Source organism: Phyllostomus discolor, chromosome 8 (genome assembly GCF_004126475.2).
Source record: "Phyllostomus discolor isolate MPI-MPIP mPhyDis1 chromosome 8, mPhyDis1.pri.v3, whole genome shotgun sequence".
Lineage (NCBI taxonomy): Eukaryota > Metazoa > Chordata > Mammalia > Chiroptera > Phyllostomidae > Phyllostomus > Phyllostomus discolor.
Genome location: NC_040910.2, coordinates 103,923,403 through 104,155,603, shown reverse-complemented (window position 1 = coordinate 104,155,603; position 232,201 = coordinate 103,923,403). Strand labels below are relative to the sequence as shown.

The following is a 232,201-nucleotide window of genomic DNA, read 5'->3' as shown; positions in this document are numbered from 1 at the left end:
AAGGCGACCAGGACCAGGACCGCCGGAGAAAGTGCACAGCTAGGCAGGGAGTTGGAGGCAGGATCCTTAGCCCCAGCTGTGTCCCTGAGGTGCTGTGTGGTGTCAGCCAAGTCACCCAACATCTCTGGGCCTCTGTGAAAAAGGGGTGAGAGAACACATTGATCTCAGGTGGGAATGTACTCCTCTCCTTAGCAAATAGCCTCGCCCATTTGTTTTGTTTTGTTTTGGGTTCACACAGCAGCTCAGACCAAAGCAAAGCATCCCTTTCTCTGCCACCATTCTCGTGGGGTGACCAACTTGTTCGAGTTTGCCCAGGACTTCCCTAGTTCTCGCACTGAAGCCCTCGGTCGTGGGACACCGGGACAGTTAGTCCTCGCAGTTTACCGTGACCCCATTGGCTGAAGAGATAATGTTGATAATTCCCGGCACGTTAGTCTTGGACCTACCTCTTCAAAGTGTGGTCCATCTAGCCATCCCCGTGGGTTAGTTGGAAACCCAGAACTCGGGCCCACCCACTCCAGGCCTCTGGCGTTAGACTGTGCATTTGAGCAGCTCCCCGGGGTGACTCCTGGGAAATAAAAGCAAGTTCGGGAAGCTCTTCCAGGAAACAAGCTTATCCACATGATCACAGCCTGTTGGGGAAATATGCCCCCACTTCCCCCAGGTGAGGAAACTGAGGCTCAGACCGGCGGTTGGTTTGCTTGTGCATTTATCCATTTGGTCCATACTCATTCAGCACCTATTGTGTGCCAGGCGGCACTAAGTAAATGAACCAGTTTCACACACAGGGAAGCACCGTGGTCCGGACACCCGGCAAACCCAGGCCTTTGAATTCCCACCTGCTGTTACTCCCTGTGTACCATGGGGGGGCGCCAGAGCCGCGTGGCCCGGGTTGAAGAAGGACACAGACTGTGTATGAAACAGAGGCGTCTCAGGCCTGAGAGCCTCAAAAATATTCGCAGCGATGATTTCAGATACACACGCTTGGCTCTTGAAACTGGGAGCTTATCTTCTATTTATTTACACACCCCAGGCGCTTGGAAACGCCCTCATTGTTGCTGTCTCCTTCACATCCCCTCTCCCCCCTCCAGGGATGGTCTGGGAGCCCTCTCCATAAAGCTCGACAGAACTCCCGGGCCAGGCCGCTGTACTCTTTGTCTTCTCGAATGGAGGACAATTGATTACTTCATTGGCCACAAGGAGGCTGGAGAGAAGGGAGGCGGGAAGGAAAGAGAATTCTTACATGAATTGCAAAAACCAAAGAGAAATTCTTTGGGGGGGATGATTTTTCTGATGTTCACAGAACATTTTTACATTTGGCCTCTGGAGAGAGCTAACGCATGCCCGCAGTGCCCCACAAAGCTAAAAGCACTGAAAAAGGGACAATGATACAGGCCAATGACGTTTCATCGTACAGCACCGGTCTTGCTTGGGTTAGAACTTTCCCTCCCAGCTTCAGTCTCTCCTCTTCAAAGTTTGTTTGGTTTGATTCCCCCCCCCCCCCGGAAATGGACTGTCACCACTATGAGATCAGATGGAATGTCTAATATGTGTAATATGAGACTCACCATGTCACCGTGTCCAGCTGAGAAAAGTCTGGAAATCTTCGAAAAAGAACAGATACAGTTTCTCCTCCGTCGATACACCTACCATCCTCAGTTTAGGCCCCATTCTGAATTCACAAATAGGCTGCTCTCAGTAAACTCAGGTGCTCTCTGCCCTGACTGCCCTCCCTCAAAGACCAGTAATTCCAAGGGCCCCCCCCTCAAAGCCAAAATGCAACCTGCTCCAGGGCCCACCCTCTTCTTCCTCCAGAGCTGCCTGTTCCCCAGCCCTCCACAGACTGAGCAGAACCTTCCCACCTGCCTTTGCTCTTCCCTCTGCCTCCAGAGACGAGCACTCAGGCCTCTTCACCGGTAGGCAGGAAGCAAAACCAACCAGACTGGGCCTGAGCAAAGCTTCCTGACGAAGGCCTTGCTCTGTTTACCTGTGCTCTCTGACGTGAGGGGACAGGGGATGGGGGGGCAGGGGGGAGCTCACCCTTACTGAGTTCTAAGTCGTTCGGGCCACACATCCTGGAGGCTGTTACCTGCCACTTTCCTGTCTGTTGATCGCAGGCTACAAGAATGGCTCTCTCATCCAATCCCACAGCCCCTTAACTTTACAAAGAAAAAAACGGGCCCTGGCTGGCATAGCTCAGTGGATTGAGCGCGGACTGCGAACCAAAGCATTGCAGGTTCGATTCCCAGTCAGGACACATTCCTGGGTTGCAGGCCAGGTCCCCAGTGGGGGCCATGTGAGAGGCAACCACACATTGATTCTCTCTCTCTCTCCCTCTCTTCCCCTCTCTAAAAGTAAATAAGTAAAATCTTTTTAAAAAATAAAGCTCTTAAAACAAGGGAGCTACTTGGAGCTGGACTGATATGTCACTTTAAAAAAAAAATAAAAAGAAAAAACCAAGGCCCGTGAAAGCTAAGATTGACCTGCCCACAACCTCACAGGAAGCGGGAGAGCCCCAGCTGTTGGTTCTCGGAGCCAGCAGGTGTGGGTGGCAGGGAGTCACTGGGCTCTGATGCCACCAGGCCTGAGTGGAATGCTGCGGTTGCCACCCACCACCTCTGGGCCCTTCCACGACTGACTCAGTGTCCCTGCTCCCCTTCAGCCCTGGTTGCATGGAAGTGATGAAAATAATACCACTTGCCCCACCAGTCTTCGGGAAGACTAGACATTCCAGTGTCTGGAGCCAAGCGATACACTCAGCGAGTGCCCCAGGAGTCTTGGCTTCTTTCTTGTGTGTCAACTACTGCATGCGGCCCGACCTATTACTGTTCAGGACACTGACTGCATTTTCTGGCGCTTTCTGCTGCCTTTCTGTGTAGACATTGTTTCCACCAGAAGTCACTCTGCTCAGCAGGCAGTTAGCAACTGCTCTGGGAAAGCCTCCCACTCGAATAAAGTTAATTAATTAATTTTTTAAAAAATGTTTAAAAAGCAAGCCCCCCACTCACCCCGGAATGGGGACCGTCACCAACCGGCATGCCAGGGGGGTGGGGGTGGAAGACTCTCAGTGCCCTGAGGGAAACAGGCGCCACCATGCCTCCTCACTCTTCATTCTCCGCTTTCCTCATTGACCTGCAAAGCACGAGCTCATTTTCATGTTCTTCGAGGGTAAAAAAAAGGAACATGAGGAAAAGATATTGCAGAAATCAAACCCGGAACTTCCCTCAGTGATTAATTTTGAAGGGCGGGGTAGGTTTCAGTACCCAAGAGTGGCTGTTTTGTATGTACATCAGATGAGGCATTGGCTTTACTCTTCTACTTCCTTTGAAGCCTAAATTAGATTAACTGGTGCAATGCCTTTTTTTAAAAAATTTTATTGATTATGCTATTACAGTTGTCCCATTTTCCCCCCTTCATTCCCCTCCACCCTGCACACCCCCTCCCACCCGCATTCCCCCCTTTAGTTCATGTCCATGAGTCATACTTATGAGTTCTTTAGTTTCTACATTTCCCGTACTATTCTTGCCCTCCTCCTGTCTGTTTTCTACCTACCTTCTATGCTACTTATTCTCTGTACCTTTTCCCCCCTCTCTCCTCCTCCCACCCCCCTGTTGCTAACCCTCCATGTGATCTCCATTTCTGTGGTTCTGTTCCTGTTCTAGTTGTTTGCTTAGTTTTTGTTTTTGTTTTAGGTGTGGTTGCTAATAATTGTGAATTTGCTGTCATTTTACTATACGTGTTTTTTATCTTCTTTTTCTTAGATAAGGTCAAGGTATAGGAGTTCATCATCACCAAGCCCTTATTTTATGAAATGTTAAAGGGACTTACCTGGTGCAATGCCTTTAAAAAAACAGATTAAACTAATAAAGCACCTACAATGCAATCTGGTACATAACAGGTACTTGGCACATTTGCAGAAAGCGTGAATTTAGAACAGGACCTGTTCTAAACTGAGAAATCCCTCTCATGGATATATACTTTTTAAAAATTTTTATTTATTAATTTGTGTGTGAGAGAGAGAAACATTGATTTGTCATTTCACTTATATATGCATTCATTTGGTTGATTCTTGTATGTGCCCTGACCAGGAATTGAACCCGAAATCTTGGTGTATCAGGACGATGCTCTAACCAACTGAGCTACCTGGTAGGGGCCTTTCAAGGATATTTCTATGGAAATTAAAAAGTGAGTGTGGCTCTCCTGTATTCAGACGGGCTCTGAGCTCATGGGCCCCTGAGGAGAGCAGGATGAGCTCCCATGCCTTAGGCCCACCGAGCAACCAGAAAACCCAAACTCTGGCTCCTCGTTTCTGCCTTCGCCTGTGTCCTCTCCTTCCAAGTCCCTCCAGCCCTCGGATGTGGGACAACGAACCATAGCCCATTGAAGCATTTCCCACTCCCCCACCCCCGGCCCCAGGGCTGCGTCTGCCAGTTTCCGGTTATCAGGCAAAAATGCACAAATGAACTCTCAGTCCTCGACGCCCAAATCTGTGACTCATAGGCAGCCCTTGGCACAAAGGACACAACATGAAGAAATACAGAGCAAAGTGCCAGAGGCACTGGGAACATTTCCGGAGCGAAGTCCTTCCTGCTCCAGTCTTCAGGATCTAGATTCTCCGTTTCTGGAGGAAAATCACCTTCTGCAATACAAACAGGGGAGGAGAGCAGGAGGCTTGGGACTCGTGGCCCGAGGTGATTAGAAACGAGCACCCGAAGGCTACAAAGGAGCACCTCCCCCTCAGTGATGAAGATTTACAGGAAGGTTTCGGGTTTGAGAAGCAGAAGAGCTCTCGCAGGACCTTGTCCAAGGTTTCTCCCGGTTCTTCTGCTGGAATCAGACGGTGAAAGAAACACCCATCACGGTGGTTCTGTTACTTCTGTCTGAGTTCCTTCTTTCCAGGCAATTGTGCAGATTCGACAAGCAGCAATCGCAGGAACCTACGTGAGTGCAGGTCTGCCGAACCACTTGTATGTCCTGCACCCGAGCAAAACAAAGCTCCCCATCAGTTTGCCAAATACGGGGCTGCCTCTGCCGCCTGCACTCTCACTTATAACAAAAAGATCCTTACATGGGGCTTTGAAGCTTTCAAAATGTTAGATCTGGGCAGGCCTAGGAGGAATGAAAACCACCAGGTGAGAAAATGGCACCGTGGGAAGCTGCCTGCAGACCCTGCCCAGGAAGATTGGGGTCTGGGCTCAGCCTATTCAGCATAACAGGATGCAGCTTTCACCCAGCCACCAGCTCTAGCCAATCAGACTCTAATACCCCAGCCGAAGGTTTCTGTGTTTAAAAACCCTGATCTAAGAACAACGGACTGAATCCCAGCCTCCCTTGGTCGGCCCCACTTTCCTCTTAATCTCCTTCAGCTGGCTCCACTTTCCCTCTTATTCCCCGCTAACAAACCCTGCTCTCCTTAGCTTGCTGCATCCGTCTGGTTTCTTGAGCGACTCCAACCTAGCACAAAACACTTTCGTAAGTTCAAGTCTCAAAGGCAGGGCAAGCCAAGTTCAAGCTATGGGAACACCCTGCTGCCAGCCCTCCCCAAGTCCAGCCCAAGCATGCCCCTCAGTTCAGTACCAGTACAACCATATTGATATTGATGTGAACCTTAGTTTTCAAAACCCTGTCTATCTAACGCCTCACCTGAGCACTGTAGTTCTCCTTTGAGGTTGGCAGGGTGGAAACTAGCATCCTATTTTAAGAATAAAGGAAGGTGAGGCTCAGAGCACTGAGTGGTTTTCCCAGGCCCCCCTGCCCTGTCTCTGGCCAGGAGATGGCATCAGACCCTCAATGCCTCCCACCACAATAACGTAACAAAGACAGCTAATCTTTACAGTCCATGCGGTGCAAAGCATCACTTCAGCCAGAAGGTAGAAGGAAAGTGGATGACCTTCGTTCACTGTTGGATTCCCAGGGATGTCAATCAAAATGCACTTCTTGGGCACTTACCCTGGGCCCAGCAAAGCGGTGAGACAAGATGAAACCGCGCGGAACTGAGAACATCACGTGTGGCCTAAACTGGTAAACAGATGGGACTCTCAGGGCTGGGGCAGCTCAGAGAAGAACCAAGGCGGAAGATTTAGAGATGCACTGTGCAGTGTGGTAGCCACTCGCTGTGTGTGACTATGGAGCACTTACAATGTGGCTGGCCCGAGCTGAGATGTGCTGTAAGTGTAACGTACAGCCCAGGCTTTGAAACCTTATTACAAAAGTAAGATCACCAATGTATCTTATTAATAATTGTTATATGGCTTACATGTTGAAGTTGTAATGTTTTGGATAGGTTGGGTTACATAAGTCATTCAAATTAATTCCACTTGTTTATGGTTACTTTTTAAATGTAACTACTAGAGAATTTAAAATTACGTAAGTGACTCACTCTGGACAGTGTTGGTTTGGAAGAATGATCAGCCATCAACTCGTTTTAGATGCCTAATGAAATGCTAAGCACTTTATGTGCATTTTCTTATTTAATCTTTGCATCAGCTTCATGATTTCACTATTATTCCATCCAACAGATGAAGGAGACATGGTTTAACAGACTTGAGTCTGTAGCTTTTAACAAGGATAAGTTAAAACTGTACGTAATGTGATTGAAAGTGTCCACAATAAATTTTTTAATGGTGATCATCGATTATCAGGAAAATAAAATGTTTATATAATTTATTTTAAATAAAGACATTAAGTAACTTGCCTGTGGTCATCCAACTAAATGTGGAACCAGGACTGAAACCCTGGACCGATGACAACTCCAAGTTCATGTTCTTATCCTCACAAGAACCCACAGGAGCAAAAAGGCTTTGGAGGGCATAGGCACTAACTCCCACCATGTTAACTCTGTAACATCTGTGGAACTAGCCATCTAGCAACTGCTTGAATACCTTTAGTCATGAGAAGCTCATTACCTTACTAGGCAGCAAGTTCCATTTTTGACCATCTGGTTATTAGGAGTTTCCTCCATTAAATAAGGAGAAATCTGCCCATCCTAAGTTTGTCCTTGAGTTCTGGATCTTCCTAGAGGAGGTGAGTGGAACGGCTGGGCTGGCTTGCATCAGGTGTGGGGCCAGCAAGTTCCTCACTGCTTCATCGGGTAGGGAGCCCCATCTTCTGACACCCCACTCCTTCCACCTCGACTGCCCAGCACTTCCTGCGGACTGAGCCAGCTAAATCTTGCTTGCTTGGCACGCACTGCCTCCAGATGTGGCCATGAGGCCACAGCTGCAGCAAACGCCCGAATTTCCATTCAGGGTAAGGCCTCCCACTGCTGAAAGGGTAATTATCTGCCTGCTGCACCGACAGGTTCCCATCTGGTGAGGGCTGAACACCGTCTCTGTAGAAAAAGCAAGCTTCTGGCCTGGCTCTGGCAGACTCCCTCAGTTACTCTAAGGAGGAAAAATGAAGTTGCTGGGGTAGGAGTTGGGGGTAGGGAGGAGAGGCACAGAGGGGAGAAGAGGAAGAATCTTGGGTGCTACTGAATTCCTTGTAATCTCACTCTCCTTTTTCTAGCACGTGCTCCTCTGCAAAAATTCACAGGGCTGCCCTGCCAGCCACAGCCTGCAAATACGCCCAGGTAGACAGAACCCCAAGGACAGCTGGGAAATGCCAGCTGTCTGCTAGTGAAGGAAAACCCAAGATAGAACAACACAGGAGGGATCTGCAAATGGGACACCTCTTGATATTGTACTTTGGGGCTCTGCCGTCCTGGTCTAGCCTCCCCCCAACCCACTGACACCTTCAGCCCCTCACCGTGACAACAGAGCTATGAACCCGGGAGCATTAACAGCCAAGAGAGGTGGCATCTCTGACCTCATTGCCTCCAGTTTCACCATCAAAAAAAATGATACAAGAAATGCCTTTTGGGAGTTTTAGTAAAGGATCTGAGCCCATCATTTGATCCCCAGGTCTGTTTCCTTTCCTGAAGCTGTGGCAGGCCCCGTGAGGTCAAGGCTGCCGGCCAGCCATCTGCTGGCAACCTTGATTGCAGGTTGTTCTGAAGAGTTAGCACAGCTAGCGTGGTTAAGCTCAAGGAAACCCGTAGAAGCAGTATTGATTGCCAGCCGTGTCCCAGCTTTGTCCCCGTCGTGTGTCACAAATTTGTGAGCACTTTAGAAATGTGGAAATGAGGCTTAGAAAAATGCAATGACAAGATGATGCAAAAAAAAAACAACAACCCCGTAGAGAAGTTATCTGAACCCAGGTCTGTCCTGTTCTAAAATCTGTCCTTAAAAAAACCAAAAATGTTCATACAGAACACTTCTAACACACACAAAGCACCATGAACTAGTACTATGAGCCGCAACATACCAGCAAGTTATAACAACATCAACACAGCTGTTCTTGCTAGAGCTCTAAGCCCACCCCTCTCCTCTATCAGATTATATGGAAGCAAACATTAGACATCATGTCATTCCATCTGTAAACAGTTCAGCATGTATCCCTAAAAAATAAGGGTGCTCAGCCCTGGCTGGCATAGCTCAGTGGATTGAGCGCGGGCTGCGAACCAAAGCACCGCAGGTTCGATTCCCAGTCAGGGCACATGCCTGGGTTGCAGGCCACAGCCCCCAGCAACCGCACATTGATGTTTCTCTCTCTCTCTCTTTCTCCCTCCCTTCCCTCTCTAAAAATAAATAAATAAATAAATAAATAAAATCCTTTAAAAAATAAGGATGCTCAAAATCTGTGCTCGTACATCCTTCAAAATAATGACCCTCGGTGAGAGATTACCAAGAAAATGTCCAGAAAAATTGCAAAATTTCCATCACCCCCAAAGGAGAAGGAAGCATTCCCTGACTGCCTGTGGCATTTCATCATGAAGTGGGGACGGTGTGGTCATTACCTGCTCAGTCCAGGAGTGTTCATCCGGGGACCTCATGGGGACCTGCCCACCTGGCTGCACAGACACCCCTTTCTTGCCTGTTCCCTCTGAGTACCGTCTACCTAAAGAAAACATGACCTAACCAGTTCTTTCCCACCGTGCTGTCTTAGCGCTTGTTTCCTGAGTGGCTGTTGTGTGTTCATGGAATAACGTTAACATTCACTCAACATGCCTACTATGTGTCAGACACTGAGCTAGGGGTTTCTTTATGTACAAGGACACTAACGCTTGATTAAAAAAAATTTCTTGCGCCTTGGCCAGGTGACTCAGTTCATTGGAGCATTGTCCCATACAGCAAAAGGTTCAAGTCCCATTCAAGGCACACACCTAGGCTGTAGGGTCAATCCCTGGAAGGCAACTGACAAACTGACCTCTCTCTCTCTGTCTCTCTCTCTCTCCTCCTTCCTTTCTCTCTAAAATCAATAAACATATCCTTGGGTGAGGATTTTTTAAAAGTTTTAAAATCTTATTGATTTTCATGGTTTGAATTTCCATCTGGTTTGGAATTCGATCCCAAACCGGAATACTATGGAACGGACTCTACCGATTCCCTGCAGGGCCTGAATCCATCAATCAGCTGCATTCCTTGAGAATGTGTGTGTGTGTGTGTGTGTGTGTGTGTGTTTGTATGTACATGCGCACGTGCGTGAGCATGTGCGTCTAAGCCACCCTGCAAGTCACCCGGGAAGGTACCAAGAATAGAATAGAATTCCTGCCTCATACACCAGAGGAAGACATTCCTCTGTAGTCAAGTCTGCAAAGAGTAATCTCCTCCTGCCATGCCGCAGGGCTTGCGATTCTGTCCTCAGCAGCCTGGACTTCTGGTTGGGTGGACAAGACAAAGCTCACAAATAAGTAGACTTACAAGGTGTAAAGATCAACTGCTACAGCACCTGTAAGAATACCACGTGACGGAAGTTGCGAGCAACAACAGTAATGCGTGAAGAGGGGAACCAGACCTGTGCAGTGGGGGAGGTAGCATGGGGGGGTGTGGCCTGTTTCCCAGGAGTCTGTGCAGTTCGCTCTGCACGTCTAGTGCCACAGGCGGTGGAGGCCACACGCTGGGCTCTGCTGTCTCGTTCCTTCTCACCGTGACACTGGTGATGCTGGCCCTTACCGAGGGTAGCTGGCTTTGGTCCCGTCTACATTCTTCTTTCATCAGGCCAAGGTGTCCCCTAAGTGCCCTATGTTCTCTGTCCCTTACTGTGGACCCTTCTTGCTGGTGGTGATGGCTCTCAGGGCCGGCTCGCTAACCCCAGCAGCTGGGTGGCGCTGCAGCTCTCCGCGTCTCCGGCAGAAGGGTTTGCTCGTCCAGTCATCAGTTATCCGCGCTGTGAAGACCCCCTGTGAGGCAGGGTTTGTGAAGCACTGTTGAGGAGAAGAGTTACACCTCCTGGGGTCAGGGCTGCGAATAGACTTGCAGTTAGGATGCTTACAGGCAGAGGTGATGGGGGAGGGAACTATGAGAAAAAAGGAGAGGTAGGAACAGCACATTCAGAGAACTCCAGCTGGAGGCTGGGTGGTGGTGGAGGGCAAGGGGGAGCGGAGAATCGAGGAGGTGTCTGGAGAAGCAGGCTGAGGCATTTTGCGAGAACCTATAAAAACATGCTGAGGACCAACACGGGCGATGGGGAGCTAATGAAAGATCCGGCAGAACAGTCACCATACTTTAGTAATGTGTTAACCTGGCACAGCAAGGAGCACGGAGTGGAATGGAGGGGGGGAAGTGGGGGCGGGGAGACCGCTAGAGGGCCCAGGGTGTCCACACTTAATAACTGTCTGCTTACGCCTCCATCATCCCCCCTGGAATGTGGGTTTCTTGAAACAAGCTTTCTACTGGCTCTCGACATCTTGAGGAATGGGCCTGCCCTGCATTAATTTTTTGTTTTCCTAGTGCCTGGCATATAGTAGGTGCTCCATAAATATTTGCTGAAAAAAAAGAAAAAGAGAGGTAAGGATGAAGGGAGGGAAGGAGGGCAGAATAAAAACCAAATAGAATAGGCTGTGGAGGTGGTCTGGGGGGGAAGGAATGGAGGCCCTTCTGCAGTGGTGGAGGTGGCAGCAACGGCAAGGTGGGGAGCCACAGCTGTGCCCGTTAGGGACTTGGCGAGTGACTGGCCATGGGAGGAAAGCAAGAACAGACTTGCTTTCCTGGTCTGCCCTAGACTAGCATCTAGGATGGCTGGGAGAATGATGGCGCCATTCATAGAAATAAAATAGGAAATCGGAAGAGAAGCAGGTCAGTGGGAAGTGGATGATTTTCATTTTGGACATTTTGAAGTTCAGGTCCCGGCAGGTCCACCAAAAGCTGCTGTCCGGCCAGAAGCAGGACATGGGGGAGCTCAGGAAGCTCAGGGGGCCACTTGCGCTGAAAGTACCTTCAGAAGAAGGCATGTGTCTTCAGAGAGGTCCTAGTGGCAAGTGTAGGAATCTGTGAGATCAGCCAGCAGAGAAGAGGGAAAACAAGAAGCTGGAGGGCAGAGCCTTGAGGAGCGCCAACACTTATGGGAATGGAACAAGGGAAAAGGAAAATTGAGAAAGTGCAGGATCGGGAAAGCGAGGGCGAGGTTTCAAGCTGGGGGAGGTGAGCAGCAGCGGGGCCAGATGCTTCGAGGCCGGCGGGAAGAGGTCTGAAAAACAGCCCGCTGGATCCAGCGGCAGGCGGTCACAGACACCCTCAGAGGGCACAGCGGCTGTGATGCACGGCTGTGATGCACGGAGGGCCGGGTCCAGATTGTGCTGGGTAAGAAAGGAGTGGGTGATGAGAGGCAGCAGGCGGCCCGCTGAAACATGCTTTGAAGGGTTTTGCAACCACGGAAAGAAGAAAGGAAGGACCACGGCTTGAGGGGGAGGGAGGGTTGGAGGGAGATGGGAGGATTTCAGAATGAGTGAGATGAGGACAGATCTGTAGGCAGAAGAGAAGGAAACAGTGAGGTGGGAAAGGAAGGAGACGGCGGACACTGGGAGAACAGAGCAATGTCCAGAGAAGGAGGGGAAAGCCAAGAGAGTACATTTTTTGAAAGTCTTCAGATCAAAGCTGTAGTAAGTGGGAGTCCTTCCAGCTGAAAAGCAGTGAAGTGTAATCCACAAAGTATTTTTATATGCTTTACCTCATTTAATCTCTGTGATGGGCATATGTTATTATTTCTACGAAAACACAGGCGGTTAAATGACTCACTCAAGATCACATATCTGATAAACAGAACTAGGGGTCAAGAAGTCAGTCAACAAACACCCATCGATTAAATGCCTTCTATGCCTACATGGTGTTAGGTGCCAAGATCCAAAAAAATGAGAAATGGCTCCTGCCCTCAAGAAGCTTACAGCCCAGTGGACTGAGCTCCGCGTTCCTGGCAGATATGCTCCAGGACAGAAGTATGCTCAGCAGACACCACTAATCCAGACCGAGGAAGCAAGATGAGTTGGATCCAAGGAAGGCTTTCAGGAGAAGGTGATGTGGGGTTGAGTCTGGAAGGATAAACAGGAAAGAGCTAGATGAGAAGTGGGCAGCAAGAGGAAAGGCCTCCCCAGCAAAGGAGATGGGCGAGCAAGAGCCCGGGGCCTCTGGGAGCTGGGAGCGACTCACTCTGTTGGAGTGCATGGTTGGTGTGGCAAGGTACATGAGAGGCCTGCGCCAGGATGGGGGTGGGGGAGTTGTACACGCTGCTCTGAGCACTCCTAATTGTGTCCTTAAGTGAAAGCACCTGTGAAGGGGTTTAAGCAAGGGAAAGAGAAAGATAGCACCAGATTTGCATTCTAGAACAATTGCTCTGGAGGACCCCTGGAGGCAGTGTGAGGATGGGTTAGAAGAGGATGTTACAGCGAAGCAGGGAGACCAGTTGAGATGCAAATGTGGTGGTTTAGACAAGAAAAGATGAGGGCCAACCTGGACCGGCAGTAGCATTTATAACAGAACAGACACTGATCGTGTAATATAATATAACAATGTAATATTACATTTATATTACACTGTATGTATATGTCAATACGTATATCTATGTGTGTTTATGTTTGTATGTATGAACAAAAACTGGACAGCCTCAGAGGAAGAAGATAAGGAAATAAGGAAACAGAAGGGTTAGGATGAGTCCCAGGTTCTGGATTGGATGGAGGCAGGAAGAGAAGTAAATGCTGGTGGAAGGGAGAAGTTGAGTAGACAAAAAGACGTTCAGGACATATTGGGCTGAGAAGCCCCTGGGACACCCAGATATGGGACCAGGAGCTGACCTGGGGATGCATCGCTGTGATCTGTGTAAGGTAGTGGTCGGAGCCAGGGGTGGAGGTGAGTGTTTGGAGAGAAAATGAGCTCTCACACAGACTTAAGAGCATTGGCGTTTGAGAACTAGGTAAAGAGAGTACGAAGCTGGAAAAGTCGGTGTGTGTGCTGCCTGTTCCTACCAGAACCAGTGGGAAGAGCAAAAGATTGAATCTTTTTTTCTTTTTAAAGATTTTATTTATTTATTTTTAGAGAGGGAAGGGAGGGAGAAAGAGAGAGAGAGAAACATCAATGTGCAGTTGCTGGGGGTCATGGCCTGCAACCCAGGCATGTGCCCTGACTGGGAATCGAACCTGAAATACTTTGGTTCACAGCCCGCGCTCAATCCACTGAGCTACTCCAGCCAGGGCTCAAGGATTGAGTCTTTATGGGTGCTCTATTCTGGTAGCTGGCGATCTGAGAAGATGTCAGGGTAGGTACCCTAAAAAACCATCCTGACATCTCATCTCAAGCCAACCTTTTTTATGAGGAGGAGGAAAGGGTAGGTGAGGGGTTTGGGATTCAGGGGAAAAGGTTGATCAGATGAAAGCTGCAGTCTGGAAATTCTCCTAGCATCCCAGGGATTCTTTGTCTGCATCCGGACGTCCTCTCCCTGGAGCACAGTGGCTCAGACACCCTCTTGACCGCTTGCAGTCCTCCTGGGGCACTAAGGTTGAATTGCTGGTAGCCCTCCTGGAGACAGGGTGGGTCCCGTCATACACTCCAGTTCCTGGAACCAGAGCTTTCTCCATGCATCAATCACTAAGCCTATTAACTATAACTTAAAGCTAATAAAACGTCCTAACTCTTGAGTTCCCTTCATCAAATAGACCTGAGAAGGAGGCGAGGAGAGGCCAGAGAGCGAGGAAAAAAATGAGAAAACGATGCCTCAGAAAACCGAGATGAAGCGAGTCCGCTGGGAGGATGCTGGAGAGGGTAAGGAAAGTACTATTCTCATTTGCTTTTGGGAGGAGGACAGATGGTTTTCTCCAGGCCGGTCTTTAGGAAAAAGAAGGAAAGGAAGAAAAAGAAAGGACCTTTCAAGATGAGAAATGGAGAGAGTTGAGTCCATCTCCTCTTTGCTGTGTTTCCTGGACCCTCGCTGCAATAATCAGTGCATTCATAGAAAATAAAGTATGTCATTGGACGAAACGTGGAGAATCAGATGTTCAAAATGTGTCTATTATGTGCTTCAGAACCAGACGCACTGGCAATGGAGACCGTCCAATGTGATCGTGCTGTCCTTAAAAATGTCCCTTTGATAAACACTAAACTGTTCTGTTTACCAGAAATGTTGATGAGGAAAATAAACAATAGGGTTATTTAGGAGTGTTTCAGAACTGAAGTGGAAACCATAAGAGAAAACAAGAAACAAAAATAATCCCAAACTGCATGAACACTGCAGACCTCAGCTGGCCTTTAAAATCTTTTTCTCTAACATGACACAGCTCTTCACCAGCCAAAGATGTCAATTTTACGTGCTAACAGGGAGCGAGTGTTTGTCGTACTTAAAGGGTAGGGTATTGGGAGGAGAGAGTAACATAAAGAGAAGCAATGCACGTGAGTTGTGAAGCAATGCACATAAAGGCCTGAGTATTGGTGAGAGAAACTTTAAGACTATTATTGAAAAAGAAGTGATACAGACTTGCATTTTAGATGATATAATGAACCCAGGCAACCCGACTGACTCTGCTGCTGCTGCTGAAAACAAATAAAAATTCTGGATAAAATATTACAAGTATGTTCTTCTAAGTATGTGAATAAAAGTAACAAATATTCCACCAAAACCAAATGACAGTAGGAACCCAGAGAGGTAAACAGAGCAATTTCCAAACCAGTTAGCACTCAGTTTTCAAGACCAGTGTGGCTCAGTTGGTTGGGCATCGTCCTGCATATAGCTCCTGGTCAGGACACAGGCCTGGGTTTCAGGTCCCCTGCTGGGGCATGTGAGAGGGGCAACAGATTGATGTTTCTCCCCCTCCCTTCCCCTCTCTCTAAAAATAAATAAATAAAATCTTTTTTTAAAAAAGCCCTGACCAGTGTGGCTCACTTGCTGTGAGTGTCATCCCACAAAGAGAAAGGCTGCCGGTTTGATTCCGGGTCAGGGCACACACCTGGGTTGTGCGCCTGGTCCTCAGTTGGGTCACGGTGTGAAAAGCAACCGATCAATGTTTCTCTCCACACCAATACTTCTCTTCCTCTCTTTCTCCCTCTCTTCCCCTATCTTTAAAAATAAATACATTTTTAAAAAAAATTTAAAGAGTTCCAAGGACAGGAGACACAGCTGTAGTTTCTAATTGGATACCCTCCCAGACAGGTGGGACCCAAAGGGCTATATCTCTACTGTTAGGCTACCCAGAAATAATTTAACCCCTCTACCTGGAGGGTCTGTGATGCAAATAGGCTTTCTTGATTCTTAGTACCACGTGACAGTAAAACTCCTGAAAACGTGTTACCAAAAAGTAGCCCTAACACAAGTTTGCAGCCCAGATGCATATTAGTTGCACCATCTGAAAAGCCTCCAGCACAGAATTTATTTTTTATTTTATTTACTTTTAGAGAGAGGGGAAGGGAAGGAGAAAGAGAAGGAGAGAAACATTGATGAGTTGCTTTTTGTACTCATCCCAACTGAGACCAAACCGCCAACCCATGCATGTGCCCTGACCGGGAATCGAACCAGCAACCTTTCACTTTGTGGGATGACACCCAACCAGCCAAGCCACACCAGTTAGGGCATGCAGAGAATTTAATTTAAAATGGTCCTAAATGCCTAAAGTGCTGGAAGAAACAAATACAATTTTCTCTAGATGAAGCCACTTTTATCTCAGGGCTCCCCAAATTCCTACAGATAAAGTTTTAAGAAAATAGGTTTGCAGTCCAAAAAATCATAAAACCTAATAAAATGAGACACCACGAACAAGAGAAGCAGAAACACAGACAGCAAAATCAGATTTACAAAGACTTTAAATATAGAAATTAGCAGAAGCATGATATAAAATAACTATTTTAGGGCTTTTAAAAATAAATAAAAGGGGATAAGTAATATGAGTAAATAATAAGAGACCACAAAAACGATCAAGCAGTTTTTTAAAAAGATATACCATCTGAAAGTGAAAACATAGTTAAAATTAAAAACTCAGTGGTCTGACTTAAGAGCAGATTAGAAATACTGAAGAAGAATTAGTGAACGAGAAGACATCTGATGACATGATTCAGTTTACAGCACAAGGAGACAAAAATATGGAAAATGAAAGGATATTCAAGGATCCCAATGAATTCTTTAAAAATTTTTTAAAAATATATTTACTGGTTTTAGAAAGAGAGGAAAGGAGGGAGAGAGAGAGAAAGAGAGACATTGATGTGAGAGAGAAACATCAGTTGGTTGACTCTCATATGCACCCGGACTGTGGATAGAACCTACAACCCAGATGTGTGTCCTGACCAGGAATCGAACCTCTGACCTTTTGGTGTGTGGGACTATGTTCCAAGCAACTGAGCCACACGGGCAAGGGTTCAATGAATTCTTAATAGAAAATCACATTCCAACACATCATAATAAAACTGCATAACACCAAAGACAGGGACCAGATTATAAAAGCAAAGAGAAAAGTCAGCTAACTTCAAGGCTGCAGCAGTTAGACTGATAGCTGATCTCTTAAGAGCAGCAGTAGAAGTAGGAAGATAATGGGATAATACCTTCAATGTGCTAAGAGGAAAATTACTGTCAATTTAGAATTTTATATCCCCTAAAAGTATCTGTAAAGAACAAAGGTAAAAAAGAAGGACCTCAAGTAAATAAAAACTAAAAGCATTGGCTACCAAAGACCCTCTGCAAATGAGACTGCAAAGTGTGTGCCGTAGGCAGCAGGGAAGTAATCCCAGAAAGAAGGAATGAAACAAGGGAAGGAGCGAAGAGTGACAAAAATGGTAAACTAATTAATTCAATATGGACTATTTCAGCTACCTACTATTGACGCCCTTAAGCTATAATAACACTCTATGGCACTAAAATTAACAAGAGGGCGTCAGCTGCCCTCTGGCCCCCGGCTCTGCGGTGCAGGTCCAGCCATGGCTCTGTGCTGTCCCGTGCTCACGGACCCCAACAAGGGCCACATGTTGACCAAAACGATGAGAAAGCCGAGGCAAGGGGCAGCCTCAGAAGCCTGCTGAAGCACTCCAGGTTCCTGCAGGACATGGTCTGAGAGGTGTGCAGCTCTGTCCGAAATGAGCAGCGTGCCATGGAGCTGCTCCAGGTCTCCAAGGACAGCGGGCCCTCAAGTTCCAGAAGATGGTGAGGATGCTAATCTGTGCCAAGAGGAAGCAAGAGAACTGAGCGACCCAGGAACATATAACTCAGAAGGTGGCTGTTGGGAATGAAAGTGTTCTAAGGTCCTTACAGTGTCTGGGGGGGGAGGCGAAAGGGTAATGACTTACTTGTGACTTTGATGAGTTAAGTGTGCACAGTAAATTTTTAGATGGGACACTGAAAACCTAGGAATAGAATATTTAGCTTCCAAACTAATAGAGGGGAAACAGTGAAGTGATAAAAGTAATCAATCTGAAAGAAGCTAAGAGGGCCCTGGCTGGCTGGTGTGGCTCAGTGGGGTTGAGTGTGGGCTGTGAACCAAAGGGTCGCCAGTTCAATTCCCAGTCAGGGCACATGCCTGGGTTGTGGGCCAGGGGCCATGTAAGAGGTAACCACACATTAATATTTCTCTCCCTCTCTTTCTCCCTCCATTCCCTTCTAAAAATAAATATTAAAAAAAGAGGGAAGAACAAAAAAGCATAAAAAGGGGAAACCAAATAGACAACGAAAAATTCTGTAACTGCATTAACACGCACTTGAAAGCAAATATATATTATTAAATATGCAGATATCACTGTATAATAAAAATGCAAAAACAGATGGACCTAAAGGGAAACTTAAAATTCAGTTATATAATGGTAAATAGCAGTACCCTCAAGTGATCAATAAACCAGTCAGGCAAAAAAATCAGGAAGGATTTATGAAATTTGAATAGCACAATTACCAAGCTTAATTTAATGGACACGTATAGAACAATGCCAAAGCAACATTCCAAAAGCCTACAAGGATAGCATGAAAAAGGAGAATCATATACCAAGTTCGCTCATGCACATCAATGCAAATATTATAAGGCAGCTATTAGCAAACTGAATTCATCAATGTTTAAAAGGATAATACATTATTACCAAGTTAAAGTTACCCCAGGAATGCCTTGTAGATTTAATACTAAGAAATCAATTAATTGTTCATTTTCTTAGCCATGGTAACAGGTGTTTTGGTAGGAAAATGTCTTTATATTTAGGAACAGCATGCTGAAGTACTTTATGAATTGTGCATCATACCTGTAAATGATTAAGAAAAAATACATATGTATAACATATATATGATACATAGTAAAGCAAAAATAGTAAAATGCCAATAATTGTTGTCATACCTAAGTCATAGGTGTATATGGTTTACTATTATTTTACTATTTAATATTACTAATTTAAAATAGTAAAATAGTAAAATGTTACTTTTCCCTCTCTTAAACTAAATAAATAAAATTTTTTTAAAAATATTTAAAATGGGGGGGGTGGGCTGGGATGGGAGTAAAAGGCAGAAAACTGTACTTGAACAATTAAAATTAAAAAAATATTTAAAATGGTGTTTCATGTGCAGTTGGCAACTACAAAAAAATGGTGAATACAACATTCCAGATAACACTCATCTCCGGGCTGAGGAAAGGAGGAGCAATTGGAAAGGAGCTCAGGTGGGTCTCTACATAATGCTCTTCCTCGGCCTGGTGGCAGCTTTGTGAGTGTTCGTCTCACTGTTATTTTTAAAACTAAACATACGTATGAGTTATTTTCATGGATAATGCTGTATGCATGCTATATTTCTCTTAACATTTGAAGCACATGTAAACATACATGGATTTAGGATTATAAACATACATGGTAAAACTATAATGAAAAACAAGGGAACTTCTGAACACAAATTCAGAATAATCATTCCTCTCTGAAGGAAGAGGGAAGGAAGAGGGAAGGAAGAGGGTCTGGGAGAGGGCCCCAGGAGACTTCAGAGGTCGTGATGATGGGTTTTTTTCCTTCTAAACCTGAGTGCTGCGTAGACATGGGAGTCCATTACAACGTGGTCCTTTATTTCTAGTGTGTATTTTGCAAACATTGTTTTTATTTTTTCCATATTTAATAAATGTAAGTTAAAAGAAAACTCTAACAACACACTTTTTGAAAGTGCTGGCTATATGTGTAAATCTGGCACAGTGTCAAACACCGAGGACGGCTGCTTAATTAGACTCATCTAGGATACGTCTTTCCTAATACCTCTTGGCCATGGTGGTCTGAAAAGGTACTTGTGACGTGATGAACAGACAACTTTAGCGCATAATAAACCATAGCTCTCTTTCATGCCAGTGAGTAAAAGGAGAAGGTGCCCTCCTTTGGGGTGTGTTAAAGTTTTGCTGCAGTTCCTCCCGTTCCTTACAGGGTAGAAACTGGGCCATTATGTCCTCTGGCTGCACTTAGCCCATTAGCTTCCTTTGCCTTTTCCCAACACCGATTCGGAAGTAATACATAAAATACAACCGAATAAATGATCCTGTCATACCTGACAAAGGAAACATTTTTCTAGGATAAAGTTCTAAGTATCTCCCGTTAGAACAGAAAGTGAATAGAGCTTATCACGGAGGATCAGAGGGCCGTTTCACAGAGCCCTCAGGATCAAAGGACCTCAAATTTAGATCCTTGGCCTCATCTCCAAACGAAAAGCACTAGCAAAGACAAGTGAACAAAAGTCAATGAAGCCCTGGCTGGCGTAGCTCAGTGGATTGAGCGCGGGCTGTGAACCAAAATGTCGCAGGTTCGATTCCCAGTCAGACTACATGCCTGGGTTACAGGCCATGACCCCCAGTAACTGCACATTGATGTTTCTCTCTCCCTCTCTATCTCCCTCCCTTCCCTCTCTAAAAATAAGTAAATAAAATCTTAAAAACAAAAAACCCTCAATGAAGACATCTGCTCTGCGGCTTTAAGCATATGTCCCAATACCAGACCACGCTTTCTATATTGCCCTGCAAGTTAATGTTTGTTATCAGTCCTATCATTATTTGTAACCAGTGGTTATATTGCAGTGCATTCCTTAGTTTGGCATTCTAATGTTTTCAGTATAAATATTTAAAATTTTATCACTAATTTTATAACACCACTTTGATATTTCCTCATTCTGTAACAAACCAAGAACTTTTAAAAACTTAGGTTGCCAGATTTAGCAAAGAAAAATGGAGGACACCTATTTCAATTTTCATTTCAAACAAACAAGTGATATTTTAGTGTATGTCCCTGCAAAATTTTGGACATACTTGCACTAAAAAAAAAAAAAAGGTGGGTTGTTTCCATCAAATGAAAATTTAAATGGGTGTCCTGTATTTTATTTGGTAGCTCTGCTAATGGAAACAGCCAGCTTGCCCGTCCCTGTGTTCCCCCAGAGTGGGTGCGAAAAGGAAATAGTGCCCATTGAGTGTCTGCTGTGTATGAGACAAGCGCGTGACAAGTGCGGTATTGTTTACGCCTCGCAGCAAACCTCACATATATTATCACTGCGCTTGACAGCGAACACAAAGCTTGAGTAATATATCAAGGTGTGACAGTAGAGACGAAATGAAGAACCGAATTCAGGCTTGCTTCCCCGAACTTGTACTTTTTTCTCCCAGCAGCGCACATGCCCATCAGACAGCTTTCAGATGGCCTCTTTAAAATAAAAGTTTTAATAAAAATAGGGGAAGAGTTCTGTAAATAGTTCAAAAGCTATTCTATCATAATTTAATATTTCATATGAAATATTGCATATGAAATATTACATTTTCATATCTAATTAAATTCGTTTGCCTCCAGTGTAATGGGATTGTAAGTGAAATATATGCATAACCAGGCACGTTTCAAAGAATTTATTTCAGTGAAGAGTTTTGCCTTAGGAAGTTTGCGTAATCTCTTTGGATTAACTGTTTCTTCATCTGTAAACCAAAGGTGTTCTGTGACAGCTAAAGTGCTTTTCAGTTCTCTCTATGGTTAAGGGTTTCCACACAGCAAGAGGGAAAACATATTTAACGTTATACAGCTCTCTGCTGCCACCTGCTGGAAGAATTACAGCACCTATTTCTGCTTGACAAGCGTTCTTTCGGTAACCCCAGTCAATCCCCTTGATCCTTAGGTTTGCTTGCTTAGCAATTCCAGCCAATTAATAAAAATTATAGTTTTCGGAGTTTTCCCAGTTTCAGTGTTTTCAATTTGTAAAGAATTCCAAGTGAGTCAAGCCTCAACTTTGACTCTCTGGAAATTCATTTCTTCACAGTTTACCCCACAGGGGAGTATTAGTCATACTTGTCCCGTGGTTTGTGATGACTGCCCTGCCAACTCTTCTCATACAGAATTTGCTCTCATTGCTGTTAGGGCCGAGTTCACGAGGTCTGATAACAAGTACTTAACAGAATAGAAGAATTTTTTTTTCTTAAAGTATCTTTTGAAGATTTCTGAAACATTTCATTTTTGTGTTTTGAGAAGACAAGGATATAATGCCGCCTACTTTCACACAGACACACACAACCTGGTATGCGTGCACATATTTTTTAAAAAATCGGACTGCTTTATGTCTAGAAAGTCTAGATTTTTTTGAAGGTTTTATTTACTTTTATTTTTAGAGAGGAAGGGAAGGAGAAAGAGAGGAAGAGATAAATCAATGCGTGGTTGCCTCTCATGCACTCCCAGCTCAGGACCTGGCCAGCAACCCAGGCATGTGCCCTGACTGGGAATCGAACCAGCAACCCTTTGGTTTGCAGGCCAGCACTCAATCCACTGAGCCAGGGCAGAAAGTCTAGATTTTTAATTAGAAAAAAATTTTCCTAAATTAAAGGCCAAGTGCTGGCCTTAATTTTTTCTTTTACATATCAACTTTATTTTTTAAAGTAGTTTTAGGTTCACAGCAAAACTGAGTGGACAGTACTGAAATTTTTTGTCCCTGCCCCTTCGCCACGCATAACCTCCCCCTGTGCCAAAATACCCCACAGAGTGGTACATTTGTTAAAATTAATGTGCATAAATACATCATTGGCTTCCAAAGTCTGTAGTTTACATTAGGGTTCACTTTTGGTATTGTACATTCTATGGGCTTTCACAAATGTATAATGAGATATAGCTAGCATTATAGTATCATACAGAATTGTTTCACTGCCCTAAAAGTCCTCTGTGTTCTGCCTATTCATTCCCCCTTCCTCCGAAGCCCCTGGCAACCACTGATTTTTTACTGTCTCCACAGTTTTGCCTCTTTCACGTGTCATGTAGTTGGAATCATAACCGTATGTAGCCTTTTCAGATTGGCTTCTTTCACTTAGTAATATGCATTTAAAATTCCTCCAGGTCTTTTCATGGCTTAATAGTTCATTTCTTGTTAGCACTGAATAATATTCATCTGGATGTACCACAGTTTATTAATCTAATCACTTACTGGCAGACATCTTGGTTGCTTCCAAGTTTTGGCAATCGTGAATAAAGCTGCTATAAACATCCATGTGCCGGTAATTGTGTGGATGTTAGTTTCCAACTCCCTTGGGTAAATGTTTTGTAAGAAATTTCCAAACTGTCTTCCAAAGTGCCTGTACTATTTTGCAATGAATGACAGTTCCTATGGTTCCACATCCTCACCAGCATTTGGTATTATCAGTGTTTTGGATTTTGGCCCTTTAATAGGTGCATAATGAGATCTCATTGTTGTTTACATGTGCAGTTCCCTGATGACATATTATGTGGAGCATCTTTTCATATGCTTATTTGCCATCTGTATATCTCCTTTGGTGAGGTATCTGTTCAGGTCTTTTGCTCGTTGTTTGTTCATTTTCTTAGAGTTGAGTTTTAACAGTTCTTTGTATATTTTAAATTACAGCTCTTTATCAGATGTTTCCGGCTAGTATTTGCTCTGTCTGTAGCTCATTGGCTTTAATTTTAAAAAATAATTAAAACCATTTTCCAGAGCTCCCATCATAATGCTGACTAAAAGTGGAGCCCAAACAATTCAATCATAAAACATAAAATATGGGATTAAATTTATTGCTAGTTGGGTGTTGAACTGGCTTTAGAGGGTGGAGGCCAAAGGCCATTTCCTTCATATCTGAATCCATATTATCTCAAGGTTTTCTCATAGAGCTGCCTAGAGCTTGATGCCATCTAAGGGTTCATAAAATCAGAATCCCAAACTATTCTGAGCACTTATCATGGGGGAAGGCTTCTTTTGAAAAAAGATTGTGAAAGGAGATAATACCCACTCACAGCTGTGCTATTTGCTCCTTCTGACTCATCATATCCCAACAGAGCTATGAACAGGCTTAAACATTGAGTAAATTTATTTATTACCATCTTTCAGTTTATGATGACACTCATTTAAAAATATCCAGTCCTGGCTGATGTGTCCCAGGGGTTGAGTGCTGGCCTGTGAACCAAAGGGTCGCTGGTTCGATTCCCAGTCAGGGCACATGCCTGGGTTGTGGGCCAGGTCCCCAGCTGGGGGAGTATGAGAGCAACCACACATTGGTTTTTCTCTCCCTCTTTCTCCTTCCCTTCTCCTCTATCTAAAAAAGAAATAAATAAAATCTAAATGCAACCTCCTCAGAGGGACCTTCCAGACCTGTCTATTTAAAGTAGGTACAGGTGCCCACCCTTACCTTCTTATTTTGTTACCTTATTCCCTCCATAGCATTGCTCTCTATCTGTAGTTTATTTTGTCTGTTTATTCTGCTATCTTGCCTATTAAAATAACAAACTCCATTAAGGCAGGAAACTTCGTGTGTCCTGTTCTCTGTTGTATCCTTAGGACCTACCCCAGTGACTGGTGCAGAGCAGGCTTCGGTAAATAGCTACTGAATGAGTGAGCTAATTAATGATAACTTAATGTTCAAGGGAGGACGGCCAACCTAGACAGATGCGTCTTGGACTCCATCTTGCGAGGCTGGAGGCCCTCAACTTTCTTTGATTCCAGGCATCCAGATGGGTTTCAAAGGGAATCTTTGGAGGTTGTTTTCCAACAGAAGTTTTGATGAAAGCCCTTGTAACTTATCCTATTGGGGGTGGAGGAAATAAATAATAGACTCAAAACTAGGTTCAAAAGAACAGGAAGTGGTTGAGAGCAGATGTGTGGCTCGCTCGATTGGGGTTCTTCCTTTGTACCCTCCCCTCCCCCTCCCAGTCTCATGGCTCCACCCCTTCCTGTCCTCGGCTTGGAGCGAAGGGTGGCTTTTGGCCTGGGGGTCCGAGGATCTCGTGGCTGTTAATTATTCATGAGGGAGGAGGGCACTATGGGAGTCGGTGTTTATTATTATTCATGAGGGGGCGGGGCCTCCCTCCCGCTGGGGCTCCTGGGAGGATTCGAAAGGCTTCTCGAGGCCTCTGGGGCTCCTGGGAGGCTGGAGCGCCGCTCCGGAGCGGAGCAGAGCCGGACCTTGTCTCTCCTCGGAGGGGAAACCTTGAGGAGACTTTTTTGTTTTGTAAACATTAAGAAACTTGAGGATGGTGGGGCAAAACGACTAGATCCCATCTTCCTGTGATCCTTTAGCCGGAAAACTGTCAAAATCTGTGGTAAAAAGAGATTTGTTTCCCCAATATTCTCTCGAGATCGTTTCCGCTTCTGATGGAGTGAAGGGGGGAAAAAATGCATCCCAGGGTGGTGTGAGTCTCCCGTCGGCCCGTCTCTGGCCCGCCCTCCCTAGGTTGCCTCTTCGGAGACGTTTTGGGCTAACACCCGAGCAGATGGGGCGGGTCTCTTCAAAAAGGGGTTTTCTGAAAAGTCCAAACAAACTCGAAACCCCGGTGAGTTGCTGGCGGACGGTTTTTTTCCGGAAAGGCGGGGTACAAGCTCACCCAAGAGGGCGCTCGAAGTCTTTCCCAGACAGTCCCAAGTGCGTGGGAGGCCCCGGGGCTCGGAACCCCTGTAATTCTGAGGTTTGGGTCGGTGATGATCGTCCTCCGGAGCCGTGAGAGGGAACCAGTAATTTGGTTTACACCTTGACATTTCTCAAAAAAAAAAAAGGTCTGCTAGCTCCCCCCCCAAAACCTTCAGGTCTGAAAGGAAAATGTAAACTCGTTAAAAAAAAGAGGCTTTCGTGTAGAAGGACCTGGGCTTTGCGTCTTCACTCTCGGGGTTTGAAGTCTGTGTTCCCCCCCGCCCCCGCCCCCCCCCACCCCGGTCGCCACGCCGGAGGCCCCCCAGGCAGCAGGGGCCCCGGGCCCCCAGGAGCCTCGCAGAGGAGCGAGTCCTGGGCCGGACTGGTGTTTGATCACGATGGTAGTGCTTTAAAATGCCTACTAGGAGAGGGCAACCCCCCCCCCCCCGACCTTATGGATTAAACAAATTAAGGTTCTCCCACTTGTTGGAGTCCTATGCAGCCCTGAAAATGCATGACTTGTAGAAGCATGTCTGCTAGCGGTGGAAGGGATTGCAGTTGCGACTGTAATTGAAAAAGGTTACAAAATACTATGGACAGGGATCCCTCCCCCCTTTAAAAAAAAAGAAATATAAACATGAAATCCTGGCATGCTATAAACCAAAGTGTTTACAAGCAAATGTGATCGTTGCTTTGTTTTTGTTGTATTTTGTAAACATTTTGGCAAGGCACAGGTTACATATATAAATTCAACGATTATTTGTAAAATATCTGCTCATTTAAACAGCCGTTGGAGCTGAAGCAAAGCATAAGTAAGGTCTTGGAGGAGGAGGTCTTCCACTGTGTGTTTCACTAAGCACCACATTTCTGGGCTGTGTGTGTAAGTGCGTAGCTGATTTTCAGCTGGTATGAGTTGATATGTAACCTTTTAGGATAAATACGTAACAATGTGATTTTAGCAATTTCCTGACGGAAGGAGACCGTGCATTTTGGTCAAATACACTTGTAACTCGGAGACGAAACATCTCAGTTGTTACTTCGTAGAGGAGGAGCTTCCGCCGGGGGTTGTGGTTGCCCACTCGCGCTCGTGCTTTACGTGTACATCGCATGTGCGTGTACTTTGCACGTGCGTGTACATTGCATGTGCATGTATATATACAAGGTCAGGCGGTGTTTTCTGGGTCGGGGCCGTAGTGACAATGTCACTGCGTGTGACACTTTTTTTTTTAAGTTACTCTTTAGTATAAGTAAATTATCAGTGACTTTAGTAAGTTTTCTCTAGGAAATGTTCATTTTGAAATCAAGTTATGGAACCCCTTCCTGAGACTTATCAGTGACTATTATCCAAAGGTGAAATTGAGGAACATTTATTGTTTATTTATTTACTCGAGTCTTATTGATTTGATAAGTCTTTCATTTCACTGCTTGAAGTCTCTAAAATGAAAGTCTTTATTTTTTATCCTTTTGTTTTTATTGTTTCTGAATAACGATGTCAGTGTTTAGTTTTAGGGAAATAGAAAAACATTACTACAAAATTTTAAAGCTACGTTGAATGTGTTGAATTTGTTATATTGGTTTCTTTTGTAAAAGTTTTTCTATATGTAAACTTTTTTGCATATTTCTTTTCTTAGAATGTATTTTACCCAAATACATCCTCATTTTCTACTAAAACTCTTAATCTATCTAGAATATTTGGCTAACAAGGAAACTATTTTTAAATATTTCACATCATACTGAGATGAATAATGGATTCTACCGGTGGGAACTCCATACATTGGACACCATATTAAAAGTTTTATAAATATACAGCGACAACTATTTCCCATGAAAATATCAACCTCTTCATTAAAAACAAACAACAACAAAAAAAACCCATCTCTTCATCACTATAATGTCCTTTTTTTCCTTTTTTTGTCTCTTGTACTTTTGTTTGTCTAACCAGGATAAGTTCACACGATAAGAAAAAGGATGGCATCTAGAGTGAATACCAGCTTCACTTTGATTCCCAACCAGAAATATAGACGTAGTAATCGTCGGTCCAGCTGTGTTTCCAGCACCCTTTACTCCGATTCTCAGCCCTTATCAACGCTTGGAAATTTTAAAGCCTTGCCATTGGAAATATTCCAAATAATCTTAAGATATTTGTCAGGTGAGGTTTGGGGACTATGAGCAGGGTACGTAGACACTCAAATATTCTTATTTTCCCCAAAAACTAGTTTGTTATCTTTGGCCCTGCTAGAATTAGTAGTGTTCATGTTAAGTTTATTTTATAAAGCTTTATTTTTGTTAGGTAAGGGATACAGTGAGAAAGAATACTCAAACTCTTTAAGCATGCTTCTCATTATAATGACATGGTAGTATGACTGTTACATCCCAAAATATTTCTAATTTATTGAGCACTGGATTTAAAGCAATTTTAGATTTCCCTCTTTAGTTTTACTATTATTTAATGTTACTAATGGGCTAACATAAGTTTTCACATTGTGCTAACAGTGACATTTTTGTATCTAAGCCATTCACACACATGTATGTATTTTTCCTTTGGTAGTGAAGGACATCAGCATACTAAGCATGGTGTCCAAAACTTTCAGCCAGCACATTGTTAATTATATCTCGACCGCATCAGGAAGCAAAAGGCTTTTACTACAGGACTTTCACAACCCTGAGCTGCCTGGCGAGAGGCAAGACTCTGCTATACTGGAACACTACAGATCTCTAGGTAATTTACGTAGTAGGAATTGTAACAAGTAAAGAACCATACTTAACTAAGGGGATTTTATCATACAATTCTGTAAGACTCATGGGAAATAGAATATTTTCTAATATATGCCTATTTCTATGATGCTTTTACTCTTCAGTGTGAGGACTTTCCCTTAACAACGTTTCCTTACACTTAAGTTTAAAGATGAGAGAGTGTAATTTAACGTAAAAAGTGTGAGTCCTTGTGATGTCATGTGGATACAATGTCACCTATGTGTATTTTCTAGGTGACTTACCAGTTTAGGAAATTGATGTATTTCTATGGATCTGATGAGTTTTACCTTGATACCTTTTTTCCCTTTCAACCATAACCTGGGCCTTAACATAGAAATTTAAACACATTATTGTGGAAGATCATTTCTTCTTTTATCAGAAACAGTGTTTTTTAAAGCACTGTATACATTTACTAATAAATCATTATGTTGTGATTAAATTAACCTTATCAAAGGAAATTTCTGTGATCTTTTGCCCTTGATTTGTATTCATCTTTCACCCCTTTTATTGATTTTTATTCTCCCTAAGAGTGCAGAAATAAAATTCTAATTTTGACTTGACTAATGACACCAATTAAATTAGAAATCACCTTCTAATTAAACAAAGCATGGCAATAAAACCAAACATCAAAGTGATGTTGATATTTAAATAAAAGCATACAAAGTTAACTAACTTTTATCTTTTAGTAGCCAAAGAATGCCTAGCTTTAAGATAATAAAATAAGAATATATCGATGTATAAATATATAAAGCTGTATTGACAAGTATATTTTATAAGACTAAATTAAAGGTATATAATTTGACTATAATGTTACTGGCTTCGATATTGAATTAGGCTTAGTAAAGTCTGTAACAGAATATGCAATTACTTTTTGTTACTTGTTATTGTAAATATTTTTTGCAGATATCATTCGGTGCAGAGGAAATGGTAGTTGATTGGGTAAAAGTGCTTATTCTTTGGTTTTGATCTGAAAGAATTTTTTCTCCCTGACCAAGTCTCAATTGCTTAAACAAACAAAAAAGCCTTAAGACAATTATATGTATAAGTCAGTTAAAAATACAAATGTACATTGATCTTAATAGGTAGCCTTTTAAAACAGATTTATTCATGCAATGATTTCAACCTTACATTTAGTTTTGATGCAGACACCTGGCTTATGACTGATTCTTTTGGTAAATGTTTGATGTACTTACCATTTTCTCCTGTTACTATTCCTGTCTGATCTGTTCTTATTTTCAGACATTAAAATAACATTTTCAGAATCCTGCTCTTTGAGTATTATAAATTTTAATTTGCTTCTTCACGCAAAAACAGAGCAGATGGCTAGTGTGGAAAGAACATTACGTCTGACTCTATTTTAGTAAAAAGAAATTAAAGAAGTTGGTCTCTAAAGGGTATCGCAGAGCACCTGTGTTAAAAAAAGTCAGCTGGTATTGGTTTTTATGTTAAATTGCAACCCTTAAAAATAGGAGTTTTACATTAGAAAAGGCAACCAACATACAATTATAGCTTACAATTCCCCAGCTATGACACGCCATGGGACTGGATGCCAAAGCACAAAAGGAAAAAACTCAGTCTAAAAGCCAAACACTGAAAATGTCTTTTTATGTACAAAAATAGGGAGGGTTTATGTTTAAGACTTAATTCCGGTCATGTGTTACCCAAACATAACAACTTCTAAAAATAAATTAGATTCCCATATGTTCTATGAAGTATATACAGTAATATTTATATTATGTTAAAAAGTAAATGCAGAGAAGCTGAAAACTGAAGAAAATGATATGCAGGTATATATATTTCTGCCATATATCTTACTTTTAATTTGAGGACATTTGCCCTCATAGGAATGTTAACAAAATATTGCCATTTTAGGAAAACAGACCATTTAAAGTTAGAGGAAACAGATCATTCACTTCCTGTCACTGTAGTTGAAATTACATATCTCACTGGGAAATGGAAGGGATTTTGTTTCTTTTTTAAATATCTGGACACAAAATTCTATACATTCTTATCATGCAAGCTCCATAAAAGGATATATTTGTAGAGAGAAATAGATAATTAACCCAAACTGAACATTTTCTGTGAGCAAAAATGACTTAAAGTCTCTGGAATTTTAAAGACTTATGACTTAATTTTTTTTTTATTTTCTGAAAAGAATACAAAATCTCTTTTCCCATTTCTATGTTTTGCATTAACAATTCAAAATATTTTTCTTTGTGGACATGAGATTAATTTCAAGAGATACTGAAATATGTTTTCTATGGAATAAAGACAATATAAAGTTTCCCTAGTCTATTTAATGTCTTGTTATTGTATCTTTTTAAATCTAAATAATTTAAAACTTTTCCATATCTGTCCTATAGTATCAATTTCACAATATTTTATAAAATTTTATGCCAGTGCCTCTTAGGTAAAGATCAAAGCCACTTGGTCATCAACATATAAATGTTTTACACCCTTCCTCCCAAACTTTCTCTTATAAACCACATCAGCTCACAGTCCACCACAGCATACCACACTTGACTTTCAGGAACCATTATGCTGTGCTTTATAGATATTTTTTAATTGATTGCATTGTCACCTTTTTTCATGTTGTTTTTGTTTTTGTTTTTTTACTTTCTCAGGTTTACTATTTAAAAGATGTACACTGTTGCTACCCACAAAGGAAAGACTAAAGTACATTCACAAGATACTCGCTGAAGTAAGATCATACTTCCTTTTTTTTAATTTATTGATTTTTTTGAGAGAGAGGGTAGGGAAGAGAGACAGACAGACAGAAACATTGATTTGATGTTTCACTTATTTATGCATTCATTGGTTGATTCTTGTGTGTGCCCTGACTGAGCATTGAACCTGCAACCTTGACATACTTTTGAATTAGTTCACAATCTTGATTTCTAGTGAAGATATTTTATCATTGTTTTATACTCATTTAAAATCTATCCTTAATTAGTAGAACTTCATGAATTAGTACTAAACTGATCAATGATAATTTAATATTTTACCAAGTACTCGAAGAGTATAAAACACCAAAATGTAGTATAGTAGTCCTTTACTTATTATAAAATAATTTTATATATAACTAAGTATGGTACATCATTTAAGTTTATTAGGTTTATTCAAGTGTAAAAGTATTTTTACCTCACATGGGAATCATGAGGATGTTTTGAAGTAGTGATTTAGATGCTTTATTAAAATGAAATAATTTCTAAAAAAATGAAATAATTTCTGAATGTTAAAATCTTACTAAATATACAAAAACATCAGAAAGTATTTTAATATATAAAATGACAACCCTTTTGTGACAATTTATGACTTGGATATGTATATCAGTGTGTTGGGCATAATGTCTATGAAAAAAATGAGCTTTACTGCACCAACCCAAATGCCATGCTGATGGCTCAGTTCTACAACCAGTAGTATGCAAAGTATTTCTGAAGCACTGGCTTTTTCCATCTCGATATTTGCATTGAATTCAGGTCTATATTATTGCAGCAGCTTCCCAGATGATCTTTCTGCCATCCAAAGATCATTTGTCCCCAACACATTCTGCACACTGAATCAAGGTTATTCTTCCTAAAGCATCACTTTCATCAAGCTGATTTTCTTGCTTAAAAATCTTTCAGTGGCTACTCAGTTCAGCAAGACAAATTCCAAAGTCCATAGGTGGTATTTAAGGTTCTCCCTAACAATGCAACTGTACTTCCTATTACTTTGAACCTAGTTAAGTTGGTTATATCTTTCTTCCCAAATAAACTGTTTTATTCCTACCCCTGTACAATTTTGCCCTTATTGTTTCCCTCACCAACTCTTTCCATTTGTTATATATTTGAATCCTACTTTAAGACATTGCTTGTTTCACATCCTTCATAAGCTTTAAAAATCATTCCCAAATGAATCATTTCCCTGCTTTTATAGTGTGTGGTATCCTATTTTTCAGTCATTTTATCATTTTTATATATTCTAACCTGAATTATCAAAATAACTTCACATGTGTGTATCTTATTCTGCTAACTAAGTTGTGAGCTCCTTGCCCTGGCTGGTGTGGCTCAGTGGATTGAGCATCATCCTGTGAACCAAAGGGTCACCAGTTTGATTCCCAGTCAGGGCGCATGCCTAGGTTGTGGATCTCATCCCTGGTGGTGGGTATGCAAGAGGAAACCACACATTGATGTTTCTCTCTCTCTCTTTATCCCCCACTTCCCCTCTGTCTAAAAATAAATAAATAAAATCTTAAAAATAAAATAAATTGTGAGCTCCTTGAAGGCAGTCTTTGTTTTTTATGTCTTTTTTTAAAATACAGATTTTATGTTATCGCTTCTCAGCCTTTTGGCTAAGGTCAAGTGTAGAGATTTTATTTATTCTCAGAGAGGGGGTAAGGGAGGGAGAAAGAGAAGGAGAGAAAGATCCATGAGTGAGAAAAACGATGACTGGGTGCCTTTCGCACGCCCCTAACTGGGGACTGGTCCTGCAGCCAGGGCACGTGCTCTGGTTGGGAACCCAACAGGAGGACCCTTCACTTCGCAGGCCGGCACTCAGTCCACTCAGTGGCACCAGACACCAGGCAGGGCCTGCTTTTTATCTTTTGTAATGCCTACCTATATGACAATGCTAATCAATTATTTAACATGTTAGTTACTTTCAGTTAAGACTGAAAAAATGCTTACATAGTTCCATTAAATTTGAATGTCAAGTTGTTTTACAGTTCCACCGAAAAGGATGAATTAATAGTTGTTCTCTTTACAGGTTTCCTGTTTTAAATTCAATGGTTGTGCAGCTCCTATGCAATGTTTAGGATTATCGTGTTACGGCATGTTTTTACAGGTACATTTTGTTATTAAAGATTTTATTTATTTATTTTTAGACAGAGGGGGAGGGAGGGAAAAAGAGAGGGAGAAACATCAATGTGGGGTTGCCTCTCATGTGGCCCCTACTGGAGACCTGGCCTGTGACCCAGGCATGTGCCCTGTCTGGGAATCAAACTGGCAATCCTTTGGTACACACCCACACTCAGTCCACTGAACTATACAGCCAGGGCTAAAATATCAATGTGTGGTTGCTTCTTGCATACCCTACTCTGGGGACCTGGCCTGCAACCCAGGCATCTACCCTGACTGGGAATCAAACTGGTGACTCTTTGGTTCATAAGCTGGCACTCAGTCCACTGAGCCATACCAGCCAGGGCATGTACATTTTTTTTAATGAAAGAAGAAAAGAAATATTTTTGAACTGTTGACAAGTAGAACATGTAATGTGTTGTTCCATAGGTTAAAAAAAAGTAATAATAATAAAAAAACAACAAAATAAGATTGTAAAGATTTGAGAATGTGTTAATCTAATAATGTTTGCTACCTCAGATTTTCTTCTTGGATTTCTCACTGGTAAGAAATGTCACATAGTTCTTTACCAAAGTCCTCAAAGTTTCTGTCCACTATTATAAAGAGTAGAAGTAGTGTGAGGTGAGGAGTGTGTGTGTGTGTGTGTGTGTGTGTGTGTATAATGAATTTTAAGTCTTGGGCTATTTATTTAAGATGTGACTTTAGAAAAATTGTAACTATGGGAGGTGATAGATGTAACTAACCTTATTGTGATAATTAATTTGCGATATGTATGATATAAAACTACTACATTGTAAACCTTTAATTTATACAATGTTATACATCAGTGATAATCGAACTAGAAAAAATCAGCTATATAATTTTAAGAACACTTTTGACTAGTCTTTTATTGTAAATGAAGAAGATAATATCATTATAGTTTAATGTTATTCAATATTAATAATGTATTACTAATATACTATTCTAAGCAATGTACTAGCTTATTTAAAACTTACAACAACCTTATCAGGTCTACAATAGTCTTACAATAATCTTGCTTATATCCCAGCCTACCAGCCTGTCCCAAAGAAATGAAAAAATCTGTCTTGGACAGGTAATATGAACACATGTATTTATGTAAATTTCAAAAGGTACAAAATGATATAAAGTGAAAAGTAAGTCTCCCTCCAAAGCCTTGTCCACTGAGTATCCTTCAACAGAATTAACTAATGTTCGAGGTTTCTTGTGTCCTTACAGAGATAATAAGCTTAATTTTTATACTACTGAAATCTAGGTCAACTATTTTAAGAAAAATTTATGTGATTGATCAACTTTTTCAAAATACAATTACAGTTGACCCTTGAAAACACAGGGGTTAGAGGTGCCAACCTACGTACAGTCAAAAATCTATGTATAGCTTTTGACTCCCTCCCAATTTAAGTTGTTTCTTGGTATTCAAGGGGAATTGGCTCCAGGACCCCACACAGGTACCAAAATCCATGGATGCTCAAGTCCCCTATATAAAATGGCTTAGATCAATGCATACAGCATTGTATGCTCTCAGTCAGCTCTCCACATCTGTGTCCTCCCAACTTTGCACTGAAAAGAGTACACAAGGTGTGGCTCAGTGAATTGAGTGCCGGCCTATGAACGGAAAAGTTGCTGGTTTGATTTCCAGTCAGGGCATGTGCCTGGGTTGTGAGCCAGGTCCCCAGTTGGGGGCCTGCTAGAGGCAACCTATTGATATATCTCTCACATATCTATGTTTCTCTTTCTCTCTTCCTCTCTCTAAAAATAGATAAGTAAAATCTTAAAAAAAAAAGAAAAAAATCTTTTCACTTTTCAAGTACACATATTTGTTGGAAAAAAAATCTGCATAAAGGTGGACCTGTGCAGTTCAAACCTGTGTTGTTCAAGGGTCAATTGCATAATAATACACCACTGGAATTTCTCTTTCATATATGTTTAACTGTACATTTGGGTTTACTAAAAAATAATTATTAAAATAATTATTATTAAATTTTGTCCTAATGACATTTTTCTGTTCACATCCAAATGTCATAAATGCTTATGAATTGTCATATTAAGTGAAATCCTTATCATTTGTAAGCAATATCATAACTGATAGCTAGAGGGGGTCAGAAGGGTTCGATTTTCATCTAAAAGTAAGCCACAGCTGGCTTCTGGGTCAGATGTCTAGAGCTGTGTTCTAAGATCCGTTATTTTCTTCATACGTCAGAGTTAGGGATTTAGTAGCATTGGAAGTTCTCTGAAAACATACTCCTTAAAAAAAAAAGAAATTGAATTTGAAGCATTTCTATATTTTGTTTATGTAAAATTTCTTACTAGTTTCAACAGTTCCATAGTGGATAAGATCATACACCACCTGGAGCATGTGCTATAACAGTCACGTGTTCACAAGGCAGTGGTGACTTATGTTTTGATTTGATGGTCTGAACATCTGCATTGTTTCCTTCATTTTATTATCCTCAGATCTTAACAGCAGGTTGGGATGAACTGGAGTGCCATCGTGTTTTTAACTTCTTGTGCGAGCTGACCAGCCTCTCCCGCAAGGTGCAGACCACTGTCTTCAGCAAACCAGGTAAAGAACTACAGTTCAGAAATAACATTACACAGAAAATTAAAATAGAAAAAAAACCCACAGTTCAAAAGTATATTTAAAAACAAATGGTGGCATTCATTTATAGTTAAAGAACCAAGAAATGTAAGGGAATGGTAACCACTGAATTGGATAAGGAGGCCCAAGTCGCATGTAATTAGAGAAAGAGAAGTACTCAGAGGCCTTCAACTGTAGTAATAATATTTTGTTCCTTAAGGTGGTGGAAGATACAAAGTTGTTCATGATAGTATTCTTTAAACCTTCATATGTACCTGAAATACTTCATATTTCAAAAATTATGGGATCCTACAACCCAGCAGTTTCACTCTGAAACACTCCACAGTTTGCACAAGGAGACGTGTATAAGAACGAGGAGTGCAGGATATAACCGTGGAGAGCGAAACAACCTAAGTGCCCACTGTCAGAAGGATGGATAAATGAACTGTGGCACATTCATGTAATTAAAACCCTCAGCAGTTAAAACAGATGAACTAAGAACCAAGTGTGTTAATATAGCTAAATCTCAAAATGTAATTTGAGAGAAAAGGTTATCAAATTATACTTTTAATATGAAACCATTTATAAACATATTAATAACATGAGCCCTGGCTGGTGTGGCTCAATGGATTGAGCATCAGCCTGTGAACCAAGGGGTCACTAGTTCGATTCCCAGTCAGGGCACATGCCTAGGTTGTGGGCCAGGTTCCTGGTAGAGGGCTCACCAGCAGCAACCACACATTGACATCTCTCTCCTTCTCTTTCTCCCTCTCTTCTTGTCTCTAAAAAATAATAATAAATAAATAAAATATTTTAAAAATTCAAAAATAGTAATATAATAAAAACTATTGAATGATATGCTTTAAGTGAATAAAATTCTATCATATGTAAATTATACATATTTCAATAATGCTGTTAAAAAACCCCACAAAATACCACTTGATACCCACTAGGATGACTGGAATCAAAAAGTCAGAAAGCAGGCCCTAGCTGGTGTAGCTCAGTGGATTGAGTGCCAGCCTGAGAATCAAAGGGTCACTGGTTCCATTCCCAGTCAGGGAACATGCCTGGGTTGCAGGCAGGGTCCCCAGTAGGGGGCGTACAAGATGCAACCACACATTGATGTTTCTCTCCCTCTCTTTCTCTCTTCCTTTCCCTCTCTCTAAATCAATAAAATCTTTTAAAATAAAAATAAATAAATAAATAAATTTTAAAAACAGTCTGGCAAGTTCTTCAAATGATTAAATATAGAGTTGCCATATGACCCAGCAGTTTCATCCCTATGTATATCCACAAGAGAAATGAAAACACATGTCCACCCAGAAACTTGTACATGAATGTTAATAGTAGCATTATTTAGAATAGCCAAAAGGTAGAACCAACCCACCTGTCCATCAATGAATGGGTGAATGGATAAGGAAAATGTGTTATATTTACAGTGGAGTATTATTTAACCCTAAAAATGAATGAAGTACTGATACCTGCCAGTATATGGATGAATCTTGAAAACATCATGCTAAGGGAAAGGAGCCAGTCACAAAATGCCACATACTCTATGATTCATTCATATAAAACTCCAGAGCAGGGAAATCTATAGAGACAGAAAGTAGATTATTGGCTGCTTAGGGCTGGGGATGATAGAGTACGGAGGGAGAGGGGAGTGGTAGCTAAAAGAGCAGGATTTCTTTCTGAGGTGATCAGATGTTCTAAACTTACTTGGTGATGGCTGCATATATCTGTGAATATACTAAAAACCTTTGAATTATACACTTTAAATGGGCAAATTGAATGATATGTAAATTATATCTCAATAAAGCTGTTTAAAAATAATTCCTTGATAATCTAAAACTTTTACAGAGGAAAATGAAGTAATGCTTTCAATACAAAGCATATATTAATGAAGTATGTCTTCGACCTGTCCACTATGCACATCACCCTTACCAGGAAGAATGGTTTACAAGTTCTTGTCCTCATAGGAAATGCCCGAAAACTGGAGCTGAGGATCAGACTGTTCTGTAGGAATGTTCTGCTTGATCATTGGACACAAAGAAGTGATTCTGCTTTTTGGCTGACGTGTATATTAAAGCCATGGCCAATGGTGAATCAGGCAAGATTGCTGTACATCATTTTTGGACCAATATCTCCTCAGGATGGTGAGCATCTATTTTTTTAGCAACATATGTTACAAAGCTGGTTAATTACTTTTACTTTAGGAAGCCTATCTTTTTGTGCCTGCTAAGTTTCATCATTCCTGATGACTGAACTATTTCCCAGTTTCACAGATTTGTACTACATTAATTTGTGCATAACTTAAGCTTCAAGACAGAAATTGTTCCCTGAAGGCCGTTACCAAGTATATTCCTATCATGTCTGGTTTACCTAAAATAGCTACTTTTCACTTTTAAACATTATATTAATTAAAGATTATACTTGCTGGAGGGGACCAGTAGTGCCAGTAAATCAAAGTTGTAATTGGAATTGATGTTTTACTTAATTTTGGGTGTATAATATGATTTTTTGTGCATTTTTTTGCATTTCTAATGAATTGTAGATTAATGTTAAAATTAGCATGCAGTTCTTTAGTTCACATTGCCTCACATCAGCAGGTAACCAGTTTAAAGTATGTTGAATAGCAGCAAGAAGCCAATCTGTGATTAAATTTTGTTGTGTAATTCACAAAGAGAATTGGTTGTAGGTAAATAATCAAAAATTGACTGGATTACTCTGTTTTGATTAAATGTTTGGAAGATCCTCAAATACAGCATGTTCTCTTTTTCAGGTTTTATTTTATTTCAGTAAGATTACATTAACTGTCTATTCCAATTTCTGTTTTAGGGATAGCATTATCTTTGAACTAGAAGCTACGCTTGGTGACACTACCTTTTCCTCATTCAGCTGTTGTTGCTGTGCTTCATCGTATCAGTCAGAGACATTCAAATTTATATTGTTACTAAAATTGAAAGTAGCATATATAAGTAATGAATTCCATTATGCAATCCAATTTCCTTTTTAAACAATCCATGAAGTCTTTATCACAAACCCAACTATTCTGTCATAACCTAATTTTTGTTTCAATTATTCAGGACAAGTGGTTTGGCAGAAAATGATAGAAGAACCTACAGATGAATCCAGTCTGAAAGGTTTGGCTGATGCCATTAACTTACTATATGACACAGGCATCAAAGAGTGGACAGCAGATGATGTTATCAGTCTTATAGATGAACTATCAGGTAAAATAATATATTTATCTCACAGAGTAACAGAAATTTATTATTAGAATACAGTTATAAAATAAGGATAGTTGTACAGGTAACAAATGACTTGCGTATTTGAAATTGTTAAGTGCTCTAACATTTAAAGAATTGGCATGTTTGAAGAGAATGCATATAATTAACTTACTTTCCTTTAATTATGAATGTTATAAATATATATTACTATTATTATTTGAAAGCTTCATAATTAGTCTCATCTTGTAAGTTCTCAGAAACACTCTCCTAGGTTGTGTAAGAAGAAACCCTTTCCTAATGGTATGGCAGAGGTGAAATGATTTTTCCCATTTATGCATAATCCTTGAGATTCTGAAGTTTTCAAGATTTCTTTCCTTTCATGGGATTAGGACACCTTGCCTGTTGATCTCTGTGTAGGAAAAATGCTTTGACTATATTACTAGTACATCTGTGAGACCCTCCATGACATGGCAGTAATCTCTGTCTCCAGTTCAATGCTGTAACTGTAAAACTAAAGCATTTTTTTCTGAGCTTTTCCCTTGATGCTAACTGTATTTCCAGTTAAATGATGTAACAGTGCTTGTAATTAATGATGTTTACTCAAGCTATCGTGCAATTTCTCATTAAATAACTGTTCTTCCTCTAATAAAAGTGGTTCCTCGGGAGTGGCTTCTGGAAAATAACGCGCGTCTCCTAATCCTGTGCGGGAACGACATCTGTTTCACGTTCATGGCTAGTAAAGCTGTGAACGGACGGGCCACTGAACTCGCAAGACTGATAGTCTTTCTGGCTTTGGTAAGTGAAAAATGAGTTTTTCTCTGACAAGTTGTTTAACATTATAGTTGACCTGCCAGGGAGCTGCCCTGAAGGAACTAAAACATGTACAAAACACTTTGAAAGAATAAGTACATAAATATATTTTTTATACATACTTGTAAAATTTTGCAGTGTATGTAACAATAAACTATCAGATTTGGAATTATTCCCTGTATTACCCTCTCCCCACTTCATGTCTAGATTGTCATTTTACAGCTCTGCCAAGTTTTATTATTTTTTATTTTTATTTAATCTTTAAAATTAATTTGAGAGAGAGAGAGAGAGAGAGAGACATCGATCTGTTGTTCCCCTTACTTATGCATTCATCAGTTGATTCTTGTATGTGCCCTGATAGGGGACTGAACCCACAACCTTGGTGTATCAGGATGATGCTCCAAACAACCGAGCTACCCAGCCGGGGCCCAAGCTATATTCTTTAAAAAAAAATTCTGTTAGAAAATAAAGTGCTCCATTTGATTTGCTTCAGAATAACCAATGAGCAGCAGGGAGAGGATGTGGCAGTGAATGGAGATGAAGGTGAATCAAGATGGATAGGCCAGAAAGTGGGTACAGGGGGCCCATCATACTGTTCTCTCCACTTTTACAGTTAAAATGTTTTTCAAAACAAAACACTTCAAAATATTTTTAATATTTATTCATTTTACACAAATTGAGTGTTTACTATGGGCCATACATTGTGTGAGATTCTAGAACTATGGAAATTAACAGGACAATTCTCTGACCAAAAGCAGAGAATTACAGTCTTTTAAGAGACACCAAGGTATATGTAAATAAACTCAGTGAGATAAGAGTAAAAATATATGTACAAAAAGATACAAGCAGAGGTAGCGAAAAGGAACCAATGCTGGTAAATGTTGAGCACAAAGAGGGTTTTCCCAATCCCAATTTGTTTTAAAAAATGAGTAGAAGTTCCCCAGGCAGATAGACGAGACAGATAATTTATTGTGGTACCATCGCGGATGCCTGCCCAACCCGTGCTTCAAAAGCAGCGAAGTACTCTTCCCGGTGGCTGTTGTGAGGAGTACTTGGATGTAGTCCACTTCCTATGAAATGGAGGCGGGATCATTACCAACTCAGCTGCTGAAAACATGAATGAAACTTCTGTGGCTCTTTCTGAAATGTGAATAAAGCTACTAAATTAACTGTATTTTCAATATAAATGTTTATTTTCTTTTTTAATATTTTATTTATTTATTTCTAGAGAGAGGGGAAAGGAGGGAGAAAGAGGGGGAGAGAAACATCAATGTGCAGTTGCCTCTTGCGCACCCCCAGCTGGGGACCTGGCCCGCAACCCAGGCATGTGCCCTGCCTGGGAATCAAACCTGTAACCTTGCAGTTTGCAGGCTGGTGCTCAATCCACTGAGCTACACCAGCAGGGGCAAATATTTATTTTAATAATTAAGCAGATTTCCTCCAAAAGAGAAAGCAATGGGATTTCATCGCTATATATAAGCAGCCCAGTATTGTTTCTGAAGGGTAAAATGTGCAGAAGAGGAAAAGAAGGTGAGGTTAGACAGAAAGGGAGAGGCCAGGCAGTGAAGGGTCTTCCGTAGACTCTCTGCGGAGCTCGGACACATCCCCTAGTAGGGAGCTGCTGGAGAGTTCCAGGAGGGGGAGGGACACCACCAGTTTCAGGTTTGGGAAAGGTCACTTGGGCAGCACCACAGCAAACAGAATGAGAGGAAGTTGCTGGGGGTGAAGAAGCCTTCTCCCAAAATCCTTTCCTGATAATCATCTCAACTCTGATCATTAATTTTCCCTAAATTGCCTCAGATTCGTCTTCTCTTTATCTTCATTTGCTAATAGTGTTTTTAAGCCATTTTATGTGTGGAGTAAGTCACCTCCCAAAACAGACTGTAAGTTCTTTGAAATCCAGGACTGTGTCACTTGCTTCTTTCATAGTGCTTTGTGCCCTGCTTGACACATAAGTAGTCAATACTCCTTCCTGTCAGATAACATTATTTAGTTACACTACTGTAAAGTTTATTTTCATGCTGTATATTATTCAGTTATATAAGCTAAATTGGCCATTTAAAATGTTAGCAAACAAACCTTCTCAGATTTAGCTATTAACATGTAGTCTTTTCTTTAAATATTTCTCTTTTTTAAGTAAGATAAATATTTTCTATAACTCTCAAGAGGGAAAGTTGGTAATACTATAAAATTCTCTTGCCTATTGAAATTTCTTGTATTTCTGTTACCCTGATTGGACTTCCTGAAAATAGAAGCACCATCTTTATGGCTTACCATTGTACTTCCATTGTCTTTATGGCTCACCATTGTACTTCCATTGTCTTTATGGCTTACCATTGTACTTACATGTGCTCAGTAAATATTTATTGAATGAGCGAATGAGCAGAAGTCTTATTTTTCATATGCTTAGTAATTGTTTTCAATATTAGTTCTTACACTACTAATATTCTATGATAAGAGGACAGGCAGACAATTGTCAGAGGGGAGAGGGATTAGGGGTCTGGGTGAAAAAGGGGCAGGGATTAACAAGTACAGTGGATAGTCACAGAACAGTCACAGAACAGTCACAGAGATGCAGATCACAGCACAGGGAACGTAGTCGATGATGTCACGGTAACTGTGTGTGGGCCAGGTGACTGCCTGAAACATCAGCGGGACCACTCCAAAGGACATGATTTTCTAGCCACTATGATGTACATCTGAAATTAATACAGAATAATATTGAATGTGAGCTATAATTGAAAAATAAATTTTAAAAATAATATTGTATGATAATCATGAACCAGACTTTTATTTCTTATACACTTTCCACTAAAATTGTACCATTTGAAAGCAAAGGAGTGTTAGATATAAAAATATTTTCCACTTATAGATGCAATGTATTATCATATGTAATAAATTATGTAAAATCATAAACTGTCATAGTTAATACAATTTTCAAATTTTATAGCTTCACATGGAGGTTTACCATAATGCTTTGTATGTCTAAATCAGGTGTGCGAGAAAGAACTATACTGCATGGACTGGACAGTAAAAATAATGCAAAGACTCTGTAAAGTCTTCAATACTTCAGTGGATAAACACAACTTCCTACAGAATGTGGCAAATGCATTTGCATGTATTATCATGGAAATGCTGCAGTCAGTCATGTCTGGTGAGTATGCGTGTAGATGGTGCACGGGTGTGAACGAGGTGCATCTAGTCTCCACTTAAGACAGGGATAATTCTGTGTAGACTTTTATTTCTAAACTAAGAATAGTAGTACTAGACTTTTTTGTTTGTTTTCCATGAGATATATTTAGTTCTGGTTTTGTCACTTCTTAAATCAGGTATTTATTTTAGCGGAAAACAAAATTGAGGAGTCTGTCCTCAAAGGAACCAATTTCAGTTTTGCAGAGCAAAACATTTTAACTTGCTCACTCAACTATCATAATCATCATAATAATATACTATATTTATGTAGTTTTAATATATATATTTTACAGTTTTATTAGGTAGCCAACATGACAATTAGTCCTGTTTTACAGATGAGAAAACTAAAGCTTAGAGAAATTATCTGACTTGCCCTAGGTCATGAAGTTAGAAACAATGAAACATGGACCAGCATCCTTTTCTTCTGACTTCTAATTCAGTGCTCTTATAAAATTCCATGATTTCAGTGCCTAACATCTGACTTAGCAAAGATCACTAACTAGTTTTCTGTTACATATTATTAGGGAAAATTGGAACATCTTATGTTTTAAATAGATCATATATTTTAAAACTTAACTGTCGTTTTCCCCCCTACTGTTCATTCCTGTGTACTGGCATATAGGAGACCATGATGAAGAGGACAGAAACTTTTTGAATTTGTTCCATCTTGTGCACGCTCAGGCTAACTTCCATAAGGAGGTCCTGTATTTGACCGTGGATTCTGCCTCTACCTAAATACTCAGACAGCCTTGCATTTAGAGACTACCTCACTGAACTAACAATTAGAAGAATGCTACTTCTCCACAAAGAATAGTACCCAAGGGACTTTTTATCACCTAAGTAATTCTAAAGTTGCATAGAATTTTAGGTGGCAACTGCTTAGACCACTAATAATATAAAAATTACAGGCAAACTCAAGAATATATTGAGATTTCTCTGAAAAACAAGTTGTGCCTCTTCAGATTTTGGTAAACCTAACAACAAAATAAGTGGAACATTAGTGTCTCAGAATCTGGGGCCAGTCAACCTGCATGTGTGGATCGTTGAAACCAGAAAATTTTGCTTTATAATTGAGCAGACCCAAGTTCATTAAACAGTATGTGTCTCTCCACTTTGCTTAGGTTGTGTAGACATAGCCTAGAATGTTTTGTAAAGGTTTGCAAAATGATATTTTGAAATGTGCAGATATAAATCACATTTTTTACCACCTTCTTGGCATGTGGTTCATACTCATTTTGTATGAACTAAGATAAAAAACCAAAGGAAGTACACGTGTACGTGTATATCCATATTCATGTGTATGTATGTATGTACTTACACATATACAAATATATCTTTCTTTCTTTAAGACAGATCATACAAAAACCTATGAATAGGGTATATATTGTTTTAATACAAATCATCTTTTATTTCCTGGGGATTAAAGTGTTGCAAATAAGGGAAAATATAAGATGAAAGAAAAATACCTATTCTGCGGCCAGAACAATATGCATAAATAATTTGCACTTCTTTCGAAAGCCTTTCTCCCTATCTTAAAGAATAGAACTTGAAGGAAACTGCAAGCATGGATATTAGAGCAGCCCGTGAATGGGGTTTTTCTTCACTCAAGTGAATGAATTCCAAGAAGCTCCAGGACTATTTCAGCCTGAGTAGGACCTGCCACCACCAGTTTACTATGAAAGCAGGAAATGATCTGCCTAACTGGAGCTGAAATGCTGCTGGAGCCCTCCTGGGTCTCTCATTCTCTCCTCCTGGGTTTGACCATTTTACTCCTGCTGAAGACGCACCCCTTCCCACTCAGCTTGTTGGCGGCTGGCTTTCTTTTCCTAAGCTCTTGATTTAACTCACCTCATGAGCTCATAAAGGGAAGAAACATTAGAAGGTATAGAAATTACCTGCAGAAGTAGGGTATAAATTGTGGGAAATTCTCAAATATTTGGCAAGAGGGGCCCAGTAACAGATTTAATAGGATTGAGGAAGAGTGAAAATTGTGGAGAAAATATAAAATGTGTGATAAGATTTTGCTGTATTTCAGTAGCATAAGCACTTAACTTTCTTTCATGGAGGGTCAGAAATTAACTGCCTTTCTTTGACGGATTGTTCAGCTGTAACTCCATCCGTGGCAGGAATTGTTTCTCCAGAGTTTATAGCATTTGCATATTTATGCAAAACACAGTTTTTGCTTTTATCCTGTTTCATTTTCTTCCTCTCATTTTCATTTTCTTCCTTCCAATTCACAACTAAATGATGAAGATTAAAAGTTGGCAGATACCGGAGAACAAAACAACACCTTAATTAGCTTTTTCTTTTCTCTCTCACCCTTTTTCTCACACATTCTTTCAAAAACCTCATCTATTTAGAAAACACTGGTGATTCCAAGTTGAGGATGTATTCCATTAGATTATTTGTGGGGGGAAAGAAAAATGAAGAAAAAATTAAAATTTTAATATAAATAATGAATATTTTGAACATTTTACTAGATAGATATTGTTTCATTCTCTTAGAGAAGCAACTTCGCTTTGTGAGGTTTCCTTGCATGCCTTGAATTGCCCAAATCTTGACAGCAGTTGTTTTTAGAAACTTTACAAAGGAAAAATGGTTTAATTTAAAAGATTTTTGACCTGGATTTTGAATCTCATCACACACTTGAACTGACATGACTGTGCTGTGTATTTTTAGAGACACATTATTGCGTTATTCTCGATCACTGTGAGATTGTTATCTCACCCCCTAGAAATTTGGAACATAAACATCTGATTCATTCTTTGGGTGGAATAGATGAATGGTATCATCTTGCTACCCATAAAAAGTAAATGAAAATTTTTTCATTCAATTATTAATAGATAAAATAACATTTGAGACTAAATTTGCAGTTTCCTCAATTCAGCAGTCCAGTTTTTTTTTTTTTTTTGCTGAATACTTTTGTCATTAGGAATAAAATGTGATACCAAATTTTAAAGTGGCAGATTAGTTTGCAAAAAGCATGTGTTATTAACATGGATGTTTAAGTGCTGACTTATGCAATCAGAGTGCCACAAAAAAGGGACGTCTGCGAAATGAATAGCCTCACATTAAGGGACTGCCCATTTCTAACTAGCTCCAGGACAGTTATAACAACAATGACGTAAATTACTAGCAGGGCAGATCATTTATCCTGTACCTTCTTCTGACTCAGAAGATTAACCTGGGCTCCTAGCTCTCTCATTCCTTTTGATAGTGATTTCCTCAGTCTCCTCTGACTTCAATTTGTAGGGTGATTTTTACTTCTACCAGAAAGCAAGCCCCAAGAACTCAATGACACATCATTAATTTATCTTTACTATTGTTTCTAAACACACACACACGACACCATAATAATACTAATGACCAAAAATGATGCTACTTTTCTTAGAAACTAATTTAAAGTTTATATCTTGTGATAAATACTCTGTACCTTTTGAAACCATAAAACTTTGTTCTTTCTTGAGTGCTTCCTTCTCCTGCCCTTCTGACTCCTCAGCTTTATCCTTTTCACAATGCAGGCAGTAAATTATTTGGGAAACCTTTCAGGCATTTAAGAGTTCAAGGCTGCTCTCCATAGCATGAACAATGGGCCCCTTTTCAATCCTCAGATGACTTAGTTTGTGCTTCCGGTTGTTCTGTTGATAACAAAGATTTTTCACCTTTGGAGATTAGAGCAAGTGTGAGGTGCTCAGCACACGGTGCAATGGAGGAACCACCTCACGTCAATAAAAAACAAACATTAACCTCTTTGTGGGGTTATGACCTGAGTTTATCTCTTTAAGTGAATAGCACTGAATTACATGACTACAGATTTTTATGTCAATAAATATTGTGAAGGGTAAAAACACAAAGCCACTACAAAGGCCTCTTGTTATTGGATACCTTACTAGCAGTTGTAACCTCTTTACCAAGTGTCGTAGGAGGTAGCTGTGAAACCTGTAAGAATCAGGCTATGGATCTAGGCTCCTTGGTTTATTGAGACATTACTAAAGTAAGAGAGATGACCTCAAAGATGGTTGTATTGGAAAGTCTTCTCTAGGTTGAGAAAAAGTGCCAAAGAACTAAGATTTTTTTTTCATCAAGAAAGCAAATATAACTGCAGAAAATTCCTCAAGTAACTATACTTTTAGAAAGCTTAGTGTAAACCTTGAAAGCCTTTTAAATGAAGAAAAACTACTTGGAGGCATTTCTAAGATCACTGCTTTCTTCAAGGTGCACAAAATTGAGAAACATATATTGTTATTTTTTAAAGTATTGTGTTTATGGTAAAATATCTTTGATACTTAAATATTTAATATTTTCTAACTTTATTTAAGTTGTTATTTATTTATATTAATAAAATAAAATTAAAATTAGAAACATGTCTAACTTGTCCAGAGTTTGTCATTATGCAAGTCACTGAATGTGTAATTCCTTTAAATTATTTCTTGCAGAGGAACTTATTTTTATTTAAGCTGTTAATTATAGCTTTAACAATGATCAACATATAAAATGTATTAATATAAAATAATGTTGCAATTAGCTATATACTTATATATGCATATTTATGATTAACAATATAGTATATGGATTAATCAAATAATTTCATTTACTTGCAATGACTCACAAATTGTGTAATCATCTGTAAGTAGAACAGTATTTCATACTATTCTACCAAATTCAAAGACCAAATTCCTAACTGATTAATATTTCAATTGCTGCTAAAATAGATATGCTACAATTATAGTTTCACACCAGTGTCAAAAAACAAATACATAATTAGGTATTGTATATTACCTGCTATTTCCCATGACTACAAGATCTTACAGTATTTTTCTAAGAACAAAGAAGTTGTTAACTATTTCTAAATGTATCTTCCTTAGTATATATTTGAGTTTACAATGAAAGTTGTGTCGGTGACTTTTTGTTTGATTTTGTTTATAATAGATGGGAGTAAAACTAACTTAGAACAGGCCATGCTAGGCTTAGCAAACATTTGGAGGTGGATAAAGGCAAAGTATGTAATTTAGTTTTCCACTTCAACTGTACTTTTGTAGTTTGTTAAGAGAAATTCCCATTATTTTTGAGTAATTTAAAATGATATTCTTTTCCAAGAGTATCATTTTAAGGGATCTAAAGTATCAATCTAAGGGATTCGGAAGTTTGAATAATGCTCATTTTAAGCTTTTTAACAGCAGACAAATTTTCTGGAACTTAATAAATTATGTCATGCCAGGATTCAGACTCAGAAGTTTGGATCTGATTCCATGCACCTGGAGCAATGAATCTTAGGTGATTCTAATTAGTGACATTTATCTTTCCAATATTTAACTGTTTCCCAAAATATATCCCCTTTCTCCTGAAATAAAATACGTCACTTTTCCATACAAGTCCCTTGTTTTTAATCAGGAAAGCACGTATTAGTGAAGTGATTCATAGTATTATGCCACATTATCTTTTTGTAAGTAATCTACAACTATTTAGAGATGTTTTTACTACATCGATGTAGGCCAAGTACAATCCCCATTTCACAGGACACCATTGCCCTATAACACAGACTTGAAAACTGTATACAAAACCTCATATTAGAGAAGTAACTTTTCCCAGTGTTTTACTATGTTTTAAGATGCCACTAGGGCATGTGGCCCAGTGGATTGAATGTCGGCCTGTGAACCAAAGGGTCACTGGTTCGATTCCCAGTCAGGGCACATGCCAGGGTTGAGGGCCAGGTCCCCAGTGTGGGGCACGCAAGAGGCAACCACACACTGATGTTTCTCTCCCTCTCTTTCTCCCTTCCTTCCCTTCTTTCTAAAGATAAATGAATAAAATCTTTAAAAAAAACAATAGTTTAAACGTGAGATTTTAAAAACTATTACCAAAATGATGAACACTGTAAAACAGTTACAAAGTGGCATATCATAGCATGGACATAGGCACAAAGTCATAAAATTTCTTCCAAAATATAATTATTTCACAAGTAACTAAAAATATAGGTAACCTTTCTGTTCTTATATTGTGCCCAGTGCCAGTGGGACATATCACCGGTGTATAACTGAAATCGGCTGAATTGATTAGCTGTTTCAACTTTGTGTGGATACAGACCGAAGAGCTTTGACCTCATAACAGACTTCAGAGCAAGCTTAGTTAGAAACTATACCATGAAGACCTAAACCACAATAATTTACTCTGTTGCTTGGACCCGTTCAAAGTACTGCCACTTGCCCTAATTACCTAGGTAAGGACCTAGAGCCGCTGTCTTGACTCGAAGAAGGAAATTTTAGTTTGAAACACAAAGCTATGCCAAAGAGTCAGAGGAACGTTTTACTGGGAAATGTCCTGTCAAGGCCTCACAGATAACTGAAGATACCCCCGACTGTATTGATGCTTACAGCCATGCTTTTTGAATTAGTGTATCTGTCAGATTACCTCTTTTTATTGCATACCACCATGTAGCACTGTACTTATTCACATTCCCTTAACAGCTTAGACAAAGTATCACTGATACATGTTTGGGGTAAACAGTCGTTTTCTCCTCACAATGTGCCAAAAAAAAGAATTGTGCAGTTGAGTTTTCATCATAAAATATCATTTGGGGAGAGCAGAAAAGTGGACTACAGGTAACTCTTAAGAGTTGCTTCTCCATGGGATTTCTCTTCTCAAAGATGTTGTTTCCAAAGATAACACATCTTAGAATTGTAGAATTTTAAAATGGAAAAAGATATTAACAATTTTCTAGTCCGTCCCTCTCATTTGTCAGAATAAAATGAAACCCCGAAAGGGTCAATGACTTATTGAAGGTCATGCAATTTGTTGCCAAGACAAAGCTTCTAGAACAGTGTCTTTCATTGGCCAGAATTCTAAAATGCAGGGTTTTCATTTTGTGACATTATATTACACTGTCTTAATTTTATTTCTTTTTTAAACATGGGAATTGAACACCATGTTATGAATAAAAACTATTAAGTTCATCTTTCTTGTTTATTTTTAAGCTAGAAAATCAAATGTACAACAATTATGATGGATTTTTCAAAGGGAGAGATACCACAGGTTTGGGGCCCAAGTCTCCTCTGGACTCCCAAATATATGTTTCTTCAACCTTAGTATATAAGGTTTCTTCAACCTTTATTGGACAGAAAATATGTTGAAATTATTATTTTTTTCCATAAAAGGAACATTCAACAATTTGAAAAGCATTTATTTTTTGGGTAACAGATTTTTTCCCCAAATAACAAGATAGGTATAGCCATCTTGTTTCAATAATTTATAACTCAGCAGGCACAGAGAATGAGGACTATATAACTGTTTCTCTCTTTAAATGGGAAGCCGGAGCACAAGTGGCAGGGAGAAGGAAAAATAAATCTTAAAAATTCAGATGACAAGTTGCTTTGGGCTAGAGACAAAGACAAGGAAAACACATAACCCCGTAGTACGCGTGCAGGCCATAAAGACAGAGCGATAAAGTGGCCACCGCGAGAGAGGCAATGTGCTCTTGGACTTAAAAAAAAAAAAACGCCTCCGAGGGAAAGGAACGACTTAAGGAAAGGCTATCAAAATGAATTTTGAGAAGTTCTTCATGATAATTGTAACGAGTCTACATTTCAGTTCTCTGTGTTCTTTCTCCGCACCCTCCACTTACAGCTCGAACGGACGCAGCACCTGCCAGCCGTGCCCATGAGTTCCTGAGGTCCCAGCCTCGTGCCTCAGCCTCTGAGCCGGAATAGCCCCTTGCTTGACAGGGGCTAACCGTATCCGGGAGGCTCTGGAGGAGGTCTGCTGGGCGGCGGGTCTGCTGCTGTTCATACAGGCATCCTGTCGGCCGGGCGAGCGGGAGCTGTGGGAGACCCAGAAACGACAAGGCTCAGATGGGAATGGCAGCAAAGGGCTCCGTTCCGACCACTGGTCTCAGGCTCTGGGGACCAAGAAAAGAACTGGGGGTTCCTCTCTCCTTTCGGTCAAAGCCCACGGTTGGGAAAGAACGGAAATCTCCCCCCAGAACCCGGTCCCAAGTAAATTTCATTTCCTATCTCATCCTCAAGTGAGAATGAGTCACTAATTAATGCAATTCGGTAAGCGTAATTGCAAACCACTCGGGTGGGCATGTAAGAGGTCTTTCTCTTTACTTATGGGCAGAGAACGGACTACTTCGGAGTTAGAGCAACTTGAAGGAAAAAAGCTACGAAATTATAGCCCCTCCCATCATGCACACCACTCCCTGCCCATCCTATTTAAGAAGGCTTCGCAGTATGGGTTTCATTTTTTCACTTAAAAAATCATTTTAAATTATGGTCGCAAGGAAAACGTTGGCAGTTCTTATTCTTTTCTGAGTGGTCTGAGAAATGTTACATCAGCGCATCTGAGAAAAAAATAGAGAAAACAAGATCTCTTTTCATTTTGTTTTTGAATCAATACCCGAAATAATGACCAGAAGCAAAAATCCACCGGTGAGTCAGCAAGCAGGAGGCTCGGCCGACTAGTCAGCTTCATCCTTCGCCGCTGAGCTGTGCTGCGGGCTCCGCCGCAGCTGCAGGCCACTACAGCAGATAGATAATGTAGGAGAGGATGACCAGGCCGATGATGGCAAAGAACATCAGGATGAAGATATCCAGCATGATGGAGTCCTTTGGCCGGGAGGCCTCTGGATTCCAGGGAAATGCGAGCTGTGAGCACGGAGGTTGCAGCCAGCGGAGAGAAATGGCTCCCTCCCTCCTCTCTCCGCTGCTCAGCCCTCGTTTTCCCCCTCCCCCTTCCAAGGGGGAGAGTAAGGGATGCTGCAGCTCCATCAACAGCTTACTTCTCTCCTCCCCCCTCGTCCCCCAACATCCCACAGCCAACCAATCATAGAGCCTGGCAGCGGGTAACCGAGAAACTGCTCATTGAGACCAGGCAGAACTGAAGAGGCTCAATTTCTCCCCAGGAACCCAATGCCACCCCTTTGTATCTAAGTGGAGTCTGCATGACGTGGACTCAGGAGGAGACCTGATCTCTATCCAGATCCCTTAGGAATGAAGCTTCCTGACTGCCTGTCTTCCTTTTCTTCTCACGCATCACAGCAAACGATCTCAGAAGAACAATGGTTGGGAGTTGGGCGAGCTGTTGGCAAGTCGTAAGGGTCCCCGCAAGTCTCCGCCGGCATCCCTGGGATGGAGCTCACACTTAGGGGTTCCTAGACTGTAGCGGATACTGCACGTGGTGTAACTTCAACCTCCCTACCCATCTTCTATAGATGAGGCTCAGAGATGGTCGGGAGCTGGCCTGATGTTTCGCTGGGAATGGCAGAGACCAAGAATCAAAACTCGGCTCGCACACTCCAGAGTCCATATTGTTCCCTCTTGCCCAGAGGGCCGCCCCACCTTCTCCAGTCGGAAATGCCCCCCAGCCCTGCTCGGGTTGGGAGGCATTTGGGCGCAGGTCTCTCCCTTTACAGTGTGAGCCCCAGAGGTCTCTCCTCCGCCACTATTCCTCGCCTCTTTCAGTCATTACCCACTTTCTCGTCCCCTTTTGTATCCCCTCCACAGAGCCCCCCGTGGTGTCCCGTCTAGAGAGGGCACCAAAGGGTTCGCAGGCCCATCCCTGTGCAGTGCCAGAGTCTAGAAAGGCAAATTTAAGTGGCTTCTTCTGAGGGGAAAGGAAAAAAAAATGTGACATTTTATTTTTTTACACTGGGTGGTGGGTATTCAGTTATGTATTGTGTTGCTTTATGCCTTATTATGCTTTAATTATTTCCCACTAAATTAAAACATTTCCTGTGACATCTCTGAGGCCTAGTGTCCATGGCTGTGTCCCCAAATTACTCTTTTGAAGGGGTGAAGAATTAGTTATCTCCCCTCCTCTTGCTGGTAGAAGAGGGCCTAGCAGCTCCTCCCACTGGCCCATCCCCGGGAGGCAGAGTGTTTACCCACCCCCCAACCCCCCACCCCAGGCAGGCTGTGCCCTCCAACTGCTCAGGTGAATGGAGCCTCCTGGGGAGAAGGGGCTGCAGCTCCCAGACAAAAGGGGGGCAGGCCTACCAGAGGCAAGATTTGCCAACTCATTCCCTCCTGGTGGGAAAATATTAGGCAGCCGGCGCGTTCAGAGGAGAAGCAGGTGTCGGTATTGTCTTTAATTATCCCACCCAGTGCTGCCTGACACTGCCCACGCTGCTCAGCCCTGCTGACACACAGGCCTGCCCGTCATTCTCCTGATTGTTATCACTCTCTTGATTAGGAAAGCTCGATTCCAGCTCAGTTCGGGGAAGCCCTTTTCTTCTCCACCCTGCTGTTGTCCTGAAGCTAGAGAATGCCTTCATTTCTGAGCACCAAGCAGGAAATGTGTCTCGGCACAAACAGTCGGACATTGGACGGACTGGTCGCCCTGAGCCAGGGCGGAAGGGTCTGGATTCCTTCTCTCCCACCGCCCCCTTCCCAGCCCGACAGAAGGGAGAAGGCCGCCTGGCCTTCCAGTCCGAGGTTAGACCCAGCGCCCTGGAGTGAAGGACAGAGCACAGGAGATAACACAATGAAAGGCGAAGCAGCCACAGGCCCACAGCCCACCCCAGCAAGGTGGCAGGAGGCTGCGAGCATCACACCGGGGTTCCTAAGGCCTCCAGCTCTGGACCTCCAGTCCAGCTGTGTGACTCCCACCAACGTTCTGGGTTTCAGTGAACCCTGTCTGTACGATGGACATCACGGTAGTTACTGCTCTCGTAGAGCTAATAAGATCAAATAAAAAAACGTGTGTTCAAGCCCTGGCTGGTGTAGCTCAGTGGATTGAGCACGGGCTGCAAACCAAAGCATTGCAGGTTCAATTCCCAGTCAGGGCACATGCCTGGGTTGCAGGCCACGGCCCCCAGCAACCGCACATTGATGTTCCTCTCTCTCTCTTTCTCCCTCCCTTCCCTCAAATAAATAAGTTAAATTAAAAACACCTGTGTTCAAAATCACATCCATAAGGTATCACGCTAATGAGATCAAATAAAAAAACCTGTGTTCAAGGTCACATTCATAAGGTATCACGAGTACTGCTTTGGTTCGTCAGCCCACCCAGCAGACGGCTTCCTCCGTCTTATCCCACTGCAGACTGTCCCGGTCTCTCCATCATTTTCTTCCTCGAGGATGTGCCGAGTCCCTCCCATGGGCAGGCAGAGAGCTGACACCGCCTGCCTGACTGCTGAGCTCATTCGTTAATTCAACAAATATTGGCTGAGCAGCTGTGCCTGGCCCTGTGCGAGCTCTGGGGGGAGTTAAAATGAATCAGACCGGTTACCTGCCCCGGGAGTGCCCTGGCTGGTGGGGGAGACAGTCCGGGAGTACAGGAACTCTGGGAGGCTTCTGGGTGTGTCTGCAAGTTGGGCAGATGTATCCAGAGCAGACCAGTGGGGAGTCCTCCACGAATAAGCAGGGAGCGTGTGCCAAGGCAAATTGCCACTCTAGGCTGACAGCTTCCAAACCGGTCTCTCCCTGAAGGATGGCGGGGCTCCCGGGAGAGTGACGGGCCAACGCCCCCAAACAGATGGCACACACACCAGCTGCACGTCTGAGCCAGAGCGAAAACGAAGTCCACAGGTAAAAATTATACTTTTATTTGAGTCACCAGATTCACTTGTGGTCCAAGTCAAATGTTCAGAATCATAACAGGCCAGAAGGGTTTGATCCCAAGCACAAGCCCACGAGGGAGGGGACCAAACAGACCGGGAAGAGACAACCACCCCATATAAAAGGATGAGTGACAGCTCACACACACGGATGAAATGTTTGGACAGAGGCAAGTTTCACGTGGTCATTTGTTTCTTTTTAAATACAGGTCTGTGGGTGGTATTTTCCAGCTATTAAAAAAAAAGGGGGGGAGGCCCAAAAGTGCTTATGTGAAGAGGAAAAAAAGGCAGAAATTAAGCAATAGTTTTCCCTGGAGGGACATGAGGAAGAAAACAGGAAGCAGTGTTGAGAAAATTCACTTTCTCACCATTGGGCTTCTTGCATTTTATTATTGGTCCACTAACGTTATGTTCACATTCTAGTTTTGATGTATCTCCTTTCCTGGGACACGGGCTGAAAGACCTCTGTGAACTATGAGAAGATCCGGGCCTCCGCCCAGCCCCCGCTTCTGTGCTCCTTTAGGGATGGATGGTTCTGGAAAGGAACAGGACTCCCAGCAGCCCCTGGGTCCCTCAGCACCAGTGTGACAATCCCTCCTCTCTCTGGGGTGTATAAGGCCCCCTATTTTTAGGATGGGAGGAGCAGAGGGCCAGCAGAAAGATTCCAGTGGCCGGCCTGCCTTGCTTTTTTGGAAGGGAAATGAAGCTGAGTTAAAAGGCTGCTCCTTGCCCCTCCTCCCCCCTCCAGACCACAGGTCCTCTGCAGGGCGCATCTTTGACCTTTGGTCCCACAATCCATGTTGTGCTTTGAGATCAAGAGGAAATGGGATGACCCAGCGCCTCTCCCAAGGCTCCCAATATTGCTCCCTCATCCCCCAAACCACCCTGTACGAGACCCTCCCTCTGCCCTCACCTGGCTGAGGCCAAGCAGGAAAAGGGGTGCTTGGTCAGGCAGGGGCTCCCCCCCCCCACAGTCATTTCCTAAGCTCTCTGGTTTGGGGTAAGTATTCCCAACTTGACTCACAAGCAGCGAGGACTTGCTGATTGTGCCTGCAGCCCACGGCCGCAGGGTGAGAGGATGCAAAGTTGTCCCTAAGGGGCCCGAGTGGCTCAGAGTGGAGATGGGAGGGGGTGGCCCAGAGGGTAACGAGAAAGCCGGGAGATGAATAAAGCCAGGACAGGGTTGTCACAGCCTCCAGCGAGGGACAGAAGGGACTTGGAGATAGCACCACTCTCCCTTCCTCATCCCAGGGTCTGTGCGTCCAGTTTTGTAGCCCTGGGACCCTCTCCCAACACCTCAAGGGGGCTTTAGTTAGGTAAGGGAGAGGACTGGGGCGAGAGCACCCAGAGTAAGGCACCCACAGCGTGGGTAACGCAGGGTCCTCTGGCGCCTGTTCTGCAGCGCGGGACACGGAGACAGCAGATGAGAGAGAGCGTGCCCGGAGCTACGATGCCTGCCCCCACCCATCTCCCATCATCCTCTCACTTCTGCCCAGCACACTGCAAGAAGGGTAGGTGGGCTGCCTCCGTTCCTGGACAGAAGGAGGAATTTTCATTCCGAAGGAAATGAAGGGACGTCTCTCCCCTAGGGCCTCCCCTCCCCCGCCTCTGTGGGTTTCGAGGAAAGTATCCGGGGAGAACCGTTCTGTGTACCCCCACGTAAGCCCACAGACTCCTGCAGCCCGCACCCTGCCCCTTCGCTCACACTCACGCTGGCTCACACTCACACTGGCTCACACACCTACAGACACACACACTCCTCCCCCCACACGCCCAGTCCTGGTCCACTGGGGAACGGGTGGGGGAGGGGAGGCCACGGGGAGGACATCCTCCCAGGAGGAGGAGTCGGGAGGAGCGGCACACCTGGCCCAGATGGGGGCCGGGGGCTGAGCCTCAAAGGCCGAAGGCCCAAGGCTTCCTTGCCTCACCTGTGAGGACCACAGCCTCCAGTCAAGGAGGCAAGCCGGGGCCCCTGGGGGTTGGGAGAGTGAGGGGGGAAAAAAGGGCTCCGGGAGAGAACACCCTGTTCCCTCCCTTCCTGCAGCTGTCCCTACACGTGAGAAGGGCCAGGACTTGACCCAAGCCGTGCTTCCTGGGGAGCTCCGAGCCCACACCCATCTGCGGGCGCAGGAGAGCGAAATCACAGTGTGCGGAGGAACCGTGCGAGGAGACATGGGCCCCAGAGTGGGAACTGTACCCTCCTCTGCTGTCTCTGAGAAGGGGAGAGGGTGGCAGGCACCCCTCAGAGGGCCAGCAGCCCCATCTTTCAGGGAAAGCCCTCTCACTGGTGCCTACACAGTGGCAGCCCCCCACCCGTCCCACCCCAGGGGCAAGGGCGGGGGGACCCCACTCCGGGGAATGCATGAAGTTCCTGCCCTGGGGGGCCGGGGGTCTGGGGCTCACCCCAGCCTGGAATGTTCAGGTGTGTGAGGTGGTGGGCGGGAGGGTCCGAGCGGCCAGAACAGAGAGAAGGTAGAGGCCTGGGAGCCAAGGGGACCCCCATTCTGGGGTGGCCCTACGGGCCTCGGCCTCCCCCAGGGGAAGGCCCACACCCGTTCGGTCTAGAGAGAAAACCAAGACATCGGTCGTGGGGAAAACCTGCCAGAGGGAGGAGCCCGCGAAAGTGGCAGAACAAGGCTTCAGTTGGCAAAAGCAGCTGGAGGAGGGTGGGAGGAGAAAGCTGTGGCAGATCTGAAAACACAAGAGACACTGAGGGGCGGGCGGGCCGCGCCCGGGACGATGCGATGCCGTGGAATGCACTGGAGGAGGGTGGGCGAGGCGGCGCCCGTGGGCTCAGATGGCCTCCACGTAGTTGGCCGGCAGCATCCCCGTGTCGCCGGTGCGCTCCACGGTCCCGTACATCCAGCCGTCATCGATCTGCTGCACGTTGACGATGGTGTCCCCGTCCTGGAAGGAGACCTCGTCCTCGTCGGCGGCGCTGTAGTCGTAGACCGCGCGGTACCGCTTCTGCGGGGGGCGGGGACGGGGGCGGCGTCAGCCCAGGGCCCAGCGAGCACCCCCATCCCCCGGGAGACCCCCCTGGCCTGCCTTCCTGACTGTCCGGGGCCCTGAGCAGAACGGGGGTGAGCACTGGGCCAGCGCTGGGGGAGAGGGAAGGGCTGGGCTCCGCCCGCAAGTTTCTCGCCTCTTGGGCTCCCTTTCTGCGCGCGCCCGACTACTCCGCCTCTACTGAGCGGCAGGCGTGAGCCAGGGAGCGAGGTCGCAAGAGCCCGGCTCCAGCCCTTGAAAGCAGAACGCGGCAAGGTCCCACGGACACACGGCCGGTGAGTTTCAAAATATGATACGCCTTGTACACGGTTATCTGTATTATTGTAAACGCCAGTCTTTCTTCTTCTTCTTTTTTTTTTCAAGCTGTGATAAGCCTGGCTTCATTCCCAAGTTCAGGACAAAAGCCTATTCTTGGGAGAAAAGGCTCCAGGTGTCATGAGAGATTTCTACCTTGGCACCTCAGCCAGTCCTACGCTTAAAGCTCTAGGAAAACCCAGTGGAAGCACGTGAACTCCAGCTGTGGTCTTGGAAGCGGGCATGACTCTAACATACTCCAATCTCACTCCCCTTGACATTAAATGATCTCTGGGGGAGTCAGCTCAGCCTTGTGGTCCCGGGGCCAGGCCCTGGGACCTGTGTGGAGGCTGGCAATGGGCCCGGTACCAGTGGGTCCAGGGCTAGGTGAGCCCCTTGACTGCCTCCCGTGTCCCCTACTCCGTCCTGCTGCTGGGACCCCTGCCTAGACCAGTCTCTGGTTTGCCCCTCCCAGGGCTCACCCACTGTGATTTCAGGGGGACTTCCCAAAATGCAAACCAGATCGTGTTACTCCCTGGCTTCAAATCCTCCACAGGTCCCCCATCCTCGTTAGCACTCCATTTCAAACTTTCCCCCCAAGCAACAAAACCCTACTCCCTTAGCTCCCAAGTCTACGGGATAAGAGTTCCCTTATCACCAACTCCGGCTCTACCTTTTGGGCTGAGTGGCCACCATCTATGCCTGTATCCGGCAACAGCCTCCTAACTCATGTCTCTGCTTCCGCCCTCGCCTCTTCTCAAAATAGCGGCTGGAGCCATCTTTTAGAAACACAGGTCAAACCCCTCGTTCTGCACCGCTCATCAGTCACAAAGGCCTTCCTGTGCCTACAAGTGGCTGCATGATCTGACATCATCTCCTACCCTCACTCCCTCTCCAGTCCTCTGAGCCTTCCTGCCGGTCGTCCTCGAACTCCCCTAGCCTCCTCCTGCCTCGGGGCCTTTGCACTCGCTGGTCGCCTTGCACTGCTCACTCCCTCACTGTCCTGAGGACTTCGCTGCTCTCTCTCCCCTTACCCTACTACTACGGTTTTTGTCTTCACGGCACGTGCCACCACCTGACCTTTCGTTGTACACCTCCTTACTGCTTTCCTGTTTGTCTCACACCAGAACATGAGCTCCAAGAAGACTGGCTAGTTTATTCCTCTAAGTATTGTCCCTCCTGGTCCTACATGAGCTGCTCTGAATTCCCAGGCACGCAGCCCAGAGGAGCTGAGCCCTGCCAGGAGCTCCACAAGGGCGGCTCAGCCGCACCTGTGAGTGGCTGGAACCTCAACTCTAAGGACTGATAAGAACGCCTCACTTCCTCCTCTGCTCGTTCACTCCTTCAGCAGAGCTGCCGAGGGCCCGCTCTGTGCCTGGCCGACAGTAAGCAAACCAGAGCAACGCCCTGCGCACTCAGAGCCTCCGGTCCAGCGGGGGACACAGAAGTGAATAAATAGAACTGTTCTCAGTTGCAAAGCGTGCTCTAAAGGACACCACTGGGGTGGCGTGACAGCAATGTCAGGGGAGACCCACTTGATGTGAGATGGTTTGGGGGGCCCTCCAGAGGCAGGGGCAAGCTGAGATCTGAAGCACATGGGGGTGGTCATGAAGAGTGGGGGGCAGCGCCCAGGTGAGGGAAGCCCTGAGCAGAAAAGCGCTTGGTCTGCTCTCCCAGGTAGCTGGACTAAGAAAACCTGGGTGTGTGTGTGGGGGGAGGAAGTAGGGGGCGGAGCTGAAACACAGGGCCCCAGGGCCCACCCAGGGCCCTGCCCAGGAGGCTGAGATCCGTATCAGCTGCAGATGACAAAGGAACTGGGGTCAAAACGCAGGGCAAGCCTGGCCTCCTGGGTGGGGTTTCTAAGAAAAATCTCTGCCTCGGGTCCTTCCTTGGGCCTACTGATCTGCCTCAGGCCTCACTGCTCTGTTCTTCACCCTCTCACCGCCACCCTCTAGCCAGGGCTACTCACCCCGCCCCCGCCTGGGGCGCTGCGCTGTATGGAGACTGGGGCCGCAGGCTCCTTGTAGCCGCCACCGTAGGACGGGGCCGCCTGCTGCTGCGGGGGCTGCTGGAAAACTGGAAGACAGGAGGAGGCAGGGCTCAGAAACTATCTTGCCGAAACAGCCCCTCCCAGAGCCCTCTCCCATCCCCCCCCAAGCCCGTATCATGTATTTGCACCCCCACTTCTCAGAGGTGACTGTGTGTGCACACTTCCAGGTGCTGTGTACGCTGCCGTGGGGGCTGCGTGTCTCACCGCCCCCATCACACTGGGAGCCCCCCATCACACTGGGAGGGCCCGGGCACAGGCCCGTGCCCGGGTTCATGCCCTCGGTTGGGGGTGGGGATGGGACCTGACCAGGGTGTGCGTGAACCAGGCTTCTCCCCATCCTGCAGGCAGTCTGGCCCCAAGCCCTCTACCCTCACCGGCCTCCTGCCCACCTGGGGCGCTGCTCGGGATGTGGTGAGGCTGCTGCTGCTCCTGGTGTCTCCGGTAGCTGCTGCTGTCCTGGGAATCTCGCCGCTCGGGCTCCATGCCCTCTCCCCCACCGGGGCCCATGCGGCTCTTCTCAAACTCCTCGTGGTATTTTATCTGAAGGGGCCGAAAGCACTGGGTAAAGGACCCACAGAAAACCAACCTAGTCTCCCTCCCGTTGCCACTCAAGATCCCGGGATGGGAAAGACTCCCCGAGGGCTCTGGACAGAGAAAGCCGGGTCCTTGCGGGAGTGCACCAGCTGTGTGCCCTGGGACAGGCCATGTGACCCTGCCGGGCCTCAGCTTCTGCCTCCATAAAATGGGACCTGGGTGGCTACCCCCGGGGTAGCAGGAGGAGGCAATGAGATGACCAGTGGAAAATGGCCATGTACGCTAAAGCACCAGACAAATGCGAGTGGTCGCTGTCACGTGCTGGTGGCAGGGACATGGCAGGGATGGGACGGGGCGTGGGGGGGGGCGGGGGGGGGGGGCTGCCCTGCTTCCACTCTGGCCAAGAGCAGCCCCAGCAGCGACTGTTTACTGAGCACCTACTAGGTGCCAGGCACTGTGCTTGGTGTTCCACGTCATGGCCCATGTGACCCTATGATGGGGTGACTACAACCACACAAGAAGGAAGCTCAGGCGCTGAAAGGCAAAGGGAGTTGCCCAAGAACATGCAAATTCCAGAGCCCGTGCCCTTCATCAGCACCAGGTGGTTCTGCCTCTCGTGGGCATGCGCGGCGGAGGCCAGCGCCCAAGCGTGCTCTCCCGAGGACGCCAGCCTTTGGAGACAAGAAACGTCAGGCTGGACGTTCTCTTGGAGATGGAGTCCCCCTCTGATCAGATCCCCAAAATGGGCAAGAAGAGGCCAGGAGAAGTCACACGCCCCAGCCCTCGGCAAGAACTGGCTGAACTGGGCAGGCCGAGGCCCTGGGGACCTCCTAGGTTTGCGTTTTCACAAACCTGCCCTTCCGGCGCTCTGCTTCCGACCCACCTGGGCTGCTTGTGAGAAGGCGGGTCCCGGGGCCTTCTGTGGCACAGACAGAATCGGGGCCCGGGTTCCGGGCGATGCATTTTTTTAAAAGCTCCCCAGGTGAGTCAGAAGCAGGCTTACGTTTGGGAACCAGGGATCTAGGGCAGAGGTCGGCGAACTGGCCCGAGGGCCCACGGCCCATTTGCTTGGGGTCCGTGAGTAAGAATCATGACTTCGTTTTTTCAATGACGGGGGTGGGGGGCCCAAAAGGAATATTTTGTGACACGAGCACTTTCTCTGACATTCGCATGTTGGTGTCTAGAGGTCAAGTTTTTGTTTTTGGGTTTTTTTTTTAAGAATTTATTTTTTTAGAGACGGAAGGGAGAGAGAAAGAGAGAGAGAGAGAAACATCAATGTGCGGTTGCTGGGGGTCATGGCCTGCAACCCAGGCATGTGCCCTGACTGGGAATCGAACCTGCGACACTTTGGTTTGCAGCCCGAGCTTAATCCACTGAGCTATGCCAGCCAGGGCTAGAGGTCAAGTTTTATTGGGACGCAGCCACACCCACTCGTGTCCCCGTCACCTGTGGCCGCTTTCATGCTGTTATCACTGCAGAGCTGAGCTGCTGCCACGGAAGCCAACTGGCCCTCTGAGCCTAAAATACGTGCTCTCTGGCCCTTCACAGGAGAAGTGTGCTGACCGCTGCCTGTCCAAACACTTGGGCGGCAACATGTGAAATGTGTCAGCACAGCCCCCCCAAATCACGTCTATTTTATAAATCACATAACAAGTCGCGCATCACAGATGTGGAAAGCACATTGTAAAACGTACACAAAAGATATGGAGGAGAGCGGAAGATGAGAAAGAACCAGGGCAAAAAGTCTAAGGCATTCTCCCCACCATCTCAGGGGCCGGTCGCCCATGGCCCACCTCACAGACCCGGGTCTGCTGGCTCTGCGGAGAGGAACTGGTGGGAGGAGAGCAACCAGGGGGAGGCGCACGGTTTCAGGGGCCCATGAGGGCCGGGCCAGGCCGGGTGTGGGGGAGGAAGTGAGACAGAGAGTGACAGAATAGGGGGGGCTATTCTGGTCCCCACCCCCAGAGGAAACTCGGAAGGCAGGACACGGAGGGAAATTGGTCCTGACCCGGGCAGGCCCAGGCCTTAAGCCTCTCTAGGCCTCGGACCACTTGAGTGGAAGCTGGTCTCACTTCCTCTTCACCAGCTTCCTGCCCTGGGATTCTCCCAGTGGCAAACGGGGGTGTGGGGGGAGCCCTCTGTCCTGCAGCAGAGGGGACTAGTGACCCTGTGCCCTGGAACCCTGGCCAATGCCTGAGGAGCTGCCCAGCCCAGGGCGGGCCTCTCTGGCCACCCATTCCCACCTTCTCTGTTGCCTTCTCTCCCCGCCCTTGGCATCAGCTTTGCAGGGAGGACAAGAGTTAACCCTGGGCCAGGCAGGGCTGACACACTGGTAACTGATCTAAAGGTCTGTGGGCGTGGGCCGCTGGGCACACCTGCACCCTTCTGCCGGCTCAGGTGATGGTTCCTCGCTGCGGCCCGGGCTAGGAGGGCAGGCTGGCAGCAGCAACGCCCGGGATGGGTCCAGGCTGGAGGCCGAGAGCGCCTCACCTTTAGGTGTTTGGGTCAGGACTAGCCTTCTCCTCCTCCTGCCCTTTCCCCTTCTGCCCAAGCAGGGCCCCACACCCAAAAGGAGAAATCACAAGCTGAGCCTATTCCTCAGGGGGCAGAGCCAGCCCTGGCCAGGCTGAACACTCATCAGATCTCCGAACTCCCTCTCGGAAGAGCACCCAAGGGTGAGTCTCCCCTAGCTCCACTCCCTCAGTGAGCCCTGTCCAGAGATCGGTCGATCAGTTGATCGGTTGGGGGAACAAGCAGAGGGTTCACCCCTCCCGAGGCCTCTAGGCTCACAAGGCAACTGCCCTTCTGACTTTTGTCCTGCGAGTGGGGAAGGTCAGCTTCCTGTGTTTACTTTCTGTTAATGAAAAGAGGCCGGACCGGAGCCGATGACGGGGGAGGGCAAGGGCATATGTGGAGGCGGACAGAGGCCTGCATGGGTCCCGAGGGTGCTGGGAGGGGGGCTGGAGGACAGGTATCCCTGATGCTGGGGGCCCAGAGACCCTGGGCAATAGGCCCCTCCTCCAAGCATGACTACCTGCAGTAGTGGGGGGGGAGGGCAACAGAGAGCCTCGGGGAAAAGGGCGCGTCTCCCTGTAGGAGCCAAGGCCGGTGCCATCCCCTGTCTGTCCCGCAGACTCGGTCCCCGTCACAGGCCGCAGCATCCCTCTCCTGTCTCAGCCCCAAGAGCTCACGAGCCCTTCACTTACTCGTGTGACCTTGGGAGAGCCCCTCCCCCCTGGGCCTCAGTTTCCTCATCTGTACATGGCACCATGGTACCGTCTGCTCCCAGGTCAGCCCTAGGAACCTAACGAAACCCGAGAGCGGAAAGCAAGTGCTGGCTGGTGGGCTTGATCTTGCTCCCTAAAAAGACACAATACGTGGGCAAATATTTATAAAATTAGAGCCAGCCGACCCAGGTGGGTGACGTGCTGGCAGCCTGACCATGAAAGATCCCTCTCCCTACGGATGCAGGAACCGCCTGCTACTGTTACTAGTAATGACCTTCACATCTGCTCACAAGTTTTTCAAGGCTCTTTGCACATCACCTCCCTTGGCCTGAGTGTCAGTCACCCTAAGGAGTAAGTCGGACAGGTCCACCTTAACTCCCACTTTACAGAGAAGGACAACGGAACGCGGAAGTTAAATGACTTCCTGCGGCTGGGCACAGGGGGACAGAGTCACAGCCAGACAGGCCCTTCCTGAGCACAAGTGCGGGGCCAGGCGGCCGCATGCCCGCATCTGCCCCTAGTCCTGGTTCACGTCTCCCGTTCTGGAATAAACACGAACGGCACCCTCTCAGTCTCAGAGGAGATGACAATCGAAAGGTCACGCTAACTCTGGGAGAAGAGGACACCAGGCACGGAAACTCAGGACAGGCGCACAGAGGCAGCAGGGGAGGGAGAGGGGTGAGGCTGCAGCTCGCTCCTGCCTGGGCACCTGGGCACCTGGGTAAAGCGTCAGTGCGGTGTGGTCCCCTCCCCTCCCCCCAGCCCCCACCTCCCCTCCCCCCCAGCCAGGGAGGGAACTGTGTCACTGCTTTGCCCACGGACCTAATGGCTTGAGAAGCAAACGGGCACATTAAAGGCTGTTAGCACATCCGAAAGGGAAAGAAACATTTTCTAGATTCCAAGGGCCTGGCTCATGCCTGCTCCAAGCTCTTCAAAGTTCTGATCTTCTAAGAGCCCCCGTGGAGGTCACCCGAAGTCCAGCACCGGCAGCAGAGCCCCGGCTGAAGGAGCGTCCCGGGCCACCGTGGGAGGATACCGCGCTCTGACGGTGCCCTGACACCCACATGAACAGGGTCCGAACCTAGGGGCCCTGCCCACCCACCCGGGCCACTGCTGGCCAGGACTGCAGGGTCCACCCCAAAACTCACACTTTCTCTGCAACCCGACGTCCTCTTTTTCCTGAGCCCCCTGCTCCCCCGATGGCGGCGAAGACGAAGGCCGGACGCCACGCGCCGCCCCCACATGACTCTGCGTCACGGCTGACGAGGGGGCACCACTGGGCTTCGGACGGAACAACCAGCTCACCAGCCAGGGTCTATTTTTACAACAGCTTCCATGTGTTGGGGGCCTAGTTGGTGCCGGTGTGTGCTTGATTCATCTCCTTTTCTCAGTCAGCCCGAGAAAAACGTCTATTCTCACCCCCAAGGCGCGAGAGGCGGTTCCAAGGTGGGTAAAGCCAGAGCCCAGCTCTCTCATCAGATCCCGGGTTCTCCGTCACCACCAACACAGCTCCCTGTCGGAAACTGACCGTACTCTGTCCTTAAAAGCAAATGTGCTCAGGCTCACTAGTGGTCAGAGACAGGGGAGTTAAAACCACAAGGAGACACCACCACACACAGTGAAAATAGCTAAGACGGACAAGCCCAAGAGCACAGATCAGTGGGAACCCTCAGCGATGCGGGGAGGAGGTCAGTGCAGCTGCTTGGAAGATGGTCCGGCATCATCCGTAAGGCTGAAGGAAGACCCAGCAGTCCCACTCCACACACACACTAGGAAATATGAATGAGGGCGGCTCTCTCTTTCCTTCCTTCTTTTTTTCCCTCCCTCCCTTTGTTTATTTCATTTTATTTCGGGAGAGAGCTGGGGAGCGTGCTGGGAGAGGGCAGGAGGGCATGCTGGGAGACAGCCAGGGAGCACCTTGTGTGAGGATGTACATAGTACACAGAGATGTTCCAAACACCCACCAGAATCAATAAAATGCAGTATAAGCCTGGAATGGAATACTATACAGTGAAGAAAAAGGAGGCCCCATAACTCCACGCGAATGTGGAGATGAATCTCTAAGCCCAGTTTGCCCAAAAGAAGTGAGATACAGAAGAATACCTGCTACAGGTACAGTATCAGTTCAAACAAAACCACAGCGTTTAGAAATGCAGAGTTACCCATTAAAACTCTGCAGACCAGCACACACTTTGAAACATTATACCACAGGACTGTACAGCAAGCCCGCCTTCAGGCCACTCGACTCTGGGGCTGGGATTTTGTTCGACGTCACTGTTTTCTACCACTTAGGCCCCGGCTGTCAAGGCTGATGCTAACCTATGGAATATAAGCTGCTAGTTATCTTAGTCTAATGGAAATGCAAAGGATTTCTGCCCGTCACAAGGACATCTCTGAAGTTCATGGGTTTACGGTCCTGCAGGACACGAACCGGTTCTGTACTGAACTGTATCCAGCGCTTTCTTTCCTGACTAGGCAGCACCTCTGCCTGTCACATCCCCCAGCTGGTTCCTCATAAATAAGTTAAATACACGTTAGATGCTCACCACGCAAGAGATGGTTTGTTTGTTTGTTTTTAACACTGCGACAACTCTGACGGGAGTGCCACGGCGCTCAGTTTCTTGACTTGCACGGTGAGTACACGCACAGGGTTTACTGTATGCTCACTGGGTGTTATATTTTGAAAAATGAAAAGACGTAAAGTTGTATACAGAAAATCAATACGCAAATAAATGTGTAAATAAATAAAAGCACAGCTTCTCTATTTGAAGGCAGTGGCTCCCACGAAGGGGCCTCAGCAATTCAAGTGTCCCATCCACACAGACACTAGGGCTCAGGGCCGAAAGCCAGGGTTCTGGAAGGACACGTTTCACCCCGCAGCACACGGCTCTGGCCTCTCAGGCCTCCCGATGCCTTTCCTAAAAACACGACCACTCACCGGACGTGTGACTTACTAGTATCTTGCCTCTTAATTTTTCCACACATTCTCCACATTAGACAATGGCCCAACTTTGCAGCCAAACTTTACCCCCTGTCTCTTAGCCACAACGCAGAAAGCAAACAGGGCCTCCTCTAAAGTGATAACAACGGACAGTATTTACCAAATGCCAACCCTTGATGTTTTCCTGGCAACCACTTCTAGGGCCCCCATTTTTACAGCGGAGCAAACCGAGGCTCCGCGGGGCCTGGTCGGCCCTGGAATGCCAGAAGCCGGGGTTCCACTCTCACCGGCTCTTCCCACGTCCCCCTCTTGCTTCCCGGCAGGAAGGGCAACAGACCACACGCCTCCAACGCGTTTAAACACCGCCCGGGCAGGCCAGACGCCTGTTTTTTAAAGGGCGCTCACTGGTCAGCCCTCTCGCCTGCAGCGCCTTCCTCCAGGGAGGCCGATCACGTCTTCAAAAAGTGGCCTGACCTCTGGAAACAGCCAGGAGCCACTGAGGGAATATATATAAACACCACCCACCCACACACACTATTTTGGATAACACCATCCTTCCCCAAACCCTCTGGAGGTGGGACAAGTGACTGATGGCCCTAAGCCGGGTTTGAGGTCCCTGGGAGTCGTGGGTTGCAGCCAGGCTGGGCACGCTCTGACTCAGGATTCACCCAAGATTCTTTAGACTCTTCAGAGATGGTCCTCAGACACCAGTGAGCACCAAAGTAACCCAAGGAATGTGTTCAAATGCTGGTCCCTGGGCCCCACTCCTAGAGATGCTGATTCGGGCAGCCTAGGGAAGGGGCCTGGGAGCCTGCATTTTCAATGAGCCTTCTCCAGTGATTCTAGGACAGCTGGCGGGAGACCCACACCTGCCAGACTCGGGCTGCATTCGCTACAACCAACAGTCTTTTAGGCTTGCGGTCACACCTCGCAGGCCCCAGCTAAAGCTGCAAAAGCAGAACCAGGTCAGGTTCAATTCATCTCCCCCGCCTCGAAGCAGAGGACAATCAGTTAATTGCAGCCCTGCGGTTAATGAAAAGATGGTTATCTCCTTAGGTGTGAATGTCTTGGCCACAGTGAGTTCGGTTACCATGTCTCTTCAGACACTAACACCTCAATAACTGGGGGGTAGGGGGAGGGAAGAAGAACAGGTGTGGAGTTTGGGTGTGGAATATTCTGGAAGCCTTCCAGAAAGGGAGGCAGGCACGATTGGGCTTGCCTGTCATCGCCTACCCCCGCTGACACCGCCCCCCCCCAGGGGCTCAGACCCACAGGCTGGAAACAATGAGTAAGGGATCCGCGGGGATCAGGGTCATTGCTAGGGAGCAAGGTCAGTGATAAGAGACAAGAGTCTTCATGGTGAAAAGCCAGAGAAGCCCAAGAGGCAAGATTGCAGCTTCGTGAACCCTTCTGGCTCTTCCCCATCACCGAAGGCTTCCCCCTGCCTCCGGTTTTCCCCTGGTGAGCTGTAAGATACAGACCCCCCTTCCCCTTTCTCTCTGGCCAGGCCCTGATTTGTAAAAGAGGGGGTGGGGGAGGGGTGCGATTATAGCCCCGGAGGCACGCCCTCCTCCCAGCCGAGGGAAGCCCTCCCTCTGTTTCCTCAAGCCTTGAGTTTCAGGCTGCCGGTCAACCCGTAATTGTGAAAGCCTTTCAGGGAAGTCTGCCACCAGCCTCTTCATAAAGTGAAATAGAAAGTATGTGAATACCCTCCAGGAGTAAGGACTCTTTTATGAAAGTTATGAGTCTGTTCTCTCTCTAAATAAATAAGCGGGCCTGTCTGGCGGGGTGGGGCGGGGCAGGACGGGGAGGGGGGTGGGGGAGGGGGGCCACGATGTGAAATGTATTTCCTGTTGTAGGTTGCAGTCAAAGTTTGAAAGCCAAGGTCTTGGGCATGGCCGGTCCTCTGGGCTGGGGCCCTGGCTTCTGAAACCACCCGGGGCCATCGCTGGAGCTCACTCTGAGCACAGCCCAGCCAACCTCTGACAGTGTCCTGGCAAGGGGGCCAGTGGGATGGGAAGCACAGGGGAGGACGCCAGTTGGGCCACTCTGAACCCCACACCCTCCAAGGCCTCAGCCCAGCGACACCTGGGCAGCACACCGACCCTTTCCCATTCCAGGCGTGAAGACAGCTGCTTGCTCAGTCCTTCACTTGCAGGGTCTCCTGGTCCAGCGGGCTGGGCACTGCCTGCAGCCCTGTGCCCCAACACGCTGTGCGCCCGTCTGCAGCCCGTCTTCACATTCTGTGCTCTGGCTCCCAGCGCTGCCCCGCCCCCACGGGCCCAGAGCCCCAGAGGCAGCCTCCCCGCAAGCCCAGAGCCACACAGGCTGCAGGTCTATGGCTCAGCTAGACCGGAAACTGAGGCCTGTTCCCTGGCCACAGGTCCCAGGGGGCCTGGCGACCCACCACCCACTCGCTACACCCAGCCTCGCCACAGTTAGACACTGCTGACCGTCCCGGGCCCAGGATGGCCCCGGCCAGGGGCTGCAGGGCCGGCGGGCAGAGCTGGCTGGGGTTTTTACACAGGAAGGAAGAACAAGCCAAGGTGGGGGAGGAAGCCGAGGGAGGGCGGAAATGACTGCAGTGTCAGCACCCAAAGGCACAGACGAGGAGGAGGGCGGCCCCTCCCCATCCCTGCCACCCAGTTTTGAAGTTCTGACCTTTGCGCTTGGACAAAACAGCTAGTCTGGACCCTAACACCCACCATAGCCAGGGGAAAAAAAACACACAATTTCAAAGAAAGTGGTGGTGGTAGGGGGTCGTCACTGAGCACACAGGCCCTCCCTGAGCCCCTCCTCGGATACAGACCTTTGAAGGCGGAAATGCTATGTGGGCAGAGGGGGGCAAAGGGAGAGTCTGGGGCACACGGGAAACAATACCTGGGAAGCCCACACTCCTCCCTTCCCTCTCTGCTCGAGCAGCGGTAGGCCAGGACAGCCCAGGGCCCCCCCAGTCGTATCGGCCAGGCTGGCAGGGAGGGCACAGGGAAGGGCAGCGGGTCAGTGTGGTGCCTCCGGGGCAGGGGAGCTTACGTTACTGATCTGGTCCTGGGTCTTCTTGATTCTCTGGAGTTCGGGCGTGTCTGCCACCACGCTGAAGCCTTTGCCCTTGTTCTTCTCAAACTCCTCCTTGTAGCGCACCTGGAGGGACCCGGACGGGAGAGGGGCAGGCATCAAGCCGGGGGAGCAGACAGGACCCTGGCCTGGGGCCTCCTCTGGGGCAGCAACCAGCCAGGAGAGAGATCCTGGCCAGAACTCCCCCTGCAGCGCCATCCACCCGCCCCCCGCAGCTCAAAACAGAAGCCTTGACCAAAAAGTACTAAAGCAACAACGAGGACCCATGAATCCAGTGCATTCTGAGTGCCCAGCGCTTCCCACGAACTATCTCATTTAAATCTTACCATATATTAGCATTAGCTCCATTTTAGATAAGGAAATTGAGCCACACAGATTGTAATCCCATGGCCAAGGCCACACAGCTGAGCAGCAAACGTCCAGAGCCACCAAGACACAAAGCTCATGTGCCTGACTCCCAACCCCTCACCGCCAGCCCGCCCTGCCAGAACGCTGCAGGGAGAAGGCTCTTTCCCGAGCTCCAAAGTCTGCCCCAGCCCTCAGCCCTTGCCAGGATGCGGCCCTACCCGCCAAGGGCCTGGGGCCATTTTTAAGTGACCGGCTAAGTGAGGGCTGTGCCAAGGGACAAAGCTGGTGCCCACAAAGGAGGACGGGGAGATGACCACTAGGAAGACGCAGTCAGTGAGCCTGTGACGGGCCGGCTGCTGAGGTCAGCGCCACAGCAGGGGACGGCACAGGTTCCGGATGATGGAGAGTCCTCCAGAACAGGGTTCCAGGCTCAGGGAGAACCCACCCCCCCCCCGGCCACCGCCCCCCTCTTCTGAGAATTCCTTGGGTCTGCGAATTGAGGGGCGTAAGTCAGACAGTGGAAGGGACTTTGCACACACTCAAGGGACTAACACAGGAGGTTCAGCTCACCCACCCCTGGGGGACCTGAAGAACAGAGTGGACGCAGTAAACGCCCCTGGGACAGAGAACTGCACCCTGGCTTCCAGGGACGTCACTGTCCACCTCGGCAGCCAGCTGTCCCCAACTCCGCCAGCTGCCTGGATCTCCTCCAAGGGGGCTGCGCGAGCCTGGACGCGGTCAGCCCAGGACACGAGGCCCAGGACCTCGGGAGTTTCCAGGATGACGAGCCCGGGCACGGAACATCTGGTCACAGGGCCGAGCTGCACTGTGACCCAACGGACGACACGTGTGTGCAGCTGGGGCCACACCTGCCGTTCCTCTGCACACCCCCCAGGGGCGGGAGTCTTTGTTTGTCCCCTGGAGCCCCCAGCCCACCCACCCTCGGGCTGCATCCTAAAAGGTTCCAGAAACTCCTTTGTTCTGATCCGGAATGAAGACAAGGGCCTGCACGTGCTGGCTCCCATCAGGCAGGAAGTCAGCACAACGGGTGAAGGTGCCCACTCCCCCCCCCGACTCGAGGGCCCGGAACTGCCCAGCACCAGCCCACCTAGGAGGGCCTAAGCCTGCACGCTGACTCTCAGGGCTGGGCTGGGGAGGGGAAGCCCTCTGAGAAGAGGGCATCAGGGCAGGCAAGGCACTCAGAGTCAGAAAAATGCAGCTCCAGACACAGAAGCCCCAAATCCAAGGCACCTGGCCTCAGTCTCCTCGCCTGTAAAAGGGCTGTCACGGGCATCACGGGAAGGGGTCTTTCTACCCCCAAGTGTGGGCCACATGCCAGAGAGAGCTGGTGCTAACACAGGCTCAGTGTCCCGCTTGCTAAGTGATGCCGGGCACACGACGTAACTTCCTGGGCCTTAGTTTACAAATCTGTAGAAAGGGGACAGTGATCCCACCCGTTCGGGTCAATGGTGCAGATGACAGACGGCCTACAGCAGCCGAGTCATCGTGGAGCGGACGGCAGGCCTCACCACATCCTGATAAGGGTAGTTGCAAAAGTACTTTGTTACAGTCCTGAACAGATGCCAGTCCGCACCAGCAACCCCCCGCACCCCGCCTTCCTCTACTTCCTGGCCTGGCAAGGGTCAGCACCCTAATCCAGGGGAAATCGCCGTGACAACCCTGTGATGACATCAGTGGGTTCCCAGGCTCGGGAACTGCCTCTCTCTCCTTGCTGGGGAAGGATAATTCATTTACCCCCGGCGCAGGGGGTCCACAGAGGGCGGGGCCAGGGAGGTGTCTGGGCTGAGAAAAGACAGGGGGGCCTGGCCTCAGCACCCCGTTGCTGTGTGCCCCTAGGCAAGCCAGTCCCTCTCGCTGGGCCCCCCTCCGAGAGGAGCTAACCAGCTGATCTCTAAAAGCCCTCCCAGCTCTGGAGTTTGGGACCGTTTTTTTTAAGCACCTACAGCCCTAACTAAGGAGGATCGAGGTGGGGGAGGTTCTCCAAGACGCCGTCTGGTGCTGGAGTGGGTGACAGGTAAAAAGCGGGCAGCCAGGAGTGTGGGGAGGGCCCTGCTCTCGGAGTCCCTCCGCGAGGGCTCCTTATCACCCAAGCGGGGGCGTTCACCCTCATCTGGGACGGCTCCCCAGGACGTGACGAGGGGCTCTGAGGAGGGAAAGGACCCGTCCAAGGTCACTCGGCCCAGGTGTTGGTAGGGTCAGGATGCTCCTCAGTGCTGGGGCTGGACGACTCTGCGCCTGGGAGGCGCCCGGGCAGCCCACCCTGGAAACCCCCCACGCGGGACCAGGACGGAGGCTCGAGTCTCCTCCAGCCTGAGCCGCCACCACCACCTATGACGCTCCGCTCCCTACACGCCGACTTACTAACTGTTCTCCCACCGTCCATCTTGTTCCGCACTCACCCCAGCACACAGTGGGTACAAATAAATACCTGTTGAGTAAATGACGAATGAACTGAATGTAGACCCCAGATTTCCAAACAAACAGGCAGCACATTTTGGAAACGAACGGCCTTACTGACCCAACGTAAGGGGAAAGATCCTGACTTTAATTAAAAAAAAATTCTTGAAAAACAAAACAAACAACACCAACAGTTTCCACTTATCTTGTGCCTCCCGCCTCCCGTGTGCGGGGCCCACGCACTCCGCAACCCACTCCCTTCTGACAAAGAAGAACCCAGGTTTGAACTGCGATGCGCACTCGGGGTGCAGCCCGGAGGGAAGAGGCTGGTGCTGGAGGCCCCGGCTTCCAGGCCCTGCTCTTTGCAGCAGGGCAGCGACAGCAGATGTTGGCTGGCTGCCGGCCCGACCCCAGGGACTGCCTGTTTGGAAGGCCTGATGCAGACTAATAAACAGCCCCCCAGCAAGCCCTGGAGAGGGGCAACCGCCACTTCGCAGGGGAAGGCACTCTGGCTGGGAGACTTGGAGTAACTCGCCGGAAGTCACGCAGCGAGCACTGGCAGACCCAGGATCTAACCTCTGACCCGCCGGCTCCAGCAAGAGCGGCACAGGTGTGTCATGTGAGGTCGCAGGATCTGAGATGCGAGAGCAGGGACCCTGACTGCCCCAGGACTCTCCAGTTTCCTGTGGCGAGTCCCAGGCTGTGCTACACCCTGGAGGTGCGGCAGTGCAGGGGCCTGAGTGAAAGAGACATTCTCTCTGCACTTCTGCCTGGGCCCAGGGGGCCGCACGGCCGCCCCTAGCTCGGCCCCACCCGAAGACACTGCCTCCATTCAGCCTGGGTGGGGGCTGGGAGGGCTGCAGGGGGCGGGTGTGGGGCCCAGCTGCCATTTGCCTGCCCTGGCCAAGCCTGGCCGGGACCACCCAGGGGGTCATTTCTGGTCAGCTCTGCGGTTCCTTCCCCCGCTGGGGAGGCTCCAGGTGTCCCAGACACCCAAAGTACCACTTGGGGAACCAATCAGGAGCGGGGAAAACAGAGCTGAAATAGCACAGGCAGCCTCCCAGAGACAGAGAAGGGCCGAGGCTCGCGGGTGCGGATGCGAGCCCAGGAAGGGGCCCTGGAAAGAGACCAGCTGACACCCCGTGGGTGGGGCAGGGCAGGCAGAGGAGGCTCCCACTTCCCTTCCTGCCAGCCAAAGGCGGCTGAGAGCCGGCCCTGCCCCCATGGCGGCCACAGGAACCAGAACCTGTCACCGCCCCTAGCCAGGCCAGCTCAGCCCTTCCAAGCCTCGGAGCAGCAGGCCCAGCCCCCGACCTCTAGGCAGCTGGGGTTTGCTGTCCCCGTTTTACCGTGGAGCAGAAAAAGCCACGAAGCCACAAGGGGCACACGGCCAGGCCCAGACCACACAGCCGGGGCGGGGGGGGGGGGGGGGGGCTGGGGAGGGGAGGGAAACAGAACCAGGCCTGCAAAGAGGGCAGGTCCTGCCCCCACCTTCCAGCCCCAACTGCAGCAGATCAGAGCCAGGTTCTCAAAGCAAAGCCCCACCCCCCGGGGCCCAGACCAGCGCAGCAGAAAGAGGGTGAGCTCAGGTCCCTTGGCTCCATGTGACCACCAGCCCAGCCCTAAGCCTCTCAACTTATGTCTGCAAAACCAAAAGCTTTCAGCAGAATCACTGGGGCAGTCAAAATAGATTCCTGGGCCCCACCCAGAAGCCCCTTGGGTGCGTTCTCACGAGCCCCTGTCCCTTCTGGAGACTGGCGCGTCCTGTGGTCTTGGGTTGTGAGCACGGGGCTGGGGAGCTGCTGAGAGCCAAGGCCTCTCCAGACCTCAGTGTCCCCTTCTGTACGGCGGGGACAGCAGGAGTCCCTTCTCCATCAGCCAGCCGCGTGTGGGGACTGAAGGAGGCCCAGGCCTGGCTCTTGGCGCGGGCCTCATGGAGAGTGACCGCCCTTCTCGTGGCTCCGCAGCCTGCCCGAGAGGCAGGAGCCCAGGAGATGGCCCAGCAGGGCCCTGGGGAGCAGGGGTGGGTATCCCTCAGGGATCAGGTTCCAGGGACAAAAAAAAAGACCTACAGCCAAGCTTTTGTGAGACCAACAAAGGCTGAGGGAATTAGCTCGGCTGGAATGTCTCCTCCTGAGAGAGTGGACGTGCGTGTGTCTCCCTTGCCTCTGCGTGAGTGTGTGCACACCCCCTTCCACGCCTCTTCCCCCAGGTCCCTCGGGGTTCTGAATGACCCTCTCAAGCTGTGGGTTAAGTACAGGTCGCCCCATGATGCTCTGGCCTGTCTGCCCCATGACACCTCCCTTCACCTCCGGCCCCGGTGGACTCTCTGCAGGACGGGGAGTCTGGAGCGGTGGCCAGGGCTTGGCCAGGGTCTGGCCAGCATCTTCCCTGTGCGGACCAGCCCCCGGCCTCGGGGCTGTCTCAACCCTTCTCCCTGCCAGCGGGGCCGCCCGGGCCTCCTCAGCTGGCAGAGGTCTGGTATCCTCGCCGGCTCCGCCAGTGACCACGTCTCTCTCCATGACAGGGGTGGGGGCCGGGCTGGCAGCTGAGCTGCTGCCAAGGAACGAACCAGCTTCCCCACTTGCTCCCCATCACTGTGGGCCCCACCTGGGCTGCACATGGTCAAGGTCACTGGACTCTGCAGTGAAAACACCAGAGCCCAGATACTGAAACCTAACTCAGCTCGTGTGTCCACGGCCAAAGGCCAGTGCCTCTCTCAGCCTTGGTTCCCTCCTCTGACCTGCCCGAGCAGGGGGGTCAAGGACAAATAAGGCCACATATCTCCAAGCCCTTGCTCGGCTACAAAAGCATGTTTCAAGGTAGCGATAGTGCTCTTCAGGGAGTGGGGCGGAGAACTGGAAAGAACACAAGTTTCAAAGGTTAGACAAAAACAGCATTCAGCGTCATCAGCACCTACTTCCTCCTCCACAAAGCGGGAGTGACCCTGCGGACCGCGCGGGGCTGCGGGGCTGCCGTGAGCACGGAACGTGCGACGGTGCCCGGAGCGTGAGGCTGTTAGTACTGTCGCCATCTCCGCTACTTCCTGTACGACCCTGGCAAGGCCCTCCAAGGCTCGGTTTCCTCACCTGTACCCTGGGGAACAGCCCGGGGCTGGTCCTCCCCTCAAGGGACCCAGTAGGAGGCAGAGGCCCAGAGAAGCCGTGTCCAGACCACGCGGCAGGAGCCCCGGCCCGAAGGGAGCCGGAGCGGTCCCCACTGCAGCCCGGGCAGGCTCTCTGCAGCATTTTGCTGGCCCCGGGCACCCTGCCCATTTGGTTAGGTTACCCAAGGGGTCTTTGCTGAACCACCCGCCCCCTCCCCGTAGTCCAGGCCAGGTTTGTCCCGGAAGCCCCTCTCAGACCCCCAGGCAGGGTCAGCTGTTCGGGTACCAGGGCTCTTATTCCTCGGTGACCCCTAAATACTGGGTTCTTCCGGGGACAGGAACGCCACCACCTCCCCTGCTAAATGTAACACGTGACTCTCCCCCTACCCCTCCCAGCAGGCTCTCAGGAATTATCAGGACCAAGGACACACAGGCGATAAGCCACCCGGGCCAAGGCCACCTTCGCAGCCTGCCCCCTTGGAGGAGCGTGGGAGGTTTGGGGACATGGTTACAGAGGGTAGGCTGTGCAACCTCAGGCTGGCAGGAGCCTGGAGAGGCGAGTGCCCTCCTTGAAGGGTGGGAGCGAGTGGAGAGGAGGGAGAGGGGGCCCGCTGCCTGGAGGCGGTGGGCTTTAGGGGCCCCACGTGAAGTTTCCAGGAGCAGAAAGAGTCAGACACACACCGCTCTCTGGCCCACTTTAGGTGAGAAGTGGGGGCCTGCTCTCCTCCACTCCTTTGATAAAGTCCGGAAATGTGAAGTAATGGGGTTCGTAACTGAGGGCAGGGGACAGGCAAGGGCTAGGATTTCAGCACCTTGGCCTTGCTGAGTAACCCCCGGGGGGGAGAAGTCCTTGCCAAACGCTGGAGTTACAACAGCTTTCCCTGCCCGCCGGGCCCCGGCAGCGCCCCGCCCCCTCACCTGACTCTGGAGCTCGCTCTGTTGCTTGAGGCGGAGGTTTTCCGGGGTGTCGGCCACCATGGTGAAGGACTGCTTGGGGTAGTGTCTGCAGGACAGAAAAAAAAGTTGGGGTCACTCTGGGGAACGGGCAGGAATCTCTAAGCTTCTGACAGACCTCTGACTCTCTCCTGGCAACTTCCTCTTGCCCCTGGGAAGTCCCTGCCCCGGCTCCAGGAGCAGGACTGTGGTGTTGTCCACTGCCCGTGCGGAAGGAGGCAGGGGCCCCTTGGACTCGCCCTGGGCTGATCTGGGAGACACGGCAGGCTTGGGTGGCTGGTGGGCCGTGGAGAGCTGTCCCGAGCCAAAGGGAGGCCACGGGACACCCTCAGGGTTTCAGATCACCACTGAGTGGGGACAGTCCATCCCTTCGAATCCACCAACTAGGAGAGTCAAGAGGGCTAGGCCAGAGAGGGGAGAAGGTGAGGACAGGGCCAGGACAACACTTTTGGCTAAGACCAGACATGGAGTCCAACCAAGGAGAGGAAGGGCAGGAGAGATACAGAGAGAGGAAAAAAGGGGAAAGGGACGCGCATATCCAGGGGGTCTTCTTGGAGGAGGTGGTGAGAGAGAAAAAATGCACACATCCGGAGTGGTGTTTCCAAGGGCTAACAAGGTCCAACTTTAACTGGAGTACAGGCGAGAGATCAGCTTGCCACCAGAAAAGAGGCCACCCTTGGGTGACAATACCGTAGCAGCAGCTGACGTGTGACCTGGGCAAAGGGCACACAGGCCTCGGTTTATCCCACTCTCACAAGCACCCTGCGGCCTGCCCTTCGGTGACAGACGGCAGAACTGAGGCCCACGGGGGCTACACACCACTGCCAAGGCAAGAGGCCAGCAAGTGTCAGCATCTGGACTGGCGGCACCCAGACGGTCTCCCCAGGACCCGGCACCCTGAAACCGAACCCTTTGATCTCCAGACACCAGACAGACCAGAGTCCTGTGCCCCGGAAAGCGGGTGGCTTGGAGGTGGCAGGAGCCAGGGAAGCCCTCAGAGCCCAGTCTGCAGGGGCCTCCCCACCCACCCGGCCAACCCTCCCTTCCCAGAGGGGGAAAAGGCACACTGGCACCAGGACGCTGTTAGCGGTTAGGGGACCCCCTAATTCACGTCCGCACCTCACCAGTGCAGTCTCTCCTCGCTCCACCGCTTCTCTACGAGGTAGGGAGGTTTTCTGTTCACTGGTGTATCCCAAGCTCCTAGAATAGAGCCTGGTACCCAATCGATACTTGGTGAATGAATGAATGAATGAATGAACGCCACACCAGGCACCAAGGCAGGGTCCGGACTAGAACTCGGGTCTCCTGTGTCCCGCTGGGCCATCACAAAGTCCCCAGTGAGTCCACGGCCACACCACCTTGTACACACTTGACCCTGTCTGATCTCGGAAGCTGAGTGGGGTCAGGCCTGGTCAGTGCTTGGATGGCAGACAGAGTCCCCAGCAAACCAGCTGAAGGACAGGCGGTCCCAAGTCGCTGCGGTCTGCGTGCACATGCCGGTCTGTGAGGGGCGGCAGTCCGCAGGGGACCCGACCGTTGCAGGCACTGGTGGGTGGCTTCTCTAACCAGGAGCCGAGATCCGGCCATTTGTAGCCCTGGGTGACCACACCCCACCACAGCTGCGACTACCCGCAGGTCCCTGATCACATGCTGTCCCCAGGTAAGAGGAGGCCTGGCCCCTCCCTGGCACGTTCCACTCCAGTCAGCTGACGTGCCCTGGAGCTGGACACGAACAGCCTCCTGGTCTCCGTGTCGTCACCAAACCTGGCACGTCCTCCGGCCGCCCGCACCGCCTGGCGTCAGAGCTACTACTGGCGAACCTGTGACTTCTGCCGGGGGGAGAGCAGGACTCGGGCTTCAGAGAACTCCCCCCGGGGGTGGGGGCACCGTGCTGGACTCTGGGCCTGCCATGGACTCACTGGGTGATGGACAAGTCCTTTTTCCCTCTGGGCTGGTCTCACTGTCTTGGACCGAAGTGATTCTAGCTGTGTCCCAACCCTCGCTTCCACCGCCCCGCCTGGCTCCTGCCTCTGGGTCAGCCCGGGCTCCCAGCTGCCCCAGCAGAGGGAGGAAAGAGAGGAGACCGAAACGTAAACACAGGTGCCAGCAGCTGGCACGGCCTACGGACGGACGTGAGGCTAAGGCTGTGGGTCCGGTCCCCAGGCTTGGCCCAGTTCCACAACACCGGGGCCACCCACAGCTGACAAGTGCCATTCAAAATTCCTGAGCAGTTCCAGGGAGAGAGAGGATCCACTGGGAGCCTGTTCCCAGAGGCTAGAAAGAGAACAGCAGGAGGGAACGAAGTAAGATCTGTAGCAGAACTGGCTGGCCCTGAAGTTGTAAAATGATACGTTGCAGAGGTGACCCTGCCACTAAGTAAGAGCCACTCTGAAGGCGTCACGGAGTGAGGTGGGGTCTGCGGCTAGATGAGCATCCGTAAGCACCGTGAGCACCGACTCCTGCGGCAGAGGAAGGAGTTAGGTCCGAAGCAGGGCGACCAGAGAGACCGGCGGGGCGGCTCTGGCTCAGAACGTGACGGGTCAGTTCCGAGAAGATGGCACCGGTTAGCACCTGGTGGGGGAGCGAAGCTGGCGAACCCACGTGCACAGCAGCCGGTCTGCACGCCCGGGTTTCCCACATGCCTGAGTGTGCACGGTTCCAACGGAGTGCCAGCCCGGGGACAGCTTGGCATGTGGCCCTGACACGCACCGCCACCCAGTTCCGGGGCCCCTCCACACGCCGCGTTGTTCCTCACACACGGCACGTGTGCAGAGGGGCCTTCTGCAGGGATGCCGGTCTCCCGGGCACGGGGGCCGCAGGCCCACACGCGACAGCGTGCGTTACGGGCCAGGTTCCCGCACCTCCTGCACCTCTGACGTCCACCAGAAGGGTCTCAAGAGCCCCCCCACCCCACCACATACAGCAAGTACTTCTGGGTGGGGTTGGCGGGGCCACGGGACCCCCAGACCTCAGTGCCCGCTCGGCCAGAGCACTAACCCCATCAGACGGGAAGGAGGGCCCACCTAGATGTGGTCTTGGGCTCCTGTGGCAGGGGAAAGAAAAGGATTCTAATCCTGCATCAGATGAGCTCGATTTCAGAGGAACTCCAGAACCCCCAGTCTCTCACCCCTGCTTCCTCAACCCCAACCCCAGGCCAGAGGAAGACAGGGGGACAGGCAGCTCGGGCGGTGTTCCTCCTGCCGGGTCAGCCCCGTCCCCTCCCCACAGCCCCCAGCCCTGGCTCGACAACCCTGCGTTTCCCTCTTTCCCTTCCCCTGCTCACTGCGCTTCAGGTTCCCATGGCAACCTCATCCTCGGCTCCAGGCAGGAGAGCAGAGAAGAGAGAGGGAGAGGGAGAGAGGGTCTGTGGGGGTGGGGAGGAGACAAGCCAGCAAGGGTGTCCTCCACTGCCACCGCGAAGGACCCGTGAGAGCGAGACCAGGAGCCTGCGTCTGCAGGATCCCTGCAGCCAATGTGGTGAGGACAGGAGCCACGGTCTGTGTTTAGAGGGGTGGGCACAGCAATGTCCACGCCGTGCCCCCCTGGCCAGCATGACTGCCCTGGAAAGGGCTGCAACTGATTTGACCTCCTTCCAGAAACAATGGCTGGGAATTTTACCTTTTCCCTCCCTCTCTGTCCTCGGGTTGAAGCTCTGCCCGCCCACTGCCCTCACATGCCCGTCGAGATGAATGGGTACGTGTGTGTGCCACAGCGGGCATGAAGACGGGAGAGGGGCCACCACCCCCAGCCAGTGACCCCACTGGAACCCCGGCCCTCCCAACAGACTGGGCCATGGCGAGGGAACAAGGGGCCGGGATGGGGAGAACCGGGCGTCCTGACCCTGGCCTGGGGCTGGGTCCAGACCACAGCTGCTCTTTGTCCCTCCCGGGGCCAGCCTCCCCGAGAAGCATTCCAGGCGGTGGGCCCTCTGCGACGCCCCTCCCCACCCTCTGCAGGCAGCGGTACAGGCTGCTCTGCGGAAGAGAGGCCTGGAGGGGGCACAGAGCAGGGCGGGAAGTCTGGAGGGCAGGGGAAAGGACCCAGCGCCCACGAGGGCAAGAAGAACAGGGACAGGCAGGAAATCAGGCAGCTCTTGAGTAGTAGCCTAGGCCTCCAAGACCACGCTCAGGCACACAAAGTGATTTCTTGGTAGATCGAGCCCCGTACACGGTCCCTCTCGAAATCCGCCACAAGGCCATGGACTAGGAGAGGCAGGTATTGTCAGTGGGCCCATTTGACAGATAGACAAACTGAGCCCCAGTGTAGAGGAAAGAGACTTCACCCAGTGCCACCCTCTCGTCCACCACAGCCACCCAGCCAGCTAAGGACGAGCTGGCATCTCCCTTGCAGGTGGACCCCGGTTCACTCACAGTTCTCAGGCCTCTGTGGAAAGCTGTGCTCGGCGGGGTGGGCGGAGAATGAGGTAATTCATCTTTCAAACCCAACCTGTTTCCGAGCTCAGCCACGATGAGAGACCTCGTGGGACCCCTCAGCCACCCCCAGACAGAAGTCACCTTCTCCTGATAACCTTTCCAAAGTAGGGGTCTCGAGAGTCCAAGCAATGACCTTCGGGGATGCAGGAGAAGGGGGCTCTGCCCCACGGGAGGGGTTGTCCCTGACAACTCTGAGCGCCCTTGTGAGGACAGGGAGGAGGCTGAGAAGCGCCTGGGCTCCCACTGATGGGCGTCCCACAGACGGGGACAGCTGGCAGGGCACGGCCCCACCCCCGGTCCTGCCACTAGCCGTGTTCCAGAGGCAGAGCGGAAAGACCCGAGAGCCCAACAGCCCAGCGCTCCCTTCTGCACGCAACCTCGCCTCTTCCAGCCTCGGACTCATTCAAAAACCACAGCTTTGTGTTCGAGGAAGAACAAAAATACTCCAACAAAAGCAACAAGGAGCCTTCGGTTTCACCAAGGGGGGGAGAAACAGTCCTGACATCCTGCCTGTGCAAGGAGCTTCTGATCCCCTGCTGGGAACACTGCCCATGGCCGGGCGGCCGGGAGAGGGAGAGGGCTGCTCCTAACCCAGTTCCTCACCCGTCCCCCAGGCCTGAGGGCTGACGGGGTGGGGCCAGGACGCAACAAGGAGGCATTGTTTGACCAGAGAACAATTGGGAGCAGCCGAAAAGATCAAGGCTAGACGTGGAGAAGAACTTCCCAGCCCTCAGGGATTGGAGACAAACTGTAAAATCAAAGCCAGCTACTGCCCCTGATAGCAATACATACAAAGAAATGATTCTGCCAAGTTGGGCCAGGCAGAGGAACACGGGGCCTCGGTTTTCTCCTCTCTGAAGTGGGGGCATTAGGAGCCCCGAGGTTCTTTGAGGCCCTGATGTCTCTGAGTGCGGGTATTTGGGGGCAAGGGTCAGGTATGGGGGCTGCCTAGGGGCCGCATCTGGCCACTGTGGATAATGCACCTTTGAGCATGCCTCCGCTGGCCGGGACACACACCCCTCCCCCTAAGACATCCAATCCCATTTGCCCATTCAGAGGCAGAAAATTCTGGGTGGTAGGAAAGCCCCAGGCCTCAGACCTGGCGCACCGGTGCCCCATCTGCTGAAAGCAGCTGGGATTTGAGACAGTTCGCTAGAGCCCAGACGCGCTGCGAGCACCTGGCTCCACCAGCACAGGCCCAGCCCACTCGCTGAGGCCTGGCGGGAGCAGCGGGAGCGGCGGGAGCAGCGGGAGCGGCGGGAGCGGCGGGACCACGGTCCCTCATTCCCCGGAAGCAGGCACATCTCCATCCTTCTCAGCCCCTCACCCCACAGCTCACAGACGCTGAAGGACCCCGAAATCTGCAGTCAGCGAAGATGGGAAGGATACAATGGAGCACCCCCCTTCCTTTCCTGGCCTGTGTCCACCCCCCACCACCACTGGACACCCCGAAAGCTGGCCCCCGTCTTGGCCTGCAACTCCACCCCGGCTCTGCAGCCTCTGTTGAGTCACAGCCCCCGAGGAGGGGAGAACAGCGCATGCCTCCCCACCCCCTCCCTGCCCCTGACCTCCAGACTGCTAAACGATTTTCATGAAAACAAAGGAGCAGGTTTGTAGTGTGGACACATCCGTCCTGCTTGCAGAAAATGCAGTTTACAAAACAAATAATCAAGGGTTATAAATATCCCTCCAACCAAAATGGAGCAGACTCACCCACCCACCTAGAAGCTTCAAGAAAGAATTCAATTCACTGGCCCTTCCACCGACTATGGTGCAAAAACGGGCCCACGTGCCTCTACCTAGCCATCGCAGTGTCCGGTGGCTGTGGCCTGGGAGGTGTGGACACCATCATGCCCCACTCAGGGGACCTCCCTGGCGTCTCTCCCCAGCCCCAGGGACTGGCAGAGCGTGTGTCTGGACACGCACCAGGCGCACATGTAAGTGCACGTCCCGGGGGGATCTGCCACCACCCCGCAGGGCGGCTGTGCGCTCCGGCCTGCGCTCTCCCTGCCGCCTCACCCTAAAGCCAGTCTGGTGCACCGAGAGAAACAGAACAGGCATTTTTATTGCTTACAGTCACTTTCCAGAACTTGAATTGGTCTTGAGATGCAATCGGAAAAAGAGAGACAGGTTTCTTCTCTCTTGATCAACTCCCCCTCGCCCCCCTCACCCCACCCCCCGTAAGATCCTGGCTCAGGGACGAGCCAGAGACAGGCAGAACCTGGAGGCCTCCCTGCACCCCAAACTCACACTCTCTCACTGGGTGGGCCCCACTCCCTGGCCCAGTGCCAGGAGAGGCCACCTGCCTCTCTGGGTTCCAAGCAGGAGCGGCTGCTGAGAAGGAAGCCAGCTCTGGTCCCCAAAGCAAGGCCAAGGTGGGAATCAGGACAAAGCTACACCCTGGACAAACGGCAGGATCCGGAGCCTGAACATCACCGGAGGACAGGGCCAGAGGCAGGAGGGGAACAGGAGGGAAGGACAGCGAACACTCGGCACAGTCCCTGGCACACAGTAGGCACTCAGTATTCTTTGGTCTCTGGTCCAGCATCCCAGGGTAGGAACCGTGGGGAAACCAAGGCTCAGACAGGTGATAAAGTGCTCTTTGCAGGCTGAGCCTGCTTCTGGTTTGTCCCGGAATTTCCATGTCTGAGTAGCTGGCACGGACCGACTGCTCAGCAGAAGCTGGCTGAGGGAGTGCGAATGCCTTGGGCAAGGTACTACTACAGCTGGAGCGAACCCCAGCTGGACCACAAAGCCCCCACGTCTCCTCCCACCCAGGAAACATCCCAGCTGGGCCCATGGTCAGCTGCGCATGGCACATGCCAAGGCTGTACAGGCTGGGGGCATGGAGAAGGATCAACCAGCTTCCCTGGCTGGGGATCAGAATACAGACAGGGAACCTCTGCCAGGGTGGGTTGGAAGCAGCCTCCGAGGAGGGGTGCTTTATCTTCTGCCTGCCCGGAAGCCCCCCGATCAATGCAAGGAGCTCCTCACCCCACTCACGGCAGCCTCCCCAGAAAAGGGTGAGAAAAGTAAGCTGAGATGTTGGCACTAGGCTGAGAAAATACAGAGAAAACAAGGACACGCCTCTGATTTCTTTCTCCAACTCCCAGTGCTCACTGAATTCTAGGCTACTGCAGTCTTTCGGAAGAGCTGTGCAGAGGCGTCGGTCCCTGCCACCCACTAGGCTCGGGGCTCAGCCAGACTCCCACCTGGAGGGGTGGAGGGTCAGAAGCTGCCCCTGAAGGAGCCTCAGTGCCCAGAATCCAGCCTGAAGTGGTCCAGCAGTCACGGGGTTAAAACTGCCCCAGCCTCTGGCTTTGCTGAACCCCACCCCACTCCCCAACAGAGAGAGGAAGTGGCAGAGAATCAGGGCTTGTGTGAGCCCTTAAGAATTCAAGGAATGTCCCATTTCCCTTGGGGGCTGGGGGAGAGGACCACTGTAAGCTAATAGAAGAGAGGGAGCAGCTGAAGGGAAAATGGGGACCCTCCTTCTACCCCTGGCAACCTTCCCCGTGCCCCCAGCCCTCCCAGAAGCGACAATATACATGTTACTTCTTGAGTGTAAGGTTTTATCAGAAATCAGTTTCCCCAGCACCTGGCACAGGTTGGCATGCAGTGACCCGGCAGGCGATACACACCTAATGAATGGGGAAAAAAAAAACAAGGAGATGAGGCTGTGGTATTAGCAGAGGACTGGGGGGTGCAAAAAGGGGGAGGCAGCCTTCCAAAGGGGTTTAAGACCCCCCAACCCCTCTCAGGCAAGTCCCAAAGCTCCCCTCCTGGGTAATCTGCTGCAAAGAGCCTCCTGACGGACTATAAAGAAATAAAATACAACTGGACTCAAGTCAGATGCTGAACTGTTTTGAATACTGATCTTGCCACCTACTTGAAGTGATTGGACCTTCTGCAGCTCCTGCCTAGCAGGGTGGCTGTGAGGTCCCGCACAGGCTGTGGGCCCAGCCTGAGTCCACACCGAGTTTGCGCATGCTAGGCACACGAGGTCACCCTGGAGAGGGAAGGCGTCTTACCCTGGAATGGCACGGAATGGGGGGCCCCCGCTTACCTACTTCGCTGCAGCGAGCCGAGCTGCAGGCCCCAGGGCAGAAGGAACAGAGCGTTAAGCCAACTCCGGTGGCAAAGACTGGAGGTCCCCGCTGCCTCCCCCACCAGACAGGGATGAGCTCCGTCTGGTCCCAGGGCCGGGCCACCCCTTCCTGCCGCCTCGCTGCTCAAGAAATGAACACCAGGAAGGGCTGCAGCCAGAAGCCCCCCCGAGTCTCACGCCCAGGCTCCCTGGCAGGAGCCAGGTGAGAGATGGGAGACAGCCAACTGTTCCGATGGGGAGAAAAAAGAGGGAAGGAGAAGCAGAGAACACAGCTGGGCAGAAACAGGGCAGGTCACTTTTTCGTGAAAGACCGCACCGGGTCCCCCGCCTCCCCCCCCGCAGCAGGGCACCGTGGGAACCACATGCTTGTTTCACTGGGTTTGAACTGGCCTCTCACTAGACATGTCATCTTGAGAAAATCCCTTCCTTTCCTCAAGCCTCAGTTTCCTTCTCTGTGAAATGAGAAGGAGAATAAGAGCGCTTGCTTCATCCAGCTGCGGTGAGAACCGACTGTGACCCACCGGGAGGGAGAATGAGGAAGGGGCCCGGCCCCGCCCCCGCCCCGCCCCCCGCGGCACTCACGCGTTGCAGTAGGGCTTCTTCTCGTAGCCCTTGTAGTTCTTCATATTGAGTGTCATCTTGCAGGTCTCGCAATGGAAGCATGCTTTATGCCAGAACTGGGGACAGAGGCAGAGGGAGGACACCCGTCACACACTAGGACCTCAGGAAGTGGGCTCAGGACCCCGGAAGGAGCACTCTGGCTCTAGCCCCGGGAATGGAACACAGAATCACCCCGAGGGGGCGGGTGAGCGGGGGACATCTCAGGTCACAGACTCTGGCAGCAGATGACACTCCTCCCACCCCTTTCCCACGCCGCACCAATCGGCCATTTGAGCTGTAAGGAGGGGAGAAGGGCAGACGTATAGGGCAAGTGGAGAAGAGGCCAGTAATAGCAGTGGTGAGCTGTCCCCCCAGGCCAGCTCCACCTCCCCAGACCACTCCTGCTGCCCCCAAGCTGGAGAAGCCTCATTGCTCATGCAAAGCTGCACCAGGGTTGCTAAGACGCCGCTGCTGAGCATGAGGAGCAGCTCTTAGGGAAGGCCTAGAGAAGGAGAGGAGGAGCGCCCAGCGCCTGGGCACCCAGGCCCAGAACCCAGGCACTCCTAGCTCCCACCTCCATCAGGGGCTCCAGCTCTGACGCCTCCCCCTGCCTGTGGGACCCCGACCGGAGGATGGGTGGGTGCTCCAGCTCCAGCCACCGCTCTCACACCCCTCACTCCATAGGAGGGCACCCAGCAGGTGGCCTCCCTGAGGCACTGAAGAACTCTGCTTAAAAGCGTTGGAAGGGGAACCCCATAGTGGGCATCAAAGCTCCACCCTAACTAGCTCCATGACCTCGGTCAGGGCCCACACCTCTGAGCCATTTCCAGGTCTGCAGAAGGGAAATGATACCTGTCCCTCCTGGGACCGTGGAGGATTAAATGAGAAATCACCTGCAAAGCCCTCAGCCCAGCACCTGGCACCTCTCAGTACCTGCGTGCATGGTAGATGCTGTGGACAGCAGACACGACCCTCAGCCCGGAGGGCTCAGAGCCTCGCACTGGAGGTCTGTGCGTGGTGGGGCTCCCCTGTGTCCAGCCAAAGTTACAAGGCGGGTGGGGATAAGTAACAGGTAAGACTCCAGGAGAGCCAAGGACAGAGAAGCCAGGACCAATCCAGCACGGCCAACGAAGGGGAGCAGAAGGGAAGGGGAAAGGAGGCAGCAGAAGCAACCCCATCCTAAGAAGTGTTGATACTGAGGCAAACGCCTGCAAATGAGGTCTGAAGCTGCCCCATGGCAGCCCAGGATAAGGCCTTGGCATCTGCGTTGACTCTGAGCGGACACCCAGCTCTCAGGGCTCCCGGGCCCAGGCGGCCTGGGCGACCGAATGACCTGTTTCTGCCCCACTTCCCAGCAGTCAAGGGAGACACACCCGACCCTCAGGAAGGAGGCCGGAAGGCTGGGAAGGGCCAGGGAGGCGTCTGAAGGTGACCAGCACAGGGCTGGTTCTTGGCCATGTGACGAGGAATCCCCTCAAGGCAGGGCTTTTCAAAGTGTCTTTCCCTGCCAAGGGTGCTTCCGGGACACTTTGGAGGAGGGGACAGAAGGAAGGAAGCTGGGAGACTAGGATACCACCTTCCTTCCTGTGGCTGGCTTCAACCATGGGGTGATTTGGGGGGCAATTGCCATCTAACAGGACCCTTCCCTTGTCGAGGAGACCCAGAGGAATCTCCAATGGTGGAGCAGTAAATGAAATGGTAGGAGACCCAGTGTTTTGGGAAGAAGGCCAGCTGGAAGCCTGGAAGCACAGGGATGGCTGGTCTAAGTTTGGCCCCCTCCCCAGCCGGGGCCTATCCCAGAGCCCAGCCTAGATTCACGGTGCCAAACCCCAACACATGTAACCCACCAGAAAAACGAGAACAGGGTAGCCCCTGCCCCCGTCAGCCCACAGAGTGGCAGCCCCTCTCCCACCCCCACTGCCTGGGAGGCACTGGCAGAGAGCCCCAGCTCTGTCACCAGCCGGTCTGCTGGCCTCTGCCTGCTCAGTGGCACATGCCCCTGCCTGGGCCCCCACCTCCCCCAGCCCCCGCCGGGGCCTGCCAGGAAAAACATTCTCTGGAATCCAGACCGTGACCCACTTTCTCACACACACATCTGCAGGAATACGCTGTCCTAGGACTGGGGACCTCCAAAGCTGCCTCCGGATTGATTGGGGGGGAGACAAAGGGAGGAAGACAGGTACCCCTACCCTAATAGATGAACAGGATCCCACCCCGGAGCCAAGGCCAAGCCCCTCTGGACGAGGGGCAGGGTACACTGACCAGGGTCGGGGTGTAGGGCCAACACCCAATCCAGGAGCTCCACAAGCCCCCTGCAGGCTGCCATTGGAAGGGGAACCCCCATACGAGCAGACGGTGCCCATTTCCATCTGTAGCTATTCCCCCCACAACCCCAGAGACCCCTTGCTTTCAGCCAGATACACCCGAGTCTGGGAGGGGGGGGGTCATCTGTCCCCATACAGGGGCTCAGTAGCAGAACAATAAGAGCACAGGTGACCTGAGTGCCTTCAGGGTAACCACTACACTTGGTCTCCGCAGCTAGAAAGCGGAACTAAAACCAGGGTCCCACGCAGGCAGGCGCTGGGCGGAGTAATGAGATGACTCGGGCTCCGAGGTGGCTGCTTTAGGTCACTTCCCTCACTCCCTGGGGGAGGGCTCCAAGGTTCAGGACAATCCAGCCGCTCCTGCCACCGTGTGTGTCCTCTTTACAGGAGGAAAGTGGAGGGCAGAATAGGGCAGGCAACTCAACAGCCCCCGTGGGCCAAGCCTGGACTGGGCACCCCAAGGAAACCCCACCCCTGTCTCAATCAGGTCTGCCTCTTCTCCCTGCCCCATAAGCCCTGTCCCTCTTTTCTGAAAGGCCCCGGTAAGAAGATTTCGGAGAAGCACTCCTGAGACTCGGGACTCGGGACTGGGAGCAAAGTGCACCTCTGGGCAGGCACCTCATTCCCACTGTCCTGGAAGTCCATGGTCTCCCTTTCACAAAAATCCAGACCTCTGGTGCCTGTTAGCAGCCTCTCCGGCTCCGGCCTCACCCTTAGGTCTCCCTTGCCTGCAGCTCCCAAGCTGAAGCCCAGTCCACAGAAAGGCAGACAGAGGCTGATGGGGCAGAAGCAAGATCCCCTGCACGCACTTACTTGGGCGAGGCCGAGACCAGCTCCTACCTCTCTGTAATCACTGTGGAGGTGGGGGAGGGGCTGCTCTTAGCCCTGGGTGAGGGAGATGCAGCCAATTCCAGGTCGCTGTGCCTGCAGCCTGGCACCTTGCCCTCTGCACCCAGGCTGCCTGGGTGGCCATGACTCAGGGTTGGAGTATGAGACCTTCCTCTCCCTTCCTGTTGCCAGGGTTACAATTCCTCCCTTCTTCGGGGGCAATGCCAGCCCCACCCTGCTTGGGTCACCAACGGGAGTTCAGTTAGCCACCTGGGCCGCTGGCTTAAAGTGACAGACCTTGGCCTCACCTCCACACATTCCCGGGGGGGGTGGGGGGGGGGCGAGGGGGAGATGATTACTTCCTACCACCCCAGCTCCTGGAAGGAGCGTGCCTCAGGCCCAGGGTCAGGAAGGGGCGGCGCCACTGTGGACACTAAAATAAGATAGTGTAAATACAGGTACTGTTTTGCAAACATAACAGGCAGAAGAGCTGAGCACAAAGAACCTCAGGCTTGAATTCCAGCTCTGCCTGAGAAGGGAATGAGCCACCTGAACTGTCTTAGCCTCCGTTTATGGGGCTCATCACCTACAGGGGCAGCCATGTCTGCGGCGGGAGGCTGCTGCGGAGACCCAGCCTGGCCCTTCGCAATCAGCAGCAGCTATGAAGGGATGGCCGCAGGTGATCGTGGGGTACGTCAGCTAACCAAAAGGGGACACCACAAGTGCAAGGACTTGTCTCTTTTTTGTGTCCAGCCAGCCTCCTTCTTATCTTGCTGCCCCCTATAGGAGTGAGAGGGCAGGAGAGGGGGCAGTTCAAACAACCAGAGGCGGGGAGCCCTCCTAATGGGGGACTCCAGGGAAACTGGCACCCACCAGTCCCCTATCCAGGGAGAGGGGCAGGGCAAGGTTCTTAACAACACAGGTTCCTATACACCAATGCTTCCTAACGGGGTCTGGGGTAAAAATCCACCTCTCTCAAAATGCAGGGGACCTTTTGAGACACAGCCCCTCTCCCTCCTCAAAGGCCTGTGGCAACCCTTCAGAGCACCGGGCACAAAGTAGGTACTCAATAAGTATCTGTCCAGTGAATGAGCCAATGAGGTCACCCCGTTTCTCCCCCAACTCTAACCCCAGAAGTCCTCTGGGGAAGGAAATCTCGATCTCTCCCCTTGGACACCGCCATCAGCCATACACATTTATTCAGCATGCAAGGCACACTGGGTACTGCAGGCTGGGTTTACTCACTTAAGTCTTTGAGAGATAAGGCTCAGGAAGGAGAAAAGGTTGACACCAAGGACACAGGCTCGTGCTCTGGGTCGCCTTGTGGGCTAAGTGCCCTAGGGAAATTGTGCTGTAGTAAACGGGTGGGTCTAATTTGACTCTCTCCTATTGTAAATGGAAAGCCATCTACTGGGAAGTTGGTTAGCAACCTTGCCTCTGGGACAGAAGGTTCCTCCTCTCAGGTCTCAGCCCTTGGGGCACCAGCTCCCCAGTAGGAAGTGCCAGTCCTTCCTGCGGGGAAGGAGTTAGGAAAGAGGAAGAGGTCTGACACAGGGATACTCCCCGCCTCCGGCTCGGCGCTGGGAGTGAGGTCTCCCCAGGACCACCTCCTACAGGGAAAGCTCTCAAAAGAGGGAGGAATCACCAATCCTACTTTCCAAGACAGCCCTCACCTGACTGTCCTCTTTAGCTGGGGTGAGAGAAAGCTAGCTGGGGGGGGGGGGGGGGGGAGGGAGTGTACCTTGCAGGACACCTGTCCTCCTGGCCCCCGACACACAGGACACCAAAGTTCTTTACAAGGGGAGCCAGGTGTGGGGCTAGAGTATCCCCCCAAGGTAGGGAGTGCACAGCCTACTCCACATCCCCTTGAGCGCACTTTTGCCCCACCTGCAAGGAAATAACCTCATCAGGCATCTGCCAGACAGGGAGAGCCGAGGCCCAGAGCCATTCACAAAGCCCGCGGGAGAACACCTGGAGTGCAGACCCTGTCTCCCAACTCCCGGGCTAGCAACCTCTCCGTCATATATTGCTTCTGCCTCATAGGAGTGAACCTGTCCACAGCCTCTTCCCCACGCATGACCGTGGAGAAGGAGAGCACAGGGAACTCCAGGAAGAGAGGCCAAAATCCCTGCCACCAGGGAAGGGCATGAACACCAGTGTGCAAAGACAGAGAGTTCTTCGGTTAGTGCCTCCAAGCCCAAGTCCTGCCCTCCGGAGGTTGGCACAGTCATCGGGAAGGTCAGCACCCACCTCCTTTGTGTCCACAATACAGCACTCCTCTCCTCCTGTCTGGCCGAACCCAGGAGAGACAGTCAAACAGCAGTAGCCCCCTATGCATCCTTCCTCCCAAAAGGCCAAAGGTCACTGAGGAAGCTCCAACCCCAAGGAGAAGGGGAGAAGCAAGTATCCAATGAACTGTCCTTTCACGAACAAAACATGGCTTCAAGCGGGCAATGAACTTGGTCCCAGGGCTCTGCACCCCTCTTGCATCCCATGCCCCTCACACCCTGCCATTTTAGATGAGAAAGAGGGTGTGTATTTGGACTTGGAGCCAGCTTTGGGAAGTGGGTGGGAGGCACGGTGAGGAAGGGGACAAAAATCACAAAGGCCCCTCCTCCAGACTGGGGCAGGATGCAGAGGAACCGAAGATTTTTGCCTCGGGGTCTAAGGGAGCTTAAAAGAGGACAGGATCCTACCCCAAACTGCTGGAAACACCCAATTCTACTCTCCACCCCCCTCCAAAAGTATAATGACAACCAGATGAACAAGTCCAGCATAGGTAGGGGTGGTGGGGAGGATGAATCGTAAGGGCCCTCAGGGGACAATGAATTTCCAGAAGGCCACCCTCCCCTCCCCCCAAACACCTCCCCCTTTTCTTGCCTTCCCCTGAGCTCAGCCAACCCCACCTCCATTGGGTAAACCTGCTTTGAAAAGTTAGCTCTTTGTTCTGCTCTGAGCACAATTTCAGAAGATCTCTGCGAAGCACCCCCCGCCCACCCTACTCCAGCATCCGACCCCGCCCCGCTCGGGCTAGGCAGCTCAGCGCGGCGAGTTGGCCTCTAATTTGAGGTGGGGGCTGGGAAGCTACCATTAACCGGTGGTCCATTAATCGCTGAACCACCCAGGGTAGTACAGATCGTCCAAAAAAGAAGGTCTTGCAATGGGGCTCAGGTCCTTCCTTATCCGCAGCCCAATTCACCAAATGCAACACTCACCGGTTGGTAGCCCCCGCCCCCAGTCTCCAGGCCAGGAAGCCCAGCCATTCGTGGCCGGAGCCGACAGTTTCGCTGGGCCCCCCAGCCTCTGCCCCGCCCCACCGCCGCCCCCTCCCCGGGAGCCCCGCGCTTCCGCCTACTTGGCGCTCCGGGCGGCGGGGAGAAGGAGCGTCAGTCCCTCACACTCCCGGGCCTAGGGGGCGGGACTGCACCCCTAACCTCCCCCAGCCCCCACCCCTTGGCCTGGCTTCTCTACCCCTTTTCCGTTCTCCCAACCCCAGGGCAGAGCCGACTCTTCTCCAACAGTGGCTGCCCGCCACGCGTGGACTCCTTGCCTCGCCTCTGATCTCCTGGTTTCCAGACTGGGGTCTGTCCCCAACACCCCATGACACCGCCCTCCCTCTCTCCTCCAAGGATCGCGGGGATCGGGTGGCCAAAACCCAGCCCCTCTCTCTTCCCCTCAATCTGGAGCACTGCTCGAGAACGGCAAAGACGCGTCTCCCGGTCCCGGGGCTCACCTTATCCAGACAGTTCACCTTCTCGGTGGGGTACACGATCTTGCCGCACCGGGCGCAGTTGGGATTCATGGCTCCAAGAAAGGCTGGGGCGGGGACGCCGGAGCTCGCGCGCCTTCTCTTTCCCCGGAGCGAGCTGGCGGGAGACAGCAGCCGCTGCAACTACACAGGCGGCAGCGACCGCGGCTGGAGCTAGGGAACTGGCCTCCGCCTCCGCCCTCCTTCCCCTAATAAACACAGTGGGGAGGAGGGGCTGCACCGGGGCGGGGACGCGCCGCGGGCGCGGGCGCGGACAGGGGCGCGTGCGGGCAGGCGCGCTCTCCGAGAGACTTGGGGCTGCGCGAGGGCGGGTTCCGGGTAGGGCTGTGTGGCCCGGGGTGCGCGCCCAGGTGCTCCCAAGCCCGAGGTGCCCTGGAAAGACGCCGGATTCGCCCAGAGCCCTTCCCGCGCTGCAGGCGGCACGGAGCTGGTCTGGCCCCAAACATCTGGGGCTCCCGGGCTAAGGGAGGCGGGCAAACCTCCCGCATCCGTCGAGGGTGGGGTTGGAACCTCCTGAACGCCCGATCAGATTCACCGGATTCGGGGACTTTCCTTTGTATGGGTCTGTCTGAACCTACAGACAGAATGGGAACCCCCTTGCCCCGCCCCTCGGTTAGCCTCCCTTCCCCCTCATATCCTTTCCCACTTCTGTAGGGCGGAACCCGTTCCTCCCGCCTGTACTCAGCGCCTCGCAGTTCGAGCTTGTTCTTTCCTCCCCGCGCCTCTGCGGTGCAGCTTTCCTGGGGTTCTCTGGATTCAGGCACCTTCCGCTTTCCGCTTGGCCCCCTCTCCTCCTTCATTCCTTTTGCCTTACTCTTATTAACCACCTCAGTGTAGCAATGTCCTAGTATCCATCCAAAGATGTATCTCCAGGCGCCAAAGTCGCGCGGGGGTATAGCTCAGTGGTAGAGCATTTGACTGCAGATCAAGAGGTCCCTGGTTCAAATCCGGGTGCCCCCTGGATGGCTTTTCTTCTTTGTAACTAATATAGTTCTGTCTCTCGTTTATTTTATCATTGGGCCTTAGATAAAGAGAAAACAGAAATGATTTTTCAGAAATTCCTTTCTCATATTCCAACCTTAGCGAAAAGCTTTCCGTTTTGTGTTGTACCCTACCAAAAGGAGGAAGAGTGAATATGCGCACAAATCAGGTACAAGAGCTGCGCGTAAGGATTACCGGCTCCAGAGGTGTCGGGGATTTCCCCGGCCACAGGTTCCGGGGACAAAATGACTACCTCAGGTTGGCGTTCCGTTTCCGATGGGGGTGTGGGTGGGTCAAAAAATAAATAAATAAACCCACAGATACAGTCTTTCTCCAACTTCAACTTTCTTTATTACCAATGATACGAACGTGCTGTGTTCACCCTTCCCTATGGCTCATGACACAGGCAGACAGGGTCAAAGCACTTTGGAAAACCTTAAAATGCCCGATGCACACCCATCAACTCACTTTAATTTGCAAAAATTAAGCTATCTGCTCTTGCAGACTGACATAAAGTAAGGCAGTGGTTCTCAGACATGAGCGCATCAGAATTACCTAGAGGGCTTGTTAAAACACCCCCAGTTTCTGATTCTGTGGGCCTAGAGTGGGGTCCGGAGAATTTGCATTTCTGACAAGTTGCCGAGTGATGTTGCTGCTGCTGGTCAGGGGACCATGCTTTGAGATCTACTAAACTGGTGATACAGGTCTATCGAGTTTCATAACGTAAAGGTAGGGGCAGATATTTGTTGGTTGAGTCACTGACAGTATAAAAAAAAAAAAAAGTAAATGTGAAGGGAGTAAGGGCTTCCCCTTCGACTAGGTTTCGCCCCAAAAAAGGAAAAATAAAGGAGAAAGGGAGAGGCAAGCTGCCTGGGTCAGGGGGCAGCTGCGATATTTTAAACCAGGAATCTGTTTGTGTTGTCCCTCCAGGCCCAGGGGAATATTACCGCGCATTTTTCCCCACGGCTCCCATTACGGCTCCCATTACTGTGGGACTGGACGTGGGCAGAGCTGCGGTCCTGGTGCAAAGCCCAGACCCTAGATACAACCAACTTTTCACCCTTTCCTGGAGACAAGTCCTGAAACTTACTACCTGTAGGTTATCAGGCCAAAGGCTTGCTGGGAGCTAATATGAAGGGGAAAATTGTGCACTCTTCACCTTTTATCTTACATCTCTGCGTGTCTTGTTTAAACTTTGCAGCTATGTAAACCTCAGTTTTAATTCATTCTCCTAGTCCAACCGCTCAGAGTATGAACTAGGCAAAATGACATTGCCCACCCATCTCTGAGGCCAATAGGTCTTGTGAACGGTCTTAAGAGATGGGAAGAGTTGTTGCTTCCTTTCTACCCATTCAGAGTAGCGATGGGCTTCTCACTACTGAGGAGAGGAACACGGGTTAGAAGCAGGAAAGTCATCCGCGTGCAACCTCTTGGTGGCTCCCGGTTTTTCAGGTAAGGGGACATTGGAAGAGGAAAGCTGGAAGGTGGAATAGACAAGGTGGGTCCTAGGAAACTGGAGACAGAGTCCGTTTTTCAGGGTTACATCTGAGCGACTTTGAGAAAATGTGAAAAGCAAGTGAGGGGGCATTCGGATTTGAACCAGAGACTTCTTAATCCACAGTTAAATGCTCTACCGCTGAACTATACCCCCTCCTACCTGTATTATTTTTGCTAACAGTTATTTGATAAATTCTTTTTACACCAATCTAATTTTTTTGTGATGAAACTATTTGTTCCAAGTTAGATATTTCAGCCCTAGCTGGCATAGCTCAGTGGATTGAGCAAGGGCTGCGAACCAAAGCATCGCAGGTTCAATTCCCAGTCAGGGCACATGCCTGGGTTGCAGGCCACAGCCCCCCGCAACCGCACATTGATGTTTCTCTCTCTCTCTTTCTCCCTCCCTTCCCTCTCTAAAAATAAATAAATAAAATCTTTTTAAAAAGTTAGATATTTCTCACTAAATGATACCAAATTTCCTTATGATGAGGAACAAAACTAAAAGACCAACTCAAAACATGTGAACTTGGGTACCACTCCACCTTTTCTGGGCTAAATTTTTTATCTGCAATCCCGCCCACGAGCCAGTTTGCCCTAAGAGGTGAAAGAACAACCTCTCGCAAAACTTCATAGGGAAGCCTTTCCCCTCGTCTCTCCACACAGAATACAAACACATTTTTACTGTGAGACTTTCCCTGGCTATTCTCTCTAGCAGACGTGTCCAAACTTTTGGCGTCTCTGGGCCACACTGGAAGAAGCATTGTCTTGGGCCACATGTTAAATACACAAACAGTAACAAAAACTGACAAGCAAAAAAAAAAAAGGTTTTCAGTAAGTTTACGATTTGGTGTTGAGCTGCATTCCTAGCCTCCCTGGGCTGCACGTGGCCTGTGGGCTGCACGTTGGACCCCCTGCCAGTGGTTCCTCTCTCTTTTCCTGGAGCGACTCCTACGTGCCTCACTCTGGTTACCGGACATACTTTCAACAGAAGGACACAAAGGTTCTGATTCACACTGAATTTAAAATCCAGCGGAGACAGGCTAGAAACAAATGCACAAGTGAACAAACAAGGAAATGTCCAGGAGTGATATGGGAAATATTAAAATAAATTTTAAAACAGAAAGCATCATCAACAACAACAACAACAAAATCCCACGAGATTCTGCATTAGGAAGGTACATGGGGGATGCTCTTTCAGGTCGGAGAACCTTAAACCACAGAAGACCTCTCTGTGCAGGTGATTTTGGAGTTCAGACCCACATGGCAGGGGGTGGGGAGGGGGAGGCTTCCGGATAGAAGAAATGGCTACTATATAGGCCCTAGGCTCAGAGTGGCTAGAGGAAGGTGAACAAGGGGAGAGCAATTCAAGAGAACTGGAGAGGGCCTTGTGAGCCAAGCTAAGGGGTTTGGATTTTACTCCAAATGGCCAAAAAGCCAGCAATGGACAATTCTGAGCAGAGGGATTTGAAATCATCTCCCACACTCCTGTGGAAAGTGTTCCAGGGTGCCTGCATCAGCAGCACACACACTAAAACTGAGACCATACAGGGAAGATTATCATGGCCCTGCACAAGGGTGACACCCAGACTCGTGAAGAATTCCCCTTTTTTTTTTTTAAAGATTTTTTTTTATTTATTCACTTTTAGAGAGGGAAGGGAGGGAGACAGAGAGAGAGAGAGAGAGAGAGAGAGAGAGAGAGAGAGAGAAACATCAATGTGCGGCTGCTGGGGGCCATGGCCTGCAACCCAAGCATGTACCCTGGCTGGGAATCGAACCTGTGACATTTTGGTTCGCAGCCTGCGCTCAATCCACTGAGCTACGCCAGCCGGGGCTAGAATTCCCCATTTTTTATTCTTGCATTCTTTACCCTTCCATCGCTGTATTGATTATTTTTTTATTTTATTTTTTAAAGTAACTTGAATTTTTTAAATGTACTGATTTGAGACATCCACCATTTTCATTGGTTGCTTCTCGTATGTGCCCTGACCCGCGATCAGGCATGCGACCTTGGCGTATCAGGAAGATGATCCAACCAGCTGAGCCACCCAGCCAGGGCCACTGATTCTATTAAAAAAAATTAAACCCAACCGCTGCCTTACTTCATCTCTACAAAGTGTTCACAGCAAAACATGTTTGATCTGTTTTTAGCTTCTTGAAGAATTAAACTTTCATCAAAAAAAAAAAGAAAAGGGGTTATAAAAAGTCAAAAATAGACATAGAGAATATATACAAGAGAATATTACCCTTAAAAAAGAGGATCTTGCAATATGTGAGAACATGGTACATTATGCAGTGTGAAATAAGCCAACCGCGTAATAGAAGGACAAATACTGCATGGTTCCACTTACATGAGGTACCTAAAACAGTCAAATTCACAGAAGCAGAGAGTGGAATTGTGGTTGCCAGGGATGAAGAGAGGGAAATGGATAGGTGCTGATCAATGGGTATTAAGTTTCAATTTGCAAGGTGAGTGAGTTCTAGAGATCTGCCGTACAACACTGTGCCTGCCTGTAGGTAACAATACTGTGCCGTACGTTTAAGAATCTGTTAAGAGGGTCGATGTCATGCTGAGTATTCTTACCACAATTAAAAGGAAAGAAAGAGTGGGCACAGAGAGCCAGGTTAGGATTCTGCTGAAAGAGATGGTGGTGATGCCTTAAGCTACAGCGGTGCATTAGTTTCATATTACTGCTGTAACAAATTACCACACATGTATTTGCTTAAAACAATGCAGATGTATTATCCTACAGTTCTAGAGGTCAGAATTCCAAAATCAACTTCACTGGGCTGAAAATCGAAGTGTTGGCATGCCTGCAGTCCTTCTGGAGGTTTTAGGAGAAAATCAGTTTCCTTGACTTTCGTAGCTTCTACAGGCTGCCTGCACTTTCCGACCCAGGGTCCCTTCCTCCATCTGCAAAGCCAGAAGAGTAGCCTCTTCTCATCCTCTGGTCTCCACTTTTTTTATTTTTTAAGATTTTATTTATTTATTTTTAGAGAGGGGAAGGGAAGGAGAAAGACAGGGAGAGAAACAGCAAAGGAGAAAGAGAGGGAGAGACACACCAATGTGTGTGGTTGCCTCTCACGCACCCACAACTGGGGACCTGGATGCCTGTACCCTGACTGGAAATCGAACCAGCGGTCATTGGATTTGCAGACCTGTGCTCAATCCACTGAGCTACACCAGCCAGGGTTTTTCCATTCTTACATCTTTCTGTCTCTGACTCGGATCCTTCTGCCTCCCTCTTATTAGGACCCTTGTGATTACATTGAGCTCACCCGGATAATCCAGAATAAGCTCCCCATTTTAAGATCCTTAATTTAATCACTCCTGCAAAGTCCCTTTTATCATGTAAGGTAGCATATTCCCAAGGGGACTGGGATGTGGAAATATATGGAGGGCCATTTTTAGCCTCCCACAGTGGGAACAGCAACGCTGGAGAGCAGTGCCAGCATCCGGATTAACCATGCCCGGGAGAGCCACGCGCTTCATGTACGTCGGATAGCTTGAAGACGGTGAGGGGGCGAGAAGAGTCAAGAACGACTCTTGTGTTTTTTTTGTCTTCACTGTCAGGGTGGATGGTGATGTGATTTCCCGAAATAAAGACTGGGGAAAGAGTGCGTTTAGGAAAAAAAAATTAAGAGTTTCTTTTTCAAACCCTTAAACAGAGAGTAATAAAGTACAGCTTCCTATCCTCATGGACCTCACATTCTAGCATGGGATCAACACGTTAAGTGTGAGGTGCCCCGTAGACATTTAAGAGGAGGTGTTAAGTATACAGTTAGAGATCCAGTTAATTCTGGGTTTCAGGGAGAGGTCCGGGTTGGAAACAGATTTTGGGCAGTCGTCCGAGTATAGTTGGTAGTTGTTGAAAGGAGGCAGTTGATTCCAGAAGTGTGCTAGATTCAGTTCTTACCAGCTAGTAAGAACCGATAGTTACATTTTCAGGGATTTTAAAAGCCAATCGACTCTTCAGTAGCTTAATATCCGCAGGCGGGAGCATTTGCACCTTGGGAAATCCGGTCCCGCAGAGCCAGTTGTTTGAGCCATTTGCCGGCACACCACTGCTTCTGACTGATTCTCATTTTCTCCAAAAAGAAAGAGGCAAGCGCTTCAGCTAAGACAGAGCGAGGAAGGGAGATACGGTGTGGAAGGTTCAAGACGGGGAAAGTGTATGTAATGGTCATCTTGGAGAGTGAGAAAGTGAACTCAGTCAGTCAGTGGTGTAGGAGTACTAGCCAGAGAGCCCGTTTGAGACCCTAAGAGTGACACAGGCTTGTAAGCTTTCCTCCAACGACATCCAGGCTTGTAATCAGATATTGAGTTTAATGAGGATTGTGGTTTGGCCATTAAGCACAACCCAGGACTTATAATGAACCAGGCACTGTGCCAACTACTGTGGGGAATACAAAAAAGAATGCAACATGATCCTGTCTGCAGGAAACTTACAGTCTAGTTGGAGAAACAATGTATACACACCAACGGGGCGGGGGATAACTGACAGTGGAAGCAAATGCAGAGAGCAGCAGAACTGCAGTGAAATGTAGCTGATAATGAGAAAAATGATGTACAGACTCTCTTTAAAATCAGTAGTGAGAAAGAGGAAATGGACAGGAAATTTTTTAAAGGATTTATTTATTTCTTTTAGAGAGAGGGGAAGGGAGGGAGAAAGAGGAAGGGAAACACTGACCCATTGCGAGTTGCCTCTCACGTGCTCCCAACCAGAGACCTGGCCCGCAACCCAGGCATGTGCCTTAACTGGGAATCCAACCGGCAACCTTTTGGTTCACAGGGCCAGCGCTCAACCCACTGAACCACATCAGCCAGGGTGGATTATTATTATTATTATTATTATTTTAATTTAGGGGAAGCCTGTTGATATTTGAAGAAGCCAAGGAAGAGGAAGAAGCAACTGAAGATACTGGCAAGAATGGAGAAAATGGGGGCACCTCTGGTCCTGGAGCAGAGAGGTTCTTGGGAAAGACAAGGGAAGCACTTCCTTCTGCAAAGTACTGGTGCGCAGCTCAGGTTGCAGACAGGCAGGATGGAAGTTAGTCTTGAAGAATTCCCAGATACCAGAGGTAGAAAAAGCTATATAGTTAATGTAGGAAAGGAATACTATTGCACACGCCCACAGGACCTTCAAGCATGGGTCAAAGCAGACTTTGCTCTTTTCTTCCAGAACTTTCCTGATGGCTTCTGCAATGTTTTTTTAGTTCTTCAGTATCTCTCTGGGAAATCTGAAGCAGTTGATCACAAATACCATACTGCTATTACTCAGCTGAGACGTGTCTGGTCAGTAAACACTACAATTAAGCTGTAATCTCACCCTCCCCAGCAGAGGGGGTATAGCTCAGGGGTAGAGCATTTGACTGCAGATCAAGAGGTCCCCGGTTCAAATCCGGGTGCCCCCTGGTGGTCTCACTTTTAAACCGTACCATCTATCAAGATGACAAACAGAGGCAACCTTAACCAAGCAATGGTGTGTACTGGAGACAAGAAAACATAAACTAAAGTGGACTTCACACTCCAGTACCAGGGCCAATTTGCAAGTAAAGGGATTATCATACCATGTAATATCCACAACTCTTCAGATGTCCTTTAGGTCAGTGGTTCTCAAGGTATGTGGGGATCCCCGGGGTGTCCCTGAGACTCTTCCTCATTGGAAAAAAGGAAACATTTTCATAATACCACATTACTTACCTGTGTCACTCTTGTTCTTGCATGAGTGTGTGTGGAGCTTTCCAGAGGCTGTAATGGTGTCATATTGCAACAGTTTAAATGTGGAAACACAAAAATCCAGCTGTCTTTCATTAAGCCAGATATTAAAATTAAAGGGATTTCCAAAAGCATGTAAAACAAACCCATTCTTCTCCTCAATTTATTATCATTTGGGAAAATGTAGTTATTTTTCAGGGTTATTTTAAATGCATTAACAAATAATTAGTTAATGAGTGAAGAGTGTTAAGAAAATGGAGCCCTGTGAACCAAAAGGTCACTGGTTCAATTCCCAGTCAGGGCACATGCCTGGGTTGAGGCCCGGTCCCCAGTTGGGGTGTGTGAGACTGATGTTTCTCTCACACATTGATGTTCTCTCTCTCTCTCTCTTTCTCCCTTCCTTCCCCTCTCTGAAAATAAAATGAATACAATCTTTAAGAAAAAGAAGATGGGAATAATCCCAGCATGAAATACTGTGTAGCAAGATTAAGACTGAGGAGTGTCCTTGGCTTTTGAAAACTCATAGATCATGGTGACCTCTCTAGTATAATTTCAGCATATATAATTTCTAACTTCTAGTATAACTTCAGTCATGTAGTGAGAGTAGGAACTAGATTACAAGTCTTTAAGGAATGTGTGAATGCAGGAAGTGAGGACGAAGAAGCTAACCATTCCTCAGACCTTTGGTTTTCATAAACCATTGAAATAATAATCATTTTAAAAAGAGTGGCATTTGGAGAGTGAGAAGTTGATATAGGGGTGAAAGGAATATTTTTAGCACCATAAAAGAGGAAAGAAGATAACCCCAGGAAATTAGGCAGTCCTTTAAGTAGAGCAAATGCAGCTTTATAGGAAATACTACATTTCCAAATATTTCTAATTGTGTCATAGATAAATCAAAGCTTCCTCATGCCAGGATACTGATACATGAGAACAATGAGGTAGACTTCTTCCTTAGTTCGGCAATCATTCAACAGGTATTTATCGAGCCTATGCTAAATGCTGGGAATATACTGTTGAACAAAAAGGATATGGACCCAGCCCTTACAGAGCTTCCAGACTAGCTATAAACTAGTTATAGACTACGTGGAGATGGTCACTCAACAAACAGTCATCAAACATATATTTAAAAAATGTAATAAATAGCGTTGGCTGGTGTGACTCAGTGGACTGAGTGCTGGCCTGCGGACTGAAAAGTTGCTGGTTCAATTCCCACTCAGGACACACGCCTGGGTTGTGGGCCAGGTCTCCAAGTTGGAGGTGTAGGAGAGGCAACCAATTCATGTTTTGCTCTCACATTGATGTTTCCCTCTCTTTCTTCCTCCTTTCCCTGCTCTCTAAAATAAAATAAAATATTTTTTTAAATTAAAATTAAAATGTAGTAAATAGTATTAAGGAAAAATGCCATGTGTTAAGGGATCTTATAATATGGAAACTTGACCTAATATGGGGGTCAGGGTAGATTTCTCTGAGATCTCTCTGAGACGTTTAAGCTGAGATCTGAAAAATCAGTAGGCATGAAATACATGATAAAGGTAGACAGCGCGGAGTATTCCAGGCATATCTGAGGCCTACGGCTATTCAGGAGCATGGACGGTATCTGGGACTAAAAGCCAACCCTTCAGAGCAAGAGACAGAGTGGTGCAACATGAGGTTGACAAGGTGGGATGATGTCAGATCAAGGCCTCGCATCAAATCCATGATACGGATTTGAATTTTGATTCTAAGAACAATAGAAACCATTGGAGGATTTTCAGGAGAGTGCCATCATAATATTTGTATTTCTGAAAAATTATTCCTGGCCATTGTATCAAGGGTGAATGGAGGGAGGAGGGAGACATCCAGGCCAGGAGATGGGTTAGCAGGCTTCAGAAGTAGTTCAGGAAAGAGGTGAAGGTGGCTTAGACCAGAGTGTTAGTAGAGGAGGTGAAGAGAAGTGGATAGATTTGAGAGACATTTAGAAGGCAAACTGAAAAGAACTTGGACAGGAATCTCAGATGGACACCTGGGTGGATGGTGGTTCCATTTATCAAGAGAGACAAATCTGGTAAGGAAATCATATGTTGAGAAATACATACAATTTGGCTGAGACGTGAAGGAGACAGAAAATTAACCAACCAACACATCTGTGTTCTCAGCTACTTTCAAACTCATACAAAGGAGACTCTTGTAGCTACAAAAGCTGGAAGGGTCAAGTGAAGGCATTTTAAGAGTGATAGAGAAACTTACAAATTCACAGATTATAAACTTGATTTATTTTTAATCCTCACTCAAGGATAAATTTATTGATTCTAGAGAGAGAGGAAAGGGGGAGAGGGAGGGAGGGAAGGGGAGGGAGGGAGGGGGAGAGAGAGAGAGAGAGAGAGAGGGAGAAATATCGACCTGCTGCCCCCTGCATGCTCCCCCACCAGGAACCACACCTACAACCACACCTGCAACCTAGCCATGTGCCCGGATTTGTAGACTTCTTAATATTGAAGTGCCCCAGAGCTCAATCTTTATTACTCTTCTTTATAATCTCTTCCTCTATCATGGCTTTAAGTGTATCTACATGCTCACGACTCCCACAATTATATCTCCTTCTCTCCAGAATTCCAGTCTACTATGCCCAACTTGCTACTTAAACCTCCTTTTGTTGTCTAAACATCTAACCTAACATACCCAAAACTGAACTCCCACCCTTCCCGCACAAACCTATTCCTCCCGTAACTTTCCCCATCTCGGTTAGTGGCATTGTCATCTTCCACTGGGTCAGACCTAAAGCCTTGGAGACATTTTGACTCCTCTCTTTCTTATACATGCCACAAACGCATCCTGCATTTTGATCACATCACAGTACCTCTGCTGCTACCACTTGAGTCCAAACCACCTTGCTGTTCCTATTGCTCAGGCACACTCTGGCCTTAGGGCTTTTTATTAGCTGATGACTCCATCTGGACCGCTCTTCCCTGGACATTGGTATTAAGGTATTAAGGTATTACTGACTCACCTCAATAAAGTCTTTACTCTAATGTCAACTTCTTTTTAAAAAGATTGTACTTATTTATTTTTAGACAGAGGAGAAGGGAGGGAGATAGAGAGGGAGAGGAACATCAATGTGTGGTTGCTTCTCATGTGCCCCCTACTGGGGACCTGGCCTGCAACCCAGGCATGTGCGCTGACTGGGAATCGAACCAGTCCCCCTTTGGTTTGCAGGCTGGTGCTCAAGCCACTGAGCCACACCAGCCAGGGCTGATGTCAACTTCTTCCATGAAGCCCACACTGACGATACTATTTGAATTCCGGTCTGCCCTTCTTCACACTTCCTGATGCCTCTTACGTTGTTCTACTTTTATTTTCTCATAATACTTAATACCACCCAACACACTATATATTGCAATTAATTGTATCCATTTTTCAATGTCTAATATCCACCTTCACCTCCACGCAGCAGTGAGCTCCATAAGGGCAAGAATGTTGATTTGTTTTGCTCCCCGATGTTGTTTGATGTATGCCCAGGACATTATCTGGCATAAAGTGGGCACTCAGTTAATACTTAAATGAATATAGTGTTGACAGGAAACAAGAAATCAAAAGAATGGGTGAAACTGAAGCTGTGTAAGGGGTAATAAAGCAAGATATCGAAAACACAGATGGGTATGGGAACAGGCACAGATATATGGAATTACCTGTAGTGTTAGAATGGCACCTCATTATATCACATCCTAATGAGATCATTTAGCATTTTCCCCAGCCCTCCCATGCTCTGGTTCTTTGGGTGCTCCTACAGAGCACGGGTGTGTTAACGATTTCTGAGCTTAGTATCCAGCGAGGTCCCTGGTACTAAGTAGTCAAAAGAGGGTGTTGGGTAAACTAACAAACCAAAGTTCCTGCAGCCCTCAACCCTGCAATCGCCCACTTCCGGGATTTGGTACGTAATAACAGCGCGCCCCAGGCGGAAGAGTGAACTCCTGGTCACGTGACGACAGTGGGGCGGGCGTAAAAGTTCATATCCCAGCATGCTTTCTTTGTACTTCCTTTCTATTCCTTTCCGGCGTCCAAGATGTCGAAGCGAGGTGAGATTTTGGCTCTGGAGGATCCTCCACCATCTGCTGCGTGGTGGCTGCTGGCCTCGCTAGGAGCGGCGGCCGGGGGCAGCTGGGGCGCTTTGCTCTCACCCGAGTGGGAGAGGGTGAGGGGTGGCACCGCGGGAGTACTGCCTGGGCTGCCGAAAGTTGGCGGTGGGGGCCCCTGGAGAGTTGGGCTGGCAGCGGCGGGACAGGATTACAGACCGAAGCCCGCAGGATCACTCCGCGCATAGTGCTGCGCTAATGGGGTTGAAGCCGGACTGGCTTAGGCGGCCTCCCGCCTTGCAGGAAGATCTCTGGTGCAAAAGTTGGAGCGAGGTTTGAGTCGTCCAGGCCCATTAATCTCAGTGTAAGGGTGGTCACAACGAGGAATTGGCTGTTTGACATGAGAACTGTTGGCACACAGGGAAAGGAGTACGTGGGGCCCTAGAGAGAGCGAATCTATAGTGTACTGTTTCCAAAGCATATGCGAATGAATTCATAGCCTGAGAATGGGGAGGGAACTCCAAGCCATGACTGGGCCGTGATCTCCCGTTTCCCTTCCTACCCACAGGACGTGGTGGGTCCTCCGGGGCGAAATTCCGGATTTCCCTCGGTCTTCCGGTAGGAGCCGTGATCAACTGTGCTGACAATACAGGTGAGACCTGGGTGCACCCTGCCTAACTGCCCCTTTGAAAAGCACTCATTGGGCCTTCCACTAATGACCCACTGAGCCGTCAAGAAAGGGCAAAGTAAAAACACCGCTTTTGGGTGAAGTGGCAGCGTGTCGTGCTGTTTCGCTTCAATCGGTGGTGTGACAAGGGGTTCCACCTTGGGGGGCTGAGTCTGAGTAAAGGGGAGAGGCTTTGGAAGTGTTGGGGGAATACTACATGGCAGAGGTGCCTGGTAGGTCCTAAAAAAAAAAAAACTTCTCTGCTTACGTTCTTTTATAGGAGCCAAAAATCTGTATATCATCTCCGTGAAGGGGATCAAGGGGCGGCTGAACCGGCTTCCTGCTGCGGGTGTGGGCGACATGGTCATGGCCACTGTCAAAAAAGGCAAACCGGAGCTCAGGAAGAAGGGTGAGCAGGCTAAACCAGCCCTCCCGTTGCCTAGTGGACAGTTGAAGACTTCTCCCATTCCTGAAAAATGGAACAAGGATTTTACCATTCCCAGGGCCTCTCAAAGTTCGAGTTCCTTTGAAGGGGCAGTGTGAAATAATCTGAGTTCTTTGTGGGCTCCCAGTGTAAGCTGGGGGTCTCCCCCCAACACTTATTCACCTCACCATTTCCCTGGCAACTCCCCCTCACATCCCATACCTACACCATGGGAGCAAAAGGGCTATGTGTGTGCCATTTAAGGTTGTCTTATACTTGAGGTCTTTAGTTCATTACTGATTCCAAAAGAGAATGGCGATACTGGCATGCTTTCAAGTGGTTAGAATCAGCATATAGGGCATCTGACCTGTTACCTAGCACTTGGTAAGTGTGGAATAACAGATGTATTAATCTCTCTCTCTTTTTTTTTTTTAACTTTACTGATTTTTGGGGAGAGGGAGAAACATCGATGTGGTGTTCCACGTATTCATGCGTTCACTGGTTGATTCTTGCGTGTGCCCCGACCAGGGGTGGAACTTGCAACCTTGGCCTATCGGGACAGTGGTCGAACCAACTGAGCTACCTGGCCAGGGCCAGTATTTATTCTTTAAGACGGGTTCTTTTTAAGGTGAGATCAACTCAAGTTGGTGGCATTTTCAGAAGTTTGACGTGATTGCTTCTAAATCTCTTGATATAAATTAAAACAGGGAGCTGCTCGTTGCTTCATTGTGGGCTACTTCCCAAAGGGTTTCCCGCTAGGTATGTGAATTTAAGGGGGAGGCCCAGGAGCACTCTGACCTGTGATGGTCTGCCTGGCTTTAGAGCTTCTGGTTCCTGGTGCACTTTTCACTTTTCGGCTCCTGGATTTTTCTCATCTAGTCTGTCTCCACCCTGGGTTGTCTTGCTTTCCCTGAGAAGTCCTAGCCATCTTTCACAAGAGTGACAGGTCTCCACCACAGGTCACAGTTACTCCTTGTGGGGCCCCCATATGCCCCTGCCCACTCCAGTTTTTAGCTTTTTGGCCAGAAATCTTACTTTGTTCACTTTCAATATCCTTTTGAGAGCTTGGTAGGCAGGGGGTAAGTAGCATTGTGGTTAAGCACTGATGAATCGACGTGTCGATTGGGATTGGCACACAAGTGGACAGGCTTCCCTTCTAGAACACCGGCTGGGCCTGACCTGTGGCCCGGGGGGCTGTCAGGGAAGGCAGAGCAGCTGGCCATTGCTGCAGGCGAGGTGGCAGCGGAATGTGCTGCGGGTCTCCATGAGCTCTGGGACAGGCCAGAGTGTGGTTCATGGTTCTAAAAACAGTCGTGAATTTCCAACCATCAACGTCCTTTTTGGTCCTTGTTTCTGGTAAATGAATACTTCCCCTCACCTCAGACTTAACGTGTTAAACACAGAAATGTGGAAAGGGGCTGGAAGTCCAGAATCCTGGATTTGTGTGGCCTTGTTTATCAGCCAAGTCGATTTGTGAGGATTGAAATAGTTGATAAGCAGATGAGGGTCCAACAGAGGGGACTCAGTAAATGTTGGTTACTCGTCCCTGATTGTGTATTCTTGTTAAGCATTTGACCGGAGGCTGTGGACGTAACTCAAGTCGGCTTGAAGACATCCACGGTGTTTTTAAAAGGAAAACTTAAGCTCCAGAAGATTAATTTATTCAAGGTCTCCAGGCTAGTATCAGTCAAGATTTTTTTTTTAAAGATATTTATTTATTTATTTATTTACTTACTTATTTATTTTTTAGAGAGGGAAGGGAGGGAGATGGAGAGAGAGAGAAAGAGAAAGAGAGAGAAACATCAATGTATGGTTGCTGGGGGTTATGGCCTGCAACCCAGGAATGTTCCCTGGCTGGGAATCGAACCTGGGACACTTTGGTTCCCAGCCCGCGCTCAATCCACTGAGCTACGCCAGCCAGGGCTTCAGTCAAGATTTAAATCAAGGTGTGTCTGTTAAAAAGTCATTTGTGACCCTGGAGAAGTCCCTCCAAAGGGTAAATGTGATCACAAGAAAAACAAGTGGAATTTCAGTTAACCAACACTTAGACCTCCCAGAGGTGATCAGTGTTAGTATTTGGTTGTATGTCCTTCTTTCCTGACTTCTAAGCAAAAAAGCATTAGTTTGTAAACTTTCCTATGTAAATGGAGCCATATCTTCCCGTAACCCATTCTACTTACCATATAGATGATTTCTTGTATTTTAAAAACTACTGATATACAGAATCATTTTAAATGGTTCATTTCTGTATATGTGTAATGCCATATTTGGGTTAATTCCAAATGTTTGCTCTGCTAAAAGCCTGCGTCCTGCGTACCCTGTAGATAAAAAGGTATTTGAACACATCACTGGCCTCAGGCTATTTGATCAGCTTAACCCAAAACATGTATATCAGACTAAGTGGAACAATTTATGTCAACAATACGAATGACAATATTAAAGAGGTTCTTGTTCATTTTATGGTAGCCCAGTGCAAATCCAGTGTGCAAAAACAGATTCTGATAAAATATCTAAAATGAATGGTACTACTGCTGACAAAGAATAAAAAAGTCAAAACTGGAACAGATGGCAACGACTGCAAATCAAAAGCCTGGTCAGGGAACATCAAATTCAGCTAAAACTCGAGGACATGGAACATCAGGCCCTCAGGTCCCTGACTACTCTCCAAACTATATTCCTTAGTAATTTACTAGAAGAGACTGATGAGATGATATCCATGCTGTTTGGTCAGTTTCCTGGTTTCAAGGAAGTATACTTGGTATCTGAGAGGCATGACATTGCATTTGTTGAATTTGGAGATGATGGGCTGGTCGGAGCTTCTAGGGATGCTTCACGAGGCTTTAAGATCACACTCTCCCATCCCACGAAGGTCACCTGTGCTAAGAAGAAACATCACTTGGGCCCTGGCTGGTGTGGCTCAGTGGATTGAGCACTGGCCTGAGAACCAAGGGGCCGCCAGTTCAGTTGCCAGTCAGGCACATGCCTGGGTTGCAGGCTGGGTCCCCCCATTGGAGGCACACAAGAGGCAACCACACATTGATGTTTTTCTCCCTCCCTTCCCCTCTGTCTAAAAATACATAAGATCTGTTTCAAAAATTTGGGGTGATCATCTTTAAAGGACTTGGTATTGTTTGTAGTGCTTTTATACCATTTGGTCAGGCCATTTTAGCAGTTGGGGGATGGGTAGTGAAAGTGAGAGTCTTGTACAAGGTTTTTTTTTAATTACCCAGTCTTTAGCTTTATTAAACTATGAAATATGAAGGCCTCGATTTTGTATAATAATCCTTGTATTCTGTTTTTAGACAGTATTTGTGAAAAGGCACAGTGTGGTCAGGATCCTGGGCATGCTCGTGGAGTGTGTGTGTGTATACATATGCACACTGGAGTTAACGGGTTTGGGGGTAAATTAATTGGTGTATAAATGACTTTATATTTGTAAAACCTACGGTATAGAACATAATTAATTCCGACAAGTTCTTGGAAGCAGTAATTTTTAGATCAAGGTATATACTTGGAGGTTTTATGTGCGCTAGGATGGAATGTTGCCTAATAAATAATAGCTTGGCCTCCCCACTTACTCAGTCTGGAGTGGAAGGTTATGCCCTGTTCTGTGGTACTAGGATCTTGACAGTACCCACCTATCAGGTGAAATGGGAAGAAGTATAGGAAGTGTTTAGTGAGTTTCCTATGTACATCATTTCAAATGCAAAACATTGGGGAGCTAGACATGCAAACTGCTTTCTCGTGGTGGCCGTGGGGGCTGGTAGATCAATGAATGACTGCTGTCCTTTTTCCCTTCTTAGTACATCCAGCGGTAGTGATCCGACAACGAAAGTCATACCGGAGAAAAGATGGTGTGTTTCTTTATTTTGAAGATAATGCGGGGGTCATAGTAAACAATAAAGGTGAAATGAAAGGTAAGGCTCGGCGTGGTTCCTTACATCTTTGAGATTGGGTGATTTAATTCTGGGTTGGGAGTAAAGGCAAAGGAGGACCCTCTGACCTTACCCAACACTTCATTCTTTTCGCAGGTTCTGCCATCACAGGGCCGGTTGCAAAGGAGTGTGCAGATTTGTGGCCCAGGATTGCATCCAACGCTGGCAGCATTGCATGATTCTCTAGTGTATTTGTAAAGAAAAAAAATTAAAAGTTATTTCCTCGCAGTGCTTACCTTCCTGTTCGTTGTGAGACGTGTCACTTTTTTAATTTTCACCCGGAGGATACATGTAAAGAAGGGAGGGAGAGAGAGAGAAACATCAGTAGGTTTCTTCTCATATGTGCTCTGACTGCACCCATCTGGGGATGGCAATGGACCCACAACCTTTTGATGTATGGGGGTGACGCTTCAACTAACTGAGCTACCCGGCCAGCGCTACATGTCATGTGGACACCACCTAATCCTTGCCTCCTTTGTAAAACAGAAAGTACTCAGCAAACTTGCTGAGGGGGTGTGTAAAAGAAGTAGTCCTTGCACTTTGGTGAGTGTGAAGAACTTTTGGAACTTTTTGGTTTCTGCTATAAAAACGAGGTATTTGGGTTTGGAGTCCATAAATAAATGGCAGGTATTGCTTGATGACAGGTAACTCCAGGTAACAGCCGTGCAGTTAGAAACGTATTCAAGGTAAGGTAGAGGGTTCGGATTCTAGATATGCGAGTATGGAGTTCAAGAAGTGATGTGAGTAGGGGCCAGTACAACTTTTGCATTTACAGGTTTTCTTCGAGGGAATTGGCGTGTAAGTGAGCATATTTGTAAAACCTAACACATGGTAAATACCATGTAAGTTTGCTGTTGTGGAAGATGATGAATAGTGTCTGCAGGTTTTTTGCCCTAGTATATCTGCCAAACCCTCATTTGGGAATAAAAAATACAATCACGTCAGCACAATAGGCATGTATCCTGGCAAGTTCTGCCTGGAGGTATTTAATACTGTAGTTTTTTTCCAAACCATGGCTTAGATGACAGGGCCTCCTGGGGTGAAGGAGCACTCAGCTGGTTTGGGTCAATAGTCCAACCTATTGATGTTGGAATAGGCTTTTTAGACTAAAGTTTTGTGTTCATGTCTAGTATTTGAAAGTAACCTTAAATGGTAATCTGTAAGTTGGGTATAATGCAAGGCCGAAGCTTATAGTACATGAAGACCCTACCTAGCACATAATCACTTGGTGAAGTGATTATCCTTTTGTCCAAGAATAGGAATGGGACGTACCAGCATTAGCAGTGATTTTTCAGCCAGAGGAGTTAAATGTGTCCAAGCCATATCCCGGACCAGTTAAGTCAGACTAGAGGTAGGACTAGATAGCAATAGGACTATGTAAGGCGGCCCAGATCTCCAAGGTGTAGGCAATACTAAGAACCAGTACTCAGTGGACAGAGCCAGTCTTGGTTTTAGGAATATTAAAGAAACCTGGAAGTCGAACAGACTTGGCTTCTCTGCTACCATGTCCTCCAGCCTGGTGAATTTCAAATCTATTGTTTTGAAATACTGAATTGATAAGTACTCAGATCCATTGAAAATGAATCCTTGTATCTCACTGTTGAGAGAAAGGTCTGTCCAGAAAAGCACAGCCACAGTTAATACCACGAGAACAGTTTGCACAACATCAATGTAACCTGGCAGCCGAGGAGAGTGAACTAGAATGCACACACAATGATGACTTCACTGTACTAGTCATTGGCCAGTAGATGCCATTGGATGAGCATGTATACTGTGTGGCTGCCGCATTCAAAATGACAAGCAAATAGAGCAACGGATCTATCAAATTTTGCATTAAGCTTGAACATTTCCTCTGAACTGCTCAGGTGATTTGGAAGGCTTTCAGGGATGTTGCAATGAGTGCAATGCAAATAAATGTGGCACAAATGCTTCAAAAAATGGTCAAGAATCTGTGCAAAGTGATCCATAGTCTGGAAGGCCTGCAACAAACAGAACACTTGGTTGTGTTGAACATGTACAGGCCGCAATTAACAAAGATTGTGAGAACTAGCAACTGATCTGGGGATTCCAAAAGCTACTGTGTCCGAGATTTTGAAACAGGATCTGGGCTCTACATGAAATGTGGCAAAATGTGGCTTTTGCTACCAGAGCCAAAGGAAAATTGTGCTGCAGTTGCTATGACTCAAACCATTACCAATGAACCAGATTTTCCTCAAGAAGTTCATAGAGATGAATCGTGGGTCTACGGCTGTGATTCAGGAACAAAGGCCCAGTTGTCCCAATGGGAGTCACCTGGTTCTCCACGCCTGAAGAAGGTGCAACAAAGTTGCAGCAAGATCGAGACCACATTAACTATGTTTTTTCATTGGGAAGGTGGTGTCCATCATGAGTACGCCCCTCCAGACCAAACAATAAGGAGTCCTACCTCAATGTTCTGGGTTGAGAGATGGCAATACAATGAAAACGGCTGCAGCTGTGGGCAACTGGTGATTGACAGCTTCATCATGACGACACACCCACTCAGGCATCACATCTCCTGCAGAGTTTTGGCAAAACATCAATCATCTGCATAACTCAGCCCCCCACAGCCCAGATTTGGCATCCTGCAACTCCTGGCTGTTCCTGAAACTAAAATCAGCTTTGAAAGGGAAGAGATTTCAGTCCATCAGTGAGATTCAATAGAATATGACGGGGCAGCTGATGGCAATTCCAACAAAGGATTTTGCAGAGTGTTTTGAACAGTGGAAGAGACACTGAGAGAACTGTGTGAGGTCCCAAGGTGCCTGTGTTGAAGGGGACTGAGGTGTCCTTGTCCTGTGTACAATATTTCCTGTATCTTCTTCAATAAATGTCTCTACTTGTCATATGATGTGGCTGGATACTTTCTGGTCAGATCTCATATATATGAAATTACCGTTCTGCATCAGATGTGAGGTGTGAGGGCTGGGCCTGTCATTTTCCCACTTGTCCTCTTGTGTCCACGTTTTTTCCAGGTTCTTTCGAAAGTTTGATAGAAAAGATTCAGACTACAGACTTGCTTCCTATAATTGCAGATTTGACTTACTGTTGCTCTCCTATCATAGGGTAGAAAGGTTAAATAATGTCGCATACTAAATTGCTAAGGTTAATGATTTTTTAAAAAGATTTTGTTTATTAGGCCCTGGCTGGCGTAGCTCAGTGGATTGAGCGCAGGCTGCGAGCCAAGGTGTCGCAGGTTTGATTCCCAGCCAGGATACGTGCCTGAGTTGCAGGCCATGACCCCCAGCAACCACACATTGATGTTTCTTTCTCCCTCCCTTCCCTCTCTAAAAATAAAAAAGATTTTGTTTATTTAGAGAGAGAGGAAGGGAGAAAGAGAGGGACAGAAACATCAATGTGAGAGAACATTGATTGGTTGCCTCTGGTATGCAGCCCAGGCATTTGCCCTGTCTGGGAATGGAACCAGCAACTTTTCCACGCCCAACCAAATGAGCCACACCCACCAGTCAGGGCAGGATGAGTGATTTTTGTGTATAGGTATAATACAATCTTTCTCAGCAACACATGTGCCTCTGTATAAAAATACTAATAGTGAATACAAGAATCCCTCTTTGAGCATTGGCCAGCATGGCTCAGTTGGTTCGGCTTGGGCGTCATACCACAGAGTGAGGGATCACTGATTCAATTCCGTGGTTGCGGGGCCAGGCCCCAGGTCGGGGTGGGTGCATGAGAGACAACTGATTGATGTTTCTCTCACACATTGATGTTTCCCTCTCATTCCCACCCTCTCCCTCTGCCTAAAAATAAATAAATAAAATCTAAAAAAAAAGAGGGGGGAAGAACCCCTCTTTGAGTTTCTAAGATGAACAGGTGCTCACACCTCAGATGGTGTGAGCAGTTTGTATAAAGTGCTTTGATGTGTGAAGCATCCAGTAAGGCTTTAATCAAGGGGAAATTCGGAGAAGTAAAAAGTATAAAGAAGGATATAAAAATCACCTGTAGTCATAACTAAAAAAAAAATCATTCACATTTTGCTGTATCCTATCATATATGCATAAAGTTAGCCAGAGAAAAAGTACGGTAATGTGTCAATCTTTTTTTTGGGGGGGGGTGGGCGTCAGCTAACAAGTGGAGGCATACTAGTTGGTGAAAAGCAGTGGGTGCAGCCCAGACCGGTGTGGCTCAGTGGGCTGGGCGTCCTCCCACAAACCAAAAGGTCACTGGGTCAGTTCCTGGTCAGGGCACTTGGTCTCGATTGCCTTTCCCCAGCTGGGGACATGAGGGCAGCAACCAATGGATGTTTCTCTCGCACACGCAGATGTTTCTCTCTGTCTCTTCCTCCCTCCCTTCCCCTCTCTCCAAATAAGATCTCTTTAAAAATAAGAGAAAGGGGGAAGTGCTTTAAGTGGAATTAACTGGAAGTCAGGAGACCTGAATTCTGGTCCTGGATCTACCACCAAATGGATTTAGGGAATATTCCACCCCGTCTGAGCTTCTACTTCCAGGTCCGTAAAATGAGAGCTGGAGGTAGATGCTATCTCAACTCTCAGATCCACGCCGGGAACAAGATTTTCAGCGGAACTGAGTTGGGGGAAAATGTATACGATAACGTGGGAACGGAGAATCTTGCTCTGAAAGGAAACCGGAAAGCTGGGCCTGACTGCACTTGCAAGGCCCACGTTCAGTAACGTCTTCCCCGCTTCCATCTCAGTGGTTTTGCTTGGTCTCCTCCTGGTCAACCCTCACCTGCAGGGCTGGGGGTGGTGGGCGGGGGGGAGGGCATGAAAGCAAATTCCCCCTCCACCCTGAGACTACTCATTGGGTGGGGGACAATAGGGTTTGTGTCGCAGGGGTCACGGGTCTTGACACCACGTAACAATGCGCAGGGAAGTCCCCACCTAGGGCCCACCATTCTCACCAGGGAGGCCCTTGCAGGCTGCGGCGGTGGGGATGGCGCGCTTGTGCGAGTGTCCTCAGCGGTTGGAGAAGAGTTTCATCTTGGATGGGGTGGCCGTGAGCACCACGGCCCGCTCCTATGAGCGACTGAGGCCCAAGCTCTGGTCCGCGATTCCGCCTTACAATGCGCAGCAGGACTACCACACCCACCGGTACTTCAGTAGCCACGTGGTCCCGCCCATTTTGCAGAAAACTGATCAGGTAGATCAGGAGCGCCCGAAAGCACGCCACTGTCTCTGACTGCGTCTGCAGAGGCTGGCCCTGGTGGTAGGGCCAACTTCCCAAATCCTGGCCTCTCTTACCAAGGAGGCTTCCCTACTCCCATCTCCCTCAATTTTTTTTCCAAAGAGGGCAAACTAAAAAAAAGTTTGTTTGTTTGTTTGTTTATTTAAATGGAGGTTTTCGTGACTTTTTTTTAAAGATTTTATTTATTTATTTTTAGAGAGAGAAGGAACGGGGGGAGAGAGAGAGAGAGAGAAACATCAATGTGCGGTTGCTGGGGGTTATGGCCTGCAACCCAGGAATGTACCCTGGCTGGGAGTCGAACCTGGGACACTTTGGTTCCCAGCCGCGCTCAATCCACTGAGCTACGCCAGCCAGGGCTTGTTTATTTATTTTTAAAGAGAGGGGGAGGGAAGGAGAGAGAGGGAGAGAAACATCAATGTGTGGTTGCCTCTCGCACACCCCCCGCTGGGGACCTTGCCTGTAACCCAGGCATGCGCCCTGACTGGGAATCGAACTGTGACCTCTTGGTTCGCAGGCCCATGCTCAGTCTTCTGAGCCACACCAGCCAGGGCTCCCCCAGTTTTCCTAACTGATACCCTGGAACAGGACCAGGAAGGTGACAGGTGTTGAGCGTGAGCTCACTGGGCTCACAGAAATACCTTCCACCCTTGTACTTGACAATGATCTCCTTTTGGATTTCTGTAAGCCTAGGGAACAGGGTTCGAAGCCTGCCTCTCGGTGCTTTCCCTGCAGGGAGCTCGCCAGTGCCTTTCCTGTCCCCCTCCGCTCCCCCTCAGGCACTTTACCTGTGCCCTTCTCTCTCCTAAGTTCCCAGAGTCCCTTCTTTTGCCCCTGTAACTTGTTTCCTGAGCCCATTTCTTCTATCGCTCACTTCTATCTCTGTAACTTCCCAAACTTTTTCTTATAAAAAAAAAAAAAAAAAAAAAAAAAAGGGCCCGCTTCTCCCAAACCGGTTTCACTGTTCTTTCTGATGTCACGGACCTGCCCTTTGGGGTGACCTCACGCTGCAAATTCTCTAAAAGCACGAAAATCCCTCAAGTGAGAAAGATAAAGAACTATTTAGACCCACCAAGCGCCACGCCCTCTATCTGGTGACGTCACAGTTGCAGCGGGGGGCCTTGCTCGCTTAAAGCTGTGAGCTCAAACCTGACCAGGCCTTTTCCTCTGGGGTGTTGCCCCCTGCCCTCCGAGCAGACCACCTCCCTGGGATAGAAGATTCTGAGTCTATTTGCTAATGGTTCCAGTTTCTTTCACCACCTTTGCCTCCAATATTCGTGCCTGTATATGTCACAGTGGTATGAATTCGGCTTAATGGGGGTTATTCTGTGAACAAACTTAGGGGGTGTGTGTGTGTGTGTGAGAGAGAGAGAGAGAGAGAGATCCAGAGTGTTGTGTGTGTGCATACATGTTCAGTACACACATATATGTTCACACACCTGTGGGTGCCATGCTTGAGTGTGTATTTGCTGTTTACTTGTGTCGCTTTTATGACAGAAGGGACCAGAGTCTGATGGGTAAAAAGAGCAAAACGAATATTTAAAAGCCTCAAAAGAATATAGTGTACATACTTTTGAAACTTTCAGTGTTTATGTTAAATTTTGTAAGTATTTAATTGCCACAACCCCCATTTGTGGTTGGTATCATTTTCATTTACATGAAGATGCTTATTGAACCTTTACTACGCGAAGCCCTTCATTCGAGCCATCTGACTTAAATCTCACAGCGGCCCTCCTTTTACTGATGAGGAAACTGAGGTTCAGAAAACCTGGGTCACTGGCATGCGTCATATAGCTTGGTGGTGGCAGAGCTGGAACTGGAACCTGTCTGGCAGCAGGCACTGAGCCCTTAAAATGCCAAGCTGCACAGCCTCTCCCTGAGAGGCAATATAGGGCAATAGGTACCGTACATTTCATCTGTCTGACCCTGTCGCCCCTGGCGGTGACCTCTGCCCACTCCCCTCAGCGAGCCTCGGGGGAGTCTGCCCTGTGCACCTCTCAGCATGGAGGCTGACAGTCTTCCGTATTCTCTCTCTCACTTTCAGGATCACGGCGGTACGGGAAGGGACGGCTGGATAGTGGATTATTTCCACATCTTCGGGCAAGGGCAGAGATACCTCAACAGGAGAAGCTGGGCAGGGGCAGGCAAGTGCCACCTTACTTTCAGCCTCCCCGTGGTCCCCCCTAGGAAGAGTGGTGTGCATCCCCCAGTTCCAAGAGAGAAATTGGGCAGTAGAGAGACCTGGGTGGGGGGGGAGCGGGCCAGGGAGCGCATCCTCCAGCTTTTCTTATCCGTGAGCAGATAGCGTCACAGTGTGCCTTATGTTTGGTTAGAAAGCACCTACTGTGTGTTAGGTGCTTTTTGCCCTCACATTAACCCCATGTTGCAACCTGGGCAACTGAGACTGGGAGTTAAAGTGACTTGCTGAGAAGGATCTGAGCTGGGACTGGAATCCCACCTTTTCTCAAGCTGAAGCCTGTACCCCTCCCATGGCTCCTGAGCAAGCTGTGTCCTGCTCATTTCTCCAGGCACAGTTAAGGAGCAACAGGAAAGGGAGAGCTGAGAGATGTTTTTCTGACAGGGCGAGCCCTCCTCCCATCCCGACCGCACCACCCTTTGGCCACGCTCTAGTCACATGATCCTTTGTACCCTTGAGCCAAACTGAGCTCATCCATTTTCTCCAGATGGGTCAGAGGCGAGGGTGGAAATTTCTCAGTTCTTCTAGGAGCAAGGCAAGTTGGGCCAAACCTTGAGGTTTCTGAGCCTCCCGTATCGTTCGCCCTCCTCCTGCACGCTATTGCTGGTAGGAGGTTGGGTTTCTAGGAAGCCATCTGTCTCCTTGACTTCACAACCCTTGGCTTTTCAGTCAAGAGGCTCGAAACATTCGAGGATCGAGGGTTCTGCTAGACAGGGGGGGCACAGCAGCCGCAGCTGGGCTGGCACCCTAACACCAGCCCTGTGGGAGTGGAGAAAGCAAGAGGGGGCTGAATGCAGGTTCCGGCCTCTCTCTCCACCCCCAAGGGCATTCCCTCCAGCAGGTGACTGGGCACAGCTACTATAATGCTGATCTGAAAACGAACAGGGGGTTCAATGGTCGGTTTGGCTACCGCAGGAACACCCCAGCCCTCCGCCAGCGCTCGTCCGTCTTTGGAGAGGTCACCCCATTTCCTCTCTTCTAACAGCAGCTTTTCCCTTCAGACCCCTCGACCTGAATTTCTATGACAGATGGTTCGATGAACTCTGAATGGTGCTCTACATAAAAATTGTTTTCTACCTGTGCCTCTAAGTGTGCTATTTCTTCCCTGACGTAGGGGGAGGGGGCGAGCTAATTTCTCCACTTGGAGCTTCTCCTCTCCAGTGCAGAGGAGGTGAGGGGACAAGTATTTCTCGGGCCTGGGCCCTTACGCTCCAGCCAACGAGTGCCAAGCTTGAGGGGCCTCGGCTCTCCCCTGCCAGTGTGGTAAGGAGGAACCACACTACCTAAGTCTCAACAAAGCTCTTCCCCAGGCATCAGCAGGGCCGGGTCAGAAGCTGGCTACTGTTTCTGAATGGGAGCAAGCAGTGTGGCCACAAGGACTGGCCGTTGGTTGCCCTGGAAAGGATTTCCTGATTTTCCTGTCAGCCCATTCAAATGAACCGACATTTCCTTCTCTTTTCCACTTTGAGTTCCTCCAGAGGCAATCCATGAACGAGGTGGTATCTGGGGTGCTTTTCCAACCCGAGGATTCTGACACAGTAATGCTGTGCTTGGGGGTGCTTTTCTCTGCCAATGCTGTGTCAGTGTCCCTTACAGCCAGTTTCCAGGCTGTTTTTTTTAAAGTGCCCCAACCCAGTGTATTAGTGGCCAGGAGAAAAGCCAAAGCAGATGATGGATACAAAAGAAGGTGGGGCTTGAAAACACAAAGCTTGCCAGGACTTAAGTGAGGGTGGAACCTCATTATACTGAGTCACCACAAGTGGACAAGGAGGACAAACAAGATAGGTTCAGGGGGTATAGCTCAGGGGTAGAGCATTTGACTGCAGATCAAGAGGTCCCTGGTTCAAATCCGGGTGCCCCCTTCCCATTATTTTTCTCTTCTATCTATAAATACCTCGGCTTCCAGCCACAAAGTTTCTAAAGATAAAGAACTCTCAACTTAGTGCCCTGAAATACTACGAGTTCCTTCCACATTCCAAATGACCAGTTAGGAGAGAGCCCTGAAGAATCTGCTGGGATTCGATGAAGACACACTATGTGACCCCAGTAAATTAAAATCCCCTAGGAAATTCTAAATCTAAGATTAAGTCAGAGTTGTGAACACAAATTTAGCAATCTGATGTATGATATTAAAGATAAGGGCATTTATACTACATGTATTTTTGAGAGCTTAGTACATGGAAGGCTATTAGAAGATGAAAGTGTGTCCCTGTCAGGGAACTTTTCAGTCTAGTGGAAGTTGACACCGTCACACACAGCTGTCAGAGGAAAAGCTTTTGTTTGTACCTCAAGAGAGAGATCTCTGTTGAAAATACCCACTTTTTCTAGACATAATTTCAAGCTGAAGCTTTTCTACAATTTGAAGGGACAGGTCCGCCCGGTCTGAAGAGCATTATTAACCTGTTGCTTGTGTCGCTGCACAGTCCTCTCGTCTTCTCTCTCCGGGGTTAGGGGCACTTTCGTTCTAGTTCTCGGAATGGAACAGATATCCGCCCTGGCCTCCTTAAGCAGAAAAGCAGTCCACCGGAGGGCTGGTGGACACACAGAGTTGATGGAAAGCTGGAGAACCTAACTCAGAAAGCAGTGAACTGAGCGGCTGCCACGCAGACAAATCCAGCTCAGGCCTTGACCCTGGAAGTGTCCGCTATTGGTGCCACCACCCCCGGGCTCCCATCGCTACACCATGGATATTGTTCCAGCAGCACCTGCATCTTAGAACAATTTCTCGAGTTTAAAAAAAAAAAAAGCTAAGCGGAATCATTTGATTGACCAAGCTGCGGTCTGACGCGTGTGCTGATTTATGCCAGGTAGCGGAGGAGGAAGTGTTGCTCACCAAGTCTGACAGCACGAGGTACTCCCCCAGCACTGGAGGAGTGTTCGAGTGCAAAAATGAGTATATTACAACACCTTCTCCTCCCCAAAGAAACCACTAAGGAGAGTGTGATCATTTATCGGTTTCCAGTTCTAGCGGTCAAGGATTTGCAGTCTTACACCCCTTTATTTCCCATTTGCTAAAATTAGATAAAAATTTTCTGTTACATCAATTATGTTGACATTGTCATGATCATACAAATACTATTTACTATTAAGTTAATCTATATGTACTATGACAGCATCTGCTTCCATGAAATTTTTTTTCCTCGAAGACAATTACTTTAATTTAATTGACGTTTTTCTTTGTGACTGTTGACAATTATTTTCAAATTCTGCAACAGCCTCACAGTACACTCACCTGGTCCAAACCTATCAAATTAATTTTTTCAAAGCTGTCTTCTGACACAGTCATTCTTCTGCTTCGGGATGTTTAGGCCCGCCATCAGCTGGTGCCTCGGGGACTCCCGTTCCCTCTCCTCTGTGTCGTATTCTCTCTGTTTCCTGGACTGTCTCCTGCTTTTTCTTGGTTTCCTCCTTTATATGGTGGAAAATAACCCCCAGGGGCTTCCTGAGAAAGAACATAAGGGAGGTAAAATGTTTAAGTATTTGCATGTCTGAAAATATCTTAGTTTTCCCTGAATGTTTGAGAAATAGTCTAGGAAAAGAATTGTTGAAAAAAAAATTTCAGAGGTTTGCATATCTTCATTGTCTTCTAAAGATTTTGTTGATAAGCTTGATATCATTCTTATGCCCATATGTGACCTGTTTCTCTCGGAAAAATCAGGATTTTTGTTCTTGATGTTTTGAAGTTCTTCAATGATGTACTTGGTGATTCCATTCCTTTCCATTTAGAGATACTTGTCCTATCTTAAGTGTTATTCATTTCTTCTCCATCATTTGGGGCCTATCTCTTGAGTTGGAATTCCTTAGGAGTGACCACTTTGATGTCCTTGCTTTCTCTCTACAATGGTCATGAAAGAATTTTCACATTCTTGCATCCATTCACTCATTCATCCATTCATTTCTTCATTGTAGCCACAACGCAAAATGCCTACATGCTAGGCATACACTGGATGCTCCTTATAGAATGACAGTTGTTGGCTGAACAGTAGACATAATTCTATCCACACACATATGTGATCAAATGAAAGCTGCGTTCAGTTTCCTTCCCTGTTTGTGGTGTCTCTGTTTTGACAGACACTTTCCAGGACAATATTGAAACTGCCTTTAACACACTTAACCACTTAAAACAATTTGGACATATTGCAGCAGTAAAACCTCGCTTCGTACTTAAGTCCCAATGTCAAGTCCAATGGTTTCCTATGGAATCAGTGACTCTTTCTTGTCCTCCTAATCATCTAGAGACTCTGGTGGCTTTGGATCCAATTCTACCTGGCATTGCTGAGGAAGATTCAGGAAGGTCAGCTGAAACTCTTGCAAGTTATCTAGTACTAGTTGACCACTGTAGTGTAGAAGAGGGACTTTCTTTCCTAATTTCCCTTCCTTTTGACCTCACAGGGCCCTGGCAACAATATTCAGAAGGTAAGAACGCATCACAAAAGAACCAGAAGTGCCTTGAACAGGCTGTTGGGGATCAGAACTTCGTGGAGTATATCATCATAAAGCAGCTAGTCCCTGCTTCAGTTCAGTATTTTTTCCCCCAGAAATTTCCTTCTCTAAGAAATTACTTAAACCCAATTGATATTAGTTCTAGAGGCTTGTTTCTCATTAGACAATGTACAAAATTGATATTTGAAATGCTTTCATGTTCCTTTGCCACATAATTGTTTAAATAGATGGAGACCATGCCACACTCCAGTGCTGTATGTACTGTGGCTTCACATTTTGTTCTTCACTTTGCCCCAAGTGTGGGACGGGTACTGACGGTAAATGGGATTTGACATCAGCTAGCAAACAGGTTAAACAAACAAACAAACAAAAAACACACTGAGCCACAGAGTGAAAAAATCCCTTTTTCATTCCTGAATAACTTGAGGGAAACGTTTTATTTGGTGTCAGCTCTCTAACACTTCTGAATTATTTTTTAAATCAAAAATATCTAGCTAGTGTTTAATAATATTCAATTTGACTTTCCATTCTATTTATGCCAAGTGATTTTCTTTGAAGTAAAAGCTTTATTGATATAATTCATATATGATGAGGGAGAGGTCCGGAGTGGTGGTAATAGGGGAGGAAAGAGTTGGACTGGGGGAGTACAGATAGGGGAGAGCATGAATCCAGTTTTAGCATCTTCCAGATATTCAACTGAAAATGCCTAATAGCCAGGCTTAAAACCCTGGAGCTTGAAAGAGAGATACGACTGGAGATAATGAATTTGGGATTCATCAGCATACGTGTGATAACTGAAAGTCCTGTGAGTAGATGAGGTCTTCCAGGAAGAGCACTGTGTGTGATAAGACCTAAGATGCTTGACGGTGAAGAAAAAAACATGCTCCCTGAGAAGGGTCTAGAGAAGAAAAGGAAAATCTGGAGCCTGGTGTGGAGAGTCAAGTGAAAGGTGTTTCCATAAGGAGAGGCGGTGGTCCTCAACACCGTAGGCTCAGGGTGATCAAGATGGGGATGAATGTGTCACTTAAATACGGCGGGGGGGGGGGGGGGGCGGTTAGTAAAGATCATGGGAAGAATAGTTGAGTGAAGGGGCAAGATTAAGCGGATGAAGTGGAGGCATCTTGTCTCCTAAGTGAAGACAACTCGCTTCAAGTTTGGAACGGAGAGCAGAGTGCCAGCAGGAGCTGGGGGAAAGATGAGCCTTTTAAATTGTTTTAAAGGATCAATCGAATGTATCTAAAATGCCGATGACAAAGAGCAAATACTGAGAAGACACCGGAGACAGGAAGAAGTCGAGAAATATTAGAAGCGATGGGTGGGATCCAGAGTGGAAGAACCTCCAGCTTTAGACAGGAGGGGCGCCTATTCCATCGCTAATTAAGGAAAAGGAAATGGTGAAGCTGGCAGATTTCAAAAGTTTGGTGCTGAGCAGCCAATGGAATTTCGGGTCGATTGTTTACATATCTCCGTAGAGAGGGAGTCGGCGCTGCGTCGAGGTTTAAGAAGAAGGAAGGTTTCAAAAGCCGTTTGGAAAACCGGGGTGTGGGGGTGTGTATCGGGGAGAGGAGGCCGAAGCTGGTCCAAGCTGGGGCCTCGCCAGGAGATCCGGAGCGCAGCCCCAAGGGGGACGCCATGGCGCGCTGCCATAGCAACCGAACCGCTGGGCTATGCCCTTCCGCATCGTAACTGACTAGAACCGCGGCGCTTAAACAAACCTTTCGGGACACCAGGTGTGGTGCCAAAGCAAGGGGTCCTAGATCATACTACACACGCCGCGACCTCAACGCCTCAAATTGATAAACTAAACATGAAGCTACTGATACGCAGCGCCAGAGTATAACGTCATCGCTCCGCGACTTCTTCGTGATAATAGGACGCCCTCCCGGAAGTGGGCTCTAGATCCGGCAGTGACTGTGGCAGCCAGTGGACCCCGAGAGTAGATCTGGGGGAGTCGCACCTGAAGTATTTCTCTACGTTTTCTCTCGATCCTTCCTGACTCTTCCAGCTCAACTTAGTGAGGAAACGTCTCCACCGTCATGGGAGGCGGAGACCTGGTAAGTGAGGGAGGCCTCGGCAGAGGAGGACTGAGACGGGCTGCGGCTGGGGACGGAATCGGTAGGGGTAGGAGTGGGTAACCCTGTCAACGAAGCCTTGCTTTCGAGGAGACGGGACAGTTCGTTAAGGCCACGGAGGGGTTGAGCGGAGACTTGGGAAGGCGTGGCGGGTGTGTCGCCAAGGGTGGCAGGTGGTGTTTGTGTGCTGTATGGCGGGGCCGTCCAGGCTAGAAATTCTAGGAAACCCCGGGGGGCGGGGGTTGGAACCATGGGGCGGAAAGGAGGACGGGCCACGCGGGCATTATTTTGTATGTCTTGTCTTGGGACACTTAGCCATTCCTCAGTTAGGAGTTCCGAGCGTGTCCCGGGCGGTAGTAGGCGTGGCTTGTGCCCGCATTCTTTCCCCTGAGCCATGTCCTGGGATCTATTTTAAACCTGAAAGGGGGGACCCTTTTCCGTTTCTTTTTCAATGCAGCATCCTGATCTGTAGAGTCCAAGATTTCTTCTGAATTTGTAGCACATAATATAAGTTGAGTGGCAATTTCTCTTAAACTGTATAGTTCATATTTAGGGGGCTAGGGTCCCAATTAAGCAGTGACCCACAAGGGTATGGTGCAAGATCAAAAACATGCTAACCTCTTGAAAGGGTAACTAATTGAAACAGCAATTAGATGAATTTAGTCGCCTGTCCAGTAGCTGTATTAGAATTTATCAAATGTTAGGTGTCTTTGATTAGTATAAATTTCAGTACTCCATCTGGTTTCCTCGAATTTAGTGTATTCTTCAGATAACTGCGTTTAGAAACAGGGAAGCTCTAATCCAGGGTTTCCGAGCCTCCACACTATTGACATTTTGAGCTGGATAAGTCTTTGATGTGTGTGTGTGGGGGGGGGGTCCTGTGCATTGTAGGATGTTTACCAGCATCCCTGGACTCCAGACTAGTACCACCTTCTCCCCCAGTTGTGACAACCAAAAATGTCTCGAGACATTGCCAGTGTTCCCTGGGGAGCAAAGCCACCCACGTTGAAGGGGGGAGAGGGGGACCAGTAGGAAAAGGTTGCCAGGCAGTGGAGGGTGAGGAGGAAGGAAGGACAAGAAGGCAGAGAGAAAAGGAGGAAGAGGGAGGCCTCATTGATTGAACACCTCCCACGTGCTAGCGTGCCAGGCACCTTGTGTACATTTTCTCGTTTAGACTTCTTAACTGGTCTCCTGGTCCCTAGACTTGTTCCTCTCCAGTCCGTCCTTCACAAGGGAGCTACTCACGCCCTCTCACCTGCATGTGACTGTTTAGTATTTCTTGCTGTCAACTAAGTCCAATGCCTTAACATGGTTTGTCAGGCCCTTAATCTGCTTCTTTCTTAGCTGGCTTCATCTTGACCTCCTGTCCATCAGCTTACACTCCGCCTCCAGCCACAGTGAATTATCTGTGCTCTGTTCTTTCTCACCACTGGGCTTTCACCCGTGTGTGCTGTTCCCTCTGTTTAGAAATCTTAACCCCTTCTTCTCCTTTTTCTACATCACTAGGCTACTATATAATTGTTCTCAGATGTCACTTCCTCCAGGAAACCTTCCCTGATTTAGGGAAGCTGAACCAGAGTAGTGGCTCTTGGGAAGGATGGGGAGGAGAAGCCTTCCTTGAGGGTGAAGGGTTGAAAGAGGTACTGGGAGGTTGAAAGAGGTACTGGGTGGGATTGTAAACTGCAAGTGTAAGGCAGACCAAGTGAACTGAAGGAAGAAAAGGTCATGTTCATAGGAATGAATGTTGCTTTTCAGAGTCTGTGCCTTTCCATCTGCCCGCCCCATTCCTCCTGTATTGTCATCACCAACCCTCACCTGACCAATGGAAGTCAGACTCATACACATTTCAGGTTAAACATATTTGAAGGGAATTCAGGAAGGAGGAGCCTTGTATATCCTGAAGCCTTACGTACTTGAACAAAACCCCCTGGTGTGTGAGAGAATACTGGGTGTCAGCCATGGCATCGTTAAAGATGCCTTGCCTGTACACAGGCTCGCCGTGGCCCAATTAGGGTACAGAGGGGTGGGTGAGGCCGGGCCAGTTACCTGCTTACCGCCCACACACTCCCTGAGTGGTTTTCTCCCCCCTCTGCATCACCACAGAATCTGAAGAAGAGCTGGCACCCGCAGACACTCCGCAATGTGGAGAAGGTGTGGAAGGCTGAGCAGAAGCATGAGGCTGAGCGGAAGAAGATTGAGGAGCTCCAGCGGGAGCTGCGGGAGGAGAGGGCCCGGGAGGAGATGCAGCGCTACGCGGAGGATGTTGGCGCTGTCAAGTAAGCCAGGAGCTGAGGCAGCGGTGGGCAGTTTGCCGCGGGGGTGTCCTGGTGTGCAGGGAACTGCAGGGCTGGCCTGCAGGTGCGTCCTCCAGTTGTCGCACGACAGCTGGTTAAGAGAACGGGTTTGGAGTCAGACGGACCTGGGCTCTGAGGCTGGCCTGGCATGTCCTCGCCCAGCCATGTAACTTGGGGCATGTTTGGGAGCCGGGGTTACCTCGGGAGACCCAAGAGAGTGAGAGATCTCAGTTTCTAAGGTGTGTTGAAGATCAAATGAGATAACAAGCACAGGGCTTAGTGTGGGCCAAGCTCACGGTAGATGCTTGGCAAATAACCGTGGCTGGGGGTGACTGCCACTCCCTGCCTCTCTGTATGGGTCCGGGCCTGTTCCTGCTTTTGTTTGTGTCTGTGTTGCAGGCTCATTTTAGGAGGTGGGTGGTGCCTCTGCGAGTAAAAGCTGTGTGCCTGTGGACAGTCCCACTTGATTTTACCCTCCTTGTTTCCTCTTACATAGCATAGGGTAAGAGTGGCAGATAAGTGTGTTCTGAGAAAAATGAAAAGCAAAAGCTGTGCAGTGCGTTCCTAAAGTCAGACTTGAGTAAGAGCTACAGGGAGACTACAACGGAGTAACCTACTATCATTGCCCTGGTTTATGTCCTCGGGCAAGTCTCCAGGGCGGTGTGCAGCCCGCGTCCCCCACTGGATGTGTGGGGCTTCCCCTTAATGGTTTCATGACAAGAGGTGTGTGACATTCGAGGTTGTGTGTGTGTGTTTGAGAGACCCAGTTTCAGTTCATGGAAGTGGCCATGGAACTTGGGCAGGATGGCAGTTACATTTTTTTCAGAGTAACAAATTGGGGAGAATGCCATTCTGACTTAAGTATGAACTTTGAAATGTTTCAAAATAAATGAAGTTTGAGGATTTGAAAATATATTTAGGGCCCTGGCTGGTTTGGCTCAATGGATTGAGCCCTGGCCTATTAGCCAAAAGGTCACCAGTTCGGTTCTCAGTCGGGGCACATGCTTGGGTTGTGGGCCAGGTCCCCAGTTGGGGGCGTGTGAAAAACATGTTTCTCTCACATATGGATGTTTCTCTCCCTCTCTCTCTCTCAAAAAATAGATAAAATTTGTAATAAATATATATGGAGTTAATATGTAAAATGAGATAAGAGAATGAAAGTTTATGTTTTTCTTACCCAGGTACACATTATTTTACTCTATATACTTTATATAAATTGTATACTTTACATTATAATGTAACATAAATGAATGTCAAACATTCAAATCAATTCCTGGACAGCTTATAAAGTTGTTGTATGTGAACACACATTGTTGTATGTGAAGTTTCAGATCTTGTGAACCCTTGATTTTAGAGCAGATATCAATGTTAGAAGGACTACCCTTTAGTCATAAAAGTTTATTTTCCCGCTAACCAAAGGCAAAAAAAATTACTTTGAAATTTTTATTTAACAAAGCATTGCACATCCTATGCCTGATGTATCAGACATTTGGGCTTGCAGAGTCTAATTAACGAGGTTGGAGAATGTAGAATCCAGTCTCAGAGCCGGCAGGGCAATACCTGCCCTGTTGCCGACCCTCGTGCCTGCTCGCCTGTTGCAAGTGGGAAGGTGATTTCATATTCTTTTGATATTCTTTGCTCCCTCACGTGTCCTCCAATGTTATCAAACACAAAGGTCAGCATGTAGATCCTTTTCTTGATCTTTACTGGCAGATGTATTTAGATGATCTGTTTGTCCATCTAGACTGTATCATTTTTTGCATAGTGTTAGGCTTTAATTTATCCTATAAAATACCCATAAAAACCTTTTACTTTTCCTGGCTGGCGTAGCTCAGTGGATTGAGCGCAGGCTGCAAATCAAAGCATCGCAGGTTTGATTCCCAGTCAGGGCACATGCCTGGGTTGCAGGCCACGGCCCCCAGCAACCGCACATTGATGTTTCTCTCTCTCTCTCTCTCTCTCTCTTTCTCCCTCCCTTCCCTCTCTAAAAATAAGTAAATAAAATCTTAAAGAAAAAAACCAACCTTTTACTTTCTAATGATTCACTTCCATTGTTCAGATAATCTTTCCTGTATTTGAAATGCATCTCTCAGAACAAAGGAAAACCTTAATAGCCTACCTGTTATTCTGGATCTCCAAATCCCTCTTTGCGATAGTGCGTGTTGCTTTAATGTTTACTGATGATGTTAGAATACTGTGTTTTCTAGACAGCAGTCTATACCAGTGTTCTCAACCCTTGCACTTTAGAGTGTTCTTGGGAGATTAAATAAAATGGGAGTGAGTCCCACCCAGACAGATTCCCTAAGAATAGCAGGGAGTGCGTGGGTCATGGCACCTGTGTATATTAGGAGCTCTTTGGGTGGTCCTAATGGGCGGCCTTGATTGAGAACTTGTTCTGTATCCTTAATGATAGTGACAAAAACCTATAGATTGTTTTTATACAGCTTTTACTCCAATTGTTTTTTCATTTAAAAAGTAGAGTAACCAATGAGAGAGAGCAGTTACTAGCTCCATTTTAGATGTGAGGGTATGGCCGTGCACAGAAGTAGCTAGCACGCTTAGCTAGCTGGGTGGTGGTCAGGGGACCAGGACAAGTCCCACGTACCTGGATCTCAACTATACGGCATGTCTCTTACCAGAGGGCTGAGTAGGACTGATGCCAGTTGAATCCTTTTAAGACTAGATAGAGCCATGAAAATATCACTGTATATAATAGAAGTGTCTGTCTAAGGTTTTCATTTCCTTTCTTCTGTATTTGACCCAGTTGCCCTTCCCCACAAACGTTTTGCTCCTTAGCCTACAGGTTCCTGGTCTTCCCATCTCTTCGTACCATCTCTTCCTTTTCCTGCATTTACATAGCTTCAACTGGTCATGCCCCCCACAGCCTACTGCTCTTCTCCCTTTCTTCTGTTCCTTCTAAGAGCTCCCTCATTCCTCTGGCACCAGTTGTTTACTTCACGCTGAGGACCCCAAGCATTTATCCCACCCAACCTCTTGTGTCTCTGTGTGTTCAGCTGCCTACCAGGCAGTTCTGTGTTGAGTGTCGCGTTGAGTGTTGCAGAGTCAGCTCAACACAAGCTTAGCTCTCATCAGCACCGTTTGGTACTTTGTGTTTTTTTAAAGATTTTATTTATTTATTTTTAGAGAGGGAAGAGAGGGAGAAAGAGAGAAACACCAATGTACGGTTGCTGGCATGTGCCCTGACTGGTAATTGAACCTGCAATGCTTTGGTTTGCATCCCGAGCTCAATCCACTGAGCTACGCCAGCCAGGGCGTTTGGTACTTTCTTAACCCACATGCCTCATCCAGTAACCTGTGAGCATCTCAACTGCCTGAATGTCTTCCATCCTTCTGGCCTTACTCGTCTCTCTGGCACATAGGAAGTATGCTGAGTAAATGTTTACAAATGCATAAAATGTTTAAAAATGAATAAGTGAATATTTATCCCCAGTTTCCCTATCACTGGTGTCAGGTATGCATAGGCATGATCCCTTCATTGTCTTTTTTTTTTTTTAAGATTTTATTTATTTACTTTTAGGAAGAGTGGAGAGGGTGACGCTCAACCAACTGACCCACAGCGGTTAGGGCACAAACCAATCCTTTTAATAGGGAAAAATATCTAAAGTGTTATGACCTGACGTTATTGGTTTATTCTTTACAAAACTCTTTTTTATTGATTGCTTTGAGAGAGAGAGAGGAAGGGGGAGCAAGAGAGAAACATCAGTTTGTTGCTCCACTCATTTATACATTTGTCAGTTGCTTCTTGCATGTGTCCTGAGCAACCTCGTCGTGGGACGACCTCTAGCCCGCTGAGCTGCCCAGCCAGGGCTTGGTTTAGATTATCCCCATTAAAAACGTCTGAAGACGTGTCCTGACTGGTGTGGCTCAGTTGGTGGCGCGTTGTGCTCGAAGCGAATGGTCGCCCATTCCATTTCTGGTCAGGGCACGTGCTTGTCCCCGGTCGGGGCGTGTACCAGAGGCAGCCGATCAATATTTCTCTTGCATCAATGTTTCTCTCCCTCTCTTTCTCCCCCCCTCTCTCTCTAAAAATGAATAAATAAAATTTAAAAAAAGAAAATGTCTAAAGGTGTAACCAGGAAGACATTCTTTATGCCTACAGTTGTTATATGTTCTCAAAACTAATTAAACAAAAAAGTCCTATTAAAAAACATTTAATGTTATAGATAATACTGTTTTCATGAAAACACGTTGCTACTTGCAGGATGAGTGTGGCACTGGCTGCTTCAACGCATGCTCTCATGGATTCAGCGCGCCTGCATGGTCTGTTGTGTGAGGGTTCAGTGTGCTCACCATTTTTTTCTGTTAGAACCACAGGGAAATATACTTGTTCGGCATGATACCATGATGTAACTTGGCCCCCCCTCTTTTGGCCTGAAAGTGTAAATTTCTTATTAGGTTATTTCTGGTCTTTTTTCATGATCTCCTCAAATTTAGTGTAACCTCTTGTGCCAGCATGAAAATAAGCACCGAAACACACAACGATCACGACTGCATATGTGGTCACTGAAGTTGTCCTTGGTAACAAGGTGATGCAGAATATGCTTAATGTTTCAGATTGTCCTCGAAATGAAAGGGTAATATAAAGACTTTGCAGAGGAGACATGGGAAGCCCTGAGCAAAAGTCCATGCCCCAGGTTGAGGAACACTGTTTTCCCCCATAAATTGCGCTAAGTGGTGAAAAATGGTCTCCCCGCACGTGGTCAACTTCATGCCGGCACACACCGCTTCCTGTGTGCCATGGGGGGCGCTGTGTTGAGCCCACACCAGGTGCCTGTAAAATGAGCCCTGCTCTGACCAGCTGTGGTTCTCCTGCCCTTGTGTTCAGGTTTTGTGTGTGGGCTTACAGGAGTCACCATTTTCTTTTCCTTTCTTTTTTTCTTGAACTAGGAAAAAAGAAGAAAAACTGGACTGGATGTACCAGGGTCCCGGTGGGATGGTGAACCGGGATGAGTACTTGCTGGGGCGCCCCATTGACAAATACGTTTTTGAGAAGATGGAGGAGAAGGAGGCTGGCTGTTCTTCCGAGACAGGACTCCTCCCAGGCTCCATCTTTGCCCCATCCGGTGCCAACTCCCTCCTTGACATGGCCAGCAAGATCCGGGAGGACCCGCTCTTCATCATCAGGTACTGATGACGGTCTGGGAAGCGGGCTTTGTTACAAAGGTGCTTAGCAGAGATGTCACATAGCCTCTCACTTCACAGTTGGTTTCCTCTTGGCTTATGTCTGCCACGTGACAGAATTTGCCTCCATTTGGGCTTCACGATGTTGGGAAGGAGGCTCCATTAAGGGTGCGAGGTTTAGGCTGTTCCAGAAGATACTGACAAGTGGACTGGCCCAGACTAGACCAGACCGGATTTATTCCTTTACTGTTGACCCTTAAGCAAAAATGGGAGGTAGCAGCAAGGTGAGAAAGGCTAGCAGCTTCTTGGAAATTTGGGGATATGTATAGAGTTGGGTAGGTGGGTAAACAGGCCTTTTTCTCTGCCCCTCTTCCTTTTTTTGCAGCAGAACTCTTCAAAAACAAAATTTAGAATCTCACTTGAAACCCTAATATTTAACAGATGAATTGTAGCTGCATATTGGGTGCTAAATGTGATCATGCTCTACATATTATTTTGCAGAGGGGGGTTGACTTGCAGTATTTTATTTCAAGTGTATAAGGTTGAACATTGAAAAAATTCTTTTAAAGTTATTTATATATTGAAGGTATTGCATATGTATGTGTAAAGATATTGTATAGTATATGTATATGTGAATATTTTCTGCTGTTTTGTTAATTTCTTAATTAATTGTAAGATATATTTAACAGAATTTATCATCTTAACTGTTAAGTCTACATCCAGTGCTGTTAAGTACATTCTTGTGCAACCATCCCCATCGTCCATCCCCAGAACTTCTCATCCTCCCAGGCTGGAACCCTATAATCATTAAATAGTAACTCCTCATTCCCTTCCCAGCCCCGCCCCTGGGACCTGGCAACCGCAATTCTATGTTCTTTTTCTTTTTCAACTTACCAATTTTTAGGGAGATGAGGGGAGGGAGAGAGACAGAGACAGGGACAGACATCACCCTGTTGTCCAGCTCCTTTAGGCATTCGTTTGTCGACCCTTGTATACGCCCTGATGGGGAATCAAACCCATGGCCTTGGCTTATCGGGATGATGCTCTGACCAACTGAGCTGCCTGGCCAGGGCTCGCAATTCTGCTTTCCACCTCTATGAGTTTAACTAACTACTCCGGTCACCTCATGTAAGTGGAACGATGTGGTAATTGTCCTGTTGGGACTGGCTTATTTCTCGCAGCATGGTGTCTTCAGGCTTCATCCTTATTTAGCATGTGTCAGAATATCTCTTAAAACAAATTACAGTGGAATACACATAACACACAATTTACCATCTTGCCCTGAACCAGTGTAGCTCGGTTGGTTGGGCATCGTCCCTCAGAGTGAAAGGTGGTTGGTTCGATTCCCAGTCAGGGCACATGGCCTGGGTTGCAGGCTAGGTCCCCAGTTGGGGACATGAGGGCAGCAACCATGGATGTTTTTCTCACACACATAAATGTTTGTCTCCCCTTCTTTCTCCCTTCCTTCTCCTCTTTCTAAAAATAAATAGTTAAAATCTTTCAAAAAGTTACTGTCTTAATCATTTTAAGCGTACGCCTCAGTTGTGTTATGTGTGTCCACACTGCTGTGCAGCCAGTCTCTGGAGGTTCTCATCTTCCGGAACCGGAGCTCTCTCCGCTTTACACTGCGCTCCCTTTCCTCTTTCCCTCAGCCCCGGAGCGCCGCTCTGCTCTCTGTGTTTGTGAGTTTGACTGCTGTAGGAGCTGCACATAAGTGAAATCACACAGTTTTTGTCTTTTTGTGACTAGTTTATTTCACTTAGCATAGTGTCTTCCAGGCTCATTCATGTTGTAGCCTGTGTCAGAATTTCCTTCCTATTTTAGGCTGAATACTATTTCACAATACATATGTTGTTTATTCATCTGTGGGTGGACTTGTTTCTACCTTTTGGCGATGGTGAATAACGCTGCTATGAACACTGGCGTACTAATGTCATGTCTTATAAACTCCTTTTTTTCACTTAATCTTGTATATGGGACATCTTTCTATGCCACTAACTATACTTCTATAACATCATTTCTATGTCCATGTTTATGTCTATTCCATAATTTATTAATACTTTCTTGTTGGATCCCTAACCTGTTTCCAAATTTTTATTGTTATAATATGAACACCTTCATAGTGAACTTCCTTCTTTCCTTCCTTCCTTATCTCCTTAACTAACACATTTGTGAGACCAAAGAGTATGTGCAGGCCGTGAGAAGTGTTGTCAAGTTGTCTTCCAGGAAGGTTGACCCATTTACCCACCTGTGAACAATGTATGAGAGTACAGCTTCTTGGAAGAGGAATTCATTCTCTTGATTTCCCAGGCAGTTATTACGCTAAGCAGTGGATGTTGTATTGGAAAGTTACAACCAGCCGGTTACCGACTGACACACAGTGTGACATCCACTTATTTGCTTGAGTGTGAAGCCTCACACACTGAACTCTCTTGCACAACAGGGAACCAGTGCAGGCTTCTCCCCAGTAGTCTGTCCCTCTTGCAGATTTGGGGAAGGTTTCTGGCTTCCGCACCATCACATAGATTTTACTATAGGGCCTGTCTCCATGCGTTTTGATAAAAGATTGTTATGTAGAATTGTGAAGAGTAGAATGAGTGACTTAATCTCCTTTCTAAAAGAAATGTTATGATTTTTATAATTTTCTCTCTTTAGGAAGAAGGAGGAAGAGAAAAAAAGAGAGGTATTAAACAATCCTGTGAAAATGAAGAAAATCAAAGAATTGGTAAGTAGTGGATCATATAAGCACCAGGAGTATCTTTTAGCTACTTAGTGTGCGAACTTCTCTCTATTTATTCTTACCTTATGAGAAGGAAAACAGAATGGCTTAAAAAGAAATTTTTCCCCCTGACTGGTGTGGCTCAGTTAGTTGGACATCACCCTGCAAACTGAAAGGTCACCAGTTTGATTCCCCGGGGGCACCTGTGAGAGGTAACTGGCTGATGTCTCTGTCCCTCTCTTTCTCTGTTCCTTCCCCTCTCTCTAAAAAGTAAAAAAAAATAAGTAAAATTTAAAAAAATTTTAAAAATTGACTTGAGAGAGAGGAAGGGAAAGAGAGAGAAACATCAATTTGTTGTTCCACTTATGCATTCATTGGTTATTGTTTCTTTTTTTAAAGATTTTATTTATTTGTTTTTAGATAGAGAGGAAGGGAGGGAGAAAGAGAGAGAGAAACATCAATATGTGGTTGCCTTTTGCACGTCCCATACTGGGGAACCTGGCCCACAACACAGGCATGTGCCCAGACTGGGAATCAACCAGCGACTGTTTGGTTCACAGGCCAGAACTCAATGACTGAGCCACACCAGCCAGGGCTGGTTGATTCTTGTATGTGGCCTGACTTGGGATTGAACCCCGTAACCTTGGGGTATTTTGGAACAACATGCTAACTGAGCTACCTCTCTGGTACTAAAATGTTTTGTCTTTTAGAGACCTTTTCCTGGTGATTTAATGCAGTCTTAATTTATCAAGTTTCATTACTCTTGATTTCCTCTATTTATGTCTTTTGGGTTGGGAAAGTACCACGTGATGCCATTTTCCAGAAAATGAGAGATATGGGGTATGTCTGTGGAAAGCGTGGTCAGACAGCGTGTTCAGGAGACCAGGTGGCAGAGCCTCTAGGGCCCACTGAACGTTCACGTGACATATTATGTGATTGTTTCCTGTATCAGCTGGTAAAGAGAATATAAAGATTGGTCTTATTGTCCCCAGTTACTTTTTTTTTTAAGATTTTATTTATTTATTTTTAGAGAGGGAAGGGAAGGAGAAAGAGAGAGAGAGAAACATCAAATTGTGGTTGCTGGGGGCTGTGGCCTGCAACCCAGGCATGTGCCCTGACTGGGAATCGAACCTGCGACACTTTGGTTCACAGACTGTGCTCAATCCACTGAGCTACGCCAGCCAGGGCTCCCAGTTACTTTTAATGGAGCTGGACTTCTTTTGACATGAACACTGCTAGGCAGTGGCTCCGGGGACTGTTTAAACACACAAATTCCTGCCCCCACCCGCCAGAGAGTCTGTTCGCTTGTCTGGGGGGCATTTGAGCACATCCAGCGTTAAGACCCTCTGCCTGTTGACAGGGAAACCCCTGGCGCCCTGTAGATCCAGAGGCTTGGAGTCAGACAGTTTGTGCATAACCCAGTCCCTCTGAAGGACTGACGGGGACCTCAGTAATCTGGTGTGTTCATGTTCTGGGCATTTTCCAGTTGCAAATGAGTCTGGAGAAAAAGGAGAAGAAGAAAAAGAAGGAGAAGAAAAAGAAGCACAAGAAACATAAGCACAGAAGCTCAAGTAGCGACCGGTGCAGCAGCGAGGATGAGCGCAGCTCGGGGAGGTGAGCGCGTGGCGGCAGGCCTCACTCCTCATTGATTCGTTTACTCATGCGTTCCAGACACCAGCTGAACGCCTGCTGCCTGCCAGGAACCGCCAGATACTGGGGTTTCAGTGTGAATTCATACCCGGGCCCTCTGCCCACAGAGCTTGTCATCTAGCTAGCACGGGAGTTCCTTTGGAGATCTTGGCATGACCCTGCAGCCCCAGAGGTCGTTGGTCAGACATCCTGGATATGACTTTCACCTCAGCTTGTGATTCCACCAAGACAGAAGCGAGTTTTATATAGGCTTTTTTTTTTTAAATTTTTTTTTAATGCATTAATGGGCCCATCTGGGCCCATTCTGTACGTCTCCTCTGTAGTCAGCATTGTCACCGCCGACTCACTGTTAGTCCCTGGAATGGCAGTATGAGGTGGGAGGAGAATGTGTTCAGGCATTAGGGCTGAAAAGCTGGGCCCACGATTTCCCGCAGGAAAAAACATGACTGTGCTGACACATCTTCCAGCAGAGACAGTCCAAACAGGGAGACGTGTTCCTGAGAAAGAGCTGGGAGGTGGGGAGGTTCGCCGTCGAAGCCGAGGGCACATTGGAGCTCACGAGATTTGAACTGGACCTCATGCATTCCCCCCCCCCCCCCCCCCCCCCGCCCAACTGTGTTTTAATCTCTTAGATCTCAAAAGAAGATAGCAAAGTCTTCCTCTGTTTTGTCCAAGGTTCCTGGGTATGGCTTACAGGTAAGAATATGGGCTTCTCAGAGGGAATGGGACTGTCGCATGTGCCAACCTGACGGCGTTTTTGGGGAGAGAGCACTTTGAGCAGCCAATCGGACGTTGTGTGGGAAGGAGGGAGGTCAAGCACCCAAGAGCGGGGCCACTGGGGACGGGCCCGTTCCTTGTCCCTGAGCTCAGGGCTCTCGGAGCAGAGAGGCTAACCCCCCAGTGGAGCATTTAGGCATTCTGTCTGTCTCTCTGCACGTAATTGACATGAAAGGCACACGTTTTAAGTGCACAGGTTGATGACTTTTGACAAAGGTACATCCCTCTGTATTCCTTCTTTTCCCTCAGCATATTGAACCTTAGGCCCTGTCTCCCATGCTCTGCCTCTTGCTCCCCCTTGGGTTGTAGTGAAGAGCTGAGTCCGTTTAGGTGGTTGGTGGGCACATTCCTTTCTCTCTCTCTTTTTAAGGATTTTTTTTTTTTATTTTTTTTTAAACATTTTATTTGTTTATTTTCAGAGGGGAAGGGAGGGAGATAGACAGAGAGAGAGAGAAACATCAATGTGCGGGTGCTGGGGGTTATGGCCTGCAACCCAGGCATGTACCCTGGCTGGGAATCAAACCTGGGACACTAGGATTTTATGTATGTATGTATTTATTTATTTATTGTGGGGGAGGAAGGAGAAAGAGAGGGAGAGATACATTAATGTGTGGCTGCCTCTCACACGCCCCCTACTGGGGACCTGGCCTACCACCCAGGCATGTGCTCTGACTGGGAATTGAACCTCGACCCTTTGGTTCTCAGGCACTCAATCCACTGAGCCACACCAGCCAGAGCAGCACATTCTTTTAAAGAATTCTGAAGATAACTTTTCTAAGCTTCTACGGTTCTCTGTGAAGGGGTTGGTTTACACAGTTGTCTCCTTGTAGAACCTCGGTGCTCATTCATTTTTTTTGTTTCACTGCATCTTCTGAGCTGCTGGCTTTTCCTGTGAGTAGCTGTGCTTCTTTTCCTTGACGATGCAGATCAGGGATTCCGACCACAACCAGGCTCCTTTGATGGCCGAGCCAAAGGGGGCGCATGGGTGGAAGAATCACTGCAGGTCCAGAAGTTCCTCCCCCTCCCCTCCCAGACACGCCAGCAAGAAGAGTGCCAGAGAAGCAGCGTCCCGGGACAGGAGGTCTCGATCCCCGGGCAGAAGGTCACGGTCCCCGAGGCCAAGCAAACTGTGAGTCTGGGAATTCACTGTGGAACCACCTGTGCAGGTTGGGGGGCCTGGTCACAACAGGTTGTTTGCTTTCGGAGATACCTGTTCATTAATTTTTCCGAATGTCTTTGCTTTGTTATTCCCTTTGCATCATTTCCCCCACACCTCAATGTAAAGCTTAGGCCCCTAGAACTACATATTTATGTATCTGGAATCCCTAGAGTGAGTTTAATATAAAATCTCATGTACCTTCTTGCCTTTGTTTTTCTTCCACTTCTGCCCTCTGTTCTCTTCAGTTTGGGTTACGATACTACAGCAGTTAGCTTTTCTTCCGTCGTGTGAGCGACATGATAAAAGCCTTTGTATTGAAAAAGCTTTTCTCTTCTCTCCCCTGTGTGGCTGTCACAGGCACAACTCTAAGGCAAACAGGAGAGAGAGAGGCCGAACTAAGAGCCCATCACCTAAAAAAGAGGTCTACCAGAGGCGGCACGCACCTGGGTACACCAGGTGAGTCAAGAGGCCGGTAGCTCAACTTCAGAGCCTGCGGGCCGAGTCTAGGAGTGGGTTGGGACCAGGGCAGGTGGGCACGCTACGTCACCTTTTGGCCCCCACCAGCTTTTTAAATTATTTGCGTCAACTTTTAACAGTTGACGCAAATAATTTGCGTCATACCGCCCTACCTCCTCACCGTGGGAGGCACATTGAAAGGACAAATTAATTGACCCTCTCTCGACATCTGTAAGCACATTAATTCTCTTAGAGATTTTCACGGAGAAGCCTTTCTTGAGAGAGTGTTCCTTTTTTTTTTTTAATGTATTTTATTGATTATGCTATTACAGTTGTCCCATTTCCCCCCTTCTCTCCCCTCCACCCTGTACCCCCCTCCCACCCACATTTCCCCCTTTAGTTCATGTCCATGTGTCATACTTATGAGTTCTTTAGTTTCTACATTTCCCATACTATTCTTGCCCTCCCCCTATCTATTTTCAACCTACATTCTATGCTACTTATTCTCTATACCTTTTCCCCCTCTCTCCTCCTCCCACCCCCCTGCTGCTAACCCTCCATGTGCCCTCCATTTCTGTGGTTCTGTTCCTGTTCTAATTGTTTACTTAGTTTCTTTTGGTTTTGCTTTAGGTGTGGTTGTTGATATTTGTGAGTTTGCTGTCCTTTTACTATACATATCTTTTCTTTATCTTCTTTTCTTAGATAAGTCCCTTTAGCATTTCATAAAATAAGGGCTTGGTGATGATGAACTCCTTTAACTTGACCTTATCTGAGAAGCACTTTATCTGCCCTTCCATTCTAAATGAGAGCTTTGCTGGATAGAGCAATCTGGGATGTAGGTCCTTGTCTTTCATGACTTAGAATATTTCTTTCCAGCCCCTTCTTGCCTGTAAGGTCTCTTTGGAGAAATCAGCTGACAGTCTGATGGGAACTCCTTTGTAGGTGACTGTCCCCTTACCTCTTGCTGCTTCTAGGATTCTCTCCTTCGTTTTTACCTTGGCTAATGTAATTATGATGTGCCTTGGTGTGTTTCTTCTTGGGTCCAACTTCTTTGGGGCTCTGAGCTTCTTGGATTTCTTGGAAGACTGTTCCCTTTGCCAGATTGGGGAAGTTCTCCTTTATTATTTGTTCAAATACATGCTCAATCTGTTGCTTTTCCCCTTCCGATTCTGGTACCCCTATAATTCGGATATTGGAACGTTTAAAGGTGTCTTGGATGCTCTTAATCTTTTCCTCAATTTTTTGAATTCTTATTTCATCATGCTTTCCTGCTTGGTTGATTCTATCTTCCTTCTGGTCCACTGTATTGTTTTGAGACTCATATTCCTTCCTTTCACTATTGGCTCTCCTCCGCGTGTCTTCCTGCATCTGTTTTATGGTAATCTGCATTCTTTCATCTAGATTTCGTCCAAAATCCACCAGTTCCGTGAGCTTTCTGATCACCAGTGTTTTGAACTGCGCATCTGATAGATTGGCTAATTCTTGGTCGCTCAAAAGGATGAGTCCTGGGGGACTGATCTGCTCTGTTGAAAACATGGTTTTGTTTTTTTTTCCCCTGTCCTTTTTTTTTTTCCGTCTGGTTGCTCTTGTTACGGTCGGGGGCGGAGCCTTAGGTGCTCACCGGGGCTGGGCACCCCGGTCGCTAGATTGTGACGTTATATGTGGGGGCGGGGCGGGAGCGGGGCGGGAGAAAACAATGGCGGTAGTTCCGTTCCCCTGGACTCAGACCCTTGTCTGGGCTTCCGGGCCGCGAGCTCTGCCCTGGTCCACAATCGCTGCCCCTCTGGGTCTGCCAGCCGCAGCTTGCGTACTCAGGGATCACCGCTGCCTTCTTACGCACCCTGGATGGCTGTCGCGCCGATTTTGCACCAAACCTTCCCCTGACCTCTGCGCGCCGCCGACCCGAGCCAGCCCCGCGCCCGCCCGGCTCGTCTTCTCCTACCAGTCCAGATGAACGCGTCTACTTCAACTTCTTGGCTGCCCGACTTCCATTCAGATAAATCCTCTGCCGGATCTGGGTGTTATTCTGATAGTAAATTATTGTTGTAAATTATTGGTTTTCTAATCTTGGTTGTACGAGGAGGTACGGTGCATCCACCTATTCCTCCATCTTGCCGGAAGTCCCTTTCTTGAGATGTCAGCTGGAAGGGGAACAGGGTGCTCTCCTCGAGGGCAGACACCCTAAGGTGGGCTCTGTGTGTGAGCCGGGTGAGGGACGGGCCAGACAGCACAGCTGTGCAGCCCCGGGACTGGAGGCTATGCCCAGGAACGGCCCTCCCTCTGGGTCCCATTTGTTCTCAGTGGAAGTTCAGATGAGCAACTGCCGCAACAAATGGGCCACAAGTTAGAATCTCCTGGGCAGCTTAAAAAAGGAATTCTAGTACCCGCCCACACCCCAGCCCTGTAACATCATAATCTCCGGGGGCCAGCCCAGACGTCAGTATTCTTAAAGCTCCTTGGTGGTTCTGATGTGCAGCCAGCACGGAGAACCACTAAGACTCCAACAGGAGCATCCAAGCTGTCGGCGTCTCTGTGCCACACTGGAAGAAGAAGTGTTGTCTTGAGCCACACGTTAAATATATTGTGACACGTAATCACAAAAACATTGCATAATGTTTTTAGCGAATGTACAATTTTGTGTTGGGCCGCATTCACAGCCACCCTGGGCTGCACGGGGCCGAAGGCTGGGCCTTCCCGAAATAGGCCGGACACCCCTGTTAAGGGCATGTTGCATTTCACTTGCTAGAGGAGAGGTGGGCCTGAGGGCTTTTTGGTTCGCAGGCCGGCATTCAGTCCGCTGAGCCACACCTTCAGGGCCCTCAGGGCCCTTTTAACTATTAATTGCCTGATTCTCTAAGTTTCCAGGTAACAGAAACTTTTAATTTTTATTTTATATTAAATATGAGTTTTATTTAATTTTTTATTTTTATTTATTTTATTTTTAAAAAGATTTTATTTATTTATTTTTAGAGAGAGGAAGGGAGGGAGAAAGAGAGAGAATCAACGTGTGGTTGCCTCTCACATGGTCCCCACTGGGGACCTGGCCTGCAACCCAGACATGTACCCTGACTGGGAATCGAACCTGCGATACTTTGGTTCGCAGCCCATGCTCAATCCACTGAGCTATGCCAGCCAGGGTTATTTAATTTTTTAAAAAATAAGATTTTATGTATTTACTTTTAGAGAGAGGGGAATAGAGAAAGAAAGGGAGAGAAGCATCAATGTGTGAGAGAGAGCATTGATTGGTTGCCTCTCACACGCCCCCCACTGGGGACCTGGCCCACAACCCAGGCCTGTGCCCTGACTGGGAATCCAACTGGTGACCTTTTGGTTTGCAGGCCGGCACTCAGTCCACTGAGCCACACCAGCCAGGGCCAGAAACTTTTTTAAAAGGTTTGGATTTGACTGGCAACTTCCCAAAATATGTTAACATATTTCTGCCTTCCCAGAGAGAGTGTATTCACATAATTTAATGTTTTATTGGCGAGACTGGGCCAGTTCTTCAGCTCTGCTGTAATTTATGTCACACCTGGGGACAGATGCTTGTGAGTGAGTGCCTTTTAATGTATTTTGAGGCTTGTGGTCAGCGCATGACTGGGCTTTCTGAGATCCTGCTCTGATTTTTGTCTCTTTCGCCACCTGTCATCATTTGGATTTGTCGGACCTTGTCAGTTTTTATTATCCCCCTTAGTATTTTTGTTGAATTTTATAATTTAAAATGAGTTAGAGCCCTCAAGATCTGTCTCTTCCAGGAATGAAAACACAGAAACTTTCATGCACGAATTTTGTGATACCCCTTTGTTTTGGTTTGGTGTTCCAGGAAGCTGAGGTTGTTTTGTGAAACTGAGATGATGTTCATTAAGAAAAAAAAAAAAGAGAAAAATTATGGCTGTAAAACCATTCTTACCACTATTTAATCATTGTTTCTCAGATTGAGAGACACTGGATAGTTCCGTAAGGACCTGAGGGTTCTGTGAGAATTTAAAAATTTTTCTGTTTTCTTTTGTATGTATGTTTTTATTGGTGATCTGAAACAACTTCTCTTACCAGCTGAAAAGATGAAACTTTGCTTCTGCAGTGTGATTCTCCATTTAAAGCAGTTCTTACATAGACTAAAACTATTTTTTTCTGTTAAAAATTGTTTTGGGGTCTTGTGGGATTTCTGTTTAATTTATATTAGTTTTCACTGCTTTCAATGCTTTCTAAATTTCTTACAGGTAACACAAAACTTTTTTTTCAAATACAAGCAGAAGCTTATTTAGAAAGTCACAGAGGTAGAAGAGGTGAGCGGCTGGAGTGTGTGGGCTCAGGAAACTGGTTACGGAGGCAAAAGAAAAGCCCTTGGAGCTCAGGGAAAAGGAAGGTGGCGAGAACATGCCTGGGGGAAGGAGAAGGGGAAAGGCTCGTGAGAGAGAGAGGCAGACAGACAGACATCAAGACATTGAGACATCAAGGCATTAATTTGTTGTTACAATTGTATATGCATTCGTGGGTTGATTCTTGGATGTGCTCTGACTAGGGATTGTACCTGCAGCTTTGATGGATTGGGATAACACTCAATCAACTGAGCTACCTGGCCAGGGCTAACATAACACTTCTATAGTACAAAAAAAAAAAAAAAAAGCCCTGGCTGGTGTGGCTCAGTGGATTGAGCACCAGCCTGTGAACCAAAGGGTTGCTGGTTCAATTCCCAGTCAAGGCACACGCCTGGGTGCAGGCCAGGTCCCCAGTAGGGGGTGTGCGAGAGGCAAACAAACATTGATGTTCTCTCCCCCTCTCCCTCCCTTCCTTTCTCTCTCTCTCAAAATAAATAAATAAAACCTTTAAAAAAAAGTATGCTCAAAACAAATAAAAAAATTCCAACACTATAAGGTCACACTCCAGAACTGGCTAAAATGCCTTCTTTTGGGCTTATAAATTGCCCAGAACAAAAGTGGCAGTAGGAAATAGAAAATGGAGTTGCTATTATTCTTGTATTAATTACTATTATTATGGAGGCACTATTTCTTAAATTGTTTTGATCAGTAACACAGACTATTTTTTTTTAAGTCAAAAAGTCTTAAAACAAAACTTCGCCCAATCTCACTTCCAGTCACGCTGCCCAGTGGCAGATACGTCCAGCTCTTTGCGTGTTTTCTTTGGCAGCCAGCCCTCTTATTTCCAAAAATACACATACTTGGTTGGCTGTCTCTCCCTAAACCCCACCCCCAGGAGCACACCCATGCCTTCCTTCCCTCTCAGGGGTGCACCTCCTAAACTTTAAGGGGCCACACAAGACTTATAACCAGGGGAGCGATGGGCAGTAGAAGCTGGTCCCTGGGCTAACCCCCTGAACTTGTCTCCAGGGGCCCCTTTTCTCTGATTTGTCGGTGAGCCCGAAGCAGCCCTCCCTTGGCTCACATCCTTCACTGTGGTTCTTACTTCTCAGTGAGTGTGCGCAGCCCTGCATGGCTCACTTTCTTAGAATGTTTCCAGAGAGTAAAGCAGCCGGGCCTAGGCTGTGCCTGTTGCTCCTTCTGTCTTTAGCCCTTCCTTATTTCACTGTTGCCAGCTGTAACTTAAAAAAGAAAAATGTATATATATATACATTGTGGTCTCTTAATTCGTCAGTTTTAGTTATTAGATACTTTCTTACTGTTAGGGTAAATGAGGTCTTAGAGTAAATGAGCTCTTATGCACTCCCCGTCCCATGGTTTTTCTTGCCCCATCTTCCTGTTACAGTTATGTCACAATGTTCGGTTTAATCAATATGTGGGTTCATGCTACTATATTATATAAATATTGTTCATTGATACTTTTCATTGCCAAGCAGAATAGTAAGGTTGTGTTTCCTTTCTTTACATTTTCTTCTGGGGTCAATATTTACCTCTTTCAATCCGACCCATGGCTTTCAGTCTGGGACATTTTCTGGTATTATTTCTTAACTTCTTTATTCTCCCTAAATTCTAAGAATTGGTTCATGTTCTGATGTTCCTTTAAAAAATCCTCCTATTTCTCATTTCAGTGATGTAGTATCTTTCATTTGTTATCTTAGAGGGAGATTTTTAAATTGCAGATTTTTAAGAAGCCATGCACTTTGTCTTACTCTCTTTTCCTTTTGCGTCAGTCTCTTATTTTTCAGATTAGAGCCTTTCCTGAAATGTTTGGTGACCATTTCACCGTCCCTGCACATTTAAAAGCGAGGTAGTACCAAGCCAACATCACTGTGTTATGTATGGGCAGGGCTTGTCTGGGTTTGAGCTGTTTTCCAGCTGGGGACACTCAGATACCCGTGTCTTTGGTTCTCTTGTCAGGAACCATTAAATTCCTCCAGAGGAAAAATTCTCTTGATTGTCTGACCAACGGCTTTAAGTCTGGCTGCTGGCCTTCTGGGAGACAGGGGCTGGAGCCCCAGTGCTGAGTGTGTGAACTTGCATGTCGTCCCTTTTTGGCCCTCATGGCCCTGCCAGCTTCCTTTGCTGTACCTGCTGCCTCTTCTGGTCTCCTGTCCGTCTGGTTTAGCTCTCCAGATACTGCTGGAAGGGTCTCCTGTAGAGCTTTGGTGGAGCAGTCATGTGCTTCCCCGAGGGAGGCAGAGCAGCAGCAGTGTCTTCATTGCTTCTCACGCCGGCTTCAAGTTGACTCTGCTGTCTTCAGCCCCGTGCCTTGCTGCCGTCCGAGTACTTGGGGCTGGTAGTCTCTGGGCCTCTCCTGGATTTTGCCTTTGATTAGTATCGGGCACTTAGGGTTCAGTTTCCTCCAGTTTGTTAAAGCAGTTACCATTCCTTCATCCACCCTGTCTGCCAACAGTTTGTTGGCATTTCTTCTCCAGTGTTTTCTCCTCTCCTCATTGTCTTTGTGGTTTTATATATTTTATTTAGTGGGGTTTTGAAAGGGAGTGTGCCATTTCACTATACGTAAATTAATGTCTAGTTTTAGTATCTTAAGTTTGTTTCTCAAAATTGGGCTCCCAGTCCCCTTCCTTATGAGACTTTGTTGTTTTTTAAATTTTTTTTAAAAAGATGTTATTTGTTTTAGACAGGGGAAGGGAGGGAGAAAGAGAGGGAGAGAAACATCAATGTGTGGTTGCCTCTTGTGTGCCCCCTACTGGGGACCTGACCTGCAATCCAGGCATGTGCCCTGACTGGGAATTGAACCAGTGACCCTTTGGTTCGCAGGCTGGTGCTCAGTCACTGAGCCACACCAGCCAGGGCACTAGCGAGACTTTGATAATACTTTTTGCTTTTAAAGGGGGAATCTGTATATCACACCCATTTGAGAAGCAATGGATTTGGGTGTCTGACATTGTTAAATAGTGATTGCGCTGGTTTATCACCTGTGCTTCTAGCCCTAACTTCATTTGCAGCGAATGCTAGGAAAGAAGACCCACCTGTTACTCTGTGAGGTTGAGTTCTTCAGGCATCTGGCTTCTAGCTTAATGATCCCATGAATTTCTAGGCATCTCCAGTGCGTAGATGGTAGATGTCGGTAGTCACGTGGATAACCTGGTCCTCTGTTCTTCTATAACAGGGTTGTCAAACTCATTTCCACTGGGACCACATCAGCCCCACAGTTACCTGCAAAGGCCCAAATGTAACTGTAGGACTATGGAAATGTAACTACTCCTTAACAGTTAAGTGAGAGCTTGGTGCTGCCACTAGGTAGAAACAAGGTGCTGAGCAGGATAAAACAAGGTGGAGGGCCGGTCGGCCCATGAGCCTTGTGTTTGCCTCCTGTGCTCTATAAGTTGGCTAAGCAAACAATTGGAATATTTTGTATTTAATATTTCAGAATAGTCACTCCAGAGATTATTGAAAGAGGGTATGGAATCCTTCACTAAATTTCTGAAATTTGGATGAAACCACCTGGCCAGGATGTTAGGCAGGAAGGAAGCCCGTGCCGAGTTGGCCAGGTGGGTGGGTGTGTCTGTGGGAAGAGCAGTGAGCTGGAGAACCTGGGCTCCTACCTGATTTCTCTTTTCCCGGAGGTGCTTCCCTTTTTTTGCTGGGACAGAAGTAGACCTGACAGGATGATTTTTGTGTTCAAAAGAAAGCTCTCATCAGAAGAACTGGAGCGAAAACGGCAAGAGATGATGGAAAACGCCAAGTGGCGGGAAGAAGAGAGACTGAACATCCTTAAGAAGCACGCTAAGGATGACGAACGGGAGCAGCGGCTGGAGAAGCTGGACTCTCGGGACGGGAAGTTTATCCAGTGAGTGCACCTGCTTCCTGCCTGACTGCTTTCATGGTTACGGCCCCAGGATGCAGTCGGGCAGCTGGTCCCTTCATTGCTTCTGTTTCGAACACTGTCCGTTCCCGTGTTTCTGTGTCTGTGCAGGGAGAACGTGGAGCTTGGCCTCCAGCCCGTCTTTGGTCCTCCTCCTCCCAGCCCTGGTCAGAGAGGAGGATGTTTTTGATTTGAGGGGAGGAAAAGGGAATCGATATTTTCATTGAATCTCCTGGGCCTTCCTTTTAAATAAGAATTCATGGCCCAGGGAGTGTTTTTCCAATGAGGCTTTGTCTATTTGCGAAAAAAGATAAAATTTCCCTTTGGAACTGGTTTAAAAAATTGAGTTCCAGATGGAATCACTCGAAAGTCATCTGTCTGGGCTTAAACGAGCTTGTTTCTTCCTTGCGGCTAGCAACCTGTTCCTTCTACTTTTGCTGGACGACCAGTTGACATGTTTATCACTTACACTTGTCTGTGTTCTCTCTCCAGCCGCATGAAGCTGGAGAGCGCGTCTACCTCCTCCCTGGAGGATCGGGTGAAGCGGAATATCTACTCTCTACAGAGAACCTCAGTAGCTCTGGAGAAGAACTTTATGAGAAGATGAAAACCATTCTGTCTTGCTGACTTTCCTGAATTTTCCAGGGAAGCTGCTGACCCCTTAAACATTCTCTTTATAAGAGTTAAGAGTTCAGGTGACTTCTTCCACAGATGTCAAACCACCACTATTCAAAGTGACTCGCCTCCACCGATTCCCGAAATAGCTACACCTTTGCGAACTAGTGTGATTAGCTTTATGGGACCCTCAGCAACTTTTGCTGGGTGCAGAGTGGATTTTGACTTTTTAATGGGTGGGTACCAGACCACCTAAGTGTGAGCGCTCCTTCTGCTCTGAAAGGTTGCTCCCTGTGGTCGAGATTCTTCTTATGCCACTTCCCTCCCACCTGTGTGAACACACCTATCCCTCCACCTCAGTATATACGAGACCTTTTAGAAACCTCCCTCTCCAGAGTCACTAAAATAGATTGTGTTTAATGAACATTTGTTTGACTTAGTAGCTATGTGACAATAATGTCAGGTTAGGGCAGAGCCAAGGGAGTGACAAAGAATCTAGAAGGGGAAACTATTTAAAAATCCCTAAATGAACTGTTGACCCATTGGTCTGTCTTTCAAACTGTAAAAGTATAATGTGTATAGTACAAACGGTAATTTTTACATGCTTTTTAAAAAAAAAGTTAGCTTTGTGAGACTATCTTGTGTGGTAAGTGACTTTAATGGAACCACATTGTATCTTGTTATGGAGTAATACAGTAAGGTAGGTCAGCTTTCTTTTTCCCTCTGCAAATCAGGCTAGTTTAGGAGGGGCCTGGGATCACTGATGGGATCTAGGGTGTGTGTCCTTTTACACTGGTTAGTCTTGATGTGGGACGTGTAGTGATGAAGTCAAATGATTTTTATGAGTCAGGACCCAGTTGCCAGTGTGCTCCCTGGCTCTTAAAATAAAATGGAAGCTGTTGATTTCATAGCTTCCCTTTTATCAGGTAGTAATCTTATTACAATAATTCTCCATTTTCTGGATTTGTTTGTTACTGTTTTTTAGGCCGTTATTAAAAAACCTAAAAACTTATGAGACCAGGCTCCTGTCTTCACTCCTTTGCCTTCTCTATTCCTTTACCACAAGTCCTCATTTGACCCCTGAACTCTTTCTTAGGCATTCTTGACCCACACATTAGCTGGGCTAGTTGCTTCTCTGCTAATTCCTAATTTTGCTTAAAATGCAGTTGGATTTATTTTTTTGCGTGCTTACGATGCCAGACACTGTAATATTTAAAACCCACCCTTTCCCCAGAGACAAAGTAGCATACACTTGTTATTCACTTAATCACCCCATCCTGTTTCCCTACGCTAGGATTAATTATGTATTGTATATTACTTGGTAATAAAGACTACATTTATTTTTGTAACTGTTTAAAGAGCGACCATGTGCTGAGAACCAAATTTACAGATTTCCACAAAGAACACTATGACCCATCATTTGGGTTAAATACCTGGAGACCTTTGGTTCAAAAAGAATTATGTTTGTAAAGAGTGGGCAGTTTACTCAAGGATTTCATGAAGTGAGCCAGAGAATAAGACGATTATGCCTCTGCTGTAGGACAGGTGCCTTAAGGTGCCAGCGGTCTCTTGACCCTTTGGCTGTAGGCGGTCGGCAGCAGGTGGGTGGGTGCAGAACCCATTCATAAAACCCAGGGTTTCCGGCAGCCTCCTCTCATTGGCCCTAGGGGAAAGGGGCGTGCCCCGCGGGTGGAGCATCGCCCTAAGCCCAGGGGAGTGGGAAGATCCACGCTTGGGTGGGGCGAGGGGGCGTTCCTTGGTTTTCCCGGCAGGACTTCCTTTTCCCTTGGCTGTGTTCCTCCTCTCTCCCTCGGGGTGGGAATGGTACGTCCCACCCTCTTCACATTTCCCGCCCCTTCTCCCCTCCCTGGCGGTGGTGCTGCCGCCATCTTGGCACGTCAGGTTGCGGGAAAGAGCCAAACCCTGGCTTTGGGGGCCCAGAGAGGGAGCCTCTTCCGCGGCAGACAGCGAGACCCCCCCAGCCCTTCTCCCCTCCTTGCTTGGGCGCGGGACTTTGAGGCGTGTGTAGGCCGGCTGAGTCCCTGTCAGGCCCGGGGAGGAGGGGCGGGCGGGGTGGCCGCTGCCTCCCCGGGACGGGCGGTACCACCCCGGCAGGGAGGAGAGGGCCTGGAGACAGTAAAGGCGCTGCACCGCCCGGGGGCGGGGTGCAGAGGAGACCGCCGGCTCCCGTGGGGCGGGGTGGAGTGGGCGGAGCTTGGTGAGGACGGAACCACCGGGGTGGGGTGGGGAGGTAACGGGACGGGCGCGACCATGGCGCGGTGAGGGAGCGGGGGTGGGCATCGGTCCCGGGGAGGCCTGGGGCCGCTGGCTTGTGTGCCGTCTCGGCCTCCCCCACTTTCGCCGCCGCCACCCCGGGCATGTCGTCCAACTGCACCAGCACCACGGCGGTGGCGGTGGCGCCGCTGAGCGCCAGCAAGACCAAGACCAAGAAGAAGCATTTCGTGTGCCAGAAAGTGAAGCTATTCCGGGCCAGCGAGCCGATCCTCAGCGTCCTGATGTGGGGGGTGAACCACACGGTAACCAGCTTCCCCGTGCGCTCCCACGCCCCCACCCCCCCGCCTTCGCCCCGTGGGCCCTGCCGGTGACCGCTGCAACCCCACGCTAAGGCACTTGCACGCCCACCCCACCCTTGCACGCCGCCCAGGTTGGATGTGCACTCCCTGCGCGCCACGAGAGGCCTGGTGTCTCCGTGGTGTGCCGTCGCCGCCCCCCTTTTCTCTCGCCCCTCTGGCTTCCTGCGTCTGGTATGCTCGTTTCGGGCCGCCCCTGGAACGCAGAGGAAAGGCCTGGGTGCGATGGAATCGCCTTCATCCCCTCTCCCGCTCTTCTCACCTCATCCTGTTTGCTGCATGTGTTTTTCCCCTTGTCCCTTACAACCCGCTGCCTGCTGCTCACTGTCCGGTTGACAGGGCAAGTGGCATTGGCCAGCTTGACTGTCCCTCTATTTCTGGTCGTTTGGTTGGTGTGGCTGCTCAAAGTTTCCCATCCTCCAGGCCTCCTTACCCCCGACTATGGAAATTCTTCCCGGGTTTCCTTTTTTCTTCTTGAACAAGATGTATCCATTGGAGAAGCACAGGCTTCCTTGATCCACAGACACTTTACCAGGGTCTTCCTGGGGTAGGGAGAAGAGGGAATGGGACCATTTGAGAGAAGGTGAGGCCTGATTAGAAGGACTGTTAATAGTATAAATGTCTTCCTGCGTTCTCCTGTGGTGCTCATGCCAAAGACTTCGACTCCTCATTTATTTAGCTTTCCGTTGTATAGTCCTGAAGGGTATGGTAGTGGATGGTGGGTAGGATGAGAGAGGTCCCCTGGATGGTCAGGGTGCTCTGAGATTGTCCAACGGTCCCTGTCAGGAAGTGGGAGCCCAGCCCAGTGTTTGTGCTGGAGGACTGGGTTTATGTCCTGTTTGTTGAGGGTCTTTCTTCCTCTTCCGACCACTTGCTCCCTGCATTCTGACCATTTCATTGTGGTTCCCCACACCAGGAATGAGCAGAGGAAGTAAAAGGGCTAGAAACAATCAGCCTCACCAACTAAAAGTTTGGAATGAGGAAGATGAAGCTAATGGCCTGGATTTCCTGTGGCTTTCAGCTCATTAGTCCCCCAGACTTTTCTGAGTCCTTGAAATTACCTTTACGACCAAAGGAGGATGGAGGGCTCCGGGGCCAGTTAAGACTTTGCTTTGATAAAGGAATCCTTGGTTGGCGATTGATAAACCATAGTCTGAGCGAGGGTTTTAGATCTTCGCATCTCATACAGAAAAGCACTTGTGTGTGGTGAGGTCTTTGCTGGTTTGTTGGTCTTGGACAGGATACTGTTTTCAGTCCTGGGGTGTGAGGGTCCTGGCCAGGGTGGGCAGTACCACTGGTTTAATGCCCAGACCTCTGGGAGCTGCTTCTGGCCAATCGTCCAGCAGAGTTTGTTCTCTCTGCTTCCTACTGCCTCAGGGGTCATATGACGACATTGCAAGGGAATCTGGGTCACCAAAATGTGAACCCTGTGTCCCTGCCTAGAAGTCAGTCCTTGGTTTTGTTCTACTGCCTGCTTCTCATTAGAAAGCATCCTGTCTGTGCAGAGAAGTGGTAGAGATCCGAGAGTTAGGGACATTACAGCCAGCCAGAAAGGAGCTTGGGTCCCTTATTTCATACATGCAGAAATGGAGGCCTCAGGTAGAGGATTTGCTTGCCTGTGGTCACGCCAGAAGATGCAGCTCATTGTCCGGCACTGTGGACTCTGCTGGCAGGTGGTCATGCTGAAGGGGCAGGTCTCCTTTTCTTGGCCTGCTGTTCCTTGTCCTGTCTCTCAGCCCAGTGCCAGGACAGTTGGGAATTACAGTCTCGTCAGAGAACCTGAATGCATGCACAAGCGTGTGTCCCTGCGCATGCCAGCCCATGGGAGTGTGCCTGGTGCTTGGTTTTCTGATAGGCAGGTAGGCAGTCTGCTCACATGGGAGCGCCAGGCGAAAGCCTCTGTGTGGCAGATGCACAAGGTGTCCGTGGTTCCCACTCTGTGGGACTAGGCAGCCACCCTCTTTCCTTGCTAACTGTAAGGAAGTTGGAAGGCTAGGTGAAAAGGCGTTGGCTGTGAGCAAGGGCCCTGCCTCTGGGCATAGTGAGCAAGCACCTCAGGGGAGAGGCTCTAGGCCTCGCCGCCCTGGACGGCTGAGCTTCACGGGGTCAGTTAGTCCCAAGTTTTATCGCTCCAACTCAGGCTGCAGTAAGTCCAGCACTTAAAGGTCTCCCCATTTGGGAAATGGAGGCATCTCCCCAGAAGAAGCGTATAAAATCTTGAGATTTTCTAGGGGTTCGTCAGGGCCACATTGTTCTCGGCGGATGGCCTGCCTTTTTGGAGATCACCTTACCTCAGAGGCCCGTGGTTGCCGCGTTTGGCAGCTGGAGGTTTCAGGTGTCACTTTTCTTCGATTCTTTCGTTTCTCACCCAGTTAGGCATTTAGGCCATGATGGTCTGTGGCTGATGGGTGGCGCATGCGATAGGAAGGATGGATATGTCTTTATCTGCAGTAAAATTAATTACTCTCACGAGGTGATTGATTTACTTCTAGGTGGGAAAAGTGAGGCCTTTGAGTTCGTGTGCTCCTGTGAGCGGCTCTGGTGGACCAGGGATATACAGCCCCTGAGGGGCTGACGGACGTGGTGAAGGAAGACTGTGTAGGAGACAGGGAGAAAAGCCAGAAGGCTTCGGATCTGTCAGGGGAGAACTAGTAAAGAGAAGAAACCAGGGTTTCGATAGATGAAAACTGTTCAAAGGGTCTGTAGTTAGGGAAGAGATAGCCTTTGAGAGGGGCGGGGCATGGAGACCCAAAGAGACAGATCCAGCTTGATTACCTGTTGGCCCTTTTAAGAACCAGGTATGGGTGGAGCCTCACCCAGGGGGATCAGAAGGAACAGGAGCCGCGGATGGTTAACTATCTAGGTGTAACCATTTGGGAAGCTACCAGCCTTGTTCTCCAAAGTGGCTGCACCATTTCATAGTTCCACCAGCAGCGAATGGGGGGTTCCCGTTTCCCCATGCCCTTGCCAACACTTTGTTCATTGTCCGTCTTTGTTTATTGTAGCCATCTGAGTGGGTGTGAAATGTTATCTCATTGTGATTTCAACTTGTGTTTCCCTGGTAACTAGTGAAGTTGAGCATTTTTTCACTTGCTTATTGGCCACTTACATATTTTCATTGGAGAAATGTCTATTAAGATCCTCTGCAAAAAATAAAAAAGACCCTTTGCCCATTTTTAAAAGACATTTTGCATCTTTTAATTGGGTTATTTGCCTTTTTATTATTGAGTTACAAAAGTACTTTTATATATTCTGGATACAAGTTCCCGTATCAGATACATGATTTGCAAATATTTTATCCCATTTTTGGGGGTTATTTTTTCACTTCCTTGATGTTTTCTTTTGAAGCTGAAGTTTTTAATTTTGATGAAGTCTAACTTCTGTTTTCTTGGCTGGTTTGTCCTTTCGATGTCATACCTAAGAAGGCTTTGCCTGACCCAAGGTGGTGAAGATTTTTTCCTACATTTCCTTCTAAGAAAAAGTCCTACAGTTTTAGCTCTTACTTTAGGTTTACAATCCATTTTGTTAGTTTTTGTGTACAGTGTGAGGAACAGATTCATTCTTAAGTCTGCTCGCTTCTCTCCCACGTTGCACCCTCATTCTGTTCACGCGTTTTCTTTGCTTGGTGCAGACCCAGCATCTCCTTTACCTGCCTTTCTCTCTGGCCCTGCTCCTTTAAGAACCTTTAGTAAATATTTCTGCTCTAGTGAGGCCTTTGGATGAATCTGTCCTTTAGCAGGCCTCTCCACTTCACAGAGCACAGTGTATTCAATAAGAGGAGAGGAACAACCAAGGCATAAAAAAGGGTGAATTTGTTGGAGGGCCCTTGTGGCTCTCTTGTTCCCGCCTTGCTCTCTCTGGAGTTTCAGGTCTCCTTGGGGTTCCTTGGTCCTGGGAGTGCGGTTCCCAATACGTCATGTTTTCTGGTGGTGGCAGGTACCATGTGATTGGCAGTGGTGGCCAGCCCATTGCTGAGTCACCCCTGGAACTCTGGGACATGTCCTGAAGCCTGTAGGTTCAGCTCATGCCTCCTGGGTGACAGTTCCAGTGAAGGTCACACAGGGAAGTGGGAGCCTTTGGGCTCAGAAATTCACCAGACTGGAACTGGTGCCTGAATTTTTATCTCCGGTGGGATCAGCATAGAGGGAACTCTCCGCTTTTAAGTTGTTCCTCATGCAGCTTGGTTGACCTCCTCGTTATTCATGCTAATGGCTCGAGTGGTTCATCGTGTGGATAACCCAGAAACCATTTCTATGATGTGAGATAAACTGAGCATCCTAGTATGTTGTACTTGGTGTGACATTCGAATGGATTTGCATTTCCCGTGTGCACTTCTGCTGCAGGTGAGAGAGGCTGGCCCAGAGATGTGACAGACAGTAAAGGAAAGGCGCATCTTTCTGACGCATTGCTTTAGCTGTGGCCTTTCTTGCTTCAAAACTTACAGTCACTCACTCCCCTTCGTCTATCGAATAAAGTTTATTCCTCTCTGCCTGGCACTTAAGAGTCTTTACAGCCCTGGCTGGCGTAGCTCAGTGGATTGAGCGCGGGCTGCAAACCAAACCATCGCAGGTTCGATTCCCAGTCAGGACACATGCCTGGGTTGCAGGCCACAGCCCCCAGCAACTGCAGATTGATGTTTCTCTCTCTCTCTCTCTCTCTCTCTCTCTCTCTCTCCCCCCTCCCTCTCCCTCTCCCTCTCCCTTTCCCTCTCCTTCTCCCTCCCTCCCTTCCCTCTCTAAAAGTAAATAAATAAAATCTAAAAAAAAAAAAGAGTCTTTACAGTCTGGTATAGCCTCAGTAACTAACGTTAATCTTACTTCCCGTCCTCTGGACCGTGACCCTTTGGCATGGTCACACCAGCTTTGCTGTACTTTTTTGTCTTTACCCTAATGTTCGCCGTGCTTCAGTCCCCTTTCTGTAGCCAGCCACCCCTCCATCCAGCGTCTGTCGTGCCACTGCTGTGTGCCAGCCTTGCTAGGGACAAGACAGTGAGGAGGAGAGTCTCCTCCTTTGTAAGAGTTCACAGCCTAGTAGAGAAGTTGAACGTGGAGAGGAATAATTATTACCCAAGTGAACATGGTATTTAGAATATAAAGATGCACAGAGGAGTAAGTAATTAACTAAGCCTGGGGAAGACAAGGGAGCTCTTGCAGGGGAGGTGCCATTTAGCCAGATCTTGGATGATTCTCTGAGCTTTATTCCTTTGTTTATTCTTGCTATCACCTGAACTATGATAGTGTCTCATCAATGGTCTGTACTGCTTATTAGCTTTGCCCTTTTTAATCCTCACTTGATTTTGATTTCAGAACTACCTTATTGTATCACGCATCTGATTAAGTGAAATCTCGGACTTGAACCCGAGAGGACTTCCCGTTGCCTGCATAGTTGAGTCCAGATTTATCATATAGTGGGCGAACCTAAGTTCAAATCCAGGCTCTGCCCCTTATTATTAGTAATGGCTTTTGAGTAGTAATCTTTCTGTCTGAGTTTCATTTTCCTTCTCTATAAAGTGAGCACAACACTGCCCCTAAAGTCTATTGGGCTAGAGGCAAGGCAAGGAAAACACTGCCTCCATCATTTATGCATTTGGTGGTTGATTCTTGTAAGAGGTGCGCTGACCGGGGATCACACCTGCAGCCTGGAAGTATTGGAACAATGCTCTAATCACCTGCGCTACCTGGCCAGGGCGCTTATGTGCCTCTTAAATAGAAAATAATAGCAGAGAACAGAATGTATTTGATGTTATGATATATAGTATATAATAATATAAAGCAGTGACCACTTACAGGCATTCAGTAAGTAGAAGCAGCTGTTATTTATTAACTGATAATATGCTAGACCCTTCGTCTGTATTTCCTGTATTAATTTCTCTTCACTTCTTTGTTTTCTGTTTTCGGTTGCAGTTTATACTCAATGTTACTTTGTATAAGTTTCAGGTGTACAACATAGTAATCATATGCTTTACAAAGGGGTTCCCGCGATATTTCCAGTCCCCACCTGAAACCACGCAGAGTCATTACGATGTTACCGACCACATTCCCTATGTGATACTTCTCATCCCTGTAACCGTTTTGTGACTACTGATTTGTAGTCCCCCCACTTAGTTCTTCTGCCCCATCCTGCCGCCCTATAGACTCCGCTCCCCCACTGCCTAGAATGGGAATGTCCCGGCTGTTCGCACGGCCTGGGATTCCCTTCCCCTCCTTGTCTGAGAACTAGGCCTTTCTCTGTGACTCCCTCTTGCCACCAGCTCTCACTCCTGCCTGAGTCAGAATCAATCGTTTCTTCATCTGGTTTTCCATTTCCCTTTATTTAAACTCTGTAGCACTCGGGACATTTGGTTATTAGTTGTCTGTCTTCCCAGCTAAACAGAGACATGCCGTTTCATTTGCTGTAGTCCCAGCTTCTGGCACAGTCTTGGCATGTAGTAAGGCCTCCGTACAGTGACTAGAAGTGAACCGAATAGAAGTTTGGCAGAGTCTGAGTCCGATCAAGAAAAGCCTTGAATGTGAGGGTTGGGAGCTAGAACTCGACCCTGCGCTTGATGAGGGGCCATGGGAGACTTTCGCCCAGGGGTGTAACGTGATATTGTAGATTCCTCCAGAGTCGAGCGCTCTTGGCAGTAGCCGGAGGGGCATGAGGTGCGCTGTTTCTGGACTGGCGCGTGAGGCTGGGAGTCGGACTCTGACCGCGCCAACCTCGCCCTCTTCCGAACATCGCCTGTTCTCGACGTCTGTCCCTCTGCTCTCTCCGACTCGTGTGCTACGTGATTCCAGTGTCATTGCATCGCGGGTTTGTCTCGGCTCCCTGGTGAGAGGCTAAGCCTCCGACTTCTGTGTGCACCGTGTCGCAGCGCTCCCCCACTGCACGCCCCCTCTTCCCTGTCGTGAAGTGAGGCATGTAATAGGTATTTCGGTAAGTGCTTGTTCAGATGAAATTGAATAGCATTCTCTGGGGATATGAAATTTAGCACAACTAAAAAAAAAAGGTACAGCTAAACCTGGAGTGAATCATCTGCATGTGGTCCAGTGGAAATGGGGGATGAGTCTGCATAGTTCAGGTGTGTGGATTGTTCGCCGCCACGTCCTCCCAGGTAGGCGTTTCTTGCCATTAGGTTGTATAGTCAAGAACAGAGATGAAATGAGGGCTAAAGCCTGACCGACTTCACAGCCGTTCGGACTGTGCTGCACGGAGGGTTACTCAGAGGAGTAACGGACAGAGCGTTCCCGAGCAGCTCCTGTTAGACCGCGTCGTCCTGGCTAAGGGGCAGCTGAGCCCTCGTGAGCTGATGTTGCAGTTTGTTCTGGTTCTCCAGTGTCGAGTCCTGGCCTTGGCACCAAGCTGGGATGTCAGACCAACCCAGAATCCATTAGTAGCATATCCCGGAACGTTTTGGTATAAAACCGTGCTCTTTGAGCCAATGGCACGCTCTTTCTAGCATGATAGGAGCTAGAGGAGACAGAATTGCATAAGAGCCATGAACTTCTCTAACTCTCGGAGCCAAGCTTCATATGCCAGGAAAGAGGAAGTGGGGCAGCTACCATGAATTGTTTCTGTTGGCAGGAAAGCCGGGAAGCGGAATGGCTTCCCTCGTAGGCCCACACTTCAGGAGCAGGTTCCCTTGTGAGCAGCCCCTTGGAGTGGAAACTGGCATGGCGTGTGTGGGGGGGCGGGCAGGGGGTGTCCTTTATCCAGGGGCTGCGGGACCCGGATGCTGAAGGCATCACAGGCCCGGACGCTGGAAGTTTTCAGTATACAGTTTGATGAGTTTCCACAAATAGTATCTACCCGTGTGATTAATTCATCACTCCAAATAACACAGAGAACATTTCCGTCACCCTAGCATTGCACCCCACGTTCCCTTGCACTTAGCTCCCCTCCATCCCAACCCAGGCAGCCTCTCATTGGGTTTCTCCGACCATAGGTTCCTGTTGTAGAACTTCATGTCAATGGACTCACGTGGCATACACCCTTGTGTCCGTGCCGGTCCGTTTTCCCCAGCAGCTTAGCACTGAGTGTCTTCCCCAACTTCCGACGCCACCCTGCTGCCCCTCCTCCTCCCCACACACCCCCGTGCCCCCCTTCATTTCCCCCTGAGCCAGCTGGGTTTCTCACCAGCTCCAGGAAGGTATGTATCATTCCTCAGCCCAGCTACTGCTGAGGCTTGAACTTCCTCCACCTTCTGATATTTCTGAATCAAAAAGGTTCGGAACATAAAAGAGGCAGCAAATTAAGTGCTATTTCCCCTCATTTATGCTTCTGGAGGAGCCCTAATGACTCTGGGCTACTCCCTCCCTGCCACGTGGGGCCCCGGTGAGATAATGGGGTTTCCAGGGAGAGTGTCTGGGAGACCCGAGGCCGTGCTCTCCCTCCGCCCTGTCCATTAAGGCAGGGCTGAGGTTTCCTCTGTGAATCCTGAATGCATTAGTGGCGGCTGTGTCCAGGGTCAAACGTCAAATGCTCTGCTGTGATGGGAGAGGACATCTGTGGCTAATTAGCCCACTAATTGGCAAGCTGGGAACGGGGAAGCGCTGGGTTTGCCCTCTCAGTCTCACCAATGGGAAGCCAGCTCCCTGTCCAGGCTTCCGCTCCCTGAAGGGGGGTGAAAGTCAAGGACGGCTGTTTGCAGTGGGGGCACGGCCCCCTGCCCCTTCTCCTCCAGGTCAGCGTGAGGCGGGACACAGCTTTAGGAACCGGCTGTGCTTTAATCGGGAGGCTGAGCGGGAGCCAGTGGCCAGATGTCTGCCTCCTCTGCTCACTTTAAATTTAACCCCTTGGCTTGGGAGAGAAGAGTTACACACCCAGCCCTTTTCCTGCCCTAAGCTGATTCCTTGAGTGACCCACAGTTTGTATGAAGGTGTTCAAAGGCCTCAGGACTCACGCAGGTTGGGTGACATTTATTCATCAGTCCATTTATCATTGCGTTTGACAAATGTTTATGTACTACCTGCTGTGTGCGCCTTTCATGGAGCCAGGCACCGTGGAGCCCCCAGAGATCGATAATACGGCCTTGTCTGGGTTATAGCCCAGTGGGCTCATGCCGCTTGTGAGACTCAGCGACTGTGAGGGAGGCTGTCGGGTGGCCAAGAGATGGACATACCAGGCACTCTTTTTTTTTTTTTTTAGATTTTATTTATTTATTTTTAGAGAGGGAAGGGAGGGAGATAGAGAGAGAGAAACATCAATGTGCAGTTGCTGGGGGGTCACAGCCTGCAACCCAGGCATGTACCCTGGCTGGGAATCGAACCTGCGACACTTTGGTTCGCAGCCCGCGCTCAATCCAGTGAGCTATGCCAGCCAGGGCCCAGGCATTCTTAAGACAGGAAAGAACATTTGTGGTCTAGAGTCATGGAAAGCTTCATGGAGGAGGTGCCTTTTGAGCTGGACCGCATCGGGTGGGGAGAATTTTGGTAGGTGGAAATGAGGTTGGGAACTTATTTGAAGAGAAGAGCAGACATAAGACAAGGGGGGAATCCGTACACTTGTGTTTTGGCGAGGGGTGGCTTCCACATTGCAGCATGCTGTCTCTCCAAGGCGGGTGGCCTCCTTGCTGAGAACCTCACCTTCCCCTTGCTTTGCAGATCAATGAGTTGAGCAATGTCCCTGTCCCTGTTATGCTAATGCCAGATGACTTCAAAGCATACAGCAAGATCAAGGTGGACAATCATCTCTTCAATAAGTAAGTTGCCTGTGGAGTGGGATTTGTGGGCAGACCTTTCCCTCAGGGCAGAGAGCTTCTGAAACCTTGCGAAAGGCAAGGCGAAAGGCAGGCCAAGCCAGCACCTGGCAGGGTGTGACAGCGACACCTGGATCACAGAGCTGAGAACTGGCTGGAGAAATGCGTTCATTATGTGCCTCTCTCCCGGGTTGTCCGGTCATCTCACTCTGGTATCAGCCCGTCTCCACTGTCCTCAGGGCACGTCGCCCAGCCCGGGTGATTCATTGAGGGCCAGTGCAGGGAGAGGTGAGCTGCTCAGGAGCAGAGGAGCGGAGGTGTCTGGCGTGAGGCTGACAGCAGCAGCCCTATCTTGATCTTAGTCTGAGGCAAGAAGCTGCCGGGCACGATCCTGGCCTGGGAGGCAGCCAAGCTCTTTCCTCTTCCGCTGGCGTGTGAACCACAGGCTGAGCAAGGTGCCCGAGGTGCTGTCCAAAGTCACTCTTCCCACTCTTGTTCCCTGTGGCTCCTTGGATTGACGCTGGGGTCTGAAGGTTGTCTCCGGCTTCGGTGAAGCAGCCATCTCACCTGGCACGGTTTGGGGCCCACCCTAAGCCATGCGGAGGCCTTGATTTTTATCCCACTGTGGGTCACCCCCCTCCCAACTGTTTGCTGCTCACACTCTTCCTTCTGCCTTTGAATCCTGGTTCCACTCTCCATCGTCCCGCAGTCCCCACCGCCTCACCAGCTGCGCTCTGTCACCCTCCTAACCTCAGACTGTTAGCTGGGAGGCGAAGCTTGATTTGAAAATGCCGCTTAGTGACCTCTCTGCCATAGTAATGACATTTTATTCGAGAAGCTGTCTTTGTACTGATGCTTGCTAAGTGGCCACCTGTACAGAAGGAAAACTCCCATGTTTCTGCTGTACTCTCGCATGACCGACATTCCGTAGGACACCAGCTGGCTGTCCTGCGATTCAACTTAGGTCTCACGACTTTAGGACTCGGTCCCACAAGACTGCTGCCTTCCCACTTCAGCTGCCGGTCGTACGTCTAGGTTGTCCCCTGTGCTTGTGACCAGCCTGTACAGATTGGAGGTTCCCACAGCCCTCCCCCTTGGATTCAATTCATTTGTTCCACTGGTTGACAGGACACAAGAGAACAGTTTACTTACTAGATTACTTTTCAGTAGTAAAGGTTACAACTCAAGAACAGCCAGACGGAAGGGATACGTGGGCAAGGTATGGGGAGAGGGTACGGAGTTTCCATGCTTTCTCCGTGTGCCCCACTCCACGTGTCCACCAACCTGGAAGCTCCCGAACCCAGGCCTTTTGGATTTTTATTCAGGCTTCATCATGAAGGCATGATTAATGAAATAACTGGCCTTTGGTGAAGGATTCAACCTCTAGCCACTCTCCCCTGCCTGAAAATTCCAACCCTGGAGTCCTGGTTGGTTCCCCTGGCAACCGCACTCATCTTAGAGGCTTTCCAAAGTCACCTCGCTAGAATAAACGCGGGTGTGGCTGGAAGGGGCTTGTTATGAATAACAGAAGATCCATGTATTGCTCTTATCTCTTAAAACATTGCTGTGGTTTGAGGAGCTCTGTCAGAAACAGGAATGGAAACCAGATACCATATTTGGCCGTGTATCGTGTGCGCTTTTTTGCCCAGATTTTTGAGGGAGAAATAAGGGTGCGCACTGTACATGGTTGGTACTAATTCCCTATCTTTATCAATGTTTTTGATTCTCTTATTTATGCTCATGCGTTAAAATTGTAACTCTAGAAAGCAATAACAATATCTGTATGTAAAATAATTCCCTGGAATATAATAATCGGTTTTGTTTCTAAATATAAATAAGTAAATACTTGAATTAAGAAATTAAAACAAAAGATTTCTTTTTCCTGAAAGTCTGGGCCAAAGATGTGGGCGTGCATTATATATGGGAGCACATGATACAAAGCAAAATATGGTTTATACTTTAAAAAATATATATTTATTGATTTTTTTAAAAAGGGGAAGGGAGGGAGAAAGAGGGAGAGAGACATCAATGTGTGGTTGCCTCTTGAGCGCCCCCTACTGGGGACCTGGCCTGCAACCCAGTCTTGTGCCCTGACTGGGAATCAAACAGGTGACCCTTTAGTTCGCAGGCCAGCGCTCAGTCCACTGAGCCACACCAGTCAGGGCTGGTTTATACTCCTTATTACCGGTACATCACAGTGTCACACCACCTGAGCAAGGACAGGCAGCCAGCCCTCCACTGGGAGGCAGGAAAGAAGGTGGCTCTGTCCCAAAGGTCAGGGCCCTGGGAAAGGGCGTTGCACCACTGCCCATTTTAGGGTCCGTAACCTCTGGTGAAGTTCTGTCGCCTTAAAATCTTGGTCTAAAGCAGAGCATCCAATCTCTTATTTGGTTTTATCTTTCTTTATTCCTTTTGTCCTTCCAGCGACTGTTTATGGGCCAGTTATCAAACTGCAGCTCTGTGTACTAGAAGACAGGAGTGCAATAAGGCAGACTAGTCTTCCTTCGAGAGAGGCTCCTGCTATTTATACAGTTATTTACTTATTAAGTTCTCCAGGAAGACTTTATTTATAGAAACGGTGGTCGGCCAGTTTGACCCATGAAAGCCACTGCTTTTGATTTCCTTGAAGCCTGTCGTCCTGGAGGAGGCAGAGGGCCACATCTCTGAGAGGGAGCTCCCCGGCAGCGTGAGCGCTGCCAAACAGGGAAGTTTGGGAGGAGGCACCACTTCGGGGATTCTCTCCCCTCCTGGGAGCCGGCGGGGTGGGGACCGGTGCCAGCAGAGAGGCTCCGTGAGAAGATGGGGTCCCAGGCTACTGACTGAGGATCCTGACATAGAGTGCGCGCCTTCTCCATCCCAGCGGAAGCCAAGGACGCTTGGCTATAACCAGGGCGTCTTGATAGGAGCATCCCCAGAGGAGAGGGGCTCTTGCCGGAGAAAGGCCTTTCCCTCCAGCAGTCAGACTCACGGTCACGCCGCAGCAGCCGCAGTAAGTGCAGCGCTTGTGGAGTGGGGTCTGCACTCAGCCTCGCCTCCTGGCCGGTGAGGTGTTTTTCCTTTAATGGAAATTTTAGTGAAAGGTAACATGCACTCCAGAAAACGTGCACAAATTGTAAGCGTAGAGCTAGATTAATTTTTACAAAGTAAACACAAGGTATGTAAAGTTTTTTAGCTTTTACAGGCTCAGAATCCCCTGGAGTGTTTAAAAATGAACCTTTCCAGACTCACGTTGAGAATTTCTGGGGCCTAGAAACTTCCACGTGGAGCACTGCAGACTGTTCGGGGCCCCGTGGCCTGTGGACCGCTCTCGGAGAGTTCTGCCGGGAGGACAGAGGTGACAGTGAGGACGTTCACAGAGACACATCTCTGCTTTTCCCTAGGGAGAACCTGCCCAGCCGCTTCAAGTTTAAGGAGTACTGCCCCATGGTGTTTCGGAACCTTCGGGAAAGGTTTGGGATTGACGATCAGGATTACCAGGTACCGGCGTCTTTGCGAAACCGGAGGGATCAGGGAGTGGAGTGGGGTCGGGAAGCCACGGGACAAGTGGGGAAAGGTGTCTACTGTTCTCGTGCTGTGTCTTCCCGTCACGTCCCGTCCGGCCCGGGCGGTCTTTTCTTCCCCGCTGGCGGCCGGTGGAGGGGCGAGGGCCTCGGTGCTCCTTACGACGCCTCACGGGCTCAGGCGGCCGCCCCGCGAGGGGAACAGTGGGAGGGAGGGGGTGTGTGAGGTGTTTCACTGCAGTCTGACGCTCCCAGTCCAGGCTGAAGACCCCTCCTCCTCCGTAGTTTGACTTACAAGAGAGAGAATTGTTGCCAGCCAGAGATGAGGCCTCTTAAAGCAGATAAGACAGATTAGAAAAGGAAGACTTCAAGGGTAGTGTAACCTCTTGCCAGGTATGAGTACCACCTCCTAAACATGTCCCCTGTCCTGATGTTGGGAGGGGGCCAGGTATGGCAGGGACGCGGCCCCCTTCGGGGGGGTTAATGTCATAGGGGACTTTGTCCTGTTGGGAGGAGTCAGTCCCGGCATCAGGGGCGTTGGAGTCTGGTGTACAGTCTGTTACTTCCCCACCTCGCCCCTTCCCTGGACCTTCTTCCCTCGGCAGACAGCCTGGTGGTGGAGGTGGGAGAATCTCCCACTTCCCTGCTGGAGAAGCAAGAAATAGAGCTGACTTTCCATCTCCCGTGGGGGGGAGGTGGACTGTGCAGCCTAGTGAAATCGACAGGGCGTGCCCCAGGCTTTTAAAACACTGTAATCCCCCCACCCCACCCCCGGGAAGCCTTCCCCAGAGTAGTTCCCGTGAGCAGATGGGGTGAGCCTCCCCGCAGCCCCTCTCCTCCACTCTGGAAGGCCCCCTGCAAAGATGTGTGTCCCGAAGAGGAGGGCGAGGGGCCGGGTGAGGGGGACGTGGGCGGTCTGGAACGTCTCAGAGGTACTGGGAGGCCCCGGCGGCCCCCTCTGTCAGGACCAAATCCTGAATGGAATCATGACCTGCTGGGGGCCTGGGACTTTCTGTAAACCTCTTGCCGGGGTTGCAACCCCTGTAGCCTGCTCAGACCTCCTCCTTCCTCTGAGGCGCCTGCCCCTCCCCTTGGCCATCTGGCCGCCCCCTCGCAGTGTCCGGTTTCTCTGATAGCCTTGTGGGCATGTGGCTGTGCTGAAGACCGAAATCGGGGCGGGGGGGTCGGTGTGCAGGGAGGGACTCCGTGCTCTTGCACTGCCCGTGGTCGGGGGAGTCAGAGAAGACTGCCTGGAGATGAGGCGGGAGCGTGGGGGTGCGGACCAGACTTCCCGCCGGGCTGGAGGCCTCTGAGTCTTCTGGCAGAGGGGCTGGGCTGGGAGAGGGAGGGGCTCGGTCACGTCGTGTCCTCGGCATTTCCGGACTGGGGACCTCCGTCTTGGGGGCTGCGCTCCCCCTCAGACCTCAGTTTCGTCCATGAAGGTGGTGCTCCTCGTGCGGGGGCGTTAGGTGAAGGCTAAGAGTCAGGTCCTAGGTGAGAGACGAGGAGCTTGGAGGGGGGACGTTGTCTGTGAGCGGTGCCGCCTGTGTTTCCCCGGGGGCGGGGGCGGGGGCAGGCGGGGTGTCCCTCCCTGCCGAGTCTGCCCGACGAACACATCCCTCTGCTGGGCCCGAACCCTCCCCTCCCTGCCTCCGGGGGCTGCTGCTGCCCCCGATCCCAGCGGGAAGGGGACCTCCAGGGGGAGCGGGGACAGAGCCAGAGAAGCTCTTCCAGCTGCCCAATAAGCAGGGAGGGAGAGGTGCTGGGCAGGGCGGGGAGGGGTCTCTGGCCCCAGGGCGTGTCCAGGGACAGGGGCTGACTGTGTCCGTCGCCTCTTCATGCTGGACTTCTTGACTATTTCTCAAGCTTTGTCTTTGTCACCCCAGGAGGCTGGGAAACCATCTCAGTCTGCCTCCTCGTGTTCCAGGTGAGGCGACTCAGGAGTAGAGGAGTTAGGTGTCTCACCCGAGGGTCCTATCGCATGTGAGTGGCAGGCCTGGGACCCAGTCCCCTGACGTCGGAGGTGGCTGTCTGGGATGGGGATGAGCGGAGCCGTTTCGCAGGGACCCTCTTCCCAGCCCAGCCGGGGACTGGGAACAACTGTGGTCACTCCGAAGGAGGACTTCTGGGAGAAATGGGGACTTCCTGTGAGGAAAGGGGTGGGGAAGGTCCCATCTGCCTCAGTGTTGCCGGCCTCAGGGCAGCCTGGCCCATAGCAGGAGACTCAGCCCGCACGTCAGAGTCCTGTCCCCCTCCCAAGCCCGGCCCGCTTTTGTCTCGGTCCGTCAGAACTCAGTGACGCGCAGTGCCCCCATCAACAGCGACAGCCAGGGCCGGTGTGGCACACGCTTCCTCACCACCTACGACCGGCGCTTTGTCATCAAGACTGTGTCAAGTGAGGATGTGGCTGAGATGCACAACATCTTAAAGAAGTACCACCAGGTACGGTGAGTCCCGAGCCTGGACGGCAGGGGCGGGCGGGACGAGGGAGAAGGGGCCCTGGGGCGCATCTTGGAGAGAGGTGGGTCCTCTGGTAGCAGCAGACAGCTGCTGATAGAAGCACGGCACCCTCCCGGAACCGTGTTTCTGGGACGAGAAATGCCTGTGTGAAGCAATTGAAGAGGAGACACAGTCACGAGGCATGTTACTGACTCAGTCACAGTTGAACAGCTGTTTCTTGCCAGGCTTGGGAAGTGTTCCCCCTCTGGCTCCTGCCTCGTGTCTTCTAAGGAGGTCCCGTCGGCTTGGCGGGGCTCTTTCCCTCCCGTCCCAATGCCCCGCTCATGGGGAGCCCATCCATGAGGAAAGCGGGGCATGCAGGGGCATACCTGAGTGCCTGTCCCCAGCCCGCTTGGGTCTCCAGGGACAACGGGCTTCTCTCTGGGGCGCCTGAGAGGCAGGGAGAGGGCCCTCCTGCCCCCTGGGCATTGCAGCAGAAAACCCCGGGGCGGGAGGTGGGCAGCGGCTCTCGGTCTGGAGCCGCGCTGCTTCCCCAGACAGCCAGATCTCTCTCCGGCCTCTGCAGCCCCTCCGCCCGTGGCTTTCCCATTTCAGGCCACGGGTGCTGCACGGCCTAGATCAGTGACTTTCCTGCAGTGGAGCCCCACAGAGACGGCACCACAGGGCTCCGCAGTCTTGCCCAGCCTCTCGCTCTGTTACGCCAGGTGGGGGTGGGTGGCGGGGGGTGACTGCCTGTTGTGAGTCTGAGGAACCCCGTGACGTCCCAGGACCCGGTCTGGAATCCCGGGCAGGGAGCGTTTCCGCCTGGGGAGAGCCCCGTCCATGTTGGCACCTTCCTCTGCTCCTTAACCTACCTCCCTCCCTCCGCAGTTCATTGTGGAGTGCCACGGCAACACCCTGTTGCCCCAGTTCCTGGGCATGTACCGCCTGACCGTGGATGGGGTAGAAACCTACATGGTGGTCACCAGGAACGTGTTCAGCCATCGGCTCACTGTGCACCGCAAGTACGACCTCAAGGTAAAGGCCCTGTTTCCCAGCTGTGTGGCTGCTGTCCCCCTGAGGCTCAGAAGGGCCATGACTCCCACGGCCATGTAACGGGAAAGCCAGAACGTATGTTTGGCATGGACCGGTGACTCTGGACTTGCTAGGCCTAATTCTTGTGGGCCAAAGGCTGCTTCAGTTCAGGCGATAGTGACAGGAGGTTATTTAAGCCCCCAGTGTGCCATATTTATGTAACAGTTGACGTTCTTCAAGTCCCGTCAGTGGGACATGCACGGTGAGGGCAGCAGCACGGGACAGGCTGCTCCGACGCGTGCACTCTGGCCCCTGTCCAGGCCCCATGGACTGACAGCACAGATGTGTTTCCAGACACGGGAAAGAGCACACTTGTGCCCGTGAACCCCAGCGCTCCGCTCTTCTGGAGCCTCACTTCCTGGCCTCACAGGCACCTCACGCCGCCGTCCCTGTGTCTGCTGCAGCCACACCGGTGTCCTGTCCGTCCCTGCAGTGTTTGTGCTCTTCTGGTCCCCCAGAGCGCACCCAGGCTGCCTGGCGTTGTTCCCCTTCCTGCGCTTTTCTCCACCTGCACCGTCCCCCACCCCCCCAATTCCTTCCCGCGCACCCTTCTGAGCTCGGTCCAAAGACACTCGTTCCGGGAAGCAGGCCTTGGCCAGCGGCCCTCTCCAGCCCAGGCCTCCCCTCCCAGCTCTCAGAGCTGCCCTGTCTCCTCTCCCGGACCACTTAGCACCACTGTGATTAATGGACTAATTAATTTTGTGACTAGTGCTTCATGCCTGTCTCCCCCGCCAGAAGGAAAGTTCCCCAGGGGCAGGGACTGGGTCTCTGGGCACAGTCCTGTTTCCCGAGCACGCACCTTGTGCGTGGGCAGGGCTCCGAGAACGGTCCGTGTCAGGAAGCGAACGAGTCGCTGCCTCCCGGCCCCTCCGGAGCTCTCACCCGCCTGCCGCAGCTCACCCGCTGCCCCTGCCCAGGGACTGGTGCGTGTTTTCTCACCCAGCGGGATCTGCCTCAGCGGGGCTGCTCCTGACGGCTCTTGTCCTTGCAGGGTTCCACTGTTGCCAGAGAAGCGAGCGACAAGGAGAAGGTATGCGGGGGCTGCTGCCGGTCCAGTGTGGGGCGGGCCGCTCGGAAGGCAGTCTCCTGCCGGCCATCCCGCTCCTTCCTCCCGCACGGCCCCTGGCCCACCCCCCAGACGTGCAGTCTGTCAGTGCTGTGTGCCAGCAGGCACTGCCTGGCCCCGCCGTGGCCTTGGTCCTCAGCCTTTTACCTCTGGCCTCGAGGGACTCTTTGTAGCCCTGGAGGTCGGCGGTGCCTGTGTCAGGCCCAGCGGGAGGGTGAGCTGTGGTCGGGCACATGCCACACATTTGCCGCCCCCGCGTGCCCAGAGCCTGGGTCTGCGGCCCCCTGGGCCGAGCTGCTGACCAGGACGGCCGATCGCCCGTGCTCTGCCTGCGCCACCGTCCCCAGCAGGGCTCCACGGGGAGCGAGCTCGGCCGCCCCGCTAACGCTGCTCCTGTTCTCCCAGGCCAAGGACTTGCCGACGTTCAAAGACAACGACTTCCTCAACGAAGGGCAGAAGTTGCACGTGGGAGAGGAGAGTAAGAAGAACTTTCTGGAAAAACTGAAACGGGATGTAGAGGTACTTGCTAACCTTGTTTTCAACTTAGTTAGTTGAGCCGGACCCCTCTTTTCTGCAGAGCAGCAGCCTCTTCAAGAGAAAACTGGAGTCACTGCTTTCCAGGAGGGGTGGGCAGGGGGAGGGGTGGCGGTCCGAGCGGCGTGGGCGGGCGCCTGCGCCCGACGCTGCTGCGGACGAACGTCCCGCGTGGGGACGCTTGGTGTCAGCGTTCCTCACCCGCCGCGGCACCTCCTCAGACTCCCCTTCAGGCTTCCTTTCCGGGGGTCCCACGGCGGAGGCCTCCGGCTGCCCGAGCGGCAGGAAACCCGCCAGTGAGACCCGCCAGCCTTGCCTCTCACTGGCCCGGCTCTCCGCCGACCTCCGCCTTCTGCGGGGGAGCTCCCCTTCTGCGGACGGGGTTCGGTCGGGAAGGTGGCAGCTGCACCACCTGACGACTCAGCGTCCCCTTCTGTTTCAGTCCACGGGCAGCCTGCTCGTTAAAACCAAGCCCTGTGACGTTTTTAAAAATGTTTTCTTTCTCACCCTTTCTAAGTGTCCCAGACTAAAACTCTGCACCCGTTCAACATCAGTGCCCCGTTCCCCCTGCTCCCTGGCCCGGCGGTCACCGTGCTTCCTGTGTCTGTGAAACGGACCCCTCTAGGAGGGTCCCATGAACGGAACCGTGCAGTCTTGGTTCTGTTTGCGTGACTCCTCTCACTTACCGTAGTGTCTTGACGGCCCATCCGTGACGTGGCATGTGGCAGAATGGCGTTCGTCTCTGAGGCTGCGTGGTTCTCCGTGGGGTGTGTGCTGACGGCACGAGCGCACTGTGTTGCCCATTTGTCCACTGGGGGACTCTGGGTGGGTGAGTTAGGGTTATCCAGAGAAACAGAACCAGCAGGGTGTAGACAGGCAGACAGGCAGCTAGATCAGTAGATTGACTGACAGATGGATGCATGTTTGTTGTAAGGATTGGCTCACGTGATTACGGAGGCTGACAAGTCTCAGCACCTGCAGCTGGCAGCTCAGAGCCCCAGGGCAGCTGGTAGTGCAGTGTCAGTGCGGAGGCCGCGGGCTCGAGAGCCCCAAGGAGCGGTGGTTTCAGTCCGCATCTGAGGAGAGGGGAAACCCGGTGCCCCAGCTCAGAGGCAGGTGGGAAGGGGAAGCTCCCTTCTGCTCACAGGAGGCTCAGCCTTCGGGCCTTCAATTGACTGGACGAGGCCCGCCCAGATGGGGGAGGGCAATCTGCTCGACTCACTCGACCCATTCGGAGGTTAGTTCATTCATAAGCACCCTCGCGAACACACTCAGTGATACCTGATCGAACGTCTGGGTACCTGGTGGCCCGGTCAAGTGACACATAATAGCATCTCGCTGGAGTTGCTTCATTGTGAATAATTCTGCTGTGAACGTGGGTTTTACGAACTTCTCTTTGCTAGGAAGTTTTTCCTCAATCATTCGCTGCTGCATTTGTGCCTTTATTCTGATGTTCAGTGTGTTCAGTCCTTCTCCTTCCCATCCTGCTTTTCTCCCCACAGTGTTTCCAAGAAGAATTTATGGCAGTTTCCTCAGTTCTTTTGTTTTCACATACGGTGTTGCTGGGTGAATGTCCTCAGGTGGGTGGGAGGCTGTCACGGGCTGTCTCTCCGGGATCCCTGCCCCTTGTCCTAGGCCTTGAGGAGGCCGCGTCCAGAGGAACTCGCAGCGGTGCCCCCGCCTTTCTCTCTGCCAAGGGGAGTCTGCTGATGTCCTGCCACTGGGGCTTCCTGAACTTTGAGTTGTTTCCCGGGCCTGTGTGTGGAGCCTCTCTGGTCCCATTACAATTCCCCTCCCAGTTCCTTAGTCACAGTGGTCAGCTGGCAGGTTCGCGGTGCCGCAGGCTCCGTTTGTGGCCAAGGCAGAATGCCCGGCATGTGGCTGTGGTGGCTGCTGGCTAGTCCACAGAGGACTCAGACCAGTGCCCCCGGCGTCACCGTTAGCCAGACTGGAATGCCAGCCGGCCACTCCCATCCTGTGTCATTCCCACACTGTGTCCTTCTCCAGGTCGTGGAGTCCCAGATCAGCAGACCCGAGACGCCGTGCTGCTCACAGCACGTTGTGTGGATGAGAAACCGAGGCTTGTGGAGAGGGGGCCGCTGGTGCAAGCGGAGGACCCCAGCATTCCCCCCTGCACCACACAGCCCCTTTGGCCTTGAGGGGAGAGTTGAGAATGCTGGTTGGCTCTGTCATTCTTACAGAGCATTTCCTTTTCTTTTTCTCCCCGTTTTTATCCTGACGAGTAAAGAAGCTAAATTGTATGGTTTTTCAAGTCTTGCCTATTACCCCCAGTTAGAAGTACATTTTACCTTGCAATCGAACACACACACACACAATGAAAGACTATCTCCTTTTACTTCATGTTATGTACTGGATTTTTACTCTATTCTGTGGTATCTAATAATAATTTAAAAACCCTAGTGCCAGCCCACTGACTTGGATTTCGCGTTCACAGTGGCCGGACAGTCATGGTTTGACAGGCGCTGCGGCGTCGGCCCATCTCCCTGGCCCCTGTCGCAGTGAGGCATTCCTCTGTCTGTCCTCAGACTGGCCGCGGCCTCTCTCGGCCCCAGATCGTGTGGCTGTTCCGCTTCCTGCCACGCTCAGCCCACCTTTCCTCCCACAGCCCCACCCACCTGCCTCCTCCTCACCTCGCAGGCTCAGTCTCAACCCCTTTCCGCAGGGCGGCCCTCTGGCCCTGCTGTTCCGGGCCCTGAAGCTCCCTGCCCCCGTGGGGCGGCCGCCTTCGCCGTCAGACGTTGAGCTCACGGAGGGCAGAGACTCGGACATCATCTCTGATGTGCTTCAGGGCTGGAGAGCTGATCCGAAAGGAACGCGCTTTTCTCCCCTTTCGGATGCCACTGGGATGCCCTGTGTAACCTCTTCCTCCCTCTCCTTCCCCGCGCCCCCAGTTCCTGGCCCAGCTGAAGATCATGGACTACAGCCTGCTGGTAGGCATCCACGACGTGGACCGGGCCGAGCAGGAGGAGATGGAGGTGGAGGAGCGGGCGGAGGACGAGGAGTGCGAGAACGACGGGGTGGGCGGCAGCCTGCTCTGCTCCTACGGCACCCCTCCGGACAGCCCCGGCAACCTCCTCGGCTTTGCTCGCTTCTTCGGGCCCGGGGAGTTCGACCCCTCTGTTGATGTTTATGCCATGAAAAGCCATGAGAGTAAGTAGGAGGCGATGCCGGCCCTGCCCACCCCCGGCCCACGGTTCAGGTGTCCTGTGGGTGTCTGGGCCGCCGCCCCAGTGATTGCCGACAACGTGGGCCTCTTTCCACGTCCAGGCCCCCATAGTGAGCCCTCATCAGCGGCTCTGTCTGCTGGCCCCGGGGTCCTTCTCCGTTAGGCCTTTCGTCCCCGTTCCGCTCGTCCTGGCTGTTCAGTGCATGGTTCTCTGGTGCGTGGGGCGGGCGGGGTCTTACACATCCTCCCATATCCCCGTGGGGAGCTGTGCGAACCAAGCAAGAGAAGAGCTGTGGAAGCCTCTGAGGACTCCATCAGTCATTGTTCCCCTCCGATCCATAATGATAGGGGTCAGTCTGGGTCTGTTACCTGAAGGGCTGTCACCCAGCTACTCTCTGCCCTCCCCCCGCTACCTCTTCCTCCTTGCTGCTTCCCCCCCAGGTTCCCCCAAGAAGGAGGTCTACTTCATGGCCATCATCGACATCCTCACACCGTACGACACGAAGAAGAAAGCTGCACATGCTGCCAAAACAGTGAAACACGGGGTGAGTTCTCCCTGCCCCCGCCGGGCCCCGCGGGTGGGCCCTCGGACTCTCAGGCCCCCTGCTTAAGGACACTCTCCCTCCTCCTCTCCCGGGACAGGGAACAGGAAGAGCAGGTGGCCTGGTGTTCTCTCTGCCACCTATGTGCCACCTCTGGGCAGTATGTCCAACTTGCTTTCCCTTCGTCCTCTGGCCCCCGAGACTCCGACCCCAGTGGCACCTTTCCCCAGGGCTGCTGGGCACCTGGTGCAGCCTGTGGACCGCCGGCGAAGCGATAGCTTTATTCACGTGCCCACACTGCCCCCCAGAGTCCACTGCCCCGTGGACTTCAAGCTGCTGGTCTCTGGACGGCGGCTCCCTCGGAGATCCGGAATCTGTCTGCTCCCTCCCCAGCACTTGCCTCTGCTGTAGTGGATTGAGGGTCAGAGGACGAGCTAGGGCAGTTCCGAGACGTAGCCACCACTCTCGAGGTGGCCTGCCCCGTCTGAGGGGTTGTCCTTGGCTCTAGTGCCAGTCCCAAGGCCCCTGAATACCTGGGCCCCTGCCAGGTGCAGCCCGCCGAGAGCCGAGGAGCTGGACCTGACGGTCAGCCTCTGTGCCTTACAGGCGGGGGCCGAGATCTCAACTGTGAACCCTGAGCAGTACTCCAAACGCTTCAATGAGTTCATGTCCAACATCCTGACGTAGTGACCTTCTACCTTCAGCCAGAGCCAGACGATGAGATATGGGGCCGGGGGTTGGAACAGGGCAAGGGTGTGTCTGGGCTGGATGGGAGGGGTGGGCGCTGAGTCGGGGCTGGGAGGGCTTCAGCCATGAGACTGGACCTGGGACGCTGGGCGAGGCTCTAGGGGGAGGGGGACGTGCTGTGTCCATGCGCTCACAGGGTGTGGCCTCACCTCCCGCTGCCTTTGATTTCCACCCCGCCCATTTGACCCGGGGTTTCCTTTCTGGTACCTTGTAGCCTTTTAAAATACCTAGGGGCCAGAGGCGACTGTGGGCTTCTTTGGGTTTTTCTGAAATTTCGTTGCTCCAGGCCTGTTATTTATAATGATGTATGTCATGCCCTCCCCATCCTCCCTACCCCTGCTGCGTCCCCTCCGTCAGAGGCACCCTGCAGACCCGGCCGAGGGTCCCCTCAGAGCCAAGTGCTCTGACGCCCGAGGAGGTCAGACACCTCAGCCCTGCTGTGTTGACTTTTTAATTTCATGAAGCGTTGTGCACAACTCCCTGCACCTCTCCTCTCGGGTCCCAGCGACCCCTTCCTCCAAACGCTGCCTCCTGCCGGACACTCCAGCTCAGCATTGTCATCTCGGAGCAGAGTCCCAGCTCAGAGGGGAGCGCTTACCCTCGTGGGACGGTGAAGGGTGGGGGCTGCTGCCGGGCCCTGGACAGCAGGTTCTCAGAGAACCTCGAGATCATCGCTCAAGCCCCTGTGCTCTCTTGGCCCCTGGAGTTCTGATGTCGTCTCTGTAAGGCCTGCCTCCCACTTTGTCAAGAACTAGAAAGGACTCTTGCGCTTCAGTGGTTCCCTTGGAGAAACCCCAGAAGCTGAAGCTGATGAGTATCAAATGAGGACTTGTGGCCCCCATCCATTTCCTTCCTCTGACCTCCCCCCAGGTACCCTCGCTTGGAGGTGAGCTTTCAGCTGGGGGCACACCTCCAGGCACCTGGGGTGCTCCCTGCAGAGATTCCTCTTCGGGCCACCATGTAGGTAACCTGACGCCCTGTGCCCGTACCTGGACGTTACGGCCAGCAGGTAGTGATGCCTCCCACCTTGGAGTATGGCACCCAAGCCTGAGGCTGTTTCTGGATCATTTGAGGATGTGACTCAGGAAATCCAATTTGGAGGTTTGAGGTAGGATGGGACCTGAGCCCAGCCTCGGGGCTGTTTCCTTGATGCCCCTCCTAGACTTTCAGCACATCTGCCACCCACAGGCTTCCTCGGGAGTGGCTCCCTGCAGCTTCCTTCAGGAGCTCCGGCCACCTGCTGAGCCTGGCTGTCACAGCCTCAGAATGGAACTGAGGGTCATTGTGTGGTGACACCTGAGCAGTCTGCTCTGGCTGGAGGGAGAACGTCCTGGCGTGGGGGGAGGTACATGACGGTATCTCCTCGACCCCTCACCAGGGACTGGGGGTTTAGGATGAGATGTGATAAAACCCCACAGATGCAGAGAGTCTGTGGGGGCATTTTAAATGAACGGGTTGGTTTCCCGTGGCTCCTCCGAGCCTGGCCAAGCTCAGCTTCTGGAGCAAGAGCCAGCACAGCACAGTCCCCGTGCCTGACTCGTAGCGTTTCGGTCAGGAAGGGAAGGAGACAGTATTTCTGGCCTCCTCGGGCTGCCGGGACCCTTCTGGAGGAGGCACGTGAAGGGGCCACAGGTAGCTCAGAACGTCAGCAGCGAGACCACGAGGTGACTCGGGGACGGACCTGAAACCGAGTGGCTCATGGAGAAAATAAAACTGACTTAGGAAGGGATCATGTAGGAATAATGTTTGGACTTGACTTTCCCACCTTCTAATCAAGAACGAAAATTTGGATCTGCTCATGGGCCCGGCATCTCCGAAGGCTGGCAGGTGTCTCTGGCAGCGTGGCCGCCGCGGCGCCTGCATTTGGCCTGCCGACCATATTGTCCCAACGCGGATGAGTAACCCGGTCGGTCCTGTCGGTCAAAGACGAGCTACCTGGCACCTAACTTCTAACTTCGTTCATGTTGAGTTTTGTGTCTTTGTGGGTTTTTTTACACATTGTTTACATTCTGAGAGGTAGCACCCTGTTTCAGATGCTCTTCTGTGCTTCTAACGGTGTTGTTGATCCGGTCAGAACATTTGAGCTGAGGTTTGGTGAATTTAGGTTTTTTTTTTTAAAGGTCTTTGTGCTCTTTTCAAAGCCTTGGGTTTGGCCCTCTTAATTCTTTGGCATTCAAATGTTTAAAAGCTATTTATCTTGGTTTATACAAGTTTTCTTTCTCTTTTTTTTTATAATGATGAGATATTATATTTGGTTTGCAGTCTGAATGTAGAGAAAGTGAACTGACCCCCAAGCTTTTGTCCGCCCCCACTTTTCCCCCCTGAATCCCCCCATTCCCTTTCTGAGCAGTAGAAGGCATCTGAGGGGAAGTCACTACCCTCAGCCTCACTCTTTGTGGCCGTGAAACTCAGCAGCCTCTGGCACCCTAGCATAACTCTGGGTCCCAAGAACAAAGGTGTAAGAACAGGACGTGGCTGCCTGGGTGAGGTCTGGAGGGGGTGAAGGGCAAGACTCGCCTCCCAGTCCCTCTACTACTGCCTAACCAGTCCCGGCTCCTCCCGTCCCGCCCTGTTCTGAGTCTACAGCTAAGAAACTGGTTTCCCAGCCACAGCGAAGGGTCGTCTGAAAACACCGAGACCACCAGATGAAGGCCTCTGGCCCTGTTCCTGTTCGTGAACCACTGGTCTCACCCTCCCAGTCTGAGCTCCTTCCCTGAGCCCCACGGGGGGCTCAGGGCGGGGCCGGGAAGCCAGCAGCCCCAGGAGCACGGACTGAAGTGCTCCATCTCCTTCTCTTGCTCAGGGGTTACTGGTCTGTGGCAGGTGCCACAAGTCGCCCCTGTGGCTCTTCTCAGTGGCACTCCCTCTGCCCCCACCACAGGCAGCTCTTCCTGCTCCACTCGTTTCTCCCGCCTGTGCTCTAGGTGGTACTCGGAGCCGGACTACAGACCCCTGCCCCAGAGACTCCCCCCTCGCAGTCTGCCAGGGCCTGCCCTGGGGAGGGGGACCAAAGACCCAGGACTTTTCTCAGTAGCCAGTCCTACCCCCCAGCTGTCTCTTTACCAGTTCAGGTTGGGACAGAAGAAACGTCACCTCTCCCCTGTGTCGGAGCTGCTCGTGTGCGCGGGGCCGAAGTGTTCAGACGACGCTTGGAGCCCTGGCCTTAGGCCTGCGGCTCCGAGTCCAGGGACCTCACCTTTCTGGCCAAAACGTGTGGAGGGGAGTCCACTCTGAGCGCAGGAATCAAAGGGAAGACTTTCGGATAAGTGCCCCAAATGTACCGGCCGTCCGCAGGGGGCAGTGACATGGCCCGGCCTCCCCCTGAGATGTGCCCCTTAGGAAGACCGCCTCTGAAGGGTGCGGGGACCCTCTGGAGGCTGGAGGGGAGTCTTCCAGAGGAACCCCTTCCCCCCCGCTCAAGAGCCAGTTCGTGAGGCAGTGGGAACCGACGACTGGGGGACGGCCGGGTGCCGCTCAGCACACCCAGCACCAGGTCCGACCACGCTAATAAAAAATGTGAATTAAGTATAGATTCAGTTTTGGGGGGAGCAGGAGAAACGATCACCCTACCATATGTGTGTGACTTCTCCATCTCCCACTGCGATTTCCATTTTTTAAATAGGAGTTTTCACCCTCCCCGTGCTTGTCTGATGTCTCCTCGGAGCAGTGTGAGACCCTGTTACTGTTTTAAAATGCATGCGTGTTAAGATGAATCTCCAACCCGAGGAAAATAAAACTCAAAAAACTTTGTGTACATATCTGTTATGTGAGAGTCCTTTGGAAATGAGCTGCTCATTTTTTGTTTTCAAAAGTAAGAGGTTCTGGTCCCAGCAGCAGAGGCTGCTGGGGCTAAATCAACACATGGCTGGCGTTTGGAGAAAGGCCTGACTCTGGCTGCCCACTTGCAGGTGTGGTTGACACGCTTGGTTAAGAGCAAGGCCCTGGGTCTGCTTTGTTAGCGACGTTGCTGTGCAGACCTCGGACCTCACGTCTCCGGCCATGTGGAGCCAGCACCGCCAGGAGCCCCGCGCACACCTGACACACAGCTGTGACACTGACTCGGGACGTGTCACCTCTCTGCACCTCGGATCTGTTTAGACTCTTCGCTTAAAATCGAATGGTCCTCAAAGTGGGGTCCTAGGCCCGCGGGACCAGCAGCACCCGGGAACCAGAAATAGAAACCATCAGGTCCCTCTGCAGGTCTGAACCAGACTGTTTGAACAAGCCTCCCAGGTGATCGGGGCTAAAGTCTGGGAACCACTGTGCCATACAGACTTGCTTATTAGGGCACCTACTGTAGGCTGCAAAGTAGACTCACCTGGGGAACTTTTAGAAAAGGTGCTCGGGCCCCTTTATGAGGGCAATTAAATAAGAACCTTGAAGACTTCCAGCCAAGATGGAGGCGTAGGTAGACACACTGTGCCTCCTCACATAATCAAAAGGACAACAATTTAAAAACAAAAAACAACCAGTACTGACAGAAAATTGAACTCTATGGAAGTCTGATAATCAAGGAGTTAAAGTGGACACATTCATCCAGACTGGTAGGAAGGGGGGAGTCGGGCGGCTGGGCAGAGAGGGGTCACAGCAGGGCGGTTGGTAGACCCAGCAAGGCAGCTGGCGGACCAGGTGGCCCCACACCCGTGTGCAGTTAAACCAGGCGAAACTGGGGAGCAAGACAGACCACACAACCCAGGGCTCCAGTGCTGGGAACTAAAGCTTCAAAACATCGACTGAAAATACCTGTGGGGGTTGAGGTGCCGGGAGAGACTCCCAGCCTCACAGGAGAGTTCGTTGGAGAGACCCACAGGGTCCCAGGACGCACACAAGCCCACCCACCTGAGAATCAGCACCAGAAGGGCCCAGTTTGCTCGTAGGAAGCGGGGGAAGTGACTGGAATCCAGCAGAGAGCAGAGCAACCACCACTGTTCCCTCTTAGACTCCTGACCCACATAGTGTCACAACCCAGCCCTGCCCTGCTTTAAAATGCATGCGTGTTAAGATGAATCTCCAACCCGAGGAAAATAAAACTCAAAAAACTTGGTGTACATATCTGTTATGTGAGAGTCCTTTGGAAATGAGCTGCTCGTGGGTTGCCCTGCCCTGGTGAACACCTAAAGTGCCGTCCCTTATAGTAACAGATGTGTCAAGACCCCCCCCCCCCCCCCCGCAAAAAAAAGGCCTAAAGGAAAGAACAGATCAAAACTCTGGAAAAAATACAACTAAGCGACAAAGAGATGGCCCATCCTATCAGATGCACAGTTCAAAAACACTGTTAATCAGGATGCTCACAAAATTGGTTGAATTTGGTCACAAATTAAATGGAAAAATGAAGGCTACGCTAAGTGAAATATAGGAAAATGTACAGGGAACCAATAATGATGGGAAGGAAACTGAGACTCAAATCAATGGAGTGGACCAGAAGGAAGAAAGAAACATCCAATCAGAAAAGAATGAAGAAACAAGAATTCAAAAAAATGAGGAGAGGCTTAGGAACCCCCAAGACATCTTTAAATGTTCCAACATCCGAATTATAGGGATACCAGGAGAAAGGAAGAGCAACAAGTGGAAAAGTTATTTGAACAAATCATAAAGGAGAACTTCCCTATTCTGGCCAAGGAAATAGATTTCCAGGAAGTCCAGGAAGCTCAGTCAACAAGAAGTTGGACCCAAGGAGGAACACACCAAGCCACATCATAATTACATTACCCAAGATTAAAGATAAGAAGAGAATTTTAAAAGCAGCAAGACAAGAGTTACTTACAAAGGAGTTCCCATAAGACTGTCAGCTGATTTCTCAAAAGAGACCTTATAGGCAAGAAGGGGCTGGAAAGAAGTATTCCAAATCATAAAAGGCAAGAACCTACATCCCAGATTGCTCTATCTGGCAAAACTTTCATTTAGAATGGAAGGGCAGATAAAGTGCTTCTCAGATAAGGTCAAGTTAAAGGAGTTCATCATCACCAAGCCCTTATTACAGGAAATGTTAAAGGGACTTATCTAGGAAAAAGAAGATAAAAAACATGTACAGTGAAATGACAGCAAACTCACAGTTATTAACAACCACACCTAAAATAAAAACAAAAATGCTCTAAGCAAACAACTAGAACAGAAACAGAACCACAGAAATGGAGATCACATGGAGGGTTAGCAACAGGGGAGTGGGAGGAGGAGAGGGGGAAAAGGTACAGAGAATAAGTAGCATAGATGGTAGGTAGAAAACAGGAGGAGGGTAAGAACAGTATGGGAAATGTAGAAACCAAAGAACTTATGACGCATGGACATGAACTAAACTGGGGGAATGTGGGTGAGAGAGGGTGTGGAGGGGAGTGGGGGGGGGAGGGACAACTAATAGCACAATCAATAAAATACATTAAAAAAAAAAAGAATCTTGAGGGCTGGGATCCCCGTCATCTGTTTTAGAAGCTCCCCAGGTGACTAACGTGCAGCCAAAGTTGAGACACTGATCGACAGGATGTTACCTGGGGGTGCGTGGCCGGAGCACTACCTGCAACAATGAAAGGGGACTTGCGGGTTTTCCAGGAGGCCTGAGTGAAGAGGGTTTGGACTTTACAGCCAAATGGGACATGGGTTTGTGTCTTTGCGCTCGCCACTAGTTAAGGCGATCCTGAGCACGTTATTTAACTGCCCTTAGATGAGGGTGACATCAGCTACCGTAAGTCACTGTGACTGAGTTCCAGGATGTGCGAGGCACTCTGTGCCGGCAGGGCCTCGCTCACAGCAGGCACTCAACGAGGAACGTGAGACATTGTCCCCGCCCGTGTGCCGAGAGACACGCTGCCAGTCAGAACACCCCAGGGCTGCGCTGTACCCTGAGGAGCTGCCTGTAACCACCCAGATCGGGACAGGGGGCTGTGCAGAAGGACTCAGGCAGGAATGAAAGAACAACTATTTTACTTAAAAAAACAAAAACAAACAGAAACGTGGGCTCTGGGAACAGGGTCAGTCCATTCGGGCCTTCAGTGTCCTGGTGGTGATTTTGTCCTTCTCGCTGCAGAGGGAAAAGAACGTGAAACATGGAGACTGCAGGACGAGTGGCTGCCCTAACCGGGTCTGCCTGTCCCGCTCACGAGTGTTAATGTTCGCTCGTGTCCTCAGCCTAAAGGGCGGAGGGGGGAATGGAGAAACAGGGCGACTCTGGTGAAGGCTTTCCGTAGGTGGGACCGCTGAGAGCTGAGATGGTTCGGGGTGGACTGGGAAGCCCTCCAAAGGGAAGGAGCTCCCCCAGGCCCGGAGAACAAGCGGCTCGGGAAGGCCATGGGACGGGGTTCACCCCAGGAACATAAACGAATCTTGGGGCCATAAATTCTGTCAGTCCCAGTCGTTTTCCTGGGAGTTAGGCAGGCTGTCCCACAAGAGGGTCCCAGTATTCATGCTGGGAGGTGCCCGAGGAGAGCAGCGGGAGACCACCTGTCTCGCCCCGCCAGGGTGCTGGGGACAGCCCCGAGCAGGTACGAGAGCAAACGGGGTGGCAATGAGAGAACAGGAGGAAGACAGATCACCAGGAAACAGCTCCCAGAGCCCAGTGCTTCCCGCGTGTGGGCTCCACACGAGTGGGAGTCGGGTGAGAAGAAGGGGTCTTCCAGTTTTTTCATCAGCCCACAGTAGGTGCATCACCACACAGACCCCTGAGACTCTGGGGACCCTAAAGGACCCTTTCAGTCTATTGTGAACAAGGGGCAAGACCCAGGGTCACGGGGCGGGGGCGGGGTGGGGGGAGCGGGGCTCACGTGACAGGGGCCAGGGGACTCCGGGCAGGCTCTCAGCCACCCCCCTCAGGGAAGCGTGGATTTCTGTCCCGTTTCTGCCACAGAAGCCTCATGTCACACCTGACGGGGGCTGGGAAGAGGGGGCGTTCGTGCAGGAGGGGTGTCTGCAAAGCTCACACTCACATGACGTGGACGATGACGCCCATGCCGGACACGGCGTCCCGGTCCACCGCGTTCAGCATGGCTTGTGAGATGGTTTCGAACAGGTGGTCTGGATCCTGCAACAGAGCAGCAGCCTCAGGCCCTACCCGCGGCCTCGGACTTGGGCTGGCTCCTCAAGTCTCTTTTTTTCTAGGCTTGAGGACCCCGGCTGGGGCCCCTCCTGTGCCCAAAGTTAAAAGGCCCCTCGGCTCCTTCTGAGAAAGAAGCCGGGTTATGTAAGGGAGAGTTCAGCCCTGCACTTCCTCCACCAGTCAGCAGTGTGACCTTGGGCACGTCTTCCATCCCTTCACTAGGCCTCAGTTCCTCTCCTGTAAAACGGACAGAAGGCCCCTTACCTGGCCCCCACATCGGCTGTCTGATGGACTCGCCCCCTGGGTGTCACACTGCCCTTCAAAACTCAACCTGCCCAGCCATGACAACGCACTTCCACCCGGACCGTCCCGTCTTCATTCTCTCTCTCCATTGGTTTAGCCAGAAAACTCAGGAGTCCTCGGTATCTCCACCTCCCTCGCCTCTGCTCCCAAGGACCAGGTCTTCCAGACTCACGCTGCCCCGCCCTCCCACCACAGCCGTCTTGGCTCAGGACCTCAGCGCCTCCTGCTGGTGACCACAGAGCCTGTCCCATTGGCTGCCAGCCTTTGGTTCCCTCAGGTTCCTTCCTGCCTTTGGCACCACGCCAAAAGAAAATGTTCAAACTCAGCTTGGCATCAGGGCCCTTGGGAGTCGCATCCCGACCTCACTTTGGGGGTCGTCACCTCCCCTGAAGTCCCGCCCACACCCCAGCAGCCCCAGCGCTGCTTCCAGTCTCGGAACGCGCTGGCCCCATCTGCACCTTTGCACAGGCTGTTCCTGCCGCCAGCCACGCCCCTTTTTCCTCCCTCCGCCTCCTCCCAGCAAACTGCATCTTAACAGGCATTTGGGCGTCTGCAGTGAGCCGTGCAGACAGACAGCGCCTGACAGCCGGCACGGCAGACGAGCCTCACCGTCGGGCACCGCTCCCACCTTTCCATGTGTCCTCCTCACACCTTCGCTTACGTCAGGTGGGTTCTATCAGTGCCCCCATTTTACAGCTGAGGGGATGGGGGCAGAGGAGTGAATTGACTCTATGTTCTCTTACCGAGAACATAGCTGAGTGGGTGGAGCCGGTTTCCCAGCCCAGACAACCTGGCTCCAGAGCCCATTCTGCTAAGCTGCCTCTGACCCTATGCCTCACACTTTGTTAAATGTTTGTTAAATGAATCAGTGTGAAACCCCTGGAAACCCAGCATGAGGAGTTATTTGTTGTAGCATGTAACTGCCTGGAGCCCCCCAACAGAAGACGCTCTCCCCGGGAGCGAGCCAGCCAGCTCACCCCAAGGCCCTGGTGATGGAGCTTCTCGCTCGGAGCTGTGGCCTCTCTCCCACCTGCACCCTTCTCCCCGCTGCCGGCAAGGTGAACACATCCTTCCCTGATGGCCAAGGAGGGAAGGCCAGCCCCTCAGAGCCCGGCCCACTCCGTGCAACCAACTCACCATGTCAGGCTCCCAGAGGGACTCACACATCCCGTACATTTGTTCCGCGCAGGTGCCACTGACCACAAAGTCGTCAGTCACCATGGGGCAGCCAATGAGGTCTAGAGAGCAAATGAAGGGCTTAAAGGTCTTCGGGTCCAACCCGGCAATGACTGGCTCGGTGTAGTAGGGGCCAAACCTGCGGAGCCAGGAGCAGAGAGAAACCAGAACTTGACAACACGCACTTTCCTGTTCAGGCCTATTCAGAAAAGGTCCTGGCCCAGACCCGGGGCGGGAGACGGACAGCCTGTTTGGGAAGACCCCCTTGCCCTGTGGCCAGCTCTGATGGACTTGTTCCCCCGTTCCCCCTCTCCTGGCATCTGGGAATGCCCTAAGATTTCCGTTCTTTTTTTTTGTGAGTTTTTTTGTTTTTTGGGTTTTTTTTTAATTTCATTTATTTACTTTTAGAGAGAGAAGGGAGGGAGATAGAGAGAGAGAAACATCAGTGTGTGGTTGCTGGGGGTTATGGCCTGCAACCCAGGAATGTACCCTGGCTGGGAATCAAACCTGCGACACTTCGGTTCGCAGCCCGAGATTTCCGTTCTTTTCCCTCTGACACTTCTATCCTTTTCACCCCTGACCCTCTCTTCCTTATATAATCTTCCCTGCCCTAATCCCCGTCCTAGCACCATTCAATCCTCTATTTACACATCTGTACCTCCACTCCCTTTCAAAAAAGGATTTGAGGCAGTTTATAAGGATAAACAGCTGAGGATAGTAACTTACACCTAACAATACTAAAAAGGCAATAATACGCTCCAGGTAGCAAAGACTTAGCTTTGAAAGCTAAAGAATACTCATGCAACTTTTTCTTATTCCCAAATCATAAAGTTTAAAAAAGAAATCATACCCCTGCTGCCCAGTTTTGCCCAGAGGAGGGCGGGAAAGGACTACGGGGTCCTCCCTCCCTTCAGTCCCACCCCAGCTTCTGCCAGCAGGGTGCTCTGGCGGTGGTTAATTCTGTCGCCTCAAAGCAAGTTTATTTGCTGTTTGCATTCCCCGCCTTCTGAAGTATCCTTTTCTTCCCCATGTGGTGGTCAGGCCCTCTGAAAACTAGTCCTCTCAAGTACTATATATTTTAGTCAACATGTTCGCAATAACGATACTGTCTTGCAAATAATGGGAGCATGAGGAGGGATCCGCTTCCTGGGCACTGCTCCATACTACATGCCCACTTGGCCAATCAAAGGGTTCTGATTCTCCAAGTCCCAGGCTATGCAGGAAACCCTTACTTAACATTGTAGATAGGTTCTGTGACTCTAGGTGAAATGATGTAAAATGTAACTAATTGTACCACAGATGAACTGAGGCAAGCTCCTATGGCATCTCATCCCCATTACAAAACCACACGCTAAATAGAACCCTACTCGGGGACCTGCTGTGCTCCCGCTCACCGCTTCTCATACAGGAGGTTGGCCACCATGCTCATGAGGGTGTAAGGCTTGATCGGCCGACCCTCCTTCAGCTCATACAGGTTCAGTCGGAACTTGAGGCGCTGGGCACTGTGGGAGGAAGAGGAAAATTAGTAAGTCACTGCAGACTGTCCCCTGGTGTCCAAACTGTGGAGGTCAGGGGTCAGGGGGCCCGCAGGAAGACAGGCAATCATAGCCCTTGGTGAGACTCCTCGCGTCCCCTCCCAGTGATTGTCTCACCAGAATTCCGACCTCAAGTCCATGTTTCAGGACTTGTCCAACATTTAACCCCTGCAAACACACTGCTGTACTAATCTATTCCCATACTCTAAAAAAAAAAAAAGATTTTATTTATTTTTAGAGGAAGGGGAAAGGAGGGGGAGAAACATCAATGTGTGGTTGTGTTTCACGCACTCTGCACTGGGGATCTGGCCTGCAACCCAGGCATGTGCCCTGATGGGAATCGAACCAGTGACCCTTCTGTTTGCAGGTCAGCACTCAATCCACTGAGCCACACCAGCCAGGGCTCCCATACATTTTTGAGGGGAGATTTTCACCCTCTTTTTTTGAGGAATAACAAATATACAATAAGATGCACAGCTCCTTCCTTCAACAACTGTGGCAGGAGTATGCTGCAGACCTGGCCACGGCAGCTTCCAGCAGAAAGGGCGGTGGGCTGAGAGAGCTGACCCGGGCTGAGCCTTCTTCCTCCAACCTAATTTCTCCATCCATGAGATGAGGGAAAAATAAATCACCTGGGGGTGAGATCATAGATGGGCATACGACAAGGTGCTTGAAAAACTGCAAAGTCTTACGTGTCTTAAGCAGCAGCTACTGCACTAGGGGACTGGAAGGTGCCTAAGAAAAAGGCCACGACTCCTCCAGTGCCATCTGAGAGCCCAGGGACAGGGCCCTGCGGGGATCAGACTAGTGCCACACCTGCCAGAAGCAAAGCAAACAGTCACAGGCCCCTGGAACAGAGAGCCTCAGACGTGACTTTAGTTGTACCTTGAAAGTGAGGAAGCGAAGCCCTAGCAAAATTAGCAATTACTGCCCACGAGCAAGCAAACTTGGTGAGAAAAAAACCTCCTGGGGAAAAGGACATGGTGAGAGGAGAACAGCAGTGCCTGGGGAGGGGGAGGGGGAGGGGGCCTTCACGCTGGCTGGAACTCCACGCTACCGGTCTCCGACTCCACCAGAACTGGCAGGAGACGGCTGGTTGAGTGAGATCCCAGAGATCATTTCCAATGTGTGTGTTCTTGAGACTTAGGGAGTTTTAAGGGAAATAAGGGAAGTTTTCTGCCTAGCTTCCACCCACATTAACACACTGGTCTCCCGATCTTCTAGAAACAAAGTCCAGGAACTGCTGTTCCTCAGGCCACCATCTTCCTGAAGAGCCTGTCCTTACATGTGACCGCACCGCCTCTCTTGAAACTCTATCTTGATTCTTTTCCTCTGGCTTCCTTCCTTGCCCCACTGCTAGTTACACGGTTCAGCTCCTGAACTGGAGCATGTTTCCCCCTCTCTCTCGTCTCTCCAGAATCTGCTCCCAGAGGTTCAACAGTTCACCCGTGCCCCTCCAGCCCCGAGAGATGATTTCATACCCCAACTGCTCACAAGATGTTTCTACCTGGAGTGTCTTGTCCCCTCAAAATCAGTGTCAAACTCAAAGCCATCGCCTCCCTCTAAAACTAGTCCTCTCAGTTACTATATTTTAGTCAACACGTTCAAAACGGAAATCATTTTTAAACCATTTACCTACGTGCCAGGTAACTAGTCTAGACACTAGTAACAGCTAAAAGACACGAACTCCAACTTCAACGAATGATTCTTTGGACTCACAAGGTCCAAGTAGCCACCAAGGCTGGCCAGCTACAACTGTCAGAAATGCCTTCCTTTGCTTTCCCCATCACCACCACCCCATTAGGACCCAAACCCCTCATACCTGGACCATCCCAATAGCTGCCTATTTAGTTTCCCAGCCCCTCCCTTGTCTCAAATCACAGGACAATCCTGACCTAGGTAACTCATGTAGCAGTTAATAAGCAGCAGCTCATCGTGGGTCTGTTATCTTTCTGTACGCCTGCCTTGTCTCCCACTAGACCTTAGTTCTCCAGAGACTGAGCGCAGGCTTTGGCCTCAGAGAGGCCTGTGTGGGATCCTGGCTCATGTTCATTAGCTTGCACCTTGGGCAAGACCCTCGGCTGCCTGATCTGCAAAACAGCACAGCACCACGGTAATGTCTAACGTCGTTAAGAGGATTCAATGAGTCCGTGCAGGTAAGGGGCTTTCCACGGAGTCTGGCACAGAGTAAATACTGGTGTAAGGTGGCTAGGCTACAACTCTGTCTCGCTTACGAAACCTTTGCCAGGGTGTCCGGCAAAGATTCAAATTCACTGAAGCCGTTTGGTAGATGACTGACAGTCAGGCCACTCAAGACGCCAGGCAAGGCTTGTCCAAGAGGCCCGGGTGTGGGCGGGGATCCCCGACACTTACACGGTCTGAACGTCGGTGGCTAGCCCGGCTAGGCCGATGTATAGCCGGTCGCCCATGGGAAAGATCTTCTGGAAATCTGTGGTCACCATCTGGGCCTGGATTCCGAAGCGCCTGTCGGCAGCGATGGCGACACAGTCCTTCCCCTTCATGGCCATGACGGCCCCTCCGTTATAGGACATAATAGACTAGGACAGACAGAGTGGAGGGGCTCAGCGCGAGGGGCCAAAGGCGGCCATAGCCCCTGGCCCAACCCCTGATCCAGAGGCTCCTGTACACACCATCCTCCACTCTAGAGGCGCCTGGACGCCCCGAATTCCAGTTCTGAGATCAGTCCTAAGGGGCTGCGAGGAGCCGCATTCACCCACCATGATCCTCACCCGGGTGCGCGCCCCTTCAAACCGGAGCCGCTTCCTTCAGTCGACCACCAGGCCTCTTCCCCCTCTCAAACTTCCCATGACCCCTCCCAGTTCCTCAATCCCAATCCGAGTTCCTTCTCCTCGAGCCCCATCTCACCATGATTGCAGTGTGGTAGGAACTCCAATCGCCACAATTCCAGCAAACCCGCTATGAACCTTACGGCGCAACCACCCTCGCTGTTTTCTCTCTATTGGCTGAAAGGCCGACCTTTCCGGGACACTTTGGCTTCCTATTGGCTAGGTACCCCTGTCAATCACTAGCACGGAATGTTTGATTGAGAGGCCAAAACGAAGGCTGGAAAGCCGAAAGTGAAAAGTCACCGTGAGTGCGGAAGGACCTGTCGTCGCGATGCATGCTGGGATCTCGGAGGACCTAGTCTCTGGACCTGGAAGATTAGGGGCCGGACCTGCGTGCACTTGGTCTATAGCAGCCCGAGATACCGCACTCCCGCCCCAGCGGAAGGGTTGCGGTGTTGCGGTGTTGCTTATCAACACGTCGGGCTTATTACTCATGCTAGCTTGTTTCATTTATTCCAGAAATCCTTACAGCTGTTGTGTACCGGGCACTGTGCTAGGCTCTGGATATTAGCCGGCCTAGAACGGCGCCTGGTATTTAGTCGGCGCCCGTTAAGTGCATATTTAATAACACGAAGGGGAGGGGCGGGAGGAGGGTATTCTGCGGCTGCAGGGGTTCAGCTGCAAAGGAGAAGTTTGGAGGCCGAAAATTGTTCGGCTTTGGGGGACTCTAAGCAGGTCCGTCTCACGGTATCCCCAAGTCTGAGCTCACTCTGAAAAATGGACGTTCCGAGATTTCCCTAATCTAAGACCCAGAGAAAGCCGGCGCCGACCCCTCCAGAGCCAATGGAGGAGAGGTGTGCATGTCCTGCCACTTTCCCTCCCCGGATCCGGATCCTTCCCTTTCTCCCCGGCTCCGATTTCTTTTGCCCTATTGCAGAGTTTGTGTTCCGGCTTCCGCTTCGTCGCATGCTCATTATCATTGACTTCGCTCACCGCCACCGAGCCAGTTATCGCAGTCTCTGTGGCGCAATCGGTTAGCGCGTTCGGCTGTTAACCGAAAGGTTGGTGGTTCGAGCCCACCCAGGGACGCTACCTTTTTCCTCTTACACATAATCCTTCCCACTGCTGGAAAGCCCAATTTGGTGTTCGAATGGCAGAGAAACCCCTTTTCTGTAGCAAATCGGAGGGTTGTTGTGATAGAAAATTTGTTATTTAGTCAATGATGGGATAATGTCTTTCGCACATTCTCCACCGCTCCGCCTCCAATCTGGATCGCAGGAGAAACAGCCAGAGGTTTCTGTCTCGCTATGCAGTACGTTTCAGGTTGCGTTTTTCGTAGGATTAAGAATGAATTTAAGGTGGAGGTGGACAGTTTTTCATTGCCGGCCTCAATCGATGTTACAACGCGAGAGACAAAGGCAGAAACAAACTGAGGGATGAAGAGAAAGGTGAGAAAGGGAGATCATAGCTGCGATGTACAGAGACAGAAAGAGGGAGTATGACCGAAGAAATGGGCGAGGTGAGTTGAAGGAAGCCGGGGAGGAAATGGAGAGAGGGAAAAGAGAAGCAGTTAACAGCAGGCATTAGCAGAAGGAAAAGAACAACAACAAAACAACTTTTTCTAGAAATACACACACAAGTGAGGAGGATTGGGAAATAGAAGCAGACACTGACAATGGACATTGTTTTGCTGAAGTAAGGGACAGAGGTAAAGACAGTCATCACAATCGTCAGAGGAGCCGCCGCCCTCTGCTACCATTGTCCTCCTCTTCAAGGGGATCTGATCCTGGCAGTAGCTGTTGCTATGTGCTGGAAATAATTACCTAGATTTTCCCGGTTCCTCCCCTCTAGGAGTTTCTAGTCTGTGACAGACACGATGACTCTTATGATGAATAGCTTGTCAAGTAGAGGATCACCTGAGAGACAAGGCATTGGCACCTAAGGTCTGCCAGAGGCAGAGTTGCTGGGAGGGTGTGGGTTGGAGCCTCCACTTTTATGAAAGAGCTAAGCAAAGGACTCTCTCAAACAACACTGTTTGCTATCTGGTCCCTTCTCGAGACTGGACTCAAAAGAGGCCTCTTCCGAAAGCCCCACCCAGTGTTCACCCATCCCTACCTGGCTCTCTCAGGCTCATGGGAGCAATTGGAGGGTACACAGTGCCACAGAAGCTAGCCGGATAGGCTGTATAACCCTCCAGATCTGTCCCCATTGGTCTGTGAGTGCCCTGCGGGGAAAAGCCGAGCTCATCAGCTTTATGTCTCCTGTGCCTGGCGCAGTACTTGCATTGACACATGACAGGTGCTTCTTTGTCCCGACACTGGACAAATTCAGCTGTAGAAAGGGTTGAGTCAGAAGGTTCTCCTGCTAAACCAGAAAGGCCAGGGATATGGGGACCAGTTGCCCAGGACAGACATAATTAAAATAAAGTTTTAGTGGATAGTGGAGTATTCAGCATGTTTTCTTCTGTCTTGGGGTTTGCTCGTGACTGGCGCTTAACAACAGAGGAACAAGTAAATGGACCCCAGGGGAGCACCGCGGTCCCCTCCGGCAGCACTCCAGGCTCAAAGAGCTGCGGTGGGGACTCCGAGGGAGATAGCAGCAGATACCCGCCCCCCACCCCCCGCCAAAGGCAGCCCCTGGATGCCCATGTGAATCGTGGGAGGGACTGAGATGTTCGGAAGCCCCTGGGTTTCTTTTGCTCGGGATCTTCTAGCTCAAAAGGAGAGGCAGACCCGGAGTCCCTGATGCACTCCCCTCCTGGAAGGGCGACTTGGCCGGAGAGAGGAGGATGCTTGGATCTTCCCCGGCAGTGTCCAAGATGCAGGCGACACGCATGCCCTAGGGACTGTGAACATGTCCACGCCAAGAGCCCCCTTTCCAGGAGAGGAAGCGAACTCCATGTCTCCGCTTGCAAACACAGGGGAGCAGGTGCCCAGATCCCTCCCGGCCCTTCCCCTGCAGGTTCGCAGACTACCTCTTTCTGGGAGGAAATAATCTCTCCCCTTTCCTTCCCGCCCCCATTCGGCGGGTGTGGGCTGAAGGCTGAAGGTAGGGTCACTTGGCAGCCAGTGCCCGCAGATCTCCTGGTCTCCAGCCAAAGGCATACGGCCCGCGGGCCCCAGCTTCGGGTCTGCCTGCGCTATGAGCGAGGAGGGCAGAAGGAGGAGGCAGGCACTTCGAAGCTCTCCGAATATTCGTCTCCTAATTTCCTGACTCGAGCCAACCACCGTCAGTGCGCTTAATGGCGCGTCTGGCCGGATGGCCGAGCTCTTTGGAGGGGCAGACACAGTGACCATCCGCAATAAATCTTGACTAACGAAGAAGCAAATCGACCGTCTTAATGAGGAAGGCCGACGGTTGTCGCCAGAACGTAGTATCGATTAGCTTTCCCCGGCGCCACTCTCAGCCGCTCCTCCCGGCGTGTCCAAGCTTCGTTCCTCATTTTCTCCCCGTGGCGGGATCCACTGGGGACGGGAGCGCGAACCCTGGGCTGGAGCCGGGAGCAACGGTAGGAGTCGGCGGGCACCAGTCGCCTCCGCGCTCCCCGGACTCCTCCCGCCGCGAAGGAGGCGCACCAACCGCGCGGGGCGCGAGCGGCGCCGGGGCGAAAAATGCGCGAACAGCGCGACGCGGGGAAAAAAGCGCGGGCCCACTTTCCAGCCCCGGTGCCTGGTTTTCTAGTTTATTCCGGCTTCTCCCATTCGGCCAGGTTACTGTGTCCCGGGCCTGGGGCCTGAGTCCTGGTCATCAGGTTGTCTCCTGGCCCAGGGTGCGTTCCATTTTTCTGCACGCCGGGGGCGCCAGCCTGGAGCACAGAGACCCCCTCCCCCTCGCCACCCCCCACCCGCGCCGCCGCTCCCTCAGTCCCCAGGCGGTTTGCTCCCTCTAGGCGCCCCAGCTGGGCCCAAGGGTGCTGCTCTTTAGAGCCGGTGATTGGGCCGCCGAGAGGGACAAGGAGGGTAGGGAGAACATGCTCTTACAATTGCAGTAATTAATTTTAAGGGGTTGTTACTTAGAGTGAATGAAAATAACCTGAACGCATGGCTGAGGAGGCGTCGCGTCCCCCGCCCAAGCCCAGCGCCCTGTAGCCGAGTCTGGAGGGCTGCAGAGCGAGCCACATCGCGTGCCGCCCAGTCTTTATTTCACCATTTTCCAGGCGCCCCAGCTAGGGCCGGGTGGGGGGCGCACACGTATTTTGGGGGAGGGGGAGGTGAGTTGCAGAGTGTAACAGAGAAGAGGATTCATCCTCCGGGGTCAGGGATGGTTTGGGGAAGGTGAAGTCACCTCCTAGTTTTGGGGGCCCAGTGCCGGGTGGGGGGCAGCCGCGTTAGCCAGTCCCCCCTCCTCCTCCGCCCCTCTCCGCAAACACCCTGAAGGAATGAGGTCACGTGGATGAGTAGTGGGCGGGACCTACTCTTGTCTGGAGGAAAAAAAGCCATTTTGTCCCCCCCCAGCCCCGGTCCCTCCCCTCCCCCTCCGTCCCCTCCCCTCCCCTCTCTCCCTCCCACCCCAAGCCGCTTTCACAAACTCCTTTCTTACCGTAGGTTTCTCCCCTCCCGGTGCCAGAGCGAGCGACGCGGCTGGGGTCCCCCTCCCCTCCCTTCCCTCCCTCCCTCCCATCCCCCCTCCCCGAGACCCGCCGGACCCCGAACCCAGGTAAGCGGACGCAGACCGCCCTTCCCTTTCCTCCTACCACCCCGTAACCGTCTGGGGATTGGGATGAGGGGCCGGTGCAGCCTCTTTACACATCCCTGTGGGAGGAGGAGGCTCCGAGCCGGGCCTGCTGCTCGCGTCTGCGCCCCACCCCCGCCGGCCCCGCTCTACCTCGCCGGGTCCGCCTTCCTTTCTCCCTTTTTTCTCTCCCCTTTTCCCTTCTTTCCCTTCCAAGATGGCCGAAGTGGATTCCCCTTTTAACGACTTGGCGTCTCCCTCGACCACCACCTCTTTGTGCCTCAGCCCCCTCCTCGACCTGCTCCCGAGGTAGCGAGGGGGAGGGTCCGAGGGCAGCCACAAAGGCTCTGGGGCTCCATGCTGGGTGAATCTCTGCCTCCCTAGTCCTCAGAGCAGCCCTGGCTTTACCCCACTCCTCCCCTCGGTCTGGGGAGGGGTCGTTCTCTGCGTTTTTTGTGGATACCCCAGCGTCGTGGACATGCAAGGACTTGAGACCGGGAGGAAAGGGACAAGCTTTCCCTTTCCCTTCCCTTTTTTTTTTATTGCTGCGGGGCCGGGGGAGGGCGCTCTTTCCTACCCGGGTCGGTCCTCCCGGGCACCTCCCCCAGCTGGTCCCTTTCCCCCTCCCCCCCGACCCGACTGGGCGCCCCGCCTCCTCCCCAACCACCTAAGCGGAGCCTCTTTCTCCGGAACACCCTCCTAGGGCCCCGCCGAAAGTTTGGCTCTAGGGAAGATAGGAGCGGCCACCCGGTAACTGGGGTCCCTGATCCTCTGACCCAGGCTCCGGGGGCAGCCGGGGCGGAAGGGCTAGAATGGAGATGCTGGGGAGATTTATGGCGGTATTTCCCACGTCTAGCGGAGGTAGGAGGGGTCGGGCCGACTGGCCCCCCTCTCCCACTGGGGAGCCAGGCTGTCCTCTCCCTCCCCCGGCCCTCCTGCTGCTAGCTGTGGGCGGGTGGGAGTCCTCGGCAAGTAGACACTCCTGCCCTCCGGTCTCCGCGTTGGGCCCAGGCATGCTTCTGCCTCACCCCCTCCTCCAGGGCCCCCATCTGCCCAGAATTGCTCCGCATGGCTGGAGGAGGCCTGGGCTGGTGAATTTGCCTGTAAATATTGTGGAAGTGTTACCCCGCGCTTGCCCCTGGTCTTTGTCTCTCAGCGTTCACCCCCCACCCCGTGCTGCCTCAGTCTCTCCAGGGCTGGAGCTGGGGGTAGGTGGCATTCCTTGGTTGTCTTCCACTCCGTTCTGACGCCTCCTGCTCTGGGCCTCTCGCAGTTTGTATCTGTTCCCGAAACTCTAATTTCTCTTCTTCCTCCCTCTTGCACTCTGTTCCAAGGAGTGAGGACTTGGAAAAGAAGCATAAAGCGAGCTCTGTTGCAGTGTTTTGGTGGCGAGGTTTTCCCCCCGGGGGTTCCTTCTTTTGGAGTCGGGGGTTGCGGTCTTAGAGCTGTCTTTGGAATGAGGCAGGAGACGGAGCTGGGACTCAGGATGCAGACACTGTGTAGCTGGGTGGGGTTCACGTTGAAGTTGGGGTGGGGGTGGGCAGGAAGGGGGTTCCCTGCTGCTCTGGCTGACCTTGGTGGGTGGAGAGAGCCTGAACTGGAAGGGGTCACATCTTTGTTCAGCTCAGATGCCCACCCTGCTCCTCCAGCCTCATCCCTGGAGTGGAGGTTGGCAGGCGCACGGTCTTGGTTGCCAGAAGACTTATGTTATAATTTACACTGGGTGGGCCAGGGGTGCACAGAAGGTTAGCATGTGTTTGCGGCTCTGGTTTTAGCCGGGGTGTTGGACTCTGTGCTTCCGGATGGGGCGGGTGAGGGTGGCCCTGCACCTGGTTAATGTGGACCTGGCTCCGGTATGGCTGTATATGTGATGCGGTGTGTGCGGCCCAGTGGGTCTGTGAGCGTCTGGCCAAGTATCTGGCTGTGTGTGTGTGTGTGTGTGTGTGTGTGGTGTCTGTCTGGCCTTGTGTGCTGGGAGTGGGGGAGAGATGGAGGGGGTGTGTCTGGCTGTGTGTGTGTGTGTGTGTGTGTGTATCTGGCAATAGTAACTCTGTGTGTATATTTTGGGTTTTTGTTTCTGTTTGATCTTAGGAAGCTGGGGGGTGGGACAGGGCGGGAGGGTAGAGTGAGCCTGGCCTGAGAGGTTGACCTGCTTCCAGGTGGACACCTGTGGCACCACCCAGGCACACGGGGCTTGCACAGTTGCACCCACACAGCTGGGAGAGGCTGGACTCCTGGGACCTAGGGTCCGAGTCTCGATAGCACACTCTGGCTCGCTGCGCTTCCGTGCGGCCTCGGTTTCCCCGTCTGTACCAGGGAGTAGGTTGAGGCCTCCGCTCCTTCTCCGCACTTCATGGTGAGAACGTGTGCTGATGGTCTAGACCTTGACCCCTCCCAGGAGGCCCACTGAGTGGTCTTCTAAGGAACCTGAAGCCCGCCTACTTTCCGCCCGCCGGGATGGAATCGGGCTGGGCTTATTGGATTTTAAGTGGGCGGGGAGCCTGGCCTCGCTGCTGGGTGTGACGAGCCCTGGCTGCGGAGTCCGGCGGCTTCGAGTCCTGGGGCTGCCGTGCGGGCTGTGTGTGTGACCTGAGACAAGTCACTTCTTTGTGTGTTTCTTCATCGTAAAATGCAATGTTTAGACAAGATGCTTCTCGGATCTCTTCTACCTCTGCAATTCTAGACGTCCGGATGTGACCTTGAGTGACTTTTCCCAAGACCTGGAGGTTTTCTGTTGAGGGAGCTTCCCACTGCTGCAGCTGGGCGTGCGGCGGAGCGCAGGGACCTCTGGGTCATCAGAGGCTGGCTGTTTCTGCAGGGAAACTGAAAAAGACTGACCGCAAGAGAGGTCTGAGTCTTGGAGGTGCTTCCAGAAAGAGCTTGGTTAAGATGAAGAGATGGGGGGGATCTTTATTGGTGGGGGACTCAGAGGATGAGGACAGACGGATGCTGGGCTTGCACAGCAGGGAGTTGGAACTGGGTGCTGGGTGCTGATCAACCTTCCTTCCTGCCACTGTGGCCGAGACTAGGGGCCCCAAGGGCCAGAAGCAGGGTCCCGCCCAACTACGGTGCCCTTGTAGAGATGCTGGTTTGGGGACAGAAGACGCTGAGGGACTTGGCCCCCAGCTGGGGGAAGGCACTGGGGGTGGGAGGCGGTGCTCGGGCTCACTGTGCGGATGTGGCCAGCAGCGACCTGTTGGCGCCTCCGCAACTCCAGAGGACTTCCCAGCTGCCCCTGGTTTCTCTTTCCTGCTTCTCCGGTTTGTCTCTCTCCCTGTCTCCCTCGGGCTGTTGCCCTCTCTCAGCCTCTTCCCTAAAGCGATGCTGGCGGTCCAGCCACCCATCAGTCCACTTCCCTCTGCTTCTGTCAGACACCAGCCCGCTGCAGCTCCGGAGGACTTGGGTGCCAGCTGGAGGGCCCTAAGGCTTCCTAGTGGGGGGTGCTGAGGTGGGGGGAACCAAACTCATGTTTATGTTTCTTGGCACCTGCTGGCAGGGCTCTGCAGGTAACCATGGCAATCAGGTGAGGAACCAATCAGGGCTTCTCCCCAGCCCCAGAGGTAACAGTCTGAGGCTCTGGGGATGGGGTTGGGTGGGGGGAGCAGGGAGGGTCCCATTTCTTCAAAGGGAGAGGGAGGAACATTTTATTCCTTCAATTCCTTCATTGCCTTCATCCACGCGTCTAGAAAGGAGCTCGAGGGGTAGTCTGGGTCTGCATGCTCACCAACGCTTGAGCAAGCGAGGGGGCGAGGGTCACGGCCCACGTGCCTGGGAGCTCACTGAGGCCGCCGTCTGCCACACGGGAACTATGGCAGCTGTTAAGGGCAAGTGCTTGTTTGAAAACACAAGTGTGTGAGTGAGGTGGCTGTGGCCGTGTGAAGTGCTACGTGTTTGTGTGTGTGTGTGTGAGTACGTGAGAGGCAAAGAGAGAGAGAAGGGGGTATAACATTCGTCAGTAGCAACCTGGACCCCCGGCATCGTCAGACCCCAGAGTGTCCTGCTGCTGGCTGTGTGTGCACACAGATTCATCTGGATACAGATGCACACACGGGACAAGCAGCCGCACGAAGCCCAGGCGGCACGTACGCATCCGACGGATATCACACACACTCAGTGAGATGGCCACTCGGAGTTCGTTCTTTCCTCTGGATGTAATAATATTTGGGCATCTTGCCAGGGATGAAGTTGCCATGGAAACGATCAAACAGTGTAGTCGCCAGCAGGCCTGCTACATAATTGTGAAGGGGGGACCTGTGCCCGGAAGGCAGAAGGAAGCCACCCTCTACGGGGCGGGGACCGCTCCCCCCTGGCCAGGTCCGCAGGTCTCAGTCACGGCGTCTTCACAGACTCTCTGGGCTTGCTCCTCTCTCCGCCCCGCCTGCAAGTTGCTGTTTCTCCCGCGTGCGTGTGCGTGGCCTTTGTCTCTCCGCCTCTGGCCAGCCTCTGTTGGCTGTTTGGGTCTTGGCCAAACTCATCCTGGGGTCTCTATAGAAACTGGCGATCCCGGCTGTGAATTTCTGGTCCTAGAAAGCCCAGTGTGGTGGCTTTAGAAATGTTTCTGGAAAGGAGGGAAGGGTGTCGGCTGTGAAGGAGCCGTTGGGGCTTGGCCACCCTCCCGAGCCCCACCCCTCGGGCTCTTACTCTGGGAAAGAGGAAGAAGGGAGGGGCCGTCCCTTCTCGGTGCAGCTTTGATTTTTATACTGAGAAGTCAGAACACCGGTCATTCCAGAGCTGGGCTTCGCCTGACTGCCCCGGACCCTGCCAGAGCCTGGCTGGGTGCTCGGAGGAGCTGGGGACAGGGAACTTTCTGCCCAGCGCTGGCAGCCATCTGGCCTGTGGTCTGTCGCTGCAGAGTCTGTGGACAGGTTGCCGAGGGGGTGTCACCAGGTGTGAGGCAGTGGGTGGCGGTGCCCACGTGGGGAAATTTGCATGTGCGTGGTGGTGGGGGGGCTGGACTCTGCCGCTTGCAGACACGGGTGGAGCTGCGTGTTGCTCAGCACTTCCTGCCTGAGCACCAGGTCTGGAGCCTGCATGCTTGGCTTACAGCGCGTTTCCAGGCTGCTCCTCTGGGGCTGGGGCTGGGGCTGGAGGCAGAGCCAGAAGGCCGAGTGATGGGGTGCCCTTCAAACGTGAAGCAACCTGTGTTTCCTGCAGGAGGAGTGGATGGGATGGAAGGAGGGTGGGACTGGAGTAGAAATACCAAGTCAGGGACCTCCCACTTGTGTAGAGCCGGTGAGGCGGCAGGAACAATTTATTCTTTCCCTTATCTTACTTTCTTGAGGTTCAGGTCACTGGATTATTTATCTGAGTTTTCTCAGAGCTCCTACCACTCATTTGAGTGACTATGAATTGGGATTAGGGAGATTTTTTTTAAAAGTCTGTTCTTTTCCATTTTCCTGCCTCCCCACATCCTCTGGAGAGTTGGGCAGTACTTCCTGTGGTCTAACCTCAGTCTTTCCTGCTGTTCCTGAGGTGGAGCCTGACCTTGTTGCTCAAGATTGCACGGATCTCCAGAGCCCTGGCCACCCAGAAAGAACTAGACTCTCAAATGCACCCAACCTGAGGCAGAGAGGAAGGGCCTTGGGTGCGGAGAGGGTGTTGGAGCCCTGGGTCTCTGATTCCACTTCTATTTCCCAGGGTGGCGCTCCCCGGCCCCCCACCCCCCTTCCCCGGCATCATGCATCGGACCACGCGGATCAAAATCACGGAGCTGAACCCTCACCTCATGTGCGCCCTCTGCGGGGGGTACTTCATCGATGCCACCACCATCGTGGAGTGCTTGCATTCCTGTGAGTTGGGTGGGCTTCTCGGGGTAGGCAGCCTCCGCCCGGGGCCGGAGGGGCAGTGCCCAGGGAAGGCAGAGCTCGGACCCTGTGTCCGGCCGGGGTCCCTGGGTGAGAGGGAGGCTGCTTGGGAGGGAACACTGGACATTTCGGCCCAGAAGTTCACTTCAGGGACTTGGGTCTAAAATCTCTGTGGCTGAACTCTCGGCCCCTGAAGACACAGGCGCCCCCGGTGTGCACCATGGGTGTGGGGGCCCGGGGGTGTGCAACAGGCTGCCGCTGTTTCATACTCCATGGGGCTTGGGGCTCACCACATCCGTGACACATAACACCGGCCTAGCGTGCACAAGCACGCGCACGCACACACAAGATCTGTCCAAAACATGATCTCACTGGCCCTCTGAACAGGCCTGAACGGCAGGACAAGGTGGAGAAGGAATACCTGAACCTTGACGGAGGGCGTGGGGGTGGGCCTCCTTATGAAGGAAGCTCTGACTCTCTCTCTGTCCCTCTCTCTCCCCCCTCCCCCCGCCCCCTCCGGACCCCCAAGTCTGCAAAACCTGCATCGTGCGCTACCTGGAAACCAACAAGTACTGCCCCATGTGCGACGTGCAGGTCCACAAAACCCGGCCGCTGCTGAGCATCAGGTGGGCCCCGCGCTGCCCCTCCGGCCCCTGCGGTCCTCTGGGTCAGCTCCCTCTGCCCCTCAGCTGCCTTCCCATCGCCAGGGGACGGGTCGGGGAGGAGCACTGGGCCTCCTCCTTCCCTCCGGGTTGTATCCCTCGGGGCGTTCCCGGGGGACTAGGACCAGGTCCCCAGGGACCCTGGTGCCGGGCCCTGAATCTCTCAGAAAGGGAGGCAAGAAGCGGGGTCCCTGGTGGGGGGAGATTGACAGGACCCTGTATGTCTTTTCCAGGTCTGACAAAACCCTCCAAGACATCGTCTACAAATTGGTCCCTGGGCTCTTTAAAGGTACCCACCCACACACCCTTCCTGCGCCTGCCCACCACTCCCCGGTTCCCAGCCTGTTCCCTCCTCACCCCGCTTCCTTCCCTCTTCCAGACGAGATGAAGCGGCGGCGGGATTTCTATGCCGCGTACCCCTTGACAGAAGGCAAGTTCACGTGTGTGCTCCCAGGCCCCGGGCCGTGTTGAGTGTGTGGCGCCGTCCCACGCGTGAGGCCTGGATGCATGGGGCTGGCCATCCTCCACGCACCACCATGCATCCTCCACGCCCCTTGTCCCTGGCCCAGAGAATGGCAGGGTTCACCCCGCTGAGCGAGACCCTGGGCCCTCGGTGGGGGCTCCTTTCCCTCACCCTAGGCCAGCCCCTCAGAGTTCTCTCCTTTTGCAGTCCCCAATGGCTCCAATGAGGACCGTGGAGAGGTCCTGGAGCAGGAGAAGGGGGCTCTGAGTGACGATGAGATTGTCAGCCTCTCTATTGAGTTCTACGAAGCTGTCAGGCAAGTCTGTGCTGTGCCTGGCCCTTTGGGGGTCCTGAGCTGGGCCCCCTTCTCCCGCCCTGGCCCCGTCCCCCTGGAAGGGAGGGCCTTTTGGAAGTGTGTACTAGGAAATCCTGCCTGAACTCGGGTCTCCCTAGCTTCATTCCTTGTCCTCCCCCAGGGACCGAGAAGAGAAAAAGGGCCCCCTGGAGAATGGGGATGGGGACAAGGAGAAGGTGAGTGCTAGGGCCCACCCCGGAGTGGGACGTGGGCTGGGAGAGTGCCTGGGGCACGGGCCACAGCCCTTGGGTGCCTCTCCCCCGGCAGACAGGGGTGCGTTTCCTGCGATGCCCGGCAGCCATGACCGTCATGCATCTCGCCAAGTTTCTCCGCAACAAGATGGATGTGCCCAGCAAGTACAAGGTGAGTCCCTGGGAGCTTTGAAAGAGTGAGTGTCTGTCCGTGGGTGTGCCTGGCAGCCTGTGCATCTCGGCCATTGTTCAGGGCTGGCTGGGTGTCACCAAGGGCCTACCCGGTTGCGTAATGGAGCCCAGGGAGAAGGGTAATTGAAACCAAGAAGAGGGTGGGGCCGTCTGCATCTGTTGAAATTCGTGTGCAGAAAGGTACATGGGAACAAGGTGGTGTGTGTGGGTGCATGCACGCTTGCACACTCAAACTGTGGCAGAAGTATGTGTGCAAAAACACAGGGTCTTATCTGGGGCCAGCTGTCTGAAGGAAGACCAGTCGAATTCCAACAGAACTCTAGGGCACCGCTTCTGAAACTTCAGTGTGTCTGTGACCCCTCAGAGATCTCGCTGAAATGCAGGTGCGGATGCCGTAGGCTCTGCTCCCAGGTGCTGCCAGTGCCGCTGCCCTGCAGAGCACACTTCCGAGTTCCAAGGGTCTAGGGCAGTGGGTCCCAAACTTCGCTGCAGGTCAGCATCGCGGGAGCTTTAGAGCAACTCATATCTCACCAGTTAAATCGGAATCTCTGGGAGTGAAATCCCAGCATCGGTATTTTTTAAAGCTCCCTGCGGGGTTCCGCGCTACAGCCTGGGTGAGAGCAGTGCTCACCTGGGCCTTTTCTTTGCCCATTAGCTCCTGTGGGGGACCTGCCAGGGATACAAGGGAACCCAGTCGGTTATGTGGGTGGGGGGTCGTTAGTGATGTGGGTCTCTTCTCCAGACCCCTTTCCCCCTGGTGGTCAGGAGTTCTGATAGGGAAGCCAGATCTACCGTGAAACCCCAGAATAACCAGGGACCGCCTGCAAGTCCACTTTGTGTCCCCACAAGACTCCTAGCTTGGATGCTCTCGGCCAGGTGGCCAGGGCCGTAGCCTCACCAGGGTCATGGTGTTCCCCCTCCTCCAGGTGGAGGTTCTGTATGAGGACGAGCCCCTGAAGGAATACTACACCCTCATGGATATTGCCTACATCTACCCCTGGCGGCGGGTGAGTGGGGCTGGCGGGGGGACCCCTGCAGGTCTGGCACACGCCTGCGCCCCCAGTGACCATGGGAGCTGCCCTGCTCTAATCACAGACAGTCCATCTCCTGTCACATGAGCTGGCCGTGTCCAGAGAGGTCATGTTTCACTGATGACCTCCCACACTCAGGAGAAGAGGGTCCTTGGGCGGGCGGCATGCTCCAGTCTGGGGTCAGGGAAGAGGGCCTGGTGGCTGTGGCGGAGTCAGTGTCGCTCTCTGCCCCCCGGTCTCCCTCCCTCTGCAGTCTCCGGTCTCACGTGTTCTCTCTGGGTCTTGGGTGCGAGTGTTTCGTCCCTCCACCTGGCCTTGCTCGCTCCATCGCTCCGTCTCTCCCCCTGTGCCTGGGCCCTCCTATTCTGCCGGGTCTCTCTCTCTCCCTGAGGCTGGATCGTTTCCTTCCTTCCTCTTTGGGCACTGTGGGGTGATGGGGCATGGCTGCCTGGTGAGCCTTTCACCTGACGCCCCCCCCTCCCCTGCCCCCTCCCCCACCCCGCACTCTCCCTGCAGAACGGTCCTCTCCCCCTCAAGTATCGGGTCCAGCCAGCCTGCAAGCGGCTCACCTTGCCTACAGCGCCCACCCCCTCCGAGGGCACCAACACCAGTGGGGCCTCAGAGTGTGAGTCAGTCAGCGACAAGGCTCCCAGCCCTGCCACCCTGCCGGCCACCTCCTCCTCCCTGCCCAGCCCAGCCACCCCCTCCCATGGCTCTCCCAGCTCCCATGGGCCCCCGGCCACCCACCCTACCTCCCCTACTCCCCCTTCGGCAGCCAGTGGGGTCGCTACAGCTACCAATGGGGGTGCCTCGAACTGCCTGCAGACAACATCCTCTACCAGCAGGGGGCGCAAGATGACTGTCAATGGAGCTCCCGTGCCCCCCTTAACTTGAGGAAAGGGACCTCCTTTTCCAGCCACGCCTCTCCAACCCTCCACTTTTTCTGGGCTCCTTTTTCCACCTCTTCTACTTTCCCCAGCTCCTCCCACCTTAGGGGTGGGGGGTGGGTTTTATAAATAAATCTATATATATATGTACATAGGAAAAACCAAATATACATACTTATTTTCTATGGACCAACCAGATTAATTTAAATGCCACAGGAAACAGACTTTATGTGTATGTTATGTGTGGGGGATGGGCGTTCATTTTTAGGGGTTCTTGTGTAATTTGCTCTACTCTCTTTTGGGGGGGGTGCCTGGATGGACCCGAGGGGCCACCTGAGGCTCAGCAAAGCTCTGCCCCATCCTCCTCCCAAGGAAGATGCGGGTACTGGAGGGCCCACCAGCCCCCAAAGGTTTAGGCACAACTCTGGCTGTGTGTGGGGCCCGCCCTCTTTCCCCATCTTGGCTGCTGTCCTGCCCTGACCTGACCGGCACCGCCCCCCTCCCCGCCCATGTTGAATGTCCCGCGACCTGCTAAGACAGTGCCTTTTACACATGCAGTTTATCCCCTGGTTGTGAGGAGCAAGTGGGCGGTGGAGATGGTATCTCCCTCGTACCTCCTCCTGCAGTGGAAACTTTGTGCAAAGAATAGATAGTTCTGCCTTCTTTCCCCCCGTGTATGTGGCCTTCGCATCGTTTTTCTTGTGGAAGAGGAGATTCAGGCCAGGGGAGGCCGCCGTCCCTGAAATTCCATTGTGGCTTCAGCGTTGTGAACTGCTCCAACCCCTGTGCCCCTGCCCTCCGCCCCCACCCCACCCCCACCCAGGGAACCCTCACCGGCAAGCCTGGTGATGAAGTCTCACTTGGGGGCCCAGCGTGGAGAGGGGGAGTGGGATTGACCTCAGACAAGCACAGACCCCGGATATTGCCAAAGGCAACCAGCCCTCCAGCCCCCTCCCCACCCCCAGCTGAGGCCCAGCCAGGAAAGAGCCTCAGGGGCATGTGAAAGCACAACCAGACAGACACGTGTAGCCCCTGCCCTCAACTCCATCCCGAGGGGCAGGCTCCGCAGGTCCCCGCCCCCGGGTTTCAATGTGCATAGATCAGAGCGGGGAGGAGGTGAGGATGCAAGACTCATCACAACCTAGGTGTTTGGGGTTGGGTCACCCCAGTGGGTTTGTCTGTGTTTGCACCTTGTCCTGTGTCTGGGGTGCTGTGACTGTACCCTCCTCCTACCCTGGGACATTTGTATCTCCTGGCTTTGTAATAAATGCTGCATACTCTCTGGAGCCTCTAGTTCTTTGGGGCAGAGGGGACAGGGAAAGGATGGGTGAGTCCCCTGGCCAGCTCCTCATGCCTCTTGTCTCTGGGGTCAGCTTGCCTTGGGGGACCCCATGTGGGATAAACCTGAGCTGCCCCCCCCCCCCCCGACATCTGTCAGGTGTCCCCACACCAGGTTAGAGGATCCAGAGCAGGGGGAGGCCCTGGGCCTCCCACCAGTGACCACAAGGACACCACTCACGACGGGCAGGCCTGTTTAATGCCCTCTTCTCCAACAGCAGGTGTTAAAGCAGGGACCTGTTCCCGGCTGCCCCAGATTACAGACATCGGGTTATGGGAGGTGAGTCCTTCACAGGCCAGCTGTTGGTACTTGGGTCCGTGGATGATGCCTTCTTGGGCTTGGCACTCATCTTCCTTCCCCACCAAGGGGACACCTGTCGCAGAGGCCTGGGGCGGAGCAGCAGCCACCTGCTCAGAGCGGGGACCCCACTTCTGCCTTCTGCACCCTCTCACTCCTGTGGGTGCCATCACAGTACGGGGGCTTCTGAGTGGCCTTGCAGGTACATAGGGCCATTGTTCGGGTCTCCCGGGCTTTGAACTTGAGTGGGAAGAGGCCAGTGAGTTGGAATAAGTGGGAGCCGTCACAGAAGGGCTAGTGAGGGAAAGAAAGAAGTTAGAGCCCTGGCCCCACCTGGCGGGGCTGGGCAGGCGCAGTGGTTGGGACCCAGGCTCCTGAGTGACACTGGTCTGCCTCTCATCCGTAATGGGAGGGCAGTGAGACAAGCTGTCCCACGGAAATAATAACCCTGTATCATGCACTTTGCATCCAGGGAGTTTGGGTCATTACAGCCTCAGTCTCCAGGACACAGCATTTTCAAGGTGACACTAGGGCCTTAGTTTTCAGCACCATTTACACTGATAGGTTTGCTGTTGTTTTTTAAATGGCTGAGTCTCCATTGGTTCATGAAATTTACTTCTTTCCCCCATATTCTTGGGTAAAAATGGGGCTGGAGAGAGCCTGCATGTGTCCGGGCTCTAAGACTGCAGTGTCCATTTTTCAGCTCCAGGGAACTGGGCACATTGCAGGGAGTGGACGGTAACAGGGAGGAAGGAGCTGTCCCATAGTGAACTGGCCATCGGTGCCTGCGTCCACTCCCCAACCACCCAGGAGGTGTTCAAGCAGGGACGGTAATGCAAACTGAGGCCCACAGAGGTGCTGTGATGTGCTATTTGGAGGGCCTTTTGACCTTGGGGTGAGGGTGGGGTAGGAGGAGAGATGAGGGGGATATGCAGGGAAAAAAGTTAGCACCAGTCCCAGAGGGCACGAGGCAGGGAGGCACAGCCACACTCCGGCTGGCATTCCTTACTGCTCCACCCCCGGGGGAGGACCTGCTCAAAGTCCAATCAGTGGCAAAGCAGGGCTGCTGACACCACAAACGGTTCCGAGCTTAGCTGGGGCCCTGGAGGCTAGGGATGTGCAGCAGTTTCCTGCTGGACGAAAGGCTCCTGGCACAGACGGGACGACGAGTCCAGCTGGGAGCTGGCAGCCAGGCTGAGAAGACGGCGGGTTGTGGCAGGCAACCAGGAAAGCCACATACATGGCCAAGGGGAGGGTTTTCAGGGGAAGACAGTGGGAAGGGGCGCTTGGGCGCAGCGGAGCTGGGCAGAGTCTCCCCAGTGTTGGGTGGGGTCCCAGGGCTGGGATCCTTTGGCCCAGACGCTTCTTGGAAGGAGCAAGAAGAGAGGAAGAGACAGGCAAGAGCCTCGGAGCTTAGAGCGGGAACCTGGAAGGAGCCTCTGAGGGGAGGGAGCACCAGAGGCGAAATCCAGAACCCTGGGCTCCACCTGCCTGGCGGTGTGGCTGAGTTTCTGTCTCTCTGGGCTCACCGCAGACAGCGGGTGCAGAGGACAGAGCTGAAGCTCTGGGAGGCGCTGGCCTGAGAGTATTTTCCCTTGAGAGGGAGCTCCCAGGAGACAGCCTGCTTTCCCAACCAGGTTCATCCTATGTCAATGGGAGGGGTGGGGTGGGGGTCTCTCACCTGCTTCTTGCTGCGGCCACACACACACCACCTGTAGGTTTTCCCTGCCACTAGTTCCACCTTGATGGGTGTTTTCAGGGCCACCACGGGCTTGGCTGGGATGTTGGGGAACCATTTGGCCTGTGGCAGGAAAGATGAAGGGCCTGGGGTCAGCCCAGGTCCTGGGAGCATTTTCCCCCCTATGGCCTTGTTCGGTTTCCCGCTGGCCCTGGCTTGTGGCAGGGTTCCTCTGCAGTAGCTGATCTGATGGCACGCAACAAGGACATTGCCCCCAGGACGCCGTAAGTACCCTGAGCTCCGGGCGGGGAAGGGCTTCAAGGCCACGCAGGCATTCAGGTTTTGGGGCCCAGGTGCGGTCTCTACAAGCCCTGGCTCCACCCACGTGCTGGGGCGGGGCGGGCGGACCCTGCCAGCCTAAGCAGGCCCACTGCACCTGAGGCTTCATTTAGCAGGCACCGCTGCTTCTCAGCGCGGGAGCCTGGCTTCCCGCCCTGTGCGCTCGGTCCAGCCTACCTCCCCCGAGCCACGGGGAGGTGGCGAGGCGTTCGCAGGCTGGACGCGAAGGGAAGCAGGGCTGAGCCTTTCTGGTTCCCTTCCCCGGTGTCTACCTTTGGAGTCTGGGCCTGGGGACATTGGGCAGAGAAGAGGAGAAACTGGAGGTACTTACCAGCCAAGAGGAGATGTCGCGCCTCTGGTTCAGCCTCTGCGTGTCACGCAGTCATCACCAGACGGTGGTGTGGAAACAAAAACATAAAGTCAATGGAAAGCGGAGAACTTCCAGGGGGAAGTTATCTGGCAGGGAAGAGACGACCGCTGAGGGGTGTAGGACAAATGAGGAGGTAAGAAAATGCGGTCGCAGGACACGAAGGAGAGTCGCAGGGGAGGTGTTGGCACGCAGCAGGCGCTCAGGGAAGGCTGCGAGCACAGGGCGACGCGGGGACTGGAGGGGGACGCTCCGCCGAGGGGCAGGCGAGGAGAGGCGCGCCCGGGCCGCGCCGCGCCGCGGAGGGGGATGCTCACCCAGGCCACAGGACGCAGGAGCGGGCCCACGCCGCCCATGCTGGCCCTGGCCGCCGCGCCCGGCTGCGTCGGCTCCGCCCCGCGGCCGGGTCACCTTCCCGCTTTCCCCCGCCTCCGGGCCCGCCGGCCCCGCCTCGGCCCGGAAGACGCAGCGGGGTTTCTTGCGGGCCTACGCAGTCGGGTCCTACCCGGACGGCCGGAAGCCAAGCCAAGTACCACCCCCCCACCCCCCACCCCCGCCTCTAAGGGCCTCCTGGGGGGCGTGGGCCGGGCTCCCCGGACGTCCGTCCCCTTCGTTACCCGCAAGTCTGCGGAACGATCCGCACAGCACAGCGTCCGTTGCCTTTCGTTCCCTCCCGGGCCGCATCCCCCGGCCCCGTGTGAGCCGCGCCCCTCCCGGGGGAGCCGTTTTCTCCTGCTGAGTCTGACAGTGTTGCTGGGAGCGCAGGCGGCTACATCTCATCACCTAGGGAGCTTGTTTTACATTTTTTTTTTTTTTTGTAACAAGATTCCCGCCAGCCTGGCCTACACCTCACATCCTTGTGGGTGGGGCGCAGGTATCTGAGTGTTCGATATGCAGCCTGGGTATTTTGTGCATTCTGGCGAGCGATGCCGAGTGCAAGAAGAGATGTAATAGGCCGTCCCCACCCCACTCCCTGCCAAGGCTCCCATGGTTGGCAGGCCGCCTCCCTCTCCCTTCGAAAAAGCCAAACAAAGCAGGATGTCTTTGGATTTTTTTTTTTTGTAAAACATTCTTTTATTAAAAGAACAAGTGCTGTTTACGAACTGCCCTTCGTACAAATAACATCCGTTATACAAAGATACAAGATCCGGGTTATGCACAATTCCAGGCTTAGAGGTTGCGGGGGCGGGGCGGGTGTTGCCTTTTGGGCTGAGGATAGAAAGGAGGTTTTAGAAAGAATGATAAAGGAGCCCTGGGTTTGCAAACCATGGCTTCCCCTCCCTGCTCCCCTAGGGGGGTCTGCTACATTGAGACAGGCTGGGATGGAAAGCGGGTGGGCGGGCCAGGGTTTGGGTCTCCCGTCCTGCCACTGAGTCCCAAGCTGGGCTGGAGGAAGCAAACAAAGGGCAATGAAGGCACCCCTCGGCCCCCAACTTTTCGGGAGATCGAGTCAGAGCGGCGGTCAGGAGCTAGACATTTTTGGTCTGATGGATGTGACTGGCGGGAACCAGGCCCCTGGGCCCCACCTGCCATCCATTTCCCAGCAGAAAGGACTTGCATCCCCCCAGACACCTCTCCCCAGGAAAACGGGCTTTTCCCCAGGGGAACTGGGAGTAGGCTGCCTACCCCTAACTCTGGCCTGCTGCACACCGAGGAAGATGCTGGCAGCTGGCAGCGGGGGGTAGGTAGATTGTGCCTTTGAAAACATGTCTGCTTTTCCAGTTTGGGAAAGGGAAAGATGAAGATGACTCTTTCTCGAGCTGGCCTCTGGCGCTCTCCCCTCATTTGTCTAGGCCCTCCCTAGGAGAACTCCCCAGAACTCAGAGCAGGAAGGGCAGGGGTGCTCTCAGCGGCTTCAAGGTAAGGGCACCTGGAGGCAGCGCAAGACCCAGGAGCCTGAGGGGAAAACTCACACACAGGAAACACTTTTAAAAAGCATCCTTTAAAGTGGCATTGTCTATGGAGAGGACCCATCAGCTCTGAGCTGAGACAGTCAGTGCTAGATACCCGCCCCCCCCCAACACCCCTGTACTCACACCACACACACACACACACACACACACACCAAGGTGGTGCAGTGGGGGGGGCAAGCAGAGGACCAGAAGGCCAGGGTCCCCAGGGCGGCCCTGGCTCTTCCTGAGCCCCTACCCCTCCTCAGTGTGAAGGTATCACCTGACACTCATGCACCAGCTGTGACCTCGAGGCCAGACCGAAGCTCTGCACGCACACCCCACTCGCACTTCCACGCTGAGGGTGGGGACACACGAGGCTCTCAAACTTCACTTCCGCCCTGCAGACCACACCCTGCCCTCCCCTAGACAGAGCAGTCTCCACCCCTGCACCCCTTCCCACACCTCGTCCACATTCATCCTGGAAAAGGGGACTGAGCCTGGGAGAGGCGGGTTAGATCCATGTAGCCATTTCGCCCCCACTGGGACCCTGCTCCTGCCGGAAGACATCCAGACCTTTCTTATTACAAAGCTCCCTAAAAGATGAGAAGGTACTGCCTCTCTCCTGCCCCACCCCCACCCCAGGGACAGCATCACTCCTTACCTAGCCTAGGTCCCGTCCTCAAATCTCACCTGCCTGCCTGCTGCTGCGCCCAGCCCCGGGGAAGCTGGACAACACGGACTGCTGGAGGTGAGAACCCGAGGCTCTCAGGTGCTGGGACAGAGGAGGAGGTCTCGTTTCCAGTGCACTCAATCATGTGGACCTCCCGCTCTCTGCCGAGGCAGCCTCGGGGCGGATGCACTTCCCGGCCCGTCCAGAAGCCAACTTCAGCTCCAAGTGGGTGGTGGGTCTCGGGCAAGGCCATGGGTGTGAGTGAACAGCTCTTCTAAGGATCTCGGAAGGTATTTTTTTTTCTTTCTTTCAGTGATTTGGGGGCAGGGAGTTAGATAGCTTAATAGATGAAGATTAATAAAATGCTGAATTCTATCATTTCTTTCTAACTGATATTTAGCATTAATAAAAAGTGAGTATTTTTGAGGTCATCACAACTGCCTCCCCCACCCGCCCACCAAGCCCTTACAAGTGCCTAAGAAATTGCCTCCGAAGGATTCCCACCCCCCCATTACCAGTTCCCTAACATCTTACAAAGTCTTATCAACAGTCATATTAATATTATTTTCAGTTATCAGAAAAAAACCAGTTGAGCAGCACAGGCAAAAATATATCTGCACTACGTTTCTGTCATTGCCAAAAATATACACATCTTCTTTTCTTTATTAAAAAAAAAACCCAACAACAAAAATCCAAACAGAAACACACACACACACACACACACACACCCCACACATGCAAAGAGACTGACCAGACAGGAGCACCGGGAGAGCGGGCAGCGCCTCCTCCCGGCGCCGGCCCCAGTGCAACCGGAACAGACGCAACCCTGGCCCTCTCCTGGCCGCCCCTCTGGCCCCCAGGCCTTTGCCACCAAAGGCTCTGGGCGGGTGGGGACTTTTTAAGGTGAGAATTAAAGTGTTGCCCACTATATCCTGGGGGAAATCGCTGGTGGGTGAAGGGACGGTTGTTAGGTCAGTGTAAGCTTTTGTCTCCCCTGGGTGCTGGGGGTAAGGTGTGGGAAGCAGGCGGTCTAATTCTGGGAGGGAGGTCTTCCCTATGGGAAGTGACTTTGCCCTCCCTTGCCCTGTACCCCAATCCCTGGGGCTCCCCCTGTGCCAGGGAAGCAGGACCTGCTATCAGTGGGGGAGGAGGAACTCGGAGGGGCCACTGAGACCATATGGGGTCTGGGGAAGGGGAGGCAGGACATTACCCTGATTCAAAGCCCTCAGCCCCCAGTCACTCTCCGACACTGGAGTACTGTTCTGGTTTTGTGAACCATCCACGCCCCGAGAAGGGACCCAAGGTGGTGAGGTGGGGAGGGTGCAAACGAGAGCTGGGAGACCACCCTCTGAGCACTGCTCCCATCCCTGCCCTTGGCTGCCCCCGGGTGGAGGGGGAGACAGACAGACAGACTTGACAGACAGACACACACACACACACACACACACACACACACAAACAAGCAAGCTCTCTGAGTCAGGCAGCTAGCTCCATCTCCCCACCCTCGGCACTCCTAAATCCAATAGTGCAAAAAGGGGCAGGGTGCCCAGGAGCTGGGCCTCGCCCTCCCTGCCCTCCCCCAATCCATCACCGGGCCCTTCCCCCCGTAGAGGCGGGGAGGCTTGGACTGCATTCGAGGCCATCCTGCCCCTTCCTCAGCCCCCCAGTCTGTGGGCTTTTACAAGCTCAGCTTGTGACCCTCGCTGGGGGGAAGGGGACTGGTAAGAAACAGCCCGAGGGTCCCTCCTGCCGTCTGCCCACGCTGGGCAGACGCCGCAGGTACAGTAGGGCCACCGCATCTCCCACAACAGGTTTCTGCGCAGGGGCAGGCCCAGGGCCTGTCCTCCGCTTCTCCCACTCAAGTGCTGATCCGTTTTATGTGGGGGGGTCCAACCCACCCCCCACTCACGCCACAGCCCACTCTGCTCTGCGGGGGATCTCAGCACATTGGCTGAGAGTAGGTGGGCTTGGAGCCTGTCCTCCCTCTGAGCTCCCCACAAAGGGTGAGGGCAGAGGGGTAGGGGGGCCAAGTGGACGGAGCCCCCTCTCGGTCTCGGTCGTCAGGACCAGGCGCACCCCACACTCCCCGGGTCTCGGCACGTGCTCTGGGCCAGGACTCTCCAGTGTCTGGGCGCAGGTGCCTGCTCCAGGCTAGGGTCCCCTCAGACCAGGTCTGCCCCTTCACTGTAGGGGTCAGGAGGGGTGTGGGTAGATTTAGCCTTTTTCCTGGTTGGCTGAGGCTCCTTTGTCAGCAGTCTGGAAAGAGAGGAAGGGAGGCTGGGGGTTTGGGAGGTGTCTGGTGCTGACACCTAGTTGAGACCAGCTCCTTGGGACAGGAAAGCATCGTCAGGGTGCAGTGAGGGAGCCCGGCCGCAGCTCCTGGGCCTGGGCTAGGGCGGGCGCACACCAGCCAACAGTGTGTTGTGCTACGTGTGTCGCCCTGCAAAAGGGTGCCGGGCTAGGCAGACACGCACCGGCCGAAGCCAGCACCCTGTGCTCTGCACACCCTCAGAGGGAGAAAGGAGGGCCTTTCTGGAAATGGCCCACCCAGAGGGAAAATGACCTTATCTAATTGGTCTTCCCAGAGGAATGCTGTTGTCTAATTGGTCCATGATCAGAGTGCATCTTCCTTGGATCTGCAGGAGGGGTATGCGTGTGCTAGCAGAGACCTTGGGTGTGCAGCAGGGTGCTTTGCTGACCTATGTGCCACTTCCTTCCTCCTGATGACACACCTCATCTGATGATGTACCTGCTGATGTTTCACCTCTGCCCCTCCCGGAGAAGGAAGACAGAACAGCCCCGGACCCCTTACTCACCCCTCCTTTGGGGCCACTGCCACTGCTGTCCGCCCCGGACAGGCTGAGGAAGGGGTTGGTCTGAGCAGTCAGGACTGGAGGGCCGCCCGCTGCGGCTACTGCTGCGGCTGCAGCTGCTGCGGCCATGAGACTGGTGTTGTTGCCGAGGGAGGGAGCCACCAGGGCTCCTGCGGGCAGCAGGGGTGGGGCAGACGCCGTGGGCAGCAGGCCAGGAGTGCCAGCGGACAGCAGCGGGGTGGAGCTCCCTGCTAGCAGGCTGGCCATGGGCAGCTGGGAGCCCCCGGCCATCTGCAGCCGCTGCAGCTCCCGCTTCTGCTGGATCTGCTGGATCATTTGGTAGACAACGGTCTGGTGTTCCTGCAAGTGGGCCAGAATGCTCACTGGCCAGTGGCCCCCGAAGCCAGCTTGCCCTGCTCGGCCCAGGCCCCATCCCTTCAGGGTGGAAGCAGGAGACAGTCCAGGTTCTCTCGTCTCTCACTCCCCACTCGCAGCCGCAGCCTCCCCACCGGGACTCGGAAACGGCTGCACACTATCAGGGTCCGTCAAGTGGGCAGTGCTGGCCTGGCACAGGGTGTTCAGTATCCCTGGCCCCGCCCCGCTCTCTAAGTCAGTTCCTTGGTCGCTATGACAACGACAAATGCTCCCAGGGGTGGTAAGACCCCAAATTGAGAAATACTAAATTAGGTCAAGTTTTCAACTCCCCCTCTTTTTTTGTTCTTTTTTTTTCATTTAAGATTAACTTATTTTTGCTTTGAGTAGGCAAAGCACTTTCGAGCGGTCTGAAGCCCAAACCAACACATCAAGCTGCACCCTAGGAAACCTTGCTCCTGCCCCGTTCCCCTCTGGCCCCTGCAGGTCACCGGCTGAATTGGTTTCTCGTCTCTTTCTAATGCTCCTTTATGTGAAAATGATTTTTTTAAAGATACATTTTCAACTCCCTCCTTTTTGAAAGGCACAACTCCTTTCCTCCAACGGAGATCTTAGCAGAGCCCAACATAAAGGCAGACCCACGAGGTGCTGCTCCGCTCGGGGGTGTTACCTGCCCCGTCACCCTCCACGCAGACCCTGAAGTCCCCACACCCCCAAGACCCCTGGAGCTGGGACTGGAAATGCTGGAAGACTGAGGACTAGCATGCGGTCGGGGCCACCACAGCGTCCCTTCCCCAGTGCCTAGGGGGCCCTGAGAGCAACCCTTACCCCCCTTATCCCCCTCATCCCATAGGGGGCGCTCCAGTCCCACGGGGGCTACCCCCATCCCCAGGCTGGCCCAGGCCCTCTGAGATGGGCCCTTCTGCCCTGCCAGCGGAGCAGGGCACTCCGCCACGGGGGTGGTGGCCTCAGAGGGAGGGCATTACCGGGGTCAGCTGCGGGGAGGCAAGGAGCTGCTGGAGCTGCTGGAGCTGCTGCTCTTGCTGCTGCAGGAGGTGTCTCTGCTGCTCGGTTAGGCTGGGCAGGGGGACAGAACACAGACCATGGGAAGGGACAGGGAAACACTCCCCCCAAGTTCCCAGACTCCCTCATACCCCGGTGGAGAGAGGCAGGGATACGCGGTTTTAGAGAACTAGAGAGGAGCAGCCTGAGCTTGGAGAGGACAGCGGGAGACAAGCTGGAAAGAAGAACTCCCCCAGAAGGAAGACCTCGACTGGGGCTAAGAATTAAACGGGCGGTTCCGACCCAGAGAGCGGCCACCCAGAGGCACTCCCGTCTAGCACCTAGGGCGCACCTGGGGCCAGGAACTGACTAGATTCTCAGACCTGTAAGACTGGAGGACGATTTTCCCCTCGGGGGACTGTGGGTGTTTGGGGCGAGTCCCTCCCAGAGCCAGCCTCCCCACTCCACTCCCCAGGCTGAGCTCTCCCTCACCTGTTGAGACAACCTGGCAGCTGCAGCGTGGGGGCCCCACCAGCCTGGCTCAAGCCTGCAGGGTTGGGGGCAGCAGCCCCGTTCAACCCTCCCAGGAGCCCATTGAGGGGCAGCGCCCCGCTGCCCGCCAGCCCCCCCAACAGCCCCTCAGCCATGGGCATAGCCCCCAGCCCCGCTGCCCCCGGTGCCCGGCCCAGCCCGTTCTGCGGCTGGGGCGGGAGCGGGGCAGGGGCCCCGGGCAGGGCCAGGGGCAGAGTGGCGGGGCTCTGCTGGAGCAGGGGCAGCGGTGGGGGCGTGCTGTGGAAGGACAGCGACGAGCTGCTGCGGCTGGGGCAGCCTGAGTGTGGGTCCTGGGGAGGGAGGGGGAAGGGAGGGGTCAGAGGGGCAGGGGGCCAGCACGGTCTCTCTGGCCCCCGGCCCAGCACCCACCAGCATTCTCACAGAGCACAGCCCCCCCCCACCTCACCCCCAAACAGAGCCACCTGTGAGGAGGAAGTAAGGCCCAGGGATTAAGGCTAAGAAGCCTACATATCTTTGCAAATTCTGTTTGCAGACCACTTCCTGGGAGCCCAGCACCCCTCGCCATCTCTGTTTAGCACTAAACACCAATGGTGGTGGAGAGTCCCCGGTGAACCAGAACTGGGTTCACTGCTGGGCCCGCACCATCTCGTTATTCCCGTTTCCCAGGCGAACCGCTGACTCTGGGGCCCTGGAGCCGCAGACAGCCAGAGCGGAAGGCTCGGGTTCGAACCCTGCGACCACGGCTCCGTGGCGCGGGCAGCTTCTCCGCCCCCGTCTACGCACTCATAGCACGGGGATGAGAGCAGCACCTACGCCACAGTGAAGACTGCACAGACCAGGGCTTTAGGAGCCTCAGCACAGGACGTGACGAGGGGCAGGTGTGCAAGATATTAATTAATATCAGTCCTGATGGTGGTCACTGCCCGAGTCCCAGGAAGTGGCAGGGAGAACGGGAAACCAGGCTGCTGGATTTCAACGGCACCCACGACACCACAGTGGTGACCGAGACCCCCAGCAGGGCCAGTCACACAGCGCTGCTTCTGTGTGAGGTGCTGCAGTGAACCCCTCCAAGGGCCTCTCCCCGCGGCCTTCCCTGCCCACCTGACGTCTACAGAATCCCAACCGCCATCCTTCCTCATGGCCTTCAAACTGTTTCTTTCTTAGTGCTTTTCCCTCTTTGCAATTATTGTCTTCTTGGACTTAGCCTATCATCAGGGGCAGGACTAAGGTCGTTTTGCTCAACTGACTGCTTTGCCAGTGCCTGGCACTAAGTAGACACCTTGTCATAATTACTTATCTAACGAAGGGACTGATCAGTCAACTCATTGCTCAGCCAATCACTGCACTGCCGGGACTCCGATAGCTGCAGGGTGGAGGTGGGACCCGGAGGCCCTGGCACCTCCCCTCTTCTGCTCTGCCCTCGTGCCCGTCCCCGCGGTGCCCACCTCGGAGGACGTGGACAGGGAGTTGTCCAGGCCGAGACTGTTCTTCCCCGGGGGGCTCTTGCTGGTGCTCAAGGAATCGCTGCTGCCGGCTGAGGGAAGGGGACCGGGGAAGCAGGTCAGGGCTGGTGTTCCTGCTGCCCGGCAGAGGCCCCTACTCCCGGGCTGGGTGGGCTCCCTTTACCTTGAGGAGGCAAGCCATAGGGTCCGGGGACAGGGCCATTGGCGGCGGGCAGGACGGCAGGCAGGGCGGGAAAGGGCACAGAGAGCTGCACGTTGAGAATCTGCAGCCGCTCCTTCTTGGCCGTAAGGCTCAGGATCTGCTCCTGAAGCCGCTGATTTTCCTTTTGCAGAGCGTGCAGCGCCTTCAGCATCTCCACGACTGCAGAGAGAGAGCCACAGTGCCTGAGCCCTACGGGCTGGTAGAGGCCGGGGCGGGGTCAGAGGGCCGAGGGCGGGGCCTGGGGGAAATCCTAGTGAGACCTGCTAAAGAAGGCAGCAGCACCAGCAAGGGTGAGCTCGGAGGGGCGGGACCGGGGAGCTAGAGGTGTAAGGACAAGGGGTAGGATGTGAGGCTCCGTTGGAGGCTTTGTGATTGGGAGGGAAAGGGAGGGCGGGGGTTCAGGCTTAGTGAGGCAAGGGCCAGAAGTCCGGGAGGGCCAAAGGCAGGCCCGGCAGGAGTATCCAACCATTTGGCATCTCTGGGCTACATTGGGAGAGCTGTCTTGGGCCGTACGTTAAATACATTGGGACGTGTAATCACAAAAAACCTCATAATGTTTTAAGTAAATTTATGGTTTCCTGTAGGGCTGCATTCACAGCCATCCTGGGTTACCTGCGGCCCGCTGCTGCAGGCTGGACACCCCTGAAAGGGTTTGCGGGGGCAGGTACAGAGTCTAGCAAGGGTTAAAGGTGAGGCTGCAGTTGGCAAGAGTTAGGGCTGGGGCAGGGCCGAGGGGCGGGACTTTGAATACGTTTGGGGACCTCAGGGGGAGGGGTGACCGAATCTGGAGGTCCTAGGGCAGGTCGCCCAGCCCCAGCCACCCCTTCTCACTGTTGACGCCGGCCTCGCCGTCGCCCTGCTTTTCCAGCAGCTGCTCCATGTTGGTTGTTCCGGGGGCCGTTGGGTCTAACTGGCCGCCCACACAGGGTGCGGACGCCGTCTGGTCGAAGAGCGCGGGGAGGCTGCTGATGGGGGACCTGGGGTCAGAAGGGAACACCCAGCTCAGGCTTACCTCACGCCCCCACTCTAGTCTCTCTCTTCCTCCCCTCCTCACCTTGGGGGTTCCAGTCATCTCTTTCTGGACCCCACCCTCTCCAGGTGCCCGCTTCACCACCCCCTCCTGTCGGGGTATCCCTCCAGTCCCCGCTCCCAGACCCTCCCCCAAGCCACCGCCGGCTCCCTCACATGGAAGACAGACTCTCCTGGGGGGAGGTCCCCCGACACCGGAAACTGCAGTCCTCCAGGTCAGGCTCTTGGAAGGAGAAGGGGGCAGGGGTCAGGGAGGGGTAAAGGTGCCAATTGGCCTCAAGGTCCCCACCTGGGAAGTGGGTGTGGGGCCTGGAACCTTACAGCAGACCCCTCCCCACCCGACTGGCAGTTCTGGCTCCCAGGGCGCTGGGAGCCCCGGCACCGGCACCGGCACCGACACCCGTTCCTTGGGGGGTAAAGCCACGGATCTGGTGCCTGCCTTTTCTCTAAGTAGAAAGCCTGCTGCTGCCTGGCTACTTCCAGGTCCACCCCCCAGTTTCTCTCCTGGCAGCTTAATGCTGTGGAAATTTGGGGCCTAGACAGTCCTGGGTTGAACTTGGACCTCACACTTGCTGTTAATTTGGGCTTTAAACTAACCTCTGAAGTGATTATGATTAAAGTAAGGCATAACCCTGGCTGATGTGGCTCAGTGGGTCGAGTGCCTGCCTGTGAACCAAAAGGTCACTGGTTTGATTCCCAGTCAGGGCACATGCCTGGGTTGCGGGTCCCCAGTTGGGGGCGTATGTGAGACAACCGATCAATGTATGTCTCACTCATGGATGTTTCTCTCTCCTTATCCCTCCCCCTTTCTTAAAAAAATTTAAAAAATAAGGTAATAAAGATGAAATGTTAAGCTGCATGCGGCAAGCCCTTAATGATTGTAGCTACTATGTTTTGTATGACTTTATATATTTATACACTCACAAATTAGGTGACAAAACCCTTGATTGGGCCAGAGTTCCGATTTGGGTCTTTAATTTTGAATTAGACTCGGTCTAAGGTCTACCTAACTGGGGGCTGGGCAGCAGACCCCACCTCCTAGCTGGCCACGTGGTGTCTCTGCACCAATCAGCTCTCTAAGACTAGATTGACTCTCCGGGGAAGAGGGTGGGGCAATTGTGCCCCGCCCCCTTAACTCCTGCGCACCGGAAAGCAGGTTGCTCCGCTGGTGGCATCTCTAACCCCTTATGCCGACAACTCCCTGAGGACAGCCCGGGGCCACACTGTGGCACTGAGAGAACTGGGGCTGGAGTGAGGGGCCAGAACTTGAGTGCTGCCTCTGTTTCTGCCTAATTCAATTCTAGCCTCCTTGAGCACTAGTAACCCATCTTTCTCCTGGGAGGTAGAGCATTAGTCTTTCTCCCCGGGCCTACTCCACCCCCTCATCCGGTTTTAACCTCAGAGTGCACCCTGGTTTGCAGTGAGTGAAAATCTGTTTTGCAGAGAGAACAATGGCCAGAGGGAAGGAGCGGCCAGGAACCCTCCTATCCTTTCTGTGGGGGTGACATGCAGGTGATGGGTGCCTTCTCAGGCCTTAGGGAAGAAAGGGAAATGGGGTCAGAGACTCACATACCTGTGTGGCTGCTCTCGGCTTGGGTAAGGAGGGGGTTAACGACACCCATAGGGGTTCCAAAGATGTGGGCAGAAGGGAGGCTGAAGGTAGAGCCAGCCAGAGAAAACACCTGAGGGAAAGGAGGCAGAGTCCAGCCTGGCGGTTATTCTCGGGTCTAGGGCACAACTGTGTTTACCGGGTGGAGGGGACCAGGTGTGCTGGGGAGGAGAGAGGACCAGAGAGGGAGACGTTCTGGTCATCAAGCCCAGCATCTCGAGTTCCCACAGAGGGCCGGGGTTTTGGCAGCCTGCCCCCCACCTGCCCAGGGCTGGAGAGCCCGGGAGTTAAGTCCTCACCTGAGTGGTGGAGATAGAAGCAGAAGAGGAGGGGAGGGTGCTGGTGAATGGGGAGCGGCTGAGCCGGGGCAAGGCGGAGGTCCCTGGGGGCCCCAGCAGGCTGGAAGACAAGGGGGTGCTGCACACAGCTCGCAGCATTCCACCACCGTGGGAGATGGGGTCCTTATTACTGGTGTAGATGCCTACGTGCACAAGGACACAGAGGGAAGCATACAGAACCCCCCGGCCCCTCCAGTCCGGTGGCTGGGGGGCCCATCCCCAGGAACACTCCCCTGGATCTGGCCACACACACACCCCAAGCCTGATCTTCTTGCGAGAAAAGGTGTTTCTTGCCTGAGTGGTACCTGCTTTACCTGTCTGCTTATTAGACTGCCTTGCTGGGCCTGGGGAATTTAATTCCTCTTTTCTAATAATCCAATCAAAACTTTCTGTCCTGCTGGCAATCTGACTCTCTCCTACGGCAATCATGCAGAAGACGGGCCTGGGCGCGTGTCTTAGATGTGGCCGTCACTTCCACCCTTTATCTCTGTCCTTCCTTCTAACTGCACGTTGAAGCCTCTGCCCCATTGTCAGACTGGCTGGGCCCTGAGGTGCCCTTCATCCCCAGGGGTCACTAACCTGCCCCTAGCAGGGGGGACTCCAGGCTCAGGCTGGGCAGGCTCCCGGAAGGCCCAAAGGTGCGGGAGGCCAGACCACCCAGGCCGGAGCTGACCAGGGACCCTCCCGAGAAGGGTGAGGCAGCGGTGGCAGTAAAGCCAGCCAGCTGGGCGCCAGGCAGGGAGGGGGCGGGCGGGGCCCCGACGCCCTCCTCGGTCCGGCTGCCCTTGGGGCGGCCTGGCCCGTGCCGGCTCCTCTTGCTGGCTTTGTGCTTCTTCTCCTTCAGGCCTGCCTCAGGGGTCTCCTCGGCCGGTGCAGAGGCGGCGCTCAGTGTGGGCATCCGCTTGTGGGTGCCTGCTGAGGTCCCGGACCCTGACACGTGGGGAGACTTATAGTCCCCGGGAGACGGTGCCCGGGCCCGGCCTGAGCTGGAGGTGGTGGTGGAGAAGCGCATGATGGGCCCGAAGCCGGAGAAGACCACCTTCTGCTCAAAGAGGTCAGCCTTGGGAGGCTCAGGGGCTGAGGGGGAGGGGGGAGCCGAAGGGGTGGGGGCTGTGGGCTTGGAGTACTTGTCCTCCTCTGGCTGTTCCAGCTTGGGGAAGGCAGAGAAGTCGGGGGAGCTCTGCAGGGACGACACTGCACAGAGGGAAAACGGGGTTACAGCCGGGCCCCAGGCCCCCCACTCCCAAAGTGCACTAGTGGGAGAGGGCGCTGGCTGGGGGATGGGGAAGCCTGGTTTCCTGTCTCAGCTCGGCCACTGTCTGTGTGTCTTGCGATGGGTGAGCCCTCCCTCCCCAAGCTTCCCCACTTATGATAAGAGGGAGGAGAGGAGAGTTCCAGCCCAAAGGGAAGGGTTGACGGGAGGGTTTGGAGAAGTGTAACTTGGTGGGGATCCCCCATCTTTAACCTGAACCAATTTAAAAAGCAAATGAGATGCAGACCAATATGCAAAGGCCCTTGCCAGAAAAGTTCAGGGACAAAGGCTGTCCCGCTCCCAGCCTCCTCCAGGAGGCTCACCTGCCCACACTCACCTGCAGGCTGGAAGGGCCCCCCAGAGGAGGAAGAGGAGGAGGAAGAGGAGGAGGAGGTGGAGGTGAAACTGCTCACACCTTTCCCACTGCTCAGCTTCTTCCCCTTGTGACTCAGGCTATGGCTGGAAGACTTTTTCCCCTTCGAGTCCCTGTTGCTCTCAGAGGTCTCCTGAGTGCTGGCCTCGTGGTGGGAGGAAGAGGAAGCAGAGGAGGAGACCTGAAGGAGGGGGAAGAGAGGAAGGCTTGAGACCAGCTCTCTGGGCCTGGGTTCCCTGGGACTTGGGGATGGAGCAGGAGCACACAGGGCCTGGGGCTCTGCTGGGAGAGCCCAGAATGCGCTTCAGGGAGGACCCTCGGGTAGGGAGACGGTGGTGAGAGCCCCCTGGCCCTGGGAGGTGGGCAAAGCGGCTGTGGAACTTCCGGGAGTGAGGAGCGGTGAGCATTCCGGACCCAGGAGGCTGCCTGTCCTTCACTGCAGTCAGGGAGCGATACACACAGTCCCAGAGTCTGTCCTGACGTCCCTATTTGCTCACTCGTTGAAGAAATACATACTTGGGCAGGCCCCGGAGGACTGGGCTTATGCTGGAAGTGGCATGGGCCGCAAAGAGGGCTGCCCTGGCTGCATCCTGGGGCCCTCCTGCCGGCCGCCACTCCCTCCCTGCTCATGCCCCCAAGCTCAAGCCACCTGGCTGACACCTTGTTCCCTGGCCACCCGTGCCCTCCTGGGCAACCTGAGCCCGCAGTGCCTGGCCCTCTGCCGGGGAGCCTGTTCTTACACTTCCGGGGAAACATCTCGTCCTTGACAACCCAGCTCTACAGGCCCCCCTGGACACCGGGCATGGAACAGGTCCCTCTGTCCTCGTTTTCCGGCACTGTGTATGCACACCCGCCACGTCAACAATCGCCGCATATACTGTCCCCATATCTGGGGTCCCCAGTAACCTCTCTGAGGGTGGCAGAGCAGGGGCTGGAGGAGGATGGGCTGTGGCAGGCTCTGCCACTCACTGCCACGTTTGTGTCGCACGGTCTCCCAACCTCGCTGAGCTTCAGGGCCCTCATGGGGCTGATTATGCCCATCTGGGCAGTTCTGAGGAGCACAGTGCTAGATACACAGTGTAGGGTGACCTGATGACTCTGGCGGCCGTGGCTGCTACTGATAACTGCACAGACAGTGTCTGTGGCGGTGAGGAGTCCAGGCCCTCAGCTCAGACTGCGTGAGTTCAAATCTTGACTCCACCGCTTATTAGCTGTGCACTTTGAGGCAACTTACTTAAGCTCTCTGTACCTCAGTTTCATTTAGTAAGTGGAGTTCATAAAATACCTACTTCACTGGACTGTTTTGAGGATTACATGAGCTAATCCCCACACACCCCGTAGGTGCCCCTGTTCTGGAAGAGAGGCTGGCGTGTGGTGACTGAACGAGAGCTTCGCATCACTGCAGGGAAGGCGCTTTTCCTCCCGGTGGAGATCCGGTGCTCGGTAAACGTGGGCTACCCCGGCAAACGCCAGGGGGAGGGGGAGGGGGGGGGGGGACCAGAGCCACCCTGCACTGCCCTCCCTGGGGGGAGCCCTTGTGTCCTCTTCCTCTTTGTTCTTTCCAACAGCTGGAGTTCTGAAGGGAGCCAGATGTGGTTCTGGGAGCAAGGGAGGAGAGGGGCTGGGGGAGGGGTAGCTGCAATGCTGGGGCGGGTGCAGGGGGATGGGCAGAACGCTCCAACTTGTTGTCCAAGGGAACACCCAGCCACTGGGCGAGCTCCCAGGCCCTTGGTCTCCACCTGTCTGCAGGTCCCAAGGCAAGGTCAAGAGACAGAGGCGACAAGCTTTTCCAGGTGAGTCCTGGGAAGCGGGACAGGGCGAGGGCTGCTGGGGCATTGCCATGGCATCGTGCCCCTGGAAACCTGACCCCGGAGCCTTCTGCTAAGATGCTCAGAGCTCTGCCAACCTCCCCAGGCAGCGGGGGTGAATGGAGCAATCCTGGCGACAGGAGGAGGCGGCTTCTCCAGGCCCCTGGTCACCTTCCCTGGGGAGGGCAGGCTGGAAGGAGGGGCAGAGGGGGCTGCTCTGGCTCGGATCAGTGACTCCCTGGCCTGCCCTTTGCTGATCCAGATGCTGCCTGTTTCTGGAGACAGGCCTGACACGCCACGCCCCTCCCGGGAAGGTGGGTGAGCGGGGTTCAGGGTGCTGTCCGGGGGCTGCCACGGCTGTACTCTCAGCCCCTCCGACATGCCCAGAAGAGGGTTTTGGTTAGGTCACAGGCTGGGGGTGTCCTCCTGACATGGGGGTGAGGTGAAAAGGGCCAGGGTGAGGGGGAAGGTGTCCCCTCTACCTATCTCTGGGGAACTTGCCCTGGAGCTTGGAGCACTGGCCCCACAGATAGGAGCCCGGTGCCAAGGCTCCGTGTCTGGATGGAGGCTGATGTGAACACCGGGCAGCCCGCAGGTAGCAGGGTAACCCCCACGCCACCCCCGCCCTCCCGGTTGGTTGGTGATTGTTGGGGCTGAGGAACAGAGGGGGTGGAGGTGGGGAACGCACCTTAACCTCAAGCTGTGGGTGGTGCCCGGGTCCCGGGCTCACCCCCACCCCTCCCCCCTCCCCAAGGCTGAGGCCACCCCTCCTGGGTGCGGGCAGCAGTACCTTGTCGGCAGTGGGGACCACAGGTGGGCTGAGGATGCTGGGGGGTGACTCAGGCCGCTTCTTGTGCTTCTGTTTAAGGCGTTCCTTGTCCTTTCGACTCTGGGGAAGGACAGACGGTCAGACGTTGGTATTGAGGGGCACTGGGGTAAAGAGGACACGTGCACGCACAGAGTGGACCGCTCTCCGAGATGGGCCCCGGGGACGTCGTCTCCGCCAGTGGAGGGCCCGGGAGGCTGGCTGCACGGGAGTGGCTCCGGCAGGCTCCCCCGAGAGCCAGCAGCTCCTTGTTGTCTCCGCCTGCCGACAGCAGCCCATCCCGTCACCACACCAGTGACACAGCACCACGCACGTGAGCACGCACCCGCGGGGGTTCCCACCAGGGACCCGGAGCTGTGCAGGGGGGTGGGAGCCAGCTCGTGGTGACGTGAGGTGTGAGGGGACGCAGGCACGCACGCTTAAAAAGTGGGCTGGCACCAGGCTGGAGTGTGGGGTTTGCGGACCATGTGGGAGGGGGCTTCGGGGACACTCATGTCATGGGGGGGCTGCTGGGGGAGGCATGCAGGCACAAAGAGCCCCGGGGAAGCCGGGCCCTCACCTCGCCCTCTATGGCCCCCGTGTGTGCCCGTCTCGGCCCCCTCCCAGCCCTCAGTGGCCTCAGAGGAAGGAAGGGGCAGGCCCCGAGGCCTCGGGGGCACCTTGGGGTGGGGTCTTGAAGGAGGTGTGAGTTTGTGAGTGTGCGCAGGACAGTGAGAGGGAGAAGATTTTTACCTTCTTCTGTCCCCTCTCGTGGTGGGAAGGGTGCTTCTCTTGCTGGGTGGATGGTGAGGCTGACCGGCTCCTCCGGCCCGTGATGAAGCCGCTGCCACCGCCCCCCGAGCTGCCGCCACCGCCTCCTCCTGCTCCTCCGCCTCCCCCACTGCTGTGCCGGGAGGTCTTCTGGGGAGAGAATTAGGAGGGCTTGCCAGATTCTCCTCTCCTTAGCTTAGCGAAAGGTTCTTGAAGAACATGATCTTGGGGGCCAGTCCCCCTGTCCTGCCTGTCACTGAGAGGACCTTGTGTTCTGAACAATGCTCTGCCCCACGGAAGGGCACTCCCTCAGCGTCCCCCAGCTTGTCCAGGGCACAGGCTTGGCGACAGAGGCCCAGAAGAGACGGGGCTGTTTTGGTGACAGCCAAGCACGCTGGAGGCAGGACCGGGCCTCAGTCCTTGCTCTCCACCCAGCTCTTCGCATGGTGCCCTCTGGCCTGCGGCAGGCAGCCTGAGCCTCAGCCTGGGGTGGAGGATGTGCAGGGGACCCCTGTGGGAGCCCTGCCCCCTCTGCACTCCACACCCCGTCCTCCCCTCCAGACACCTCACCCCAGCCCTCAGCTCTCCTCCCTCGTCCCCACCCCGCCCCCCGCCCCCAAACACAGTGGTCCCACAGGACAGCCGCCCTCAAGAAGGGGCAAGCAATCATCCACAGGGAGAAAACCCAGGTGACCCCCATGCTGCCTCTGCTCCCAGCCAGGGCCTGCTCTTCCTCCCCTTCACCGCTAACGGGCTCCCCACACCCAGTCTGCGGCTCCCCCATCCCAGACCTGCAGCTGCTCCCTCTAAGGTCACCACTGCCTCCCAACTGCCAAACCCAAGGGCTCGTTTCGGACCTTGTCTGACCCAGTCTTGCCCCAGGCACTGCTTGCCACACCTGGCTCTTAAGACTCTCCCGTTCACGATTCCCTTCACAGCCGGGCCCATCCCACCCTGGTGGGCACCTGGGGATTCTAGCCCCAGCCTCATATACCTGAGACCGGCCCTGTCACCCTGCCCAGGGGGTCCGACAGCCACCAAACCTGAACTTTCCCACTTGGCACCTTCTCCAAGCCAAACCGAGCTCCCTACTCTGTCCTAAGTCATCCGCAAACCCTGAAGCCAAGGCGACCACATAACCTGACCTGCATCAGGACATAGATGGAGGTGGGAGGGGGAACTGTGAACAATGACACCAGGACGACAGACACACACTGGGACCGTCCAGGGTAGCCTGCCGCACCCCTGTCCACGGCGGCCCCCCAGCACTGAGAGCGTGGATCCCGATACACTGCCCTCAGCCACTCCTTGTCAGCTACCCGCACACAGGCAAGCCTCCCGGAGTCCAGCCTCATCCCTCCATCCCCCCCCCCCCACCCCGCCTTCTGCAGCTGTCCCCTGGTTGCCAGCCTCAGGATCCAGCTTCCCAGTGCCTGCCAGGGTCATCTTCCCTAAAAACAAATCTGATCATGTTACCCTCCCGCTCACAAGCAGCCTGACAAGCCCGCGGCTGGGGGGTGAGGTCCACACTGCCATCCCTGTCGGGCAGCAGCCCCCCTTTCCAGGACACCCCACAGCTTCTGGAACACGCAGGGCTCTCCCCACGCACGAGGGAGCACCCCTCCTCCTCGGCTCCCTGAAGCCTGGGTGCGAGGCAGCCAGCTCTGGCCCTGCCTGAGCTTCTCCTGCCTCATCCCCACAACACGCACTGTCCTGCTGCTCCCAGGATTCTCTCTCCTCTCAGGATGTGGCCCCTTCCGGTCCCTCCGCCTGGGCTTCCTTGCCCTCTGTCTTTGCTTGGCAGGCTCCTGCGGAGCTTGCAACCAAACTGTCTACTCTGAACTTCACAGATGCTGTCAGATGAGTTACATACTGGGGTGGGTCTTAGTTTACTCATCTGTAAAATGGGAAAACATGGTGCCTCCAGTTCTTAGGGTTGTTGAGAGGATCATGCAAAATAATCCATGTGAAGAACTCAGTACAGAGGCCGGGGCACAGTGAGCCCACCCCCCCATCACATGTTGGCTCTTACTGTTCCTGCCTCCATCAGCTCCTGTGCCACCTCCTCCCTGAAGCCTCCCAGACTGACAGGCAGGATCTGAGCTCTGTCTTCTGGGATGGACTGCTTGGTCTAACTCTGATTCGCCGTCAGTCCTCAGGCTACACTTCGATTTATTCCTCATTCAGTGACGAGCTCCTTGAGGGCGGGGACCGGGTTCCTTCCACCCTCCCCCCTTCTCTGCGGGAGGCAGCAGCCTGGCCCAGAGCCCACGCCCTCTACACCATGCCTGGCTGCCCCGCTCACGCCCTGGCAGGTGAGACTCACCATCTTGCTAAAGTGGTATTTGCAGTAGCCGCAGTACTTGACGTTGTCCACCTCCAGCACTTCTTCCTCACACAGCAGGCCTGCCATTTGGGCACTAACCGAGAGAGGGCAGCCTGAGAAGGGTGTGGCCATGAGCCAGACCAGCCTCCTCCCTCGGACCCTCCTGGACCCCGCCAGGGCAAAGCCAAGACCATCCAAGGACGGCACACCGGCAGGACAACCGAAGGCAGAGCAGCCAGGACGAGCCCACCCGGCCACCCACCCTGGCTGACCTCGGAGGGGGTTGGTACAGCGGGCCCGAGACGGGACCCCAGACAGCTCTGGAGCGGGAGGCGTGGGGGCGGGCAGGGCTCTCACCAGGTGACGTGGAAAGCCTGTCGGCATCCGTGGCGGTTACAAGTCATGCAGGCTCCCGAGGCTGCCTTGCTCTCCCGGCCCTGCTCCTCGCAGATGTAACACGTCTGCGGGACACAGCGCAACGGTCCCCTCCTCCCTCCCACCCGAGGGACCCCTCACTCCCACCCTCCCCCTATTAACCTGGGTCAGCGCTAGCCACAGAACTCCCCACGATGATGAGAATGTCCCACACTGCGCTGTCCAGCCCAGCAGCCACAAGCCACATGGGCTACTGGGCGCTTGAGCTGTGGCTGAGGAACTGAATTTTAAGTAGTATTTAATTTTAACTAATTTACACAGCCACATGTGGCTGATGGCTAGCTACTGTGACAGAGAGCACAGTCCGTGGACAGTGAGCCCCGTGAGGCCAAGGCCTGTGCCCGCCTCACTCACTCTTCTGGCCTCCGACTAGAACCTGGAGCCCACCCTCCGCCAGGCTGGCTCCTCCTCCTCCCCCAGACCCCCGCCTAAATGTCCCTTTCCTTCCCCACCGCATTCAAGGAAAGCCCCCCACGAGGCACTCCTTATTTCAGTGCCTTGTTTTCTCCACAGCCTCACCACAAACTTTATCCACTTTATTTGCCTGTTTATTGACCGTTACAGTTTGCCCACACGAGAGTGTGAGTTCCACGGGGAAGAACGCCCGTCTCGATCACTACCGAACGCGGTGAGCTTGGTGGCCCCTCACCCCAGGTGTGACACCTGGTAGGTGCCTGGTGGCACCTCGCCCCGGATGTAACTCACAGTAGGCACTCTGTAAAGTGTGTTTAGGGCCAGAACGAATGAACTGCTCGCCAAGGTCTGCCCTCTGGCAGTACGTGAATCCCAGACCCTGAGCGTGCCTGTCAGTGAAAGGTGCCTGCTCACCTCCTGAGCTCCCTGACAGTGTCTGCTGGACAGCATCGAATTACACGGGGTGAAGAGAGAGGTGGAGGGACCCGGCTAGGGAGGGGCGGGGGTGGGGGCGGGCAGAGCAGGGGGGGCGCTGACCTTGTTGAAGCGGTCGTGAGGCACGTACTGCAGCACGATGGGCTCCATGGTGAGCACGTTGGCAAACTGCACCTCGGGGATGTAGAGGGCACACACCACGTGGGCCCAACCTGGGGCGGGGCAGGGGGGCAGGACAGGCGGGGGCTGCGACGGCGACCTGAGCCGGAGACCCCGACCCGCACGGCCCCACACAGCAGACAGTCCCCTCCTCCGTGGCATTCCCATCGGATTCCAGTGCCCGCTGGGAAAGGGAGATGAAACACACACCCCCACACACGCACACCAACACACACGCACTCCAACACACGCGCACTCCTGCCTCCTCGGACCCTGCTCAGGGGACCTTGCTGACCTCAGCAGATGAGGCTGCAGCTCAGGGCCCGCTCACCTCCATTGTCGGTCCTCTTCAATGCCCCGTCCTTGTGTGGGCACAGCTCACACCTCTGCCAAGGCAAGGGGCACAGGGATGGAGGGGAGCCTTCTCAAAAGGGGGTGGGGATCTGCCGCTCTGCCCTGCCTGACACATTCCAAGGGCCCCGGGAGGAAACAGCTGTGTGGGGGGCAATGAGCTGGGTGCAGAGGGAGCAGGACGAGCTGGTAAGCGTTGAGCACGGGTGATGGGAATATCAGGTTCCTTGTCGTGTTCCCTCTACTTCTATACAGGTTGGAAATTTTCCGTAATAAGAAGTTCAAACAAACGAGCAAACAAAAATAAAAGGCCCCTTGGCTGAGGTGGGGCAGAGACGAGGGTGAGATGGGGTTGGTGATAGCGTGCAGGAAACAGGAAGTCCTGTGTGACAGTCCCACCCAGTCTCCAGCTCAGAGTCCCCTAGCCTACCCAGGGGAGATGCTCAGGTGTATGCGCAGGAGAGAGGAGGGGAGACTCAAACTCACCACCCTGGCTGCTCGCTCCTGAGATTCACATTTCCGGCAGAACCAGGGTCCCGTTGGCACCTGGACGATGCCATAGCAAGCTGGGGGTGGGGAGGAGAGTCAGGGAGCAAACCTGTCAACAGTGGCTTTTCCCAGAGTAACCAGGGAAGTGCGGTGACTCTAAAGGACTAGAGCCACTTCCAGTAGGGGGGGCTGCTCCCCTGTCTGGGGGCTCACTCGCTAGCCAGCAGGACCACAAAGAATACCCAACAGCGCACAAGCCAGCCTTCAATCACACAACCAAGCACTCAGAGCAGGGGCAGGAAGTCTGAGTCCTTGACCTTAAACTCTACAAGACCCTCCCCAATGCCCTTTCAGGACCTGCTTCCCAACTTCTGCTGGGGACCATCAGAACAGAGAAAACTAGAGGGACATTACAACAGTCAAACACGTTTTTTGTTGTTATTGGGGGGGGGCATTTCTTAAAGGGCCAGTAAGGGAAGAAGCAGAAAAGTTGGGGGTCCAAGGACCTCATCTTCAGCCTCTAACAGGGCAGGTCAAAAGTTAAGGCTGAGGACAGGTGCAGTACAGGTAACCCATAGGAGAGTGGCGGGAAGAGCCGGCAGAGACAACATTAAGGGCTGTCCCAGGAAGGGGTGGGGGCAGCTGGCTGTGCCAGACAGGCGGGAGATGCCAGCCTGCACCCTCGGCAAGATTCCTCAAGGAGTTAACTCCCGAACCATGTGCTGCTGGGGGAAACTCCAAACCTCCCTCTTTTCGATTCCGGCCCCCTGCACAATCTCTCTCCTATCGGCAGCTCTTCCTCGGAGGATTTTAGGAGTCCCCTCTCCCCTGGGACCCTTCTCCTCTCTTCCCAATACGCTCCTCCCAGTATCCGGAAGCGGGAGGGGGGATGACTCCCCCTTGACCTCTCCCTCTGGGGGCCGGGACCAAAATAACCGGGCAGGAGGGGACACCTCTAAGGTAAACATTCTCCTAACAGCCCCGACACTGACGGTGCGGGGCTCGGATAGTGCACTCATTGCCCCCTAGACTGTCTCCAAACTCCCTCAAGTTGGGGTGGGGGGCGCGGAACTGGAACAATAGGCAAGAAAACAATGCCTGACCTGGTCCTCCAGGACAGGGCGGGGGGAGCCCCGACGCCTCCCAGCCCTTCAGGTGGGGTGGGGGAGGGGCGCCCGAGCCCCAGGAGGTCTCCGGAGGGCGCGGCCGAGGGCGCCGTGCGCACGCCGCCCCTGGGGTCCCGCCGCCCCCCGCGGGCCACCCCCGTACCTTGGTGGACAGCCACGCTGCACGCGTGCCCATCACAGTAGACCAGCGGGTTCTCGGCCCAGCCCCTCTCGTCCGAACATACGCAGCAGCCTCCTACCATCTCCTTCATACTCCCATGAGCTCCCTCCGGGGCTGGGGCGGGTAGCCGGCCGGCGGGGGTCGGGGGTCAGGGGGGGAGGGAGGGAGCGGGGGGCCGCGCGCCTCCTCGCTCCCTCCTCCTCCTCCTCCGCCGCCGCGGCTTCTTTTCTTTGCCTCCTCCTTCCTCCTCCTCGGCGTCCTCCTCCTCCTCCTCCTCTTCGCTCGCTTGGTCTGGCCGCCCCCCCCGCCGTGCTCTCGCCCTCATGCCCCGACGGGCCCCCCCCCCGCCCCCCAACAATGAGGCCCGAGCACCGGGCTCACCCCCTCCGCGCCGCGCGCCCAGCTACCAGGGCCGCCCTGCCGCCGCGCAGCCCGGGCCGGGCGGGGGAGGCGCCGAACGGCACATCGCGGGCGCCCGCCCCGAGCAGCCCGCTCACGCACCGCCCCCCCGGCCTCCCTGCCCCGCCGCGGCAGCCATGGCCGCGCGCCTCCGCTCGCTCGCTCCCGGCCCGCCCGCCGCCCGCCGCCCGCCGCCGGGTAAAGTCTTAGGTTCAGGGAACAAAGCCTGGCTTGGTAGGGAGCTTTTCGCTCGCTCGCTCGCTCCACGCGAATTTTCCCTCATTCTTTCTCTTTCTGTAGTTCTTAGTTGGCGCTCCTGAGCCCTCCCTCTGCCAGTCCTTCGCTCCCGGCCCCGGGTCCGATTCTCCAGACTCCTCCAGGTCTTCGTTTCTGCGGCTGTTCTTCAACCCCAAGGAAACTTGGGAGTGGAGAGCAGGGGCAGGGGCGCTAGAAGAAGCTGGCGCGACGTGAGTCGCTCACCCCCTCCGTGTCTGGGGGCTCTCTGGGTGGCCGCCTGTGCGCTCTCTCCCCGGAGATCACTCTGGAGGGTAGACATTCTAACACGCACACGCGAACATTTGTTCATTCAACAAGTGTTTATTGAATGCTGACTTTGTGCTGCCTCTGGGTAAAGCGGTGAACAAAACAGGTATTCCTGCCCTCGGGGAGCTTCCGGTCCAGCTCACAGACACACACATCCGGACGCACACGGACTCGTATAACCCTTAGAGCCACACCAAGGCACTCAGACACACTAATTCCCAGCCTCATCCAGCCACACCACCTGCCCCTCCCAGGGAGATAAAAACCCCAGGTCCGGCCCAGCAGGCGCGCTTAGAGACCCACGCGAGTTAGAGACTCACCCCTACGGACGTAGTCACAGACAAGTTACACTTGACCTCTAGGCGTGCACACAAACAAAATACAAAGTCACACACACAGCACCCCCCCCCCATGAAAGTCCTTGAAATTGAGTTTGGGAAGAAGTGAGGGGGGTGTCAGACCAAAGGCTTCATCCCCAAGATCCGTGTGGGCAAGGGGGACGAAATCTGAACCCCCCCCGCCCAACTTCCTAAAAAGGGGTGGACGCCTGCAGGGACCAAAGGTCACACTCCCTCATTGGGAGGTGGTGTGGCGGAGGAGAGAAGGCAGTTCGGAGAGGCTTCAGCGACACTTCAAAGACCTCTCGGCCGGGGACGCTTCCTGCGGGGGAGGGGCAGACGCACTGCAGAGGGGAAGACCCGCAGGGTACAGAGGATGGAAGAGGTTGCCCCCCCTTCCGCGCACTGCCCCCTTGGCTGACTCTTCCGCCGGGACCGCCTCCTTTTCACCAGCACCTGTTCAACCGGAACATCAAGGGGCCTGGGCCCGCCGCCCCCCTCCCTTCGCGTCTATTTAGTACCTTTCATCCGGGAAGGTGGGGGGTGGGTGAATCCCCGCCCTGGAGTGGGGAGTAGGGCGGGGGAGAACTTGTCCTTGACCTGGTCTGTGGCGTAGGGATTTACTCCCTTAATCCCGGCAAAGCTGGAGTTTAAGACGGTCGGGGAAGCCGAGTTCTGGGCTGCGGCCACCACCTTCCTTTGCTCCTGCATGGACTCGGGAATTCCGGAGGGCTGCCGGGATGAAGAGGTTCTGTCTAAACGAGAGGGGCAGGAGGAGGCCTGTCTCTACCGCCTCCGTGCTTAGGGGAGGGGGCCGAAAGCCAGGGGATTGTCGGGGGCGAGTCCGAAGTTTGGGATCGTTGCAACGACTGCCACGCGCGAGTATGGTCCGCTTTGTGAACTTCGCTCATACGAAAAGTTAAACAAGACACAGACGGGAAGTCTCAAGAAATTACCTTTACTGACGGGAATAAAACTTAAAATTAATCGCAAAAATGTTATCCTTAGCCATTCGCCAGTTTCGGAATATTTGAATATTTGCTTTCGGGACCGACGGCGGCAGAGGTGGCCGCAGTTTCGGGGTTTCGTGGGATGAGGGTCACTCGAAAGCCCGTTGGTCCCTGAGTCTAGGTGAGGGCGCCCTGGGGACTGGGACAGAGGAGCTTTTTCTAGGGTCCTCGCCCGGTGCGGATGCACCGCCTGAAACTTGTGGAATGAACGCGCTACGATACTTGTGCGTTTAGTAAGTATTAGGAACACCTTTTCGTTTAATGTTCCCCACAGCCCTTTGGGGTGGGTGTTAATATCCCCATTTTATAGATGGAGGAACCAAGTTTCCAGCGGATCGAGCGATTTGCCCAAAGTCACACAGCCTGAAAGAGGCAGAGCCGGTATTTGAATCCAGTCTGTCCTCCGCTAGGGCTGGGGCTCCGCCACCACTTGTTCGCCGAATTCCTGTGTCGAAATCAGACGTCCGTCCTCCCATCGCAAAAGTTCCTTTCCGAGGTCCTGGGGGAGCCCGGCGTTACGCGCGCTGGGCTGGATTCGCGGCGAGCACTCCCAAGGCTGAACTGTCAAACTTATTCTCCGGCTTCCAATATTTTTCCGAGCACTTATTATGTGCCTGCCCCCGCCCCGCCGCGCACACACACACACACACACACACACACACACAGAGGCAAGAGCAGGACTTAGCCAACAAGTGGTTCAAATTCACCGTGCTTCGTGTAACTGAGCGCTTATTTGGGGGGTCACGCTGATCCCAGGTGTGCAGTTTTGGGCCAGTGAGTAACTTTACTTTTCAGAGGTTCAGCTTGTCCCTTTTAAATGTGGGCATTAAAGGCTTCTTGAAAGAGCTGTAGGAAAGATTTAACGAAAATCCTTTTGTAAAGGGCTAAAGCATACAGTAGGCGCTCCATCCGTGCTCGCCCCCACTCCGCCCCTCTAAGCGTGCCAGGACATCGCGTTCCCGCTCCCTCTTCCCGCCTCCGATATCTCGATGTCCCGCGCGACCCGCGGCTTAGGGACTGGGGCAGAGAGGACCAAACAGAAAATTATTTCCGCCCGCTCGGCCCGCCCCGCCCCGCCCCGCCCCGCCCCGCCCGTCCCCGGAGCCAGAAGGGGATTGTGGGGCCGCCGCGGCAGCCGCCGAAGCCGAGTGGGGCGGAAGCGCGCCTCGCGCTGCTTCTCGGGCCCGACCGCGCCGCCCCCTGAACCTCCCGGCCCGGTCCTGCGGGCTGTAGTCGGGGAGGCCCCGGAGCTCGAGGCAGCTGCCGCGGTGCGCGTTTCCACGAAGTCTGGCCCGCGGGTTCCCAGAACAGAGCGGGGGAGGCTGGAGGATGTTGAGGTTTCGCTTCTGCTAGCGGGCCGGGCGCTCGGTTTCGCAGGTCTTAAGAGCCGGAGACGCACCCTCTCATTAGAAAGCCCCGCGCTCCAGGGAAGGGCTGCGCTGACGCCCGTGGATTTTTGTTTCGTTTGCACACCGATTTCTTCAATAAAAGCAAAGCTTCTGACCTTGGGGGTGTCCACTGAGGTTAAAGTTACTTTCCTGAAGCAAACCCAGCCAGTAAGAGGCTTCAGGTAGTTTACCTGACCGCTGGGAGAGCCTGGCGTGACCTAATAGGAAGAGGGGGCGGTAGAGTCAGAAAGACCTCCGTTTGAGACCCATCCTCGCCACTTACTGGCTTTGACCATGGGTTAGTAATGCTTTACCCGGGACCCTCGATTTCCCCATCTCAATGCGGACGGTAGTACCAAACTCAGGGATGATGTGAGCAGTGACACCGTCAAGTGTCAAGCACGGGAAAGGGTGAGGGTGATTTCCCCGACAAAGGTTATGACTCGGAGGTGGTCTCTCCAGCAGGTGTAGTTGGGGTGCGAGGGTGGGTGTGCTGGTTCTTTCCTATGCAAGAGGAGGGATGTCAACTTAAAGAGGAACTAGTGGGAGTGAGGGGATTCCCAGGCATCAGGAGGCCAATCGTCATGATTATTGTAAATAGTGACTCGGCAGGGCTGGGAAGAAGCACACAGTAGTGCCAAATCCTGCCTGTGTCATTAGCTAGCAGTGTGACACCCAGTCTTGCTGCCTTGGTTTGCCAACCTGCAAAATGGGAGTCATTGGATCCCCTCCTCCACACTACAGGGCTTTGGCAACTCCAGCCAGCCAAAGTCCCAGCAGGTGCTTTAAGAGCCACGAGTAACCCCAGGTGGTCCTTTTAGGGGGTTAAGATAGGTAAAAAGGGAAGCCGTTCATGATGTGAGGTAGCCATCTATCCAAACTTTTTCCAGAGCCAGCTGGCGCCTAGTTCCAGCCCTGTTCCTAGCCAGCTCTGCGACCTTAGGCAAAGCGATTGTCCTCTCTGGCATTTGGCTGGGTGACCAGGTCTTGAAATTCCCCTTGGAATTAACGTTCTGTGGTTGATGACCCCGCTCTCGGGGAAGTTACCAGGCTGAGGGATGACAGATGAATAGCATATTTGCCCTGCTGTGTTCCTCTTTTCCACCAGTTCCTCCTGAAGTCTAATCTTTATGCCCCTTGTTATAGTTACCATCAGGACAGCAATAGAAAAAGTTGAATTATTTAGTCTTCAGCAAACCCTTCAATGAATCACCATGGACAGGCCATAGGGGACAGATACACGGCTACAGCATGTGGGACTGTGGGAGTGACGGACACATAGAGAAATAACTTCAAGATGATAGTTCTGTGATAGTTCTAAGAACAATGCTGACACAGGCAAGAAGGAAGTGACGGTGTTTGTGGGGTCAGGGAAGGCCTGAGCTGGAAATAAGTGGGTGAAGGAGGGTCTGCAGGCAAATAAGGAACAGATGAGTATCCCTGGGGGGCAGGGAGGTGGACAGCATGTCCAAAGGCGTGGAGATAGGAAATAGCAAAATGTGTGTTGAAGTTAAATTAGAAGAAGGGCATACCACAAGCTTCACAAGTGCATAGGTGAGTGATACGGCCACACCCCTTACATCCTGTGGCAGGAGCACTGTAACTCTCACTGCTCTAATACCGTGTTGTATTTCATCTAGCTATATGTATCTGTGATGAAGGGAAATAAGACCAGAAACAGCCTTCAGAAAGGTCTTGAGCATTGTGTCAGCTACATGGTGGTACGTGGATAGGGGAGCGGGGTGGGCTGGTGAGAGGATGGCTAGCTGTAAGGCAAAACCCAGATTAAGGGGAACTTGGATACTGTGCTCAGAAGTTTGGACTTATGAGGTCTGTCCAGAAAGTATCTGGCCATGCTCTATGAAAAAGAGACCTTTATTGAAGAAGATACAAGAGACATTGTACACAGGACAATGACGCTTCAGTCCCCTTCAAAGTAGGCACCTTGAGACCTCACACAGTTCTCCCAATCACC

The 232,201-nt window shown here is 51.3% G+C and overlaps 10 protein-coding genes, 1 long non-coding RNA gene and 6 other non-coding genes across 23 annotated transcripts; 12 read left to right on the top strand and 5 right to left on the bottom strand.

Moving 5' to 3' along the window:
- The first annotated feature begins 24,585 nt into the window (after window positions 1-24,585).
- FBXO47 (F-box protein 47) lies at window positions 24,586-44,909 on the top strand. Its single transcript, XM_028522082.2, has 11 exons — window positions 24,586-24,773; window positions 27,021-27,227; window positions 27,627-27,797; window positions 30,457-30,533; window positions 32,579-32,656; window positions 35,143-35,251; window positions 37,243-37,419; window positions 38,350-38,496; window positions 39,146-39,288; window positions 42,298-42,457; window positions 43,118-44,909. The coding sequence occupies exons 2-11, from the start codon at window positions 27,047-27,049 to the stop codon at window positions 43,228-43,230; spliced, it is 1,356 nt and encodes a 451-aa protein (XP_028377883.1). The 5' UTR covers window positions 24,586-24,773; window positions 27,021-27,046; the 3' UTR covers window positions 43,231-44,909.
- Window positions 44,910-46,575: 1,666 nt separating this feature from the next.
- LOC118502219 lies at window positions 46,576-51,207 on the bottom strand. The gene is made up of 2 exons (XR_004904920.1): window positions 50,887-51,207; window positions 46,576-50,308 (listed from the first exon to the last, which is right to left on the bottom strand). It is a non-coding gene; the product is annotated as an uncharacterized LOC118502219 (long non-coding RNA).
- A 2,803-nt stretch (window positions 51,208-54,010) lies between these two features.
- On the bottom strand, window positions 54,011-92,325 carry LASP1 (LIM and SH3 protein 1). Of its 3 annotated transcripts, none has more exons than XM_028520366.1 (7): window positions 92,029-92,325; window positions 85,126-85,220; window positions 75,967-76,051; window positions 69,135-69,242; window positions 59,789-59,939; window positions 59,319-59,425; window positions 54,011-57,013 (listed from the first exon to the last, which is right to left on the bottom strand). In XM_028520366.1, exons 1-7 carry the CDS (start codon window positions 92,095-92,097, stop codon window positions 56,840-56,842), a joined length of 789 nt encoding a protein of 262 aa, XP_028376167.1. In that variant the 5' UTR covers window positions 92,098-92,325; the 3' UTR covers window positions 54,011-56,839. The 3 variants fall into 3 exon arrangements, with proteins under 3 accessions (XP_028376167.1, XP_028376168.1, XP_035889753.1); XM_028520367.2 differs by lacking the exon at window positions 92,029-92,325 and adding an exon at window positions 91,511-91,593 and having other exon boundaries at window positions 54,436-57,013; XM_036033860.1 differs by lacking the exons at window positions 75,967-76,051; window positions 92,029-92,325 and having other exon boundaries at window positions 56,260-57,013; window positions 85,126-85,206.
- Window positions 92,326-92,952: 627 nt separating this feature from the next.
- TRNAC-GCA lies at window positions 92,953-93,024 on the top strand. The gene has a single exon. It is a non-coding gene; the product is annotated as a tRNA-Cys (tRNA).
- A 3,022-nt stretch (window positions 93,025-96,046) lies between these two features.
- Window positions 96,047-96,152, top strand: LOC114504358. Its single transcript, XR_003685138.1, has one exon. It is a non-coding gene; the product is annotated as a U6 spliceosomal RNA (small nuclear RNA).
- Window positions 96,153-99,882: 3,730 nt separating this feature from the next.
- Window positions 99,883-99,954, top strand: TRNAC-GCA. Its single transcript has one exon. It is a non-coding gene; the product is annotated as a tRNA-Cys (tRNA).
- A 4,265-nt stretch (window positions 99,955-104,219) lies between these two features.
- Window positions 104,220-109,564, top strand: RPL23 (ribosomal protein L23). The gene is made up of 5 exons (XM_028519727.2): window positions 104,220-104,313; window positions 104,879-104,962; window positions 105,258-105,386; window positions 109,205-109,318; window positions 109,433-109,564. The coding sequence occupies exons 1-5, from the start codon at window positions 104,301-104,303 to the stop codon at window positions 109,513-109,515; spliced, it is 423 nt and encodes a 140-aa protein (XP_028375528.1). The 5' UTR covers window positions 104,220-104,300; the 3' UTR covers window positions 109,516-109,564.
- On the top strand, window positions 104,992-105,127 carry LOC114504413. Its single transcript, XR_003685185.1, has one exon. It is a non-coding gene; the product is annotated as a small nucleolar RNA SNORA21 (small nucleolar RNA).
- A 4,672-nt stretch (window positions 109,565-114,236) lies between the features above and the next one.
- Window positions 114,237-117,793, top strand: C8H17orf98 (chromosome 8 C17orf98 homolog). The gene is made up of 3 exons (XM_028522120.2): window positions 114,237-114,472; window positions 116,559-116,658; window positions 117,536-117,793. Exons 1-3 carry the CDS (start codon window positions 114,266-114,268, stop codon window positions 117,691-117,693), a joined length of 465 nt encoding a protein of 154 aa, XP_028377921.1. The 5' UTR covers window positions 114,237-114,265; the 3' UTR covers window positions 117,694-117,793.
- Window positions 117,794-118,501: 708 nt separating this feature from the next.
- On the top strand, window positions 118,502-118,573 carry TRNAC-GCA. Its single transcript has one exon. It is a non-coding gene; the product is annotated as a tRNA-Cys (tRNA).
- Window positions 118,574-123,052: 4,479 nt separating this feature from the next.
- CWC25 (CWC25 spliceosome associated protein homolog) lies at window positions 123,053-147,255 on the top strand. Its single transcript, XM_028521127.2, has 10 exons — window positions 123,053-123,208; window positions 125,330-125,502; window positions 130,429-130,665; window positions 133,318-133,387; window positions 134,868-134,995; window positions 135,664-135,727; window positions 136,735-136,937; window positions 137,325-137,423; window positions 145,452-145,613; window positions 146,121-147,255. Exons 1-10 carry the CDS (start codon window positions 123,191-123,193, stop codon window positions 146,233-146,235), a joined length of 1,269 nt encoding a protein of 422 aa, XP_028376928.1. The 5' UTR covers window positions 123,053-123,190; the 3' UTR covers window positions 146,236-147,255.
- An 851-nt stretch (window positions 147,256-148,106) lies between these two features.
- PIP4K2B (phosphatidylinositol-5-phosphate 4-kinase type 2 beta) lies at window positions 148,107-175,376 on the top strand. The gene is made up of 10 exons (XM_028521195.2): window positions 148,107-148,780; window positions 158,416-158,513; window positions 161,891-161,987; window positions 164,300-164,452; window positions 165,341-165,487; window positions 166,536-166,574; window positions 167,016-167,129; window positions 170,057-170,315; window positions 170,773-170,876; window positions 171,480-175,376. The coding sequence occupies exons 1-10, from the start codon at window positions 148,622-148,624 to the stop codon at window positions 171,558-171,560; spliced, it is 1,251 nt and encodes a 416-aa protein (XP_028376996.1). The 5' UTR covers window positions 148,107-148,621; the 3' UTR covers window positions 171,561-175,376.
- A 3,142-nt stretch (window positions 175,377-178,518) lies between these two features.
- Window positions 178,519-185,689, bottom strand: PSMB3 (proteasome 20S subunit beta 3). Its single transcript, XM_028519842.2, has 6 exons — window positions 185,544-185,689; window positions 185,031-185,215; window positions 182,517-182,624; window positions 181,084-181,261; window positions 179,534-179,628; window positions 178,519-178,632 (listed from the first exon to the last, which is right to left on the bottom strand). The coding sequence occupies exons 1-6, from the start codon at window positions 185,544-185,546 to the stop codon at window positions 178,584-178,586; spliced, it is 618 nt and encodes a 205-aa protein (XP_028375643.1). The 5' UTR covers window positions 185,547-185,689; the 3' UTR covers window positions 178,519-178,583.
- Window positions 185,690-186,479: 790 nt separating this feature from the next.
- On the top strand, window positions 186,480-186,553 carry TRNAN-GUU. Its single transcript has one exon. It is a non-coding gene; the product is annotated as a tRNA-Asn (tRNA).
- Window positions 186,554-189,881: 3,328 nt separating this feature from the next.
- On the top strand, window positions 189,882-201,003 carry PCGF2 (polycomb group ring finger 2). 2 transcript variants are annotated; one of them, XM_028521230.2, is made up of 10 exons: window positions 189,882-190,120; window positions 195,773-195,924; window positions 196,469-196,565; window positions 196,835-196,890; window positions 196,981-197,031; window positions 197,272-197,380; window positions 197,541-197,595; window positions 197,687-197,782; window positions 198,729-198,809; window positions 199,350-201,003. In XM_028521230.2, exons 2-10 carry the CDS (start codon window positions 195,813-195,815, stop codon window positions 199,725-199,727), a joined length of 1,035 nt encoding a protein of 344 aa, XP_028377031.1. In that variant the 5' UTR covers window positions 189,882-190,120; window positions 195,773-195,812; the 3' UTR covers window positions 199,728-201,003. The 2 variants fall into 2 exon arrangements, with proteins under 2 accessions (XP_028377031.1, XP_035889752.1); XM_036033859.1 differs by lacking the exon at window positions 189,882-190,120 and adding an exon at window positions 190,805-190,885.
- Window positions 201,004-201,239: 236 nt separating this feature from the next.
- Window positions 201,240-204,193, bottom strand: CISD3 (CDGSH iron sulfur domain 3). The gene is made up of 4 exons (XM_028520792.2): window positions 204,058-204,193; window positions 203,705-203,740; window positions 203,038-203,157; window positions 201,240-201,650 (listed from the first exon to the last, which is right to left on the bottom strand). The coding sequence occupies exons 1-4, from the start codon at window positions 204,094-204,096 to the stop codon at window positions 201,471-201,473; spliced, it is 375 nt and encodes a 124-aa protein (XP_028376593.1). The 5' UTR covers window positions 204,097-204,193; the 3' UTR covers window positions 201,240-201,470.
- A 596-nt stretch (window positions 204,194-204,789) lies between these two features.
- MLLT6 (MLLT6, PHD finger containing) lies at window positions 204,790-227,053 on the bottom strand. Of its 4 annotated transcripts, none has more exons than XM_036033855.1 (20): window positions 226,531-227,053; window positions 225,259-225,338; window positions 224,753-224,807; window positions 224,365-224,474; window positions 223,336-223,439; window positions 222,979-223,072; window positions 220,635-220,799; window positions 219,867-219,965; window positions 217,233-217,449; window positions 216,223-216,837; window positions 215,605-215,786; window positions 215,270-215,378; window positions 213,853-213,919; window positions 213,499-213,644; window positions 212,629-212,826; window positions 212,448-212,536; window positions 210,982-211,331; window positions 210,474-210,564; window positions 209,119-209,475; window positions 204,790-208,558 (listed from the first exon to the last, which is right to left on the bottom strand). In XM_036033855.1, exons 1-20 carry the CDS (start codon window positions 226,637-226,639, stop codon window positions 208,517-208,519), a joined length of 3,279 nt encoding a protein of 1,092 aa, XP_035889748.1. In that variant the 5' UTR covers window positions 226,640-227,053; the 3' UTR covers window positions 204,790-208,516. The 4 variants fall into 4 exon arrangements, with proteins under 4 accessions (XP_035889748.1, XP_028375140.1, XP_035889749.1 ...); XM_028519339.2 differs by having other exon boundaries at window positions 220,635-220,802; window positions 226,531-227,052; XM_036033856.1 differs by having other exon boundaries at window positions 217,311-217,449; window positions 220,635-220,802; window positions 226,531-227,049.
- Between the last annotated feature and the right edge of the window lie 5,148 nt (window positions 227,054-232,201).

Bases quoted from the DNA above. Each gene is read 5' to 3' on its own strand.
- FBXO47 (XM_028522082.2), top strand. From the start codon at position 27,047: ATGGCATCTAGAGTGAATACCAGCTTCACTTTGATTCCCAACCAGAAA. The intron at 35,252-37,242 runs GTAAAGAACTAC...TTGTCCTCATAG, and splicing joins CACTGTCTTCAGCAAACCAG to GAAATGCCCGAAAACTGGAG. The intron at 38,497-39,145 runs GTAAAATAATAT...CTCTAATAAAAG, and splicing joins TCTTATAGATGAACTATCAG to TGGTTCCTCGGGAGTGGCTT.
- LASP1 (XM_028520366.1), bottom strand. From the start codon at position 92,097: ATGAATCCCAACTGCGCCCGGTGCGGCAAGATCGTGTACCCCACCGAG. The intron at 69,243-75,966 runs GTGAGGGGGCGG...GGGTCCCTCCAG, and splicing joins AGAGCGAGCTCCAGAGTCAG to GTGCGCTACAAGGAGGAGTT. The intron at 57,014-59,318 runs GTGAGTAGCCCT...CGCCCCCCGCAG, and splicing joins GCGCCCCAGGCGGGGGCGGG to AAGCGGTACCGCGCGGTCTA.
- RPL23 (XM_028519727.2), top strand. The intron at 104,963-105,257 runs GTGAGACCTGGG...GTTCTTTTATAG, and splicing joins CAACTGTGCTGACAATACAG to GAGCCAAAAATCTGTATATC. The intron at 109,319-109,432 runs GTAAGGCTCGGC...TTCTTTTCGCAG, and splicing joins CAATAAAGGTGAAATGAAAG to GTTCTGCCATCACAGGGCCG.
- C8H17orf98 (XM_028522120.2), top strand. From the start codon at position 114,266: ATGGCGCGCTTGTGCGAGTGTCCTCAGCGGTTGGAGAAGAGTTTCATC. The intron at 114,473-116,558 runs GTAGATCAGGAG...TCTCACTTTCAG, and splicing joins TTTTGCAGAAAACTGATCAG to GATCACGGCGGTACGGGAAG. The intron at 116,659-117,535 runs GCAAGTGCCACC...TCCACCCCCAAG, and splicing joins GAGAAGCTGGGCAGGGGCAG to GGCATTCCCTCCAGCAGGTG.
- CWC25 (XM_028521127.2), top strand. The intron at 133,388-134,867 runs GTAAGTAGTGGA...GGCATTTTCCAG, and splicing joins TGAAGAAAATCAAAGAATTG to TTGCAAATGAGTCTGGAGAA. The intron at 137,424-145,451 runs GTGAGTCAAGAG...TGTGTTCAAAAG, and splicing joins CACGCACCTGGGTACACCAG to AAAGCTCTCATCAGAAGAAC.
- PIP4K2B (XM_028521195.2), top strand. From the start codon at position 148,622: ATGTCGTCCAACTGCACCAGCACCACGGCGGTGGCGGTGGCGCCGCTG. The intron at 161,988-164,299 runs GTACCGGCGTCT...TCGGTCCGTCAG, and splicing joins TTGACGATCAGGATTACCAG to AACTCAGTGACGCGCAGTGC. The intron at 170,316-170,772 runs GTAAGTAGGAGG...CTTCCCCCCCAG, and splicing joins TGCCATGAAAAGCCATGAGA to GTTCCCCCAAGAAGGAGGTC.
- PSMB3 (XM_028519842.2), bottom strand. The intron at 182,625-185,030 runs GTAAGTGTCGGG...TTCCTCCCACAG, and splicing joins GCCACCGACGTTCAGACCGT to TGCCCAGCGCCTCAAGTTCC. The intron at 179,629-181,083 runs GTGAGTTGGTTG...GCTCTGTTGCAG, and splicing joins CCCTCTGGGAGCCTGACATG to GATCCAGACCACCTGTTCGA.
- PCGF2 (XM_028521230.2), top strand. From the start codon at position 195,813: ATGCATCGGACCACGCGGATCAAAATCACGGAGCTGAACCCTCACCTC. The intron at 196,566-196,834 runs GTGGGCCCCGCG...TGTCTTTTCCAG, and splicing joins CGGCCGCTGCTGAGCATCAG to GTCTGACAAAACCCTCCAAG. The intron at 198,810-199,349 runs GTGAGTGGGGCT...CTCTCCCTGCAG, and splicing joins ACATCTACCCCTGGCGGCGG to AACGGTCCTCTCCCCCTCAA.
- CISD3 (XM_028520792.2), bottom strand. From the start codon at position 204,096: ATGGGCGGCGTGGGCCCGCTCCTGCGTCCTGTGGCCTGG. The intron at 203,741-204,057 runs GTGAGCATCCCC...CGTGACACGCAG, and splicing joins TCCTGCGTCCTGTGGCCTGG to AGGCTGAACCAGAGGCGCGA. The intron at 203,158-203,704 runs GTAAGTACCTCC...TTCCTGCCACAG, and splicing joins GCGACATCTCCTCTTGGCTG to GCCAAATGGTTCCCCAACAT.
- MLLT6 (XM_028519339.2), bottom strand. From the start codon at position 226,639: ATGAAGGAGATGGTAGGAGGCTGCTGCGTATGTTCGGACGAGAGGGGC. The intron at 212,827-213,498 runs GTGAGAAGGGGT...CTCTCTCTGCAG, and splicing joins CGGCGAGGCCGGCGTCAACA to TCGTGGAGATGCTGAAGGCG. The intron at 209,476-210,473 runs GTAATGCCCTCC...GCCCACTTGCAG, and splicing joins CCTCCCCGCAGCTGACCCCG to GAACACCAGACCGTTGTCTA.